Source organism: Lithobates pipiens, unplaced genomic scaffold (assembly GCF_037356315.1).
Source record: "Lithobates pipiens isolate NorthernLeopardFrog02 unplaced genomic scaffold, aLitPip1_a1.2 Scaffold_10, whole genome shotgun sequence".
Lineage (NCBI taxonomy): Eukaryota > Metazoa > Chordata > Amphibia > Anura > Ranidae > Lithobates > Lithobates pipiens.
Genome location: NW_027507686.1, coordinates 61,340,674 through 61,590,574, shown reverse-complemented (window position 1 = coordinate 61,590,574; position 249,901 = coordinate 61,340,674). Strand labels below are relative to the sequence as shown.

Below are 249,901 nucleotides of genomic sequence, written 5' to 3'. Positions count from 1 at the left end.
GGTAAAAAAACACCAATAAGCGTATCTTGATTTGTTTGCGCAAAAGTTATAGCATCTACAAACTATGGAATATATTTATGGAATTTTTATTTATTTTTTTCACTTTTACTTGTGATGGCAGTGAACAGCGACTTATAGCAGGACTGCGATATTGCGGCGGACAAAATGGACACCTGACACTTTTTTGGGAACCAGTGACACCAATGCAGTGATCAGTGCTAAAAATATGCAGTCACTGTACTAAGGACACTGGCAGGGAAGGGGTTAACATCTAGGGTGATCAAGGGGGTTAAGTGTGTGGTCATCATGTGTTACTGAGTGTACTGTTTTTACTAAGAAATGTGCTGTTTTTTTTACTTGCTTTGCAGACAGAAACAAAACAGCACATTGCTGCTGTCAGAAGAGAGCCCTGTGTTTGTTCACCTACACAGGTCTCTCTTTGGTAATGTCCGGAGCCAATCGTTGGGTACTGGCGACCAATCAGCCGCTGATTGGTTGGTGCTATAGCCAATCGTAGCACAGCTTGGGTGGCGGGGGCACACTCTCTACCTCGGCACGTAGATCATGTACTAGCTATGCAATCCGGCACAAAGCGACCACCCAGCTGCAGTATATCTATGGTGGGCGGTCCGCAAGCTGTTAATGGAGCATCCACCCGCAGCTAATTACCACAAACCCTTTTTGGGTCACCTGCATATAATCGCTAATGGCCCCCTTTGCAAATGCGAATGGGACCCAAAAACATCTGAAAGGATATAGACACAGCAGCTTTTCTCATTAGAACATTGAACTTTAACCAACTGGTTATTATCAACCAGACCTCCCTATTCAGAATCAGTATGCAAAGAACATGGTGAAACAACAGCTATTTCTTCGAGCAACAAAACCCAGAGGAATTGTTTTTTCACAACAAAAAGTAGAATTATTCTCACGCTTTTGTTTCCTTTTCTACTAAGAAAACATATACCATCAAACAGTATATTAATTGTAATTCTAAATCGTGGTTTATGTAATTCAATGTAGTGCCTGCAACCTGCAATATGTTGGGTGTGCTATACGCCTGTGGATAGAATCTCAGAACATGTGAATGACACTACAAATGCTAATGCTAAAAATATTTCAAATGTGTCACAACATTTCCGAGAAGTACACCATGGCAATCTTGATACCTTTTCTTTTTTTGCGCTAGACAGGTTAAAAAACTCACAAGAAGAGGTGACACGATGAGTGCAGGAGGAGGAGGTGACACGATGAGTTAAGCAGTAGTGATGGACGAACTTCCGACGGGACGTTTCGCGAACGCGAAACGCGAACGGACACAAACGTTCGCGAAAACGACCGTTCGCCGCGGGCTCCATTGACTTCAATGGGAGGCGAATTTCGCAAACCTTTAGGTCGAATTTGCGGCCACGGGGTAATTATTAGGGGGTAGCACGTAGTCCCACCACCTGGACAATAGCATAATACATGTATGAGGTGAATTTGGGATCGATAACTACAAGCATTTTTTTTTTATTTGGGAAATTGTTCTGACAATTCAGGACTATGGAGCTAATGAAGGCAATGGAGGAGAGGGAAGGTCAGGGACCAGGGTAGGCAAACAAGAGGGTGCAGGAGATACAGAGCACTGACAGCAGCACCGTAATACAGAGCACTGACATCAGCACCGTGACATACAGCGCTGACAGCAGCTCCGTGACATACAGCGCTGACAGCAGCTCCGTGACATACAGCGCTGACAGCAGCTCCGTGACATACAGCGCTGACAGCAGCTCCGTGACATACAGCGCTGACAGCAGCTCCGTGACATACAGCGCTGACAGCAGCACCGTGACATACAGCGCTGACAGCAGCTCCGTGACATACAGCGCTGACAGCAGCTCCGTGACATACAGCGCTGACAGCAGCTCCGTGACATACAGCACTGACAGCAGCTCCGTGACATACAGCGCTGACAGCAGCTCCGTGACATACAGCGCTGACAGCAGCACCGTGACATACAGCGCTGACAGCAGCTCCGTGACATACAGCGCTGACAGCAGCTCCGTGACATACAGCGCTGACAGCAGCTCCGTGACATACAGCGCTGACAGCAGCTCCGTGACATACAGCGCTGACAGCAGCTCCGTGACATACAGCGCTGACAGCAGCTCCGTGACATACAGCGCTGACAGCAGCTCCGTGACATACAGCGCTGACAGCAGCTCCGTGACATACAGCGCTGACAGCAGCTCCGTGACATACAGCGCTGACAGCAGCACCGTAAGCAGCCCCAGGAGGAAGTCAGCACAGCACAGGGATGGTGTGATCCCCTCATAATAAGAACCCCCAGGAGGAAGTCAGCACAGCACAGGGATGGTGGGAGCCCCTCATAATAAGAACACCCAGGAGGAAGTCAGCACAGCACAGGGATGGTGGGAACCCCTCATAATAAGCAGCCCCAGTAGAAATATGACACCGCTCAACCTCTTCAAAGAGGAGGGTAGGGGCATATAGTACGGTGTGCTTTTTTGGGTCAGGGAAGTGAGCCAAATGAATTAAGAAGGTCTGTGTGCTTGATTCCAAAAATTGTTTATAGACATATACATGGTCTACTGATCACATGTGTTGAATTCCTCCGAGATCCATGCCTCATTCATTTTTAGAAATGTGAGGTAGTTAACACTGTGGTGAGCTAGGCGAGTACGCTTATCGGTCACAATCCCCCCTGCTGCGCTGAACGTCCTTTCGGACAGGACACTGGATGAGGGGCAAGCCAACAGTTCGATTGCAAATTGGGCAAGCTCTGGCCAGAGGTCAAGCCTGCCCACCCAGTAGTCTAGGGGTTCATCACTCCTCAGAGCGTCCACATCGGCCGTTAACCCAATGTAGTCGGACACCTGACGGTCTAGGCGTTCCCTGATGCTGGATCCGGATGACACCTGTCGATGGGTCGGCTGAAAGAATGACCTCATATCCGAAGTCACCAACACATCTTCAAACCGGCCTCTTCTTGCAGGCGCTGTTGGATTGGTACCCGCAAATCCTTCTCTGGGAGTGGGAATTGCTCCTCTGCCAGCGCACGCAAAAGCAGAATGCAGCATTTCTCGAAGCAAGGCCTGGAAGTGCTGCATTCTGACAGCCCTCTGCGACGGCGGTAACATTTCCGCCATTTTGTGTTTGTACCGGGGGTCTAAGTACGTTGCCACCCAGTACTGGTCCTTGACCCTCATGCTTTTTATACGGGGGTCCCTATTAAAACACTGGAGCATGAAGGCCCCCATTTGCACTAAAGTGGAAGCGGTGTGGTGGCCTGGCTCCTGCTCATCATCCAGGATAATGTCGTCCTCTTCATTCTCCTCTCCCCATCCTCGCACAACAGGGATCCCAGAAAGGTTTAAAGCATGCTCTTCTTGCTCCTGCTCATCCGCCCCGGCACCATCCTCCTCTGACTCCTCATCAGACTCCTGTTGTTGACTTGTCTCAGATAGAGTAGCCCCCCCTGGGAATTCATCCAGCATTGCGACTTCCTCATCTTCCCGCTCCTGCTCCTCCACAGCCTGATCAATGACACGACGCAATGCACGCTCCAGAAAGAAGGCATAAGGTACCATGTCACTGATGGCGCCATGGCTGCGACTGACCAGTTTGGTGATCTCCTCAAATGGCCGCAGAAGTCTGCATGTGTCGCGCATGAGCAGCCACTGGCGCGGTGAAAAAAAACCCAGCTCCCCAGAACCGTTTCTTTCGCAGAGTTCATACAGGTAGACGTTAACTGCACGTTTCTGCTGGAGCAGCCTATCAAGCATATAGAAGGTTGAGTTCCATCGCGTCGGGCAATCGCAAATAAGACGTCTGACCGGCAGATGGTGTCGCCGCTGAATGTCAGCAAGGCGAGCCATGGCCGTGTAAGATCTTCTGAAATGGGCCGAGATTTTCCTTGCCTGCCGCAAGATGTCCTGGACCCCAGGGTATTTGACAAGGAATCGCTGCACGACCAAGTTTAAGACGTGTGCCATGCACGGCACGTGCGTGATTTTGCCCTGTTTCAATGCGCTAAGCAGATTGGCACCGTTGTCACACACCACTTTACCAACTGTCAAATTGAGCGGTGTTAGCCACTCATCTGCCTGTGAACGCAAAGCTGAAAGGAGTGCCGGGCCAGTGTGGCTCTTTGCTTCCAGGCACAACAGACGCAGCACGGCATGGCAACGTCTCACCTGGCATGTGGAATAGGTTCTGGGGAGCTTGGGCGGTGCAGTGGAAGAGACGCTAGCAGCGGAAAAGGAGGAGGCAGCTGAGGAGGAGAGGGAGGAGGATGGAGTAGGAGGAGGAGAAGAAGAGTCAGGCCTGCATGCAATCCGTGGCGGTAAAACCAAATCTACACGGGTGCCACGGGTTACATGCTTGACGGCCGTCAGAAGGTTCACCCAGTGGGCAGTAAAACTGATATACCTTCCCTGCCCGTGTTTGCTAGACCACGTGTCTGTGGTCAGATGTATCTTGGCACCGACACTGTGTGCCAGAGATACATTCACTTGCCGCTGAACATGGCCATATAGCTCTGGGATGCCCTTCTCTGAGAAATACTTCCTTCCTGGGACCTTCCATTGTGGTGTTCCAATGGCCACAAATTTGCGAAAGGCCTCCGAGTCCACCAGTTTATATGGCAGTAGTTGGCGGGCTATGAGTTCTGACAAGCCAGCCGCCAACCGTTGGGCAAGAGGGTTATCCGGCGTCATCATTTTTTTACGCTCAAACATTAGGCCCACGGAAGCCTGCCTTTTTGCAGAAAAATGTGAGCTTGGCGTGATGGAAGGTGGAGTGGAGGACAATTGTGAGGAGAGAGGAGAAGGAGAAGTAGAAGACGAGGCTGGACGGTGAGAGCCTGCAGTGTGGCTTTGTGTGTTCCGTTGCTCCCACTGGGCTCGGTGATGGCTGCTCATGTGCCTTCTTAAGGCGGTCGTCCCTAGGTGAGTATTGGGCTTACCGCGACTAACGCGTTGACTGCAAAGATTGCAGATGGCAACGCTATTGTCAGCAGCGGACACGTTAAAAAAAGCCCACACTGCGGAGCCATGTGCCGGTGTCCTGGGAGCGCCAGATGTGACCGTACATGGTCGATGACTCGCTCCTGATACATTTGCAGTCTGCTTTGTCCCTGCTGTGCAATGTAAGTCATTGCTGCTTCTCCTCCCTATCTGCTGGTCCATATCTCCCTCTGAACTCCCCTCCTCTTCCTCTCTTGTGGGCACCCACGTGACATCACTAGACACGTCATCATCAACGTCACCTTCCCCACCGCTATAAGTAGAGTAGGCAGCAACACCGGGGACCAACCTCCTCCTTGGGCTGATCTGGGTACTGGCGTCAGACTGCTGAGTAGCGCTTGTTGCTACCTCCTCTTCCTGATCCAATACCAAGAGTGGCTGCGCATCAGAAATGTCCTCTTGATATGGATCGGAAAATAATTCCAGTGACTCAAGCGGAAGGTATGTGGTGGTGGTGGTGGTGGTCGTGTTGTTGGTGGTAGTGTCTTTGGGGGTGCACATAGCAGAGAGTGAAGAAGAGGGTGCAGATCGAGAGGATGAGGAGGGTGCAGAAGAGTAAGGCTGAGCGAGCCACTCAACCAAGTCTGGTGCATCCTTTAAAGTAATTGAACGCACCTTCTGCAACTTCCCACTTTGGCTCAAGCCTGTTGCTCCTGCCCTACCCCTACCACCCCTGCGGAAGGGCCTGCCTCTTCCTCTGCATGTCATTTTTTAAATGACCCTGTGACAAAACTCTTAGTCCCTATACCGCTGAAGGACTGCTGCAGTATAGGTGAGCGGTCAGCAGTGGTGCACGTCAACCCTATCTATTGTGGACCTATAGCGGTCCTTACAGAACAGCAGACTGTACCGCACTCAAGCCTATGTACCGTAGCACCCTATACCAAGTTACCAGTCCTTATAAGAACTTTTGTGGACCAAGCAGGTTGTGTATTAGTGTTTAGCAGACTGTACGTCAGTCCCTATACCGCTGAAGGACTGCTGCAGTATAGGGCAGCGGTCAGCAGTGGTGCACGTCAACCCTATCTATTGTGGACCGATAGCGGTCCTTACAGAACAGCAGACTGTACCGCACTCAAGCCTATGTACCGTAGCACCCTATACCAAGTTACCAGTCCTTATAAGAACTTTTGTGGACCAAGCAGGTTGTGTGTTAGTGTTTAGCAGACTGTGCGTCAGTCCCTATACCGCTGAAGGACTGCTGCAGTATAGGGCAGCGGTCAGCAGTAGTGCACGGCAACCCTATGTATTGTGGACCGATAGCGGTCCTTACAGAACAGCAGACTGTAACGCACTCAGGCCTATGTACCGTAGCACCCTATACCAAGTTACCAGTCCTTATAAGAACTTTTGTGGACCAAGCAGGTTGTGTGTTAGTGATTAGCAGACTGTACGTCAGTCCCTATACCAATGAAGGACTGCTGCAGTATAGGGCAGCGGTCAGCAGTAGTGCACGGCAACCCTATGTATTGTGGACCGATAGCGGTCCTTACAGAACAGCAGACTGTAACGCACTCAGGCCTATGTACCGTAGCACCCTATACCAAGTTACCAGTCCTTATAAAAACTTTTGTGGACCAAGCAGGTTGTGTGTTAGTGTTTAGCAGACTGTGCGTCAGTCCCTATACCGCTGAAGGACTGCTGCAGTATAGGGCAGCGGTCAGCAGTGGTGCACGTCAACCCTATCTATTGTGGACCGATAGCGGTCCTTACAGAACAGCAGACTGTACCGCACTCAAGCCTATGTACCGTAGCACCCTATACCAAGTTACCAGTCCTTATAAGAACTTTTGTGGAACAAGCAGGTTGTGTGTTAGTGATTAGCAGACTGTACGTCAGTCCCTATACCAATGAAGGACTGCTGCAGTATAGGGCAGCGGTCAGCAGTAGTGCACGGCAACCCTATGTATTGTGGACCGATAGCGGTCCTTACAGAACAGCAGACTGTACTGCACTCAGGCCTATGTACCGTAGCACCCTATACCAAGTTACCAGTCCTTATAAAAACTTTTGTGGACCAAGCAGGTTGTGTGTTAGTGTTTAGCAGACTGTGCGTCAGTCCCTATACCGCTGAAGGACTGCTGCAGTATAGGGCAGCGGTCAGCAGTAGTGCACGGCAACCCTATGTATTGTGGACCGATAGCGGTCCTTACAGAACAGCAGACTGTAACGCACTCAGGCCTATGTACCGTAGCACCCTATACCAAGTTACCAGTCCTTATAAGAACTTTTGTGGACCAAGCAGGTTGTGTGTTAGTGATTAGCAGACTGTACGTCAGTCCCTATACCAATGAAGGACTGCTGCAGTATAGGGCAGCGGTCAGCAGTAGTGCACGGCAACCCTATGTATTGTGGACCGATAGCGGTCCTTACAGAACAGCAGACTGTAACGCACTCAGGCCTATGTACCGTAGCACCCTATACCAAGTTACCAGTCCTTATAAAAACTTTTGTGGACCAAGCAGGTTGTGTGTTAGTGTTTAGCAGACTGTGCGTCAGTCCCTATACCGCTGAAGGACTGCTGCAGTATAGGGCAGCGGTCAGCAGTAGTGCACGGCAACCCTATGTATTGTGGACCGATAGCGGTCCTTACAGAACAGCAGACTGTAACGCACTCAGGCCTATGTACCGTAGCACCCTATACCAAGTTACCAGTCCTTATAAGAACTTTTGTGGACCAAGCAGGTTGTGTGTTAGTGATTAGCAGACTGTACGTCAGTCCCTATACCAATGAAGGACTGCTGCAGTATAGGGCAGCGGTCAGCAGTAGTGCACGGCAACCCTATGTATTGTGGACCGATAGCGGTCCTTACAGAACAGCAGACTGTAACGCACTCAGGCCTATGTACCGTAGCACCCTATACCAAGTTACCAGTCCTTATAAGAACTTTTGTGGAACAAGCAGGTTGTGTGTTAGTGATTAGCAGACTGTACGTCAGTCCCTATACCAATGAAGGACTGCTGCAGTATAGGGCAGCGGTCAGCAGTAGTGCACGGCAACCCTATGTATTGTGGACCGATAGCGGTCCTTACAGAACAGCAGACTGTAACGCACTCAGGCCTATGTACCGTAGCACCCTATACCAAGTTACCAGTCCTTATAAGAACTTTTGTGGACCAAGCAGGTTGTGTGTTAGTGATTAGCAGACTGTACGTCAGTCCCTATACCAATGAAGGACTGCTGCAGTATAGGGCAGCGGTCAGCAGTAGTGCACGGCAACCCTATGTATTGTGGACCGATAGCGGTCCTTACAGAACAGCAGACTGTACTGCACTCAGGCCTATGTACCGTAGCACCCTATACCAAGTTACCAGTCCTTATAAAAACTTTTGTGGACCAAGCAGGTTGTGTGTTAGTGTTTAGCAGACTGTGCGTCAGTCCCTATACCGCTGAAGGACTGCTGCAGTATAGGGCAGCGGTCAGCAGTAGTGCACGGCAACCCTATGTATTGTGGACCGATAGCGGTCCTTACAGAACAGCAGACTGTAACGCACTCAGGCCTATGTACCGTAGCACCCTATACCAAGTTACCAGTCCTTATAAGAACTTTTGTGGACCAAGCAGGTTGTGTGTTAGTGATTAGCAGACTGTACGTCAGTCCCTATACCAATGAAGGACTGCTGCAGTATAGGGCAGCGGTCAGCAGTAGTGCACGGCAACCCTATGTATTGTGGACCGATAGCGGTCCTTACAGAACAGCAGACTGTACCGCACCCAAGCCTATGTACCGTAGCACCCTAGACAGACCAAGTTACCAGTCCTGATAAAGAGCTTTGTGGAACAAGTGAGTTGTGAATGATTAGCAGACTGCAGCAGAAGGGCAGCAGTCAAGTATAATATTCTTTCTATATTTGGAAGAAAGAATATTATACGTGTACAAGCCTATTACCGTACCACTGATACCAGTCCTGAAAAGAACCTTTGTGGAACTAATAGTAACAGCAAGTCTTTAAAATTATCCTCACTGCCTGACACACTGCTTCCTGCCTGTCCCTATACAAATTGGCAAAAAAGAGTAGGCTGGAACGATTAGCTGGAACAGCTCTTTTGTGGACCTGATAGTAACAGCTAATGATGATGATGATGATGATGATGAAGAAAGACTAATCTGGCTGAGCTGTCCCTAAAATAGCAGCATACAGCGCTCTGTCCCTTTATCTAAACTGACAAAAGAAACTCAGGCTGCTGACCTAACACCTATACCAGTCCTGAAAAGAACTTTTGTGTACCAAATAGCTAGCGTTTTCTCTGTCCCTACTCCACACAGGATCCTTTCCCTACAGTGACAGAAGAAAGAATGTAAAATGGCCACCGGATCGGGTGTATTTATAGGTTAGGGGGAATGTCCAAGTGTCCATGAGCTGTCATGTCTCAATTGGTTGTCCTGTAACACATGATAAACGTGTCACGAAAGGTTAAAGTTCTTGTATACATTAAACACGTAAGTCCGCCGGGGCGAACGACGGAAAAAGGCGTTCGAACCCGCGGACGGCGAAAGTCGGAAATTCGCCGCGAAACGACCGCCGGGCGAACCGTTCGGCCATCACTATTAAGCAGTATTCTGCTTAAACGTGAAGTGTGGTGGATCCATACCCTCAATACTAAAAAAACATATGGCTCGAATGATAGGATGGGCATAAATCTTTTCTTAACATAACTACATTGTTTTGATATATTCATTGGAACACTGGCAGAACATGTTTTATTTGTTCATGATATGTCCTCCATATGCCTGCTGTGTCTCTTTCTTTTTTCTCCATGTGTTTTTAATTGATTTGATTGTTTCTGATCAGGATGCACCCGCCTCATTTGGAGGGCTTACTTTGTTATAAATATCAGTTTTTATATCAAACATGTATGCTTTGGTGAAGGCTTCTTAGCCAAAATGCGTCAGCATATAGCCTGTACCCGTGTACCCATGTAACTAATAAAGTACTTTTATTCAAGAGCATCCAAGTTGCCAGCCTTCCTTATTTAAGAAGGGTGCTGACGGGGCCCCCACAGCCCGAATTTCAGGTGATTAAGTAAGAATCGTAAACTCCCACCTGGGCTCAACTTCTTCTGCATCTGCACGCTACAGTTTTCATCTATTTCAATGCAGAAGCTGTTCATCACTGGGATGAATAGTGGACGTCTTTCCATAGAAATAAAGGGGGATTTTGGCACAGATTCATAAAAGAATGGCCCAACTGGGAAATTGAAGAAGCAATGACTGCTAATATCTGGGAGGAACAATGAAATTCGAGTATTAGCCCTTGTACACACGGTCAGACATTTCGACAACAAAATCATTTTGTCCAAAACTTGTGTTGCATACACACGGTCGGACAAAGTTGTCGGAAAATCTGATCGTATGTAATGTGATGACGTTATTTCGTCACGACGGGACTACGTTCAGGCTAGTAGCCAATAGCTTTGCTCTAGGAATTTGATCTGAGCATGTGTGACACTTTTTCCGATCGGAATTCTCTACACACAATCGGACAAAGTCCGATCGGATCATGTTGTCGGAAAGTTTTATAGCCCAGCTCTAAAACTTTGTCCGTCGGATATTGCGATGGAAACAGTCCGATTTAGCCCACATACAGTCGGATTATCCAACAACACGGTCCTATCGGACATTTTCCATCGGAATGTCCGACTGTGTGTACAAGGGCTAAGACTTGGGTTGTGCTGGTACTGGGCAAGAGAAGCTTATACAGCAGACATATTCTTATTGAGTACGGGGGTTCCTCACAGATAACAAGAATGATAACCAGCCAGTAACTGATATGTTTGGCTCTACTGTGACCAGGGCAGGTCTGACTACACATAGATATGAGATAATCACGGCCTGACCTGGCAGATGATTGGTCAGGAAATGGTAGTATGTCTGTGGAAAATTTGCCCTCTGCACTTGGTCAGGGAGGGAGGAGGATCTTTTAGGTTCAAGAGAAGGTTTCTCTTGAACATAACTTTGTTCCGTTCAAGAGAAAACTTCCATTGCCATTCTTCTGAACTGTACGCCTGCAGGAGTGCCAATCTTCTGTATCCTGTGCTATGCCCTAAGATTCCTCCAGCTGATCCCCCACATCACTACAAGAGAGAATTGTCACATGGAGGTTGGGGGGAACCCCTAAAGGGAGAGGTAAGTATTCATACACTTCTGAAAGCACTAAATGCAGTATAAGAAAAAGTAAAAAACAAAACAAAAACTAAAGATCACAAATTATTGCCTGAATGCCTGGAATCAACTGCGTTTCAGCTGTTAACTAGAAATAAGATTATTATTTTGGGATGTTTTACAACCCTTGAAAGCTGTAAGTGAAAAATAACAAAAAAGTAAACAATTGCAGAAAATAGTTGGTCCACCTGAGATCAAAAGTGGAGAGCAGGACCTGGCAGTGAAAGGGTAAAGGGATATCTGTATCAAACGTACAGTTAAACGTTAGGAGCCCATGGGAAGATAAAAGGGTGTAAAACATAATATATTGTATTATGCCTTTAGATGAGTACCCAAGTCATTTTAAATGCAACATGTCTGTGTTTGGTATGATTGTATGTGTTGTTAGATTGAATGGACTGGCTCCCGTAGTCAGAACTAATTCATCCAGTCCAGTTTACATGCAAAACACCAGACAATGCATTTGAAAAAGATTTCTCTTTCTTTAGCACCTAAGGAGTTATTCTACGTCTTCTCATCTGCATTTCCCCTGCCGTTGCACCATTATGTTATTTCCTTTGGGAAATATATTTTTCTTGTATTAATTCACTTTTTAATTAGCGTTTTGCTTATTTAAAAATAAAATAGAAAGTTGTACTGGAATAATAATCACACTGATTACCATGTTTAATGCAGTTACATTTGTACTGGCCTTGGTATAATAAAACTTTGACCAAATTAACCCAACTTCCCATCACTTAAAATGAACCTGTCACCTGACCTTATACTCTATTGTAGCAATTCATGCTTCAAAGAAAAGTGAACTTAAAACGGAGTTCCGCACAAAATTATATATATATATTTTTTTAATTGATCCTAGCATTATTAATAATTATATAAAAAAACAAGTATACACGCTTCATTTTGGATGTTGCAAAAATAAAAATGTCATACTCACTATTTTCTCCCTCCTGTTGTGGCCATTGCCGTCATGATTGTGGGCATGTGAAGCACAATCGATACCTCTTTCTAGAAAAGCTTTGGAGAAGGGCATGCTGGGTAACCAGCATGCAAATCTTGATCTCACGCATGCGCGAGCCGTGAGATCAAGCCGGCGGCTGTAGCGCGAATTGTTTTTAAAGTTGCCATAACAACGGGTGGGGATGGAGGAAGGTACCGCCCTGTTGTTAAGGCTAAGCGACTCTCTCCCAGAAGGGCGCGCTGGGCTCTTTTCTTGTCGAGCTTTAATTACATTGTCTCATTCTTACCCGGTACTAAGAATGTAAGGGCTGATGCCTTGTCACGACAATTTTCCTCCACTTCCAAGTCAGAGTCAGTTCTGGTTCCTATGATTCCTCCTGATCACCCTATTCAGGTTGAGAACCATGGGAGTATGAGGTACAATCCATTGTTGACTCCTGTAGGTTCCGTGGGCGCATACAGTACCCGGTGCATTGGAAGGGGTACGGTCCGGAGGAACGCTCCTGAGTTTCATCCTCTGACGTACATGCACCTGTCCTCCTCCGCGGGTTTCATAGACGGTTTCCCCTCAAGCCCGGTGGCCCTCCGAGGGAGAGGGGTCATTGAGGAGGGGGTACTGTTAGGGCTGGCTTAGCCCTTCCTTCTCTGGGCTGGCCGCTCAGCTGTTGGCTAATTGCCAGCTCTCTTCTCTCTCTACAGTTACCAGCTGTTCCTGATGATGCTTGTCTGACCTGCCTACTTAAAGCCTTCCAGCTCACTTCACCTCTGCCTTCGCCTTGGTCACATCACTGAAACCATCTCCTGCGGTTTGTTTAAAGACTGGCTTGCTGACATCCCTTCTGGCTCCTTATCCTGCTTGCTGTGCTCTACTTGGATCCCTGACTTCTGGCCTGGCTGACTACCCGGTCTGGTTACTGGACTTTGGCTATGCTTGACTACGCTTTTTCTATTTACCTTTTTATTTTTATTAATAAACAAGTGTGATTTAATTGTACTTCTGTCTCAGCGTGATTCATGGTTTCTGACAAATCCCAATCATTCTGTTGCTGATACTATTTACCCAATAGGGAAGAGGTGATCAACTTCTATAAAACCAGCCTGCTTATACATGGATTGAAATTTGGCCAGTCCCTGCTGCACCGGCCAAATTTCAAACCATGTATGGTTGGCTTTAAAGAGTAACCACTTTTGTTGAGAAAAAAAAAACATTCCCCTCTGGGTGATTTGTGTACATTAGATTTTAACAAACTTTGTTGCAGTTTCCTACCTTTTGTTATTCTGAAGAAATAGCTGTTTGTCTGTGTCCAATAGCTGTTTGTCTGTGTTTCTGTATGTGTGTGATGATATGCCAACTGCCATTGTTGAGGTTATGTTCTGGCACCTTACCCCCAGAGAGCTTGGTGCATCTAAGCAGTGGTGGCTAGTGCTCAATATTTTGGGAGACGGACAGCAGCGATCAGTGGCCTTACCTTAGGAGGCCGATGCTGCTCTTTTCTCCAGGGAAGAGCCAGGGCTGTTGCTTCTCCTCCTGGTTAAATAGGAAGTTGGTCCTCCTGAGACCCGATTGTTCTAAGACTCCTCCCTGATTGGCCGGGGAGGAGAATCAGGAAGACAATAGCGCATATTAATTCACTATTATAACACAACTGGGTGGGTTTAGGGCTCAGTGCTCTGCATCCAGAGCCCACCCCTTTTTTAAGCCAATCAAGCCTCTGGTTCAAAAAAAATAAAAAATCCCCCCATTGAAATCCATGCATCTCACTCCCTGCATGTACATTAGGAGTCGGGCGCATGGATTAGGGGGGCGGCGCTCCTAATGGACTGCCTGCCACTGCCCCTAAGTATCAGGCACTGGCACTTTGGCAAGGGTAACCTTTTTCTTTAAAGCATTCCTCTCTGGGTGATCTATGTACATTGCAAGAATGATAACAAACTGTTGCAGATTTCTACCTTTTGTTATTCTGAAGAAATCCATGTGTGTTTGCCTGTGCCTCTGTTCTGAGTCGGGCTAATGGGAGTGTTTTCATAATTATCTTGCAGGTGTGGAGCTGAGGGGCACTAATGAGGAAAGCTGCTGGGCCTGCATCCCTTTAGACGTGTTCCTATTGAAAGTATCCCTCAAAAAATGAAATTTTTGTTGAAAGGGATGCCTGAAATCTGAATTGTATTTTAGGCAGACTTCTGGGAAAATCAGTGAGCCAATTACACAAGCAGGAAATTATGTTTCTGGGAGTGGTCAGTAAACATTCTGTGTACAGAAAATTCCAGCTAGCCATATTGCAATGTATTCTCATAAAATTACATTGGCTGCAGATTGAAAAGGAAAGGTAATTTTTAATAACATTCAATTACAATATGATTAGTGTCGCAATTATATGCGCTTAATCAACCCTCAAAAATTCCACTCACCTGCTCGTTGCATTGGGGACACAGGCTGCATTGGTGATGCAGGCTGCACTGGCGAGCGCAGGTTGCATTGGTGACGCAGGCTGCACTGGCAGGCACAGGTTGCATTGGCGGGCGCAGGCTGCATTGGTGGACACTGGCAGGCTGCATTGTTGGGCATGGATAAAGTTATTGTTACTTTTTGTTTTTATAATTTAATTCTGCATTAAACATTTAAGTGTAATTTCATGAGATAATTTATGAGGGCATGGTTAGGGGTGGAATTAGGGGTGGGCAGGGTAGGGCAGGGCAACTGGTGGCGAGTAACCCCTGAGGCCTGGCTAGTAGCTCAGGACTTGAAATTTTGAGCCCTGTGCTATATTATATTTTCTTTATTTGCTATTTTTTTTCACCCACGAAAGTGGAGTTACCCTTTAAGGAAACCCCCTAACAGTTTTCACCCAATACTGAGCAACATGCAGGCTGGTATCAACATTGCTAGGGGGTATGCCTGGTGTGCGGGACTGGTTATTTCTGAAAAGGGGTGGATGAGCTTTTTCTATAATTTCAGCACTATGGTGATTTCAGGCAGGCAAATAAATCTGCTGGGTTAAAAGCTGTTTTTACAGCTTGTTATAAAAGTGACATTTCTCTTGCGGCTGTCATACTCCTCTGGTGCGCATTCACAGTAATAAATATAATGAATGTGGGCCAGGTAAACACAGACAAATTGCAAAGTAAGGTAATGTTTTTTAAATTAAAGGCTTATACCTTTTTTCCAATGTACTCATATTCCAGGCTTTGCAAAATGGAATATTTTACTATAAGCCCCAGTTATTTCTCATCCTCTAAAAGTATGCAATATACATATGGAACAACTTATGGAATAACTAATTACAAATTGGGATACATATGCCCTGTATTTAAAAAAAATTTAAATACATATTTACTTCTTTCCGGCCCATAGAAATCCTAAATTTGCAGAACAGAAAGAAGCAGATTATATCTAGTTTGTGTCAATGCTTTGCTTACCAGTCATGTTAGAGGTTTTACCTATTTTACCTATACCATCCCATCGCCTGAAAAAAAACGTATTCCCTTATGACTTGCTATGTTCTCTTTTTGCCAACAGACTGGTTAATAATATAAATAACTGGCATGGCTTGAAAAAAAGGGCTCATTTACACTTGCGTTCGTCTCTGAAAAGCAATCCACTGCTGATCGATTTTCAGAGAGTGGTTAAGAAGCTGCTGTCAGGCATTCCAAAGGCAATTCTGTCCTCCTGGATTCCTGTTTTTTGTAATAAGAAATATACGTCAAAATTTGAATGGGAATACAATGCCGCAACTTTGAGGCAAGTGTTTGGCTAACTGTTATGGTGCATTCCTATTAACTTGAATGGGTCACATTGAGTGGCAATACTGTTCACTGAACATGAGGGGGATGAACCTTGGGGTATAAACTCTGTGACTGCAGCAGTGAGCCGGTAAAATTGCCTATATAAACTTATGCTGGCCATAGATGCATCGAAATTCAGCAGGAACTGTGGAATTTCGATCCATCTGAGGCTTCTCCCATTAGAGAAAAGTTGATCTAACGATATTGACGGGAATGTTGGAGATTTGTCATTCAATAATGCCGCATACACATGGTCGGAATTTCCGATGGACCAGTCCAATGGGAGCTTTTCATCGGATTTTCCAACCATTGTATGCCCATCCGTCTTTTTCTGTCAGCATTTCCAACGGTCTTTGGATTGAGAGCCTGTTCTTAATTTTTCCGACAGAAAACCTTTCTATCGGATTTTTCGATCGTGTGTATGCAATTCCGACACGCAAAATTCCGACACATGCTCGGAAGCATTAAACTTCCCTTTAAGGCTGCTTTCACACTGGGGCGGTATTCAGGCGTTACAGCGCAAAAAATAGCGCCTGTGTAGCGCCTGAAAAAAACCGGCCCCTTTCACTCCAGTGTGAAAGCCGGAGGGCTTTCACACTGGAGCGGTGCGCTGGCAGGACAGTGAAAAAAGTCCTGCTAGCCGCATCTTTGGAGCGGTGAAGGAGCGGTGTATTCACCGCTCCTACCCATTGAAATCAATGGGACAGCGCGGCAATACGGGCGGTTTTAACCCTTTTTCGGCCGCTAGCGGGGGTTAAAACCACCCCGCTAGCGCCCGCAGACCGCCGCTAAAACGACGGTAAAGCGTCGCTAAAAATAGTGGCGCTTTACCGCCGACGCCCGCACAGCCCCAGTGTGAAAGCAGCCTTATAGTGCCGTTGAAAGTGTTGTATGTCGAGGTGTTATTGACCGTCGGAATTTGGTGTGACCGTGTGTAGGCAAGACAGTTTGAGCAAAATTCCGTCGGAATTCCGACGGGAAAACCATCAGAGCTTTTTCCGACAAGAATTCCGATTGTGTGTACGTGGCATTAGAAATGGCAGTGCTGATCAGTGTATTGTGACAGAAGAGGAGTCCCCATTGTCACAATACCATAGCACAGCGGGGACGATTCCTTCCTCCACCTCGAATGTGTGGATTGGGGAATTAGTCTATCCATGTATGGCTTTTAGCTTTAGTCCTAATGTCAAAGCAGCCAACTAGGTTGGGTAACTCATCTCCAACATGATAATAATACACAGAATGACCATTTGACATCTTAATGCCAAATCGCTCAGTTCCTGTTGAAGAAAATCACTCCATTAGGATCTTATCCCTGGTAATAAACAAGATTTACACATCTGTGCATAGATTTGTATTATTATAAGTTAGAGCAAAATCAGCAACCTTAACAACATGTTACATGAAAAACAAGGCAGTATGTAAGGCCCCTTTCACATAGTGTGGAATCGGATTAGCTCAGCAGAGGATCTGTCCACCGAACAGTGCAGGCAGATGACAGGTTCGTGCTGTTTAGGAAGAGCAGATATGGACAAAGCTTGTTGTGCTTTATGGGCGGCTGAGTGTAAATGGATGAGCTGTCTGTTTACCCTGACTGCCCTCTGATCCGATTCCCCTAGACCAGTGGCTCTAAACCGAGGGTCGAGTGACATTTTGTCAGGGGTCACCAAATCCTGGGCTGTTCCTGAAGCCCGCAGCGCTCTCCCAGCCTTTTTGCGGCAGCCCAGCAAGGCTGTCCCTGGAGCCTGTGGCCACCCAGCAGGACTGTCTCTGGAGCCTGTCACCACCCAGCAGGGCTGTCTCTGGAGCCTGTGGCCACCCAGCAGAGCTGTCTCTGGAGCCTGTGGCCCACTTGGCCTCTTTGCAGCCACCCATTCAGTTCATGGCATGGCTGGGGGGCAGAGACTAGAGGTAAGCTGACTGTTGAGGAATGTTAAGTGGGAGGGGCTGGAGGAAACCCTATCTCCTGATTTCAGCATAGGTGTCACTGCTACGAAACACCACAAAATTGGAGACACAGTGACTCCGGAGACACAATGAGTAACAATACCTGTGATTATAGTTGCCATTAAAAGTTCCCACTAGAGTTCTCAGATCAGCAGATGACCTTGATCAAAGTCGAAGTTGGCTGATCAGAACTCCCCCCCAGCACTGCCACTGATCCCACCCCCCACCAGCACTGCCAGTCATTCCATTCCCCCCACCAAGGAGTAAGAGAAGGAATAAAAATAGAGAATACATGGAAAGGAGAGGAAAAGAGGGAGAGGATCAAAGAAAAAAGGGAGAGAAAGAATAATGTCCTGTACAAACGGTCGGACATTCCGACCACAATATCCGTCAGATTTTTTCAGACGGATTTTGGCTGAAACTTGTGTTGCATACACACGGTCGGACAAAGTTGTCGGAAAATCCGATCGCTCTGAACGCGGTGACATTTGTTGTGTACGACGGGACTATGTAGAGGCCAATAGCCAATACCTGTCTTCTCGTAATTTATTCTGAGCATACATGGCACTTTGTCCATCGGAATTCTCTACAAACGATCGGAAAAAGTCCGATCGGATTTTGTTGTTGGAAAACTTTAGATCCAGCTCTCAAACTTTTTCCGTCTGAATTTCTGATGGAAAACGTCTGATAGAGCCCACACACGATCAAATTTTCCGACAACATAATCCCATCGGACCGTTTACATCAGAATTTCCAACAGTGTGTACAGGGCATTAGAGAAAGAACAAGAAAGAAGGCTAGAGAGAGGGATAGGGGAAAAAAACAAGAAATTAGAATAGAGAGAGATAAAAGGGAAAGAAAGAAGAACAAAGAGAAAGAGCGGTACATCCTAAAATGTACCATAATGGGTTTTAATACTGTACGAGTGGAAGGGACTAAATGTCCGTGGGTTAATGGCACAAATTATTCGTCTTGCCTTGGGTGCTGAGAACCCACGCTACAAAACGCTTTTTACTGTTAGGGGTCCCCACAACTTGGGAAATTTTATCAAGGGGTCACGGCACTAGAAAGTTGAGAACCACTGCCCTAGGTGAAAGGGGACAGATCCCCTTCCTTTTTTTTTGTGGAACGGATTGGAGGAAGGTGGGTGTAAATGGATCCAAATCCATTTACATCAACCAGTCCATAGGGATACCTCAGAGAAAAGGGGCAGTAGAGTTTACTCCATCGATGGACACGGAAGAACTCGCTTCAGGTCTTTACTAGAAAACTAGAAGGAAATTTAAAGAAGCCATTTACCACTGCTAGGACTTCCATATACCACTGCTATGAGTTCCATATTGGTTGGGTACTTCTATCTAGACACTAGAACTGCTAGGACCTGTAGTTTTTTCCCTGCTGTGTAATTCCGCATACACACGATTGGACATTCCGACAACAAAATCCATGGGATTTTTTCTGACAGATGTTGGCTCAAACTTATCTTGCATACACACGGTCACACAATGTTGTCGGAAATTCTGAACGTCAAGAACACGGTGACATACGACGAGCTGAGAAAATTGAAGTTCAATAGCCAGTGCTCTTCTGCTTGATTCTGAGTATGCATAGAACTTTGTGCGTCAGAATTGTGTACACACGATCGGAATTTCCGACAAAGGATTTTGTTGTGGGAAAATTTGAGATCCAGATCTCAAATGTTGGGTGTTGGAAATTCCGATGGAAAATGTCTTATGGAGCCTACACACGGTCAGAATTTCTGATAAAAAGCTCCCATCGGGAAATCCGACCGCGTGTAAGCGGCATAGTTCCGAAAACAGTTGAGACTTGTAGTTCATCCATTGCCAGTATTGCTAAGAACTGTGGGAACTCATAATCCTATTTGTGTGTTACTACAGAACTGACTGGTCTCTGGCTGGGATTCCTAGCTCACCTGGTGCCAGACTACTGTAAAATGCCCCCCAATAACCCCATTGTGAATTACTGGAATTGTGACCATTACCCATTTTTTCAGACTCCCCTAATCAAGTTGTTCTCTCGCCCATTAGTTTCTGTGTGCTTTGTCTCTGTGTGCTCTTGCTCTGCATTCCTAATTCACTACATCGCCCTCTTAACAAAAGCTTGTGTCCCATTATTAGTCCCATTATTAGTGCCATTTTCTTGTACTATTGATTGCAGGTAATGCCTTTTTTCTATTGTAAAACTTGGAAATCGAATACAGTTTTTGTACAACAAAAGCTTGAGGGCACAAAATAATTTGAAGCTGGTCTTGCAAATACAACATTCGCTTAAACACTACTACACCAGTGGCATATATTAACTGTTCTTTCACCCTGGTCAGCTTTCAAGAGTGATGGAAATAAACATTACCTCTTTCTTTTATATAACGGAGCTTGGTGTTTGGTGATGGCCCAGTGCTGACACATGAAGCCTGTGTAAGTGTGATTAGAGATACGACTAGAGCTTACACAGGGCTCAATTTTCTTGTTCTAGTTGGCAAAATGGAGCAGCAGGCAGCCAAGGAAAGGATAGGATGCCGGGGAGGAGGCTTTAAAACAAAGCTGTTCATTTGCCTACATGGACATACCTGTGTTTAACTAAATAGCCAACCACTCAAGACTGATATTTAAAGGATAACTATACCCATGAACAATATATGATACACTGCAGGTACTCCTTGGGTGAGGTGACTGCATTAATTTTCATGTTCAAGCTAAGAACATTTTCAGCAAGTACAGAAATCGCCTGTTCATCTTGGCAGAAATGTACAGTAGCATCCTTGTATATAAAAGCAGAAATAATGTTATCTTTCTTCTATAAACTTCTAATTTCTCCATCTGCCATGTAATGGCAATGAACAAGGGCAGACAGGGTTAGATACATTTTAACATATTGGGAAATGTTAAAAAGGTACCTTTCCCCCCCAACCTTAAAGTGACACTAAAAGTTTTTTTTAAAGTAACAAACATATACTTACCGCCACTGTGCAGCTCATTTTGCACAGTGGTCCTGAACCTGCTCTTCTGGGGTCCCTCACGGCTCCTCCCCACATCAGATAATCCCCTGGGAGAAACGCTCTCCCAGGGGTTACCTTGCGGGCGCGCTCCCGGGTCCAGCATTCGGCATCCATAGATGCTGAATGCAAGACTCTGCGACCGCCCCCGCATCACTGGATTTAATTGACAGCAGCGTTAGCCAAAGGCTGCGCTGCTATCAATGTATCCAAACAAGAGCCAAGAACCCTGGGCAGAGAGATAGCGCATCCCCGTGGGACAAGTTCGAAGATTCAAGTAAGGAAAAAGGGGGGCGGGTCACTGACAGGTGTTTTTTCCACTTAATGTATAGGATGCATTAAGGTGAAAACACACAAACCTTTACAACCCCTTTAACAAAATGCCAATGCTATTTAGGAAAACTATAAAATGTACAAATGGGAACATACTTCTTTCTTTATTGGATTGTCCCGTTTACAGGTCTTTCATGGCTAGGCTCCGAATCCCACGCATGCACCATACAAGATCTGGCGCAGCTTTACTAACAGGCTGTCCCCTATCTAGTATGACACACAAGCAAGAGCTAGCCAGAGTTCTTGCAAGCCAGGGTTACATCACCGTTGGCTAAAGGGAAACCAGAAACTAGGACAATAAAAAGCTTATCATAAGCTTTTGATTCTCAAAATTACTTGTATTATGTTTATGAATGGGCTTGTAGTGTGTTTTATGTTTGGTCTGCTTTACCCACTTGACTCTCTCGCTGGCTCCATGTACCTTTAGAAGACTTCCACGGTAGAGCTGGCCATACAATGTATGCATATTGCTTAGTGGATGGACCTGCCAGCCCCCTCCCTCCTTTGATCAAAATTGTTGGCTGAGCAGGCAGGGCCAGCTGTCAAAAAACAATAGCCACATGTTGTTACTGGGCAATGAACTCTGCATTCTGGTGTAGAAGCTCCGACCTGCCATGTCATCAATAAATGTAGTGATTCATTTTGCTTCTAGTAAACAAAAACTCCATCATCTGAATCAGTAATATTTATTCAACCATCTGGTCATATCAAACTCTAGATCGTTCTACATAAGAATGGATGTTGGATAAATACAGACAGAGGTTTGTAATTTGGAGAACCAGTCATCACTGCACACTTTGCTGATGGCCTTAACCCTTCCACAGCCAAAGCTGCATGTACCTCAGTACAGATGGGTTAATGGGACAATAACCTGGAACACCACACAACATTTCTATACAATATCTGAGAGCATTTCTGGATTGTATATGTGCTCTCTAAATCCAATCCATAACAACAGGAACATCTCTCTTATATCTCAGATCTTGTAGAGTTCACGTTCTACTTCTCATCCCGACATCAGATATGGTTTTACCATTATCAGATCAACAGTAGAAAAGGTTTGGCTCCACTCTACATTTTGAACCGATGAGAACCAACTGTTGCTTATGCCCAACGTAATGTAAAAAAAAAAAAAGTTCAATAGCACCAATTTCAAGATGTTTTCATTTGCCCTGACAAGTGTGTGAAAACACAGAGTACATGTAAAGTTATCACCTTGTTATGACATTTTAATGAGTTCTAAATGACTTCCAGAAAATGTCTGGGAAATGGTGGCTGGCTGGACATGCTGGGACTTGAAGTTGTTCAACAGCTGGAAAGCTTCAGTGAGCTTAATGGTACACTGCAGGCTGAAATGTGTTTTCTGATGTGCCATTCCATGTCTATTTTTCTGTTTTAGATGTCCAATAATTTAAATTAAATTCCACTATTATAAGGACATTAGCTACAAACTAATGGGGGGGGGGGATGTGGGGGGGTTGAACTGCAAGTCCAGATTAGGTTAAAATGCATCTCAAGCCAAGCTTTTTTTCTTCTTTAAAGTAGAAAAGTTAATACCTTTCTTTATCGGGCATGTAATGATGTACAAGACATCACCAAAACAAGTGAAGAAAGTATCCAACAGGGACACGTACCTTTCACTAATGTAGGGAAAGGCAAGAACCCCCATTAACTTTTAAAGGAGAAGTATAGCCTAAGCTAGTTTGTTCTGCACTCCTGTGACCAGTCACTCAGCTGGTCCAGGCTCAGGAAAGATTCCGGCAGCTGGCTCGGCCTCTCGGCATGTCACTGAGAGCCTGAGCCAGCCCCTCTCGCCTCCACCGCAGCCCGGCTCTCAAGTGAGTGCTGGAGGGGCAGAGCAGGGGGCAATAAATGACAGTCACTGCTCTCTGCTCAGAGCAGAGGCGGATGACTGAGCGATCAGCAGTGTTTGATTGTTCAGTTCTCTGGGTGGAGCCAGCAGGGGGACCGATGCAGTTGGGAGTATGTTCTCAGTGCTGATTTTCCCTTACATATTGTCTGATGATAACATTGCCACATAAAAAGAAGGTAGGGTTGATCTCCCCAAGGAGACCTCAAGCCAGCCATACATTAGCAACACAGATGCTAAACCTAGCCATACATGACTAGATTTTGACTCAAATGTTCATAGAATAATTGTTCTACAGAACATTCTTGATTGCCATCACTGAGTCAATTAATTAATTTGAAAGGCTCTAAAATGTCAACCTGCTATTTGAATGCAATTCTAAGCTGGCCATACATGTTTTTATTTTTTTTTCAACCCTCTGGTTGACTGAAAAAACCGACTCAATTCCCTCATCCGTCCATCCAACATTCAAGGTGTATGGGGGAATCCTCCCCACAGTGTCACCGCCATCAGAATGCAATGATCAGTGCTGCACTCTATTGCCTGCAAACCTGATTGAGCGAGAGTAAACTGACAGGGAAGCTGAACAGAGGTCAATCACTAAACTGAATTCTGTTTAACCACAGTGTCTACACATTGATCGAAATTCAGACAGTCCCTGCTGAACTCTCTGAATTTTGATCCATGTACGGCCAGCTTAAAACAGGTTTCATTACAATAAGCATGATTTTTTTCAACGAAAACCACATTTTCATTGAGAAATTTGTTTACATTTTTTTAAAATCCTTGTCCTACAAAAAAGAATGAAATTCTACTGTTGTATGCCCAGCTTTACCCTTCCCCACTCTATCCAAAGGTGAAAAAAAGTTTTTTTGTTTGAGGTGCACTTTAAAGATAGCTATGGTGACCAACAGGATATTTTTAGGAAACGTAACTGGAAATGCATCCCTATGTACACTAGCCCTGTTGTGCCCAAAGCACACCACTTTGTATTGAACTCATTTGCTGGTAGCCACTTGTAAACAGCACAAACCTTCTGGCAGATCGATAGTTAAATACAATAATATGCTTCCTCCAATTTACAAAAACTGGAGAAAAGGAAAGTGTATAGGTCGTCTCTCTATTGTTATCAGTTGCATTTCTAGTGCAGGTTAGAGCTATTGTGATGCTTTACAAGAATACAGACAAACCATTATTATTGCCACCAAGACACATTTACAAGGTCTTCTATGGAGCATTGGCGATGTACTTCCTCCATTGTGTCCACAGTCTTCTTTATATGTGCCAGCACCAATTAGGAGTTCCCAGAGCAATCCGTATGAAAAGGGCATCAGTTTGATGTGGTCTTATTAAATGAGCAACAGTTCTACTATGAGATACTCCTGGATCATTGAATGTCTCACCTTATTCATTCCTTTCACTTGGTGCGCTCGTCACTTTGCTCCTTTGGTCACTGACCACAGCAATGGATAAGACAGGTGAGGATAACGGATGGAACGTTGCTCTGATTTTCTTCTAAGCAACACAGACACTTCCTTTCTGGTTTTCCAATGTGCCCTAATGAACAAGTTATCATTGAAAACATAATCTGCTTCCAAACCATAGGACGTAATTGTTCTCTACTACTCTGATAAATTTCCGAGTACAATAATGACATGAACAGAGATGAGGTCATATTTGTTGGAAGATTATGTCCAAACTCCAAGACAGAAAAAAAAAAAAAACATGTGCAGTCATTACTTCCAATGAGATTCATTAATGCCACAACAGTATATCCTATTGTGACAATATTTTCTTTACCTTATTTTTCTCACATAAAACATAGCCCTACAAATAGAAAATCTATGTCATTCATCAAAATACACTGAATTCTCCCAAATCTGAACACAAAAATTACATCCTAAGAGATTCAATGTTACCGCTGACCCAATGGTTCAGGCTTCACTGAAAAACTGAATAATGATTGGTTCCTAAAAATGGATTAAGGCATAGTGTCAGGCCCAGGGATGTATGGGTAATCTGCAATGTGGCTGCCTGTGTAATCTCCAAGTACAACCTCAGTGTCACACTGAACAGCAGTGCAAGACAGGCTGGTAATAAGAAGACAATGGGAGTTGAGGAGAGGCACTTCTGTCTCTTAGTGTCACCGTCTCTGGTTACTTTGGTGTGTGTAGATTTTGAGCTATGAAGGCTTTATTAAGGTTGTGCACACTTTACTTGGACATGCACCACCTTCATGCTTCTGTAAAAATACAGATTCAATTATGTCTTCTTCTGGATTAAAAGACCTGGCACTCTCAATCAGAAATATATACATAGCAATGACTGAGAAAGTCCGGGTTGGGAGCTACAAGGTCTTATTATTAGACTTTCTATTGTGTAAAGGCCATAGTATAAGGCTATATAAAAAGCAGTCTGTGTAGACCCAGCATGCAGTATGGCTAGAAGCATTCCATAACATTAGCTATAATTACCATTGCAATATCCTTACTCTGGCTTAAATTCTGAAATTTGTTGGGCCAGATGGTACTGACAGGGCTACCCATGGCTTGAATTCTGTCAGATTCAGCAGGAATTGTCCGTACTTCGAGCCATGGGTGGCACCTGGCTCAGCAAACTTCAGTCTGGTATTCGTTCGGGTATACTACCCTGGGAGCAGTGTTTGGCAGAATACAACAGCCAGCTGGGAAGATTCACCTTTCCAAACTTTTTATTGTGGATCCATTGATTACTTAATGTGTATGGCTAGCCTTACTGGGTAATACTCCAGGCACAGACCAGAAGTGGCAATTGTGTCAGGGTCTGCTAACATAGGGCAGATAAAGTGGAACTGGTAAATGTGCTGCCCTTAACATCCAATCAGAAGCATGCTTACTTTTTTAAAAGATGTTATACAATACAGCTGTTCACAAGTTTTCATGGACAACAGGCTCTTCCTTGACTTGTTAACATTGGGTTTCTCTGTGAACAAGGTATAGTAGGGCACAAAACTACACAGAAAACGTATTTGTGCCCAAGTAGCCACCAAAACTACACACAGCTCCAAATATCTTAAATTTATATTGTCTTATGGTATGCCAAGATGTTGGTTTATGCATTGTAGAGTATTGCATCATCCTGTTTTAGTGTTCTAAGTGATGTGTTACACAGGCACCCAGAGCAATGACAGATTTTCAGTGGATTAACCTCTGTGGTATTGCAGCTTAAAACATAATTATTAAAATGCATTGTCAAAAAAAGTTCATACATGACAACCTGGGGACATGGAATGAACATGTAATCCCAAATTATTTACAAATGTAGCTAAGAGCTAATTGTTGTCTGACATTCCTCTGTTTTGTGAAATGTAGAGTGTAGTAGATAGAGTGTAGTTTGAGGGTAAAGAGTCACTGTTCATTACATTTATTTTTCATGAAGTAGAATTATAGTTCAATAAAGTTTCTAAGGAGAAGTCAAAGCTCAATGAGCAATTAGGACCTCTTGTCTTCTCTTGGTGTCAAACCTGATGTTTGTCTCTTGATAATGAATTCAGCTGGCCTTTCAGACGGCGACCAACTGACCAAGCACCATTCTGAACTGCTGGGTGCTATTACTGAGATCATTGACTCGTTCCACCATATCCTTGGCTGCCGATGGGGATGGGTACTGAAGTGCTGCTGTTTTGGTGGTCAGAACTATCTCTTTGAGCTTGTCACACATGAGGTTGCTGTAGTGGGTAACCTTGTTTCGGATGTCCTGAGCTTTGGCTTGGCGTGACAAAGTGTCCCCTATAAAGACCAACTTGTGGGCACTGAGGATGACAAACTTGCTGTGAGCCACAAAAATCTTGGGAGGCTGGTTAGTACTGATGGAGCTGTAAAAGGCATCAATGGCGTTGGTAAGGGTGGTGACATTGGCCTCGCATTGCTCTTGATAGAAGAGAAGAAGCTGCCGGTCAGAGTTGCAGAGGGTGCCGCGGACTTGGCTGTAGTGTTGAGGGGGTGTCCAGTTTGACAGGTCATTTTCAATAGGCCGGGCAACCTCCTCTTCCAGACGTTCAAACTGTTTTAGCTGAAAAGAGACATCAACATATTTTGTGAATTTGACTTGGTAAAACTGTTCTGTATCCAGTTAAAACATTGAGCTCTACATTGAGTTCGCAAGATTTAAGTTTAATTACTGTCAGTGCTGGATAGCTCCTCAGTTTTTCCCTTAAATTTTCTACATAATCTTATGTAGCTGCTGGGGAAAGAGCAAAGGAGCATACTATAGAGCAGTGATGCCAACCTTGGCACTCCAGATGTTTCGGAACTACATTTCCCTTGATAATCAACTACACTGCAGAGAGCAGGAGCATCATGGGAAATGTAGTTCCAAAACATCTGGGGTGCCAAGGTTCACCATCACTACTATAGAGTGACAGCTCTGAGTCTTCTGTGGCTATTGATATCACATGTGTGATGGTGATGCCCAGCAGCAATCTTCTGAAGGTCTACACAAGAAGGCTTTTATAGGTAAATATTATATAATGCCGTACAATGAAATATTTTAGTTTAAACGAATGGTGTGGTGACATGGCCTCTATGAGGTGTTAGGGTGGTCATAGGCAGGCTCATGGTGAATATTTGTTTTAATATAAACTCTGCCAATTATATATTGACAGAGTGTCACCTTGCTCATGCAGGGGAAAGTTATGGAGTCTCTAAAAATGTCACCCTCCTACTCCCCTATTCTTACTTTACCTGTGCTTCCTTGCTCCTCCTCAGTCATCAAGATTACCTGCCATTCGGGTATGGGGGAGCATGACCTGCTCCTGTGACATTGCCTCCACTTCCATGGGTTGCTGACAGCCTTTTGAGGTTGGGGGGTTCCCTTTCCAGATACACCATCACTTTGCCCTGCATGGGCAAGGTGACAGTGTCTCTTTAAGAATAAGCATTTAAGAAGAATACAACTTTTCTGAATAAGCCTACTTGTCTTTAAACTACAGCTTATTAGCCATTATTTAACACTATTTAAACTCACTGTAGATTAAATGAAAGCACAACTCCAGCCCCACATTGTTTAAAGCTTTGAATACGGGGTGGGAAATCCACCATGGACCATAGATTGCTCAAACTTCGGACAATTACTGCTGAATTGCTCGAAATTCGACAGCCCTCTCAGCACTAAAAATTATTGGCTGAACAGTGACTTAATCCTATCAGATGCAATCACTGATTGGGTATTCAGACAGGCAGAACAAATGCATAGACACTGTGGGAGCAAGGAGGTCAGCACAAAACACGTTGACTGTGTTTCCATGCTTCCACGGAGTCTACTGTTGCTGCATATAGCGTTTTAAAGATTATTACTAAAGTAGGTGCAGTTTTCAAGTGTGCAGCCCTTTGGCTCCTATTGCATTTGTTCCACATTGCTGGATGACTGATGCTTGCACCTGAATACACTGGAGGTGAAAGGGACTGTGTGGGGGACCCACCTGGATCAGCACCATACAATGGGTATTCAGACAGCCGTGGGTGCTGTGGTTGCCTGAATGCAATAGCCGGCAGTGGAGATTCCCCCATTCATGCTAAACAGATCAACTGATTTTTAACTACTTGCCTACTGGGCACTTTTACCCCCTTCCTGTCCAGGACAATTTTCACTTTTACCCCCTTCCTGTCCAGGACAATTTTCAGCTTTCAGCGGTGTCACACTTTGAATGACAACTGTGCGGGCATCCAACAGAAACAAAAACTGTATCATGTTTTTGAGACAGATAGAGCGTTTTTTTTTATTTTTATTTTTTATTGTTTTTGAAAAAAAACTAACATTTTGAAAAAAAAAGTTTTTCTTAGTTTCTGTTATAAAATTTTATAATATATAATTTTTCTCCTTCACTGATGTGCGCTGATGAGGCTGCACTGATGGGCACTTATAGACTGCACTGATGAGACGACACAGGAGGGCACTGATGAGGTGGCACTGATGAGAAGGCACTAACATGCAGCACTGATAGATGGTACTGATAGGTGGCACTGATTGGCGGAACTGATGGGTGGCACTGAAAGGCAGCACTAACTGGCATCACTAATGGGCACTGATTGGCATCACTGACTGGGATCAATGATGGGCACTGTTGAGGCTGCACTGATTATGAGTGCCCTGATTATCTCTGAAGATCCTCCCTGTGAGGAAATGCCACTGATTGGCTCTCTCCACGCGGTCAGTGTGAGGACAGGAATGCTGATAACCGTCATTTCCTTGTTTACATGTGATCAGCTATGATTGGATCTTGTCATCGGCTCTATACCGAGATCAGTGATGTGCCGTGTCCCAGGGAGTCGTCCCAGAACAATAGAGCATTTAGGCATATAAACCATTTGTGGAGATTTCCATCAATTCCTGCATCTGTGATGCATGTGCAATAATGGGGGTGCAGGAGTCACTGGGACAGAGACCCTAACCCTTATATGTCATGGGAGACATAGAGAGGCTACAAATGCTAATCTTTCCTTCTGGGGAAGCTAGTTGCTTAACCACTTCAATACTGGGCACTTATACACCTTCCTGCCCAGACCAATTTTCAGCTTTCGCACTTGACAATTGCGTGGTCATTCTACACTGTACCCAAATGAAATTTTTATCATTTTGTTCCCACAAATAGAGCTTTCTTTTGGTGGGATTTTTATTTTTTGCTAAACAAATAAAAAAAAAGACTGAAAATTTTGGAAAAAAATTTTTTTTTTTGTTTCTGTTTCTCCTTCACTGATGGGGCTGCACTGACGGGCACTGATAAGGCAGCACTGATGGGCACAGATGAGGTGGCACTGATGGTGGGCACTAATATGCGGCACTGATATTCAGCACTGATGGGTACACATAAGTGGCACTGATGGGTACTGAAAAGTGGCACTGATGGGAAGTGAAAGGCGGCACTGATGGGCATTGAAAGGCGGCACAGATGGGCACTGATAGAAAGCACGAATGGGCACTGATAGGCGGCACAGATGGGCACTGATGTAGACCAATGGGTGGTACTGATGGGCATAACTAATTGGCAGGTATTATTGTTTGGCACTGATTGGCATCCATTGCGGGCACTGATTGGCATCCCTGCTGGCTATGGGTGGCATACCTGGTGGTGACTAGTGGTGGGCATCCCTGGAGGCATCCCTGGTTGTTCAGTTTGGGGGGGGGGGGGCTGTGCTGATAATCAATCAGCACAGACCCCCCTGTCAGAGGAGCAGCCAATCGGCTCTCCTTTACTTGTGTCTGACAGATCCGAGTGAGGAAAAGCCGATCAACAGCTCTTCCTGTTTACAATGTGATCAGCTGTGATTGGACCTGGCTGATCAGGTGGTAAAGAGTCTCCATCAGAGACTCTTTACCTAGATTGGAGTTGCAGTGTGTCAGACTGACACCCTAGGGACTTGTTATCCTGAAAGACGTCATATGATGTCCGGTCAGGATAACACAACCACATTGCCGATGCCATTTTGCTATATGGAGGGTGGCAAGTGGTTAAACATCATGCTATTTTGCTCACATACTTTAATTGATATTTCTGACTCTGGACCTGCATATATGATTTACTAAAACTGGTGAGTGCAAAATCGGGTGCAGATGTGCATGGTGGCCAATCAGCTTCTAGCTTCACCTTGTTTCTATGGAAGCTGATTGGTTTCTATGCAGAGCTGCACCAGATTTTGCACCCTCCAGTTTTAGTAAATCAATCTCATAGTCTGGGGGTCTGTGAGAAAGTATCAGCACTAACAAAGTACAATCACTAGCATTTTTAGAAGGACTTCAACAATGGTAACCTCCATATAAGAACAACTCCTGATAGGAGAGAGAGATGGAGACGTGTTACCATTACCTGATGCTGTTCTAGGTGACTTTTCCCCTGTCGGATAATGTTTCCTTTCTCCAGCAGTTCCTTCTGTGTTTTCTCAAACTCTTCCTTACCCTGCAGAAAACGACATTATCATTTACTCTCTATGAAAATATCAGATCAACTCATAATGAACAAACCACTTTCATTAATATTTTATAAAAGCTATTTTTTTTTTCTTGTGCCATAAAGTGTATTGCTTTTTCATCTCTCTCTTTCAGCTCCAGGCAAGAGAAAAGATTCAGTCATAAATATGCAATATGTATACCTAGTTACCTGGGTCTGTTCTTATAGAAAATATCATGTTCTGTACACTATTGGGGCTGCAGCAGTCAATGAGGCCTCTCTCAGGCAGCCTATTCCTTGTTTAGGAGGAAAGAACTAATAACAGTTCAATTATATGCAACTGTCAGCATCACTAATTATAAATTTGGACTGGCCATACATTATACAATTTTCTTGTGCAAGTTTCCTTTAGATTTATTAAAACCATGTAATAAGAGGTCAAACCTAACCACTTTCAATTTGTGTGCAATCAGGCCGGCACTTGCACCACATAGTTGACGGTAAATCTAAAGAAAATTTAAAAAAACATTGTAAAATGTATGGCCCTTTGTTGTAGACAGCAAATTTTTAATGGCGTCTTATATGTAGAGGTAATGCTGCAGCTTACAGAGAAGGGGCAAGTCTTTAAATGACATGCATACTCACTGGTTGTGAATTCTGGCAGATCCACACTGTGTGGTTATTAAGAACAAATGAAAGGTCTGTCGTCAGCATATCTTTAACTTCTGCAAAAGGAATCACCTTTATTGATGTTCACCCAGCATGCTATACAAAAAAAGTCCAATGGACCAAAAGTACCAGGAGTCCCTTTATCGAGCAATCATTTAAAGGAGAGGTCTCCAAACTTTCTAAAAAAAAAAAAAAAAAAAAAGGGCCAGTTTACTGTCCTTCAGACTTTAGGGGGGCCAGACTAGGACTAGTGAGAGTAGAAAATGTCCTGGCATCCAGCGGGAGCAAACAATGCCCCATCTTTGGTATCAATGGAAGGAATAGTGCCCCATTGTTGGTATCAATGGAAGAAATAGTGCCCTTTTGTTGGTGTCAGTGGAAGGAATAGTGCCCCATCGTTGGTATCAATGGAAGGAATAGTGCCCCATCATTGGTATCAATGGAAGGAATAGTGCCCATCGTTGGTATCAATAGAAGGAGTAGTGCCCCATCATTGGTACCAATGGAAGAAACAGTGCCCCATTGTTGGTGTCAAGGGAAGAAATAGTGCTCCATCATTGGTATCAATGGAAGGGATAGTGCCTCATCATTGGTATCAATGGAAGGAATAGTGCCCATTGTTGGTATCAATGGAAGGAATAGTGCCCATCGTTGGTATCAATAGAAGGAGTAGTGCCCTATCATTGGTATCAATGGAAGAAACAGTGCCCCATTGTTGGTATCAATGAAATAAATAGTGCCCCATCGTTGGTGTCAATGGAAGAAATAGTGCCCCATCTTTGGTGTCAATGGAAGAAATAGTGCCCCATCGTTGGTGTCAATGGAAGAAATAGTGCCCCATCGTTGGTGTCAATGGAAGGAATAGCGCCCCATCATTGGTATCAATGGAAGAAATGGTGCCCCATCATTGGTGTCAATGGAAGAAATAGTGTCTCATTGTTGGTATCAATGGAAGAAATGGTGCCCCATTGGTGTCAATGGAAGAAATAATGCCCTATTGATAGTTATCAATGAAAGAAATAGTGCCCCATCGATGGTTATCAATGGAAGGAATAGTGCCCCAATGTTGGTATCAATGGAAGAAATGGTGCCCCATCATCTGTGTGAATGGAAGAAATAGTGCCCCATCGTTGATGTCAGTGGGAGAAATAGTGCCCCACTGTTGGTACCAGTGACAGGAATTATGCCTCATTGTTGGCATCAGTGCCCCAAGAGCCAGATAAAAGGCAAGCTAAGGGCCACATACGGCCCCAGGGTCAAAGTTTGGAGACCACTGATTTAAAGGATAGCTGTATGAACTCGTATATACAGTTATATTACATTATGTCTTGGACAGCTTTCTGCTGAACATAATTGAATGTCACGTGTTCCATTTGAACTTAATGTGTAGCATGTAACATGTTCCAGCTCCTGCCGCCTCTCCCTCCCCTCACTGCGATAGCGGAGGGGGTTTTCTTTTCAGAAGCACCCGCTGTCACAATTCAAAAACAGCAGGGCTGTGTGGGGCTCTGCCTACATGGCCGCGTTATTCATTTAGAGTTTTATGTGAACAAATGAACTACGAGTACCATCAGTCACTGCAGCCGATGGCTTGTAGTTCTGAACATGTTGGAAAATTGGGTCGGATGGAGATTCGGACAGAATCAGTCCGATGCATACCACACACAGTCGGATTATCTGACGACACGGTCCGATAAGACTCATTCCGACAGATTCTCTGACCGTGTGTACAAGGGCTTATAGTTTATTTACAAGCCACAGGTGGGCCACAGATTGAGCACCTCTCAGCTAGTAGTATTAATAGAATTAATTAAGCAGTACTCTGGAAAATGTAAACCCCTGCTTCTACCAAGATGGCCACCCCCACACAGAGACCATGGGGAAAGAGCAGCTGCAGGGAGACCGCAGGGAATACTGGTGACCGGTCCTTTGCCCTCTGCATATACAGCTTCCAGAGTTCAGTTCCTCTTTAACCCTTTAAAGTCCACATTTTTCAATGAGTTAGCGTGACTCAAAATGTGCGCTACCAAACGGCGGAGCAGAACGTTAAGGGGTTAAATAACACATAGTGGCTTTTTCCTAACACAGTCATGTGCGGTAAACATTATACGTTATATTCTTCTGGTCATATAGAGCAGCATAATCTGTTTTCCATTTAAAATAAATTGGTATTGAAAATGTATTATTGAATTAAAAGAAAACATGTTTCCTTCTTCTTCATATTTCAATACAAATTATTAAGTGAAATAAATTAAATTTGCAGTTTAATATAAATCCACTTATGAAACCTAGTGTTATCTAATTAATTATACATCTGTTATGCAAGTTATTTTTTTTCTGCTGCTTTAATTGCAATGTGCAATGCTTGCTGTTTACTATATCAGCACTAGGTGGTGCTAGCGGCTTTTAACATAGAAGCCTGCATGAACAATGTTAGATTTTTTTCACATCAAAATGATAGCCTACATATCAAAACAGCCTACTGCTTCCAGGATTCTACAAAATATACATTTCACAGACTCACATACTTTTTTTTTTTTTTTCAGTGTATTTAAAGTGGAAAGTGACACCAGTTGTGGGAAACAGGAGTCAGAAGGTTTCCAGTGACAAAATGAGGCCTTTGGTGTAATGAGGGACATATGGGAACTCTACATTGGCTGGAGGACATATGGCCTATGTGGCTAAAATAAAGACATAAAAGCGAGCAGGTGACCAATGTACAGGTAACTTTATACCGGTGAGAAGATGAATGGGGCATTTTCAAAGAAATCATCAATATTACATGCATGGAGAAGAATCACGTTTACAGTGATGTACATGTTCCAGCAGGATCATTTAGATTAGAATGTGTCTTGTCAGAGGTCCCAACCAGTTACATAGTTAGTAAGGTTGAATAAAGACACCAGTCCAACCTGAGTGAGTGTCTACAATTGTCCCTATCCCTGAACATTGCACACTCACATTGTTCCCTACCCTCAAGGAGCCCACAATCCAAGGTCCCCATTCATATGCCAAGGCCAATTTTGGACAGAAGCCAATTAACCTACCTGCATGTCTTTGGAGTGTGGGAGGAAACCGGAGTACCTGGAGGAAACCCACGCAGGCACAGGGAGAACATGCACCAGGCAGGTAGTGCCGTGATTGGGATTTGAACCAGCAACCCTTCTTACTGCTAGGTGAGAGTACTAACCGCTACACCACTGTGCCACCCAGTTGAAAACTTTCACTTCTAGTCTAACTGAAATGTAGTGTTAAACACACTAAAGATAACCTATCATCAGTTAAAGCAGAACTTCAATGGAATGGTTTTCGAAAAACAGTTACGTTCCCGGATTTGCTTGTGCTTTCAACCAAACCATCAAATATCTAGTGTCATAACTAATCCCATGTGAAAAACTATGTACACTGTAAATAAAGTGTATTTACTGCTTGAATGTTGTCTGATTCCAGCTGAGTTGGCCAAGTTTCAAGCCATAGGTGGCACTGCTGGCACCACCAAGTTTGATAAACTTTGATCTTAAAGTTGATGGAGCTGGGCAGAAAATGTAACCTTTTGTTAAAAGAGAGAGCAAGATTGGGACTTTAAATGAAGCACACATCAGTAAAAAAGTAGGTCAAGTGACTATAATATTTATTATATAAAGTCCATGATATGTTATACAAACATTTCGGGTATCAACCTCAAAAATGCCAAGGGCATACAGCCTCCACACGATAACTCATGGACTGGTATTACACAATAATTTACAATCGAATACAAATTCATATAAAACATAAAAAGCAATACATACATGTATAAACATATCCTACTGTAGTTGAACCCAAAATGGTCAAGATAACCATGGTAAGTGAATAATAGATTAAAAAAAAAAAGTTTTTTGAATAACCATGCCTAAGTAATGAATTATAAGACGGAGAAGATCAAATAAGTCTTGATATTCCATGGTTGAGACAAATGATAATGGCCAACGGCTCTACGCGTTTCGCGGTATTCCAACCGCTCATCAGGAGCATACAACATGGAATAATTCTGAAAATTATATATAAAATAAAATGAAAATTTGGATTAATTGATAAAAAATTAGCGGAGTAATTTAATTATTATAATTAATTTCAAGGCTGGGCGTCAAACTCACATCTGCATCAGCGGGCCAATAAAACAGCATCTGGGTCCGCAAAAAGAATCGCAGTGCATAGCCACCAGGCACCGAGGCAGCCCGCGGGAAAGGTAACCACCAATGCAGACACTTCCAGGGTGGGAGGATGCAATACCTTCCGCAATCACACTGGGGAGATGGATTGGCGCTAATCGCCTGACGGCTGAGCCGCCCAGGTGAAGGCAGTCCTACTCTCCGGTAGTGTGTTCGCCAGCATGGCGCCGGTGTTTGGGATCAGGATGGTTCTCCAATGTGGGCGCTTCACAGGTTGGGCTACATACATTCATCTCTCTTTTCCTTCCTGAACTTTCACTTATTCTCACGATACTTAGCTCACTTATCTAATCATCTTAGTCTGGTATTTTCTTGCTCACACTTTTTATCTTCATGTTTTGGTGCCCCCCCTTTTTTCTTGCTCCCTCATTCTTCACCCTAGTTTCTTATACAAATATATTTTCACAGAAAGACAGATCCTTATCTGGTCTGTCACACATAGATTTTTCAGATAGATATTTGCATTCACTTCACAGGTATTGCATCCTCCCACCCTGGAAGTGTCTGCATTGGTGGTTACCTTTCCCGCGGGCTGCCTCGGTGCCTGGTGGCTATGCACTGCGATTCTTTTTGCGGACCCAGATGCTTTTTTACTGGCCCGCTGATGCAGATGTGAGTTTGACGCCCAGCCTTGAAATTAATTATAATAATTAAATTACTCCGCTAATTTTTTATCAATTAATCCAAATTTTCATTTTATTTTATATATAATTTTCAGAATTATTCCATGTTGTATGCTCCTGATGAGCGGTTGGAATACCGCGAAACACGTAGAGCCGTTGGCCATTATCCTTTGTCTCAACCATGGAATATCAAGACTTATTTGATCTTCTCCGTCTTATAATTCATTACTTAGGCATGGTTATTCAAAAAACTTTTTTTTTTTTAATCTATTATTCACTTACCATGGTTATCTTGACCATTTTGGGTTCAACTACAGTAGGATATGTTTATACATGTATGTATTGCTTTTTATGTTTTATATGAATTTGTATTCGATTGTAAATTATTGTGTAATACCAGTCCATGAGTTATCGTGTGGAGGCTGTATGCCCTTGGCATTTTTGAGGTTGATACCCGAAATGATTGTATAACATATCATGGACTTTATATAATAAATATTATAGTCACTTGACCTACTTTTTTACTGATGTGTGCTTCATTTAAAGTCCCAATCTTGCTCTCTCTTTTAATATATTTTTGATAGGGATGGAGACAGGCATTCCTTTAGTGCCAGCCTCATTTAAAGTCCCAAAAACTTTTTCCCTTTTTTAGTAACCTTTTGTTGTGTACAGTCCATAGTATAATACTAGGGATGCACCGATACCAGTTACAACTTCCAATACTTTTTTTCTCAAGAACTCGCCAATACCAATTACCGATACCTATTTTTTGTGTAATTTGAGTGAGTTTTTTTGAAGCAAAAAGGAAGTTCTGGACAGCCACACTCCGGAACATAGCCTCTATTGTAAAAAAATCCAACAGATACAAGCCACAGCAAAAAATGCGAAAAATTAATTGACGTGTTTCACACTTAACAGTGCTTAGTCAGCGCTATGATTAAGCACTGTTAAGTGTGAAACGCGTCAGTTTGTTTGTCCCATTTTTTGCTGCGGCTTGTATTTGTTGGATTTTTTACAATAAAGGCTATATTCCCGAAGTGCGGTTGTCCGGAACTTCCTTATTTCTTTCTTTTTGCCATTGCTTAGCCTGCACCTGGTGCTCCCAATTATGAGGAAAGTCTTGAATCCACATATCCACCTGGAGCAGTGATCTCCTTCCCCTCCCCTTTTTTTTGGAAAAAGAAAAATTATGACAAAAGGAGCAGAACGGTAATATTGTCCCAATATAGTGCAACATCCAGTATTAGAAGCAGAAAAGAAAATATCGCCTATGGTGGACTTTAAAGGCACATATGAGTATAGTTGAAACAGTATACAGAGTATTTTTAGTACAAAATTTTTTTTATTAGTGATTAAACATAATAGCTAAAATTATACATATGAAAATATGAAAAGATTGCAGGTCTAGACAGTTCATGATGTTGTCACCATGTTGTAAGAAAGAAAATATATATGAAGTCCTCTTGCAGCTAACGCGTTTCGGAGTACAATCTTTCTCCTTCTTCAGGGTCGTATGAAGAGGAAAATATCTGTCTGGTAATAGTAGAACAGACGAATGTATGGAGAATTTAACTCATACACTTACATTACTTACAGTTTATGGTGGCAAGAAGAATTTCAACATTCCATCACATTTTTTTTTTATATATTACCAGACATTGATTGTTCCTGAACTATATTATAGATATATTTTCCTCTTCACACATCCCTGAAGAAGGAGAAAAATTGTACTCCGAAACGTGTTGGGTGCAAGAGGACTTCATATATATTTTATTTCTACCAACATCGTGACAACATCATGAACTGCCTAGACATTCCATCTTTTCATATGTATAATTTTAGCTATTATGTTTAATCAACAATAAATAATTTTTTGTACTAAAAATACTCTGTATACTCTTTCAACTATACTCATATGTGCCTTCAAAGTCCAACATAGGAGATATTTTCTTTTCTGCTAATGAAAAATTATTACCATTTCTTTATAATTATGAAAAACTGTAAGCCGTTGTACACACGGTCGGACATTCCGATGGAAAATGTCCGATCGGACCGTGTTGTCAGATAATCCGACCTTGTATGGGCTCCATCGGACTGTTTCTGTCGGAATATCCGAACGACAAAGCTTTAGAGCTGGGCTGTAAAATTTTCTGACAACATGATCCGATCGGACTTTGTCTGATCGTTTGTAGAGAATTCTGATCGGACAAAGTGCCACGCATGCTCAGATCAAATTCCTAGACTAAAGCTATTGGCTACTAGCCTGAACGTAGTCCCGTCATAACTAAATAACGTCATCACGTTACGAACGATCGGATTTTCCGACAACTTTGTCCGTGTGTATGCAACACTAGTTTCGAACAAAATCCGTCGGACAAAATCCGATGGATTTTGTTGTCGGAATGTCCGACCGTGTGTACAAGGGCTAAGGGTTCACATATGTGTGGGCTGGTTTGCAGTGTGATTTCAAAGCCCCGTCCGGTCCGATTTCGTTCAGCAGTTCAGGTGCAATTCCAATGCGAATTGTAGTGTATGAGATTAGAAATTGCACCTGAACCAGACTGAAATCACACAGGACTTTTTTTCAAATCGCACTGCGGCCGGCTCGCACATATGGGAACAGACTCCGGTGAAAAATCTTTTGGTTTAGCTGTCCCTGCCAGGAGAAGACATTGATTAACGATAAACGCAAGAGAATCCGGCAGGCTGGTTGTACCCAAGTTGATCGATCAATCATTTTGGTACATTCAGCCTGACCATTAACGGTTCGAATCTCAGCCGGTTCAGCAGGAACCAGCCAAGATTTGAACCGTGTATGCTCGGCCTTAGACAACTGTATTTTCCAACCTATGGCAACAGTTCATGGAAGGCATTTTTTCTGTTCCAGCAGGACTGCTTCTCTGTGCACAAAGACAGCCCCATAAAGACATAGTTTTATGAGGAGGAACTCGAGTGGCCTGCACAGAACGATGACCTCAACCCTACCGAATACCTTTGGGATGAACTGATTAGGTGCAAGGTCTTTTTGTCCAACATAAGCACCAAAGTTCAGAAATGCTCTTTTGGCTTATTTGACACACATTTCCACGGCAAGCTCGAAAATGTTTCGGAAATTCCCCTCTGGATAAGATCCGCCTGTCTGTTTTTTAGGTGGATTCAATTGGACCTTCCAGTTATCTCTATGGAGCAGCGGATGTAAATGGACTTGGGTCCGTTTACACCCGCCCACCTCCAATCGGATCCGATAAACAAAAAACAAAAGGGGATCTGTTCCTCTCCATCCTGGTGGATCAGATCAGAGGGCAGCCTATAGAACAGAACGGGCTGTATCGGTATCTGCTCTGCATAAGCGGAACGGACACAGGTCTGTCACCTACCTTCTCTCTTCAGCGGAAGATCAGCGTACAGTGATCAGTGCACAGTTCCCCTGCTCAGCAAAGCAGATCCACCCCGTGTGAACGGGACCTAAATGTGCATTGTCTCTCTTAGATTAAATGTACTGAGAGCGGGAGTTGTAAGGAATTAGGACAATGGCAATTGATGTGTTATTTTAAACCAAACCAAATAAAAAGTACTAATGTAAAATCGGGAATAAGGTTGGAATTTATCCATAGTACCAACAATGATAAAAAGTGGTGTTTAGTAAAATAAGCTGTCATGAATCAGCTTATAATAACAGGCTGCGATTTTCCCACCCATTAAATTCCCCCGCAGACTGGGACTTTGTATATCGGCTCATGTGATGGGATTATATCCCCTTCTACCTCGGATGTCATTCACTTTACACCATAGAAGCTTGCTGAAGCCTATCAAATATCAAAGGCCTTGGGGCCAGCACAGACAAAATCACTGTGACTAAGTCCATTGAAAGATACAGTTGTTCTCCAAAGCAGCAGTTTGGTTCAGGGCAGCCCTACAATAACTCTAAGATGTGATGTTAAGATGTCAAGGAATGAAAGGAAAATGGACAGCAAATGCTTTGTCCTGGTCGTGAGAGACCTGCTTGGTCTAATCTACAGAAAGCTTCATTACATGTACGTAGGATGGTTTCCTTCCACACTCCAAAATCATGCTGATAGGTTACTTATCCCGTGCATATGAGATAGGGACCTTAGATTATAAGCTCCTTAAGAATGTAAAGCACTGCCTTAATTGTCAGCTCTATAAAAATAACTATAATAATAAACATTTCCATGCGGCTTAGCTGATATTTAACTCCTTACCGCCGGGTCTTACCAACCTTTTAAGTGGTTGTACATGCCGGAGGCCAGTAGTTGGCTCTGGAATATGCGGTTATTGTGATTGGCAGTCATGTGGTCAAGCTCCCATCCTACATGCTCTTGATCATAAACTGTGAATAGGAGCTGTTGGCGAAAGCTGGTCACACTGCTAGAGGTGCCAAGTGAACGCACTCCCAGCATAGAACAGTCCACCACTGTGATGCCACATACTGTATATGGGCAAGAGGAACTGGTGAAATTGACTTTTGTCAAGCTGGTTGGTGCTGACAGGGGCCACTCAAGGCTTGAATTGCAATTTGAGACATGCCGGTTCAGCAGGGACTGGCTGAATTTTGATCCATGTTTGGGAAGAGTGATTATACCAAAGTCAAACCATCAATTGACTTGAGTAGACCCAGCCTGACGGATTTTTCTACATGCAATTACTGCGAGGGGATACAGATTCTAGCGGTAATCATTGTATTTTCGCCAGTCGGAAAGGTTCCCCGTGCCCCCGTCTGAGGATACAATAGCACCGTGGGAGGGATTTCCCCATCAACACTGACACTGGACTGACAAACCCATAGTACAAGGAAAGAAAATCGATTCATCTATGGCTTGCCTTATTCATGGGGCCCATGGTGGCTATTTATAATACTGAGAGTCCCCTCTCTGTAGGATATATCCATGTTTACTTTACATTGCACCTTTATTTTACACGTCATTCATAGAGCCAGTGGCGCCCAACCACTGTGTTCTCTGCTTAAAGCTACATAGAAGCTCTGTGATAGGACAAGAGCTCAGTCACATGCCTTTGACAGGTCATATAATCAAGCTCTCCTCCCACCACTTTTTCCTTATTCATTAAAATGAACAGGGCTTTGCCGAACCTGAAAGCAAGCAGAGAATATTATGCGCATTTATAAAACACACAGCTATGCTTTAGCCACATTCACTCTTGACATTTCCGGAATGCACAACAAAGCACACAGAAAATGCACATTTTGCTGCGCATTTCAGAAATGCACTGCAAACATGTATCACATTTGCAGTGCCATTGTTAATGGCAGTCCAAGTGTGGCTAGCAGACATGCATTTTTCTGCGCACCAAAAATACACCACGCTCCATCTGCCTGAAAACGTTCTGGAGCTTCTTTGATGCATTTTCCTTCCATAGGACAACTCATCCAACTGGATGGGCTGTCCTATGCAGGACACGCAAAAAACGCACAGACGACCTGCAACCGGGAATGCACATTCCCACTATGCAAAGTGTAAATGGGACCTTTGAAATGATCCTGGGTAGCTTTTTACGTAAAGCACTAGCATGGCCACAATAGGGCCATACCACTGCTTCATAAATGGCCACCTAAGCATGTTTTTTTTGCACCAAAAGGTAGATCATTTAAAATTTACAGATTCGTTTAACCATATTGTACAAAGGGTAATTAAATTAAGTAAAGGAAGGCAACCAAAATGAGATCTTTGAGCCCAATTCAGGCCTCTGAAAACCTGTTTCTGAAAGGCTGCTTTGAGTTACCAAACACCATTACCATTTCTACTGTGTTATTAAAGAACCCCAATAATCTGTTTAATGTCATTTCCATGTACTGCTCTAATGGGGTATTCAGGAATATCTTGTAACAGTAAGCTAAATCATGTTTCCCTGGATTTCTGCTCATCGGTAACATTTGGAGTGACTTATTTTAACAAGCATAAATAATGGGATGTCAGCACTTTGAAATATCCGTGGATAGCACATCATCATAAGATATTACAGGTTCTGCTTTAGTAATTTTCAGATGCTGCCATCAAAAACAGAATCTATCCCGATGTACATGCAGAAAGTAAGCAGTTTTTGACTGCATGTGAAGAAATCCGGAGCACAGCATCTCTCCATCCCTCTCTGTAGGGAAATGCTCATTATAAGGTGAAACAAGAGTCAGGCTGCTGATTCAGCAGATTTGCAGCGAGGTGCTCGATCAGTCTCCTTTAAGCCATGTATCAGAACAGCTGTACACACCTTTCCCAATCTGGAGGCATTATTTAGTGTGCTACAGCAACAGACCTTTAACGGCAAAATGTAAATATCATTAAATAAACAGCCTGCCTGCCAACTATACAGGATACTCTGATTTTAGCAGACGCAGCATTTTGACAGCGCGTCTGCAGTTGTCGCCAGATGGCACGAAAGCCCCGGCTCCTCTTTTGATGTGCATGAGTTTGCAAAATGATTGAAATAATTAAAGTCAGGATTAATTAAACGTTCTCCGCCTGGAATGAGGGAAAGGCGTATACCAGTTAAAGTGGCAGTGTCTTCCATCATCTCACCTTCTCTTGACCGTGCAAAGTTTCAGCAAAGTTGCCGATTACATAGACAGAAGAGTCGCGACTTGCAAGGATGCTAACAAGAGATTTGCCTTCTGACTTCTCATTATTGGGAATATTTTTAGGTCAGCCGACTTGCCAGACAGGTGGTGTCTTCACAGATCACATATGAGTGCACACAGACATGCGATCATATCCCAATTGAAGAAAAACTGGTTTATCCCTCGTTTGAGCACAGCTTTGAAATACTGCAAATTCTGAACTCACGATTTCAAAGCCACAATTCAGACCGACTTTAGGGGCAACTTAAAAGACATCTGTGTGGGTTCATGCACAGATGTCTATTGAAATCGCCCCAAAGTCATCAAAAGGAGTGCAGGAACTACTTTTGGAAATTAGTGCAGCGCTGCAAAGTCGGTGGCGCACCGATTGGGACGCTCTTATTTCTGGCAATAGGCTCCGATGTAAACAGGGGCTTAAAGTGGTTCTAAAGCCTTAAGGATTTTGCCCTTAATGCATTTTCTTCAATAAGGTAAAATAAAAACTTGTGTATCCAGGATCCCCTCCACCCCCCCCCCCCCCCACCTTATACTTACCTAAGTCTGTTCTCAATCCAGCGCTGTGCACGAGAGTCTCTCCACTCTTTCCCACCTCACCGCAGTGGGGGCCATTGGCTTCTGTTCCTGTCAATCAAATCCTATGACAGGGGAGAGGGGGGCAGGTCAAAGCCCTGCTGTGTATGTCTATTGACTCAGGAAGCGGTGCTTGGGACAGGTGAAGAAAAGAAGTGGAAGGCACGTGATCTGACGCTTTGATCAAATTGATACGGTTTATTCATATGCAGAAGCGATAAATGCATATAAAAAGTATCTACGTATTCATATAAACAGGATTCCAAAATATACACATTAAAATTTTAGAAATTAGACATGCCCATACAAGAGCAAGTGCTCAAAGGTGGGCTGACGCGTTTTGAGGGGTTCCCTCTTCATCGGAACCTTGAAGAACAACAAGTGTCTGTACTATATGGTAGACCAACATGAAAAAGAGTGGCTAGTGTGGAGATGTATCATATGGTAAGTGATGGATTATCATTAGCTTTAGAGCTGTCCACATCCCAGTGCTATATAACGTAGAGAAATGTGGTTCATATGTTGTCTCACACAGATGGAGACAGCTACAATCCTTTTGACAGCACAATGCAACTCTCTGATAAGAGGTATATAGAACCCACACTGAAGTAACTGTCTCCTGTTCTTGAATTGATGCATGCAGGCTGCAACATCTTTACACACTCGGATGCAGACACAACTGACAGACATATATGGAATCCCTCTAGTCTAGATATATATAGATCTATATATATATATATATATCTATATATCTATATATATAGATATCTATCTATCTATCTATATATATATATATATATATATATATATATATATATATATATATATATATATATATATATAAAACATACGAACCAAATTTCTCTATGTTATATAGAGCGCTGGGATGTGGACAGCTCTAAAGCTAAGGAGAATCCATCACTTACCATGTGATACATCTCCCAACTAACCACTCTCTTTTATGTTGGTCTACCATATTGTACAGACTTCTCTTGTTGTTCTTCAAGGCTCTGATGAAGAGGGAACCCCTTGAAACATGTCAGCCCACCTTTGAGCACTTGCCCTTGTATGGGCATGTCTAATTTCTAAAATTTTAATTTATTTTGTAACCCTGTGTTTATGAATACGTAGATACTTTTTATAAGCATTTATCATTTCTGTATATGAATAAACCATATCAATTTGATCAAATCGTTAGATCACGCGCCTTACACCTCTTTCCTTCACCTGGCTCTCTTTGGACCACCCCTGGTCAGTTTAGGCAGTGGGACATGCACGATCATCTTTTAATTCCCTTCCTTTGAAAGTACTACCATTCTATACAGTACTACCATTCTATATATCTCTCTTTGTTTATATTTTTATTAGCAAACAGATTGCTGGTGGGGTACTCAAAAAGGGGAGGACCCCAAAGGAGGAGGATCAGGGCTGAAAGATTTAGAATCACTTTAAATGACAACCATCTCGGTATGACCATGGGCACCAAAACAACACTACCTATATGAAGGAAGCCTCTGACTGATTTGATTGACTTCTACTCTACCACTCAGTAAAATGCAATCCAAAGAAGGAGCACAAACAACTTCCTTGAGAAAAAGAGATTGAAGTAACTTGGTGACATGGAATCAGCAATATGGACAATATGATTTCAATGTGGAGACAGGCAAATTAGAGGCCAGGCAGCCAATACACACAAGACCCAGTACTCACCAGCCTCCCATACCAGATTAAGTCATAGACTCTGTAAAGTTGTCTTTTTATGTTGTACTTTAGGTTACTAGCCTCTTCTTTATACATTTACATGTATGATACTAATGTGAAATAATGAACTATACTCAATACACTTTTTTACATTGTAATCTTAAAACAGGCTTCAAATCCCTAGAAAGCAAACAATGATCAACTAGTGTATTTATGTAAGAGCTATCTGAGCTAGTTATGTAACACTCTCTAGGTCTATGAACCGTAAGGATCTTACATTAGGTTGCCTTTTGATCTGGAATAGACCTGGGGCACAGTTAAATATTACTCATATTGTAGCTCTCAGTACTAGACAAAGCATCACACTTCATGTTCTGCTGCCCCTTAGGATATGTAACCTACCTCTGGCTCTCAAATGTGTTTGAAGTAGACACATCGCAGGGTGAAGTTGGCAGTCTACTGTGACACAAGTTGACCTCTACACAATAAATTAGTAATTAATTGTAAAGAAATGTACATCTTGAGTCACCATAGGTAACCTAATTCTAGACCAACCTGAGCATTTCTTGTGAAGATGTATGGCTTTAATGTAATGTTGAAAGCACTAAAGAACACGTCCAGCTAAATGTGATTACTACCAGGTATGGAATTACTTGGATAACCTTCACAAACATTGCACATAGACCATTGTTCTACTCGTAAAATAATTTCTAGACGTAAGCACTGTGTTTGGCTGAGATGGTAAAAAATAAAAGTAGTGAATCTTATTTATTATACGAAGAAGGGTATATATTAGTATGTACACTGACCTGTAAATGGACATAATCATAATCTTCCATCCAGCCACTCTCGTTGTTTTCATACTGCCCGTCCGGAGATTCTTCTGCTATAAACTTAGGTGGAGATGGCAAAGGCCTTGACTGTATACTTGCCTTTTCCGTGTGTCCCGTTTGACCAACAGACAAATTATTATTGTTATTAGGCAAATGATTGCTATTGTCCTGCCCAGATTGGGACTCTCCTAACGAAAGTTGCTGCTTGGTCCTTTTAAAGAGCAAAGAAGCATTTCCATGTAGAAAAGAAGCCAACTGTTTGGTGTCATCTGGTATCCCTCTGGAATACATGACGAAGCGATCAAGGTCATCTGTAGCGCCCGTCTTGCTGGCTACCAAAACATTTAAGGCCCAGTTACAGCTATCCAATGCCTGGCTGTGCTTAAGCAGTTGTTGGTAAATATCTTCCATCTTCTGTAGTTGCTTGCTAAGCTTTACATGCAGAGTCCGATCAGATGCTTGAGTTGAGTTTACAACTGCTCCTCTGGCAAATTCCAGCAAATCTTTAACTGTGGCTTTAACCCCTTCCACTGCAGCCTGGATGCTTTGTGTATTGGCTTCCATCTGCTCCGGACTTCTCCAAGTACTGCTGATGAAGGACATTAAATAGGAGATGGAACTATTAACACCATGCTGTAACTTTACCAACATTTCCATGGCAGCTTCTAAATCAAGATTCAGCTCCTTCCCTGCAGTCTTTGGTTGAACAGAAGATTCTTTCACTGGAATTGTATCAAGGGAAGATGTTGAAATATTGCTTCTGGTGCTACCTGTGCTGGAGGCAGATAGCCTTTTAAAGCTTCCAGCCAGTTCATCAACAGCTTTGACCTCCCTATCTACTTGGGGAGGAACATCATATATATAATCCGACTCAGTCTCCAGTGAGGCTTTTCCTCCATGGAATTCTCTCGGAACATCATAAACATCATGGAAATTTTGTTGTCCAACAGGTTTCCTTAAGCTAGGGGGGACATCATATATCTCCTGGGAAAATGACAAGTCATTACCCTTAACAGCAGCAGGAGGAATATCATAGATATCTTCAGGGATGTATGGCTCAGGATCATGAATGTGACTGGGAGCCTGGGGTGGCATTTGCATTTTCTGATTGGAGAAAGCAGGTGGGAAATCATAGGTTTCTTCTCTTTGAGGGCCATCTGGAACATCTTTACTCACCGAGGGTGGAATATCATAAATCTGCAGGAATAAAGGGGTAATGTTATGATGTTACTGATGCTTCACAACTAGTTGACAATGACTTCACACTACACTACAATGAGTTACTAAATACTAATATTATAGAAAAAATTCACAAATCTGGTGATGAAATTCTTTAAAAGAAGCCAATCAGATAAATGATTTCATTAGCATGTAACCTGCTAATAATAATCCAGTTCTACGTGATTACCACAATTCCTCTTTTAGAATTCTTTGCTACACACATGTAAAGGTTACTACTTGCCTGATTCCTGATTCTTAGAGTAAGAAAACATGGTTCAAGGCCAAAACTAAAATTCCCCCCTACAAGTTTCCCATAACTGACCCATAAAACTACTTTCAGGTACCCCCTGCTCCCTCTGTGCGGGGCACTGCGTGCCCTGTGATGGCATGTGCCTTTTCTGGGCCTTACCAGGCCCAACACCCTATGACCTGTCTGATGAGAAACACACCCTAATTTCTATTTTTTTGTGGTACGGGGGAGAAATTTGGACGTTGCTGTCCCATTTCTATACTCTTATAACTTTTGGTACCCTTAATAGTTTACTGATGCAATATCTGACATGCTCCCCGTGTTGCAAATTTTGTATGCACCAATATGCCTTGTGATCCATCATATCTTTTTATACTTTGTACATTGTACAACCATTTTGTATGTTAAAAAACTTCAACAAATATCATTGAAACAGAAACCTACTTTCAGGCACTCATGTATGTACCACCTTTTCTATCACAACAGTCAATCAACATACCCAGCTAAGGCTCTTCTGTGACAATCCAGGGTCAATTTTAAAGAAAGCGGAACCTTAAGTAGAAGTAATGTAACTAAATAGCACAGAATTTATGAATATGCAGTATCCACAATGGTTTTTCCTAGTGATCACCAAACAAACTGTTGGAAGGGATAGCTAAAACAGGAAGACGCTACATTTAATGTCTCGAATGCATGTGAAGCCTCTTCCTATACAAATATAGATAGTGGCTGGGGGAAGGCTGATTATAGGGGATAATGTAGTCAAACCAAGATATAAACCCAGCGTGGGGCAATGAAATGAGTTCCCAAAAATGAAAGGCTTCTGTATTTGGTTATAAACTAAGCAAGGATGAGAAGAACCTATTCTGAGTGGCCTGAAATGCAGCTTAGGGGCTCCTGGTCAGGCATCCAAAGTCCAGTGAGGTAGAAGCCACTAGATGGGTGTAGACTGGAAGTGAGACCATCTAGACCAGCCATTCTCAACCAGGGTTCCATGGAACCCTGGGGTTCCTCCAGAGGTGGCTAGGGGTTCCCTGAGCTGTGGCTGATTTACCTCCTGTTTGATGGTGCCTACATACTTCTGATTCAATACCACTTGGAGGCCCCAAGACCTGAAAATTATTTTAAGGGTTCCCCTGGGGTAAAAAGGTTGGGAAAGGCTGATCTAGACTATGGGTGCTCAACCTGTGGCCCTCCAGCTGGAATTACAAGTCCCATCATGCCTCAGCCTTTAGGAGTCATGTTTGTAATGGTCAGCCTAGCACTGCCTCATGGGACTTGTAGTTCTGCAACAGCTGGAAGGCCACAGGTTGAGCACCCATGGTCTAGACCAGTATTTCTCAACTCCAGTCCTCAAGGCACACCAACAGGTCATGTTTTCAGGATTTCCCTCAGATGAAATGGCTGTTGAAATTACTAAGGCAGTGAAACTGATCAAATCACCTGTGCAAAGTAATGGAAATCCTGAAAACATGACCTGTTGGGGCGCCTTGAGGCCTGCAGTTGAGAAACACTGGTCTAGACTCAGGATACACTATGATGATAGAAGGTTATTCCCACAGCCCACACCTATCCTGCCATTGCATTATGAAGTAAAAGCAACCAAAGCTCACTCCATCAGAAGCCATGCCCCCAATATGTTTCACCCCACCCACAGGGCTTAATCATGGATTGAGCCCCGGGAGGAGACAAAACGCATTGAAGCGTGGCTTCACATAGAGCAGCTGAGGCTGCTTTTACTTCATAATTACATGGCTGGATAGGTGTGTAGCTGTAGGAATACCCCTCTATCTTCATAGTATAACCTATTTTGACTAATTTTATTTGAAAAATTATTACTCACTTTTCCTTTTTATGTATGCACCACCACCTTTTTATGTATCCACCACCTTCCAAGCCCACAAAGAAACCAAAATAGTACAGTTCCCGGGGGCCAACATCCTGGATGCCCTAATCTACTGCTGACCCTGGGAAGAAATATACGTTGAATAAAAATGATTACTGCTTTAAAGAGCTCTGTGGTCAGATACCATATTCCTGATTCATAACCATGTAGTGACTCACCAACTGTAGGAGGAAAGCAAATAACTGAGTCTAATTCTTGGTTTTAATGAATACTGATTCCATGCTTCATGTTAAGTATTAATGTCAGATGATGACAGATCACATCACCAAACCTACATTTTAGAAATATAATTTTTGTGTTGCAAAAGTACATGTGGCCTTTCAGTTAATAGAAAACTTGAGGCACAATTAAGTAAAGCACACAGAATCCGTTACAGATGTGATCTGTTGGGTCAACAAAAAAGAACATTCATTTGACTCCACTAACAATTAGAAAATCAAACGCTTTTAAAACAAAAAAAAAATCTAATGAAATTCTAATCATTTATAGTCAGCTTATTCCACTTTTGTAGGCATTGTCAATTCAGCCATTATTTATTATATTTGCTATATGGCATGGATTGAGCAAATTGGCATATTCCAGTGGCATTAGGCACAATTCTGCTCAAGTTGCCCATCAATTCAGTGTCCAATTGTGCTCATTGGCTAATCTCTAAATCACACTAGATTTAAAGAGGAAGTAAACCCTGATGGGTTTACTTCCTCTTTTTTTCCCTGCAAAGGTAAAGCATAATGGACTACTATGCATCGCATAGTAGCTCATTATGTGTCACTTACCTGACACAGGAGCCAGCGAAGTCGCCGCTGTCACCTGTAGTCCGCCGCATCCATCTTGGTTGTGGCGTCTCTCGCAGCTCCGACGAATGACAGCGGAGAAGCCGCGATGACGTCACTCCCGCGCATGCGCACGGGAGTCGCGTCTCGGAGCTCCGACGCTGCCATTCGCCGGAGCCGCGATGACGTCACTCCCGCGCATGCGCACGGGAGTAGACAAATTTGGCAAATCCATTCTTGGACTTGCCGCATTTAGTGCGCCTGCGCGCCGCTGTCTACGGCGCATGCGCCGTAGACAGCGGTGCCCATTTTCGGGCAAATATCTCCTAAACCATATAGGTTTAGGAGATATTACTTGGACCTACAGGTAAGCCTTAATCTAGGCTTACCTGTAGGTCAAAGTTGTTTGGAAGGGTTTACTTCCATTTTAAGCTAGCCATAGATGGATCAAATCATTGCCAGTTCAGCAGAGACCAGCCGAGATTCGATCCATCTATGGGCAGGATGGTTGTGCAACCAGCCTGTCAGATTTTTTTACATGCAATTACTGCTGGTGGCTATAGCCACTATCAGTAATCATTGTGTTCTGTCAGCTGGGAAGGCTCCCTGCCAACAGACCACAATAATAGCGTTGTGAGAGGGATTCCCCCATCAATATATTTGAGAGATTTTCTTTACTTCCACCTGTGGGGGTGGCAGGAAAGAAAATCAAATCATTTATGACTTGCCTTAAAGTGGAGTTTTGCCCCCTCCAGCAAAAGACACATACTTTAGCTGCTGACCTTTAATATTAGGACACTTACCTGTCCTGGATCCCAGCAATGTCGTCACCCCAGCCAATGTTTCCATCGGCTCTCGGGTGCTGCCGCCGCCATTATCTGTAAGGGAGATAGGCAGATTCACAGCCAATTCCCTACTGCGCATGCGTGAAGCACGCTGCGCTTTCTGAATGGCACGGCAGTGGGGAAAGGAGAGCCAAACTTTCAAGTGATCGAAGTGTGGACAGGTACCTATTAAAACAGGTAAAGCCCCCCACCCCCGGGAACGGAGGGGGCAGAAGTCAGATAAGCAGAGCTTTCACTTTTGGGTGGAACTCCACTTTAAGCTGGCCATAGATGATTCAACTTTCTTTCCTGCAACCGTGGGATGTAGGAAAGAAAACCGCTTTTACACAGTTAGCCATTGTGTTCTCTCAGTGCGGGGGGGGGGGGGGGGGGTGGAACGTCCGGGGGAGAACACACAGTTGCCGCTTGCAAAAATCACATGTAAAATCCGACAGGCTGATTGTATCTAAGTAGTTTGATCGATCAACCTGGGTGCAACCAGCCTACCTATCCATGGTTTGAATCTCAGCCGGTCCTTGCTGAATGACGAGATTTGGACAGTCTATGACCAGCCTTATAAAAAAACATCTAAATTTAATTAAGATAACAAAAGTTGGAAGGAGAAGTGTTTTCTCATATACACTAATGGAAATTGTAATCCGAATAACTGTTATGCCCTGTACACACCATAAGATTTTCCGACAACAAATGTTCGATGGGAGCTTGTTGTCGGAAATTCCGACCGTGTGTAGGCTTCATCGGACATTTTCCGTCTGAATTTCCAACAAACAAAATTTGAGATCTGGACCTCAAATTTTCCGATAACAAAATCCGTTGTCGGAAATTCCGATCGCGTGTACACAATTCTGACGCAAAAAATTCTACGCATGCTCGCAATTAAGCAGAAGAGCTGCACTGGCTATTGAACTTTATTTTTCTCGGCTCGTCTTATGTGTTGTACGTCATCGCGTTCTTGACGTTTGGAATTTCCGACAAGATTTTTGTGACCGTGTGTATGCAAGACAAGTTTGAACCCGCATCCATAGGAAAAAAAACATGGATTTTGTTGTCGGAAAATCCTATCGTGTGTACAGGGCATAAGAGGCAAGAGGCAGCGTTTTGTTTTGTCCATCAGGCTTTCCACCCGCTATCCCCCGAGTGAACAGGGCTCTGTTCTGCCTATGCATACAATCTGAAGATTAAACACAGCAGACAATAAGTCTGGAAAGGTCCAGAGTGCAGCAGCAATGAATAATTGCAGTACATTTACTTAATGAAATCAGTAAGCAAATGATTCCTCTTGAGGACTGGTGCACCAAAATGATTAATCTATTCTGTAACATCCCATGAATATAAATACATTACCTGTTAGAAGTATACATCTTTTGAAGTTGTTTACCTGGAAACCAAACCATAGGCTCATTCATTTGTTTTACTTCTTTTATAACCACCTCTGTGATTTATAGGACTACGCAGAGCCGGGTAACATAGTATTACGTAGCAAATCAGTCCTATGTGTCTCTAGGAAAGTCAGATACTTCACAAGGTATAGATGCTTGACAGTTAAAGTGGAACTTTACTCATAACAATATGATAAAAAATAATGTTCTTTAGTAAGGAACATACATTCCAAATTAATAATTCTGCTAGCACAATTAGTGTGTGCTGTAAATTGCCTCCAGCATTGCTCCTGATTCTTCTTGCTGGAGGCTGCCATTTTGCTGAAGCCCAGAGCCCCTGAACAGCAGTAAATCATAGAGCGTAAATAAACCCTTCGATTTTAAATAATGGTTACATTCCTGAAATGCCTGGATTGCTAACTGTCATATTTGCTTGTGTCCTCAATCAACCTGTCAAACCATCAAATGGTTGGTATCATAGCTGATCACATGTGCAGCACTACTGCAGTTGCATGTCAAACAGAAGCAGCTTCCTTGGCTGTAAAAGATAGGAGGGTTTAATTCCGCATTAAAGAAGAACTCTGTGAAATAAGTTTATTCTCCCGTGCAATGGGGCTGTGTTTGCACTGCATGGGTAAAAGTGGTTGTAAACCCTTACAGACTTACCTGTAGATGCTTGAAATATCTCCTAAACCTACACGGTTTGTCTTGGAACAATGCCGTTTTCTGCACATGTGCCAATGTATTCGGCGCTTGCGCACTCTTGAAAGGGCACGCTGTGCCGTTTCAAGCTGGGGTCATGTTGTGACAGGCACTCCCACGCACATGCATGGGAGTGACGTAACGCAACTCCGGCCAGTCACAGAGCCCCGGAAGGAAGAGGGGTGAAGAATGGATGCTTCCTGCCAGTGAGGAAATCTGGGACATCGCAGGCTTTGGTTTCAGATGCATAGTAGCCCATTTTGCTTTACCTTTGTAGGGAAACAAAGAGGAAGTAAAACCCATCAAGGTTTACTTCCTCTTTAACTGCTTGCTTTGTCTAGGGGAGCCAGGAAAAGCTATACTTACCCGATCCTTCGATCCTCTGGAAAACCACGCTCCCCTGTGTCCAGCGGTGGACTGTTCCTGCCATCCTCATGTCCAGAGGTGGTCTATTGGTGTGATGATGTCAGGAACAGTCCATTCACAAGATCACTAGCATGCGGGGGGCAGGAGCAGCAGGCACCAGTCTCTGTTTTGCAATCCCCTAGACACAGCCTCATTGCATCGGAATTTTTTTTTCAGGGAGTTCTTCTTTAACCGCTTCCCGACCAACTGTCACAGTTATATGCCCTGTATACACGGTCAGACATTCCGACCACAAAATCCGTCTAATTTTTTCCAACGGGTTTTGGCCAAAACTTGTGTTGCATACACACGGTCAGACAAAGTTGTTGGAAAATCCGATTGTTCGGAACGAGGTGACGTTCGTTGCGTACAACGGGACTACATAGAGGCTAGAAGCCAATAGCTTTGGTCTCGTAATTTAATCTGAGCATGTGTGGCACTTTGTCCGTCGGAATTCACTACAAACGATCGGAAAAAGTCAGATCTGATTTTGTTTAGATCCAGCTCTCAAATTTTTTCCGTCTGAATTTCCGACGGAAAAAGTCCGATAGAGCCCACACACGATCAGATTTAATGACAACATAATCCAATCGGACCCTTTCCGTCTGAATTTCCGACCGTGTGTACAGGGCATTACACTTTAAGGCTGTCAGCAGATTGGCCTCTACTAATTTGCTAGTGACTAAAAATAGAGAGCAACTGAGCATGTGCAGAGCAGGGTGAGACAGAGTGTATTACTGCATTTAAACAGTATAGGCACTTATTTTTAATGTTTTACATAACTATGCCTGCCAAAGGGGCCATCCTGAAGTGATCTATCAGCACTGATCTATCAGGACTTAATTTTCTGACTAAAGTTCCACATTTAGCCCTTGTACACACGGTCGGACATTCCGATGGACAATGTCCGATAGGACTGTGTTGTCGGATAATCCGACAGTGTGTGGGCTCCATCGGACTGTTTCCGTCGGAGTATCCGACGGACCAAGTTTTCCAGCTGGGCTATAACATTTTCCGACAACATGATCCGATCGGACTTTGTCCGATCATGTGTAAAAAGTTCCGATCGGACAAAGTGCCACGCATGCTCAGATCAAATTCCTAGACCAAAGCTATTGGCTACTAGCCTGAACGTAGTCCCGTCCTAACGAAATAACGTCATCACGTTAAGTACGATCGGATTTTCTGACAACTTTGTCCGACTGTGTGTATGCAACAGTTTCGGACAAAATCCGTCGACGGATTTGGTTGTCGGAATGTCCGACCATGTGTACAAGGGCTAAGAGTCTATTTATAAAACATTAGTTGGATGAATACCAGAAGCATTCGTGAACGCTGAATAAAATGTCCACATATTTTTCCTATTAAGTCATTTCCTGTATTGTCAGTTCAATCCATTGGCCCAAATGCAGTACAGTTTTCTGAAATACCTCATTGAGAAAATATACTGATCCAGGAATTAATCTATTAGAAAAAATACAGGGAAATTTTGTTCAGCTTGCACGGACAGCTTTTGATGTTCGTCCAACAAAAGTGTTATAAATTAATATTTGAAAAGTTCAGAATAAAGGTTGAACAGTAATATTACAAAAAAGGGCCTGTTGTATGACTATTATTAGTGGTGATGAGCTAAGATTTGGGCTGTACCCAGTTGAGCCCAAACCCGCCCATCGAGCTACGGCTGGGGAATTCCCTGCCCCACAGTCATGAGTAACAAAGGATTTGGGGATACTGGAGACATCATTGACCTATTATGGTCATATTTGGATGTTGTCATTGACCAAATCCGGGCATGTGGCCCCACTACCCCTGCCCCATTGTTGCGTGCAACTGCAGGACGGGGAATTCGCTGTCTGCGGCAGATTGGGCCGGCGGCCTGCTATCATGCCACAGCTTCCCATGGGTTCAGGACAAACCTTAGCTCATCACTAGTTATTAGTAACAATTGAAGGTAATTACCCACAGCCACCGGTCGGAGACAAATTTGCAGGGATGATTTGACTCTGACTGATGACTAATGGAAAATAGCTCCAGTTTTTAACATAAAAATGTCAATACATCATCCGTAAGAAGTTTGTTATAAGCTTAATGGGGGGACAGGGAAATTTTATAAATCTATAGAAATGTACATAACATAACAGCATCAATTCACAAAGCCGTATGAGTTATGTTCATTATTATCTCATAGATCCTGCATCAAAAATTCAGTTCACACAAGTAGATAGATACTGCATTCATTTCAATGTATTCACTTTCCACATGAAATGAACATGCAATCTCTATTTCTCATGAATCAATAATTTATAGATTGTTCTTTTTATCCCCCTCTTAGCACAGTAATGACAATTCTGCATGTATAAGGCTTTGGTAAATTGACACAAAATGTATTTTTCTGCTGGTACTCAAACATTTATTTTATAGACGACTTCCACAAAACGTTAATTTTTATAGGGTATGACATTTATTTCATTATAGCTTTGCCTTTAACCAAAAGACCTGTTTATCCAAAAAGACAGCAGTGGTTTATTTTGTAGTTGGTGTAGAATTGCTGTCTTAGCCCTTGTACACACGGTCGGACATTCCGACAACAAAATCCGTCGGATTTTGTCCGAAACTGGTGTTGCATACACGCGGTCAGACAAAGTTGTCGGAAAATGTGATCGTTCGTAACGTGATGACGTTATTTCGTTACGACGGGACTACGTTCAGGCTAGTAGCCAATAGCTTTGGTCTAGGAATTTGATCTGAGCATGCGTGGCACTTTGTCCGATCGGAATTCCCTACAAACGATCGGACAAAGTCCGATCGGATCATGTTGTCGGAAAATTTTATAGCCCAGCTCTAAAACTTTGTCGGTCGGATATTCAGACGGAAACAGTCCGATGGAGTCCACACACGGTCGGATTATCCGACAACACGGTCCGAAGGGCTTATAGAACTAATGAGGTTTGTCCTGAGGATTGAACCTCTAAAGCCCCATACACAAGGTACGATTGTTGGCCAACCGAGCGTCTGATTTTTGTCAAAAAGGGCATGTGCCAGGATCTTGTCGTGCCACAAACACGAACGTAGTGACGTACTACCAGGAATTTCAGCTCTTGAGCGCCACCCTTTGGGCCCCTTCTGCTAATTTTGTGTTTGGTGAGCATTGAGTTATGCGTGTTTGTACTTTTGTGTGCTGACCATATGAAAATCTGACATCAAACCGCTGACCGACGAAAATTTACTAGCCTGTCATCCAACATTTTATGCGGAAAACTGGACAATTGTCAAAAGCATCATGCTAAGGGTCAGATTTTAGGACAACAGTCTGTCAACAGAATCCCCTTCCAACAATCAAACCGTGTGTACGAGGGTCAATGCCCTGTACACACGGTCGGACTTTCCGACGGAAAACGCGCAATCGGATTGTGTTGTTGGAAAATCCGATCATGTGTGGGCTCCAACAGACTTTTTCCGTCTGAATTTCCGACACACAAAGTTTGATAGCAGGATCTAAAATTTTCCGACAACAAAATCCGATCGTTTAAATTCCAATCGTGTGTAGACAATTCCGATGAACAAAGTGCCACCCATGCTTAGAAAAAATTACAAGATGAAAGCTATTGGCTACTGGCCTCTTTATAGTCCCGTCGTATGTGTTCTACGTCACCTCGTTCTGAACGATCGGATTTTCCAACAACTTTGTGCGACCGTGTGTATGCAAGACAAGTTTGAGCCAAAATCCGTCAAAAAAAATCAGATGGATTTTGTTGTCAGAATGTCCGACCGTGTGTATAGGGCATAAGGCTGGGTTCACACTATTGTGAATTAGACGTGGGTTTCCCCGCATCCAGTTCGCATTAGAGCTGCACGATTCTGGCTAAAATTAGAATCACGATTTTTTTTCTTAGATTAAAGCTCACGATTCTCGTGGTGTAACATCTTTCCCATTATACAAAAAAATTGGGCTAAATTTATTTTTTTATTTATTAAAGTGTATTTTTTTAAAATTGTGTTTGAAAGAATGCTGCGCAAATACGGTGTGACATAAAATATTGCAACAACCACCATTTTATTCTATAGGGTCTCTGCTAAAAAATATATATATCATGTTTGGGAGTTCCAAGTAATTTTCTAGCAGAAAATAATGATTTTTACTTGTAATCAACAAATGTCAGAAAAGGTTTGGTCTTTAAATGGTAAAACTTCCTTCATTTACACACTGCAGTTGTTTCTACTTATTTGTGTGTTGTGATTACACTTGGCACGCTGCCCGATTTTTAAATTTTTTTCCCTCAGCTGTGAGAACTCTCTGCACTTGTTAGATAGAATGGTGACATGTTGTTTTGAAGATCGGGAAGAGAAAAAGATCGCGATTTTGATTCTTAACGATTAATCGTGCATCTCTAATTCGCACAGCAGGAGATTGTGATCGGCTCTCTATAGAGCTGGTTCACACATCTCCGGAGCGGCTCCGGTGTGATCTGCACAGGAGCCCTGTGTGTGTTTGGGTCCGTTTCAGGTCTGAATTTGACCAAAAAATCCGGGCTGAAATTGGAACCTGAATTGGTGAATGGAGACGCACCAGACCTCCATCTGTGAGCTACGTCGTGCTCTAGGTAGAACAAAGTCTAAAATTCAGTCCAGGGCTGGCCAAACATATGACCAGTGGGGTTAATGAAAAAAAAGAAATAATCTGATTCCCCCATCCACACATTTCAGGCGGATGAGTGATTATTTCCTGGTGTAGAATTGGAGTCTTAAATTCTGATGGTAGGGAGCCTTCCCCGTTGTCAAACTACAATGGTCAGTGTTGCTGGCTATAGCCGGTGGGACTGATCATTGTGGAAAAAAAACAACAGGCTGGTTGTACACAAGTCAACTGATAGACTAACTCGTGTACAACCAGCTAGCCCATATACGAATCAAAATTTGGCTGGGCCCTGCTGAACAGTCCAAATTTCAACCCATTTACAGTAAGGTAGGCTTTAGTCTTGGTCACCTCTCTTGCTATAGAGGGCCTTAAATCCAGCCACTGACATCACCACAGAGCTACACATAATATTTACTAAGGTAAAAAGAAAATAGTGGCGCTAGCAGGGTCTTAAACTGGCAGCCCACTAGCTGTTGCAAAAATACAAGTCCCATGAGGCTTTTGTCCTCCAGATGAAGCCACGAGGATGGTGGCGTAACTCGTAGAGGTAGAGCCTTGGCGGTGATTTACGTGAGATTTGTTGGATTTATATGCTGTTTTTATAAATGTGTGTGTGATTTATGAAGCTGGGGTAGTGAGGTTTGTTTCCACTTAACATCTGCTACTGTACTATTGGAAGTACTTTTTATTTTCATGTCGGTTTGGAGTTGCTGGTGAACTTCATGGAGGCATTTTTAAAGAAGCATACGGAGTGCAGAGTGGGTTTAACATCTGTAGGGTCTTTATGAGAGCCATTGGAAATCAATGTGAAGCCATCTGCTGATGTGAATCATTTGGGCTACAAGCGTGTTTGACCCTTTAAGGGTCTATTAAGGAGGTGAGCGTCCATTACACCTGGTGAGGGGTGCACTCATCACGGATTGTCATTTGGTTTATGAAGCACATTTCTACACAGTGAAGCTTTTATTGTACTTTATTTTTTCATAAGAAGACTTTATTTTATTTTATTTTTTTATTATTTTTTATATGCATTTATGTTTCATCACAACTTTATTGTTTTTGGAATTTCGTTATATGTAATTAGCACTCTATCAACATTTTGACACTGTTTTTATTACATAAATTTTAGGAGCGCTATCACACTTCATACATCATATTCATGAGGCATTGCAAGGCTGACAGTTATGCCGCGTACACACGGCTGGTTTTTCTATCAGAATAAACACTGATGGGTTTTACGACGGAGTTCCGATGGGGTTCCGCTGAAACTGACTCGCCTACACACGATCACACCAAAGTCCGATAGTTTAGAACGTAGTGACATACAACACGTACGACGGCACTAGATAAAGGACGTTAAATAGCCAATAGCTGCCCTTGAGTCGTTTTTGGTCCGTCGGAACAGCATACAGACGAACGGTTTTCCCGATAGGAATTGATTCCGTCGGAAAGATTTAAAACATGTTCTATTTCTAGGTACGTCAGAATAAAAAAAAAAAAAAGTCTGCTGAAGCCCACACACGATCGGAATATCCAATGAAATGATTCCGTCTGACTTTTTCTGCCGGAAAGTCCGACTGTGTGTACACAGCATTACAAGCATGACTCAGGCAAAGGTATGATGGGAATTGTAGTTTCCCAACAGCTGGAGGGCCGCCAGTTTGAGACCCCTGCACTAGAGGGATGGGACGTAATCGAATCATACAATAATAATCACAAAAAAGTATAAAACTAAGAGTCCATAGTTCATAAGTCCATGTTGTGAATTGGCTGTAGTCAACACCAGCACACTTACAGTGGATATAAAAAGTCTACGTGAAAAAATTAGACAAAGATAAATCATTTCAGAACTTTCTCCACCTTTAAAGTGACATATAAACCGTACAACTCAATTGAAAAACAAACTGAAATCTTTTATGGGGGGTGTAAAACTAAAAAAACTAAAATAATGTGGTTGCATAAGTGTGCACACCCTCTTATAACTGGGGATGCAGTTGTGTTCAGAATTAAGCAATCACATTCAAACTCATGTTAAATAGGAGTCAGTACACACCTGCCATAATTTAACGTGCCTCTGATTAACCTCTAATAAAGTTCAGCTGTTCTAGTAGGTCTTTCCTGACATTTTCTCAGTCGCATCCTACAGCAAAAGCCATGGCCTGCTGAGAGCTTCCAAAGCATCAGAGGGATCTCATTGTTAAAAGGTATCAGTCAGGAGAAGGGTACAAAAGAATTTCCAAGGCATTAGATATACTATTGAACACAGTGAAGACAGTGATCATCAAGTGGAGAAAATATGGCACAACAGTGACATTACTAAGAACTGGACGTCCCTCCAAAATGTATGAAAAGACGAAAAGAAAACTGGTCAGGAAGGCTACCAAGAGGACTACAGCATTATTAAAGGAGCTGCAGGAATATCTGGCAAGTACTGGCTGTGTGGTACATGTGACAACAATCTCCCGTACTCTTTATATGTCTGGGCTATGGGGTAGAAGGGCAAGATGGAAGCATTTTCTTAAGAAGAAAAACATCCAAGCCCGGCTAAATTTTACAAACGCACAACTGATATCTCCCTAAAGCATATGGGAAAATGTGTTATGGTCTAATGAAACCAAGGTTGAACATTTTTGCTATAAGATATGTTTGGCACTGCACATCACCAAAAGAACACCATACCCACAGTGAAGCATGGTGGTGGCAGCATCATGCTTTGGGGCTGTTTTCCTTCAGCTGGAACAGGAGCCTTATGCCGCATACACACAATCTGAATTATGGTCGGAAAAGGGTCTAATGGTTTTCCCAACGGAATTTCGCTCAAGCCGTCTTGCCTACTACACGGTCACACCAAATTCCGTCTGTCAAGAACGCAGTGACGTAAAACACATACGACGGGACTAGAAAAAGGAAGTTCAATAGCCAGTAGCCAATAGCTTCTGTCTGGTAGTTGAATCTGAGCATGTGTGAATTTTTGCGCGTCGGAATTGCATACACAAAATCGGAATTTCCGACAGAAGGTTTTTCCGTCGGGAAAAAAAAAAAACATGTTCTTACATTTTTGCTGGCGGGAATTCGGTCAGTCAATATTGGCACAAAACCTTCAGGTTTCTGCTAGAAAGTTGAACATGAAGAGGAACTTCATCTTTCAGCATGGCAACGACCCAAAGCATACATCCAAATCAACAAAGGAATGGCTTCACCACAAGAAGATTACATTTTTGGAATGGTGCAAGACACAAGTATACGAAATCAGGTTGTAATAAAAGTGTCTTCCCACCTTAATAACCTCACTCTACATTTAAGCTCTGGATGGAGTGAAATGCGTCAGTCGGCAGAGCAGCAGGTGGAAAAGCTTTGTACTGAAAAAAAATAATATTATTTCATAGGAGGCTTTTATGATAGAGAGAGATTCCTTTTTGTGTTGAAATGCTATGATTGTGGAGCAGATACCGGACTGCTTGAAGCAACTGCCAATGGAGTGGGAGCTAAAGGCCGTAGTTTGTTAGAGATCACTTTCCAGTACAACCCCTTTACAAATCAATGTTTCCAAATTTGTGTTACTACAGCTCCCTTAAAATGTATCTGTACCACCTTTGATATTTTTCTCAGCAAGATCCAATATAAAAGAAAAAAAAATACATATATACACACATATATATATATATATATATATATATATATATATATATATATATATATATATATAAAAGGAATGGACAGCATAGGAATAAATAACCGTTTAAATACCGTAAGATGTTCTAAATAACATTTTCCTTCACTGTCTTGAGTAAGCACCTAGGTAGGAAACACACAGTCTACCATCTGCAGGGGCCCAAAGGGCCACACAAGTGCCAAGGGGCTGCTGGTTGGGCACCAGGACTCAAAGATATCATCTTGCTTCTACTTACCATTAAGTGAGACTGTAACTGCTCCTGCATGTTTTTTTCCACGCTGGGAGGGATGTCATATATCTCTTGGGTTTGTTCTCGGCTGACAGGGCCTTTTACTGCCATTGGTGGAATGTCATAAACCTGAGAAAACCCAGAAAGCAGTTAGATTCATCACAATAACAAGACTTCCTAAATGTAAAATTCCATAAAATGTTATTGCAATGTCCCTCTGAGGACAAGATCTATGATCTTTAACAATCCAAGAGTGGACAGGTTGTCATTGTCTATAACACTGGATTATCTTCAGTACAATTATTGTTAGTAAACTATTGGGATATTTTCATAGCCCTGTGCAGTAATGTGAGTGTTGTTGCCACTGTAATGCCCCATACACACCGTCGGACATTCCAACCACAAAATACATCGGATTTTTTCTGACGGATTTTGCCCAAAACTTGTCTTGCATACACACTGTCGCACAAAGTTGTCGGAAAATCCGATCGTTCGGTACGAGGTGACGTACAAAATGTACGACAGGACTACGTAGAGGCCAGTAGCCAATAGCTTTCATCTCCAATTTTTTTCTGAGCACGTGTGGCACTTTGTGCATCGGAATTCTCTACACACCATCGGAAAAGTCCGATCGGATTTTGTTGCCGGAAAATTTTAAATCCAGCTCTCAAACCTTTTCAGTCGGAAATTCCGACAGAAAAAGTCCGATAGAGCCCACACACGATCGGATTTTCCGACAACATAATCCGATCGGACTTTTTCCATCTAAATTTCCGACCCTGTGTATGGGGCATAGCCCTTCCTTCTATGTTATCTATATTAAAGTGGTATTGAAATGATATCTTCTGCCATAAATGCCGGGCAGTGGTAATGCAAGCTGAGCTGCATGTGTAGCTCAGACCACATTTATGGCACCCCTCTGTGCCGTGGTGATGTGACTCCTGTGTGCATGCATGGGAGTGATGTCATCGCCGCCCAGCCATTTAGGCAGCTGAAGAGGTGAAATCCGGAAGTAAATATGGTGAAGATGAAATTGTCAGGACCGTTGCTAAAGGGCTCTGACAGGTAAGTCTGTCATAATGTGTATGCAGTGCATAGTAGCATATCATGACCATAGTTGTGAACACAGAGTGTGCCAGACACACCCTAATTTGGGGTCGGCAGCCCATTGATTATGATCCACCTGTTGATTGCGGGAAAGTGTCGGGTAGACTGCTATCCTTCCTGCCGTGCCTCAGTACCAATCGATCACTGTGTCCATTCACAATTGAATATTAGTAAACTGTGTTTACTATGCTTCAAATTGTGAATGAACAGGAAGCTGTTCAGCACAGAGCACTTCCCATTCATTCACCAGTGCAGCTGAGGCTGCAGAGAAAGGGACTGGGGAATCTCTGTCCTCAGTCCCTTTCTCTGTGTAAAAAATGAGACATCTGATTAGACCCATGACATTTCACCAATAAGCCCCAGAGGGACTAGTAAAAACAAAACTGATAAAATACTGTGAACAATAATGGTAAAAATTATATTAAAAAAAACAAAAAAAAACTATTGACACCATCCACTGCTCTACTGACACCAATCTCTGTCCTACTGACTGACACCATGCACTGTCCTACTGTCACGCCCACTGCTCTACTGACACTGTCCATATTTTAATACTTTGTAAAGAGATTTTCTATATATTTTTTAAAGAGTGTGTGATTAAATAAATATACTATATATTAAGTATCTCACAAAAGTGAGTACACCCCTCACATTTTTGTGAATATTTTATTCTATCTTTTCATGTGACAACACTGAAGAAATGACACTTTGCTACAATGTAAAGTAGTGTGTGTACAGCTTGTATAACAGTGTAAATTTGCTGTCCCCTCCTAATAACTCAACACATGGCCATTAAAGCGAAGTGCCACCCAAAAATGGAACTTACGCTTTAAGTGTTGGTGATCCCCTGAAATGCAACATTTGGCATGTAATTTTTTTTTGGGGGGGGGGGGGGGGGAGCGGGTAGCCTGTTTTTAGAGGCACCCAGCTCCCACTTCCTTCCCTGGTGCCTTGGAACTGGAAGGAAGATTATCTTTCCCCCCTCCCTCCTTGCAATCTTCTGCATCTCAGGTCCCAGAAGATTGCCTGGCCATTCACAGCTCGCAGAACGGCTTGCGCATTCGCAGTACGCCCACAGTTAGAGGAGGGGGGGGAGAAGCGGGGCTTCGTGTGTCCGCATCGCTGGACCATGGGACATGTGAGTGTCTGATTATTAAAAGTCAGCAGCTACAATTTTTGTAGCTGCTGACTTTAAAATGGGTGAAACTCTGATCTAATGTCTAAACCACTGGCAACAAACGTAAGTACACCCCAAGTGAAAATGTCCAAATTGGGCTAAATTAGCCATTTTCTCTCCCCGGTGTCATGTGACTCGTTAGTGTTACAAGGTCGCAGGTGTGAATGGGGAGCAGGTGTGTTAAATTTGGTGTTATCGTTCTCACTCTCTCCTACTGGTCACTGGAAGTTCAACATGGCACCTCATGGCAAAGAACTCTCTGAGTATCTGAACAAGAAGATTGCCAAGACCCTGATACTGAGCTGCAGCATGGTGGCCAAGATCATACAGCGGTTTAACAGGACAGGTTCCACTCAGAACAGGCCTCGCCATGGTTGACCAAAGAAGTTAAGTGAACGTGCTCAGCATCATATCCAGAGGTTGTCTTTGGGAAATAGACATATGAGTGCTGCCAGCATTGCTGCAGAGGTTGAAGGGGAGGAGGATCAGCCGGTCAGTGCTCAGACCATACGCCGCACACTGCATCAAATTGGTATGCATGGCTGTCATCCCAGAAGGAAGCCGCTTCTAAAGATGATGCACAAGAAAGCTCACAAACAGCTTACTGAAGACAAGCAGACTAAGGCCGCGTACACACGGGCGGACTGTTCGCCCAACTTAGTTCGTCAGACAATCCGACAAACAGTCCGCTCAAAATTTGCATGAACGGACTTGACCACACACGATGAGCAGACAGTCCGCTGAAAGCGTGCGCGATGACGTGAACGGCACGTATGACGGGACGAGAAATTCGACGTCCAATACACTGCAATGCAACCTTCGCCGTGTAAATACTTTCTGAGCATGCGCAAAACTTACTTTGTCGAACAAGCCTACACACGAGCGGACTGTCCACTGAAACCAAGTTTGGGCGGACAGTCTTACGGAAATTCCGAAAAACTTTGTTCGTCAGACTGTCCGCTGAAACAGTCCGCTGAAGCCCACACACGAGCGGACTGTCCGCTGAAACACTGTTCAGCGGACAAAGTTGGGCGAACAGTCCGCCCGTGTGTACGCGGCCTTAGGACATGGATTACTGGAACCATGTCCTGTGGTTTGATGAGACCAAGATAAACTTATTTGGTTCAGATAGTGTAAAGTGTGTGTGTCATCAACCAGGTGAGGAGTACAAAGACAAGTGTGTCTTGCCTACAGTCAAGCATGGTGGTGGGAGTGTCATGGTCTGGGGCTGCATGAGTGCTGCCATCACTGGGGAGCTACAGTTCATTGAGGGAACCATGAATGCCAACAAGTACGTTGACATACTGAAGCAGAGCATGATTCCCTCCCTTCGGAGACTGGGCCACAGGGCAGTATTCCAACATGATAACTACCCCAAACACACCTCCAAGACAACCACTGCCTTGCTAAAGAAGCTGAGGGTAAAGGTGATGGACTGGCCAAGCATGTCTCCAGACCTAAACCCTATTGAGCATCTGTGGGGCATCCTCAGATGGAAGGTGGAGGAGCGCAAGGTCTCTAACATCCACAAGCTCTGTGATGTCATCATGGAGGTGTGGAAGAGGACTCCAGTGGAAACCTGTGAAGCTCTGCCCAATAATGGTGGCCACACAAAATATTGACACTTTGGGCCCAATTTGGACATTTTCACTTAGGGGTGTACTCACTTTTGTTGCCAGTGGTTTGGACATTAATGGCTGTGTGTTGAGTTATTTTGAGGGGACAGAAAATGTACACTGTTATACAAGCTGTACACTCACTACTTTACATTGTAGCAAAGTGTAATTTCTTTAGGGTCCTTTCACACGGGGCGGATCAGTTCTGATCCGCCCCGTGGATGTCCGTTTGCTCAGCGGGGATCACTCCGCCGATCCCCGCTGAGCAGGGAGATGACAGGTCTGTCTCCGCACACTGTGCAGGGACGGACCTGTCACAGCGCCGCTCTCCCCTATGGGAGATCGGATGACGACGGACCGCAGTGCCCGTCGTCATCCGATCCGATCCGCAGACGGATGGAAAAATAGCTTTTTCCTCCGTCACACTTTTTCGGATCGGAGCGGGTCGGATGTCAGCGGACATGTCACCGCTGACATCCGACGCTCCATAGAGCTCTATGGAGCACCCGTTCAGGTCCGCCTGAAAAACTGACAGGCGGGCCTGAACGGGACGTTAGTGTGAAAGGGGCCTTAGTGTTGTCACATGAAAAGATAGAATAAAATATTTACAAAAATGTGAGGGATGTACTCACTTTTGTGAGATACGGTATATATAGATATCTTTAATATCACTTTAAGCAGCTATCATCTATATATCACTATTTAGGTATGTTAGAAGTTTAGTTACTTGTACATTGCTTATAAAAATCTGTTTGGGCAGGACTTTCCCAGCATGCATCACAGACTGCTTATCTGCTCTAAATGGCATGTGCAGTCTAATTGGCTCTTTAGCAGGGCATTTGACACACTAGATAGACTCAACATAGTGTTACAGTAATTATACAGTGCACTATAGCTTCCACTTTGAAGTTTATTTATTAAAGCTTAACGCAAGGCAAACATATTTAAGTAGATCTGTGTAGAAGTATCTCCAACGTACCAGAACTGGAAATTCCTAGCGAAGAAAATCTTGCAAGTAATCAGAAAAGACTTTCCAAACCGATGCTCAAAACCTCTACAAAGATGGAGCTTCCTGTAATGGAGACTGGTCACCCCAGCACGCTGTCTTCATCCTGGGTGACAGATCAACTGACCACCCATGTGTTTTTCTCTGCAGGTTGTGCTGACGTCACATTGTTGTTGTGTGGTGTGCTGGTGAGTGCGGCTGGTCTTTTTGCCATTCTCACCACACTCTCCTTTACCCTGCCGTGGCCTGGCTGATGACCGGTATACTCCTATCATACTCCCACCCTCAAGATTTACTACACATAATGCATGTATCCAGGGGGCTCTTGGGAATTCTAGATCTGCACCAAAGTGTGTGTGTAGAGACGTTGAGTACATTCAGAGGCACATCAAATGATGTCACATCAATAAATGACAGGTAATTACAGCGCTTGCAATGAGAATAACCAAATAACCAAACCAATAACCTTGCCCCACTTGAAGTCCTTTGGGACGAAACACGTTGGGCTTGGCTCTCTGCTCCCCACATTGTTTTTTTATTCTGTGATCACCATTTTTATCTTATTGACGTATGCTGGATTTAGAAATAAAAAAACTTACTCTTTTTGACCTACACCATATGGAGGCATTTTTTATTTCTATAAACCTTTTTGACAATAGTTCCTTTGCGGTCCAGTCTGGTCCTCCACACCTGGATTACAGCCCTGGTGTTCCCCACATCTGAGGTCTGGTTGGGTGGTCATCTGCATACCCCTTGTAGTCGTGTTTGGAGGTCCCGGGTCCGTTGGAGTCTTGCCAATTATGGCATCCTTGCCTAAATGACTGGTTGTCGCTGACATTCACGTCCACCTGTGTCTGTAGTAGATATACTTCCCTTTTTCAGTTGAAGATGTACCATCTCTGATGCTCTCTATGCTGGACCGTGCCAGTGTACTTCATCCCTAATTAGCCACTAATTGGTGGTGGACTCACACGGGTCCTTTTTTAGGACCTTTATACCCATTTGGACTTTGTCACATTTCATTTTCCTTTCATTTGTATATGATTTATTCATTACTTTTTAGCGCTACATTATTTATCGTTCATTATCCAATATATTCGTCACATGTTCATGTAACAGCTTTTCACCATTTATTTGAGTTAGAGCAGTATTATTTCCCATTTACAATGAGAATAACTAATTTTATGTCAGAAGGCTTGAAGAAACATGGAGAGGGATGAAAAAATATAATTGCCTGGAGCTAAGCTTTAGGCCAGGATCACACTGCAATGTGGTGTAGGAAACCCGCGATCCATGCACATTTCCACACCGCATTTTGCTGCCCCGGATCGCATAGAACAAAACGACTATGCGATCTGGTTGCAATCAGGTTCCAAAATTGGCGCATGCATAACTTTGATGTGATTTGTGCCCATTCAAAATGAATGGGTTCAAATCGCACCGCACTGAATCGCTTGTGAATTAAACAGGAATGTGGTGCAGTTCATGTGCGATTTATAGTGTAAAAAGAGGCTTAATGAGAACCATACATTGTCAATGTTACAGAAGTTTACCATGGTAGTACCAACCTCTGGGCTGTAGTTGTTCACTAAACACCTGGTGGGGACATCATAGATCTCCTGGGGTCCAGCTGGGACCAGATGCCTCGGAATATCATATTCGTCTTGCTGCTCTGTCTTGGGTGAATCGTACACATAGACTTGGCCTTTCCGAGTAGGAAGGACCACCTAGGAAAAAAAGACAAAAGGATTGTAATATTCTGTGCCACACATCGAACAATTTTACAATGATACAAAACTTGAAGTGACCCTGCAGGAATTGAAATGTGGGCGTTTCCACTGCTGATTTCCTTGTAAAGGTAGCGGTTTCAAGGGCTGTCATCCTCACTTGTTTTTGTAGATCCTGCACTTCTCTTTTAAAGCAAATAAATTTTTGTTTCTGAAAAAACCTGTGCTGAAATTCCAACAGCCACCAATAGATGGAGACACAATCTAAGCAGGTGAATATATAGAATAAAACCTATACATGAAACTATATCCTATATCTCTTTATAGTGCGATGACAAGTATATTTTATCAGGTTTTAGGCTGATCGGTAATGGCCATAACCTTTGTGACTCTGGGTGGTTCTGAACTAAGCACACGGAAAGTAAATATCAATGTATTCCAATCTAGGATCTTTGTTCTGATTGCCTATTTTTACAATGCGTGATCTCTGAATAGGAAAACTGGGTGGAGAAATATATAATGCATACAATGTTACTAATTTACCTTGGCGATCAATTGTATTGGGACAGTATAAAGATATCAGATATCTGTTCATTCAGATACAGTAAGGCCTCATGCACACGGGTATGGGAATTTCTGCTTAAAATATGTTGGATTTTTTTCTTCCAGAACTTGGCAGCAAAAATGGCTCTAATGTTGTGTGCGCAAGTATGTGCATATGGTGATGAGCATAAATGCATTCTACTGGCTAAAATATTAATTTGTACTGGGCACTGGAATACATTTACATGCATACGTGTATGTCTATGCATGTAAATTATGCTCAAAAGCTCCTCCCTGAACGTACCTTTGGTGTGCTTTTTTTCTGCCTGAAAACGCCTATGTGTGTATGGCCTCATAGGCTAACATAGAGATGCATTTACAGGCGTGAAAAAAATATCTCAAAGCGCCTATGTGTGTATGGCCTCATAGGCTAACATAGAGATGCATTTACAAGCGTAAAAAAAAAACCTCTGAGCACCTGTATAAGCAGCATACTTTAACCACTTGCCAACCGCAATATGTATATTTGCGTTGTGGTTTGCAAGTGCTTTACTGGGATTATGGCTGAAGCTATCAGCCATAACCTCGGTACCGTTTTTTTTACAGCCGGCGGCTGGCTTTTACATTCATAAGCCGCCTCGAGCTTCGCCCAAAGGAACGGTCTGACAGTGACCTCCAGCTGATCACACAGGAGATCAAAGAGTACACCCTCTTTGATCACCTCTATGGCCTTGGAGGACTGGAGCGACGTCATGATGTCACTTCTGGTCTGGGCTGGAAGTAAACAATTTTTTTTTAAAGCATAGGATCATTTTTTTTTTTTAATCTTTTGCTTTTAAAGAAGAGATTTGGGGTCTTTTTGACCCCAGATCTCTCAATAAAAAGGACCTGTCATCCTTATTTCTATTGAAAGGGATGTTTACATTCCTTGTAATAGCAACAAAAGAGAAAATAATAATAATAATAATAATAATAATAATAAAAAATATTAATAATAATAAAAAATATATATTAATAATAATAAAAAAATAATTTAAAAAATGAAAGGGACAGTGTAAGATTAAAAAATAAAAAGTCAAATAAATACGATTTTTAAAAAAAAATTAAAGCGCCCCCCCCCCATTCCTCACGTGCAGAAGCGAATGCATGTGTAAGTCATGCATGCATATGTAAATGGTATTTGTTACACACGTCAGGTATCGCACGGGAGCCGCCGGTAGTGGCGCAGTCTAACTGAAGCAACGGCACGTACTTGCTGTTGCTTCAGTACGCATTGGCGGATGACGACGGCACGTGCAAATACTGGTATATCTCCTAAACCGTGTACTAAAAATTGGTTGTAAGTGGTTTACAACCACTTTAACATCATTAAAAAAAAAATGGGGTAAATATTGTGTTTTTTTTTTTATTCATTAAACTGTATTTTTTGCAAAAGAACTTTGTTTGCAAAACGCAGCACAAATACCATGTGAATTGCAACAATCGCCATTTTATTCCCTAGGGTCTCTGGTAAAAAAAAAAATATTAAAGTAAAGTTGTAAACAAAAATGCCAGAAAAAACCTGGTCTTTAAGGGAAAAGCCCTAAAAAGGTTGCCACAGAGGCTTTAAAGACAGATGGCTCATTGAGAACAAAGGTAATGAGGTGTACAGAATGCATGTCTTCGGACCACTGGGTGTTACCTTACAAATTGTCTGTCATGTAGCAATGCACATCAAGTTAACACCTTCCTTACATGTTCTTCTGAAAAAATCTGCATGCCCAGATATTAATATTACCACTTCACTGGACTGCCAAAGTGATCGCCTTTCATACCTATGTCCCCCGCCATGCACTGTTGTTATATCCTATGGCCCCTGCATCACTACTGTGTCCTATAATGATGCACAGAGGACGGAGCTGCAGCACACAGTGGGGAACACAGGCATCCGACACTCCTGGAACTGTCAAATGCCAAAGATACTTACAGAGGTTGCAGTATTGGAACACAGGGAAGGAAGGAGACTTGGGCTGCAGGAAAGGTGAGAAGAACTGTTTTTCTATTGTGGAGAAATTCAGTTAGAGATTATTGAGCCATTGGCTCTCGCTGCTGTCACTCACAGCCAAGTAAGCCAATGAGGAGAGAGCGGGTGCTGGGCCGAGTCATGCTCCATGTCTGAATGGACACACAGAGCAGTGGCTCAGGAGCGAGTCTGCTTAGGTGCCCCCATAGCAAACTGCTTGCTATGGGGGCACTCGGCAGGAGGGAGGGGGACCGAAAAGGGGAGGATCGATGATCGGGGCTGCTCTGTCCAAAACCATTACACAGCGCAGGTAAGTATAACACAGGGGCGTAACTATAGGGTGTGCAGCAGTTGCGACCGCAACCGGGCCCTGTGATGCAGGGGGCCCATGCAGCCCCCTCTACATATGGCAGCAGCATAGGCAGCTAGGGGTACCAGTGCACCATGCACACGGGTGGCTGGAGGTGGAGGGTGACTAGCAGAGCTCTATGCTCGATTATCGCACTGGCTGCTCTTTAGTTGTGCATTCCCCGCATGACCTGTGTCCTCGGCTGGCTCCTCAGAGTACCCCTCTCCTGCTCCATGCATTGCCACTCAGTCCGATGTCTGTTCTCCCCAGCCAGAGTCCCGCCCCCCCCCCCCCGAGTCCGGCCCACACTGCACTGCATACTCCCGGGTAAACAAACTTTAAGCACACAGATGCAGTGCAGCCCTATGAGAGCTTCCCGGAGGACACTGCAGGCTTGTCTGCTAACCCCCCTTCCTCCCCCGTCATACACAGATGATGAAAGGTCTTTCTGGGAGATATGCTGATCGCCCATCCAGCACACTGGATGGAGCCCATGTCAACATGGATGAGTGCGTGGCCTACAGCTTGGTCATGGTGAGTGAGAGGACCTCATCCCCCACACACCATTACATACCCCCTCCATCTCCCCCTGGGGACAGGGACCCTTCTCACGTAGGGACAGGGACCCCCCTCCTCCCCTGGGGACAGGGACCCCTTCTCACCTAGGGGCAGTAACTTCATCTGCCCTGGAGAAAAGGACCTCATCTCTTCTGGGGACAGGGACCCCATCCTGCCTAGGGACAGTCCCCCAATGGGGCACCTAAAAAAAAAAAATCTACTGATACCAGTGGTGGAACTACAGGGCTTGCAAAGGTCATACCTGTGACCACACCCTGGAGTTCCACTGCCGGACTCGGAGGGAAGGGCCCTGGCTGGGGTTCAGGGGGGCCCTTCATGGTTTCTTGCATCGGGGCCCTGAAGGTTCTAGTTACGCCACTGGTATAACATGTTTGTTATTTCAAAGAAAAAACAAAACCTTTAATATTACTTTAAGACTGATATCTTCACATACTAGAGAATGATGACTGGGGGCAGCTTGATGGTTTGTAAATCAGCCTTTCTCACCATTCATACATAGGTCCACATTGGTGACGGTCTTTCTCCACTCCCTGCTAATCCCAGAGGCCATCGATCATAGTGCGGGACAGCGAATGATACAGCCCATCAATAATTAAAAAGGATTAGCTCAACGGGCAAAGACATTGACATGACATACAGAAGGTTCAAGTGTCATTTTCTTCTCCTGAAGGCATTATACATGTGATTGGATTGGATTATAACATCTCAGATTAAATCTGGTAGCAATGTCCTACTTTCCAAAATCTTTATGTGCAGTCAAATCTAAAATGACATTTACTCCATTTGTCTCCAAAAATTGAGCAGTGACACTGTTCTTTATGGGGGGGGGTGGGGGGGAGGGGGTCATTCATGAAATGAAACAGGACTCCTTAAGGATGCATTTGCAGCCTTATATATAAGGAGTTGTTTGCCCTGTTCCGCGTTATAGAGGAATGGTAGGTCTGCTTGAAGAATTTCTATAGGATTGGTAGGTCTACATAACCCAACATATTGTGTTTTTATATTTTGGTTTGTTAACCACTTCCAGACCGGACCATTTTGCTGGTTTAAGACCGGACCACTTTTTGCGATTCGGCACTGCATCGCTTTAACTGACAATTGCGCAGTCGTGCGACGTAGCTCCCAAACAAAATTACGTACTTTTTTTCCCACAAATAGAGCTTTCTTTTGGTGGCATTTGATCACCCCTGCGGTTTTTATTTTTTGCGCTATAAACAAAAATAGAGCGACAATTTTGAAAAGAAAACCACATTATTTTTTACCTTTTGTTATAATAAATATCCCCCAAAAATATATAAAAAAACATTTTTTTCCCTCAATTTAGGCCAATACGTATTCTTCTACATATTTTTGGTAAAAAAATCGCAATAAGTGATTATTGATTGGTTTGCGGAAAAGTTATAGCTTTTACAAAATAGAGGATCATTTTATGCCATTTTTATTAATATATATTTTTTTACTAGTAATGGCGGCGATCAGCGATTTTTATTGTGACTGCGACATTATGGCGGACACGTCGGCCATTTTTGGGACCATTGTCATTTATACAGCAATCACTGCTATATAAATGCACTGATTCCTGTGTAAATGACACTGGCAGTGAAGGGGTTAACCAGTGGGTGGCAGTGTAGGGGTTAAGTGTTCCTAGGGGTGTGTTACTAACTGTGGGGGGCTGGGCTTTGTTTTAGTGAACACTGATCTCTGCTCCAATCACATGGAGATCAGCGTCACTTGTTGCTAGGCAGAATGGGGAGATGCTGTTTACAACGGCATCTTCTCGTTCAGCCGTCCCGTGAGGCGATCGAGTCCACGGGACCCGCGACCGGACTCACGGGGGTCCCGGCCGGCTGCCGGAGGTGCGCTCACGATGGCAGGGAGGCATTTAAAACTGGACGTACCTGTACGCCAGTATGCCTGCCCGTGCCATTCTGCCGACGTACATCGGCGTGCGCTGGTCGGGAAGTGGTTAAGGAAAAAAAAACATACCGTATTTGTCGGCGTATAACACGATCCCCTCTAATTTTCCAGTTTTTGCCTATATTCACCATATAAGACGACCCCCCTTCCGAGGCTTCATATTTCCTTCTTCTTGCTGGAGCCATACCGCGCTGAGCCAATCATAGCAAGCAATGTATTCTATTAATAAATACAAAGCCTGCTCAGATTGCCACAGGCCGTAACATCATCAGCCCGCACCTCTCTGACGCTCAAAGCCAATCCGAGCAGGTTACTGTATGTTGTCTGCTCGGATTGGCAGAGGTTGTTACTCCAACCCAAGCAGGCTCTGTATTCATTAACCACTTTCAGACCGGACCATTTTGCTGGTAAATGACCAGAGGTCTTTTTACACTTTGGCACTGCGCTGCTTTAACTGGTAATTGCGCGGTCATGCAATGTTGTACCCAAACAAAATTTGCGTCCTTTTCTTCCCACAAATAGAGCTTTCTTTTGATGGTATTTGATTGCCTCTGCGATTTTTATTTTTTGCGATATAAACGTAAAAAGACCGCAAATTTTGAAAAAAAATGATATTTTCTACTTTTTGTTATTAGAAAAATCCAATAAACTCAATTTTAGTCATACATTTAGGCCAAAATGTATTCAGCCACATGTCTTTGGTAAAAAAAAAGTCAATAATTGTATATTTATTGGTTTGCGCAAAAGTTGTCACATCTACAAACTAAGGTACGTTTTCTGGAATTTACGCAGCTTTTAGTTTACGACTGCCTATCTCATTTCTTGAGGTGCTAAAATGGCAGGGCAGTACAAAACCCCCCCAAATGACCCCATTTTGGAAAGTAGACCCCCTAAGGAAATTGATAAGAGGCATGTTGAGCCCATTGAATATTTTATTTTTTTGCCTCAAGCGATTGAATAATGACAAAAAAAAATTTTTTTTTTTTTTTTTACACAAAGTTGTCACTAAATGATATATTGCTCACACATGCTATGGGCGTATGTGAAATGACACCCCAAAATAAATTCTGCTGCTTCTCCTGAGTACGGGGATACCACATATGTGGGACTTTTTGGGAGCCTAGCCGCGTACGGGGCCCCGAAAACCAAGCACCGCCTTCAGGCTTTCTAAGGGCGTAAATTTTTGAGTTCACTTCTCACTACCTATTACAGTTTTGAAGGCCATAAAATGCCAAGATGGCACAAAACCCCCACAAATGACCCCATTTTAGAAAGTAGACACCCCAAGCTATTTGCTGAGAGGCATGTTGAGTTAATGGAATATTTTATATTTTGCCACAAGTTGCGGGAAAATTACAAACTTTTTTTTTTTTTTTTTTTTTTTCACAAAGTTGTCACTAAATGATATATTGCTCACACATGCCATGGGCATATGTGAAATGACACCCCAAAATAAATTCTGCTGCTTCTCCTGAGTACGGGGATACCACATATGTGGGACTTTTTGGGAGCCTAGCCGCGTACGGGGCCCCGAAAACCAAGCACCGCCTTCAGGCTTTCTAAGGGCGTAAATATTTGACTTCACTCCTCACTACCTATTACAGTTTTGAAGGCCATAAAATGCCAAGATGGCACAAAACCCCCACAAATGACCCCATTTTAGAAAGTAGACACCCCAAGCTATTTGCTGAGAGGCATGTTGAGTCCATGGAATATTTTATATTTTGCCACAAGTTGCGGGAAAATTACAAACTTTTTTTTTTTTTTTTTTTTTTTCACAAAGTTGTCACTAAATGATATATTGCTCACACATGCCATGGGCATATGTGAAATGACACCCCAAAATAAATTCTGCTGCTTCTCCTGAGTACGGGGATACCACATATGTGGGACTTTTTGGGAGCCTAGCCGCGTACGGGGCCCCGAAAACCAAGCACCGCCTTCAGGCTTTCTAAGGGCGTAAATATTTGACTTCACTCCTCACTACCTATTACAGTTTTGAAGGCCATAAAATGCCAAGATGGCACAAAACCCCCACAAATGACCCCATTTTAGAAAGTAGACACCCCAAGCTATTTGCTGAGAGGCATGTTGAGTCCATGGAATATTTTATATTTTGCCACAAGTTGCGGGAAAATTACAAACTTTTTTTTTTTTTTTTTTTTTTCACAAAGTTGTCACTAAATGATATATTGCTCACGCATGCCATGGGCATATGTGAAATGACACCCCAAAATAAATTCTGCTGCTTCTCCTGAGTACGGGGATACCACATATGTGGGACTTTTTGGGAGCCTAGCCGCGTACGGGGCCCCGAAAACCAAGCACCGCCTTCAGGCTTTCTAAGGGCGTTACAGTTTTGAAGGCCATAAAATGCCAAGATGGCACAAACCCCCCCCAAATGACCCCATTTTGGAAAGTAGACACCCCTAAATTTAGGGGTACACTAGTGAGACTAGGTAATAAATGGCGGGTGCCCTGAAACTATAAAAAAATAACTAACCAACCAGCGTCACCTGTAACAGTTATATGGTGATCACTGGTGAAAGGGTTAACTAGGGGGCAATCAGGGGGCTTTATGCGGTAGTATATGGGGGTCCCTGGCGCTATAAAAAGCTGCGGCGAACCTAAATACCTACCTGCCTAACTAGCGTCACCTGTGACACTAATACAGCGATCAGAAAAACGATCGCTTATTAGGCTGGGTTCACACTGGAGCGATGCGGGAACGCCACAAATGCGCGGCGGGTTCCCGCATCGCATGCCTCCCGGCGGCAGTTCACACTGCCCTATGCGAACTGCTGGGAGTGTCAGTGAAATGTTACTGACACCCCCAGATCAGTTCGCATATCGCAGTGCGATCTGCAAACTCGGATCGCATGGTGTGAACACCCATGCGATCCGATTCTGCTGCGGGCCAAAAAAAGGGTCCCGTGCGAATTTGCGGCGGGTGCGGCGGGTGTGGCGGGTGCGGCGAATGGCTGAACTCGAATCGCACAGAGATCGGATGTGATTTCCACTGCAGTGCGGTGCGAATCACATCCGTTCTCAAACCGCTGCAATCTGAACCCAGCCTTAGTGACACTGGCGACGGGGGGTGATCACGGGGTTAAACCTTTATTGGGGGGGTTAGGGGGGTACCTTAGAACTAAAGGGGGCTAACCCTAACTGCCCTAACAGTTATTAGTCACAAATGACACCCGCCGGGTGATCAGGGGGTTAAACCTTTATTAGGTAATAAATGGCGGGTGCCCTGAAACTATAAAAAAATAACTAACCAACCAGCGTCACCTGTAACAGTTATATGGTGATCACTGGTGAAAGGGTTAACTAGGGGGCAATCAGGGGGCTTTATGCGGTAGTATATGGGGGTCCCTGGCGCTATAAAAAGCTGCGGCGAACCTAAATACCTACCTGCCTAACTAGCGTCACCTGTGACACTAATACGGCGATCAGAAAAATGATCGCTTATTAGGCTGGGTTCACACTGGAGCGATGCGGAAACGCCGCGAATCCGCGGCGGGTTCCCGCATCGCATGCCTCCCGGCGGCAGTTCACACTGCCCTATGCGAACTGCTGGGAGTGTCAGTGAAATGTTACTGACACCCCCAGATCAGTTCGCATATCGCAGTGCGATCTGCAAACTCGGATCGCATGGTGTGAACACCCATGCGATCCGATTCTGCTGCGGGCCAAAAAAAGGGTCCCGTGCGAATTTGCGGCGGGTGCGGCGGGTGTGGCGGGTGCGGCGGGTGCGGCGAATGGCTGAACTCGAATCGCACAGAGATCGGATGTGATTTGCACTGCAGTGCGGTGCGAATCACATTCGTTCTCATAAACCGCTGCAATGTGAACCCAGCCTTAGTGACACTGGCGACGGGGGGTGATCACGGGGTTAAACCTTTATTGGGGGGGTTAGGGGGGTACATTAGAACTAAAGGGGGCTAACTCTAACTGCCCTAACAGTTATTACAGTCACAAATGACACCAATGCAAAAAAAAAAAAAAAAAAAAAAAAAATGACATTGGTGTCACTGTGACTGGGGGGCAGGGGTAATTGGGGGGGTGATCGGGGGGTAAAGGGGGGGTGTGAGTGTATCTGGCATGTTCTACTGTGTGTGTAGAGTGTTGGTGCAACTCACCGATCCGCTCTCCTCCGTGTCGGAACGGAAAATACCGACACGGAGGAGAGAATACATCACTTCCTCTCCTGTGTTTACATTACAGGAGAGGAAGTGATGTCACCGGGGATTTCCATTCGTCGAGAGCGATCGCGAGGGGGTGGCCATGAATGAATGGCCGCCCCCTCATCCCGGATCGCTCTTGAAGAAATGCCGACCGCCGCAGGCACCGGGGGGGGGCCCTATCGGGCCCCCCACCCGCGGGCAGGCAGGGACTTATATATACGCCCATATGCCTGCCCGTGCCATTCTGCCGACGTATATCGTCGTGCGGCGGTCGGCAAGTGGTTAACCACTTTCAGACCGGACCATTTTGCTGGTAAATGACCAGAGGTCTTTTTACACTTTGGCACTGCGCTGCTTTAACTGGTAATTGCACGGTAATGCAATGTTGTACCCAAACGAAATTTGCGTCCTTTTCTTCCCACAAATAGAGCTTTCTTTTAAAGGTATTTGACTGACTCTGCGATTTTTATTTTTTGCGATATAAACGTAAAAAGACCGCAAATTTTGAAAAAAAAATGATATTTTCTACTTTTTGTTATTAGAAAAATCCAATAAACTCAATTTTAGTCATACATTTAGGCCAAAATGTATTCAGCCACATGTCTTTGGTAAAAAAAAAGTCAATAACTGTATATTTATTGGTTTGCGCAAAAGTTGTCACATCTACAAACTAAGGTACGTTTTCTGGAATTTACGCAGCTTTTAGTTTACGACTGCCTATCTCATTTCTTGAGGTGCTAAAATGGCAGGGCAGTACAAAACCCCCCCAAATGACCCCATTTTGGAAAGTAGACCCCCTAAGGAAATTGATAAGTGGCATGTTGAGCCCATTGAATATTTTATTTTTTTGCCTCAAGCGATTGAATAATGACAAAAAAATATATTTTTTTTTTTTTTTACACAAAGTTGCCACTAAATGATATATTGCTCACACATGCTATGGGCATATGTGAAATGACACCCCAAAATAAATTCTGCTACTTCTCCTGAGTACGGGGATACCACATATGTGGGACTTTTTGGGAGCCTAGCCGCGTACGGGGCCCCGAAAACCAAGCACCGCCTTCAGGCTTTCTAAGGGCGTAAATTTTTGATTTCACTTCTCACTACCTATTACAGTTTTGAAGGCCATAAAATGCCAAGATGGCACAAAACCCCCACAAATGACCCCATTTTAGAAAGTAGACACCCCAAGCTATTTGCTGAGAGGCATGTTGAGTCCATGGAATATTTTATATTTTGCCACAAGTTGCGAGAAAATTACAAACTTTAATTTTTTTTTATTTTTTTTTCACAAAGTTGTCACTAAATGATATATTGCTCACGCATGCCATGGGCATATGTGAAATGACACCCCAAAATAAATTCTGCTGCTTCTCCTGAGTACGGGGATACCACATGTGTGGGATTTTTTGGGAGCCTAGCCACGTACGGGGCCCCGAAAGCCAAGAACCGCCTTCAGGTTTTCTAAGGGCGTAAATATTTGACTTCACTCCTCACTACCTATTACAGTTTTGAAGGCCATAAAATGCCAAGATGGCACAAAACCCCCACAAATGACCCCATTTTAGAAAGTAGACACCCCAAGCTATTTGCTGAGAGGCATGTTGAGTCCATGGAATATTTTATATTTTGCCACAAGTTGCGGGAAAATTACAAACTTTTTTTTTTTTTTTCACAAAGTTGTCACTAAATGATATATTGCTCAAGCATGCCATGGGCATATGTGAAATGACACCCCAAAATAAATTCTGCTGCTTCTCCTGAGTACGGGGATACCACATATGTGGGACTTTTTGGGAGCCTAGCCGCGTACGGGGCCCCGAAAACCAAGCACCGCCTTCAGGCTTTCTAAGGGCGTTACAGTTTTGAAGGCCATAAAATGCCAAGATGGCACAAACCCCCCCCAAATGACCCCATTTTGGAAAGTAGACACCCCTAAATTTAGGGGTACACTAGTGAGACTAGGTAATAAATGGCGGGTGCCCTGAAACTATAAAAAAATAACTAACCAACCAGCGTCACCTGTAACAGTTATATGGTGATCACTGGTGAAAGGGTTAACTAGGGGGTAATCAGGGGGCTTTATGCGGTAGTATATGGGGGTCCCTGGCGCTATAAAAAGCTGCGGCGAACCTAAATACCTACCTGCCTAACTAGCGTCACCTGTGACACTAAAACAGCGATCAGAAAAACGATTGCTTATTAGGCTGGGTTCACACTGGAGCGATGCGGGAACGCCACGAATCCGCGGCGGGTTCCCGCATCGCATGCCTCACGGCGGCAGTTCACACTGCCCTATGCGAACTGCTGGGAGTGTCAGTGAAATGTTAATGACACCCCCAGATCAGTTCGCATATCGCAGTGCGATCTGCAAACTCAGGTCGCATGGTGTGAACACCCATGCGATCCGATTCTGCTGCGGACCAAAAAAAGGGTCCCGTGCGAGTTTGCGGCGGGTGCGGCGAATGGCTGAACTCGAGAGATCGGATGTGATTTGCACTGCAGTGCGGTGCGAATCACATCCGTTCTCATAAACCGCTGCAATGTGAACCCAGCCTTAGTGACACTGGCGACGGGGGGTGATCACGGGGTTAAACCTTTATTGGGGGGGTTAGGGGGGTACATTAGAACTAAAGGGGGGCTAACCCTAACTGCCCTAACAGTTATTACAGTCACAAATGACATCAATGCAAAAAAAAAAAAATGCATTGGTGTCACTGTGACTGGGGGGGCAGGGGTAATTGGGGGGGTGATCGGGGGGTGAGTGTGCCTGGCATGTTCTACTGTGAAGTGTCGTGTTGGTGCAACTCACCGATCCTCTCTCCTCGGTGTCGGAACGAAAAATACCGACACGGAGGAGAGATTACATCACTTCCTCTCCTGTGTTTACATTACAGGAGAGGAAGTGATGTCACGAAGGATTTCCATTCGTCGGGAGCGATCGCGAGGGGGTGGCCATGAATGAATGGCCGCCCCCTAATCCCGGATCGCTCCCGAACGAATACCGACCGCCGCAGGCACCGTGGGGGGGGCCCGATTGGGCCCCCCACCCGCGGGAAGGCAGGGACGTACAGGTACGCCCATATGCCTGCCAGTGCCATTCTGTCGACGTACATCGTCGTGCGGCGGTCGGCAAGTGGTTAATAGAATACATCGCTCACTGGAATTGGCTCAGCAGTGTATACCTCGCTTTGACAGGCGATCCGAGCAGAAGTTCTCCTTCCCTCCCCGCAGTGTTCTGGGACACATCACAGGACTATTCACAAAGCACAGCACAACTCACACATACATAGTTGCATAGTAGGTGAGGTTGAAAAAAGACACAAGTCCATCAAGTCCAACCCATGTGTGTGATTCTATGTCAGTATTACATTGTATATCCCTGTATGTTGTGGTTGTTCAGGTGCTTATCTAATAGTTTCTTGAAACTACTGTCGCCCCCCCGCTGAGACCACCGCCTGTGGAAGGGAATTCCACATCCTTGCCGCTCTTACAGTAAAGAACCCTCTATGTCATTGGTCATCAACTCTGTCCTCAGGGCCCACTAACAGGCCAGGTTTTATGTATTACCTTGGAGAGATGCAGACTAGAATACTGCAATCACTGAGCAGCAAATGATATCACCTGTGATGTTTTTCAGTTATCTTGCAAACCTGGCCTGTTAGTGAGCCCTGAGGACAGGGTTGATGACCACTGCTCTATGTAGTTTAAGGGTAAACCTCTTTTCTTCTAATTTTAATGAGTGGCCACGAGTCTTGTTAAACTCCCTTCTGCACAGCCGGTGTTTCGTCACATATGGCAACCCATCACATTTGGCTACCCGCTGGACTGCGCAACGCCACCGTATGCGTTCCACTCATGAGTCCAGGTTCAAGCCCCATCATCTAAGTGAACACAGAGTGGGATTATATTTATGCAGAGCGAAGCGAGGCGAGTGCAGGGGACCTGTGTTGGAGTGCATATGGCGGCGTTGCGCATGCTCACTCCAGCAGGTAGCAAAATGTTATGTGACGTGACACCGGCGCTAAAGCCAAAAGTCACACCTGGCTGCCCACAGTTAGTATTCCGGCACCAGGAACCCGGTGGCTAGTGAAGAACTACCCTGGGTGAGGATGGCGTTGGATCACTGGATGGGTAAGTGTCCATTTATTAAAAGTCAGCAACTACAGAATTTGCAACTGCCAACTTTCAATTTTTTTTTTTTACAGGCTACGAGGGGTAAGTGTCCATTTATTAAAAGTCAGCAACTACAGGATTTGCAACTGCCGACTTTCAATTTTTTTTTAACAGACTACGAGGGGTAAGTGTCCATTTATTAAAAGTCAGCAACTACAGGATTTGCAACTGCCGACTTTCAATTTTTAAAAAATTTTTTTTACAGACTGCTGCTTTAATATCGTTTTAATTATTCCAAATATAAGTGTATCTTATAGACTCGCGAATGTTCATTAATGTCAGTGTTACATTCCCAACAATGTACTATCATTGCTATAGAGAGTGGAATGCTCTTTAATTCACCCATGATTTTATACGAGATTACAAACGACCTTAATATGGCAACTTGCTTTCTAGCGATTCGAAACAAATCTCTTCTATACAGTTATTTGAAAGGCATCATAAAATATTTATAGCAAGAGCGTAAAAAGGGGTCGAAGTGTGTAATACAAATCAACTGTGCGTTTACAAAGAAAAAAAGACGCATTCTAGAAATGCCTTGTCGCTCTGTTCTCTTTTCCAATCACGGGTGGAATTCTGCGAATAGCTGTGTCAGGTGGACACTTCTATTCTACAACTTTTATTAGGTTAGCAGAACAAAGCGAAGTGCAATGCTAAATGGCTCGAGATTCCCACCAGCCACCATGAGGTTACCATAGCAAACACGTCTAATTACCCTGAAAGCCATAGGCTCAGCTCCGCATTATACATTCATCCACTCCAGAGGTCACACATGCCAAATCATACGAAAACACAAGAGGACCACTCAGGGGTGTACATACAGCCATATGTGATGAAAAAAAACAGCACTTTCCGGGGGCAAATGTCACTGATTAATAGAAATTTCCCCATTAAAAAAAATATTTCAGAATGGAGGTATTCCTCTAGGGAAAGGGAAAAGATCTTATTTTTTCAGCAATTTCTATTGTATTATTGTGATATTTTTTTTTATGCTTTTTATGATATATTGTTATAACCAGATGTATGGGGTATGCCTGTTGAGACTGCAGTTTTCCCATGCAATCATTCTTGCTGAACGAACGACTGCTGGATTGGCTGTTCAGAGGGACACAATGGATTAGATTACTGAAGGAGTCATTTTCACTTGGTTTTTGGAATTTGGTGGAAATTTCACTTTAAAAAGAATACCCAATCAACTGCAAGAAAAATGGAAACAGGATTTCTGCTTGCACGTGATTGGATGATTAACCGCTTCAGCCCTGGAAGGATTTACCCCCTTCCTGACCAGAGCACTTTTTGCAATTCGGCACTGCGTCGCTTTAAATGACAATTGCGCAGTCGGGTGACGTTGTACCCAAACAAAATTGACGTCTTTTTTTTCACAGAAATAGAGCTTTCTTTTGGTGGTATTTGATCACCTTTGCAGTTTTTATTTTTTGTGCCATAAACAAAAAAAAGAGCGACAATTTTGAAACAAAACGCATTCTTTTTTTACTTTTTGCTCTAATTAAAATCCCCCAAAAATATATACATTTTTTTTCCCCAGTTTAGGCTGATACGTATTCTTCTACATATTTTTTGTAAAATAAATCGCAATAAGCGTATATTGATTGGTTTGCGCAAAAGTTATAGCATCTACAGAATAGGTGATAGTTTTATGGCATTTTTTTAATTTAATTTTTTTATTAGTAATGGCGGCGATCTGTGATTTTTATCGGGACTGCAACATAATGACGGACACATTGGACACTTTTGACTCTATTTTGGGACCATTGTCATTTATACAGCAATCAGTGCTATAAAAATGCACTGATTACTGTGTAAATGACACTGGCAGGGAAGGGGTTATCCACTAGGGGCGATGAAGGGGTTAAGTGTGTCCTAGGGAGTGATTCTAACTGTGGGAGGATAGGCTTCAAGTCACATGACAGCGATCACCACTCCCGATGACAGGGAGCGGTGATCTCTGTCATGACACAAGCCAGAACGGAGAAATGCCTTGTTTACATAGGTACTTCCCCGTTCCGAGGCTCCATGACAAGATCGCCGGGAGACCGGCAGACTTCGAGTCCACCAGTCCTGCGGGCACAGTCACACTGTACGCGGAGGCGCGCGCCTGCTATCCCCGGCTCTTAAAGGGGACGTACAGGTATGCCCATTTGCCCACCTGTGCCATTGTGCCGATGTATATCGGCGTGCAGGGGGTCGGCATGTAAATGAATGCTTAAGTGTTACTAAACTCAAAACAGTAAAATCATTCTGTATATGCAGTAAAGCATGCTTGTAAAAAGGATTGAGTAAAAAGGGTGTATGATCCTGTCTCTTCTGATCCTCTTCTTCTTGCATTGTCCCCAAAACATGTCCGGATAAGACAGAGTTAGTGGAATCAGGCTGCACATGCTCAGTTTGGTGTGTATTGCTAGAGTTTTTTTTTTTCTTGGGAGAGTGCATATGATCAGCACAGGGCCAATCAGCACTGTCCAGCACCGCAGCCAGGGGCAGGGGTTAAAGAATATGTACCATGTACTTGTATGAAAACAAATTATATTTTCTTTGTATTGCTTCCTTTGTGTGAAATACCTGGTGATCCTGCCAGTCCCTCTGCTTTCCTAATAAAAACTGACCACATTAGGCATGAGAGAATAGCATGGCCATGACTTGTGCTGACACCCCTCCCCACATTTACTGGTGAAGACCAGTGTGCTGCTGTTTTTCCTCCCCCAGCTCTTTGAGCTCCTTATATAGCTGAGAACAGAGGTTATGTGATCACGTATAAAAAAGAGGAACATAAGATAATTATAATGTTTTTATATGTATGCACATATGTTTTGCCTTATTTCTACTTTAAACTGAACAGTTGTTTGTTTACAAAGTGAAAATTGCGCAGTTTTCTGCAAGCACAGAGCTAAGAACTGTCAGTTTTCGGCTCTCTGCTCCGACCCATATGGTTGGGATCTTTTTAGATCCTGGACCGGCTCTGTGACGTCTGCACACCTATGACCCATAGGATACGTATAACCAAAATAGCTTTGGTTTTACTTCTCCATTAAGGACTAGATGGAGCTGGGAATCATCCCTTTTTCCTATGATATTCAGCTTCATCTAGTGGCCATAATGTAGTATTTACCTGAACCAGTCTATTTTTTTTACGAATGAATAACATTTGACCTGTAGAGGAAACAGAGTACATTCAATTTTGCCCTATTTACACAGAGCCAGCAGGCTGGTCACAACAAGCTGGCAAAAAATGGGCACCTTGGTACTGAAGAGTTTAACTCATGTATACAATGCATATTATTAGTGTGCAGGTAATTCACAGTCATTAACAGATCAGGCTACCGATATTAAAGCAAGTATGGTATGATTGTGAAGGGAAGGAAGCTGACAAGTTGAAGCTGGAGATGACAGTAACAACACAGGAAACTACGCTGATTTGAGACTTTAATAAAATGCCACTGTGGCTCTCGGCTCGGAGACATTGGTATAATGTGATTGTGCTTCCGAACAACAAAGACTTGCTGATATGTTACAGCTCCATAATTTGATCTTCGGTTGAGAGGTTATGTACACATTGCTGTGTTATACAGCAGCATCCTGTCTGTCCTCCGGTAATCCCATATCACAGATACCAATAGTACAGGAAACCTTGGGTCCTGCCATTCATGTGGATGTTACTTGACAAGTACCACCTACCTAAACATGGATGCTGACCCAGTATATGCCATCATGGAGATGATATTCCCTGGTGGCAGTGGCCTTTTTCAGCAGGATAATCAGCACTGCAAAAATAGTTTAACCTCCTGGCATCTGCGCTATGGCCGAATGACGGCCACAGCGCGGATGTGACTTTCCGGGAGGCCGTCATATGTGTGCCCTAAAAGGGCCCCCATGGAGCACGATGTGATCACCGAGTCACTGAGACTCGGGTGATCACCGAGCCGAGTAAGGGGCTGGTCCCGGCCCCTTACCATGTGATCAGCTGTCATCCAATGACAGCTGATCACATGATGTATACGAAAGCTCGGTGATCGTTTTTTTCTCCTCGCGCTGACAGCAGAGGAGAAAAAAAAGCCGATCACCGGCTTATCTTAAAGGGACATCGGTCCTGAAAAGGAAGAGGCAATTATGCCTCATTTATAGAGTAATTATGCCCACAAGTGCCACCTATCAATGCCCACCAGTGCCACCTATCAATGCCCACTAGTGGTACCAATCAGTGCCACCTAGAAGTGCTGCCTCTCAGTGTAACCGATCAGTGCCCATCACTGTCACCCATCAGTGCCCATCACTGCCACCTATCGGTTTCCCATCAGTGCCGCCTCATCTGCGTACATCAATGACGTACAAAAACTACCTGTTATAAAATTTTAAAACATTTTTATTTATTTTTTAAATTAGGTCTTTTTACATAAAAAAAAAATAAACAAATAAAAATTGTACAGGTAATCAAATACTACCAAAAGAAAACTCTATTTGGGGGGAAAAAAAATTATAAAAATATAATTTGGGTACAGTGCTGTATGACCGCGCAATTGTCATTCAAAGTGCGACAGCGCTGAAAGCTGAAAATTGGTCTGGATAGGAGGGGGGTTTAAGTGCCCAGTAAGCAAGTGGTTAAGGGCTCATGCACACCGCAGCTCAAAAAAAAACAAAAAACTGCTTTTACGGGTATTTGAGCTTTTATTTCTGCTTGAAGAAATTTGTACTTTTTTGTGCTCTTCGGCACGTTTTTATTGAGCTCCTTCGAGCCTCTTTGAGCTTTTTTTGAGCATAAGCATTTTTTTCACAAACGCTCCCCCCCCCCCTCCCCTTTTTTTAATTTTCAAGCTTCTTTGTGCATTTTCACATTTTCATACACTTTCTGCTTGAAAGCTCCTCTCAAAAACGTGAGTTTGGTGAGGGTTTTTTTCTGCCTGTAGGCGCATATGCCTGAAGAGACCTGAAAAAGTCCCAGTGTGCATGGACACATTGGCTAACATGGAGGGTGTCAAGGCTTGGCTCAGCCCTTCCTTCTCAGAGCTGGCCATTCACCTGTCAGCTAATTGCCAGCTCCTATCTCTCCACAGATACTCAGCTGCTGATGATATCCTGCTCATCAGTCCTGCCTACTTAAGACAGCTTTCACACTGAGCCACCTTGGGCGTCGGCGGTAAATCGGCGCTATTTTTAGGCACCGCTTTACCGCCTTACCATTTTAACCCCCAGTGGAACTCCGCTTTATTATGGTGGGTGGTCATAAAGTTCTTGTTGATCGGTGTATGTGGGCACAGGTGCACTTTAAGTAAGGTGTTGGTATCTATAAAAGATTCTATCCTTACAAACAATCTTTGCTGATCAGGAGCAAAGGTGTTTTTTTTTTGTTTTTTGTTTTTTGCATATATATTGTCAGCTGAAGCCCTGATCTGCCATAGGAAGAACAGGGAGTAGCACACAGGAAACCCTTAAAACAGGACTTCCTGTCTGCCAGTTCCATGGCGGTGTGGAAGAATACTGGAGGGAGTTGCAGAAATATGACTATACAAGTATAGGCAGATGAACATATATTTATATTTTAAATATAAACAACTTGATGACCAACAAAAGACAAACATAAGAAAAAATCGCAGCCACTTAGCGATGTATGCAACTACTAAAGGGAGAATAAAAATACCAATGCGGCCTCATAATCCTGATATCTGAACATAGTGACTGCTTGGAATTTTTTTCTGGCAAATTTTAATCCTCATAAATGTTACCAAATCTCACAATACAATTAATTATTCTTACAAGTAAAGAGTGTTTATCCAAATGTTAAGCAAGTGCCGATCTTTGGGACAGGTACTTGCTCCAACTTCCACAATCCTCGCCTAGATGAGGGTGACGAGGGACACATCACAGCAGAGGCGCCACTGGCTCCCGCTGCTGTCAATCAAAGGCAGTGAGCCAATGAGGAGAGCAAGGGGAGCAGGGCTGAACCGCAGCTCCGTGCCTGAATGGACACACATAGCTGCGCCTCGGGTGTCCCCATAGCAAGCTGCTCGCTGTGGGGGCACTCAACAGGAGGGAGGGGCCAGGAGCAAGGACCCGAGCAGGATCAGGGCTGCTCTGTGCAATACCACTGCACAGAGCAGGTAAGTATAACATGTTTGTTATTTTTAAAGAAAAAAAAAAAGAGACTTTAGTATCACTTTAATGCATTTCTTGCATTAGGATAATAAATGTTTAGGCACCATTTTTGGCCCCTCACTCCCCCTTTTACTTACCTGAGCCTCTTCTCTGCTTTCACTTCCGGGTCTCACTGGCTTTGCTAGGACACCAGAAGCCATTGGTTCCCACTGCTGTCAATCAAGCCAGTGACGAGGGGGCGGGGGATGTCCTGAGTCCCGCTGCCTGTGTCAATGGACTCAGCAACGGGGCTCAGGAGCGAGCAAACACAACTGCCCCAATGGAAAGCAGCTTCCCATGAGGGCTTTGAACAGAGAGGAGAGTTCAGGAGCGTTCAGGGTACGTATACAGATGTTTATTTTATTTAGTAAAACTGGAGAGTGCAAAATCTGGTGCAGCGCTGCATAGAAACCAATCAGCTTCCATTTTATTTGTCAAAACTTAATTGAACAAGCTGAAGTCAGAAGCTCATTGGCTACCATTCACAGCTGCACCATACTTTGAACTTTCCAGTTAAGTAAATCAACCTCAGAGTGTTTCAGATGAGCAGAGGCTCACCAATCTGTGAAAAGCTGCTTCTAAAAATTGTCGAACAATTTCAGAACAATGTTCTTCAATGTAAAATTGCAAAGATTTTAAATATATCATCATTCACGGTACATAATTTCAAACGATTCTGAGAATCTGGAGAAATCTCTGTGTGCAAGGGACAAGGCCAAAACACAATATTGGATGCTAGTGATCTTCTGCCCTCAGATGGCACTGCTTTAAAAAACAGTCTTGATTCAGTGGTGGACATCATTGCAAGGGCTCAGGGATACTTCCAAAAATCACTGTCTGACCACAGTTTGCTGTGCTATCCCAAAACGGAAGGTAAAGCTTTATCATACAAAGAAGCCATATTTGAACATGACCCAGAAACATCGCTGTCTTCTCTGGGCCAAAGCTCATTTGAAATGGTCTGTTGCAAAGTGGAAAACTGTTCTGTGGTCAGATAAATCAACATTTTTCTTTTTTGGCAACCATGAGCCCCACATCTTATGGACTAAAGAGGAGAGGCACCTTCTACCTTGTTATAAATGCTCTGTTCAAAGCTTCCAATGGTATGGGGATGCATTAGTGCATATGGAATGGACAGTTAGCACATCTGGAAAGGCACCATCAATGCTGAAAGATATATCCAGGTTTTAGAGCAGCATATGTTTCCATCCAGATGATGTCTTTTTCAAGGAATGTCTTGCATAGCTCAGCAGGACAGTGCTAAACCATATACTGTACCTATTGCAACAGCATGGCTTCATAGTAGAAGAGTCCGGGTGCTTAACTGGCCTGCTTGCAGTCCAGACAGGGTGCAAATATTTGGAGCATTAAAAAACGTGACAAAGAAGATCCAGGACTGTAGAGCAGTTAGAACCCTATCTCAGGCATGACTGGAATGACATTCCTCTCCCAAATCTCTAGCAACTGGTCTCCTCAGTTCCCAGATGTGGAGACTACACCGTGGTAAACATGGCTTTGTCTTAACTTTTATGAGACGTGCTGCTGCAGTCAATTTCAAAATAATATTTTTTTCCCCATTTTCTTAGTTTAAACATTTGATATGTTTTCTATTGTGAAAAAAAATTAGTTTACGAGTTTTGCAAATTATTTTGATTCTGTTTTTATGTAGATTTTAGATTTAACACAGTGTTTAACTACAAAGCCCAAAAAAAAAAAAACAGAAATAAGAAAAGTTTTGGTTTTTGGATATACTTTAGGGGAAAGAGGCTGTGTCTGTATACGGCATCTGCAATCTCAAGAAATCATCAAGCTTGACTTGTAACTTATTGTCTGTCTGTGTAAAGTAAACTGGGATTTTGCACTGTGCTATACAGAAGGTGCTCTTCTTCTGCAGATATATCACTCACCTGCCAGACTTTCCTGATTAACATAGCTGAATATGAATCAGAATCCTGCAGACTTCTCCGAAAACCTGACCTCTTTGCTGCCCCTTACTGGGGGGAGGCCTGCCCTGTCTTTAGCATTTCCACATGTCAATTTAACCTTTTCGCAAAAGGGCACACCATCAACACATTGCCCAAGAAGCGTGAAAAGAGGCAGAGCTGTGGGAATGGCTCTTGGTTTGAGATCTGCCTTGCAAAGCCTGAGGCCTTGACGTTTAATGCTGCGCTGGCAACTGACGTTCCAAAAATACAGTCTAAGGGCAAAGACCCAGCGTACCTCCGGAGAGAAGCTGCCTGGAAAATTCCTGACGCAAGATCCTGTGTCGGAGAGTCCCAAGTGCTGGCTGGCTCTGGCTCAGCTGGTCAGATTAGGTTTCTTCAGCATTCAAGCTGCTCATTTTTGGTGTACGATGTGCTATTCCAGGAGCTCGAACTCAGCTGCACAGAGAGAAGTACCATCCAGCGCAGTGCAACAATTGGGCAGGGTTCATCGACCGAGGTCGACCGATATATCGGCCGATATTTGCAATTTGTTAATTAATCGGCATCGGCCGATTGTGCTGATAAAAAGGCCAATTAGAACTACAGCGCGACTTGCAAATTACTTCTGTAATAGAAGTCAATACAAGCTGCCTGATGCCGCATACACACAATCGGAATTCTCGTCGGAAAAAGCTCTGATGGTTTTCCCGACAGAATTCCGACTGTCTTGCCTACACACGGTCACATCAAATTCCGATCGTTTATAACGCGGTGACGTACAACACGTACAACGGGACTAGAAAAAAGAAGTTCAATAGCCAGTAGCTAATAGCTTCTGTCTCGTAGTTGAATCTGAGCATGCTTGATTTTTGGCATGTCGCAATTGCATACACACGATCGGAATTACCGATAGGAAGTTTTTCCGTCGGGAAAATTGAGAACATGCTATCAATTTTTGGCTGGCAGAAATTCAGACAGCTAAATTCCGATGGAGCATACACACAGTCGCATTTTACGATGAAAAGCTCTCATCGGTCTTTTTCTGGCTGGAATTCCGATCACGTGTACGTGGCATGAGTCTTCAGAGAAGCGACTTGTTCCCTCCCTGGGCAGTCTGCCAAGAAAAGAGTAAGGAGATACAATGTTTACACTTATGACTGAACTCAACTCAGTGTGCAAAGTTCTCAGTTTAACCATTTAGACCCCTTTCACACCACACCGCCCATTGCGGTGGCGGTAAAACGTCGCTATTTTTAGCGGCGTTTTACAGCTGGATTTGCGGCGCATTTTGCACACTAGCGGGGCGCTTTTACCCCCCGCTAGCGGCAGAGAAATGGTTAGCCGGCGATATTACAGCGCTGCCCCATTGATTTCAATGGGGAGCAGCGGTGGAGGAGCGGTAGACACACAGCTCCAAAGAAGCTGCTGGCAGGACTTTTCCCTGACGTCCTGCCAGCGCACCGCTGTAGTGTGAAAGCCCTCGGGGCTTTCACACTACACACAATGGTGCAGCTTCTTTAGGGCGGATTGCAGGCGCTATTTCTAACGCTATAGCGCCTGCAAAACGCCCTGGTGTGAAAGGGGTCTTAAAGACTAAATCTTTTCTGACACTTGTTGCTTACAAGTAGAAATCCAGAAAAAAATTCTGCCAGAAAATCACTTAGAACCCCCAAAATTATATATTTTATTTTAGCAGAGATCCTAGGGAATAAAATAGCTGTTGTTGCAATATTTTATGTCACACGGCATTTGCGCAGAGGTCTTTCAAACGCAATTTTTTGGAAAAATATACACTAATGATTTAAAAAACAAAAACAGTAAAGTTAGCCTTTTTTTTTTGTCCAAAAGTTTTGACTACCTGTTTTTATTTAACCTCCCTGGCGGTACGATTATTTCGGATTCTAGGTGCTAAAAGCGGTACCATTATTTTGCATGAAAATTTGGCGTTTTATATTGTAGTCCTGCAATTCTTAGGAATAACTCTCTTAAATCTGTCCAAACCAGAGTCTAGCAGACATCCCGGGTATGATAAAGTTTGAAAAATTAAATCATAAATTATAATATAATAAATAATTATAAATAATTGTACCAAATAATAATATAACAATAATAAAAATTATTCAATAATGTAATCAAATCAAAAACACTGAAATTTGCTCAGTTGCAGAATTGTCACTGTCATTACTTTTCAGTATTTGATGACGGATCTCCCCACAAATCGCTATCGCTCAATTCTGCGAGTGATTCTAATTTATTATCGCTGTTTTCTAGCTGCTCTAAAATCATTTTTGATGTACAGTGACAGTTTTGGTTGCTATGGGCAATCTCCAGTTTCCAGGCATAAAGAACAGTTTTTATTACGGTATATAAAACTGCATGCAGGACACTGGGCAGACCACTAGGGACAACGGGGATGTGAAATATTTACATACAGCAATGTAATCTGTAAGATTACATTATACTGTATGTATACTGTTTGTTTCACTTTTTGAATTTGGCGCCGATCTCCGTGCCCGTGCGTCGCAACGCTCGCAGGGCACGGAGATCGGCGGTGTGATGCATCGAGCGAGACACGGCTCGCTCGTACAGCGGGGAGACAACGCTGGATCCGAAGGAGAAGGTAAGTAAACCTCCTCCTGGATCCAGCGATGCAGTCCCGAGTCTGACTCGGGGATACCGCTTTTGGTATGAAAAATCCACCCCGAGTCAGACTCGGGAAGACCGTCAGGGGGGTTAATATTTAATATAGTTTTTTTTTTTTATCTAAATTATACATACAAGTAAACTGATTGGAAGTTTGTTTAAATATAAGAAATTTTTTGTATCACTTATTAAGGCTGCTTTCACACTGGAGCGGGCAGGCGTTGATAGTAAAACGCTGCTAGTTTTAGCGGCGCTTTACCGGCATTTTAGAGGTGCTATTCGGCTGCTAGTGGGGTGCATATAACCCAGCTAGTGGCCGAGGAAGAGGTTAAATGTGCCGTGAAGCGCCGCTGCCAAATCGCATTGCATGCGCTTCGCCAGTGGTGCCCATTCATATCAATGGGCAGCAGTGGTGGAGGAGCGGTGTACACCACTCCAAAGGTGCTGCTTGCAGGACTTTTTTTAACATCCTGCCAGCGCATCACCTCAGTGTGAAAGCACTCGGGCTTTCACACAGACTGCAGGGGAGCCATTTTGCAGGCACTTTACAGGCGCTATTTTTAGCCCAAAAGCGCCAAAAAAATTGGCATCATATATCGGCTGCCATTATTTCTACATATTGGCATCGGCATCGGCCAGAGAAAAAAACCATATCGGCCGACCTCTAATCCCAAAGTTATTAAAGTGACAATAACGTTTTTTTCTACCCTAAATAATAAAGACTTGCCTTTCGCAATGCCTCTTGGTGCATACATCTTCCTCCTTCCACCAGATTAAGGTCCTCTCACCGCTAGCGCCGCTATACGCTCTTTTGGTTTCTCCTTCTTGTACAGCAGGCAGACTGTGGTATGGTCCAAGTGAAGATTCTATCAGGACCGCCAGCCAGCGCCCAATGCAGGCTCCCCCTCTCCTCCACAGTGATTGGTTGTTAGGACCACTGACATTTCAAAAACCAATGATGTCACGTGTGCCAAGACCTGCCCCCTATGGAACTTCCTTATGCCAAACCTGCAGCCTGCTTCAGCTCCCATCCTCTGCCTGCTTGGCTCTAAAGAGTATGGGGGCACTCTGATGGAATACTCAATTTAAAGGGCCACATTGAAAATTGACAATAAATATTATTGAAATACTATGGAAATTGTACATACGGTAGATAATTTTTTTGATGGAGAAAAAATTACTGCATTATACTAGCACTGCACAAATATGAGATTTGGACCCCTGCTGGAAGAAAATGTTTCTGGCCGGACCTCCTTGAATTTTAATTGATAGTGGCACCGCTGTGTCGCCGGTGTGGTTAATTCCTTGACATTGCTCATAGAGAAAAGCTCCTCCTACCCCCCCCCCCCCATCATCCTCCATTGTGCATGCTCCTCCTATCCTCATTGTGTACTCCGCATGTGCCCTCCTTTACCTTGAATTTGGGGTAACCAGCACTCTGTGGTGAGCGGCATACACAGGGGGGTTAAGTGTTTGACAACACGGGGCATTTACACACATTTGGGGCATATTACACTACTTGCAAGCTGTAAAATACCAGTGAAAAAAAAAAAAAGATGAGTGTTTAGCATCAAATTCATGATTTATCATTGGACCGTAACACTGCTGATGGGAAAATAGTCTCATTTGTTACTGTTAATTTGTTAAAATGCGTGTCACCAGAAAAAGCTACATCGCTATATTGTTTAATGCCTTAAGGCTGGGTTCACACTGCTGCGGCTAGGAGAACCGGATGTGATTCGCACCGCACTGCAGTGAAAATCACATCCGATCTCTGTGCAATGCGAGTTCAGCCATACAGATAGTATGGCTGAATTCGCATCGCACCCGCCACAAACTCGCACAGGACCCTTTTTTTGGTCCGCAGCAGAATCGGATCGCATGGGTGTTCACACCATGCGATCCGATTCCTGTCCTAGTTTGCAGATTGCACTGCGATATGCGAACTGATCTGGGGGTGTCATTAAGGTTTCACTGACACTCCCAGCAGTTCGCATAGGGCAGTGTGAACTGCCGGCTGGAGGCATGCGATGCGGGAACCCGCCGCGGATTTGCGGCGTTCCCGCAACGCTTCAGTGTGAACCCAGCCTAAAGCCCAGATGAAGCCTTTGTATTTATTACTGTAAGGCAGTAACACAACACAATTATTTGCTTTAGATAGTCAGTCAGTTAGGGCTTGTTCACACGGACAGCCAGAGGGTGGTCAATGGGATAGACTTGTGGTCGGAAGAAAGATTGCTCCATACACTGGTGGCCAGTGGGAAGATTGCTCCATACATTGATGGTCAGTGGGAAGATTGCTCCATACATTGGTAGTCAATAGGAAAGATGGTTCTCCTTACATTGGTGGTCAGTGGGAAGATTGTTTCTTACATTGGTGGTCCATGGGATAGACTGTTCCTTAGATTTGTGGTTGGAAGAAAGAATGTTCCTTACACTGGTGGTCAGTGGGAAGATGGCTCCATACATTGGTAGTCAATAGGAAAGACAGTTCCTTACATTAGTGGTCAGTGGGAAGATTGTTTCTTACATTGGTGGTCAATGGGATAGACTGTTCCTTAGATTTATGGTCAGTGGGAAGATTGCGCCTTACATTGATGGTCAGTGAGAAGATTGCTCCATACATTTGTAGTCAATAGGAAAGACGGTTCCTTATATTGGTGGTCAGCGGGAAGATTGCTCCATACATTGGTAGTCAGCGGGAAGATTGCTCCATACATTCGTAGTCAGTGGGAAGATTGCTCCCTACATTGATGGTCAGTGAGAAGATTGCTCCATACATTGGTAGTCAATAGGAAAGACAGTTCCTTACTTTAGTGGTCAGCGGGAAGATTGTTTCTTACATTGGTGGTCGGTGGGAAGATTGCTCTTTACATTGGTGGTCATCGGGAAAGTTGTTTCTTACATTGGTGGTCGGTGGAAAGATTTCTCCTTACATTGGTGGTTAATGGGAAAGGCTGTTCCTTGCATTGGTGGTTGGTTGGAAGACTATTCCTTACAATAGTATAAGGTGGAAAGAATGCCCCCCCATACAGATAGCTAAAAAAGATGATTGGTGTCAGTGGTTACTCATCCAAGAGGTAGATATAGCTCATTGCTCTGGGAACCCCAAGCAACCTCTGGAGGACCCCTAGAATTCCACAGACCCAAGCAGGGAAAAGTCATTTTACAGTGACAGAGAATACTCTCAGCCTCTCCAAACCTGGAAAAGTCTACACTCAGCATTTTATAAATTGCCCGGAGCTGGCATACGATTCCACACTGACATCAGTGCCAGGGTTAAAATAACACATAAACCGCTATGAATAAATATGACTACAGACACATGGAGACTTCAGCGTCGTTTTATTAAATGTATTTGTATGCAGAGTTCACATGTTCCACTCTTGGAAGTAAAGTACAAATAACGATAGGCCTCCATGTACAGCGTGCCAGGGCTAAAAAAAAAAAATATGTGTTGTCCTAGATATGAACCATCTTCTCCCTTTCATTTTGGAATTTGCCCTAGAAACAAAGGGAGAGACTGACTGGTGTTTACAGGCAATTTTCCCGCGTCAACCCTGAGATTCGATACGAGCGGCGTGTCACGGTCTGACATGCTATTACTAACTTTATAATGAAAAATGCACATTTCTAAAGTTATATAGCCTGCAGAGTAGAAGCATTCCACAGCTTTTATGGCAACATATCGTCAGCAATCACATAAATTCAGTGCCACAAAAGCGACACTTTAAAGTGGACCTTTTCAGCCTTGCCTGTACATCCATAAACATACCAGTTCATTGGTACAATCAAAGATTTTTGTCACAATACAGTGAAAACCTAGGCCTTCTTCCACGATCTCGGCGCGATGGAAATATTAGATCTTATAAAATATAGACCATTCAATAATCAGTGATTCCATCTTTCACAGCGATTCATAGTGTCAGCTGCCGCTTAACCGCTTCAGCCCCAGAAGATTTTACCCCGTTCCTGACCAGAGCACTTTTTGCGATTCGGCACTGCGTCACTTTAACTGACAATTGCGCGGTCGTGCGACGTTGCACACAAACAAAATTGACATCCTTTTTTCCCCACAAATAGAGCTTTCTTTTGGTGGTATTTGATCACCTCTGCGTTTTTTGTTTTTTTTTGCAACATAAACAAAAAAAGTGACAATTGTGAACAAATGCAATATTTTTTACTTTTTGCTATAATAAATATCCCTAAAAATATATAAAAAAAAAATGTTTTCCTCACTTTAGGCTGATATGTATTCTTCTACATATTTTTGGTAAAAAAAAAAATCGCAATAAGCGTATATTGATTGGTTTTCTCAAAAGTTATAGCGTCTACAAAATAGGGGACAGTTTTATGGTATTTTTATTATCTTTTATTTTTGTATTAGCAATGGCGACGATCTGCGATTGTTATCGGGACTGCGACATTATGGCGGACACAGCAGACACTTTTGACACTAGCGTCTACAAAATAGGGGACAGTTTTATGGTGTTTTTATTATAATTTTTTTTTATTAGTAATGGCGGCGATCTGCAATTTTTTATCGGGACTGCGACATTATGGCGGACACATCGGACAAAAAAATACCATAAAACTGTCCCCTATTTTGTAGACCCTATAACTTTTGAGAAAACCAATCAATATACACTTATTGTAATTTTAACGGGACTGCGACATTATGGCAGACACATCGGACACTTTTGACACTATTTTGGGACCATTGTCATTTATACATTGATCAGTGCTATAAAAATGTACTGATTACTGTGTAAATGACACTGTCAGGGAAGAGGTTAACCACTAGGGGGTGATGAAGGAATTAAGTGTGTCCTAGGGAGTAATTCTAACTGTGGGGGGATGGGCTTCAACTGACATGACAGGGATCACTGCTCCCGATGACAGGAAGCATTGATCTTTGTCATGTCACAAGGCAGAACGGGGAAATGCCATGTTTACATAGACAATTCCCTGTTCTGCTGCTCCTTGACATGATCACCGGGAGACCGGCGGACATCGAGTCCGCAGGTCCCACGGGCACGGTCACACTGTATGTGCGCTCCCGCTAGTCCCACCATTTAAAGGGGACATACAGGTATGCCCATTTTCCCATCGTTGCCATTGTGCCGACATATATGGGCGTGCAGCGGTCGGCAACTAGTTATAGTGCAAAATGCAGAATAATAATCCATACAATATAGTAAAATGTCCACAGGTACTCCAAAGGTACCTCTGCTTACTAAAGCAGCACTACTGTCATTGCTTATTATGACCAGCATTCATATGGTAATGGAACATGAGAAAATTGAAGAATGACAGACCTTACGGCGACCGGAAGTGACGTTTGCGTTCCACGGCCAGGAAGAGACAACCGGAAGTAAGCGGTGGACACTGTCTTCATTAGTTTTGTGTGTCTCATGGTTCCCTGCGCTGTGTAGAACGCTTTTTTAATGCTGATAAGTATTCATTGACTGACGGATTTTTATGGAACATGTTATTTTGAGTTTTAATAAACGATAGAGAAAAACGTAATTACGCTATTTGAGCCCCTTTTTCTGCCCGAGAACATGTGGGAGATCCAGTACAAGATCTGACACCCTCCATGAAGTTGATGACAGCAGTGGTTAACATATCTAAGCTTGATGTGTTCCGCTTTCTGGTGAGTGAGAACCCCTAAGGGGAGTGTGATGCACGGCTTGCGGATTCTGGTGTGAATTGCACATCTTTAATACCACATTAGGACCACCATCCGTGTCTTCTTGGACTTTTAACACCAGGTCATTCTTCAATTTGTTCATATTCTATTACCATATGAAAGCTGGTCATAATAAGCAATGACAGTAGCGCCACTTTGGAGTACCCGTGGACACATTTTTACAATAGGTACCGGTGATATGACCTGAGCCCCCCAACTGTACCCTGGGAAGGCAACCTCACCAGTTCTTTCAAGGGAGATTTTGCCTGATCTGCTCCATATGGCAAGCAGAGCCAGATCTTGAACATAACCCTTGGCTGGATGATCTGGTGCATGCACCATGCGAGATCTGGCGTGGCTTGTTATCAAACAATAAAAACTGGTGTCAGATCTCATACAATGCATGCGCAAGCTCAGACGCAGACATCACTGTACTGGCTAAGTGGAATAAAAAAGAAGCTGGCCACCAGTGATTTTTTTTATAAAATGGTGGCTCAGAATGCAGAGCCCAGGTGAGAAGGACCACTGGAAAAGGGGCAATCTAAGGCCTTATTCACACAGGCGCTGAGGACCACACACTTGAATTAGCTGGTTGTTTATTTGGCTGGATTCACAGGTTGACCATGCAAAACGTAGGGTGTTGCTCTAGACATACATCCAGAAGTCAAGTGACTCCTACTGTGTGGGGGCAGGTGGAAAAGAGGGAGCTCGCCCTGGCTCTATGCAGCTCAGAGTGAAAAAATAGCTGACTGTCCTACACTAGATAAGCCTGTATTTATAAATGGCTTCAGCCTGGCTCCATCCAGGCCTTGCCATCAACACGTTTCACCCCAACCACAGGGCTTAGTCAGTGGGGCTATGGATTTATGGAGTCATGGATTCACAATGGTGCTGCATACAGGCATCCCATATATGTTTTTGGGGAGTAGGGGCTCACCCGCTGTAAAACTTGGAGGAGCGGTTGTGTCTGAACAGCTGCTGCATCTGCATCGAATTAAGCAAGCCATACATTCTACAAATTTCTTTCCTTCAACCACGATTTGAAGGAAAGAAAATTTCTTGATTCCCCCATTAACACAGTCAGCTTTATTCCCCGGTCATCAGAGGTCCCCGGAGGTTCCCCGGCCATCGGAATGCAATGATCACTGCCAGCAACTATAGCCACCGACATTGATCGCACACAAAAAAACCTGACAGGCTGGTTGTATAGACGTTGATCGATGGACCGACTTCAGTACAGCCAGCCAGCCCATAGATGGATGGAAATTCCTGCTGAACCAGCCGAACTTCGATCCATCTATGCCCAGCCTGCAAGCACCACCTGGCACCCCAACTGCATAAACGAATGGCTAATTTACATTGTATGGACTTCAGTGCTTGTGCAAACAAGGCCTAATAAAAAAAGAAACATGTTCCTAAGGGTTTCCCTAAATACATTTATTTAAAGTGGACAGTTTGGTAAAGGACAGGGAAGTAAGACGTGTCCCCCACACATCCTGGGGCAAATGTGGAGATCTGAGTGGAAATTCCAAAATAAAAAACCACATAGCGCCAACATTTAACTGCTTCCAAAGAAAACTTCGATGCTGAGCTGTGTAATTAGGTACATTATGCAGAATATAGTACTGCAGGGCCAATGGGGAATACATAGCCAGTTATGATATGCTTGCAAAGCTGCAGTAAAAATAATTAACAATATTTATTGCTACTTAACAAATATTAACTTAAAAACCAAGAACAGCTTTAACAGATTATTAAAAAATGAATTTAACATACAGAAAAAGAGGGATTTAGTCAGGCATTTAGTAATTACCGAAAACCACAGACCTTGTAGGACAAAATATCCAGGGAAGAATGATCGATCGTCTGGTGAAATCAATAACTTATATACAGATGATAGCACTGGCATGAACAAACTACTGTGGTTAAGTGTATTGATTACATTGGGTAAACATTCAAACTAACAAATTAGAAATTGGGATAAACATGCTCATTAATTCTCAGATATAAAGTGTAACTAAAAGAAAAAAACAGCTAAATATACAGTTGTTTATGCTCTTACATACATCTGCCACACTGCACAGCCAGGTAGGTCACTCTGCCACTTCCTGGTTCAGGTTTACAACTTTCTGAATCACCCCTTACCAATTAGATAGGTAATGATATCAAATAATATCAAATAATTACCCCAAAAGCAATTTGGGGCAGAGGTGGCACAGGAAGCTGTATAACCCAATCAGGAAATAAGTGAGTCACTTTTCAACTTTCAAGTGGTGGTAGGCGTGGGTACCTGTGAAAACTAGGTACCCGCTCGCACTCCTCACCAAATACACATTGCAAATATGGCAGAGGAAGAAGAGAAAAAGTGGAAAAGAAGCAAAACCTACCAAAAAAAGCAACAAAGATAAAAGGGCACTACTTTCAGAGAAGTCACTTCTCCGATTCCATCCACTGAAAATAACAGCACTACTAAAATGTTAGTTTGAAAAGCTTATAAAAGAGCAAAATTAATTAATTTTCCAATTATAATGCGGTAATGATATTGAAAACATTTTCCTTTTTTTCTAATTAAGAGAAAAAGGTGAAACCTAAAGTGGTTGTAAAGGCTCAACTTTTTTTATCTTTATACATTCTATGCATGAAAGTAAAAACCCTTCTGTGTGCAGCGCCCACCCCCTCCCCTGAGCTCCCTCTCGATCCAGCGAATTGTACGAGAGCTGAGGTTGTACCGGTTTCTCATTCCTCATTGGCTGAGACAACAGCGGGAGTCATTGGCTCCTGTTACTGTCATTTACAGCCAGTGAACCAATGAGGAGATGGGGGGGGGGGGAGCTGTGGCTCTGTGTGTCCTATAGTCGCATAGAGTGGGGCTCTGGAGTGAAAATGCACCAGTGACCCCAAAGCAAGCAGATTGCTATTGGGGCACTGGCTGAAGAGGAGGAGCCAAGGGCACAGGCAGGGGACCTTAAAAAAGAAGGATTGGGGCTGCACTTTGCAGAACCATTACACAAAGCAGGTAAGTATTGTGACGGATCCAATCCCCGTCTATTGCTAATATGGAAAATACCTATCCAGAGTCTGTGTGTCTGGGGGGGACATGGATCTGAATCCAAGTAACACCACCTCAGGGGTCCCCAGGCATACAGCTCACAAAGAGCACCGTTCCCCCACATGCCAGGGTCCATAATCGCAAGGCAAGAGGCTCGCATTCTGTCCCCTCCAACAGCCTCTGTCCCGGCTAGGTTGGTCACAAGTATAACATCTTTCTTGTTGTTTATTTAATTAACCTTTAATGTCACTTTAAAGTGATTGTAAAGTCATTTTTTTTCCCTTAAAATAATAAACATGTTCTACTTACCTGCTCTGAGCAATTGTATTGCACAGAGCGCCCCAGAACCATCCACTTACGGGATCCACTGCCTGCACACGTGGGCTTGATCCCAAGGCAGGCTTCTTCTATGTGAGAGCGGAGAGAGGAGAGAACCCCGGCAGACAAGCACAAAGCTCAGGTAAGTATTTATTTATGGAAGGGGAAAAAAATATATATATATATTTTTTTTATTATTCTCTTAATCAATAGAATGTATAATGGTAAGAAACCTTATGACTTTAGAACCACTTTAACAAAAAGAAAAACATGAAACATCAGCATTTCACCCCTGCACTAGGTCACTAGGTCCCAGTGACTGCCAGGGCCATAAGTTCACATCCTGACTGGAATGATTCTTGTCCTCAGAGCTAGTATGCTGAATGAAAAGTACAGAGATCAGAGGAACATTGTGGGTGAAACCACATAGAAAATGCCATAAAGTCAGAGCAAATGAAGGGTTGCTATACAGTTAAAAGTGTTTTATACGTTTATATTTTCACAGGAAGAGCTTGAATGTCACCCAACAAGCCCACCTCTGACTTCTCCAATTCATGTCTATGTACATTGGATCAAAGTGAAGCGGCACAATCCCTGGCACTGTTATCAAGAGTAACCTGAGGGAACAGAAACTCTTTTTTTATCAAATTTTTAATGGGTACTACCTTAGATAAGATTCTCTTCTTCCTTCATTACAGAAAGGATCAGATAAGTATAAAGTGAGGTGATGTAAACCTGGACTCGACTTACTAAAGTGTAAGGTGAGATGAAGCGATAAAGGACCTGTTTTATGAAGGCCAGTCATACACGGTTCGAATCCGGCCCGAGATTTGAACCGTTAATGCTCAGGCTAAATGTACTAAGTTGATCGATCAATAAACTTGGGTACAACCAATCTGCACAATTCTCTTGCGGTTATCGCTATAGCCACTAACGATAATCACTGTCTTCTTCCATTACGGCTTCCCCTGCCCACCCCCACCGGAAGAAAACAATGGCCAGGCAGGAGGAATTCCTGCATCAACACTATCTGCGATGATGGGGGTATTGAACTAAAGTGTAACATGAGGTGACGACATCCTGGACCTGACTTGCTAAAGGAAAAAGTGAAGTGAAGTCATTTTCGGTTTTCATTTACTAAAGTGGAATATGAGGTGACATGAAGGCATCCTACATTTGACTTACTGAAGTCAAGTAATCCCAGTTTTAATTTACTTAAGTGGAACATGAAGTGAAGTGATCCTGGACCTGTTTTACTAAAATGTAACATAAGGTGACATGAAGGGCTACTGACTTACTGAAGTGAAGTAATCCCTGTCTGACACCTCACATGAGGTGAAGAGATCCTGGTACAAACACTCTTGTCAACACTACAAAAGGAAAAGTCCCTCAAGACTACAGATCCATGTGAGGGCTCAGAGTAGACCTCCTCTTCAATCTTGTCTATATGAGTAGGCTATCCATCACTGGAAAACTCCACACAGCACACTGTAAGGGCCTTTATGCCCGCTTCAGTTGGAGGAAACCAGTATAGGAATAGAAAAAAAAGAAATAAGGCGCACCGGCCTAGTTCCTAGTTCTTTTTGCTCTGAGGAAGAGAGCTTTGACCTTGAAACACGCAAGCTGTGCCCCCTTGGATCTATACATTTTCTGGAACTGGACCTGCTACATGATTGATTGAGCACTGTTGCAAGTACATTGGAATTTGGGTTTTATTTACTTAACGAATCACTACATTATTGCACTAGGCTGGAGCACCTTCTACCTTTGTTTTCTATTGAAGGTATCTTCGATCTGACTAACTGAAGTGACGTAATCTCAGATTCGATTTGCTAAAGCTGAATATCACATGATCAGACACTTAAAATGAAAACAGGTTCACATCACCTTGCCTCAAACTTTAGTAAATCAGGTCCTAAGAGCTCCATTTATAAAGCATGACCTTACCTCTACCATAGCGCTTCTTTGGAAAGCAAATAACATGAAACATTTATAATGCACAGAGGTACATCCAGGAGCGGAACTTGGTCTCGTCTCGTGACCTGCAAAGTCATGCGACTAGCCTCTTCTGCAATCACAGAGTTATCCTTAACATACCGAAGACTCGACACTATGGCCTGTGTGAATGGACCATAAAAAGCAGGCCGAAGTGTGGAGTAAATTTGCATGTATAGTGGAGATAGCAGCATCTGCTCTGTTATAAACAGGCCATTTAGTGTTGCAGACTCCCCTGCATCACATCCCACTACTGCTAAAGGGGTCAGTTTTTGTGGGACTTTTACCAAACTGGAAGATTTCCGTAAATGACGTTAAAAATTGCTTTCTAGCCACTTTTTTTTATTGTGTGTGATTCTCACAGCGCGGCTTACCAGCTCAGAACTTGCCAAAACATTTGGAAACGTGGCATGTTATAAATGTTATAAATGTATTTTTAGCCTTTTCTGTATATTTTTTCCACACAGCATATGTATTTAATCCAAAGTGCATATTATTTATTATTAACTATTGTTAACTAATGTTTTGTTTGTGTGCTATTTATTAAAGGGCAGACAGTGCCAGTTTTATTGTCTGTGTGTCTTTTATAAATGCCCCCATGGGTATATCCCAGCATTGATACTACATTTCATTGCCAATTCGAACTGTTTACTTTGTGCTGGAGACCAGAGCTAGGCAAACAATGAAGGGGGAACTGAAGGCTAAAGCAAGCATTGAATTGTCCCTGACAAAGGAGAGGGGTTCACACAAAGGGCTAGGAAATGGCTGTGACACTCACATCTGTGACTGGGACTCAGCATCTGTCCATACAATGGTCACACAGACATGGGGCACCCCCACTGCCTATTAACACTTTATTTTCTGCAAAAATATCTCGATTTATGCAAACACAAAGCAACAGCTAAGTACACAAAGGAAAGTACTAAACGGAAGAGTGTTGCCAGTGGGAAGCTTACAATCTGATGAAATACCATATTTATTGGCGAGTAACACGCACAGGTGTATAACACGCACCTTCATTTTAAGAGGAAAGTTTCAAGAAAAATGTTTTAATTTGAAATAAGGAACTTTGAAGCAAAATAAGGGTCAGTGCCCATCAATGCAGCCTTAGTAGTGCCCATATGCAGCCTCACCAGTGCCCATATGCAGCCTCACTAGTGCCTATTAATGCAGCCTGATCAATGTCAATGCCCACCTGCAGCCTCACAATTGCCCATCAATGCAGCCTGATCAATGTCAATGCCCATCTGCAGCCTCAGAATTGCCCATCAATGCAGCCTGATCAATGCCCATCTGCAGCCTCACCATTGCCATCCATGCAGCCTGATCAATCCCCATCTGCAGCCTTACAGGTGCCATTAATGGAGCTTAATCAATGCCCATCTTCAGCCTCGCAGGTGCCATCAATGCAGCTTGATCAATGCCCATCTGTAGCCTCACAGGTGCCATCAATGCAGCCTGATCAGTGCCCATCTGCAGCCTTATCTCAGAGTACTGCTGCCTGGGGGGTGGGTTGGCGGGACAAGCACCATACATACAGTGAGAATCTGGAGTGCATTACGCTCAGAATGCACTGTGCAACAAAAAAAAAATGAAAAGGGCTAATTTTAGTTTTTTTAACCCCATTATGTTACTAAACGCCTTAGACCTATATTTACCACTGCATAGAGATATTTAAGAATAAACTGCCTTTTTATTAAATTTTACATATTAATTAAATTATACACCACACTTTTTTTAAGGTTATTAAGCGGTTAATCAAAACAATAATCTAAATAAAAACAAATTGGTTATGTAAATAATCGTTAGTTGCAGCCCTAGTGTGAAAATCCACGCAATCCGATTCTAGTGCTCAGAAGAAAAAAAAAAAGTGCATGCACCTTTTTCACGCAGGTCTGGTGCGATTTGAGTCATACAAAATGAATGAGTTAAAATCACACTGCAAAGAATCGCATGTGATGTGAACAGAAATGTGGTGCGACTCCTGTCTGAATCACATTCCCCGCACCGCACCAGTGTGAACCCAGGCTCAATGTTCTTTTCTCCCCCAAAAGCAATTGGTTGATTCGTGGAGCAACTACTACTGCAATACAGAGAAGAAGGGGGGGGGGCACACAATGTGAATGATGTATATTAAAAGGAAGAGAGGAAATTATTTGGGACTTTAAATGAGGTAATAGGGGCCGTTCACATCCCCTCCTCCATCCCGATTTAATAATTATAACTGTGCAATAACATGTAAATATATGATCACTTGTATTTATTAAAAACTTGCTTTTTACCAAATTTTATGCTTCTGCTCCCGTGTGCCTCATACAAAGTCCCGCCTGCTGCTTTCGTCTTGAATGATGTATAGTTGTCTAGTACACACAAATTTAGTATCTGAACTATGAACAGAATCTACATACAGCATATCATATCAATTGATTAGGACCTAATGATATTACAAAGATACAAGGAGCACAATGCCTCGTGCCTCAGCGCTATCCCGAGCCTCCAATTTATAAGCTGTATACTCGTCCTTCAGGATTCTTCTTCTTCATCTATAGATACAAATTCTATGTTCATCAGCATAGTGCATGACAATTATATATATATATATATACACACACATACACACACATACACACACAGATATATATATTGGGGAGATTGGTCTCCATTAAAATTTTAAAAGGACTACAATTTATATGAAACCATTTAAATATGTACAAAAACTAGATATAAGTGATATGCGTTTATTCCAGAATGCCGTTTAGTTGTCATGTACCGTCAGCCTCCATTAAAATCCGCACAGCGCCTTTCATTGACGGATCTTGTCTCCTGGGTATAAAAAGCATTACATCATCTTCTATTTATATCACCAATCCCATTCACCGGGGTAAACAAGATGAGCGTGTGTGTATGTGTATGTGTGTATGTGTGTGTGTGTGCGGAGGGGGAGGTGGGACAGGGACACTGGGGATTGATAAGCAGGGAGTGAGATGACAAGATGTAGAGATGTGTGTGTCTCCTCTTCAGAGCGCACCGGCTGCCTAATTAGTACGAGCCAGATGTGAGATGGAACGCTTCCCTATGCTAGCACATTATGCTGCAGTGGAGGCTGGAGAAGAGGATTGTCTAAACAATACTGAACCCACCAAGATGAAGAATGAGGACTCCAGGCACATAGAAATTGGTCATAATATTATATCTATACATAATATATCTATCTATATATATCTATATCTATATATCTATATATATATATATATATATATATATGTATATATATAGATATATATACCGTGTGTGTGTATATATATATATATATATATATATATATATATATATATACACACATATATATATATACACACATATATACACACATAGATATATACTGTGTGTGTGTATATATATATATATATATATATATATATATACAGTATATATCTTTTTTTTTATGTCAAATGGTAGGGTTGCACCAATACGTTCAGGCTCGGTTCTTTGAGCTGTCAGTGGGTCTCCACTGTTGACAGCTGAAGTGTTAAAGAAGTCCGGTAATTGGAGCTGTGAAAAAAAAGCGGCACTTTACCATCGTTTTAGCAGCGGTATTCGGCCGCTAGCAGGGCTGTTTTACCCCCCCCATAGCAGCTGAAAAAGGGTTAAAACCGCTCGCAAAGCGCTGCTGCAGGTGGTATAGTCGCGCTGCCCCACTGATTTCAATGGGTAGGAGCGGTTTAGGAGCGGTGAATACACCACTCTTTCACCGCTCCAAAGATGCAGCTAGCAGGACTTTTTTTTACTGTCCTGCCAGCGCACCGTTCCAGCACACTGGAGTGAAAGGAGCCGCTTTTTTCAGGTGCTATACAGGCGCTATGTTTAGCTCTACAGCGCCTGAAAAAGGCCTCAGTGTGAAAGGGGCCTAAAATAAAAATAAACATTGTTTCTTTTTGAATCTTTCTGTTTCTTCATCTGCAGATCAAAGGGATGAACAAATGCTCCTCTGTTTAATCCCTTATAAACCCTTAATTTACTCTAATCAGCCTTAATTAACTCCTTATTCTCTTCCATTTAATTATTTTCCTTCTTTTTTTTTTTTTTTCACGTCTATTTTATAAATGATAAACAATTAAAACTTTTTTGTTTGATATATATATATATATATGGTATATATATGATATATATATATATATGATATATATATATATATATATATATATATATATATATATACACGGTATATATATATATATATATATATATATATATATATATATATATATATATATATATATATATATATTAACATATATTTACGCATTTCACATTCGGCGAGTACTAAAACAAAAACCCATACTTGTCCCCGTCCCCACCGTTTCTTTCCCCTGATTGGCTAGCTGACTTTGATTGACAGCAGCGGAAGCCAATGGCGCACCTGCTGTGTCTAAGCCAATCAGGAAGAAGAATCTCGGATGGCTAAGACATTCATTGACATTGCTGGAACTAGATGAACCTCAGGTAAGTGTTAGGGGCCTGAGGGGGGCTGCTGCGCACACAAGGCTTTTAATCTTAATGCATAGAATGCATTAAGATAGAAAACCTATGGCCTTTACAACCCTTTTAACCACTTACAGACCGGAAGATTTTCCCCCTTAATGACAAGGTATTTTTTTGCAATACGGCACTGTGTCGCTTAACCACTTCAGCCCCGGAGGATTTTACCCCCTTCCTTACCAGAGAACTTTTTGTGATTCGGCACTGCGTCGCTTTAACTGACAATTGCGCGGACGTGCAACGTTGCACCCAAACAAAATTGACGTCCTTTTTTTCCCCACAAATAGAGCTTTAGTTTGGTGGTATTTTATCACCTCTGCGGTTTTTATTTTTTGCACTATAAACAAAAGAAGACCGACAATTTTGAAAAAAACACAATATTTTTTACTTTTTGCTATAATAAATATCCAATTTTTAAAAAACAAAAACAAATTTTTTCCTCAGTTTAGGCCGATACGTATTCTTCTACATATTCTTGGTGCAAAAGTTATAGCATCTACAAAATAGGGGATAGATTTATGACTTTTTTTTTTTTTTTTACTAATAATGGCGGCGATCTGCGATTTTTTTCGTGACTGCGACATTATGGCGGACACTTTTGACACATTTTTGGAACCATTCACATTTACACAGCGAGTGGTGCTATAAAATTGCACTGATCACTGTGTAAATGTGACTGGCAGGGAAGGGGTTAACACTAGGGGGTGCTGCAGGGGTTAATTATGTTCCCTGGGAGTGATTCTAACTGTGGGGGAGGGGACTCACAAGGGGAGGAGACCGATCGGTGTTTCTCTGTACTGAGAACACACCATCGGTCTCCTCTCTTCTGACAGCACATGGATCTGTGTGTTTACATACACAGATCCACAGTCCTGCTGTGTTCCTGGGCAATCGCGGGTGCCCGGTGTTCTGGCAGATAGTGTCCTGCCATCATATAGTGTGCACATGAGCAGTACGGGGCAGAAGAAGCTTCGGAAAATCTCCGAAGATGAACGGTGCCTGCGCCATAAGTGGGGGTGGTAGCCCCACCATCCAAGCGGACATAGGGTTGTTAAAATTAGAGGGCCCCTCGCGGGTGAGCTTCGCTCGCCACGCTTCGGGCTCGGCTTCGCTGCGCTCGGCTCTTTTATATTCTAACTCTATGTCCACTTGGATGGTGGGGATAGAACCTGGACTCACGGCACAGGCGCCGTTCATCCTCAGCTGTTTTCGGAATCTGTGTACTGCACATGCGCAGTACACAGCGGACACTATCCGATGGGGGACCATATATGATAGGATACCGGCGGACACATGCACCGGGTCCCGAGCGTTGCCGCCGGAGGCGCGCGCGCACCCCCTAGACGGCCGGGAATGAGAGGACGTCATGCGTAGCTCAGTATACAATCTCAGCATCTGCCAGGTTCTGTGAGCATGATGGCCAAAGATCGAAAGCCCACAAAAAGACCAGGTGAAGATGTCAGCACCTGCAAGGGAGCTCAGGGACATCACATCACTGGAGGGGAGGTAAGTATTCACAGACTTGTAATCTGTTTTAAAGCAGAATTAAACTTTAAAATTAAAAAACGGTTATCTGGCTCTCCCTACCTATCAGTGATTGTACATTTAAAACATGGATTTGTGTTGAGACAATGTGACTCTTGTGTGCACGCGTGCGAGCAATGCCATCCTGGCTTGGTCAATTGAGGAGTCCAAACCTTGGTAGACCAAAAGAAGATGGAGGCTCTCCTGACTGCTGGAAACGCTGACGCAACAGTGCTGGTGGGGATCCCTTCCAAGGTAAGTCTGCCATAATGTGCAATTATCCTGTGCATGCCAGCATATTATGGCTAAAGGCTCCTGGGGACCATTTTTTACAATTTTTGTTGAGGTTTATTTCCACTTTAAAGTCAATCAGGCCCACTGATCTGATCAAATGGGCTGGTTACTTCTTCCCTGTTGAAGTTTTATAACCAAAGAGTCAGCATATGACTTCCACGAAACTAGCATTTACAAAAGAAGGTCAGCAATGGCAGCTTACATATTTCTCTCATAAAAGGTTTCCTTCAAACTAGGCCAAGTTCACAATTCACCTTTATTGCTCAACGGTTTATTACCCTATGTTCCTGGCAGCAGAGACAGGACCAACACTGACCCAACTTTAACTTATCTCATGCAACAAAATGTTCTAAAGTAAAATACCCTGTAAATTTACAGAGACATCATTTCAGAAAAATTACTCGTTAAATTTCATCTTTCACTCCTCTCAGTGACCGTTAAATAAAAATGAATTCTAACATTACATTTCGTACATTTATACAGAAAATATTCCGGAATTTGGGCTTGCTCAGTCAAGATTTTAATTCCTGGGTTGTGTCCTTAAAGAGGCAAAGCATACAGGATGCTGGCATGCCAATAAAGGAGTAGGGCCAAAGCTCTTTTGGCCCTACTTCTCCTGTGGCTTACAGGAGTGCACTTACTTCTGCACCCCTGTGTCTCGTATTCGGTCTACAGTGGGCTAAAGTCTGCTGTCGGCTGACATCACTCAGCTGGTCCAGGCTCTGGAGAAATCCAGACTTTAATGTCGAGATCTGCCCAGATTCCTGGTCAGCCGCTGGCCCAGCCTCTCAGCACGCCGCTAACGACCTGCGCCAGCCACTCCTGCTCCTTCTGCAGCTCAGGACTCCAGTGATCACTAAAGGGGTAGACCAGAGAGCCGGTGACTGATAGTTACCACTCTCCGCTCACTGAAGACAAAGAACCCTTTGGTGACCATTACATGTCTTAATGTCTACCTGGTTCTTGGATAAGAGGCTTGTTGGAGCGTGTGATAGGATGTAGTGTGTCTAAGCCCTTGTACACACGGTCGGACATTCCGATGGAAAATGTCCGATCGGACCGTGTTGTCGGATAATCCGACCATGTGTGGGCTCCATCGGACTGTTTACGTCGGAATATCCTACCGACAAAGTTTTAGAGCTGGGCTATAAAATTTTCCGACAACATGATCCGATCGGACTTTATCCAATCGTTTGTACAGAATTCCGACCGGACAAAGTGCCACGCATGCTCAGATCAAATTCCTAGACCAAAGCTATAGGCTACTAGCCTGAACGTAGTCCCGTAATAACGAAATAACGTCATCACATTCCGAACGATCAGATTTTCCGACAACTTTGTCTGATCATGTGTATGCAACATCGGTTTCGGACAAAATCCGACGGATTTGGTTGTCGGAATGTCCGACCGTGTGTACAAGGGCTAAGTATAGACCAGAGTAGTACTGTGCGATAAATGACAAAGACACGTTTCATGTCTCACATTTGCCACTTCCTCAGTTTAGGGCGATGCACAAAAGTTTCTTGCTTCCTGGATTTGGATTTCCCTAGAGTGCCCACACCACCTGCAATCATGGAGGGCCATGTGCCTTACCCCACCAGATAGATGTCAGTTATTCTGGTTTTCTAATAAATACTCAAATTACTTTTTCTGAAATAAAGGCTCTGCTTTTATTTTTCCAGTGGGCACACAGAACCATACAATGGGTCATCATTCTGCCTCTTCAGCTTGACCTTATGGAACACCAAGGGACCACCACCTCTCATATCATATGTCTACCTGATGCTCTTCTGACTGTGATAGTATGCCCAAAGTGGTGGCCATATTTTGAATAATGTTTTTCTATGGTCATTGTGCATCCATTGCTTATCCTTCATGTTATTCATAGTGCAAACTAAATACATGTAGCTATTTTAAAAAAATAGGGCAAAGAACAAGTCAGCTGCTCTCACTACAATCAAGTCAAGTCACCCCTAAAATGTGTTGGCTATATCTGACATTTCTATTCAATAAACAGTTTAAACAAACCTCAAAGTGAGACGACTGTTTCCCACTAGGCGATCCTAACCACATATCCATGAGTGATCTTATCACCACCAAAAAAGTCAGCAGCTGAGGACTCCACTTACACCACTTCTATCACGGGCTTGCCTTCTCCAATGAACACACTTCTCCACTTCTTTTCGGATTTACCGTTTCTCTTCTATACCGGTCCGATGATACTGCTTATGTAACTTAAATATTAATCATGTGACTAGAAAACACTAGAAAAGCAATTTCTTTAGAGTTGAACTCCAGCCTGGTGACTGGTGTCTTCTTGTGGAAAGGGTTTACTCTGCTATATCCGAAAGTTACAAAATAGTTTTGACTGGAGCTCCACATTAGGACTCATTCGCGTGAGAACAGAGGGCAATGCACCAACAGAATTCAGTGCATTTCTGTGCCCAGGAGTCACAGGCGCTTTGCATATACGTCCACTGCTAGCAGCCTGTACAAATCAATGAAAGCTGACAGATGTCATGGCTGTATGCACATCGGAACCATTACATGTGTACAAGGACAGATGAACAACTCTGGACACAAACAGTATTCATCCAGGGCTGCTCATCCATCGGTGTGTGGACTCATGTGAACGAGTCCTTCATGCGACCTTGGAGCAGTTGACAGTCTGACTAGTCTTTGGACAAATTTGGTGTCTACAGAAAGCTGCTGATGGACTATCGAATATTAGCTCTAATATTACCTACCACAATATAACTTCACAGTTTAGGACCAAAATCATCTTAACAATTTTCAATAATATTTTAATTTTTATTTTTATTTTCAACTTGCCCATTCACTTAACACTGTTCACCCCACTGTTTTGATCCAACTTAACTCTCACAGTCACATCCCTTGACTTGTAGACCCTTATCTCACTTCATCACCTTACTCACAATTTTCCATTTCATGGTTTTTCAAAGTACACAGTGTACCCATTACATTTGCTCTATTCTATCTATTCAGACCCCAGTTCATTGCTCTATTAGTCCCTCCTGGTTGCCAAGGGGGACCCCCCTTATTGGTAACACCTTGTACCCCGTGCCTGCCGGGATGTGGGTAAGCAGCCTCACTCCTCCCCTCTCTACATACAATATTTCGTCTAATTGACATGTTGCATTCAATTTTGCTACTTTTTATGTTTTTGGTAGAATTATACTGTCCTTGATCATCTATTAATCAAATTACGGATACCCTCCTGATGAAGCGTCAATAGTCCGCAAAACTAGTTGAGATGTTATCCATCTGCGATCAAGTATCCCATTGTGATCTCCTCTGTCTGGGGATCATTGCCTTGGTCATATACATGGATTGTTACCACCATGCTTTTAACCTGTAACTGATTATTACTTTTGTATTAATAAACGTCTGTAGTACTTTTATATATCTGCCTACACATTTGAATTTATATGCCTCACTGTACCGAGATAGTCCATTCACCCTATTCCTCTTGGGAAGCCTGGTTGGGGACCAAGCTCCCGATTCTTTTATTTCACAGTTTTAGAGGTATGTTGCTTTGATTCGGGAAGCCGCTGTCCAACCTAAGCTGGAAAAAAACGAACAAGTTTTTCAACAAGTCCGTTTGACAGAAGTTAATGTAATGATCAAATTCTGTTGAATGGGCATAGCCACCCATGGGTTGGAATTCGGCAAGTCCCTGAAGAATCACCCAAAATTTCAATCCATCTATGGCTAGCTTTAGGCCTACAAAGCTAACACATAAAATAAGCATATTTAGATAAAAACAGTGAAAGTCTAATGAAATAAGAATAAAAATAAAGATACTTGTCCTTCTATCGTAGTATTGCAAATTAAACCTATTGGCTGGCTAGTTTTGAACTTGTGCAAACTTATTTAAATAATGCCACCCTGGTCAATTGCAATACTGTGCTCCTTTGTTATCATTTCATGTCGCCAGCATGGATTACCACTAAAACACGATGACTGTATCACAATTCTGTAATACCACAACAAATCGGAAAAGAGGACACCACCAGTAAAAGGCAGAGCTCAGCTGCTACAGTTGTCTCCATGAAATAAAACCCACAATGACAAAAAAGAATTTTTGTCATTCAGGCATGATGTTTGCCACATACCGCAAATAAACCTCACGCACACCCCAAAGCACATGGGCAGAGAAATATGAAGGCTGTCTAATGCCGCACATGATTTATCTTTGTGTTAGATGTCATTTTATATACATGGTAGCCCTTTGAAGCTACAAATGAGTGTGCTGAGGCTTCTATGTATCGGAATCTCATTGAATATTCAGAATGTATTTCTCCATATTCTTTTCACATAATACTCATTTCCTCAACAATCACTTATCCTAACTGGCCAGCACAAACTCTTGTTTGCCTGCTCATGCATTAGAAGTAAACCTATTCCATGGGCAACTGAAACGGAGAATAAGATGAAAAAATACAAATGCAAAAATAATCGTGGAATAAAGTTGTTTAAAAAAAATTCTGACATTTCCTGTTGAAGATGTGGAGGTCCTTCCCTCCCAAACACCAGTCCTTATAGGAAGGAAGGAAGGTGTGTGACAAGCTAGACTTTTCCTGCTTTTTGTTCCCAATTTTTTCCGTCAAACACTCCATATGAATTTCCCAGTTTGTGACAGGTTCACTTTAAAAAGTGCAAAGTAGCACATCTCCGATGTGTTGTCTAAGGCCTCTTGCACACGATATTCCTGTTTGAGCATCTACTTATTCAGATGGGTTTTTTTGCAATGTATTTTCATGCATTTTCGTGTATATGTATGCACACAAATTTGCGCACATTTCACCTATTGAGCATGTCAATGGGCAAATCTGTGTGAATTTGCATGCAAACGTGTGCGAATGCATGCTTTTGCACGCAAGAGGCGTAAATTACTGACCAAAAATGCAGATTTTTCTATTTATTTATTTTTTTACTGAAGAATACACGGTGCTTGTTTGCGCGCCTGTAGGCATAGGCATTACAATTAAGAGTCTGTATTTTAGCTCAGTAAAAAAATAAGCTGCACTGAGCTTTGTCAAGCTGCAGTGTGCAAGAGGCCTAAGTCATATCTGCTTTATTATCACAGCTATGCTATGAAGAAGTGGTTAAAACTGTACTCCGGGAAATCTAAATGCCCTTGCTTGCAGTGGGGATGCAAATGAAATGGCAGGATTAGCTGCTTGTTCTTTTCTGGGGGAAGAGCAGGAGAGTTTTGCCTATCTGACCCTCCGCACTGCTAGACCAATCCCTGCAGCCTCCTCTTCTCTGCGCTCCTGCTGTCTAAGGTCCTCTGACCTCATCAAGACCGAATCAGGGCCGATAGCCTTTCACTGGAAATGAGGACGTCAAGGGACAGGCCACCACTGGAGCACTAAAGGAGCTTTGTGAACTTCATGAAGAAGATTGCTATCAGCCAGGCAAGATTCCTTTATTGTAGAAGAAAAAACATAGCATGTCTCTTCTGCAATAAAAGCCAAGTACGGTAAATAAAATATAAATGTGCATAAAGCTTTACTTTAAACTCCGTCTGGCAAATAAGTTCTTCCAACGTATCATTCGTCTACCATAGCGGTCTCCTCCCAGGTAGACATGACTGTCGAAAGCTGCTGATGGAACCTCCTATAGACATTCTTGTAAGGCAATTGTGAACCGTCAAACCTCAACAAAGGCAAAGTTGTTATTTTTGCAATCCTAATTCAAAGCTGATGACTAGTGAACCATTGCACAAATCCAATTACTCAAAACACCGCCATCGTCGGTGTAAACTGTCAAACTTTGTTTGCAAGAACTGGATCATTTCCTGAGAAATAGTAGCTTTCTAAAATTACAAAACAGTTTTGTTCTGTCAAAAGCAGAGCCAATACAGGCAAATGTAATGGTGGAGCTCACACACAAACATGTATGCCTGGTAAAACAAGCTCAAGTGGCAAATGTTCGAGGTTATATTTACCAAAGTACGCCATGTTATAATGGTGCAGCACATATCCTTATTACAGGAAGGGAAGCTGTTGCTAAAGCCATTTGGCTCAAGAAGAGCCTATTGTTTAAAGAGAACTGTGTCAATGTTTATGGAAATAGAAGTGAAATACTGATTAATACTAACAAAAATGTGGTTTCACGCTACTCTCGCTTTCTCACGGGTGAGTCACGAAGAGAGTGCGAGTCTCGACTGTCACCTGTTTTCATTTGTACTTGTCAAACATCCATCAAACTTGAGTTTTATGAGAGAAAATAGCGAATACTGAGCTAGTCTTCGACTTCCAACAGGAAGGCCATTAAGAGCCACAGGTTCCTTTTTTTTTAGGCGTTTTATAATCATGATAGTGATCATAATGAACACAATCATACACGTATACAACTGGTCATACAAATATGGGCAGTAATATCTGTGTAAGCTCTTGAGTCTACAGCCAGCTATAGACAGGCAATATTCGGCACATCTTAGTAGATCCCTCTATTATGGCCTACAATGCAGTAAGTTGTCATTGGTGTGTTGCTTCACTAGACAACCTGTATACAAAAACAATTTCCAATTTTTTTGCAACACACGTGGCAATTTCTTAAAGAGGAAATCCAGCCAAATGTAGTTGTTGGATAGAGCAGGGTATGGCTGGAAATTCTGTTATATATAATTAGTACAATTACTATTTTTCCTTTGAAAAAAATAATGCTTCTAACATAAAACTGGGGGGTGCATAAAGCCAAAGGTTCCTTAAAGCCCAACTCTGATCAAAATAGAAATGATCCCAGTTGTGGTGCTGTGCCTGAGCTTCAAGGGTTAATTTCTTGTTTTTTCTACGGGAGAAGAGATATTGTTTTACTTATATTATCTTCCACACCCCCCGACAGGCGGCACTCCCCCACAATCTAGTTACAGACTGTCAATTGGTGTTCTGATGTCCAGAGCAGGGCTATGGACCTTGCCCTGATCTTGGTGACATCAGGACCCTAGCATGGTGGAGAGTGGGAGTGCAGATGCTGCTGGGACAGGTCTAGCTATGGAGATGACTAGAGGATTGGGTAAGTAAATGTTCTTTTTTTTCCCCAATATGATTAGTCTTTCCACCAATCATGCCATTGTCTGCGTGGGAGAGGAACTTACAATAAAGGTATTCCCCCCCCCCTTTATACATGGGGAACCTTGGTTGGTGTAATATTGTATTAGAGAGAAAATGAAAACACATGTATATTCTTTTATTCTTTGTTTCTTATATTCATTATTATGTTATCTTCAGTGTTTTTTTTTTCTTGTACAATCCCATTTTGTGTCATTGAATGCCATGGATCCCGAGGAAGTATAATCTTGGCGAAACGTGTTGATCCATGATGCCAGCTTAAAATCATGAGATCTGTCCTACTGTATTTATTTATGACTTCATGGTATGCTTTATCGCATCTATAAAGGAAATGGCATTTATGTACCTTTAAATTGTGTTAAAATTATTTTAAAATGTGTAAAAAAGTACTTGGTGATGTTATAAGATGGTGTTGTTATATCCCTATAGAATCACATTTAATATAGCTTTATTGTAAGATTTTTCCCACCTGGGGGATTGGTGGAAAGACTATTCATATTGAATTGAGGATTAGGGATGATGCCAAATGAGGGATATTTTGATCATATTGGCGGATTTAATGACAGTTAGATGGAAATGGAATGCCTTAGATACCCCCATAGAAAACAGTGGGCTGTGTCATCTGTCTGCGCAGGGGGGATCAGTGGAGAGATCCCCCACTGAGCAGGCAGATTCGCTTAACGGATTTTGCGCCGTCTGAAATGTCCCTAAATGATGTGTTAATGAATACACCACTGCCATCATTTTTGTCATTTATATCTGCCTGGAGTTCGGCTTTAAAACAAACTAGTATGAGTTATTCAGCAAAATACTTTGTTAGTTAAATTTTTAACGTGATTTTTAAAAATACAGTTGAATTATTTTAACGTTTTATTGGGAAATCAATAGTTTGAATTTTCTACTTTCTTATAGAATTTGTATGATATTGGCTTCTCATGCTGGTAGGCAATGGCCCTCATTTTCACAAACCTCAAACATATCATTAAATCTCATGGGAAAAAGATTAATCTCTGTTAAATCCCGTTGGCAAATCTCTTTCTGTTGAATGGTTTAGTATACTTCCTTTAGGCAGAAAAAAAAAGATCTTGCATAACTAGACTCATTTAATGCTCGAGATAAATGCAATTAAATTTGCCGGTCCCTTCGAGGACTACTCTGTTCTAATTTCACTTTTAAACCATTACACACCCAAAAGTCATCCCTCTGCAAACATAATTACAAAAACACCCATCTTGCAACTGGTTTAAAATTTTCAAAGCAGTTGTGGTGAATTTCCATACTAAGGTTTGGCCTAACTATGCTAGTAACAATGGTACCTGAACAAATATTCTACAATTCTGCTTCATCTGAACTGTAGATGTAGATAGTAGGGATGGGCCAAACGGACTCCTGTTCAGTTCGCACCAGAACTTCCAAACACCGCAAAAGTTTGGACCCGAATAACGAGCCCCATTAAAATTAATGGGGCCGAATGTCAAAAATCAAAACTGGCCATTTTGAAGGCTTATATGCAAGTAATTGGGCATACAATGGTTATAGGGGTTCGGGTCCTGCCCTGGGGGTTCGCACCAGAACTTTCAAACAGTGCAAAAGTTCGGACCCGAATAACGAAGCCCATTAAAATCAATGGGACCCGAATGTCAAAAATCAAAAGTGCCCATTTTGAAGGCTTATATGCAAGTAATTGGGCATACAATGGTTATAGGGGTACAGTCCTGCCCTGGGGTTCGCACCATAACTTCCAAACAGCGCAAAAGTTCGGACCCGAATAATGAAGCCCATTAAAATTAATGGGGCCGAACGTCAAAAATCAAAAGTGCCCATTTTGAAGGCTTATATGCAAGTAATTGGGCATACAGTGGTTATAGGGGTACAGTCCTGCCCTGGGGGTTCGCACCAGAACTTCCAAACAGCGCAAAAGTTCAGACCCGAATAATAAAGCCGATTAAAATCAATGGGACCCGAATGTCAAAAATCATAAGTGCCCATTTTGAAGGCTTATATGCAGGTAATTGGGCATACAATGGTTATAGGGTACGATCCTGCCCTGGGGGTTCGAACCAGAACATCCGAACAGCGCAAAAGTTCGGACCCGAATAAAGAAGCCCATTAAAATCAATGGGACCCGAATGTCAAAAATCAAAAGTGCCCATTTTGAAGGCTTATATGCAAGTATTTGGGCATACAATGGCTATAGGGGTGGTCCAGGTCCTGGGGGAAATGTATCAATAAAAAAAAAAGTTTGTGAAAAACGTTATTTTTAAATGAGCAGTGATTTTTTGATTTTTAAAGTGTAAGCCTAAAAATGAAAAATTCCTTCCAATATAGTGCCTGGGGGGTCCCCTTAGTCTACTTGTAAAGTGGCAGATCTGTACCGTGTCTAGAATATGCTGCAGCAATAATTGCATTTATAAAGCCAAAAAAAAAGACATTTTCCCTGCAAGTTGCCTTTATTTTGTTCAGCAACAGCTGGGGAGCCAATGTGTATGATGAAGCCACAATGTAATGCACTGGGAACAAGATTAGATATTTTTTGGACATATTCTGGTGTCACTTTGACTTTGGATAGTAGTAACGGGTGCGTAAAAATTGGTCTTTGGGTGTCGTGGCGCCTTCCCACCGTAAACCCTATAGAGGTAATCTTGATGAAATTGGCCTTGCTGTAAAAAATTGTAATTGTAAAAAAAAGTAAGCTTGTAAGACCATTGCGCAAATACTGTGTGCCAGAAAGTATTGTAACAACCGCCATTTTATTCTCTAGGGTGTTAGGAAAAAAAATGTATAATGTTTGGGGGTTCTAAGTAATTTTCTAGCAAAAAAAAACGTTTTTAACTTGTAAACAACACATCTCAAAAAGAGACTCGGTCCTTAAAGTGGATGTAAACCCAATCTCATCCTTTCTAAACTACTGCAATATTGGTTATCTAGAAGGATATGCATGCCTCCTGCATGTATACTTATCTGTCAAATGTCTCCCCTCTGTCTGCTATGAGACCCGAAAAACTGCAGATTTTGTGGGTGGGTCTGTTTTCCAGGGCTCAGTGGGTGGAGTCGTGATCTCAGTAGACTCCCCGCCCACCTCTACACTCCCCTTGTCAACATGCATTTTCTCCTGTGTATTTCTCACACTGAACTTCTGCTATGATCACTAACATCCAGTCAAAACCCAGAAAAGTCCCCATATGACTTCAGCATGCCAAATCATGCTGAGGCATGGAACAGCCAATTCTTGCAGAGCAGCAGAAGAAAGGAGTGGGAGGGAATTCAAAAATAATGCAAGTCTTAGGCTAGTGCACGAGATATGTAAATCACCTGTCACTCACAGCAAGGGGGAGGATTTGACAAAGTTTTTCTCTGTTTGCCAAGATTTATCTCACTGAACAATAAAAGAGGATTGCTCAGAGCTGGATTAACTCTTTGTGGCAAGACTGGGCTCAAATGATAGGAAATCTTATACTTTACAGTTTTGGGGATAAACATGCATGATGGAATGGAGCAGGAAGAGAAAATGCAAGCAACCACCTTTTGGCATCGGTTGACCTTATGAGAAAGAGAAATAGCAATTTATCAGAGGTGCTGTTTCAATACCCACCTTTCAGACAATATAATATTGTATGAATGGTGGACACCACATTCTCATCAGATGCCTGGGGTTGCAGCAATAGGAATACTATCAGCTCACCACAATTTGGGAAAAGGTTAATAGCAGAGAAATTGGTGGATAAGAATACATTATTCCCCTGTATATAAGTAGAATTTTTCCAACAGTTGGATTGCTTCCTGACCACATGTAAAATCCATACCCAGGCTTAACGTATCTAGTAAGCTTCTAACGCAAGCTAGACATAGACATTGCACTGAGTTTAGTAGATGTTTATCCCCATGTGAAATCACAGGTGTAATTTATACCAGCTGCTATAGTGATGGTATGTGACACCTTATCAAAGTTGGGGCAAGCTCAGTGTGAAATGGGATCTAAATGGATTTCATGGACATAAATTGACCTTAGGTCATACAATCAGCTCCTCAACCCGTCTCTGTAGAATGAATCTCTTGTCTGGTATTACATACACAATCACTAATCATCCATGCAGCAAATCTACGTCTGTGAAATGAGATTTCCGGGATCACGGAAAGTCAATGCATGTTTTTAAAGATATCCGTGTATCGTATATAGAGGTGTGTGAGTTACAGATAATGCTTACAACCCAAATACTTATTTATACATTTTGTTTAAGCCCTTGTACACACGGTTGGACTTTCCGACAACAAAATCCGTCGGATTTTGTCCGAAACTTGTGTTGCATACACACGGTCGGACAAAGTTGTCAGAAAATCCGATCGTACGTAACGTGATGACGTTATTTTGTTACGATGGGACTACGTTCAGGCTAGTAGCCAATAGCTTTGGTCTAGGAATTTGATCTGAGCATGTGTGGCACTTTGTCTGATCGGAATTCTCTACACACAATCGGACAAAGTCTGATCGGATCATGTTGTCGGAAAGTTTTATAGCCCAGCTCCAAAACTTTGTCCGTCGGATATTCCAACGGAAACAGTCTGATGGAGCCCACACACAGTCGGATTATCCGACAACACGGTCCGATCTGACATTTTACGTCGGAATGTCTGACCGTGTGTACAAGGGCTAAAAGTATAATAACTATGGAAATGATAAGTTTCCTACGTTTTCAAAAACCATGGACAACACGCAAAAGAACGGCAAAGTTAAATTCACTATACAGTATATTATAACATACAGTATAAATTGATCAATCTTAGGCTGGGTTCACACTGGAGGGGTCCGGTGCGTCTCCATTCACTGTTTGAGTTCCAATTTCATCCCGAATTTTGAGCTGGATTCAGACCTGAAACCGACCAAAAGATGCAAAGCACTCCCATGCAATTTGCACTGGAACCGCTATGGAGAACCGCTACGGTCTCAATCTCCTGCTATGTGGATTGAATGCAGGGAAACCCGCATCCAATTTGCATAGGTGTGAACGCAGCCTTATATAGACCCTCTCCAGCCAAAATCGTTTTTGTTTTGGATACAATGGAGAAGGCCTAATTCCTCTGTAAAGCTTTGAATTCTGCATGCTTGAGGAATTATCCACTAACTTCCTGTTGTATACAACATCCATAGCTGCACAGGAAGGGAGGCAAACCTAAATGAGACAATCATTTTTTGTTGAAGTTGACTTTAAATCTAAATGGCTTTGTTCCCTAATAATAGACGTTAAATCTAAATGGCTTTGTTTCCTAATTATAGACTGTAACCAAGAGGCCATAAGATAATGTTGATTAGTGCAGAAAGTGTTCTAAATAACCAGTTCAAGTGTTGATTATTAAGGAGAGGCTAACAGATTGGTTGGGACAATTTCTACTTGCAAAAGGTCAATTTAAATTGCCCCAACCAACCTACTATGCCACTAATAAACACGTACTTGTCCAAGGATGCAGCACCACCCTCACCTGGACCGGTTTTTCACAGGTCTTAGGCTGGATTCACACCTATGCATTTTTATTGCTTTTTGCATTTTGCAGATTTGGACTACAGTCCATTTAACACGGTTTCCTATGGAACACGTTCTGTTGTGCAAATCTGCAAAATGCAAAAAGCACTAAAAATGCATAGGTGTGAATCCAGCCTAAGCGCTAGTTCATACCAGATGCAGTTCTGCTCCGAAAACTGACTGCATGGTGTGAACTAGAGCCATTGGAATACATGGAAAACACTGTGCATGTATCTTTAGTGCAGAAAAAAAGCACATGGAACTGAACGGAACTGCGTCTGGTGTGAACTAGCACTTAGAGTCCCTGGCACTGGCATGTTAACTGTGGGCAGCCAGCTGTGGAGCCTTGAAGCTTCACAGCTGGCTGCCCAGTGTGCATGTGTGAACCATGCTGCACTTTGTGACTGGTCCCACAGCCTTCTGGGACCTGTGACATGTCCCAAAAGGTTGCGGGTGGGGGGCAGAGGAGAACTTTTGCTTAAATCCCCTAGGCAAAGATTAGAAAAATTCACTCATGTTTCTGTAAGGGATTGCAACATCCTGTTCTGCATCTGAGTCTGAAGGCCCATTCACACCACATGATTTGGGTTACACTAGGTAGCCTTGCTCAAAGCAAACCCAATGCATAGAAAAGGCAATGTGTTTTATGTACTATTAGTACAGTTCACACCACTGTACTGCGGTGCTAATGCCATCTCTCACCATACTTTCAAAATACTTTCACACCAAAGCACGCTTCTGAGAGCCAGCAGGCAAGGAGTATTAGAGAGAACCAAGACGTATCCTCCCTGCTCATTCAGTCTTAGCAAATAGTTGTTTCAGGAAAAAAAAAAAAACTGTTTACTGTTAGCATGGTAAGTAGGGGAGGCTTGGTACTAGGGTTGCACCGATACCACTTTTTTAAGACCGAGAACAAGTACTGATCCTATTTTTTAAGTACTCGCTGGCACAATTACCGATACTTTTTTGTCATGTGACCGTGGACTGTGAGTGTTTTATTTATTTTTTACAAATTTATTGTATACAATTTTTCTTTTTATTATTATTATTTTTTTACAATTTTTTGGGGGGGGGGGTGGGGGGGGGTGTCAATGTTTTTTTATGTTATTTTTTTATCTTTTTTACAATTTTACCTTTTAAATATTTTTTGTATTATTATTATTTATTTTTTATCAGCCTAAATAGACTAAAGACTAAATGGTGAGATCTAAACAGACCCCTGACATCTCCCCTTTGAGACAGGGGAAAGGGACTGAGGACATAGATTCCCCAGTCCCTTTCTCCGCAGCCTCAGCTGCACTGAAAATAAATGGACAGGAGACACTGGCTGCTCGTTTACTCTGCTCAGTTATGAATGGACAGAGTCAGTGATCACTGACACTGTCCATTCAGAAAAGGAAGGAGTCGGTAAAGTACATATTTACCGGCTCCTTCCTCTGCTCTCTATCCTGACAGATCCAGGACAGTGGGAGAATGGAGGAGGACAGGGGGGGACCAGAGGAGCATGGAGGACACGGAGGAGCATGGAGGACACAGAGGGAGAGTGGAGGAGCATGGATGACATGGAGGGGGACTGCAGGAGCACAGAGGACATGGAGACCGGAGGACACAGAGGGGGACTGGAGGAGGACCAGAAGAGCACAGAGAGGGGGACCAGGAGGAGCTCACACAAAGGAGGACACAGGGAAGGACACAGGGGACAGTCAGGGTGATCGGTGCGGCGGTGGAGGGAGTTACAAGCACCGATCTCACTGTATAGATTTTAATAAAGCAGCTGAAAGCTATGGGGGGGGGGGGCGCATGTCAGATGCTTTAATTAAATGTATACAAGGAGATCAGTGCTTGTAACTCCCCCCACTGCCACGCCGCTGACTGCCCAGGTATCGGGTCAAGTATTAAAGCATTGCAAATGCTCAGTATCAGCACCGATACTAGTAAGAAGGATTTAGGATGGGGGAGATTGGAAGGAGCAAATAGTAAGGTATTTTGAAAAAAAGTCTTAACTTTAGAACCACTTTAATTTGCAGCTATGAAGTTACATACAGTAAGCAAAAAGTCAACCTAACCTTTCCATGTTGGCATCATTCCTCATTTGACATGGTTTGTGAGTCACAAAGGAATACTTTTTCACCCCCTCCACACATAAAAGCAAGTCAGACAGGGAGCGGGTGCACAACTCCTGCCAGTCCCGCAGTGGCCCATCTGCATGGGTTGCATGTTAAATGAGCCATAATTAGAGTTAATTTCTAATTAGTAGCCTGCCAGCTGCATGCTGTCTCCTAAACTCGGAAAACACACTTGTCTTATGTCTCTTTAGAGTTCCCTGTTTAAACGCCCCCCCCCCCCCCCCACATTATTACCAATTATGTATCTGTTTATAATAAACATTCTTAAAGAGGAACTCCGCTAAGTGATGTCTGCATTTAAGCTGAACACATAACATAACCCAGTTACCAAAGCAACAGTCCTGATATGTTTGCAGGATAATTCCTATAATGGAAGGGGCAGACAGAGCATGGCTTCGTTAACTGCCAATGATCTAATAGGAGGGAGGGCAACAGACATCAAATTATAGCCCGTGTCTGATTCAAAGTACATCATCAGCAGCCCCCCAGCTTCAGAAACCAGAACAATTGTTTAGAGATTTAATGAGCTCTGCCAAAAGAAACGACATACATATTTTGTGTATATTCTTAGTTCTTCTTATGTGCTTATAACATTATGCATAGCGAACTGAACAAAATCAATCAGTGCTTCATTATAAACAATGAGCCCTGGTCCACACCTGAAGAAGGGCTTCAACGCTTGACATGTATGTGGATTCCCATTGTGTCCTATGGTGTCCGTTCAAACCTGAGCATTTGTTGCTCGAAGCTCAAAAAAGTACCTGAGCTTCTTTGAGGCAGTCGTCTGTTTTTGGTCCCTGTAGACTTTAACAGGAAAGCCTGAAAACATCTGGATTTCACCTTTTTGTTGAAATTATTTGCCTCTACTTCACCTAGCTTTCAATTGGCTATAACAAAAACACTCAAGCCCATAAAGGCCTGAGAATTGTGTGTACAAACACAAATTCATAATAATAAAAATGCTTAAAGAAGCTCAAGCTTGAAGCTAGCCACCATGAGACACCTACTTTAGCACCATTAGAGGTGGAGCCCTCTAATGTGGCCCGTGACCTCAAACCAGGGAAAGGCATGTCCATGCTCTGGGATGGTGGGTTGGCAAGCCCAGATCACGATCAATGGGTCGCAGGCCTGCCATCCCAGAGCACATCAGAGTGCATGGAGCCGGCTCCGGCAGTGGAGGCAGCAGGCGCCCATGGAAGAGTCTGTGTTCTGTCAAAATAGCCAATTCATCAAGATCTCCAATTACGTCACTGTAAACCATCAGTAATTGGAGATAAAGCATCATCTGTTTTGACACAACACCAGCAACCGTATATAAAATGTTACATGGTATTATCAGCGGACTTGGTTAGTCTGCTCAGATACTAACCAAGAAAATGGCCGACTCCAAGGTGGCGACAACTTTTTCCTCTTTACCTGCTGTTGTGTCAAGTACCAGAGTGTATATGGTTGCAGATGTTGTGTTGAAACAGCAAGTCTTTGAAATCTCCAATTATTGATGGTTTATAGTAACAGGAAGTGATGTATTTGGAGATCTTGCTGAATTGTCAGAACACCGGGGCTACAGGGGAAGCATTGGCTTATGCCGCTTGCTGCTCCCAGCACTGACTCCAGGCAGAGTGATGCCAAGTGCACTTCACCTGGGACCTTTATAGCAGCATGCAAAGCGTACCCAGCAGAGGCTGGAAGAGGAAAAGGTCCATGTATTAAACATCACATACACTGCACTTTTGCAATGGGCATATTAACAGTTATAAAAAAAAGTTATTAGGCTGGTTTTACATTGCGGGTAAACTGCAACAGATTAGTGTGATAGCAGCCTTATATGGGGCTCGGGACAGGATGAGCTTACATTTTTGGTTGGGGGGGGCAGTAAAACCCCTTAGTTCAATCGGTAACCAAATCACCAAAGTGGTCTTTGCTCTTCAAAAAGGTGCCCTACATCCATATCATAAACAATTAAGCTAGCAACTGAAATGAACTACTGACAGGGAATTATTCTTTGAGTTTACAAGGATGATGGGTGCTCTTCTGCATTATCGACTCTTGTATCATAATATTTCCCTTGCTGCAGGTTTAGGAGCTTATTTTTCATTGGTCGGCTGAAAGTTAAATGACGAATCCGCAACCTGCACAAACATGGACTGTCAGTAAAGTCCCAGGAGGTAAGGGGAGAACAAGCTAAAAGGGTCTACTACCAAGAGGATCAGTGTTTCTGGGAGTTTTGTGCTTCAATCTTCACACACTTCTTATGCCCCGTACACACAATCAGATTTTCAGCCAACAAATGTTGGATGTGAGCTTGTTGGCTGAAAGTCCGACCATTTGTATGCTCCATCGAACTTTTTGCTGTCAGACTTACCACCAACAAATATTTGAGAGCAGGTTCTCAAATTTTCCACCAACAAAAAACTTTGTTGCCGGAATTTCCGATCGTGTGTACACAAGTCCGACGCACAAAAGTTCACGCATGCTCGGAATCAAGCAGAAGGAGCCGCACTGGCTATTGAACTTCCTCTTTCTCGGGTCGTCGTACGTGTCCTACGTCTTGTACGTCACCGCGTTCCCACGTTCGTAATTGTTGGCCAACATTTGTGTGACCGTGTGTATGCAAGACAAGTTGGAGCCAACAACCTTCAAACAAAATTCCGCGGTTTTGTTGTCGCAAAGTCCGATTGTGTGTACGGGGCATAAGAGTTATGCTGGCCATACATGTGTCAAATTCCGAGCGATTTTTCAGTTGATTTAAATTTTCTAGTATTAGTGGGGCCTCAGCAACGACCCATTTTTGTGCAGCCATCGAATTTGAATGAACGGACGTGTTGTACATTTTTGGAAAAACAAATGGATTTCTAAACAATGGTGGGAGAATCTTGCGAGAAATTTAATTGAAAAAGAAATGCGCATGAGCTGGGACCTGGAAAGAAAAGAAGATTCCCAGCCACAATTTTTTTTCTCCCGTAGCAACATGAGGTGAAACTGAAGGCTTGGTTGGTAGAATTTTGAAATCAATGGTGGCACCATTGGATTACAAAACGCACACATTTTCGATTGACAAATAGTTCGGAAAAACCTATGTATGCATTAGTGTTGTCTATGAGGGGAACTGCTACACTCTACAGAAGCTCTATGATGTGTACTGTAACCAAAGCTTGCATAGTCGTCATGTAGCCTTCCTTATCCCAATTACCTGCATCTCCCTATTGGTCAGTGAGGCCACCCATCACATTTACTAGCCAATATGGAGGCAGGAATGGCTCCCAATGGAATCGGCTCACAATGGAGCCGATTCACACAGGTCTAGGGCGGCCGTAGTCCACATCCCAAAAAGGGTCCTTAGTTTCTTTGGGTCCAGTTCAGGTGTGAATTCAGGCAAAAATTTTGACATGATTTGCCCTGAACCGGTGAACAGGGATGCACCGGACCCCATGCTGGGAACCGCGGCCGCACATATGTCAACCTAGACTTAATCACTGAAGAACCCAGGATTTCAGGCTCTTGCAGTGATCTACAAAGATCCCAAATATTCATGTAGGCAGCAAGGATAGGTGCTAGCTGCTGCAGAGATTGACAAAGTGATGCCAAATTCAGGAACCAGTCAGGCCAGTCTAGGACGGACCTAAGTAGTCAAAGTCATATAATACCATTGATAATAGAAAAGGCTCAAAAAGGTGCCAGCTTTTATTTTTAGGCTACCTAGCTCCTGGGCATTGACATGAATCAAACCGGCCCTTATATGTCTGAGGAACTGATCATAGGAACATACAAAGACATGCATGGACACATATGCTTGTACATACAGGAACAGACATTCCCCCGGGCCTCAGCTTTTTGCCTTGGTTGGCTTCAGCGATTCCAAGAAAATTTTATGGGCTTAACATTAAAGCCAAAAAAGAGAAACTAAAAACGCATCCAAAACCAGTTTCCATGAAAACTTTGTGAAAACAAGTCATTTGCGTGTGTGCTCCTCCCACGGCCCTATGTAATTATACAGCAAATTATTACCTTGCAGGCTTGACCAGCTGCTTTTAGTTAGGTCTTGTTTTTCATTATCAGAATATTTATAGTATATGTTATGTACAATAGACATTGTTCCTTTTAAAAAATACCAAAATAATGACAAATCATTTACTGCAAATAGCACAGTTTAGCAGAATTTTTCACAGTAAGAAAAAATCAGTACAATCCATATAGGACAGCTGTAATGTCAAGCCTGTGTGATATAGGAACATGAGGGGGTCTATAAGGTCCTATAATATATGGAACATATGATACTTCATTCATTAAATGGCAGACATGGCACCTTACACTGATGTAAACACATACTTGGCTAAATAATAGTAATTTGTGGCCTATGGGCAGTCATAAGGAGGGACTAATGTGAAACAAAAATGAAAAATGCATTTATTGTAAAATATATACTGCTTACTATATTATTTTTTATTTGGCCTTTGTTCTCTCTTGTATCCCATGCATTGTGTCACTTAAAGTGTTATTAAACCCTCAGTATTTTTTTGAATTAAAATACCAAACATGTCTATACTTACCTGCTCTGTGTAATGGTTTTGCATTATACTTCTTCTGGGGTCCCCCTCGCCAGCGCTCCAGGTCCCTCCTCTTCATCAGGTACCCCCATGGAAAGCCGCTTTCCTTGGGGGCACCTGTGGGTGCTCGCTCCCGAGTCCACTTTCTGCATCCATTGACACAGACAGCTCCCATGTAACAGCTTTTGATTGACAGCAGCAGGAGCCAATGGTTCCTTCTGCTATCAATCTGTCCAATGAGGAGGGAGACAGTGGCAGGAGCCACTGCTATCTTACATGTTGCTGGATCAGATCAGGCTCAAGTAAGAAAAAGGGGGGTCTGGGGGGAGACCTGCAGCACAAAAGGCTTTTTACCTTAAGGTAAAAAAACTTAAAGTGATTGTAAAGGTAATTTTTTTAAATTGTGTCTATACTTACAGAGCAGCTACAAACCTCCTCTTTTCAGGTCCCCCGCTGGCGCTTCTGGCCACTCCCCTCTGTCCAGTGCTCCCATAGGAAGCCATTTCCCCATGGGAGAACTCGTGCGTGCTCACACCCGAACCCCACTGCTGTGTCCATTGACACAGACAGTGGGACTCGGCCCTGCCCCCTGCTCCCTCATCACTGGCTTTGATTGACAGCACTGGGAGCCAATGGCCCCCGGTGCCCCAGCAAAGCCAGTGAGTGAGGGGAGAGAAGAGGCACAGACGTGCACGGCGCTGGATCTAATGAGTGCTCAGGTAAGGAATTGGAGTGAGATTTTAACATGTCACTACTGTCCTGCTTAGGTTATTTTTATACTGGGGTGGTGCCAGCGTTAGCGGTAAAGCGCTGCTTTGCCGATGTTATAGCAGCGCTTTTCGACCGATAGCAAGGCACTTTTAACCCCCGCTAGCGGCAGAAGAAAGGGTTAAAATTGCCCGTGTTGTGGCACTTCGGCAACGATGCCCATTCATTTCAATGGGCAGGGTGTTTTGGGAGCGATGTATATACCGCTCCCGCACTACACCAAAGATGCTGCTTGTAGGACTTTTTTTTCCCATTCTGCAAGCGCACCACCCCAGTGTGAAAGGGGTCTTAATGTTCATGCTGGAGAGGAGGCTGTACCTGAGGAACTGCAGTGCAAGATTCTCCCTGCTTCTGCTTCATTCATTCATTCTGTGGATCTCTACTTCTCCACCTCTCCTGATGTTGGTTCAATATCTCATCAGTAATCTGGTAGGAGGGAGCAGACAAAAAAGGAAGCAAATTCCTGCCTCTACCAAGACAGTCATCTCCACACATAGACACAGAACAAGGCATGGTAAGTCAGCAATGAGGAAAAGATGAGATGAACAGCAGCTGACAGGCAATAGTGCTGGTTAGTACTTTGCTCTCTGCTTGTGGTTGTTTCAGCAAGGACAGGCCCTCAATAAAGTAGAACTGACCTCCAATTAAAAAATATGTGCTGCAGCACTTCATTGTAAATGCATCTGTACTTACAGTTTTCAATTAGTTTGCCTGCAAAGTCCCACAAATACTTGCTGATCCTGCCAGTGATGCTGAGCTTTGGATGTGCTATATATTTATTAACAATTGATAATTGAATTACAAAAGCTATGTGCATAATAATAAAACAGTCATGCTGAGAAGACAACCTTAGCAGTGCTGATGTCTATGTCTATTGTGCGGTGACATTATTGATATGCTGCAAGTTCAGCAGACACCTCTTCCAGCTCCCAGTTATGCTTAATTTCACCATAATGGCCGTCAGTACAAAGTCAGTGGGGGGAGGGGCTGGGTCATGGCACACACAAAGGGAGCCGAGATGAAAGCAATGCAACAAAAGACAAAACGTGCTTTTAAAATATGACTGCAGATGAATGGGCGCTTTAATTATGTTCATTTAACGTGGCAAAAATGATACGCAGTGCATAACGCTATTTGTAGCTCAAGGTTAATTAGAAAATTCCAACCATGAATTTAAATTGGGCCCAAAATCACAGCGACTTTTTAAAAAGTGTTAACAGTCCTTTTAAAGAGACATCCAGCAAAACGTCCCTTCCACTGTCACTATCCGCTCCATTCTATGATCTGGGCACCACACTATACAGGAAAGAAGCCCCCCAAAACTCAGTTTCACAAGCAGTAGCCAGGAAGGAGGCCTTAAAACGGAAGTTCCTTTTTTGGGTGGAACTCCCCTTTAAATTTAATTGAAATGACATTTTGTCTTCCACACTGCTGTATGGAATGCTATCATTGCTTATGCTACCAAAATTAGTGTGTGTTGTAAATTGCCTCGGGCATTGCTCCAGTCTCTTCTTGCCGGAGGCTGCCATTTTGCTGAAGCCCAGAGCACTTGAGCAGTTAAAAATAAAGGGTATACAACTGCTTTAACCACTTGCTTACTGGCCACTTAAACCCCCCTCCTGCCCAGACCAATTTTCAGCTTTCAGCACTGACGCACTTTGAATGACAATTGCGCGGTCATGCAACACTGTACCCAAATGAAAGTTTTATCATTTTTTTCTCACAAATAGAGCTTTCTTTTGGTGGTATTTAATTACAGCTGGGAGTTTTATTTTTTGCTAAACAAACAAAAAAAGATGCAAAAAAAAAATCATGTTTAATAGTTTGTTATAAAATTTAGCAAACAGGTAATTTTTCTCCTTCATTGATATGCGCTGATGAGGCTGCACTGGTGGGCACTGACAGGCTGCATTGATGGGCACTGATAGGCACAGTTAAGGGGGCACTGAAAGGCACAGATAAGGTGGCACTTATGGGGACAGATAAGGCAGTACTGATGGGCACAGATAAGATGGCAGTGATGGGTGGCACAGATGGGTAGCACTGATGGGTGGCACTGATAGGTACCACTGATAGATGGGATTGATAGGCACTGATAGGTGGCACTGATGGGCGGCACCAATGGGCACTGGTAGTTGACACTGATGGGCACTGATATGTGGCACTGAGGTGCAGCACTGTTGTTGAGGCAGATTGTGGGCAATGATAGGTGGCACTGTGGGCACTGATGGGTGGCACTGTGGTCACTGATGGATAGTACTGTGGGCACCGATAGGCGGCACTGTTGCCTATTCTTAGGTGGCACTGGCAGGGGGCACAGGTGGGCATTGATGAGCTGGCGCCAGCTCGCCATGATCTGATGTCCCTCTCACGGCTGCCGGTGATTGGCTTTTTTTTTTTCTCCATTTTTTTTTTTCATTGGCTGACAGCTGATCACGTGGTAAGGGGTCGGGATCAACCCCTTACTCCGATCTGTGATCCAGCGAGTCTCAGAGACTCACTGATCACAGAGCGCGCTGCGTGGACCCTTCAGGAGGTCCGCAGACTGCTCGTACACGGGACTACCTCAATAGACGTAGTCCCGGCAAAGCAGGTTTGCGCTGTACCCGTCATTCGGCTATATCGCGGATCTCTACTGGTTAAAGTGTTACTGAACCCAGGGCCCTGCATTCACTATAACTGGTCTCCCACAGTACACAGAAAATGGAAATGCAATTATTTTAGTAAATATCAACTGGTAAATAAAAAAATTTCGGTCAGAAAAAGTTCCGTTCGGAAATCCGATCGTCTGCAGCACTTCCGACATGCAAAATTCCTACGCATGCTTAGAAACAATTTGACACATGCTCAGAAGTATTGAACTTAATTTTCTCAGCTCGTTGTAGTGTTGTACGTCACCGCGGTCTTGACGGTCGAAAGTTCAGCAAACTTTTGTATGACCGTGTGTATACAAGCTAAGCTTGAGCAGAATTCCGTCAGAAAAACCATCCAAGATTTTTCTGATGGAAAATCCGCTCGTGTGTACGCGGCATATCAATGTCTGGTTAAAGCTTGTAGAAGGAGTTTTCATACTGCACTGGCTGTCCTATCAGGCTGCAGGACCCCTGACCCTCTGTCTGGACAGTGCTGATTGACCCTGTGCTGATCACATGCACCCTCCCAAGAAAAGAAAAAAAACACTCTCTGGCAATACACACCAAACTGAGCATGTGCAGCCTGACTCCACTAACTCTGTCTTATACAGATATGTTTTGGGGGTAATGCAAGAAGGGGAGGATCAGAGAAGACAGGATCAAACAGCCTTTTTACACAATGCAGAGGATTAACCCCTTAGGTTCCACAGTGAGTATAACAAGCATGCTTTACTGCATATACCAGCTGATTTTACTGTTGTAAACGTTTTCATTTTCTGACTAAAGTTCCACTTTAAATAAGAACATAGCTCAGATGCAATCAACTATATAGATAGAGCTCCTCTTAGCACTAAATACACACAAATACTAGCTACCGGCTGATTTACCACAATTATATTTTTAGCAAACATGCATACCTCCCCTCTGGCAGCAGATTATCAGAGTGCAGCTCAATCAAAGCTCATTTCTAGCAGATCAATAACTAACGGATATCACTCAGTCGCACCATGTACGATTGCTTGATCTTTACTGCTCATTAGTCCAACAAAACATTTAGGGGGGAAATTGATCTTAAAGGCCCACAAATTCTCTGCAGTGAGTTAATCTGCACATCAACCTTTTATATACATCTGACTGCTTTATGTCTAAAGCAAAGCCTGAAAGTAAAGCCGCAACGCAAGGTTTGTGGTGTCGACATTAATGTTCCCGTGCAGACCTAGTATCTACATCAAACAATACATGGAACTTGTGTTTGAAGAGACAGATCGCACAAACTATACACTATAAACCTGCTATGACTTATTCTGTATTATCAATCTATTAATCGTGATATTGCTGTTTTTTGTTATTTTTTTGCATCATAGATTGTAGGGTTTTTTTTTTGTTTTTTTGTTTTTTACATATATGCTGTATGAGTTAATTACATATACAGAATATACAGATTGTGCTCACTAAATCTGCACAACCATTGTATTCATTGCTTCTGCTGTACTGTGCCAGTTTTTACCTAAATAGGTAATTTCACCATCTTTTTGCACTGCACTTTAAAACCACTTCCCACCCAGGCCAATTCTGACATTTCTCCCCTACATGTAAAATTCATAATTTTTTTGCTAGAAAATTACATAGAACCCCCAAACATTATAGATGTTTTTTTTTAGCAAAGACCCTAGAGCAGCCATTCTCAACCAGGGTTCCTCCAGAGATGGCTAGGGGTTTCTTGAGCTGTGGCTGATTTACCTCCTGTTTGATGGTGCCTACATACTTCTGAGCCAATGCCACTTGGAGGAGCCAGTGGTATGACACCTATGATCTTTATAGCTCTCTGTAAGAGGGCCATTCTTACCACCACTGTAAAAAAGGGCATTCTTCTCACTGGCCACCAAAGTAAGGGGCATTGTTCTCAATGACCCCCAATGAATGGGTTTTATCAGGGGTTCCCCAACACCTGAAAATTATTTTAAGGGTTCCCCTGGGGTAAAAAGTTTGAGAAGGGCTGCCCTAGAGAATAAAATGGCGGTCGTTGCAACTTTTTACCTCACACGGTATTTGCGCAGCAATTTTTCAATGTTTCATGCTTTAAAAACAAAACATTAACGTTAGCCCAATTTTTTTGCATAAGGTGAAAGATGAAGTTACGCAGAGTAAATAAATACCTAACATATCATGCTTCCAAATTGCACACACTCATGGAATGGCCCCAAACTTTGGTACTTAAAAATCCCCATAGGTGACAATAGGCACATTTTTTACTGGTTACATGTTTTGAGTTACAGAGAAGGTCTATAGCTAGAAGTATTGCTCTCGCTCTAATGTTCACAGCGATACCTCACATGTGTGGTTGGAACACCGTTTTTATGTAAACAGGACTTACGTATGCGTTCGCTTCTGCGTGCGAGCACAAGGGGACAGGGGCGCTTTACATTTTTTTTGTTAATTTTACTTTTCTTTTTTTAGTTTGACACTTTTAAAAATATATATATAATTTTGATTACATCTATTCCTATTACAAGGAATGTAAATGTAATAAGAATGTGGCACGATCGGTCCTCTTTACAGTGAGATATGGGGTCAATAAGTTCCCGCATCTCACCTCTAGGCCGGGAAGCCTGAAATGAAAAAAAAATAAACGATCTCGGCTTCCCAGCCGAGGTGGCGCCATTCGTTTGAATGCAGAGGCCGGGTGTGATGTCATAACATCACGCCCAGCCTCTGAACGATCATCGAGACTGCAGGGACCATCTGGTCCAACGGAAATCTCTATGATCACCATCTGGGGCCAGCGGATCCTGTCTCCGACTCACCAATGGAAGTGGTAAGTCGGTAGAAGAACCAGAGGGGGGCGGGGGGGTGCTATAACTGCTCTTATGGTGTAGGGAATCGCCGGCTGAAAAGGCCGATATCTGAATGATGCCTGCAAAGTCCATGACGTCATATGACGTACCTTGGGCGGGGAGTAGTTAAAATCATAGTTTTCTAAATTTTGGTCTGAATGGAGAGAAATAAAAATCATATATTATGGTAGTCTTCGTAAATTGGCCCCATTAAAATTATTACCTACTACCGTATACAGTTTCATTCTAAGTAATAAGTTAAAGTGGGTAAAACTAAACCTTTAGCCCCCGTTCAAACCGGTGCGACTTGATGTGATTTAAAAGGTCCAAATCGCACCCTAGGTACATAGACATCTGTGCACGAATTTGCATTGATGTCAGCCAAGTCGCACCGAAGTCAGTGACCTGCACAATTTCAGGGCGACCTGGGGCTTTGAACCGTGCAATTTCAAGTGAAGTTGCACAGTTTCAAAGTCAGATTCGGTGTGAACAGGGACTATTATTTTATTCATATAGAATGAAATTAGTAATAATTTAAAGTCTAAGTCCAATCAAATTTGAAAACTTACCGACAAGGTAAATTGTTTACCAATGTTACAAATCTCTCATTTAGCCCTGGTTCACATTGATGCAATTTCGGATGCATTCCAGAACTAACATATTGGAACTGCATCAACTCGCACTGGATGTGCTCCTTGAAGATCGCACTATAAAACATATTTAAGTCACACCGCATCAGTGTGAACCAACCTTACTGATATTTTTGGCAGAAGCATCTCACCACTCAAGTCTCAGTGAACGATATTTCAGGCTTACTCTAGTATAATCAGCCAATTTCATGTATAAGTCAGTAGCTTGGTACTTTACCTTTCCAGGTGCTTTCCTGGGATCCCCCCCTCGCATATCCATAGATGGTGGCACTTGATAAATGTCTTGTGACTGGTTCATTGATGGTGGCACCTGGTAGATTTCTTGTCCTGCTCTAACCGATGGTGGGACTTGATAAACATCCTGAGACTGAGGGGGGCTGGTGGATCCCACTGGGACTTGGTATAGTTCCTGTGGTTGATTCATGGAAGGTGGAACCTGATAAATGTCTTGAACTTGACTAGAGAACTGGTGTTGAGATAGCTGGCTCTGATACAAGGTAGATTGCTTGGAAGGGGTTGTTTGACCTGGGTGCTGTGGCCCCTGAGGGCTCTGATAAAGTGTCTGTTGCCCTTTAGGTGGTGCTGGAACCAAGTAAACATTGTCTGCACTCGGGCTCTGGTAAGGATGCATAGGTGCATACTGGTTTGAGGAGACGACATTATAGACACCTTGGTTGTTATAAGGCAATGGAGTCTGGGGTGGCTGCAGCTGGGATTGTTGCTGAGGCTTCTGTTGACCTTGATCACCAGCAGCACCTTGTTTCTTGTCATACATACCCACTAGAATCTTAAGCCGATTTCCAGGAACAATGCCCTGTCGTCCATGTAGAGAACACAACCACCATCCATCTAGACCTTGAGTGTTACGCTCCAGCACTGTCATGATATCCCCTTTTCGGAAGGATAGCTCGTCGGGGGACTCTGCCACATTGTCGTATAGAGCTTTGGCCAGTACATTCTGCAAAAAAACAGATACAAAAATGTTACTCATTAAAATACTTATGTTAAGTTAAATCAGAACTTCTAATTCACATTTTAATGAGTCAACAGGGGACATGTCAGATGTACCAAACAACACTATTATCTACAATAAAATAGTACCTAATGCTTGTACACAAAAGAAGATTATTTTCATTAGGACAAGCTTTCTCATTTATATATCTAAAATATATTAAAAGACTATAGCATTCATTGAAGTTGATGCTGCACCAGTCAATTGATACAACTATTCAGCCTGACCAGTATTTTCTCCCAAGTCAAGCTGCTGAATGGTTCACGTGACTATAGAAATGGTGATGACAGCCTATATGTATCAACGGTCTTCTTGCAAATGGAGTTTTCCATTATGAACATTTACTATCTGCAGATGCAAGAGGCACTGATAGCCAACAAGAGTATAATTGAAAGATCAAGTCTAAAATATCCAAATGTGTCATAATTACATCTTTCATGTAGAGGTATCTGAACACAAGACAGTGACGCAAATGGCAGTTTTTACATATACAGTACAACAGAATCCAATCAAATTAAAGTGGAGCTTTACTAAGGTCACTCAGGTCACGGCCCAGCCAAAAAAACGGTGTCACGTACAACAACAACCCCCCGGTTTCCGGCCTTGGACTTCAGGCTGAAGCCCCTGGTCCTTTTGCCACCTAGCAACGCCCCTGACTGTCACCAGTCAGTGTCCCTGATTACCGCCACACCAGTCGTATGTATTAGTGACAGTATGTAAAACATTTTGAAAATGTTTTTTCATTTCTTAATTTTTCCAAAAATTGTGAAAGCAATTACAACTTCAAAAAACTCGCCATGCCACTTACTAAATACCTTGGACTGTCTACTTTCAAAAAATAGGTCATGTGGGGGATATTTGTAATGTTCTGGCATTTTCAAGCCTCGCGAAATGAGACCGCCAGTACATTAGGATTGATCAATTTTCATATATATATATACCTGTTTGTGGACTGCATAACTTTCCTACAGACTAAATAACTAAATAATATATACTGATTTGGGTTATTTTCACCAAAGAAATGTAGCAGGACACATTTTGGCCTAAATTTATGAAGGATTATTTATTTGCAAAATATTATAACAGAAACAAAGAAAAACACATTTTTGTCAACATTTTTAGTCTTTTTTTGTTTATTTTGCAAAACAAAGCTATATTTATGTGAAAAAAATTATAAAATAATTTCGGTACAGTGTTGCATGTCGCATTGTCATTTAAAGTGTGACAGCAATGAACGCTGAAAATTGGCCCGGGCAAGAAGGGGTTAAAAGTGTCTGGTATTGAAATGGTTAATAGCCAAAAACCTCTGTGCCACACTCCATGGCTTCCTTTCTCAAACCAGATTACAGGGTACCGGAGGTTGCTAGGGGTTCCTTGACATCTGAACATCCATCAACATAAGGGGCAAGGTCTTTCTACAACTTGCTGATCACATTATTATACCATGAGCTTGAGGTTGAGAAAGGGCGTTCTAGGTGAAACAAAGGCAAAAATATCTTAACCTCACCAACAGTTTTTTTTCTTTGTAGAGAGGTGCTAAAGGCATTTCCATCAGGAACCCCATTAATAGTCTACTTTGATCATAACACTGATATATTGAATATAAATTTGCAGGAACATGGGATCTCTGAAAAAGTAGTGTAGTGTTGTGAAATATTATCTTGGCAGAGACTCGTGGTGGAATGCAAAGTATCCAGCAGCAGAGATTTAGAGGTCAGGGATCTCAAGTTCAAAGCCAACGCTGCTTAAGCTCTGTGTTTCTGAGGGCGAAGTGGAAATAGTCTCCCCAACCATAAGAGGCACCAGCAAACAAACCACTACATTCCAGCCAACAATCAAAGGTCTATATGTGCACGATTCTCCCATGGAAAGAAGGCAACATGGACAACAAACACAAGGCAGATAGTTCTTATAATGACTGTTTGACATGTTGGTGTCAAGACCAGCTGTCAACGTCTGTCTTCTACTTCATATAGAATTAACAAATGCATTTTGTTTTAGACTATCTCTAACTAAATACCCATGCATTGCTTTCAAGTGGAACTACTTCAAAGATCCCTATGTTGTTCCTTACCAAGCAGTATCCGCTTCTAATTAAAGCACATTTTCTTGTCATTTGTCACCTTTTGCATGCTTTTTGTTCCATATTTTTATCTGCTCTATGAAATATATACTCTTCCTCTAGTAACTACCAAAATTATTGCTAAATACCAACTGGTTACTGGAAAGTTGGTTACTGGACAAGTCTCCTAGAAAATATATTGACTTTAGTAAAGTCTGTTGCTATGAGGAGGGTAACTGTACTATCTGCTCTCATGTTGTAAATGCTGCACAAACTGTTGGTGCTATATAAGTCCTGTATAATAATAATAATTATTATTATTATTCAAGATTTATATAGCTCCAACAGTTTTCGCAGCGCTTTACAACATGAGGGCAGACAGTACACTTACAATACAAATCAATACAGGAGGGATCAGAGGGCCCTGCTCATAAGAGCTTGCAATCTAGAAGGAAACAAGTGGAAACAAAAAGGTAATAACTGTGGGGGGGTGAGCTGATGGAGAAATTGAAAAAACAGTTGTTAGGTGTGGGTAGGGTAGGCTTCTCTGAAGAGAAGGGTTTTCAGGGATCATCTAAAAGCTAATAGAGTAGGAGATAATCGGACAGATTGGGGTAAGGCATTCCATAGGATTGGAGAGACTTTGGAAAAGTCCTGGAGGCGAGCATGGAAGGAGATGACGAGGGAGCAAGAGAGTAGGAGGTCTTGAGAGGAATGAAGAGAACGAGTAGGTTGGTATTCAGAGACTAGGCCAGTGATGGCGAACCTTGGCACCCCAGATGTTTTGGAACTACATTTCCCATGATGTTCCACTACACTGCAGAGTGCCAGAGCATCATGGGAAATGTAGTTCCAAAACATCTGGGGTGCCAAGGTTCGCCATCACTGGACTAGGCTAGTGATGTAGTTGGGGGCTAAATTGTGGATGGTTTTGTAATGTGTTGAATTAAGAGATTTGTTGTGTCGTTGGTTAGAAAGGGGCGTATTTTGGAGATGTTGCGGAGGTTTAGGTGGCAAGATTTGGACACTGATTGGACGTGGTGCTTAAAGGAGAGTTCAGAGTCCAGGACTACACCTAGAACCTTGGCATGTGGGGATGGGCTTATAGTTGTCATCGATTTTGACAGAGAGATCAGGGGAAGGGGAAAGAGCACATGGGGGACGAAAATGTATAAGTTCGGTTTTGCATAGATTGAGTTTAGGAAGTGGTGTGACATCCAGACTGATATATCTGATAGTAAATTAGTGATAAGTGAGGAGACATAATAATGTTTTGTCCATAGACAACAGATAAGAGGAGCAATTCAGTGCAATCATTATGCTCGTTATGCTACACCAGCTAGCGGAAGCACAGCACGAAGAAAGATTGCACCACCACCGCCACTAAAAAATGTAAAATAAAACATGTGTTGCAATCCTTGATCAAAGTCTTAAAAGCGGACTGCGCTCCTTCAAACATTGCTTTTCCTTATCTCTGCTGCAAGACCCATGAGTATCTCTATACCTTTGTTTTAATTAGACAGAACTACGAACCCTTTAAATGGATGAAGTCCCATTCATTCATCCATCCACTTGCCATTCTATTAAAGTGAAACAGCTAAATACAGGGAAACCGTTTAATACACACTTAAATACATATGTCTACTGTTTTACCCGCCAAAGCATTAGTAATTCTCTGCAGCTAGTCTTGTGATTTGCATACATTTTTAACATTGCACAGCCACACAGGTAATACACATAGTTCCTGATTGGGCAATTTGTCTTTTTAATGCAGCAATTCAACTAGAACCATATGCAAAAGTTTTTTATTTTTTCATTTTGGACAGAGCAAGGGAGTACTATAACCCCTGTCAGTTTATTTTTTTCCACTGTTTGTGTCTCATCGCCGAGATTTCCCTTCACTTCCTGTCCCATAGCCAAACAGGAAGTGAGAGGAAATCCCTAAAAATTAAGGGAATTTCCTGGGGACTCCTAGGTCACCAGAACTAGTGACCCCATTGGAAAATGTCCCCTCTATTACGTTTCTTGGGTCAACCCAACATTTTTACTTTCAATGATAATGGTAAACAGGACAAATGGAGAGGCTGAATCTCCTTAACAGGGGCACAGACAGCAATAAAGACGGACAGGCATTCAAATGCCTCTCCACTCTCCACCTGTCTTTAATTATAGTTTCAGCTTCCTATATCACCTTTCTGCCTCCTTATTGGACAGTGTTCAAGCATCAACAATGTTGTCCAGTTGGCAGAAAGCTGGCCCACGTGCACTATTTTTTGTCAGTGCATGGCACTGTAAAGCACACAGTCCCATCGCTCTGCAATACGCATCCAACGAAAGGTGCATAGGAGTGCCTTTTAGAATGAATGGCATCACACTGTCACCAGCGCACTTGATGTGTGTTACATTAATGTGCACTTTACTGCAAAAACATGGTGTGAATAGGCCCTAAGAGCACCTAGAAATCAGAAATAAGAATATATTAACCATTTAATGTCCCTAGTCTGGGCAAAGGTGCACTTTAAGGGAACAACCATATCTTACACCATGGCCATTTCTCACTCCTAATTGGCCAGTGAGGCCACCCACTAGAGGTGCCTGCATTATTATTTTAATGATGGTTTCTGATGTTTATAAAGCCCACAGGTAACAAACTTTAAGGTATACCTGTACATAAAAACTATATTCAGAGCTACTAAAAATGTATGTACGTGCATTAAAATGTATATATCAGCGACGTATCTATAGTGTTGAATAGATGTGCATAGAGCAAAACCCTTTTTATTTGGCTGTTTACAAGGCCACAAAGAATTCATGTCCGATCACTTACGTAAGTTCAATATGCGTGTTATCATTGCCGTAAACACAGCTGTCAGCTGACACACCTGTGGACAGATCTGTCAAACATTAACGTGTCTGCTCACTGCTGAGTTTCTGGAACTATCTTACCATCTCTATATAATCTATATTCAAGGCTAATGCATTATTATACTGTAGCAGGTTGTTACAATCCTGTGCTGTCTTCTCAAATTAAAGGACAAGCCCACACAAAACTATCTTTATTGGTTTTAAGTGGAAGCCAGGAGGCTGAATAAAGCACATGCTTGCTTAACTACTCAAGTACCAGCCTGTAAATCCTCTTTATTACCAGCCCATTTTTTCATAAATGTTCGAAGCTGTGATATTGTGACTGTGAATTACTAGATCACGTATTACTTTACCCAAATCAAGTCTATATCATTTTTGAGACAGTTAGAGCTTTCTTTTAGTATTATTTAATAACCACCAGTCGTTTTTTTATTTATTTGTTGCTATATAAGGTATATAATATATATGTATGTATGTATATATATATATATATATATATATATATATATATATACACACACACACACACATTCAGCTTCGAGATTGCAGGAAAACAGCAGTCAGCCAAGCCAGGTAGATAATTTAGCTGACCACTATTGTTCTCTCCAGTAAAAAGGCCAAAGTTGAATGGGCTTTCCTTGCCTTCCTTAACATTCTTCCTCTGCATTAAGCAAATTATGAACATAAAGGTGACAAGGCTAGATGTCTATACCTGACCATTCACGTTAGACATTCTGGTTGAGGAGTTTACCCAACCATGTCCTTTGGAAAGGCAACTCATGATGATTTGCTTTGTTTAAGTCACATTGGTGCTCAACCTGTGGCCCTCCAGCTATTGTGAAACTACAAGTCCCATGAGGCATTGCAAGGCTGACAGTTACAAGCATGACTCCCAAAGGCAGAGGCATGTTGGGACGTGTAGTTCCGCAACAGCTGGAGGGCCACAGGTTGAACACCCATGGTTTAGGAGTTCTTTGTTGGGTGAAAGAAATCAAGAAAGAACCCAACAGCGAGAGTGCAACACATTTGAAATGGCCTCCTCAGCAGAATGGAGATGGGAATTATAGCTCAACTGGAATCCTCACTACTTTTCATCTCTTTATAGTCCAATACACCCATAGGTTATGATCTCTTACTGTTTGCATTGGGTTTAAAGAAGAAAAATGGCAGAGATACTCACCATGCCAACAGTCTCTCCAGTGCCACCATCTTCTCCTGTGTTCCAGTTTTCACAACTCTTCATTGGTCTCCACTGGATGAAGTCACTCCTGCACATGCAGTGTGGCCTGAATGGAGTCTAGGTTTATTTCCACTCTTTACGTGATGGGTTTGTGTGATGTGAGGCTCCTAGGCAGGTAGGTGTAGTTTACTGCACAAGAGACAATGCATGTCTTTCCTGCAATAAAAAGCCTGCCTGCTCCTAGTGACTTTAGTTCCGCTGTAAGCTGACCACACATGGAGAGAATTTTGGCTAGTTCATCAGAACTGAACTATATTCGTTCTATGGGTGGCCCTGTCCACACCCTACTGTCTGAAATCCTTTGACTAAAAAATCTAAGTAGCCATGTGGAAAATTGTTAACCGAACAGCACCAGCAACCAATCAGATGCAGCCCCTGTTGAGATATGAGACAGCTGGTAAAGGGAGATTTGTCCATCTGTTGCAGCTCTTTGCATGGATGGCTGAATTGATTCGATTTTTTTCATTCAGTCTCTGGGCTGAATGGAAAAAACATTTATTTCTATATGACTAGCTTTGCCCTGGTGTTTGGTTGATACCCTACAACTGTTCTTTAATCAAGAGTGAAGCAAAGACTATGAAAGCAAGATGGTTAGTACAAAAATATATCTCTCTTCATATCTTTATGTGACTACAGTTGGGCTTTAAATTCTCCGTAATCCATGCAAAACTAAATTATACAATTTGTGTTTTAAATGTCTAGAAGTATATATTTGATCATCAAGAGCATACATCTGAAAACAAGGGTCAGAGGGCAAAAAGATGTTTCTATTAGAACATAACACTGAAGAGGAACCCTCTGAGTGATTAATAGTAAAATGGGAATTGCAGAAAACCATGGAATAAAGCTGTAACCTAAGCTTCTTAGTCCCTTGGGGTCTTCTGGTCACCCTTGCAACTGTTGCTATATAACTGCCATCTTGTGGAACATATGGAACACCATCTTCTAAAGAACCAAAGTAAAGATAGAAGAGATAGGGCTCCCAACCCCATGCCCTGCATGACCTTTTCCTCTTTTACCAATCCCACTACCACTTATGTCATCTTTATAGTAGGGATTGCAGGAAAAAGGCTAATTGTATTTCTTACTTCAATCCCTAATCAAGGGAAGACTGTAGAGGCTGTGCAAGACTGAAGAGAACTGAGTTTTGAACTTTGATTGCATTGCGATTTATTTGTATACCGCCATTGCTTTTTTTTTTTTCATATTAGTTGCTTAGCGAGATGAACTAGTAAACCTTTTTTCTGCCAGCAACACCATTTTCTGTTCTTTTATATTCTTGTAAAGTTTTTTTATGGGTTGGCTGCCACAAGTAACACATTATACTTGCTGTTATGTTCTATAGAAGCTCATATTTAAAAATTAGCCATGCCAAACAAGATTACATTATGGAGCAAGTGGGAGATTGTCCAAAAGCCACTTAAATCAGTCACTATACTCATCCTCAAGCTCCAACAATCATCAAGTCTGATGATTATAAAATGATTTGTTAATTACTTTATCTCCAACACATGTTGTTTGATGATTTAGGGATTACGCGTTAATTACCTTATCTTATTTCTTACTCCCAAGACATCTCATTTAAATATTTTTGTCCTACACACAGATAATGAAAGAGTCTTCAGACTATTTTGGAATTAGTTTAAGACCATAATTTGCACGTTATTATGTTTTTCTTATCTTCCATTAATTGAAATGACACAGTATTCTGTTTATTCCCCTTGTTAACATGACTATTTAGTGCTGCACTGCTCTAGTGGTCCTATCAATCCCTAGTTAAACTACAACTGGGGCCCATGTATCCTCCCCGCTTGACCTGTAATTGTCAAGTGATTGGTGTGGTGAAAGGTGTCCCGTCATTCTTGCTGCGGTGTGAACAGCCCCACTGCCAACCATTGGCAGCAGTGTGTTTCCCTTGGCATGAACAGCCACTGTAAAGTATATGGGTTAAGACCAATTTACAACGTCAGCAAAGCGGTGTTCATTTTTATCTAGTAAAAATTAGTGGGTTGAGATTTTTGGCATTGGAACTTCGACACTAGAAATTTTGGCATCTTAACATTCAGCACTAAAAGATTTTACCCCAAGTGTTAAACAACCATAGTATACATTACTAAAGACACCAACGTTGAATTCAGATTTGTGATGTTAAGAAGCGTTATGTCCTTTGTTGCAGTAAAGCTGGGCATACACAAAGATTTTTTTCTGTTCAGCCGCCAGATTTCTCCATCCGCTCTGCATAGTGTGTATGGATGAAACTCCTATTGTATTTTGACAGCCGGCATCGCCAGCCGGCATCGCCAACTTTCAAAATACCCAAACAGTGCCTGCATCTGATTAGATGCAGGCGATATTCGGCCAACAATTTTCTACTGGGCTCCTTCAACATTTCAATCGAGTGATATCAGGCGAGAGGTGGTCTACAGGGCCACCCACCAAGCTAAAATCGGTATGCGTATGTCCAATTTAAGGCAGCCTGTGCATTCTGACCTATTAACAGATCTGAATTTTTTTCCAGTTCATTAAAATACACAGATGGGTCATAATGATATGTTAGTGTGCACTAAAATGCAGGTCTGTTGAGGTGCATCAGGGATATGTATTGGGGTACCATGAAAAATGAATGGCACTGCAACAAACCTCATTTCGCAGTTACCATGCATTTTGCCAACTGCCAAACTTACACATATGTGAAATTGGTCCTACTGAACCAAAATGTGACCCCTAAGCCTAACCCAAATGTGAAACCTCTGGCAAGTTTTTATTGCTGTCTGTGACTCCATCTAGGAGATTTCTGCTGCCTTAAAGTATAAGGCCTGGTTCACACCTATGCAGGTTGCAATTTGCACATTCCGGGTGCATTTCACATTTTTCAATAAACCAGACAAAGTCCCTGGCCCTTTCCATAAAATGCACAGATGTGAACTTGACCCATAGGACTGTAGTGTGTTTTTGCTAAAGTGATCAGTGTAGCTGTCCCCTGTGTGGATTTCCTAGTGAAGAGAGGGCTGTAGATAACCAGCAAATCCTGTTTACACCGTGATCAGCTGTGACTAGGCACAGCCGGTCAAATGGTAAAGAGCCGTGTTATTGTTTCTTTACCCCGATCTGTGATCAACTGACGCTGATCACAGACCTGTGCCAATGCGCACAGCAGGGGTTGCTAGAAGCGAGATCACAGGAAGACGCCCATAGTTGCCCTCCCGGCAATGTGAGCCTGCGCTCTAGCCATCAGCTATAGCATGGGCGGGAAGTGGTTAAAAGATTTTCACTTTACTGTTGTCTCATTGTATTAAAAAAAATCCTACAAACAACCCCTTCCCTATTTTCATTTCTTCTCTCTCCTTTCCAATTCCCAGACTCTCTCTTGCTTGTTCCCGAGATGGATTGTGGTCTATGGGATTTGTAGTGTGCATAAAGTAGTGCACATGACTGCAACTAGCGTGCACAGGGGGCGATTTACTAAAGGCAAATAGACTGTACTTTGTAAGTGCAGTTGCACTCATTTTCCCCAGAGCTTTGTAAATGTGGTAAAGCTCTGCTGATTTCCATTATCCAATCAAGTGCAAGCAAAAATGCTGTTTTTTATTTTTGTTATACTTGAATGGGTATTCTTTACAAAGTGAAGCTTTACCACATTTACTAAGATCTGGGGAAAATGAGTGCAACTGCACTCGCAAAGTGCACAGTATATTTGTATTTAGTAAAATAAACCCCACTGTTTGTTTCGAACAAACTGAAGCAAGGTTGGGAAAAGGAGAGGTTCAGGAGCTCACAGAGAATGTTACAAAGATACAGAAAAACACAGTAAGAAAAGAGGTGCAGCGATATAAAATAGATTACAGTGCCATTAAGTAATGGATATTAATGGTGTATTTTTTATAAGAGAACTAATCATCACGGGTTAACCAGAGGATGTGAACCAATGAAAACCCCCTGCATTATTCCTGCAGGAACTTCCTGTGTATGTTTTGTGGGATGTGAAGGAGGCTCACAGCTGGACCTCAGCAACACTCCATTCCATGAATAGCTCCCACTTCTGTACATATGGACTCGGCTGCAAGCCTGTGAATGTGTGTTGAAACAAAGACAATGGGTGTCTGCGTACGCCTGCTTCCTTGAAGGGCCGGAACTAAAAAGCATGAATGGCCCATATGAAAATGACAGCGCGGCTTGTGTTTAGGAAGCAAGCAAAGAATTGTATGCAGTGTAAACCTGAACCACAGCCAAGAAGGAAATATTAATAAAAGCTATGACGATCGACAACGCACAGACAGCAGTCAGGAATCAGACAACTAAAAGAGACAGCAATGGATCAGTCATCGCTACCTTCTGATTGGGTGCTATTGGTAATTTTGCTTGCTTATAGAAGATCTTCACCTAGAGAGAAAAAATTAAAAGTCAGCAGCTACAAATACTGTAGCTGCTGACTTTTAACAAAAAGGACACTTACCTGTCCAGGGATCCAACTCTGTCCTCACCTAGGCCGGTTCTCCACTAGTCTTCGGCGCTGGCATGTTTACTGTGGGAAGCTGGTTGTGACTCTGTGCGGCTTCCCACTGCGCATCCTATGACGTATTCCAGAAGGATGCGGGCAAAGAAAGGGGGCTGAACTTCCGTTTTGATCACCTAGGTCATCCTAGTGGAAGTGGGAGTAGGTACCTATCAAAACTAGGTTCCCGCTCTCCAAAAAAATTTGAATGTGCCAAATGTAGTAGAGGAGAAGGGTGAGGAGGACATAGAGCAGAACTGTCCCTTTATGGTAAAATTCCACTTTAAGCTGGCCATACACTAGTAAAATTTAATTATTCCTTTTTTATTTTTAAAACATTCAATATTCAAATTTTTTGTGGGTTCAAATGAATGCTTGTTTTTGACTGTAGTGATGCAGAAATACAAAGGAGTACAGTTAAACCTTGGATTGCGAGCATAATTCGTTACAGAAACATGCTTGTAATCCAAAGCACTTGTATATCAAAGCAAATTTCCCCATAAGAAATAATGGAAACTCATATGATTCATTCCACAACTATTTATTCATAGGTCCTTTAGTTTATAGTCCATATAAAAAGATTATAGCAATGTGATAGGTAGTGTAACCATAAAATGTCCATCCACAAATGGAAGCCTCCACAAGGGGATAAGAAGTAAAATCCAGCAGGAGCTACAGAATATAAAAGGGAAGAGAGGCGCCTCTAATGCCCCGTACACACAATCGGACTTTCCGCCAACAAAACTGTGGAATTTTGTTCGAAGGATGTTGTCCTGCATACACGCGGTCACACAAATGTTGGCCAACAATTACGAGCGTGGGAACATGGTGACGTAAAACGAGACAAGAAAAAGGAAGTTCAATAGCCATTGCGGCTCCTTCTGCTTGATTCCAAGCATTCATGAACTTTTGTGCAACAGACTTGTGTACACACGATCGTAAATTCCGACAACAAAGTTTTGTTGGTGGAAAATTTGAGAACCTGCTCTCAAATATTTGTTGGTGGTAAGTCTGACAGCAAAAAGTTCGATGGAGCATACAAATGGTTGGACTTTCAGCCAACAAGCTCACATCCAACATTTGTTGTTGGAAAATCTGATCATGTGTATGGGGCATAAGTGTAGCAATATGCTGCTAAATGTTGTACCTTCATTAAATGTAACCATATTGCTACACTTAGAGGCGCTTCATACTGTTGTGACATGACGCTACTTGTATATCAAGACATTGCTTGTATATCAAGTCAAAATGTATTAAAAAATGTTGCTTGTCTTGCAAAACACTCTCAAGCTAAGTTACTCTCAAATCAAGGTTTTACTGTATTATGACAATGTTTTACTCAAATGAACAAATTTCTAACAATGAACGTGGTTCTCGTTCAGAAAAATCCATTAATTTTGATCGCTGAAAAGAAATTAAGTTTAGAAGTACCTTTGAAAGTAATTTGTAAAAGCGTGGAATGTCCTGAGAAATTTTGTAATAACGTTTCTTCGGAAATCTACTATTGCATGACCAGCTTTACAAATACACCTGTTTTAGCCCTTGTACACACAGTCGGACATTCCGACAGAAAATGTCCGATCAGACCGTGTTGTCGGATCATCCGACCGTGTGTGGGCTCCATTGGACTGTTTCCGTCGGAATAGCTGACCGACGAAGTTTTAGAGCTGGGCTGTAAAATTTCCCGACAACATGATCCGATCGTTTGTAGAGAACTCTGATCAGACAAAGTGCCACGCATGCTCAGATCAAATTCCTAGACCAAAGCTATTGGCTACTAGCCTGAACGTAGTCCCATCGTAACGAAATAACGTCATCACGTTCTGAACAATCGGATTTCCCAACAACTTTGTCCGACCGTGTGTATGCAACACCAGTTTCGGACAAAATCCGATGGATTTGGTTGTCGGAATGTCCGACCGTGTGTACAAGGGCTTAGAGGCACAACTGTGGACCATTTTGATATTGTTACGATGAAAACCAACATTATAATTACAAAAAGATCCGATGGCCTGAAAATTTTCATCATTCCCCAGAAATACAGAAATAAGCAGCCAATGTGACCTACAGAATATGGAGAGCACATTATATTTGCAGGGTATAATAAGGTTCTTCTGACAAAATTATCTGATTCTCCTATGCACGTTAACAATAGTTTAATATTATTGTGAGCTACCTGATTAAGGACCTCCTGGTCCCTTTAGCAGGCACTTCCAGGTGCTACAAGTGACCACAACTTATGTAGCTATGCTCTGACCCTACCTCCTCCTCTGCAGAATGTCAGAGGAATGAGAGTGCAAAAAAAGTGTGGATAAGGCCCATAGGAATTTTATTTTTTTAAGGCGTGTAAAACAGTAAACCATCAGAAGCTCAAGAGTCACCCTTCACCAGTGCTTGTATGCCGGTAGTTTGAATTAGAACTGGACAACTGTTGAAGATTAAAGCGAATAGCACCAGAATTCAAGCTACCAAACTGGCAGCGATGTCAGAACAATGTAACGTGTTTTGATGCATTGTAAAAAAAGGTGCAGTTGTGAACTGTAAAATAAGCTTTATGCAGAAAGGACTTTATGGAGTCCACACCGCACTCTTTATGAATGAGCCATAAAATGCAGAGCACAGTAAAAATTGAGATGTCTTTCAGTGAGCAGATAGTTATATCCACTCTTTTTCATAAAATGGTGCCTTAAGCTGGCCATAGACTGATCAAAATTCAGTCAGTGGGTGGCCCTTGCCACTTAGCCCAACAAAGGTCGAATTTTCAATCAAGTTTTGTTAAAGAAGCCAGGCAAAAAATTGTTGGCTGGACAGTGCCAACAGACTTCATGGATGAGCTCCTAGTCTGAACCCACCTGAGCTATCTTTCCAGAATGCTGTCACTGCACACCACCAACCATAGATAGCAGAGGCAATCCCTGCTCCGAAGCTGCATGTATACTCGCCCCTTGTATATGTGCAGCTGTGGGGCATGCCTTAGTCGTTTCCGATTGGCAGTGTGCTGTGACAGCTTCCTGGCAGGACAGCTCAGCTGGCTTTAGACTATGATCTGAACACAATTGAGCTCATCCCTAGCAGGCACTGTTTGGGTATTCTGACAGTCGCAGGTGCTGGTTGTTAACATACAATAGCCGGCACTGCAGATTCCTCCATCCATGCACTTTAGCATGCTTTGGAGAATCGAGTGACTTCTCTGGTTCAGACCATGAACTAGGGAATGGAACAGTGTGAATAGACCATGGGTTGCAGGACAAAAAATTGCATTATTCCCCCGTCAACACAGATATGCTGACAGGGGAGTCCCTCCTGCTGAGAAATTGTCTGCTCCCGGGGGGAAGCCTTCAACGGCAGGAGAAGACAGTGATTATTGCTAGCGACTATAGCAGCTGCTTGCGATAATCACAAGCAAATCCAGAAGGCTGGTTGTACCCAAGCTGATCGATCGATCAACTTAGTCCATTCAGTCTGCCTACACATGGCTCAAATCTCAGCTGAACCGGCTGAGATTCAAACCGTCTATGGCCGGCCTTAATGTGCATGGCTAGCTTTATACACATGCATAAACACCATGCTATCAAATCGCCATTGCTGAAAAACATTCACACGTGTTTATCTATGTAATCAGTCTGTCCACGTAGGGATATATACTTAAACTCACACCCCATATGATATCTATTCAGACGAAACGCGCTGGATTGAGTGCTGCCATCACTACTGCGCCATCTTATGTTCGTCAAGCCTTTGATTGATTCAAAAAATGTGAGTGTCCAATTTTATCCTTTTTTTTTAAAATAAATATTCCCTAAACAATATCACACTATGTGGAACTTTGTTTCATTTCTTGGTTTCAACGTGTGGGTATGTGAAACTTCTCTGGTCATTCCTCTCTTCATCTGAACCTACTTTCCTGTTTATGAGAATAACTAGCTGACCAGTGCCGTTCATAGTCCCTAATTTTATCGTGGTTATCTGGATCGTTGATGGTTCCATATCGTACATAATGTTTCTCACTACAAGCCTGGTTGACTTAAGTGGTATATGCCCCTTTAACTCCACTATCTCCGGTAAGCCTTCATGCAATTGGTGGCAGTTTCCTCACAAGATTCTCCTTCATTCCTTCTCAACATGTCTATCTTGAAGGCTTTTTTTTAGAAGTTTTTTGAAATTTTATAAATGTTGTTTTTGATGCCAATCAACATTCACGTGGTGGACTTTATATATATATATATATATATATATTTCAATTTTTCCAGTATTTTTGTCAGTCTATTGATGCTTATTATTCACGTGGTGGACTTTATATCACTATTTGTTAGTACTGTTGATATATAATATCACTTTTCATACAAAATTATTTTAAGCGTTGCATTTTTTCTATTTAGGGATATATACTTAAACAATGTGCATAGAGACAGATAATTTAGATTTCTAGAGTTTTTTAGAGTGCTCAGGTCTAAGCTAGAATCAGACATCAGCAGGAGCCCTAAGCCCTTGTACACAGGGTCGGACATTCCGACAACCAAATCCGTCGGATTTTGTCAGACGGAATTTGTCCGAAACTGGTGTTGCATACACATGGTCGGACAAAGTTTTCGGAAAATCCAATCGCTCAGAACGTGATGACGTTATTTTGTTAAGACGGGACTACATTCAGGCTAGTAGCCAATAGCTTTGGTCTAGGAATTTGATCTGAGCATGCGTGGCACTTTATCCAATCGGAGTTCTCTACAAACGATCAGATCATGTTGTCGGAAAATTTTATAGCCCAGCTCTAAAACGTTGACGGTCAGATATTCTGATGGAAACAATTCGATGGAGCCCATACACGGTCGGATTATCCGACAACACGATCCGATCGGACATTTTCCGTCGGAATATCCGACCGTCTGTACAAGGGCTAAGAGGCCAATCTCCACAAGAGGAAATTGGTGATTTTAGACTTTTAAAAGGAAGCCTATAAGGGCACTATAGGATATATTGGGCTATAACAATGTTAGCAATGTTTCTGAAGACTGGATAAGGTGACATTCAGTTTTTTTTATCAATTTTGAGAGATGAGCCCACCCTTGCTGAGATCCATGCACACCCAATCCCACTAGAACTTTTGCACCTGACTCATACAGCTTTCTTATATGGTGTAAAGTGTAAATATTTCAAAGGAGGAAAAAAAAAGCTAATTATCCTTAATTAGTAACAGAGATTCTCTAACAGGGTGGGAAACCTCTGCAACAGATGTATGAGGCTTCTGACAGCAGCAAACACTCACTGACACTGAATAATTAACCTGAACGTTTGCCATTATCACGAGCAGTGCTTGGCTTAGGCACATCACTAGGAAAAGCTAGCCTGTGTGTGGCATTGGCTTCTTTACATGGAAATATATTCTATATCCATATGTTGTTCTTACAGCTGAACACCACCCAAGAAGCTAAATACATGGCTGAAATACTTATATGTGAACGGCTTTACTTTCTAAATGGCATGAAGTTCTGTTCAGCCACTTGGTGGTTGGCGACCTTACTCTACTAGGGATATAGTTTGGTCAGCTTGCCGACTGGACAATGAAGAGGCTTCAACATGTCACTCCTACACCCCTTTCTACAAGCAGCTCCCAGTACTCTGGTTGGCACTTGGCAGGAAAACAGATTTAAATTACTGAATATTACCAGAAAAATAATATATACAGTGCCTTGAAAAAGTATTTATACCCCTTGAAATTTTCCACATTTTTTTGTTACAACCAAAAACGTAAATGTATTTTCTTGGAATGTTATGTGATAGACCAACACAAAGTGGCACATAATTGTGAAGTGGAAGGAAAATGATAAAAGGTTTTCCAAATTTTTAACAAATAAATATGTGAAAAGCGTGGCGTGCATTTGTGTTCAGCCCTCTTTACTCTGACACTTCTAACTAAAATCTGGTGGAGCCAATTGCCATTAGAAGTCACCTAATTAGTAATTACCTACCTGTGTGTAATTTAAAGCGGGATTCCACCCTAAAGTGGAACCTCCGCTGATCGGATCCCTCCCCCCCTCCGGTGTCACAATTGACACCTTTCAGGGGGGAGGGGGGTGGAGATACCTGTCAAAGACAGGTATTTTCACCCACTTCCAGGCATAGACTCCCGTGTGAGTCTACGCCATTTCCTGCCCTGCCGCGCTGTCTGCTGGGACACACACGGGTCCCAGTGACAGCGCGGAGATTTCCTATTGCGCGGCGCGACTCGCGCATGCGCAGTAGGGAACCGGGAAGAGAGCCGAGCGATCGATCGGCCTCGGCTGCCGGCATCGCTGGAACCCGGGACAGGTGAGTGTCCATTTATTAAAAGTCAGCAGCTGTAGTATTTATAGCTGCTGGCTTTTAATATATTTTTTTTGGTGGAATCCCTCTTTAATCTCAGTATAAATACAGCTGTTCTATGAAGACCTCAGAGGTTTATTACAGAACCTTAGAGCCGGTTCACACAGGGGCGACACGACTTGCAGCGCGACTCACAGACGCGACCTGCACACGACTTCAGCAGCGACTTGCAAAACGACTTCTGTATAGAAGTCAATGCAAGTCACCTGAAGTCGCCCCAAAAATAGAACAGGAACCTTTTTCTTGAGTCGCTCCTATTAGAACAGTTCCATTGTACAGAACGGAGCACGACTTGTCAGGCGGCTAAGTCGCCTGACAAGTCGCTCCTGTGTGAACCAGAACTTAGTGAACAAACAGCACCATGAAGGCCAAGGAACACACCAGACAGGTCAGGGATAAAGTTGTGGAGAAGTTTAAAGCAGGGTTAGGTTTCAAAGAAAATATCCCAAGCTTTGAACATCTCACGGAGCACTGTTCATCATCAACAAATACTACAGAAGCCACCATGCCAACAAAGACATAGTTTATCATTGTCACGCTCAGTAAATCAATCAAGAGTGGGCATTGGAGCGAGTAGCACCAAGTGCCCAAAAAAAAACAAAAAACACTGAAAGCAGTATTTTATGGGAAAAATAACTCATGGAAACTGTTTGTGATACACAAAGCCATAGCAAACCAAATGCTGTCTAAGGTATAGAGCTACTTTTAATGGTTTCTAAGTTCATCTATATAAAGGGAAAAGAAAGATGAACGTCTTGGCTTTTTATGTCTTGAATTCAACTTGAGGACTAAAATACATAAATTAGAAAAATTCTCAAAAAACAACTTAATTTAGAAAAATTTGTATAGTTTATGGATGTAATACAGATGATTTAGATTAAATACAAAATAGTGCTGACACATAGTTGAATTCTTTCCCAGCGATCATGCAAGTCTAAATCAAGCAGCTGTCACCTCCAGCCCCATTTTGCTTAACATGGCAGCTAACATAGATCAACAGGCTACAGAATAAAAACGTGATCAAGGTATCAATGCCATTTTCTGTACAGCTGTGAGAACTTTAAATACATGGCTGGGAATGGGGAAAGTAGCTCATATTTTTTTTTTATGATTAATTTAATGTTAAGTTTTTCTTTCTGTAAAAAAAAATAAAAAATAATATATATTTTTTTTAATCTTAATTTTATTGGAAGATTATTATACAAATAGACACATATGCATACATTAATGGCATAGTCATGCCATCAATTTTTTTTTAACCAAAATCAAAACAGTTCGATATTATTCAGTATATGCAGTGTTTCAAAGCACACAATCCCCATAAGCCACTAACCTTCAGTGATGTCACAACATTAAAACAGAATGACAGGTTCATTTGTGTGGGCTGCAGCAGGGACAACTGACGCGTAATTGCTCTGAGAATATTACTCCTTTTTGCTGCAGGCATTCTATTGCTCTATATTAACACTGCACAAACAAGAGATCTGATTTTATCAACTTCACATGCATACTAAATTCTTTCTTCTGGTGAATGCTCTAGGGAAAGCTGCCATTTTATAATGTTACACATCGTATTTCAACTGCTCTGTATAAAAGCATCTTTACAAATAAAGGATAATTTCCTTTCTCATTTGCTACCAAGATTCTGAGTAGAGACAATAGTATTCATTGTACAGGACAAGGCCATGCAATGTCATATCTCGATGTGTACCAGTACTACTATAAAAGTTTAAGGCACACAGGGCCGCTGCTACCACTAGGCAAACTAGGCAGCCACCTAGGGCCCCTGGCCACTGGTTTTCCTACTCTCTTCTCTCTGCAGCAAGCAACTAAGTATCAGCATCAGCAGGCAGTCGCCACTCCATTCACACATATGCCAGTGGTATAACTGTGGGCAGCACAATGGTGTAGGGGTTAGCACTCTCACCTAGCAGTAAAAAGGGTCGCTGGTTTGAATCCCAACCACGGCACTACCTGCCTGGAGTTTGCATGTTCTCCCTATGCCTGCGTGGGCTTCCTCCCACACCCCAAAGACATGCTGGTAGGTTAATTGGCTTCTGTCCAAAATTGGCCCTAGTATATGAATGGGGACCTTGGATTGTGGGCTCCTTGAGGGTAGGGACCGATGGGAGTGTGCAATGTACAGGGATAGAGACAATTGTAGACACTCACTCAGGTTGAACTGGATGGACTGGTGTCTTTATTCAACCGTACTAACTATGTAACAGTGTCAGAGGAGCAGCAGTGGCGGAGGACTATGTCTGTGTCCCAACTCTCAAATGAATGGAAGCAAGCAAACATTCATTGATGGGTGCTGGTGAGGCTGCATGCGTTTGATGGGTGCTGGTGAGGCTGCGTTTGATGGGTGCTGTTGAGGCTGCATTTGATGGGCGCTTCATTAAAATGGTAGGCTTTACATGGGCAGGGAAAAGGGGGTGGAGCCAAGGGGGCCAAAAATCCTTGCACCAGCCCTGAAGGCATATGTAATTGCAGATACCCAAAGTCTCAGTGGTCCTCAAAAATCTTGTCCCCCAGAAGTACCTAAAGCCTAGGGAGCTCTAGTAAGTCAACACCTGCCCTGCCAACTTCACTAACAACGTTGAACTGTAATTTCAGAGGAGCCTGGGTTTAAAGGATGCCATTGGCACCTTAGAGGACAGATGGAATGGCATGCATGAACCTTTGGGTGCTTGCTATTGACCCTGTCCAGATTTATATTCTTATATTCCAGAGCCTTTGACAAATATCTTGTGTTGCTTCCATTCTAGCCCAGTCTACCTAAGCCTTTACGCCAAATGTCTTGTGTTGCACCCATCCTACTGGAGTCTTTTTAGTCAAATATCTTGTGTTGACCCGTCTACCTTTGCCTTTAAGTCAAATGTATTGTGTTTCCCCAATTCTACCTGAGCCTTTAAGCCAAATGTATTGTGCTCCCTATCCTACCCCAGTCTAGTCAAGCCTTTAAAGGGGCGCTCCACCAAAAAAGGGGAAGCTCCACTTGTCTGTCTCCTTCCTCCTCCCCTCCGCTGCCACATTTGGCACCTTTTTGTGGGAGGGGGTACCTAGTTTTGACAGGTACCCCCTCCCAATTTTGACTCAGTTCGCCCCCCTCCTTCCCCCACAGCCTTCTGGGACACTTCACAGGTCCCAGAGGACTGCGGCCCATTCACAAAGCGCAGTGCACTTCACGCTTGAGCAGTAGGACACAAGGCTTCGCTGACGGTTTCCCTAAGTCAAGATGGCATCGCCAGCAATCGATAGCCAACCGAAGAATCGGCTCGGGTGAGGACACTGCTGGATGCCTGGACAGGTAAGTGCTCTAATATTAAAATTCAGCAGCTACAGTATTTGTAGCTGCTGACTTTTTTTTTTTGGGGGGGGGGGGGAGCCTTTAAGTCAAGTGTCTTGTGCTGCCCCATTATACCCCATTCTTACCAAGCCTTTAAGTATATTTTGTTGCACCATCCATCTCCAGTCTACCTTAGACTTTACATCAAATGTATTGTGTTTTCCCCATTCTACTCAGTCCTACCTGAGCTTTTAAGCCAAAATGTATTGTGTTTCCCCTATCCTACCCCAGTCTACCTGAACCATATAGTCAAATGTCTTGTGCTTCTCCATCATACCCCAGTCTTCCCGAGCCTTTAAGTGAAATATCATTTGCTGGCCCCATCTCACCCTCATCGACTAGCTAACCGCAGTATTTCACTAGCAATATCAAATATTGTTAAATAAAGTTTCCCACTTCGCAGCAGCACACCTAGGACAAAGAACTAGAAGTTTAGACAAACTGCCTTACCCAGCAAGTATTTAGGTTCTAGTATTATGGACCCAGATTGGGTGAACCTAATTAAATAGTACAATATTTACAGGCAAAAATGTGCTATTGACAGTAAATAACATAATGAGTAGGTTGCCCTGTGCCGCCCCTGAAGGCAATTGCTGCCCTAGGCAATGACCCATAAAATCCATGTAAACAATTACCTAGAAGTGTATGCTAAATGTTGGTCAACCACTGATCAAACTATAATGCTGCGTACACAGTACGCCGGACAATTCGATCGTGTCTGGGCTCCAGCAGACTTTTTCATCGTAAAAGTCCAGCGGACTTAGAAAGTAGTTTTGACTCAAAATTTGTCCACCGGACTTGGCTTTCAGCGGACGAGAAGGAAACTATTGGCTACTGGCTAATGAACTTCCTTTTTCTAGTCCCGTTGTACGTGCTGTACTTCATCATGTTAGAACATCGCCGGACTTATAGAATGTCCGTGTGTGGCCAAGTCCGTTCGTTATAAAGTCCAGCGGATTGTTTGCCGGACCAAGTCCGCCGGACAATTCGATCATGTGTACGCGGCATTAGAATTAGCAGAACTCTAGAATTTGCATCATGTAGCGTGAGAGTAACATCATACTCCAAATGCAGGAAACCAGAGTGCAATGAGCAGATATGCTCTTCTCAAAAATTCCCAGATACACGCTGTATATCAAAAATATGTAAACTCCGACAATCAACTTCTTTTACTTGCTCACTTTTGGTCTATTAAATAAACCATTAAAAGTGTTTTACTATATTTGTTTGATAAGTGCAAGAATATACCTGTTCATCAAGCCAGAAATCCAGAGCTGTGTCCAGTGCCCACTTACTGTGTTATCTAAAGGAGTCTAATTAACCCTCCTAGTTGTTATCTTGGGACAACAGAATAATTAGACTGGCCATAAATGGATCAAAAATTGGCCAGTTCAGCAGGGACCATCTGATTTTCAATCCATGTGTGGCCTTTCATGCACAAGAGAAGTCGTAGAGTCGCGTTCTGTCCAACAGGAGTGTTGGAAAACTTTTCTCGATCAGCCAGATGCAGCCAATCGTCTGCAGCCACTGATCAGTGTATTCTGACAGCAGAGGAGTCAATGGGAGGATTTCTGCCCTGAAAGAGAACAATCTTACTGAACATTCGTCTATGGCCAACCTTATTCTCTGTGTTGTGGAGAATAGAAAAGGTAGACGATTTTCTTAGTATAGCAAAAGAAACCTGCACAGGGCTGACACCACTCAGGTTCCAAAAATGCATTGTGTTTCAGTCCACAAAAGGACTGATTTGCTGAGTGCATTTCTGCGATACCAATAGGTATTTTTCTGAACTTGCTGTCTTTAAATGGAAAAAACGTGGGAAATATTTACATATTGCACAGATATTTAATATTTACTTGTCCCACTATCCATGCCACCAATCTTAAGTGTCTTAGAGAGCAAGGTTAGCTGAAAAACTTCTGCATCCAACACTTTCGGGAGTTTCAAATGCTTGGACCCGTCAGTGCTCTGATTTCAACCACCTGACCCTACGTAATCACAGGTTAGCAGTAGGGACCAGGCATCCAGCTGAAGTGTCAGATGCTGAAATTTCCTTAGAAAGTTGATCTTACCCAATCTACAGAAGATTCAAAGATCAGGTGGCAGGACAGATTAGTAAATCTTTACTTTGCAGGGTGGCATTTTTTCTGTTTTCTTTTTTTTTTCTTTGCAAAATTTGCAAAATTCCAAATTCAAAGTCGTTTTGAAGGCAGATGGTTCAATTAATCAATTCAGTCAATCAAAAGCCAGTGATGCGGGATCGGAGGGGTGAGTCTGAGTCCTGCTGTCTGTGTCAATAGACACAGACAGCGAGGCTATGGCGGGAGCCCACATGAGTGCCCCCACAGTAAACAGATTGCTATGGGGATGCTCGTGAGGGGGGAGGAGCCAGGAGCGCTGGTGAGGGACCCAAGAAGAGGAGGATCAGGGCTGCTCTGTGCAAAACTATTGCACAGAGCAGGTAAGTATGACATGTTCCTTATTTTAAAGAAAAAAATTACATTTAGAATCACTTGAACAACCATTCTCTAGAATAATAGTTTATTGGTTTACATATTAAATGCAGCAATCAAAACCAAAGTAGAAATGTGAAAGTGTAATCAAAAATGACTTTCATGTAATTGTTAAAACAACTGAAAATTAGTATTCACTAAGCATGCATCATGGCTTTCTATTTACAAAATGCCACATTTGCCCTTGATCTCTAGCAAGTAATATTGCCTTGATCTCCAGGACGTTAAGGATTAAGTATTAATGTTATAAGAAATGCTATGCTGGAGTAGCACTGAATCATTCACTAATGAGCAATGGTCCTAGAATCTGTCCATTGTTCAGGCTTAGATGAATCACTTATGAAGAATGTTTGTAGACGGAGGACGCAGCAAGTCTTACACAGGAAGTACTATTTGCTCTACTTTAGGCTGCTTTTACGTCACTCCACTTTATGCTTTATGAAAAAAAATCAAATGGACGAGGTTTTCTAGTTTGTTGTTCAGGAAGGTCATAACTGATCTTCTAAGAACTGCCCCTATGTGGAGGAGGCAGGCCTGATGACCCCCAATTCTTTTGCTGCTCTCTCAGGCTACCAATTACACTACATCATGGCAATAGTTAGTGTAGGTTGGCAAAAGAGCTGCACGATTAATCGTCAAAAAATTGCGCAATCCTTATCCGGCATTTCCACAATTCTATGTAACAAGTGCAGAGCCATTCTCTGCTCAGAGCTGTCAAAAAAAACTGGCAAAGCTGAGATAAAAAGAAACAACGTATCATTTGGCGCCTTTAGATCAAAGGGATGAACTTTGGTCTGTAAATGAGGTCAGTTTAACCACTTAAAGACTAAGCCTTTTTTCTGGCACAAGTTAAAATCAGTATTTTTTTGCTAGAAAATTACTAGGAAACGCCAAACATTATATATTTTTTAGCAGAGACCCTAGAGAAGAAATTGGCAGTTGTTGCAATATTTTATGTCACACTGTATTTGCTCATTATTTTGGGAAAAAATACACTTCAATGAGTTACAACAAAAACTAAACAGTAAAGTTAGCCCTTTTTTTGTGTTTAATGTGAAAGATGATGTTACGCCGCAGGCATCGTGATCTTTATTCTAAGCAAAAAAAATTCAAATTTTATACAGAATCGTTCAGCTCTAGTTGGCATCAATCCTTAAAACACTGGAGGATCCATGTTAGGACTATAGTGTATTAGGGGATTCCTGTGTGCCGGTTCACACTTATGCAACAATCGCTCTGACTTTGGAGTACTTATCGCATCAGAAGTTGGACCCCATTCTGTGCAATGAAACCGTTCTAATCGGTGCAACTTGACTTAGAAAAAAGGTTCCTGCACTACATTTGGTCTGACTTTGGTAAGATTTGCATTGACTTTTGCTAAAGAAGTCGCATGCAAATCGTGCTAAAATCGCGCTGGGGTCCCACTTCGAAATCACACGGGCTAGGGAATATAAAATAGAGGGGCTCAGTTCAGTGCCATGTGCCTTGAATCTAACTAGTTTTACTAGTCAGTGATGGCTTCTTCAAAGGGGGATATATAAGGGCCCTTTCACATGGGCAGATTAATTGAGTCCCCCTTTCAGGAAGACTCGATCTCACCCTCCACTTCCCTCTATGGAGCAGCGGGTGTCATCAGACATGTGTCCATTGATACCCAAAGACATACGATCCAACCCTGACTGCTAAAAACAGACAGATGGACATCCGTTTCCCATCCATCTAGTGGATCAGAAAGCAATCGGTGTAACTGGACAAGTGATTTACATCCGACCGCCCATAGAGCAGAGTGGGCAGTGTCTGTGTCTGCTTTGCATAAGTGGAGCAGACACGGACCAGCCATTCGCCTGCTCAGCGGTATCAGCAGACAGGTTCCCCTCCTGAGCACCAATGGAGTAAGGGGCCTAAGGCAGCAATGTATATTTATGTAGATTATGGGAATATGAGCTTTCACTCCCTCTCGCAGCTCTGCTGACCGCAGCAGTATTCAGGGAAGTGTGTCGGCCTACTGGAGAGTCGGGCCACTGCTCTATGTGAGATAGACTGTCCTATGCGCTGGCAGCACTGATTCTTTTAATCCTTACTGCAGCACTTAACAGTGTAAAAAAAAAGTCAAAGAGCCGCATTATTACTGTATATGCAGCCAGCCTGCAGTACAGTAATTAATAATAAGGGTTCAATTGGGTTTAAACATTCCTGAGAACTCATTATCTGCTATCTGCATGCAAAATCTGTAACTGTGACGGATACATATAACCTCATGTAAAAAAAAAAACAGAGCTTCAAGCTACTCATTTTGGCAGGCCTGTTTATTTGTGGTCAGTGGCGGCCTAGGGCATCACACATCTAGATCTCATTAACACTGCTTGGGAATATAGGTCTCCTTGAAGGACTCTGTTCCATTGTTGTTAAATGTAGGAATCCTTTTAAAGTGTGATGATGATCAGCTCAGGAATGTGCTAAGAGATCAGGACTGATCTTGCTTCGTCTCCATCTGGCCCTGAGTCAGTGGCATTGTGAGTCACCATGGATGGGGTCCTCTGTATCATGCATGGCAGAATAACCCCTTCTCTGCCAGAGGGGGTATCAAAGTGCTTATTGTTGCTCCAGGAAGAAGTGCTCCCTACAGATTATGTCTGAGCCTGCAGGGATGGGTGAGATGCTGGCTGACATCCCAGACACAGCATCTTCTGACCCAGGGCAAGTTAATTCATCCATAAAATCCGATTTTATACTGTTCTGGGAAAGACATGTAATCTCATCTATTTCTGTGCCTAAAACCTCAACATGCAGATACACAGGAGTATGTATCAGAAATACATTGTCATTTGTCTTCAAAACTGGACTCCAGGAAGATATAGATATAAAAGCAACAGAATGTGAAATTGTGTATGAAAAAAAAAAAAAAACTGTAAATGCAGCTAGTTTCGTTACATCAACGTAACTCGGTATCGGTCTCTTTTAGACCCCTTTCACACTGGAGGTGTTTTTCTGGCGCTTTAGTGCTAAAAGCAGCGCCTGTAAGGCCCCTTTCACACTGGGGCGGTGCAGCTGTCGGCGGTAAAGCGCCACTAAAAAGACCGTCATTTTAGTGGCGGTCTGCGGGTGATAGCGGGGTGGTTTTAACCCCCACTAGCGGCCCAAAAAGGGTTAAAACCGCCCGCAAAGCGCCGCTGCAGTGGCACTTTGCCGGCGGTATTGCCGCACTGTCCCATTGATTTCAATGGGTAGGAGCGGTTTAGGAGCGGTGAATACACCGCTCCTTCACCGCTCCAAAGATGCGCCCTCTGGCTTTCACACTGGAGTGAAAGGGTCCGGTTTTTTCAGGCGCTGCACAGGCGCTATTTTTAGCGTTGTAGCGCCTGAAGACCGCCTCAGTGTGAAAGGGGCCTAAAGCTCCTGAAAAATGCCTCATCTGCAGTCCCAGTGTGAAAGCCGAGTGCTTTCACACTGGGGCGCTGAGCTGGCAGGACATTAAGGCTACTTTCAGACTGGGGCATGCGTCGGCAGTAAAGCGGCGCTATTTTTATTGCCGCTTTACCGTCGTTTTAGCAGCGGTGTATACACCGCTCCTAACGTGTCCCTGCCCATTGAAAACAATGCAGCGGCGCTTTGCAGGCACTTTTAAACCTTGTTAAAACCTCCCCGCTAGTGACTGAAAAAGGGTTAAAACCACCCGCAAATCGCCGCTGCATTGTTTTGAGTGGGCAGGGACGCTTTAGGAGCGGTGTATACACCGTCCCTAAAACGACGGTAAAGTGCCAATAAAAAAAGCGCCGCTTTACTGCCGATGCCTGCCCCAGTGTGAAAGTAGCCTTAATGTCCTGCCAGCGGGACTGCAGATGAGGCATTTTTCAGGAGCTTTACAGGCGCTACTTTTAGCGCTAAAGCGCTTGAAAAACACCTCCAGTGTGTTTGCATTAAGTTATAAACATTCCATTGTCAGCCCCCCAAATACTTACCTGAGCCTAATCTTGATTCACCACTGCGCCCACCTGCAGTGGCACTTTCCTCTCTCTTTTCTCAATTGACATGGCGGCATCAGTAGAAGCCATTGGCTCCTGCTGCTGTCAATCAAATCCAGTGAGGAGAGAGCAGGGGCGGGAAAAAAAACATGCTATGTGTGAGTCAATAGGCGCATGCGGCCCAGCTTGGAATCAAGCCCCCATAGCAGGAAGTCGGAAGGGAGGAGGAGCCCGGAGCACCAGCGGGAACCCCCGGAAGGGGAGGCTCTGTGCAAAACTGTTTCACAGAGCAGGTAAATAAAACATTTCCATTTCCATTACCCTGTGTGCTCCTTCTTAAAGAAAAAAGAAAAGCTTAGAATATATATATGTGAAACATATACCTTTTTACATTGCCATTTCTTTTATTCACAGAGACCTGACAGTACAGGCCAGGTGTATCGACTTTAAGGAAAAAAAAAGGCTTCTAAAAAAGGTATGTTTTAGTAGTCTCCTCTTCTCTTCTTTCCCAGCCTAAGATTAGATAAGGAGCAGCAGCCCACTGATGAGGTCATCACTCTACTCTCTGAAATGCGCCTGTCTATGGCCACCATTACCCTTAGCTTCGTACTGCTCCCTTTCCTACTCATTTCAAATCTTGGAAGCCTGAAAACATAAAGAGGCCACAGATAACCGCAATCCCTCTTGTTGCCACACAATATTGGAATGTTCTGCCTATCAACACAAATCACATGCCTACGCTTGCCATCTTCAGGCCTCACCTCAGAGTTCATCTTGTGGAGAGGCATTTTTGTAATTCCATTGTCAGTAGTACAGAAGATCACAATCAACCACAATACATCATCATTCAATCGTTGTCTGGAGTCTCTCATAGTGTTTTCATCACTACTTATATATCCCATTGTAAAGCTCTAGGACCAATATTACAATATCCTCTTACACACTTAATGCATTCATGTCAATAAACAGCCTCCATTGTGGATTCCGACCATGTAGCAAGGCGCATTTGTAATTCTTTACCTTCCGACTGGATCATGGCCATAATCATACAGTGCAGTGTATGCCTACTGCCAAGAGAAGATTAGAAACAATAAGAAAGCATTTAAACATCAAGCATATTGTAGCTGGTAAACGAAATCTCCATTACTGGAACAAGCATAGGGAAGATGCTGAACGCAAAAGGCTTAAAGAGAACCTGTCAGTCATTTTAAATTGTTAAAGTCTAATGTACTCAGAAAACACTTTCTGAATGATCACTTCACCAAATGATCGCTCTTATTAACCAATGCAGCACCAGAAGATTGGGGGTATGGGGGGCAGAGGACTTCAGATTTCAACTGTAAGCGCCAGTCCCCTTGTGCTGATACTTTTTTACCAAAACTTAAGCCTAGTACACACTATTAGCTTTTTTGTTAAAAAAAAAAAACGGACAGCTCAGGTCGCAGCCACTGTACTAACAATCCGATGTTAGTACATAGATCTCTGTGTTCTAACAGGGGGATGCTGGGGGACACTGGCTGAGAACGGCAGACTTTTTTGGCCATGCCCCTTCGACAAAAGCCAGCAAACTTCTGTCAGACCGGCTGCAGTACACACCGGCTGAATATCGGCTGGTTTCTTTTGAACTAGCCGATGCCAATCAACATTCAGCCTGTGTTTGGGGCTTTAAAGTGGTTGTATACCCCCAATGTGGAAGTTGTACCTATAGGTAAGTCTATAATAAAGCTTACCTATAGGTACTGTAAAAATCTCCTAAACGTGCGCAGTTTAGGAGATATTTACCTTGTAGTGCGCAGATGATGTCATCGGCGCATGCGCTGTGAAGAAACGACCCTCCGTGCTGTTTCTTCACTAGCAAGTGCCGTGACTGACGGCTCCCACGTGATTCCGGACAGTCACAGAGCCGGAGTCCGCAACTCCAGAAGGAAGAGGGGTGAAGATAGATGCCGCCACCAGCGGGCACAGTGCAGGCTTCAATTGCAGGTAAGTGGCATATAATGGGCTAATATGCAATGCATACTAGCCCATTATGCTTTTACTGTGCAGGGGAAAAAAGAGCTTTAAGCTAGCTATATGTAAAACCCTATACCAATAGGTAGGTGCTAGTATAGGATTTTTACTAGTTACTATTTTTACTAGTTACTAGTCTGTTAGCACAGGTACATTTAGGCAGGCCTATGCTTTGAGCTAGGCCTGTCTGTTTTGATCTGGGGGCTGGGAGTGGTTACTGAAGCAGTGGGTGTGACCACCTGTGCTCTAGTTCTGAGGCGCATCCCCTGTTTCCAGGGAGAATGTTCTGGAAGAGGGGCAGGACCTGGAACTGGAGTGGCAGGCAGCTTATGTGGGAGCCCTGACCAATCCCCAACTGGTACTGGCATGTGGCGGGCCTCCTATATCAGCTGAAGTAACATTCCACTGGAGGGAGTCGTCGGCTGGGTGAAGTGGAGAATGGAATACTAGACAGCAGCAGGAGGGCATCCCCATCTGGGGGGGGGGGGGGGGTGCACCAATCCCAGGAGGAGGCCCGGGGAGAACTGTGAAGGAACTTTGCCTTTACGCGGTCATTGGCGATGTCCTCATCATTACACGGTCATTGATGAGGAACTCCTGGTCCGGTTAAGTTCTCCATCAAGGACTCAGGACAGAGAAAGGTCAGTGAGTGTACCACAGTGGAGGGCTGGATATGCCAGGAAGTCTGTGAGGGAACTTCACTTCTACACGGCCATTAGTGAAGTCCTCATCATTAAACGGTCAATGATGAGGAGTCCTGGATCAGAGGAGAGACTGTGGGGAGTTATGTCAAATCCATGTGTCTTAAGGGCACAGGATTTGCAAGCAGGGCTAGCTGGGAACAGTAGTCCACCGTTCAGCATGTGCTTTTCAACTACTAGGTCTCTGGGGAGGGGTACTGCAGGCCTCTGGCCTAGTAGCAGCGAGCAACCAGAGTCTGCAAGAGGAACTATTCAGCGGGTCCTTTTTGCTTAAAGAAGAAGACATGACACTACACTAATAACTACAGTATAAGTTTGTGCAGGAGAGGATTTCTGGAACATCACCCTTACAAGAGTGATGTCCTCATCCTTACACGGTCATGGGTGAGGAAGTCCTGGAAGCAATAGTCTGCATGAAGTAGTAGCACTAGCATGGTGATACAGGGAAAAGACTGCAGTTAAAACATCTACATAATTTCTTCAGACTTAAACTATGTGCTAATCTGTAAAATATCTCTAAATATATTGGCAAAGTGAACTATTCTATGGGCATCCTGTATACCCCTTTCCCCAACCAAGTTGTACCCCACAATAAACAAAAACAAAACCAGCAAAGGAATGCTCATTGTCTCTGCTAGTGATATATGGTAGTCTGGCAGCGGGGTGATATGGTGGATGTTTGTTGGCAACTACACCGCTACATATACACCCTATAGATTCCTCCTCGTGTTTATAGTTGATGAAGGACTCCCTCCTGTCTGTGATTTTATTTAGCAGCCAGTGAAACCCACGGCTGTCTGAATGCCCAAACCTCGACTGTTCAGCTGACCATTTTTTACCCAGCTCCTTCTACAAAAGTTAATTTAAACAAATCGATTCTTGTCCAGCCAGGTGGTGCCGACAGAACCACCCACTGCTTGAACTTTGACCGATTCAGGTTGATCAGACAAAACTTGAGCTGTGTTTATCTGGCCTAAGGCCCCTTTCACACGGGACGGATCCGTAATGATTCGCCCCGTGATGATCTACTTGCTCAGCGGGGATCGCTCCGTTTATCCCCGCTGAGCCTGCGGATGACAGGGCGGTCCCGGCACACTGTGCGGGGACCGCCCTGTCAGCTCTCCGCTCTCCTCTATGGGGGATCGGATTAACACGGACCGTCTGTCCATGTTCATCCGATCCGCTCTGCAGACAGATAGAAAAATAGGATTTTCCTCCGTCTGCAGAATCGGACCATAGAGGAGACGGACAATATCGGGTGTCTGCGGCTGTTCATCCGAAGACACCCGCTATCCCATAGGAATGTCCATATTTCATCCACAAATGGATGGATGAAATACGGACATACAGTCAGCATGTGTGAAAGGGGCCTAACTCTAGACAGAATTCACCTATTCCTGATGAGACAACAGTTACCTGAAATCTGATTGGTCACCAGTGCGCTCTACATATTTCACATCATTATTTTTTTGCATTGCCTTGTTATACAATCTTTTGTTGCTTTTTGACACATAACATGGCAGACACAATGACATCTTTTTACACGGATCAGTTATACAAAGGCCTGTGTGTTGTCTCTTAACTGAACAGACAGTTCTATTGGTCATAAGTACACAAGGCATTTTCCAAAGTAGCTCTATGGTTTAGTTTTTTTCAAATCTCACATTAAATAAACAGCATCTAGTAAGGACGGACCAGTAGCTGAGCAGGTACTTATTTAAACTGGGAGCATCTTATGAAGATAGGCCAATGTTATGGCCTCATCTGTCTCCTTCCTCCCGTCTCACCCCCCTACCCCACTTTGTGAATACATTCACACAGCAGCAGCCGGCCTTGGCATTTCAAGCCAGAATCATCCCAAATAAGGTTGTTATGTCTACGCTTCCTCAGCTTAAAAAAAAAAAAAAATTCACACTGCGACCAAAGTCAGCCCCGCTGTGGGAGAAGGAGGATCTGGCTTACTTTGAAAATACTGGCCAGGAGGACATTACAATCTGTACACACCAATGAACCGAGACATGAATGGAAATAACACAGCCTCATTCTCTTAGGATGATTTCATCACTAGTTAAACATTATCCATCTACAGAAACTACAACGCAATGGATCAGGCGGAAACGACATATTACATTGTCCACAACCTCAAACCTGTCTGGTTCTTGCCGGCTGTTACTCTACAGACCACAAGATCCGATTTGCACTACTACTACACCTAGAGACACCAGCTATTTCTTCATACAGATAGTATTGAGGTATATTTCCTCCCCTTTCATAGTTTAAAATAATGAGAATAGTACCATAAAATGTCCCTCCAAACCTGTGTTAGTCGGATCAGCTTGTGAAAATACTGGTAAGCCCCCCGAAAAGGGTAAAACACGTCTGAGGAGTTCTCTAAAAAGGTATAGAACAGGAGCTGAAGCCATATTTTACCCATCTCATTACATTTAAGCAACAGGGAGTCGGTGTCTGTGTGCTGAGAGCCACCATTTTGTTGAAGTCCTTGTATATTTTGTTAAAAAAGTGATTTGTGAACCAAGGGCCCTTTCACGCGTGCCATCGGACTGTCCCATAGGGGTGAATGGAGCTTCCGATCAGGTCGTTTTTTCAGGTGGACCTGATCGGACGCTCCATTCACCCCTATGGGACAGTCCGATGGAGCAAACACACAATCCCATTTTCCGACCAAAAGCTCTCATATGTCTTTTTCTGGCCGATTTTCCGATCGCGTGCACAGGGTTTTAGCGAATTGATCCCAATGTGTGCTACCTATCCCCTAATATTTATTTTATTTATAAAAGCAGGTTGTTATAACCATCACCATGACTGGTCTTCAGCCAGTAGTCAGCAGGTTTACATGTCATTTCAGGTTGTAAGGAGCTTGAGCAGGTCTGAACAGTTCTAACCTTTAAATCTTTTTACAGGTGTGCCTTTTCACATGATGCAACCAAACCTGAAGGCATTTGAAACTGACAAATGTAGACAAACATATAAAAGATCAACAGACAAATTCTTCGATAAGTGTCTCCAAACTCTAGGCTTAAACGTGAGTACTGAGTACGACATTGACAAATCCATAAAGCTGACAATAGATGGATTGAAATTACAGCAGGGCCCGTCTAGGAAAATTTTCGCTTGATCAGTGCTGTTTGCTATAGCCGGCAGAGGTGATGATTGTATTCTGACTGTGGGGAAGTCTCCCCACTGTCAGTATACAGTACCTTCAATGTGTGGATGGGGGAATTGATTCATAATCATATTAGGGGTCTCCAAACTGTGCCCTGGGGCCAGATGTGGCTTTTATCTGCCCCTTGAGGCATTATTCCTGCCACTGACACCAACAATGGGGCATAATTCCTGACACCAACAATGGGGCATAATTCCTTACACTGACAGCAACAATGGGGCACTATTCCTTCCACTGACACCAACCATGGGGCATAATTCCACTAGCAACAAAAATGGGGCACTATTCCTTCCACTGTCACTATTTCTCCCCCTAATACCAAAGATTTGGCATTGTTTACTTCCACTGGGCACTATCCCTAAGGTCTGATGGACAGTAAACTGGCCCTTTCTTAAGAAAGTTTGGAGATCCCTGATCTCTATCATACGAATGTTTTGGTTTCCAATAAAGATAAAACCAAAGTGAGTGACATTTCCTCATGTTTTGTGGATTACATAAGTGAATAATCAGAGTCAGTGAATGGTCTACCTCTGTACTGTAATTTTGCCCTATTATGCATTGTACGGTAGCTCCCCTAAAGGAGGGTAAAGTCCTCTGTTTCTAGCTTATTGCATTGTGCAGAATAAAAAAAGGCTCATATTGTAAATGTACATGGGGGGGCACAGGTTGGGCCATGTCAATTTCTTCAATGGGAAATACTGCTTGATTATGCAAGAGTTGGGTTTTACAAAGATTTTTTTATTTTGTGCAGCTTTATCACTAGTCACGGTGACACCATTCTTTTTATTCTAAACAATAACTGTCATTGGCCTTGGAATGAAGGCTAACCCTGAAACGCCCTACACCTTTACAGAAAAAAAAGATGTATACTAGAAATCAGTATATTGTGAAGGGCAGTCAAACCGGGACCAATGCATGACCACCAACTGTTCCTCATTCAGAGGGACAGCCTTTCTTTTGGAAACCAAATCTCCTTGTACCTTTCTTTTTTCGGTCTGATAGATGGATCTCAATTTTAAAAAAAAGTACTATTTAACTACCAAAGTGTAATTCTACACTAATCCTTTCATTCAACCTCTAAATTATTGCATTTGTTATTTTGAAAAGCCAGCAAAAAGGAAAAGCAGTAGTGGGGTTTAATCCATTTTTTTTTTTGCACGTTCAGTAAATTCTTCATGGTCTGCGTAACTGGGAGTGCCAAGAGGTTTCTTATCTCAGAGAGCTCAGAGGTATGCCAATGGCAGAGGATCTTCACTCCATCTGAGCACCACAAACCAAAAACACTATTTAATTAATTATTAATATTGAAAGCAAACTCTCCCATCCATTCATGTGTACCATGCTTTATTTTGTTAAGAAATTGCTTTGAAAAACACCCCCATTTCTGCCCATGGTCATCTTGAGTAAGGGCAAACGATTCATGTAGCATTTACTTCCTGGAATCTATCTGCCCCTACTTCAAGCATGCATGCAGGAGAGAGGCTTATGCCGCGTACACACGATCGGAATTCTCGTCGGAAAAAGCTCTGATGGTTTTCCCGACGGAATTCCGACGGAATTCGGCTCAAGCTGTCTTGCCTACACACGGTCACATCAAATTCCGATCGTTTATAGCGGTGACGTACAACACGTACGACGTGACTAAAAAAAGGAAGTTCAATACCCAGTAGCCAATAGCTTCTGTCTCGTAGTTGAATCTGAGCATGCGTGATTTTTGGCGTGTCGGAATTGCATACACACGATCGGAATTACCGATAGAACGTTTTTCCGTCTGCAAAATTAAGAACATGCTATCAATTTTTGGCTGGCGGAAATTCGGACAGCTAAATTCCGATGGAGCATATACACGGTCGCATTTTCCGATGAAAAGCTCTCATCTGTCTTTTTCTGTCCGGAATTCCGATCGTGTGTACGTGGCATTAGCTGAGCAAATCCTTCCCCTCCTGAAGACTCCTGGGATGTATGACATAATTTGCCTAGGCAAGAAACCATAAAGTAACTGAAATGCAAAAAAAAAAAAAAAAAGTTTGGAGACCATTGTTCTTTAAAATAAGTAAATACGATATACTTTCCTATCTTTTTACTAATGTTAGCAACGAGGTTTAAAAATAATCAATGTTGATTGGGAAAGTGAAGTTCCACTTAGCCACACAGTGGACACTACTGCAACATTATGGCATATATGATCTACTGCCAATCCAAACTTGTGGCAGACCTTCTAGGGCAGGGGTTGGCAACCTAGGCCCTCCAGCTGTTGCAGAACTACAAGTCCCATCATGTCTCTGGGAGTAATTGTAACTGCCAGCCTTGCAATGCCTCATGGGAAATGTAGTTCCACAACAGCTGGAGGGCCCCAGGTTGCCTACCCCTGTTCTAGGGTATCTCTGTTGGAAAGGGCATTTATTGAAGATGGAAAATGTAGGTAAACGGCCAATTAATTTCCTCGGTAACCTGCACAGTTGGTGTCTCCGTAGTGCACACACATGCCCGTAGCATACAAACATGTATGTACATATGCTTGATGCCTGATAACAATTAGTAGGTAGGTTGTTTACCAATGTCTGGTCACCATCTTCTGTTTATAGTAGGTTTTCACAGACTAGATCAGTGATGGCGAACCTTGGCACCCCAGATGTTTTGGAACTACATTTCCCATGATGAGAGCATCGTGGGAAATGTAGTTCCAGAACATCTGGGGTGCCAAGGTTCGCCATCACTGGACTAGAATGTAAGCTCCGCTGAGAGAAATCTCTCAGCACACATCAATAACCCGAGCATGTCCAGCAGTCTGCCTTTATGCTTTATGCAGCATTTAACCTTACTGTGCAAAACCACTGACATTTTCCTCCATTATTCAGAAGCATTAGAGACAATAAAGATGATCTGCTGAAAATGATCTGTCATGAAGAGGTCTCATTCCAAATAAAATGCAGAATGCCTCATTATATCCTCCAGACTGACTCAGTGTCAGCAGTTAACATATTCGATCTCCAGCTGATTGTTCAGTCCTCTCATCTAGCAGGCACCATCCATGCTGTGATGGCTCAGAGCAGAGCTGTGACTTCGTCTTTCCACAACAGGATCCTCTTCCTGTCTATTTTCCTCCTGCACAGACACTAGACCTGTATACCGTGATCTGCATGTTAACCGATTCCGGAGTTTGTCCTGAGAAATCCACATGAAAATGCCTAATAACATCTTAAAGGAGCAAACTAGATAAATATCCATGTTTGGCATTTAAACCTACTCAGGGGATGTTGCCTAAATACAGAGAAGGTTTTATTCTTATTCTGACATTCATGTTGAGTAGTTGACTGCACTGCTAGGTAAATCTCCATGGGTACTGGGGTCCCTTATTCAGCCTACAGTCAACTCACCCTAAAATTATGGAATCGCTGGGTAGTTGTCTGATCTCATCTGGTCTCCCTACATGATACAGATCTCCCATAAAGCAGACTTGACAGAGGTCTCCAAACTTTCTAAACAAAGGGCCAGTTTACTGTCCTTCAGACTTTAGGAAGGCCAGAGGGAGACTGTAGGCCAGTAGGAGTAGAAACTGTCTTGGTGTCAGTGGGAGGAATAGTGCCCAATCTCTGATATTAGTGGGAGGAATAGGGCCCCATTGTTGGTCTCATTTCAATGGGAGAATAGTGCCCCAAGGGCCGCATAAAGGCAAGCAGAGGGCCACATCCAGCCACAGGGCCAAAGTTTGGAGACCACTGTTTTATAAAAAAAAAGAAAGGTCTGTTCTAAGCCCGTGTACACGCGGTCAGACATTCCGACAACAAAATCCATCGGATTTTGTCTGACGGATTTTGTCCGAAACTGGTGTTGCATACACACAGTCGGGCAAAGTTGTCAGAAAATCCAATCGTTCGTAACGCGATGACGTTAATTCGTTACGATGGGACTACGTTCAGGCTAGTAGCCAATAGCTTTGGTCTAGGAGATTTGATCTGAGCATGCGTGGCACTTGTCCGATCGGAAAAAGTCAGATCGGATCACGTTGTCGGAAAATTTTATATCCAGCTCTAAAACTTTGTCGGTCGGATATTCCGACAGAAACAGTCCGATGGAGCCCACACACGGTAAGATTATCCGACAACACGATCCGATCGGACATTTTCCGTCGGAATGTCCGACCATGTGTACAAGGGCTAAGAAAGCCATCTACGCCTCAAAACCAAATTGCTGAATGTGTCCCTACAATGGATTGGTGTAAATTCTCATAGGATTTCTTGCCCCCAATTATCCCAGAAAGCACTGATCGACCGCAATCACTTTGACTGACTTTTTTCCCCTCAGCTTCTTCAATTTTTCCCTCAATGTTTGTTTAGCCAGGAGTAGTTGGTAGGGCCAAATTTAGTTTGAATCACAGGAATCGAACAAAAACAAAATAATTTTCTTTTGAATTTTGCACCGTTAGTGGGCTGCAGCAACAGGCAATTTTGGTGCGGCCATAGAATTTGAGTGATCGGGCATGTTTGAAATTTTTGGAGAAACAAACTTCTAATCAATGATGGGAGAATCGTGTGATAAATATAATGGAAAAATAAATGTGCATGAGCTATGTAACCTGGAAAGAAAAGAAGATTCCTGGCAACGAAAATTATTTTTTCGGTGAAACTGAAGGCTTTATTTGGTCAAATTTCGAAATCAATGGTTGGTATCATCGAATCACAAAACTTATAAAATTTCTGATTCTCGAAAGAAAATTTTTTGGAATTTGACCCATGTATGGAGCTTTTTTGCAGCTGCTTCTCTCCTGCCATGAGAACATCGTTTAGAAGAGCCCCAGTGTGCATGAAGCCTTTGTGCAATATACAGCTTCCTATGTCTGCTCAGTGTCTAATTCTGCCTTTCTCAGGCCGCGTACACACGGGCGGACTGTTCGCCCAACCTTGTCCGCTGAACAGTGTTTGGGCGGACAGTCCGCTCGTGTGTGGGCTTTCAGCGGACAGTTTCAGCGGACAGTTGGACGGACAAAGTCTTTCGGAAATTCCGAAAAACTGTCCGCTGAAACTGTGTTTGAGCGAACAGTCCGCCCGTGTGTAGGCTACTTTCGAAATGAGCAAACTGTTCCCGCCCAGAGGAAAGTCTGCTCATTTCGAGCGCGTGTGAAGGTAGGCGGGGCCCGCGACGGAGACGTCGCGGGCTCCGCCGCCTGGAATGGGCTTAAAGGGGAACCCCAACGCCGAAAAAATCGGCGTGGGGGTTCCCCCAAAGTCCACAACAGACCCTTGTCCGAGCACGCTACCCGGCCGGCCAGGAAAGGGGGGCGAGCGAGCGCGCCCCCCCTCCTGAGCCGTACCAGGCCGCGTGCCCTCAACATGGGGGGTGCCTTGGGGAAGGGGGGGCCGCGCGGCCCCCCCACCCCAAAGCACCCAAAGCGGCCCCCCCTTCCCCAAGGCACCCCCCATGTTGAGGGCACGCGGCCTGGTACGGCTCAGGAGGGGGGGCGCGCTCGCTCGCCCCCCTTTCCTGGCCGGCCGGGTAGCGTGCTCGGACAAGGGTCTGTTGTGGACTTTGGGGGAACCCCCACGCCGATTTTTTTCGGCGTTGGGGTTCCCCTTTAAGCCCATTCCAGGCGGCGGAGCCCGCGACGTCTCCGTCGCGGGCCCCGCCTACCTGTACACGCGCTCGAAATGGGCGGATTTGCCTCCGCCTTACGTGGGCGAGTCCGTTCATTTCAAAAGTTGAGCGAACTGTTTGGCAAACAGTTCGCTGAAACAGTCCGCTCGTGTGTGGGCAAGTCCGCTCATGCAAATTTTGAGCGGACTGTTTGCCGAAACTGTTTGACGAACAAGGTTGGGCGAACAGTCCACGCGTGTGTACGCGGCCTCAACCTTTTCAACACAGAGGAACCCATTAAATAGTTCTCTGGTCTCTGGGAACCCCTGCTAAAAATTAGAAATCTACAACTCATGATATAATAGTGTAATGGTCAGTGGGAAGAATGGTCCTTACACTTGTGGTCATCGGGAAGAATTACCCCTTACAGAGAGCTAAAAAGATCAACGGTGTCAGTGGGAACTTATCTGAGAGGCATAAATTGCCCAATGCTGAAGGAAACCCTAGCAACCTTTGGAGGAACCCTAGGGTTTTCACTATGTACTCTGTAAGCCCTTGTAAACACGGTCGGAGATTTCCGACGGAATGTGTCCTATCGGACTGTTTTGTCCGATATTCCGACTGTGTGTGGTATCCATCGGAACTGTTTCCGTCTGAATATCCGACGGACCAACTTTTCCAACTTGCCGGTAAAATCTTCTGACAAAATGCTCCAATCGGACATACTCCGATCATGTGTAGCCTACTCTGACAGACAAAGTGGCACGCATGCTCAGATCAAATTCCTAGACCAAAGCTATTGGCTACTAGCCTGAACGTAGTCCCGTCGTAACAAAATAACGTCATCACGTTATGTACAATCGGATTTTCCGACAACTTTGTCCAACCGTGTGTATGCAACAGTTTCGGACAAAATCCGTCGGACAAAATCCAACGAATTTGGTTGTCAGAGTGTCCGACCGCGTGTACAAGGGCTAAGTCTACTTTTTTTTTTCTTCCAGTTATAAGCCAAACTACTAAGAGCGCTTGTGCATCAATGCACTGCTGTAATGTGCGTGTTTACCACGGGTTACTGCAATACATGCTTGAACTCAGTGCATTGATCTGAAAATTGGCTAAGTCATGTAAAATTCAAAAAGTGAGGCCCACAACTGTAAAAGGGTTAAAGACATATGACACCGACTTTCATAATTCAAAGGCTCACCCAAAACCAAGTTGTATTCATGATTGGCTAAATAACCGACCTGGATAATTATTACCTCCAGATTGTTGTTCTCTTAATTTACTGCTCTAAAAACCCACAATGCTTTGCAGCAAGGTTCTGACACATGAAGATACAGAAGAATTTCCAGTTGACTTCAGTAGATAATTGATGTGACTATTGTAGAGCAGAAAGTGAACAGAAAGGAAATGGAAATGAATGTCGTACAGGTTGATATGTTGTGTATAAATGAATTAACATGCCGGAAAAATAATGGTATTTAAAGCCTCACCGGTTCCGACAACAAGCCTCACAAATAACCTCTACTCCGGGAAAGATTTCCAATGACAATATTTATTTAGTACCATCAATGGAGATTAAATCACAAAGTTGTTCTAGGTAATGGGTTGGCGATTAGCATCGAGGTCTTTTCATTACATGTCAGTGGACAGACAGAGCTTAGAGGTAACACTACCTTCATCCACCCTGGTGTTAAACTAACACACGCACCACCCTTCCAGCTCTCATGACGTTATTATTGTGTTAAAGTTATCACGTAAGCGCTGACATTGCTTCATGGGGGTTAAAGCTGAGGAACACCTGGGAGGTCCCAAAGATAATCTGTAAGGATTTGTGTTCCCATATGTAAAATGCAGGCATTCTGAGGTCAGAACTATTACTTCAGGATACGACTATGAATCCCCAATTTACTAGGAATAATTGAGTATATTCCTCATTCACAGTGATGTCACTAAAGTTGGATAAACACTTATGCCCCGCACACACGATCAGACATTGATCGGACATTCCGACAACAAAATCCATGGATTTTTCCCCATGGATGTTGGCTCAAACTTGTCTTGCATACACACAGTCACACAAAGTTGGTCGGAAATTCCGAACGTCAAGAATGCGGTGACGTACAACGCGTACGACGAGCCGAGAAAAATGAAGTTCAATAGCCAGTGAGGTTCTTCTGCTTGATTCCAAGCATGCGTGGAACTTTGTGCGTCGGAACTGTGTACACACGATTGGAATTTCCGACAACGGATTTTGCTGTCAGAAAATTTCAGAACCAGATCTCAAATTTTGTGCGACGGAAATTCCGATGGAAAATGTCCTAAACACGATCGGAATTTCTGACAAAAGGCTCCCATCGAACATTTTCCATCTGAGAATCTGACTGTATGTAAGGGGCATAAAGGTTTACTCATGCTGGTGGTTTTAACCGTACCAGGGCATACTTCACCACCCTGGTCTGGTTCATTTGTGTAATCAGAGTCCTCTAATCAATGATAGGGAATGGTTAAGCGTACCATGCCTGGTAGACTTGGGTAGAAAAGGTTCAATTGAGGTGATCTAAAGTTTGCTTAAAGTGAACTGTACATCAACACTCACTTTAAAACACTGTGAGTTTCAACATTAAAGTTACATTTCACCCTCCACCCCTATAATTCTTTTTTGCTCCCCCGCTTATCCAATGCTGAGTTAGGCTGACCATACACGATTCTATTCTCGGCTAGTTTAGCAGGAACCGTGGAAGATTTGAAGAGTTAGGGCAGGCTGAATGTACCAAGTTACCAAGTTGATTAAATCGATCAACTTGGGTACAACCAGGCTGGTTTATCACTAGTGGTAACGACTTCTTCCGGGAGCAGACAACTGCCCGGCAGGAGGGATTCTCCTGTCAGCACTGTCTGTATTGATGGGGGGAATCATGCAAATTTATTCCCTGCAAACCGTGGTTGCAGGAAAGAAATTCGCACCGTGTATGGCCAGCCTTAGCCACAGTTCACCCACACAGAAGATCCAGCATTGTCCTGCTGAGATCCTCTTCTCTGCAGCCACTGCCAGATTCCGCACCTACATGTTTATATGTGATGTCATTGGGAGGCTGCTCTTCTGGGTTCTGGCACAGACTACTGATGATGCGTGGCTAGGCCTGCCCCCTCCTCTGTTGGTGAATGGGGTGATATGCAGGGCTTCCTGTGCCTCCTGGGATTCCACCGACGCCGCCCCTCACCCCAGGTCAGCAAAGGAAGCCTCCCCCCAATCGACAGTCTCTTTCCTCTTCCTCATGGCGGTCAATCCGATCGCCTGTCCTTTCAGCCAATTGGGTAATGGGTCTCAGGACCTGCTTCCTGATTGGCCGGGAGGAGGATCAGTGTGACAATAGTGAATATTCCTTTGCTAGTATCACACAACTGGGTGGGTTCGGAACGCAGTGCTCTGCGCCCCGAGCCCACCCTTTTTAAAAGCCTATTAGAGCCTCTGGCTCTAATCACATGCTTCCAAAAAAAACACCCCCCCTCACTGGAATCCATGTGTCCGGCCTGTGTGCCCCTAATGGATGGGCCGCCACTGCTCCCAGTGCAGACAGTGTGTGTTTGTAGAATACGACATTGCGCATGTGGGTGCTTTACACAACCCCCAGCACATAACCGCATATAGCAGCATCTTCTACTTCTCCTCAATGGACAGCTGTATGAGGTGGTAGCAGGTCTTGCGAGAGACAATACACAAGCTCTACCCCTTGTACAGCCCCTGTACGGCTGTGTGCGTGAAGTCTAAGGGCCCTTTCACATAGGCAGACTGATTGGGACAACCTGTCAGTTTTTTTAGGTGGACCCGATTGAACCACTCATTGCCCTCTATGGAGCGGCAGATGTCAGCAGACATTTGTCTGTTGACACCCATCGACATCCAATCCGATCTGCCAAAAACAGATGGATGGGTGATTCATTACCCATCCGTCTGGCGGAACGGATTGGATAACACCCATAGAGGAAAGCAGGCTGTGTCCATGTCCACTCTGCATCAGCAGGGCGGACACAGACCTGTCATCCACCTGCTCAGGGGGCATCAGGGGCCTTAAAGAGGAACTGCAGTCTGCTCATATAATTTGTAATAAAAACATCTTTGCCATTCTGAAGCTTCCCTCCAATCACTTTGCATATTATTTTATATATACTGTGATTCTGTACTTGCCAAATATGCTGCAGAAACCTCCCTCCACTGAGTTTGGCTGCATCCATTTTAACTGTAGGCAGCTGAAGCTGCTGCCTGTTCACTTCCTGGATTTACACAGACACACAGAGGCACACCTCCAGCTCTGCAGCTCTCATTGGCCCTCTTATGACTCCTCCCTTCCAGGCAAACTCTCACTAAAGTGAGAGAGAGAACTGTGCATGATGTCATAAGCCTAGGCTTTTTTCCAGACAAGAAACAGGAAGTGGGCTGTATAAGGTATTTACTGGCAGAAAAAAAATCTTTTACTATCGAAAGTTAAAACAACAAGTGGAGAAGATTTAATAGATGGAAAGACGAAAAATGACTGAAGGTCGGCTTTAAGGAGAAGCCATGCACTAGTGTGATCATTCAACTACTCTAACCTTCTGTAAGCAAGTGAGGTCACCTACAAGATCTGCTGACTGTTTTTACTTTGACATCAAGTTTTGACAGAAGGTAGCCACTGATAATACATTTTTTCAACATACTCACAGTTTAGTTTGCCCACGTTTGTGCCTGCTTTAACTTACAGGCCACCATTACATGATGATTTGCTCTATCTCTCAGGAACTCAGATGGTGAGATTTACTGCTGGCTCTGTCTCCCTAACGTGCTCATTACCGGGCCAAGTGATGATGATGTCACGTCTCTAATACTGGTTGTAAAAGAAAGTGAAGAACGTAGCAGTGAGCGTGTGACGCCCTAGTTATGGCCTTAGCAGAAGGGTGGAGACAGAATCTGCTAAAGAGAAATCTTTTAGTGTGAATACTCTAACATTATAGCTATAGCTATAGGTGATTTAACCACTTGCTGAACACTCACACCTAACTAAGGCTGGCCATACATGATCGAATTTCAAAAGAATTTTCTATTGGAAAACAGAAAATGTGTGCGTTTTGTGATCTGATGATGCCACCATTGATTTCAAAATTCGGCCAACCAATCCTTCAATTTCACCTCATGTTGCCACAAAAGAATTTGTGGCTGGGAATCTTCTTTTCTTTCAGGGAATTTTCTTTTTCTTGCACATGCGCATTTCTTTTTCGATTACATTTCTTGCATGATTCTCCCATCATTGATTATAAAATAGTTAATTTTTCAAAAAATTTCCAACATGTCTGATTACTCAAATTTGATTGTCGCAGAAAATCGGCCGTTGCTGCAGCCCACTAATGGTGCGAAATACGAACAAAAATTCTTAGATAAGATAGTCCAAAGAAAATTCTTTCAAAATTCGACCCATGTGTGGCCTAAGTGTCTGTTGACTGTGCTTCCAAATATAAATACTGAACTGTATAACTTGACTCACGACCCAGTCCAAATCTGGCCATACGTGGATCAAAATTCAGCCGGTTCTACAGGGACCAGTCGAATTGTGATCCATGTACGGCCAGGGTGGTTGTACAGAAGTCTATCTTCTAAACGACTTCTGTACAACTGCCGTGATGAATCTTTGTTGAACGAAAAAAAAATTAATCATCTATGGGCTGCTTAATATCTACACCCCTAACCAGCTATGGCCAGAAATGACCAGTTCCGAAAAAACTTGAATCAAAACCGTTACGTTTTAAATAAAGCAGGGAAGAGTTCAACCATCTATCTATTCTTGATGCTTGTGTCCAATTGTAGAGATTTTCTTTTTACTTCCTACAAGAAGTGAGACTGACCGATCTAGGTAAAATGAGGTACCGTGTTTAGGTTGCTTAGAGTGCAGTCTGATTCTGCATGCATGTCTATCCATCCTCAAATGTCTACTGACTAGGGATGAGGTGTGAGTTTGCTTCTACAATGGGTTCATGGTGAATCCTGCGGGTTGGAAACTTGCAGTCCACAAATTATAGCTCTGGTAAATTTTTTTCAATCATAATCCATTGCATGGCCTTTGAACTATGGCCAGTTGTGTTTAAAGTGGTTGTAAACCCTCCCCCACAACTTTGTCCCATGTAAATCAGCATTAAAAACCCGAATGAGCACTGCTTGTAGATCTCTCCTTACTTTCTTAGTATTGTTGTAATCCTTTTTGTTCTTTAGAATGAAGTCACTGAGCATGCCCAGATCTCCCCTGATTTACAGCACACTCTCTATATCTTATCTATCTGTTATCAGGACTTCCTACGCACAGCACTGAACTCCCAGTAGACTTCAGAATCATTCAGAGCTTCCTCCTACACACCATGTGACCATGTGACATGACATGCAGTGTAAACTTGGCCATTACTGCAGTCTTATCAGCTGAAGCTGATAAGACTGACAAAGGGAAACATTAGACATCGGCACAAGTAAATACTATGAAATACTATGAAATAAAACAAGTCAGCTATGAACAGGGAAGTAGGGTTGCCATAGAAACGTTGGATTGAGAAGGAGGCTTGGTTAACAGTACAGGAAGTGCTGTAACGGTGGAAATACACTCCACTGTGGACTCAGAAAACAATACTTAAGATGGCGCTGCCTAACCCCTGGAAACAAGTTTTTAAAAGTTTCTTTAAACAGTAAGTAATATGCAATTTGGGCTGGATTACAGTGGCTATAGTCTGATAATAACTTATTATAATGGACTAAATGAAGAGAAGCATCAGAGTGGGAGAGTTTACTTCTTCTTTAAAAGGAGCAATATGGGGATATTTGATAATCCACATCCTTCGTTATAAAAGTGTGGACACAGACTAACCAGAGTATTGGTAGCTGTTGTAGGGAGAGGATAGGGGGGTATGGCAAACTGTATAGGGAAAGATTAGAGCTGGGGTTAGGAAACAGTTTTACTTTGGACTGCTAGCTTGTTGGTTTTTATGTTTGTGGTAGGGCCTTTTTAAGTCTGAGGTGCCCAATATGCATCTGTCACTTGTTGGCATTAGTTTGCAGCACACGGCTGCACTTCTGTGCTGTAACTACTGTGCACTAAATCACCAAACATTCACCCCGCTATTGCCATGCTGTAAACAAGAGCTAGGCATACCATTACATTAAGAGGATGATGCAGTGCTGCGATAATAAGAAGCTCACAAAAATACATATTAAACTGTTGTGCCACTGGTCATTTTTTTAGAACACTATATCTGTTACAGCTGTATTTTTTTAAAGATATATTTCTATGGCAGGGCCCAGGTTTCCATGCCTTTTATTGAAGAACTTGTTTATTTGCCCTACAAGTTCCCAGAATGGATAAACTCCAATGGTGTTTATAACATTCATATAACAGTATGCAAACCGAACCTGGGCAGATTTGCTTATCCCTACATTTCTATCCATTAGACTGAGACTTTATGAATGATCCCTAGAGGACTAAAGCTGGCCATACATGCATCAAATCAGCCAATTCATGCTGCATTGGCCGGTATTAACTGTTGGTGGTGTTGGTGGTAACAACATGATTTTTCAATGTTTCTAATGAACAGTGCCTGCTTCCAATCAGATGCCGACACTATTCAGGTATTCTAACAGCTCAGTGGGAGAAGTCGTCCATCAGTCTTATGCGCATGGCTAGAGGAATACGTTCAATTTCTTTTGTTCATCCTGCAGGCTGAACAAAAGAACTCTATATATGTATGATCACTCAGCTTAAAAAATGGCATTCGATTGGAAAACCATTGTTTATTCATAGTGGATATGGCTGTCCAGACTATATGTGCAGCACATCCACTACAGATCTAAGACCACTGAGCTGCCCTGGTGACTGCGATGCAGATGGCAGATTCTGATATTTATGATGGTGGAATACATGTACTCTCATTTTGTGCTATCTCAATACATTAATGCAAATTATGGTCAATGGAGCAATTAGCGCTCACTGGGAGGAGGTGTGAAAACATATTAAGATATTTATTTTGAGTAGACCCCAGAAGCCTATTTATACAAGCCAGGGGCAATAGCCATTTTTAGGATGCACCAAATAGAGTCACGAATCTCTGCGCAGCGAGCTCCTGAATCCCTCCACTGGGATTAATTTATACAACATTCAGAGGCAATGTGTCTGTGTGCATTACTCTCAGTTATAGAAAACATCCACCTAGTTATGTATTGTGTTTGCACAGCAAGGCAGGACAATCTGACATGTAAAACTGCACATATTCACCATAAAAGATTTACCGGAATCAATGCTGCACGTGCCAACAAGATAAGAAGTAAAGTTTGCTTTTTGTTTATTTTTATTTTTTTATTACATTTTATTGAAGCACTAACAGAATTTTAGTATGAATAATGAATATATTTACTCAAATTCTAAAAAAAAAAAAAATGCAATATACTGCTTTGTGTATACTTTTTTTCTATCTATGGTGGATGCATTTTAGTTAAAATGCAGCAAAAAATACTTTACAGTCATCACATATTTTACAGTTTCCATCATTACACCCCTTTTCCCAAAATGTATAGCATGCAAATTATATATATTATTACTATTATATTATTGTGCATTGTATTAGGTTTATTAACATAGGCTAATAATTAATAAAACATTTAAAACAAATGGATTCCACTATGCTCACAAGAGATTTGGATTGAGGAATCCTCCCCACTGTGTCCTTATATTCTGAGAGTGGGAACTCTTCATTGTCAGAATACACTGATCAGCGACTGCAGCCACTGATCGACGTCAAATGGGGGGGGGGGGGGTGTCACACACAGATCGAAATTCAGCAAGGTCCTGGTGAACCAGACGAATTTCGATCTACTATCTAAACCCACCTTAAAGTGGTTGCAAAGCCTTAAGGTTTTTCACCTTAATGCATTCTATGCATTAAAGCGGAGTTCCATCCAAAAGTGGAACTTCCGTTCATTTGTCTCCTCTCCCCCTCCGGTGCCACAATTGCCACCTTTTGGGGGGGGCGACAGGATACCTGTCTTTGGCAGGTATCCTGCTTCTACTTCCGGGAGTCCAGGCATCCCCTCGGCCCGTGACATCACCGCGGGCCTCCCTTCTCCTCTCCCTGTCCCTGGGCCAGTAGGAGAGAGGAGTGGGGCCTCCCGAATGCGCAGTAGCGTTCCCAGTGTGAAGCCATAAGACTACACTGCCGGGTACCCTTACCCGCAATGGCGGCTGCAGCACCTGACAGCTGATGGAAACATCAGCTGTGGTGCCGACATCACTGGACTCCAGGACAGTTTAAGTGTCTTATTGTTAAAAGCCAACAGCTGCAGTATGTATAGCTGCTGGCTTTTCTTCTTTTTTTTGGGGGGGGGGGGGGGGCGGAACACCGCTTTAAGGCAAAACAACTTCTGCGCTGCAGCTCCCCCCCCCCCCCAGAACCCCCCTTTTTCATACCTGAGTCCGATCCAGTGATGTGCATGAGCGCAGAGGCTCCAGTCACTGTCGCACTCCTCTTTGGACAGATTGATAGCAGCAGGAGCGATTGACTTCCACTGCTGTCAAACAAGAGCTATGACACCGGAGCGGAGGGCAGGGTCGAGTCCCGCTGTCTGTGTCAATGGACGCATCAGAGGGACTTGGGAGCCAGCCTGCATGGCTGTCCCCAGGGAAATCGGCTTTCCATGGGGGCACCCGATGAAGAGGAGGGGCCTGGAGACCCAGCAGGAGGACCACAAAATAGTAGGATTGGGGCTGCTCTGTGCAAAACCATTGCACAGAGCAGGTAAGTATAGGCATATTTGTTATTTTTATAATAAATAAATCAAAGGTTAAGTATTACTTTAACCACTTGCCGACCGCCGCACAACGATATACGTCGGCAGAATGGCACGGGCAGGCATATGGGCGTATATATAAGTCCCTGCCTGCCCGCGGGTGGGGGGCCCGATCGGGCCCCCCCCCCCCGGTGCCTGCGGCGGTCGGCATTCCTTCGAGAGCGATCCGGGATGAGGGGGCGGCCATTCATTCATGGCCACCCCCTCGCGATCGCTCTCGACGAATGGAAATCCTCCGTGACATCACTTCCTCTCCTGTAATGTAAACACAGGAGAGGAAGTGATGTATTCTCTCCTCCGTGTCGGTATTTTTCGTTCCGGCACCGAGGAGAGAGGTTCGGTGAGTTGCACCAACACACCACACATACAGTAGAACATGCCAGGCACACTCACACCCCCCCTTTACCCCCCGATCACCCCCCCAATTACCCCTGCCCCCCCAGTCACAGTGACACCAATTGCTTTTTTTTTTTTTTTTTTTTTTTTTTTGCATTGGTGTCATTTGTGACTGTAATAACTGTTAGGGCAGTTAGGGTTAGCCCCCTTTAGTTCTAATGTACCCCCCTAACCCCCCCAATAAAGGTTTAACCCCGTGATCACCCCCCGTCGCCAGTGTCACTAAGGCTGGGTTCACATTGCAGCGGTTTGAGAACGGATGTGATTCGCACCGCACTGCAGTGCAAATCACATCCGATCTCTGTGCGATTCGAGTTCAGCCATACAGATAGTATGGCTGAATTCGTGTCGCACCCGCCGCACCCGCCGCAAACTCGCACGGGACCCTTTTTTTGGTCCGCAGCAGAATCGGATCGCATGGGTGTTCACACCATGCGATCCGAGTTTGCAGATCGCACTGCGATATGCGAACTGATCTGGGGGTGTCATTATTTCACTGACACTCCCAGCAGTTCGCATAGGGCAGTGTGAACTGCCGCTGGGAGGCATGCGATGCGGGAACCCGCCGCGGATTCGTGGCGTTCCCGCATCGCTCCAGTGTGAACCCAGCCTAATAAGCGATAATTTTTCTGATCGCTGTATTAGTGTCACAGGTGACGCTAGTTAGGCAGGTAGGTATTTAGGTTCGCCGCAACTTTTTATAGCGCCAGGGACCCCCATATACTACCGCATAAAGCCCCCTGATTGCCCCCTAGTTAACCCTTTCACCAGTGATCACCATATAACTGTTACAGGTGACGCTGGTTGGTTAGTTATTTTTTTATAGTTTCAGGGCACCCGCCATTTATTACCTAATAAAGGTTTAACCCCCTGATCACCCGGCGGGTGTCATTTGTGACTGTAATAACTGTTAGGGCAGTTAGGGTTAGCCTCCTTTAGTTCTAAGGTACCCCTCTAAACCCCCCAATAAAGGTTTAACCCCGTGATCACCCCCCGTCGCCAGTGTCACTAAGGCTGGGTTCACATTGCAGCGGTTTATGAGAACGGATGTGATTCGCACCGCACTGCAGTGCAAATCACATCTGATCTCTGTGCGATTCGAGTTCAGCCATACAGATAGTATGGCTGAATTCGTGTCGCACCCGCCGCAAATTCGCACGGGACCCTTTTTTTGGTCCGCAGCAGAATCGGATCGCATGGGTGTTCACACCATGCGATCCGAGTTTGCAGATCGCACTGCGATATGCGAACTGATCTGGGGGTGTCATTAACATTTCACTGACACTCCCAGCAGTTCGCATAGGGCAGTGTGAACTGCCGCCGGGAGGCATGTGATGCGGGAACCCGCCGCGGATTCGTGGCGTTCCCACATCGCTCCAGTGTGAACCCAGCCTAATAAGCGATCGTTTTTCTGATCACTGTATTAGTGTCACAGGTGACGCTAGTTAGGCAGGTAGGTATTTAGGTTCGCCGCAGCTTTTTATAGCGCCAGGGACCCCCATATACTACCGCATAAAGCCCCGATTGCCCCCTAGTTAACCCTTTCACCAGTGATCACCATATAACTGTTACAGGTGACGCTGGTTGGTTAGTTATTTTTTTTATAGTTTCAGGGCACCCGCCATTTATTACCTAGTCTCACTAGTGTACCCCTAAATTTAGGGGTGTCTACTTTCCAAAATGGGGTCATTTGGGGGGGGTTTGTGCCATCTTGGCATTTTATGGCCTTCAAAACTGTAACGCCCTTAGAAAGCCTGAAGGCGGTGCTTGGTTTTCGGGGCCCCATACGCGGCTAGGCTCCCAAAAAGTCCCACATATGTGGTATCCCCGTACTCAGGAGAAGCAGCAGAATTTATTTTGGGGTGTCATTTCACATATGCCCATGGCATGCGTGAGCAATATATCATTTAGTGACAACTTTGTGAAAAAAAAATAAAAAAAAATTTAAGTTTGTAATTTTCCCACAATTTGTGGCAAAATATAAAATATTCCATGGACTCAAAATGCCTCTCAGCAAATAGCTTGGGGTGTCTACTTTCTAAAATGGGGTCATTTGTGGGGGTTTTGTGCCATCTTGGCATTTTATGGCCTTCAAAACTGTAATAGGTAGTGAGGAGTGAAGTCAAATATTTACGCCCTTAGAAAACCTGAAGGCGGTTCTTGGTTTTCGGGGCCCCGTACGTGGCTAGGCTCCCAAAAAGTCCCACATATGTGGTATCCCCGTACTCAGGAGAAGCAGCAGAATTTATTTTGGGGTGTCATTTCACATATGCCCATAGCATGTGTGAGCAATATATCATTTAGTGACAACTTTGTGAAAAAAAAATAAAAAAAAATTTAAGTTTGTAATTTTCCCGCAACTTGTGGCAAAATATAAAATATTCCATGGACTCAAAATGCCTCTCAGCAAATAGCTTGGGGTGTCTACTTTCTAAAATGGGGTCATTTGTGGGGGTTTTGTGCCATCTTGGCATTTTATGGCCTTCAAAACTGTAATAGGTAGTGAGGAGTGAAGTCAAATATTTACGCCCTTAGAAAACCTGAAGGCGGTTCTTGGCTTTCGGGGCCCCGTACGCGGCTAGGCTCCCAAAAAATCCCACACGTGTGGTATCCCCGTACTCAGGAGAAGCAGCAGAATTTATTTTGGGGTGTCATTTCACATATGCCCATAGCATGTGTGAGCAATATATCATTTAGTGACAACTTTGTGTAAAAAAAAAAAAAAAATTATTTTTTTGTCATTATTCAATCGCTTGAGGCAAAAAAATAAAATATTCGATGGGCTCAACATGCCACTTATCAATTTCCTTAGGGGGTCTACTTTCCAAAATGGGGTCATTTGGGGGGGTTTTGTACTGCCCTGCCATTTTAGCACCTCAAGAACTGAGATAGGCAGTCGTAAACTAAAAGCTGCGTAAATTCCAGAAAACGTACCTTAGTTTGTAGATGTGACAACTTTTGCGCAAACCAATAAATATACAGTTATTGACTTTTTTTTTACCAAAGACATGTGGCTGAATACATTTTGGCCTAAATGTATGACTAAAATTGAATTTATTGGATTTTTCTAATAACAAAAAGTAGAAAATATCATTTTTTTTCAAAATTTGCGGTCTTTTTCCATTTATATCGCAAAAAATAAAAATCGCAGAGGCAATCAAATACCATCAAAAGAAAGCTCTATTTGTGGGAAGAAAAGGACGCAAATTTTGTTTGGGTACAACATTGCATGACCGCGCAATTACCAGTTAAAGCAGCGCAGTGCCAAATTGTAAAAAGACCTCTGGTCATTTACCAGCAAAATGGTCCGGTCTGAAAGTGGTTAAGAATCAGGAAGTGAAGGGCCACACACACACAAAAAAATATTTATTATTGTGTAAAAGGTGGTGGAGAGGGGGTGCAAATAAGACGGGGTTCACATAATATAGGTTAAGATTTGTTTTCCAAGAGCAGGTGTTTATGTGATTAGTGCTATCCATTTCCTTGTTCCCACCACTGTGAGAACCAGCTGTGTGATGACGTTGAGCCCAGGGGAATGCATCATTGACAACCAGGACTCACAGTAAGGTCGGCCTTATGGACCATTTTTTCTTTTGATTAGCCACATGGCTGATCAGAAAACTGAACAAATTCCTCCAGCCACACAAATGAGGTGGATGGAGGAATACAGGCAGTGATGGAAGAAATATTTTCCAGCAAGCCAGTTTGAGAGAAGTCAATCATTAGATGGACTTCTCTGGAACTGGAGTATTCATGCATGGATGAAAATTTGGCTTGTTCCTTCTGAACCGGTCGAATTTTGATCCATCTATGGCCTGCTTAAGGGTTGACTGATGAAAGTAAGCAGTACATAATTATATCATTTTTTTTTTTAACACAGAAATACAAAAATTGAGTTAAAGAAAAAAAAAAACTAGAGGCTTAAAAAACAAAACAAAAAAAAAACAGACATGCTGGATGGATGAAAATGTTGAGATGGGAAGAATGCCATTAACCATAATGCCGCAGATCTCATCTTAGATATTGTGTGCTGTTTCAGATATACAAATGGATACAAGCTGTCAGCACTCAAGTGTTGAAAGGATGCAGTCTTCCTAACAGATTACTCTCATCCAAAATTCATTTGAATGTTTCCATAAGAATTCAGAATAAAAGAGCAAATGCACGGGCTTGCAGCTCGCTCCAGACTGGGAAATCCTTCCACGACTCTACAGAACAGACATAAGGTGCACTGGCACAGATACTGGAGACCTTTCTAGCTGCTTCACATATATTGAACTGTATCAAAATTTACAAGTACAGCGGGCTCAGTGGTTTGCACTCCTGCCTTGAATCATGATTAGAACACTACCTGCCTGGAGCTGGCATGTTCTCCCTGTGATTGCATAGATAAACATACTCCAACATCATGTTGGTAAAGTAAATTGCTCCTGTGTAAAATGGCACTAGTATGTTAGATGGGGACCTTAGATTTTGGGCAGGGACTAATGTGACTTTACAATATGCGAGTTTTTACTGTCCCCAATCGTACCACCCCCTTAGGCCGCAAGAGCAGTGGCCAGGGGTGTACACATGCTGAGGACGCAATGCTTTGCTCTTGACCGCAGCTGGAATTATATCCTCTGTTGCGTTCTACCATCCACCAAACACGACCCATTCAGTTGACTAAGGCCATGCTGCAATTGTCGCCACAATAGCGTGCCATGCAAGCAAATACAGCACGGTAGTGCCGAAATTTAGAGGGTTAAAATAGGTGATGACCAGACGACAAAGCGGCAGTCCTTGCCACAAGTGTAAACGAGCCTTTACAGCAGGGGTCTCCAAACTTCCAAAACAAAGGGCCAGTTTACTGCCCTTCAAACTATATGGGGGCTGGATTGTGGTCAATGGAAGAAGAAAATGCCTTGGCATCAGGGGGCAGTAAAAATGCTACAGGCTTGGTGGTCATTGAGAGTAAAAAATTACATAATTGGTGTCAGTGGGAGGAACAGTGCCCCATCATTGGTATCAGTGGGAGAGCTAATTCCCTATCTCTGGTATCAGTGGGAGAGCTAATGCTCTATCTCTGTTATCAGTGGGAGAGCTAATTCCCTATCTCTGGTGTTAGTGGGAGAAATAATACCCCCATCTTTTGTATCAGTGGAAGGAATAGTGCCTTGAATAGTGCCCCAAGGGCCGGATAAAGGCAAGCAAAGGGCCACATCCAGGGACTCCTGATTTAGAGCGAAGCTGGGTTCACACTATTGTGGATTGGATGCGGGCAAGCTAAGATCCACATTCGGGGACCCCTGATTTAAAGTAAAAGATTCAATTTGGCCCCATTGTTGGTGTCAGTGGGGGGAATCGTACCCCATCTTTTGTATCAGGGGAAGGAATATAGTGCCTTGTATCAGCGGAAGGAAAAGTGCCCCAAGGGCCAGATAAAGGCCAGCAAAGGGTCATATCCGGGGACCCCTGATTTAGAGTAAAGGATTCAATTTGGTTTAAAGCCAAGTTTGACATGATAATGTTTCACATTCAACAGCATTTCATCAACAGTTGCTATATTAGCATACAGACAGCAACGATCAAATGCAGTCAATACTTACCACACACGGTCCAAGTTTGTCAATGATTGAAGTAGAAATTTTCGACCTCCTCGCTCAAACAATCAAAATCACTAATATCATATGAAAATGTATATTGATTTACTTTACGCTTGACAGATGAACGAACCTGACACCAATGAACCATGCACCAAGGTCAGCAACAAGTTCTATTTTCTGTTCTTCCCCACCTAACCCATTGTAGAAAATGAAGCGTCACAGGACAGGCAAACCCTAGGAGGTTCATCTAATCTCACATGCATTACAAAAGGTTGCAGGAAACTCTGACTGTAGAAGTCTGAGGACTATATGAAGAACAAAAAAGACATAGACTCAAAACAATAGCTGGCTACAAAAGTTACTGCAGAGAAACTAGTTAGGTCTCCTATCTGTTAGCGCAAGTTCTGGAACAATTGGGCATTGTGTAAAGCAGAGGAGTCTGGATTAGACTGCAGCTAAGACACAAGAAGCCCTGTGTGCCTCATCTCTACAAATGCTTCACATATAATATATACTGTAGGAACAATGTCAGGACTCCTGAACACTGCCCTACGTCACCTCACAACTCACGCTTCACACCAAGCCTCCACACAGCTAGCGATACTGGAAAAGTATTCTTTGCCCAGGCAGGACAAAGCAACAGGTCCATTTGAAGTGGCTCTGGCATCAAATCGCCATGCTGGTCCGTTTTTTTGTGCCATACTATTCAAATTTATAGTCTGTCTGTAAAACAGATTGGGCCTCGGGGACATTGAAATCTTTGATACTAAAACTGGCAGTTGTCTACATATTCTCTGGCAGTGGCTGCATGGCATTTCTCAGGGCAGAACTTCTAAAGGTGGTACTGAACAACAACTGTAATGCAGCCTTTCTCAACTCATTTACCTCAGAAGAACCTCTAAAACTATTTTCAGGCCTTTGCAAACCCTTACTAAAACAAAGTCATAGGGTGTCAGTGGGGAAAATACCCCTTACATTGGTGGTAAATAGCAAAAACTCTGCAGTTACAGTCATGGGTGGAAGGCCTCTTTCACACGGGGCGGATCAGTAATGATCCGCCCCGTGAAGGTCCGCTCGCTCAGCAGGGATCGCTCCGTTGTCCCCGCTGAGCTGGCTGCGGACAGGGCGGTCTCCGCACACTGTGCGGGGACCGCCCTGTCAGCTCTCCGCTCTCTTCTATGGGGATCGGATGAGCACGGACCGTCTGTCCGTGTTCGTCCGATCCGCTCTGCAGACGGATAGAAAAATAGGATTTTCCTCCGTCTGCAGAATCGGACAGTTGCGGAGGCGGATGAAATCGGGTGTCTGCGGATGCTCATCCGCAGACACCCGCTATCCCATAGGGATGAATGTATGTCCGTATTTCATCCGCAAACGGATGGATGAAATACGGACATATCGTCCGCATGTGTGAAAGGGGCCGAAGGCCTTTGGCTCAGTTTCAGGGCCAAATAGATTTCAAGGCATAGATTCGGCCCTGATTCAGCCCTGAAACGGGGGAGGGGGAGGGGCAGCACACAACTGAACCCCCCGCCGCAGCAACTCAAAGCCCCCCCCCACCCGCTGTCTTCCAGTCAGTCCATTGGCACTTATCCCATCTAGGCAGCGGGTATCCAAGGAGCGGCGGCGGAGATCCGGCATCCGAGGAGCGGCGGCAGGACATTCAGGCATCGACCAGCGTCTCTTCTCCTTGCTTAAACTGTATGTCTCCTCCCCTCCTCCTAGGCATCCAATAGGATCGCCTTTCCTTTCAGCCAATCGAGTGATGGTATCAGACTCATTTCCCAATTGCCCAGGAGGAGGATCAGTGTTGTAACAGCGGATATTCCTGGGTGGGCTTGTTGCACTCTCTGCGACCCAAGCCTACCCTATTTTGAAGCCTATTAGAGCAGTGGTCATCAACCCTGTCCTCAAAGCCCACTAATAGGCCAGGTTTTAGGTATTAAACCTGGCCTGTTAGTGGGCCTTGAGGACAGAGTTAGAGAGAGATGCAGACTAGAATACTGTAATCACTGAACAGCAAATGATATCACCTGTGATGTATTTCAGTTATCTTGCAAACCTGGCCTGTTAGTGGACCCTGAGGACAAGGTTGATGACCACTGTATTAGAGCCTCTGGCTCCAAGCAGGTGCTTCAAAAAAAACCTGGCCGCTATAATTCATGCACCCGGTGCCTTAAAAGGGGCCGGACGCATGAATAGGGGGTGGCCGCGGCAGCCATGGATAAATTCATGCTATACATAAATCTATTCATTGCATATAGGGGGTGGCCTGGAAAGAGAAGGTGGCGCCTGGGCCCCTAATGGACGGGTCGCCCCTGCGAATCACACCGTGAAAGGGCAGGCTGACAATTGTGCGGTCGTGCGATGTTGCGTCCAAACAAATTCAACTTGGGTACAACCAGCCTGCTGGCTTCTTTTATGATTATCGCTAGCGGCTGCTATAGCCGCTGACAATAATTGTATGTAAAAATTAGACATCTTGGTTGTACCCAAGTTGGATCGACTTGGGTACAATCAGCCTGCACATAGATGGTTTGAATCTTGGCTGCTCCCTGCTGAAGCAGCCGAGATTCGAACCATCTATGGCCAGCTTAACTGAGTGTGATCAGATGCAGTGCCATTGTATTCAGGCAATTGTGGGTGCTGCGGGTGCTGAATACAATAGTCAGCAATAGAGATTCCTCCATTTGCTCCATTTAGCTAGAAAGGGGAATCAATTGATTTTCTCTCATTTAGCAGTATGTATGGCTAGCTTAAAAAGTTAAAATCCAGTGCTATTGAGTAGCTGTGCCGTGCGAGTGCTGCAAGCTCATGCTGCTGCAGGGTCCATAGAGCTGATCTGGTTTGTGGCAGGGAAATTAGCATGAAGCAGCAGGAGACCTTTCAAATAACCAGCTGACTGTGGGCTGTGAAAGCGAGGGGAAAAGAGACCACCTGCTGACCAGAGCCATTACAGGAGCCTGTCATGTTCTCTGTGCTGCTACTGTAGCAGCTGATTCTCTATGGGGACAGTACAAACAGTTAACACTCTCTATCCCAAACACACAACCCGATTTACACGCCCGGGTGAATCTGGGGCCCGCAGTGTTATAGATAGCAGTGACTGTGCCACACTTCAAAGCCGTTTTACCCCTTTATGGTTGACATACAATTGTATCAGACATGACAATTATCACCAGTGTACATTTATGATACATTAGGGGGTGGATTTACTAAAACTGGAGAGTGCAAAATCTGGTGCAGCTCTGCATGGAAACCAATCAGCTTCTGTTTTTTTTTTTTTTTGCCAAAGCTTAACCACTTCAGCCCCGGAAGGATTTACCCCCTTCCTGACCAGAGCACTTTTTGCGATTTGGCACTGCGTCGCTTTAACTGACAATTGCGCGGTCGTGCAATGTTGCAGCCAAACAAAATTGACGTCCTTTTTTTCCCACAAATAGAGCTTTCTTTTGGTGTCATTTGATCACCTCTGCGGATTAAATTTTTTGTGCTATGAACAAAAAAAGTGACAATTTTGAAAAAAAAGAAGCAATATTTTTTACTTTCTGCTATAATAAATATCCCCCAAAAATATATAAAAAAACCACATTTCTTTCTCAGTTTAGACCGATACGTATTCTTCTACATATTTTTGGTAAACAAAAATCGCAATAAGCGTATATTGATTGGTTTGCGCAAAAGTTATACCGTCTACAAAATAGGGGATAGATATATGCCATTTTGATTATTCATTATTTTTTTTTTGTTTTTATTAGCAATGGCAGCTATCTGCGATTTTTATCATGACTGCGACATTATGGCGGACACATCGGACACTTTTGACACCATTTTGGGACCATTGCCATTTATATAGCGATTAGTGCTATAAAAATGCACTGATTACTGTGTAAATGACACTGGCAGGGGAGGGGTTAAACACTTGGGGGCAATCAAGGGGTTAAGTGTAACTAAGGGGGAGATAGGCTACCACTGAAATGACAGCAATCAGTGCTCCAGATCACAGTAGACCCCTGTCATGTCACTAGGCAGAGCGAGGAAATGCCTTGTTTACAAAGGCATCTCCTTGTTCTTCCACTCCGTGGCACAATCGCGGGCCCCCTGGGGACATTGAGTCCACGGGACCCGAGGACACGGTCACGGCCCACAATGCCACGATTTAAAGGGGGTGTACCTGTACACTCATTTGCCCAGCCGTGCCATTGTGCCGACGTACATCGTCGTGCGCTGGTCGGCTAGTGGTTAAAGGGTAACTCCACTTTCATAGGAGAAAAATAGCAAATAATGACAAAATAATATAGCCTGTACAATTGTGATACAAGTCATATTGTAATTGAATGTTATTAAAAATTACCTTTCCTTTTCAATCTGCAGCCGCTGTAATTTTCTATAAAGGCAAGCTCACGGCTGACGCCCTTTGTACAAAAATCCACGGGAAAGTTTGTACAAAGTCTGATCGTGTTTATGAGGCTTTAGAACACTGAAGAACCACCAGCAAAGCTTCATCTCCACCTAAACAATACGGTGTAAAGCAGGGGTGCCCAACCTTTTAAAGAGCGAGGGCCACTTAAGCGACTCGGTAACCAGTCGCGGGCCACAATGAACAGATAACAATTCTGCGTCCACTCTGCGTATGCAAAGCGCACACAGACACAGCCCACTCTACTCTATAGGCCTTCTCATCTGATCAAATGGAAGGGGACGGATCCACTTTCTGTTATTTTAGCAGATAGGATTGGAAGGAGGCAGGTGTAAATGGACACAAGTCTGTTTACATCTGCCGCTCCATAGAGGTGAATGGAGGGTCCGATTGGGTCAGACAGATCATGTAAAAAGTGGCCTAAGGCTACTTTTACACTGATGGTCTGCGGTCTACCCGCCCCTGTGGCTTTCCTGCAGGTTAGCTGTACTTTGCCATAGAATTCCATCATCCTGCAGGTGTGGTGCACTAAACCCACAGGTAAAACCAGAAGTCTATGGCTCAATGCAGGTAAACCGCAGGTACACTGCGCTACACCTGCGGATCAGTTTAAAAGCAGCCCAGTAACCACTGCAGAACAGATATGTCCATATATATACACCGTGATTTTAGTAATAAACTGTCCCAGGCAGAGTGCATTTGGTATCACTCCACCTATGACAGGAGCCGGTGCTATACAGTAAGCATTGGCTTATGCGGCTCTGCTCCGCAGCTGTTTGCTTCCTCTACCGCTGGCTTCATTCACAACACTGATACTCTGGCATGGTGGATAGACAACCTACAATCTGGGCTTGCCAACCCGCCATCCCAGAGCAGGAGGTCGCGGGCCACATCAAAGGGCTCCAGCACCCGGGGGCCACTGGTTGGGCACCCCTGGTGTAAAGCCTCAAACACATGATCGGACTTTGTACAAACTTTCCCGTGGATTTTTGTACAAAGGGTGTCGGCCGTGAAATTGTATTGCATACACACGATCTGACTTTTTCTTCCAACTTTCACCAAATCTCGTGGTTTTTCTGCTCTTTACCGCCACCTTTGGTCAACTTCTGTATTGTCGTCTGATCTTTTGCATTGGTTCTGAGCATGCTTGTTTGTACTTTGTACAAAAGTCCTATGGTTTTCTGTAAACACAATCCGACTTGGCTCCATCTGACTTTTGTTGCCGGAAAGTTTGTCCGTTCGCACAGCCAACAAAAGTCGAAAACCGAAAAAGTTTTTCCGATGGAGCGTACACACGGTCGGATGTTGCCTTAGGCTGGATTCACACCTATGCATTTTTAGTGCTTTTTGCATTTTGCAGATTTGCACTACAGAACGTGTTCCATAGGAAACCATGTTAAATGGACTGTAGTACAAATCTGCAAAATGCAAAAAGCACTAGAAATGCATAGATGTGACTCCAGCCTTAAAACAGCTCATTTGCATGTTTGTTGTCAAAAAGTCCGATCGTGTGTATGGGCCTTAATGCTTTACCCTAATAAATGATAGAAAATCAAAACAATATTTTGTTGATATAAAAAAAAAAAAAAAATTACGATCTGGATAGTGAAACACCAATGGCAAATTTCTATATATAGAAAGACGGATAGGTATACCTGAAGTTTAATAGACTAGGGGAAACATCTAATACTAGACATGAATAACTTTTTCCTTTACAGATTTTCCAAGCCGATGAGTGTGTTCCCGTTAGTTTCCATCCAGTACAGGCCTGTAAAACGTGCATCAGATATAAACACATTGCTTTTTCTGGGCCAGCATGACCCTTTGCTCTCTTGACGCCATGCCTGTGGCTTAGGCAATAGACTTTGTATTAAAATGTGTAGAACTACATGTCCTAGGAGGCACATTTGTAAAGAAAACCAGATGCAGCATACAGGATTTTTGGTGTGCTTTTAGAAAACGCACCAAAAATGCCAGATCTGATAGAACTCTATATACTCCGATCGATCAATCAACTTGGGTACAACCAGCATGCTGGATTTTACCTGTGATTATTGCTAGTGCCTGCTATAGCTGCTAGCAATAATCACTGTCTTCCCCCAATGGGGACGGCTTCCCGTGCCGAGAGAAGACAATTGGCCCAGCAGAAGCGATTCCCCCATCAACACATTTTTTTTCCTATAACTCGTGGTTGCAGAAAAGAAATTCGCTCCATGCATTAGAAGTCCCAGTTACCACTGGCTTCTTTTATCTTTTTTCCCAAAAAATTGCATTTTACAAACTGCTGTGCAAATATCTTGTGACATAAAAATATGTAACACTCACCATTTATTCTCTGCTTAAAGCGGGAGTCCACCGGGACTCCGCGTTTTTTTTTTTTTTTTTTAAAAGCCAGCAGCTACAAATACTGCAGCTGCTGACTTTTAAATAGTGACACTTACCTGTCCAGCGCGCCCGCGATGTCGGCACCCGAAGCCGATCGCTCGCTCGGCTGCCGGGTCCCGCCGCCATCTTGGGTATGGGAATCAGGAAATGGAGCCTTTCGGCTTCATTTCCCGGTTCCCTACTGCGCATGCGCGAGCCGCGCGGCGCAATCCGGACGGTCCCCGCTGCCTCTGGGAGCTGTGTGTTTCCCAGCAGGCAGCGGGGCACTTGCTGAAGGGGGCGGGGCATTGCGGAACGGGGGCGTAACCTACGCTCGTTCCGCAGACAGCTAGCCCGGAAGTGGGTGCAGTTACCTGGATTATCCAGGTAACTGCACCCCCCTCCCCCCTGAAAGGTGCCGATTGTGGCGCCGGAGGGGGGGAGGGATCAGATGAGCGGAGGTCCATTTTAGGGTGGACCTCCGCTTTAAAAGATATATAATGTTTGGGGGTTCTAAATTGTTTTGTTTAGCAAAAAAAAAAAAAGAGATCCGACTGTTTAGACCAGGATCTAAAAAGAGATCCGACTGTTTAGACCAAGATCTAAGATGCTTAATTACACATAGGAGAGGAATGCCAGAATTGGTCCAGACTGGAACTAGTTAAAAAATCCTTTGAAGACAACTGCACAAAAAAAAAAAAAAAACCCCGCCTGTCCCCAAAATACAGCCTATGTATTTCATCAATATCCTACGTAATGGTAATTTTCTTGTGGAATCATTAGGTCCACAGCAGAAGAGAAAATAAGTTCTGGTAGGTATGGGGTGAAAAAAAATAATATTGCATTGATTACTGTAAAAATGTTACTGGCAGTATAGGGGTTAACCACTAGGTGGCGCTGTAGGGGTTAAGTGTGTCCTAGGGAGTGATTCTAACTGTGGGGTGGAGTGGCTGTGTGTGACACGTCACTGATCACAGCTCCCGATTACTAGGCAGAACGGGGAGACGCTTGTTTACATTAGCACCTCCCCGTTCTTCCTCTCCATGAGACGATTGCGGGTATTCCTGCGGACATCGAGTCCGCGGGACCCGCGTTCGTGGTCACTGAACTCCCGCCTTTTAAAGGGCAACGTACAGGTAAGTTAATCTGCCTGTACGTGCTCCCTTCTACCGATGTATATCGGCGTCAGGCGGTCGGGAAGTGGTTAGGCTAGCCATACATGGTTGATTTTCGAAAGAATTTTCTTTTGAAAATCAGAAAATTCGTGCATTTTGTGATCTGATGGTGCCACCATTGATTTCGAAATTCGGCCAACGAAAGCCTTCAATTTCACCTAATGCTGCTACAGAAAAGAATGTTTGTGGCTGGGAATCTTCTTTTCTTTACGGGAATTTTCTTTTCTTGCACATGCGCATTTCTTTTTTGATTACATTTCTCGCACGATTCTCCCATCAATGATTTAGAAAATCGTTTGTTTTCCAAAAAATTTCCAACATGTCCGATTAGTCAAATTTGATTGCCGCACGGAAATCGTCTGTTGCTACCGCCCACTAATGGTGCGAAATACGAACGAAAATTCTTAGATAAGATTTTCGAAAGAAAATTCTTTCGAAATTCGACCCATGCCTGCCCTAGGCTCCATGCACACTGAAGCTCATAAACGGCCATTGGGATTTTGGGGCGTTTTTTTTAACAGCCCATAAACTCTCCTCTATGTCATCCTATGTGTGCATGCGCGCATGGACGTTTTTGGATGTTTATCAGCAGTGGAGTTTATGGGCTGTTTTCTGAACGCCATAAAATCGCGTTCAGGAGTCGTTTTTCTGACCAAACGCTCATAAACGCTGATAAACGTTGATAAACACTCACAAAGGTGGCACACTAGTGTTTTTAATGTTTTTGATCCATTGAAAAAAATAATAAATTAAAAATGCTAAAAACCACTAACGCAAAAAAATGCTAATACGTTAAAAAACGTTGAAAGACTCACCGCAAAGCTACCGGCGTTTCTATAATGTTATTTTAGCGTCCGGTGTGCATGGAGCCTTATAAGGTTTTTATTGGAAGCCCAGTTCACAATGCGAAAGGTACAACGCTAAACAGACAGAACCCCTATAACAGGAAGTGCCTGAACAAAGACCTTAGTGGCAGGATCTCCAGGTATTATTTTAATGGGAGATGCATATTTTCAAATGCTGAAACGTACTTTTGAAATGAATGTGTTACATGAGCTTTAGTGAGGATAGCACTCTCACCTAGCAGTAAGAAGGGTCGCTGGTTCGAATCCCAACCACGACACTACCTGCCTGGAGTTTGCATGTTCTCCCTGTGCCTGGGTGGGTTTCCTCCGGGTACTCCGGTTTCCTCCCACACTCCAATGACATGCTGGTAGGTTAATTGGCTTCTGTATAAATTGGTTCTAGTATATGAATGTGAGTTAGGGACCTTTTGTAGGCTACTTGAGGATAGGAACCAATGTGAATGTACAATGTATATGTAAAGTGCTGCGTAAATTGATGGCGCTATATAAGTACCTTAATAATAATAATATTAATAGTGATGTGTTTACATATAATTAAAAAAAAGGGGGGGTATGACTTCCACCCCCAAAAAAACACATATCCCTGAAATGAAAGCAGAGCAGGCCAAAAAAAAAAAAAAGATTTATGCCATTTCCTCCAAAAAAATAGAACTTAACACATGCAGCGCTCGGTAAACAAAGGATAACGAGAACAATGTCCTCCTGGCCCTCCGAATATTTGTATCTGGTATCCAGGATTCTGGCTGGCAGCAGGCAGGATAGCAGCTGGAAACGGATTGGGGGAGGGGAATTCATGTAGAATGTTGAAATCTGGGAGAGACTTCAATCAGGAAAAGGAAACAGCTTCTACAAAGGTCACCTTAGATAAACCACCTTAAAAACCCTTTCCCTGCCAACATGTAGAACGTCCACATTTGGAATATTATCCAGAGCTACACATTTCGGAAATCCTAACAGCACTTGTAAAATCTGACATTTAATAATGTCATTTTGTACAATTTTGTCACCTAGAAAATTATTCTAACAGCAACACGAATGGTGAAAACATCACCCTTTTTTTTTTTTTTTTTTTTACATTATTAGAAAAAAAAATTAAAGGAAAATTCCACCCTCTTCAAAAAATGCAAAATATTGCAAAAAGCAAAAATGCCCATTTATTATATTTTTTCTTCGGAGCCTGCAAACATTGCAACCACGATCAGTGGATCACAGGGGCGCTGCTCTGGCTCCTACAGACTATTCCTCCAGCTTGGGTACACATTGTCAGTTGCAGAGCTGGAGGAAATATCAATGGACTACAAGTAAGATGACATCATCAAATTTGGGTTTTGAGAACTATGGGTCTCTCTGCTGCGTTGGCAGATGGGACTTGTAGTTTTTTCATTCACAGGTTCCTATGAGCGAATGAGGCGGCTATGCGCACACAGCGAAAATATGATGGGGGCCTGCGGAGAGAAGAACCCCCAGATTCTCTAAGTGTGGGGAAGTTTGGAGGTGGGGGGCTGTGGACTCTAATCATGTTTTGTATTATCCCCCTAAATATGGATATAACATGGCCACAAAGATGGTCTTGGTTTTTGATTTTCGGAATAAGGAATACAATTTTTCAACTGAAAAAGGACAGACACACCCCATCTTAAATCACTTTCATTTCACCTTAAGAGCCGGTTCACACAGGGGCGACCTGTCAGGTGACTTAGCCGCCTGACAAGTGGCGTCCCGCTCTGTGCAATGGAACCGTTCTAATCTGAGCCACTCAAGTCGCTCCAACTTAGAAAAAGGTTCCTGTACGACTTTTGGGGCGACTTGAGGCGACTTGCATTGACTTCTATACAGAAGTCGTTTTGCAAGTCGCCGCAGTGGTCGCGTCCAGGTTGCCTGAGGCAGTCGCGCTGTAAGTCGTGCTGCCTCAGTGTGAACCGGACCTAAAGATACCCTGTGTTTAAGTACAAGGTTTGCTTAAATCATGGGTGATCAACCTGTGCCCCCCCCCAGCTGTTGCAAAACTACAAGTCCCATCATGCCTCTGCCTTCGGGAGTCATGCTGGTACCTCGCAGCCTTGCAATGCCTCATGGGACATGTAATTCCACAACAGCTGGAGGGCCGCAGGTTGAGCACCCATGGCTTAAATACTCCACTCCTTCTCAGCATATACCCATCTTTCCTTTGCAACCCCACCCGTAATCAGCATCAAGACCCAAAGGAATACCAGGTCCTTCAAGGTGGATCCATGGTCTCATAAGATCACACGCCTTAATTAGTGTACATTCATCAATTTGCCAGATGAAGGAACCCCTTAATGCTGCACTTTGTTTTTGACATACATGATGAACAGACGTTAGTAAGGGGCGTTTTGACTGCATGAACATTGAGATGTGCAGTCGATATATTTTCTTCTGCTTGCTGTGGCACCTTCCACCAGTTCCTCCAGCACCCCACATTTGAACAGATTCCAAGCCAACACGAAGAGCTTTAATTAAATGAACCTGTTTGCCTTGCGTGAGCATTGGACCGATTTACTTCAAATATGAATTTAGCTAAGCACCATGTGAATGTAACACGGGTTCTGGTAATATAATCTCATTATAATCATGGTAAGCTTGTAGCAACGCTCAAAGCCGAAGGAAGGAAAATTTCCCCGCCCATATTCAGAGTGTGGGAGCTGGCGTGCACTAATTCAGAAGTGTAGATATGCCAGGAGGAAATTAGGCCTGATTAGGCCAACCTACCTCAACGTGTTTCGCCCCGCCCACTAATTCAGAAGTGTAGATATGCCAGGAGGAAATTCGGCCCGATTAGGCCAACCCACCCCAATGTGTTTCGCCCCTCCCACCGGCGCTTGGTCACTGAGGCCTGAGCGGCGTCTTCCTCTCGACATAATCTCATTATAGTTATAGACAGCAATTTTTTTGTAAAAAATACATACAAGTCCCTTTAATGGAACTTAACATGAAAGAACGTTGGATACTGCCACTGCTGAAAAGGCAAGCTCTAGGAATGATATCCTTATCATTGCTTCGCTACCTTACAAGATACTGTTGTAACTAGTATGCAGGTTTGATGTTCTGATTTCTTTGGCTGTATGTTTTTTCTCAGCCAGAGATTCCCAGTGGCACAATGATGAGGGTTTCATCCCTGAAGCTTGCACCTAGAAAAGAAGTAAGCAGTGGCTGCTCCCATATTACTAACCTGGACTCTTTCGCTTGGTTTTGGTCTGGTGCTACTTTCTGTATTTCTATGGTTTAACCCATATTACTAACTTGACAGGGTCCCTTTAATGTTGTCCAAAACAGAACATACACTACAGTGTTTGCAAACAATGTTTCCAGAGTAAGGGAATTCTTCACCCTGCTTTGCCCCATCTTCTCAACAAACATTCCTCTAAGTAAGCAGACACCACTGAGCTATAAGCTTGCTAGTAGAAGCTATCAGGAGATCTCTGCAATGCAGGTATGTTCAAATGTTTATGGTGGCCCAACTGACATATCTATTGATCAACCAGCCTGTTGGGGTTTTTTTTTATGCGATTACTGCCGCTATAGCTGTTAGATCTTATACATATGGTTGAAGAAAGAAAAGAAAATTGAAAGAAAATTGTTTAATGTATGGACAGCCCAAAATAGACAGTGCATGCGCCCATCTATCCGTGTGTTACCTGACCATACACTAGCAGAATTTAATTAGAAAATGTTCATTTTCAGAATGTTGATTTGATTTCATAAGGGTTAGTGGGGTAAATCGAAGTTTGTTTTTGAAAAGAAAATTTGAGGGAGCAGGATGGAAAATTTTCCTTGAACTGAATCTCATGTACACATGATCAGACTTTCCAACAACAAAACAATGTAATTGTGTTTAGAAGGTTGTTGGCTCCAACTTGTCTTGCATACACACGGTCACACAAATGTTGGCCAACAATTATGAATGTAGTGACGTACAAGACAAACGTGTTATCTCCATTACGAACGCGAGTTTTACAAGGCTGACCGCTTCTGGCTCGTACTTGATTCCGAGCATGAGTGGACTTTTGTACGACGGACTTGTGTACACATGATTGGAAAGTCTGACAACAAAAATTTGTTGGCGGAAAATTTGAGAACCTGCTAGCCAACATTTGTTGGTGGAAGGTACGACAACAAATGTTCGATGGAGTATACACACAGTGGGACTTTCCGTCAACAAGCTCACATCCAACATTTGTTGTCAGAAAATTTGATTGTGTATACAATAGGCTATCCCCTCTTCAGTCTATCATGCTGCCAGACTTATGCACCTTACCAACCACTTGCTCAGTGTCTGCCAACCCTCTCCTCCAATCCCTACACCGGCTCCCAATTACCCAGCAAATTAAATTCAAAATACTAACCACAACATACAAAGTCATTCACAACTCTGCCCCGAGCTACATCACCAATCTTGTCTCCAAATAGCACCCAAATCGTCCTCACCACTCTTCTCAAGACCTCCTGCTCTAAAGCTCTCTCGTCTCCTCCTCCCAAGCTCGTCTCCAGGATTTTTCCAGAGCCTCTCCCATCCTCTGGAACTCACTACCTCCATCTGTCCGGCTATCCCCTACTCTTACTACCTTCAGGCGATCCCTGAAAACTCATCTCTTCAGGAAAGCCGATCACGTCTCCAACTAATCTCCTACCACTTCCATCAGCTCATTCCCCACAGTTACAAACTTTAGTACCACCTGCCCCACCCTATTAGATTGTAAGCTCTTCTGAGCACGGCCCTCTTAATCCTCTTATATTTTAATTTATTATAACTGTATTGTCTCTCTTTTATATTGTAAAGCGCTGTGTAAACTGTTGGCGCTATATAAATCCTGTATAATAATAATAATAATAATATGCAGCATAACAGTTCGGCCCTTTTCACACCAGCAGGCTGATTTCGGGCGGACCTTATCAGACCACCCATTCTTCTCTATGGAGCAGCAGATGTCAGCGGACATCTGTCCACTGACACCCGCCAGCACCCGATCCGGTCTGGTAAAAACAGACGGATGGACAGACGTTCCGGAGAATCAGATCAAATGACAGTCAGGTGGATATGGACAAGCAGTCCTTTTCCATCTGACCTCCCCATAGAGGAGAGCAGTGCTGTGCCCGTGTCCCCTCTGCATTGCTGAGCAGACACAGACCTTTCACCTACCTGCTCAGCTGGGATAGGCGGAGAGATTCCCCACTGGATGGATTCCTCTCCACTCCACCAAAAATCAAAAGTTAAAACCAAACAAAATTTAAAAGTACTTTCAAAAAACAATTGTCTCTAATGGCATTATCGAATGTCCTGCAGATATTTTTCATACAATCTGTTCAAAAATCTACCAGTATATGGCCAGTTTAACGATAATCAATGGCAGAGAATAGAACAAAACTGCTTCTGAAACTGACAGAATTTGAGAAACGTCTTTGCAAATGACCCTGGAATAGAAATGTTTTAAGCCTCCGAGTTAACAGTCCATTGTTGAAGGAGAGCCATTGTGAAGAATCTGCTAATGACTAAGCTGAACGCACAGAAAATGCATTGTGGCTGAGGGCTCAGACATTACAGGACCACGAGAAAGTGATCCCAGCAAGTAAGGCCTTCTGCTTGTGTGATCCTGTCTATTATACAAGCGGCAAATTCCACAAAGACAGAGGAATGAAATGCTGGATATTTTCAAGCTCAGCCAAATTATTTATAATTACTCAGACTGGAAGAAGCAGTACGCCGCGCCGTATTTTCCCCATCAGGACAGAAATTCTAGGATTACTTGTGATTACGTGTCTCTCATATCCTGGATTCCCGATCTGCAGCTCGGGAGCCTCTGGCTCTTTACAGTTGTCGAGGTCCCGGCAAACAGAAGTCTACAGAAGTCTACAGCCACGGCCAAAAGTTTGGGAATGACACAAATATTCATTTTCTGAAAATCTGCTGCCTCCGTTTTTATGATGGCTATTTGCACATACTCCAATTTTCTCATATCCTCCAGAGCAGCCTTTCCCAACCTAGACATCGGTGCCCATTTTTTGGAAAATATCTCCTTAACCGTGTAGGAGACCTTAATCTAGGCTTACCTGTAGGTTAACCGCTTAAGGACCGCCTCCTGCACATTTACGCCGGCAGATTGGCACGGCTGGGCACAATCACGTACCTGTACGTGGCTCTTTAAGTGCCCAGCCGTGGGTCGCGAGTGCGCCGGTCCTGAGCTCCGTGACTGTGGCCCCCGCGGACCCCATCGCCGCTGGTGTCCCACAATCGGGTCACAGAGCTGAAGAACGAGGAGAGGTCTGTGTAAACAAACCTCTCCTTATGCTTCCTACTGTGGCTGTCACCGATCGTCTGTTCCCTGTTATAGGGAAAGACGATCAGTGACGTCACATGCCAAGCCACGCCACCCAACAGTAAAAAAATACATACAAGTCACACTTAACCCCTCCCTGCCCCCTAGAGGTTAACATATTCACTGCCAGTATCATTTACACAGGAATCAGTGCATTTAAATAGCACTGATTGCTGTATAAATGACAACGGTCCCAAAAATGTGTCAAAAATGTCCGATGTGTCCGCCATAATGTCGCAGTCACAATAAAAATTGCTGATCGCCGCCATTACTAGTAAAAAAAAAATATATTAATAAAAATGCTATAAAACTATCCCCTATTTTGTAAACGCTATAACTTTTGCGCAAACCAATTAATAATCACTAATTGCAATTTTTTTTACCAAAAATATGTATAAGAATACGTATCGGCCTAAACTGAGGAAAAAAATCGTGTTTTTATATATTTTTGGGGGATATTTATTATAGCAAAAAGTAAAAAATATTGTTTTTTTCTTCAAAATTGTCACTCTATTTTTGTTTATAGCGCAAAAAATAAAAACCGCAGAGGTGATCAAATACCACCAAAAAAAACTCTATTTGTGGGAAAAAAGGACGCCAATTTTGTTTGGGAGCCACGTCGCGCGACCGCGCAATTGTCAGTTAAAGCGTCGCAAAAAGGGGCCTGGTCCTTTGGCTGCAAATTGGTCCGGGGCTTAAGTGGTTAAAGTGGTCTGTAAGGGTTTACAACCACTTCAAGACAAAAAATGTCCCAGTAGTTGTATTGCCCCCTCACCCCCCTGTATACATACCTGAGTCCGATCTTGACCCAGCACTGTGCCTGTCTGCATCGACTCCAGGGCTGCCAACCACCAGTAAATTTACTGACAGTTTGTAAAAATCTGTGATTTTTTTACAACTGCCAGTAAATATCAGGAGCTGATAATTTCATGCTGTGTTGACTTTTTAAGTGTAAATCAAGCAAATGACTTTGTCATCGGTATTGTCAGTGTTTCCATTTCATGTTTATACTGTTTAAATATTCACTGTGTTCGTTTTCAACAGGAGTTTTGTAATTTCTCAGGTTGCCAGTAAAAAATGTGCTCCGCCAGTAAATTTTCCATGTTTTGTCAGTAAAAAATGTTGCGGGAGGTTGGAAACCCTGATCGACTCTCTCCTCCCCTCTCCTCTCTGACTGCTCACAGAGGCAGCAGTGGGAGCCATTGGCTTGTGGTGCTGTCAATCAACCCCTGTGAGCTGAGAGCAGGGAGCAGGGCTGAGCCGCGCTGTGTGTGTCAATAGACACACACAGCTCAGCTGCTTCCTATGGGGGGCGTAACTGAGAGGAGGAGGAGCTCAGAGCACCGTAAAAGGAGGATCGGGGCCCCTCTGGGCAATCACGTTGCACAGAGCAGGTACGTCTAACATGTTTATTATTTGAATTACAAAAAATAAAGCTTTCCAATCACTTTAAGTCGTCCTTCTTCTAATAATGTGTAACACAGATGGTATTGTAGCTGCTTTGACATTCTGCTTCATGCCTTGTCTATGTGCCCAGATGTATAGTGAACAAGGAGATTCAAAGGAATATTGTTGAAAACATTTATTTATGCCACAAACCCAACCATCTATGTGAATATAGTGATCGGTGTTGGACGCGTTTTGGCTCTACGCTGGGTAGAACAAGCTCCTAGTAACTCTTGGAATGCCAGTCGCACTGTATTTCCCAACATTCATTTGTCTTACTCCAGGAAAGGAGAGAAAAAGCATGGGAAGGTCAAACTGCCATTACCCACAATCCATCTGCTATTCCCGAATGTCAGGAATTACAATTTATGAGGCAACCTTTTAACATTGGCTGTCTCTGTACTACAATGTGAAATACAACCTACTTATACAAATGGCATGCTGCAGATAAGGGGACTGCTAGCGGTTTAGGAGATTGGTTTGCATTTTCTGAATTATGTCTTTATCCCTGTAGCTGGAATTAGTAAGGGTTCCATTTCCACCAGCAGCTGTGCGTTATAATGCATGGCCGCTGGAGTGCACTATGAAGCGGTGGTTCAATGCGTTGCTAAAACACATTGTGCTGTTTACTTTTTGTTTTTTAAATGTACAGTAAAACCTTGGATTGCAAGTATAATTCGTTCCAGAAACATGCTTGTAATCCAAAATCACTTGTATATCAAAGCGAATTTTCCCATAAGAAATAATGGAAACTCAAATGATTCGTCCCACAACCATTTATTCATAGGTCCTTTCGTTTATAGTCCATATAAAAAGATTATAGCAATGTGATAGGTTGTGTAACCATAAAATGTCCATCCACAAATGGAAGCCTCCACAAGCGGATTAGAAGCAAAATCCATCAGGAAATACAGAGTATAAAAAAGAAGAGAGGCGCCTCTAAGAGCCCTTTCACACTGTGCCACCTAGGGCATCAGCGGTAAAGCGGCACTATTTTTAGTGCCGCTATACCGTAGTATTAGCGGTGCAATTTCAAAACCGCCCGCTAGCGGCAGAAAAGGGGTTAAATCCGGACGCAAAATGCTGCCACATCGTTCTGCCAGCGGTATAGCAGCGCTGCCCTACTGATTTCAATGGGGAGGAGCGGTGGAGGAGTGGGGAGTTCCCCGCTCCTTCACCACTCCAAAGAAGCTGCTGGCAGGACTTTTTCTGACTCCCTGCCAGCGCAGCTCCAGTGTGAAAGCCCTTGGGCTTTCCACTGGAGTGCATAGAACAGCTGTTTTAGGGCAGTTTGCAGGTGCTATTTTTAACGCTATAGCGCCTGCAAAATGCCCCCAGTGTGAAAGGGGTCTTAGTGTAGCAATATGGTTACATTTAATGAAGGTACAACATTTAGCAACTCACATGATAGTGATTAAAAGAGGCGCATCTAAGTATGCCAGCATCTGGGGTAAAGCTGTCCACATAGACCATCCCCCGCACCTCCAGCTCTTTCCGCTGTCAGTCTGCAATTGTGACCAGAAAGACTACCCTGCAGTGCAACGATCTGAAAGCAAGGCGCTCGTGGAGCGCAGAGTGGAAGTGATGGCGTTGATGGTGGTGTGGAGGACGGTCTATGTGGACGGCTTTACCCCGGATGCCTGCATACTTAGAGGTGCCTCTTTTAATCATCAACCATGTGAATTGCTAAATGTTGTACCTTCATTAAATGTAACCATATTGCTACACTTAGAGGCGCCTCTCTTCTCTTTTATACTCAATTTGTGACATGACGCTACTTAACATTGCTTGTATATCAAGTCAAAATCTATTTAAAAAATGTTGCTTGTCTTGCAAAACGCTCTCAAACCAAGGTTTTACTGTATTGAACTGTCACAAAATTATTCATCTCTACTTTTTTTTATTTTTATTTTTTTAAACTTTATTGAACTATCACAAAATGATTCTTCTCTACTTTTTTTTTTTTTACTTTATCAAACTGTCACAAAATGATTAATCTCTACTTTTTTTTTTTTTATCTTAATTGAACTGTCACAAATGACATTGCTTCTCTATGCAGAGCATCGTGCTGTGGTGCGAAGACATGTTGTGAGGTGCACTGCGCAAAAATGTAGTCATGCTGTATTTTTATGCAGCACACCATGACACACACATATCTGTACGGTGCAAACGGGGCATATAGAAAACAATTTTGCTCTTGCATTGATCAACAATGGTCATTGAAGCTCAATGCGCCTGGTGTGAAGGAGCCCTAAAATAAAGGGCGTTTTGCAGGCGCTATAGCGTTAAAAATAGCGCCTGCAATCCACCCTCAAACAGCTGCTCCACTGTCTCCAGTGTGAAAGCCCCAAGGGCTTTCACACTGGAGTGTTGTGCTGGCAGGACGTCAGGAAAAGTCCTGCCAGCAGCTTCTTTGGAGCAGTGAAAGAGCAATGTGTTTACCGCTCCTCCACCGCTCCTGCCCATTGAAATCAATGGGGCAGTGCGGCCATGCCGGCGGCAAAACGCCGCTATTGTGGCGCATTGCGGGCGGTTTTAACCTTTTCTCAGCCGCTAGCAGGGGTTAAAAGCACCCCACTAGTGGCCGAAATGTGCCGCAAATCCGAGGGTAAAACGACACTAAAAATTATCAGCGTTTTACCGCCAATGCTATGGGCAGCACAGTGCGAAAGGGGTCTTAGGGTGTAGAAATGTCATCAGCACACCAAGGATTCTTCAAAAGGGTCCAAAGCTGTATTCACATCGGCATACGGTACACTTACGTTTCGAAGGCCATACAGAATGAATGGACTCCAATCGCACAGCAAAGAATGACATGTGATTTGAACAGGAATGCGGTGCGATTCTTGTCTGAATCACATGTAGTTTTCCCTACCGCTCCAGTGTGAACCCAAGCTTGTCAGTGACTTCAGCCTGGAGCGGTGCGGCAGACCACATGCAATTCGGACAGAAATCGCACCGCATTCATATTCAATTGGAGTGCAATTGGAGACGATTCATTTTGGTTGGGCTCAAATCAAAGGTATTGGTAATCGTTATCGGCAACTACTTGAGCACAAATATTGGCACTCGTACTCGTCGATAAAGAAAACGGTATCGGTGCTACCTTACTAAAATTAAAAAAATAGCAAGACGGGCTGTCCTACAAAGCCTCCCTATGGTTAGCAGGCTCATCCATCACATCTGTTGGTCCTTGGCATAGAGGAAGGGAACTACCCAGTCCTGTTTCCAGTAAGGCTTCCAGCTGGATGGCCTACAGCCATTTCCTTGGGTCACCCAGCTCCTGTTGCATTTTCCTTCCTAAGCTGTACTTTAGAACTGTACTGTACAAGCATGAAACACTCCTCCGATAACAAAACAGCGCTTTGCCAAGAAGGAATGTGTAAACAGGTCTCCGCATAGTAACTTGGTTGGGACTTGTTAGCAAGCCGACACCTGCATGTTCATGCCTTCAAAGTACCCTGAGGACACAAAAAACAAACAACACTGTGTTTGCAGCATACATATTAACCACTTTCAGACCGGACCATTTTGCTGGTAAATGACCAGAGGTCTTTTTACACTTTGGCACTGCGCTGCTTTAACTGGTAATTGCGCGGTCATGCAATGTTGTACCCAAACAAAATTTGCGTCCTTTTCTTCCCACAAATAGAGCTTTCTTTTGATGGTATTTGATTGCCTCTGCGATTTTTATTTTTTGCGATATAAACGTAAAAAGACCGCAAATTTTGAAAAAAAATGATATTTTCTACTTTTTGTTATTAGAAAAATCCAATAAACTCAATTTTAGTCATACATTTAGGCCAAAATGTATTCAGCCACATGTCTTTGGTAAAAAAAAAGTCAATAATTGTATATTTATTGGTTTGCGCAAAAGTTGTCACATCTACAAACTAAGGTACGTTTTCTGGAATTTACGCAGCTTTTAGTTTACGACTGCCTATCTCATTTCTTGAGGTGTTAAAATGACAGGGCAGTACAAAACCCCCCCAAATGACCCCATTTTGGAAAGTAGACCCCCTAAGGAAATTGATAAGAGGCATGTTGAGCCCATTGAATATTTTATTTTTTTGCCTCAAGCGATTGAATAATGACAAAAAAAAATTTTTTTTTTTTTTTTACACAAAGTTGTCACTAAATGATATATTGCTCACACATGCTATGGGCGTATGTGAAATGACACCCCAAAATAAATTCTGCTGCTTCTCCTGAGTACGGGGATACCACATATGTGGGACTTTTTGGGAGCCTAGCCGCGTACAGGGCCCCGAAAACCAAGCACCGCCTTCAGGCTTTCTAAGGGCGTAAATTTTTGATTTCACGCCTCACTACCTATTACAGTTTTGAAGGCCATAAAATGCCAAGATGGCACAAAACCCCCACAAATGACCCCATTTTAGAAAGTAGACACCCCAAGCTATTTGCTGAGAGGCATGTTGAGTCCATGGAATATTTTATATTTTGCCACAAGTTGCGGGAAAATTACAAACTTTTTTTTTTTTTTTTTTTTTTTCACAAAGTTGTCACTAAATGATATATTGCTCATGCATGCCATGGGCATATGTGAAATGACACCCCAAAATAAATTCTGCTGCTTCTCCTGAGTACGGGGATACCACATATGTGGGACTTTTTGGGAGCCTAGCCGCGTACGGGGCCCCGAAAACCAAGCACCGCCTTCAGGCTTTCTAAGGGCGTAATTTTTTGAGTTCACTTCTCACTACCTATTACAGTTTTGAAGGCCATAAAATGCCAAGATGGCACAAAACCCCCACAAATTACCCCATTTTAGAAAGTAGACACCCCAAGCTATTTGCTGAGAGGCATGTTGAGTCCATGGAATATTTTATATTTTGCCACAAGTTGCGGGAAAATTACAAACTTTTTTTTTTTTTCACAAAGTTGTCACTAAATGATATATTGCTCACGCATGCCATGGGCATATGTGAAATGACACCCCAAAATAAATTCTGCTGCTTCTCCTGAGTACGGGGATACCACATATGTGGGACTTTTTGGGAGCCTAGCCGCGTACGGGGCCCCAAAAACCAAGCACCGCCTTCAGGCTTTCTAAGGGCGTTACAGTTTTGAAGGCCATAAAATGCCAAGATGGCACAAACCCCCCCCCCCCAAATGACCCCATTTTAGAAAGTAGACACCCCTAAATTTAGGGGTACACTAGTGAGACTAGGTAATAAATGGCGGGTGCCCTGAAACTATAAAAAAATAACTAACCAACCAGCGTCACCTGTAACAGTTATATGGTGATCACTGGTGAAAGGGTTAACTAGGGGGCAATCAGGGGGCTTTATGCGGTAGTATATGGGGGTCCCTGGCGCTATAAAAAGCTGCGGCGAACCTAAATACCTACCTGCCTAACTAGCGTCACCTGTGACACTAATACAGCGATCAGAAAAACGATCGCTTATTAGGCTGGGTTCACACTGGAGCGATGCGGGAACGCCACGAATGCGCGGCGGGTTCCCGCATCGCATGCCTCCCGGCGGCAGTTCACACTGCCCTATGCGAACTGCTGGGAGTGTCAGTGAAATGTTAATGACACCCCCAGATCAGTTCGCATATCGCAGTGCGATCTGCAAACTTGGATCGCATGGTGTGAACACCCATGCGATCCGATTCTGCTGCGGACCAAAAAAAGGGTCCCGTGCGAGTTTGCGGCGGGTGCGGCGGGTGCGACACGAATTCAGCCATACTATCTGTATAGCTGAACTCGAATCGCACAGAGATCGGATGTGATTTGCACTGCAGTGCGGTGCGAATCACATCCGTTCTCATAAACCGCTGCAATGTGAACCCAGCCTTAGTGACACTGGCGACGGGGGGTGATCACGGGGTTAAACCTTTATTGGGGGGGTTAGGGGGGTACCTTAGAACTAAAGGGGGCTAACCCTAACTGCCCTAACAGTTATTAGTCACAAATGACACCTGCCGGGTGATCAGGGGGTTAAACCTTTATTAGGTAATAAATGGCGGGTGCCCTGAAACTATAAAAAAATAACTAACCAACCAGCGTCACCTGTAACAGTTATATGGTGATCACTGGTGAAAGGGTTAACTAGGGGGCAATCAGGGGGCTTTATGCGGTAGTATATGGGGGTCCCTAGCGCTATAAAAAGCTGCGGCAAACCTAAATACCTACCTGCCTAACTAGCGTCACCTGTGACACTAATACGGCGATCAGAAAAATGATCGCTTATTAGGCTGGGTTCACACTGGAGCGATGCGGAAACGCCGCGAATCCGCGGCGGGTTCCCGCATCGCATGCCTCCCGGCGGCAGTTCACACTGCCCTATGCGAACTGCTGGGAGTGTCAGTGAAATGTTACTGACACCCCCAGATCAGTTCGCATATCGCAGTGCGATCTGCAAACTCGGATCGCATGGTGTGAACACCCATGCGATCCGATTCTGCTGCGGGCCAAAAAAAGGGTCCCGTGCGAATTTGCGGCGGGTGCGGCGGGTGTGGCGGGTGCGGCGAATGGCTGAACTCGAATCGCACAGAGATCGGATGTGATTTGCACTGCAGTGCGGTGCGAATCACATTCGTTCTCATAAACCGCTGCAATGTGAACCCAGCCTTAGTGACACTGGCGACGGGGGGTGATCACGGGGTTAAACCTTTATTGGGGGGGTTAGGGGGGTACATTAGAACTAAAGGGGGCTAACCCTAACTGCCCTAACAGTTATTACAGTCACAAATGACACCAATGCAAAAAAAAAAAAAAAAAAAAAAAAAATGACATTGGTGTCACTGTGACTGGGGGGGCAGGGGTAATTGGGGGGGTGATCGGGGGGTAAAGGGGGGGTGTGAGTGTGCCTGGCATGTTCTACTGTGTGTGGGATGTGTTGGTGCAACTCACTGATCCGCTCTCCTCCGTGTCGGAACGAAAAATACCGACACGGAGGAGAGAATACATCACTTCCTCTCCTGTGTTTACATTACAGGAGAGGAAGTGATGTCACCGGGGATTTCCATTCGTCGGGAGCGATCGCGAGGGGGTGGCCATGAATGAATGGCCGTCCCCTCGTCCGGGATCGCTCCCGAACGAAAACCGACCGCCGCAGGCACCGGGCGGGGGCCCGATCGGGCCCCCGACCCGCGGGAGGCAAATCACGTACATGTACGTGCTTATGCCTGCCCGTGCCATTCTGCCGACGTACATCGGCGTGAGGCGGTCGGCAAGTGGTTAAACATACTGACATGCACCAAGCTGACTCTTTATGCTTGCCCGTTGCTGATCTGCCAATGTGTGCACAGCATATAAAATATTAAATATACATGGCAGGGGATCCAGTTGGGTGCTTGCATCATGGGATGCATGAATGGACAGCTGTACGTTTCTTTTTCCCTTCACTTCATCATGCTAAAATCACAGCTCATGCAGGATCGGAGCTGGAAAATTCTTCACTCCATTATGGAAGCAGACACTACTTTTATGGATTCACACTTGCTCAGTTATGCAATACTCAAAAGCAGTGGCGTCGCTGGGGGGTGGCTTTTGGGGCTATAGCCCAGAATCTAGGGCCCATAGCCCAGAGTCTCTGCAGGGGTCCCCAAGGGGAGGGGAGGCTCTCTGGGGACCCTGATGCAAGGGGGAGGCTCTCTGGGGACTCTGATATAAGGAGGAGGCTCTCTGGGGACCCTGATGTAAGATGGAGGCTCTCTGGGGACCCTAATGTAAGGAGGAGGGTCTCTGAGGACCCTAATGTAAGGGGGGGCTCTTTGGGGATCCTGATGCAAGTGAGGAGGCTCTCTGGGGACTCTGATATAAGGAGGAGGCTCTCTGAGGACCCTGATGTAAGGGGGAGGCTCTCTGGGGACTCTAATGTAAGGGGGGGCTCTTTGGGGACCCTGATGCAAGGGGGAACTCTCTGGGGATCCCAATGTAAGGGGGGGCTCTTTGGGGACCCTGATGTAAGTGGGGGGGGCTATCTTAGGACCCTGATGCAAGGGGGAGGCTCTCTGGGGACTCTGATGTAAGGGGGGGCTCTCTGGGGACCCTGATGTAAGGGTGGGGCTCTCTGGGGACCCTAATGTAAGGGGGGCTATTTGGGGACTCTGATGCAAGGGGTAGGCTCTCTGGGAACCCTGATGCATGGGGGAGGCTCTCTGGGGACTCTGATGTAAGGAGGAGGCTCTCTGGGGACCCTGATGCAAGGGGGAGGCTCTCTGGGGACCCTGATGCAAGGGGGAGGCTCTCTGGGGACTCTGATGTAAGGAGGAGGCTCTCTGGGGACCCTGATGCAAGGGGGAGGCTCTCTGGGGACCCTGATGCAAGGGGGAGGCTCTCTGGGGACTCTGATGTAAGGAGGAGGCTCTCTGGGGACCCTGATGTAAAGGGGGGGGGGCTCTCTGGGGATATATACACACACACACACACACACGTATATTACTGTATAAACATGTGTATGCCCGCCCAAGTGTATGACTTTCTTTACTACACTGCTATGGGCTCTAGCCCCAGATCTTTTGTAGACCCAGCAACATCCAAGCTCAAATGAAAGTTGTTAGCACTTCCCCCTAGCAGCACTATGGTCGGCAGTTCAAACTCCAACCATGGCACTACCTGCATTGAGTTTGCTTGTTCTCCCGATGCCTGCATGGGTTTCCTCCAGGTACTCTTGTTTTCCTTCCACAAAAGAATGCAGCATGCCTGCATTTTTATCGTGGCAAGCTGCAATGCAGGCATAGTCTGTGTTGCAATGTGAATGGAACCAGGGAAACAATTGTTTCTTGTGTGTCCTTGCAGTGACAGATGTTTTACAATGAAGCAATGATGTGTGAATTAGCCCCCACCATGGAAGAAGGTGATGAAGGAGCTGGGCCAGCACAGAGAGTAATTAGACACCTCCAGAAGATGCTAGGGCTATAATATGCAAGAAGGGATGGGGCTGAGCTAGGGAACTGACTCTGTTGGAGTAGTGATATTTTCTAAAAAATACAAAGGTACATTGTAAGTGAATAAAAAATAACTTGTGGAACTGGAAATTAATATTTCAAAAATACAAAAAGAAAGCATTTAACCTACTGGATATTTGCATTTTTTTTTAAGCTAGGGTCCTTTAACCCTCTAAGGCTTCATGTACACGGGACGTTTCTCAACCTCTCGTGAATGCTGGAACATCACAGCTAGTAATCCATGTTTAAAAAACGTGTATTTAGCAGCGTTTACAAGCCACGTTTGCATTCAGAAGCGTTTACTAACGATAACCTCAGGAGACCCTCCCAAATGATTAGAAAGCACTAAAGTATTTTTTAACAATTTCAGCCATTCTGTGAGAGAACAGTGTGAGTATCAGCTGAGAAAGCAGTGTGCTTGTAGCTAGCTGTTATTTTTTGGTTGGTTTGTTAATATGGATCCCATGATGAGCGTGTGTGGGGAAACGCTCCTGATGTTGCTTTTGCCTCCAAAAATGTAGAAAATTGCGTGAGAGGACCAGAGTTTGTCACTACTGGACACATCCATTGATGGCTCAACACATTTCCACAGGACACTTTCTAATATCCATGTTCAGCTGCGTAATTACCCAGAGAATTTTTTTCAATTTTACATGCGTTTCAATTGCCACCTTTGACGTTCTCATGGAAAAGATTAGACCCCAATTAGTTTGCATGGACACCAACATGAGGAAAAGGGTGCCACCAGAGGAACGTCTGTTGGTGACTCTCAGGTATGTGTATATATTTATCAATCTCTCTCCATATATTTCTCTCTCTATAATCCTTTTCTCTCTCTCTCATATATATATATATATATATCCATCTCTCTCTCTCTCTTACATATATATATATATATATATATATATATCCATATCTCTCTCGCTCCCTCTCATATATGTATGTATATATATATATATATATATATATATATATATATATATAGATATAGATATATATATATATATATATATATATATATATATATAGATATATATATAGATATATATATATATATATATATATGAGCAAGAGAGAGAGAGAGATGGATATATATATATACATATACATATATCCATCAAGTAATGCAAGTTATGTATTGTACAGCATAATTGGCTGATGAGGGGAATATCACATGGTATATCAAGCAGTGATAATTGAGTTTTTGCCGTATTTTTAGCATTTTCCAGGCTCAAAAGTAATAAATAAAATGTTTTTCTTTAAAATAACTACTAGATGAAAATGCACCTAAAATGTGGGTAGCCAGTTGCTCCAGAGCTTAGTAAATGAGCAGAAGCTCTGCTGACTTCCATCATCCAATCATCCAAAAATTCTGTTTTTTTTTTTCTTTTTTTTGTTTTTTTTTCTTGCATGTGATTGGGCTATTTTTTGCAAAGTGAAGCTTCACCTTATTTACTAAGCTCTGGAGCAATTGCACTTTGCACAGCCTATTTGCCTTTAGTAAATTATCCTTTACTGTGCATGCATGCGGATATAATGCAGAAAAACACACTATTCTGTCAGGCAGACTGCTGATAGTCACCCAACACTGCTGCAACACGGATTGTTTGCTGCAACGTTCATTTTCCTTACTAAACAGAATTCCTGCACCCACAATGAACAATGGCGCTGGGGATCATGGGAGGTTTGGTAGAGCGGACCCAGAGCGGTTGCCATTGTGCAGACAGTTACTTGTGTTCTGAGAAATAATGAATTATAATGAATGCATGTGACAGTACCATTCTGGGAATTTGACCAAATTCAATATTGATATATTTGTATCACATTATTTTTACACGATGCTGCGCAAAATGCCACACAGAGGAACCCTGCTCTGACAAATGTGTCTCCAACAAAAACAGTTCGCCTGCGTGCGTTCTAAAATGACAAAAATAGTCTTCTAAAAAAAAAAAAAAAGACGGGTTATAAAATATTGCATACAGATGTTTCTAATATTCCACGTGGATCTGTGCCAAGAACAGAATTCCCTAATTGTTCCTCAAATAAGAAATTGTTCCACACAAATTAGCCTCATTGTTCAAATCAGCAAGGATTAGAACATTACTGATGCAGCATTAGAGGGAATATCCCTTCCATAGCCAATTAAGAAAGCCAATTTGGGGTTGGGCCTACAAGAAGAGATTTCATCTACTCAGTTCACAAAGAAACGCAATTGTATTATTTCTTACAGAAAAATTCCAGGCATCAGCATATTATACAAAGTTACAATGGTCCAGCTTAGACTATTGTAAATATATAAATGACATTCCTGGCTAATGCTCCTGGAAGCTGGAAATCACCAAAGTAGACCAAAGTAGACACCACTACTCCAGCGATCGCCTCTTGCTTCCAGGTCCTGTGACCAGTGACCAACCGGATTGTCAATACCGGAGGATGTCTGTGCATTTTCTGAATGAATGGAAAGTTCTGTGATTGGACAACGTGTAGAGTGAGAACTTTACATTGGTCCAGCTTGGACCTACTTAACACCATTTAGAGAAGGCTTTGGAAGGTGGATAGGCTTTGAGAGGTGGAGTGAGCCTTCTCTAAATGGTGTTAAGTGGACCAAGTAGGTCCAAGCTGGACCAATGTAAACTACGAGGGATCTTCAAAAAGTTTCTGCACTTTTATATATATATCGGTATACAGTAAAACCTTGGATTGTGAGCATAATTAGTTCCAGAAACATGCTTGTAATCCAAACCACTTGTATATCAAAGCAAATTTTCCCATAAGAAATAATGGAAACTCAACTGATTCGTTCCACAACCTTTTATTGATAAGTCCTTTCCGTTTATAGTCCATATAAAAAGATTATAGCAATGTGAAGCCTCCACAAGAGGATTAGAAGCAAAATCCAGCAGGCGCTAGAGAGTATAAAAGAGCAGAGAGGCGCCTCCAAGTGTAGCAATATGGTTACATTTAATGAAGGTACAACATTTAGCAACTCACATGGTTGATGCTGTCCATCCCCCGCACGGCAGGCTCTCACCGCTGTCAGTCTGCAATCATGACCAGGAAGACTACCCTGCGGTAGAGCGATTTGAAAGCAAGGCCTGAATCGCTCGTTGAGCGTGGCGAGAAAGGGACGACACCAATGGTGGTGAGGAGGATCATCTATGTGGACAGTTTTACCCTGGATGCCTGCATATTTGGATGTGCCTGATTTAATCATCAACCATGTGATGTCTAAATGTTGTACGTTTAATAAATGTAACCAGATTGCTACACTTAGAGGCACCTCTCTTCTGTTTTTTACTCAGTTCTGATGTGACGCTACTTGTATATCGAGACATCGCTTGTATATCATGTCAAAATGTATTAAAAAATGCAGCTTGTCTTGCAAAACACTCTTAAAGCGGGGGTTCCACCCTAAAGTGGAATTTCTAAGACAGGTATTTGCACCCACTTCTGAGCATAGACTCCCACGGGAGTCTATGCTGTTTCCTGTCTGCTGGGACACACACGGATCCCAGAGACAGTGCGGACCATTCCCATTGCGCTGCGCGACTCGCGCATGTGCAGTAGAGAACCAGGAAGTGAAGCCGCAACGCTTCACTTCCTGATTCCCTCACTGAGAATGGCGGCAGCAGCAGCTGAGAGCCGAGCAATCAATCGGCCTCGGCTGCCGACATCGCTGGATCCTGGAACAGGTGAATGTCCATGTATTAAGTCAGCAGCTGTAGTATTTATAGCTGCTGGCTTTTAATATATTTTTTCCAGTGGAATCACTTTTAAACCAAGGTTTTACTGTATAATTAAAAAAAAATAACTTTTTTGCAGAACCCTTATATGTATCACATGCTGATGCCTAGAATTATTCTTTAAAGTGGTTCTAAAGCCAAGACATTTTTTCAACTTAATGCATTCCCTGCATTAAGTTAAAAAATGTCACAGTGAGCGTATTGCCCCCTTGCCCCCTTAAACATTTACCCAAGTCCTTACTCAATCAGCCTTGTCTATAGTGGCTCTCTCCTCTCTTCCTGCATTCACGGGTTAGAGTGGTAGCAGCAGGAGCCATTGCTGTCAATCTAATACTGTGGGCAGGAAGCATAGGGGTGGGGTCGAGCTGCAGAGTGTGTGTCTATGGACGCACATAGCCTGGCTCAGAAGCAAGCTCACACGTCTACCCCCATAGTAAGCAGATTGCTCTGGTGGCAGACACTGAAGTGAAAGAGCCAAAAGCTCCAGCAGGGGACCCCAGAAAAGGAGGTTTGGGGCCACTCTGTGCAATAGGAAGTATAACATGTTTGTTATTTTTAGACATAAAAAGGGCCTTTATAACGGCTTTAAGTAGTTTCTGATGAACTATTGGAAAATGAAGTCATGGGTGGCCTTGCCGGAACCCTCCTACCCCATCCTTCCATCTGAAAATAAAGTAGACACTTGGAAAACGGTTGGCCAAAACACAGGCTGAATCCATTCAACTGTGGGTGCCAGCTATCAAAATACAATATCCAACAGTCGAAATTCCTCCATCCAAGCTCTTCACTGTGGATGGGGGAACGGATAGATTTGTCTCATTCAGTGCTGACCACTTAACCGTGTATCTTTACCGCGTAGCTTTACCGTGTAGCTTTAGTCCATGAGGCCAATTTACTAAAAGAGCAGAGAATCCACTTTGTTAAAGTTTACTTAGTGAAAAGGGACCTTGATCTTTATTTTTAACATTCTGTAATCTTAATTGTTGCCCCTCCTTTAACATAATTAGATATTACTTTTTTTTACTTGGTAGAAAATACTTTTACCTTTTATTTTCCTCTTATTTTCTCACCACTTCTGTCTTTTTCTTCTAGGTGAGAATAACCGAGCATGTACAGTCAGCAGACCTTTGGGATATCAATTAAATATATCCTTATGCCGCGTACACACAATCAGAATTTCGGCCATAAAAAGACCGATGAGAGCTTTTCAGCGGAAAATGCAACCGTGTGTATGCTCAATTTTTCAGACGGAAAAACTTTCTATCGGAAATCCCGATTGGGTGTATGCAATTCCGACACGCAAAGCTCAGATTCAACTACAAGATGGAAGCTATTGGCTACCGGCTGTTGAACTTCCTTTTTCTAGTCCTGTCATACGTGTTGTACATCACCGTGTTCTTGACGGTCGGAATTTGATGTGACCGTGTGTATGCAAGACAGCTTCAGCGAAATCCCGTCGGAATTCCGTCTGGAAAACCATCAGAGCTTTTTCTGACCAAAATTCCAATCGTGTGTATGCGACATAAGAGTGCTCCGGGTGCCATATTGAATATACAGGCACTGGATCTAACTGCACGTCATGGGTAGGGGTCCTCAAAGAGTTCCAGGAAGTAAAGGAGATGAGATCACCTGCCCTTACTACAAATGGCTACCAGAAGTGTGGTGAGTAAAAAGACATTAAGAATTGCAAAAAAACAAAACAAAAGTCTGCATTAAACAACATCTGAAAGGGTGCCTTTATTAGAATTTTGTATGTTCAGGTGAAGTTCCTCTTCAAAACCTTTGCCAATTTTTTGAGGCTTTTTGATGCCTTTATCTAACTGGGGAGATTTCCTTGACTTTTTGTCTGGCGACAGAATAGAAAGTGATAGGAACTCTCCTTAAAGTAAAGGAAATCTCCCCTTATGCCGCGTACACACAATCGGATTTTCCAAAAGAAATGTTGGATGTGAGCTAGTTGGCTGAAAGCCCAAGCGTCTGTATGCTCCATCGAACATTTATTGTCGGACTTTCCGCCAACAAATGTTGTCTAGCAGGTTCTCAAATTTTCCGCCAATAAAACGTTGTTGTCGGACTTTCCGATCGTGTGTACAGAAATTCCGCCACACAAAAGTTCACGCATGCTCGGAATCAAGTACAAGCCGGAAGCGATCGGTCTTGTAAAACTAGCGTTTGTAATGGAGATATCACATGACTATTGAACTTCCTTTTTCTCGTCTCGCCATACGTCTTGTATGTCACTACATTTGTAATTGTTGGTCAACATTTGTGTGACCGTGTGTATGCAAGACAAGTTGGCGCCAACGACCTTCGAACAAAAGTCCACGGTTTTGTTGTCGGAAAGCCTGATCATGTGTACAAGGCATTAGACTACTGTCACCAGAACAGCTGCCACCATTGGAAGACCATAACCTCCTGTTATGGTGACAACTGCAAAATTTCAATTTCCCATCACTCTTGGTCTCAGTGATAACTGTAAGCCCTTGTACACACGGTCGGAGATTCCGACAACCAAATCCGTCGGAGTAATTCCAACGGATTAATTCCGGAAGAGGTCCGGAAGTGATGTTGCATACACACGGTCGGACTAAGTTGTGGGAAAATCCGATTGTACATAACGTGATGACGTTATTTCGTTATAACTGGACTACGTTCAGGCTAGTAGCCAATAGCTTTGGTCTAGGAATTTGTTCTGAGCATGCGTGGCATTTGTCCATCGGAGTAGGCTACACATGATTGGAGTATGTCCGATCGGAGCATTTTATCGGTAAATTTTACCGGCAAGTTGGAAAAGTTGGTCCGTCGGATATTCCGACGGAAACAGTCCGATGGAGACCACACACAGTCGGAATATCCGACAAAACGGTCCAATAGGACACATTCCGTCGGAATCGCCGACCGTGTGTACAAGGGCTAAGGCCTCTTTCACACAGACTTTCCGTTCAGGTCCGCCTGTCGGTTTTTTAGGTGGACCTGAACGGACGCTCCATAGACCTCTATGGAGCGTCGGATGTCAGCGGTGACATGTCTGCTGACATCCGACCCGCTCCGATCCGAAAAAGTGTGATGGAGGAAAAACCTACTTTTTCATCGGTCTGCGGATCGGACTCTACGGTCCGTCCTTCGCCCATCCCCCATAGAGGAGAGTGGCGCTCTGACAGGTCCCTCCCTGTACAGTGTGCAGAGACCGACTGGTCATCTTCCTGCTCAGCGGGGATCGACGGAGTGATCCCCCACTGAGAAGAGCAGGCTCCATACACGGACACTTCTGCGTGAAGGAGCCCTTAGAGGAAAGTAAATTCTGAAATAGTTACTGATTTTTTTTCCAGTATGCTGAGAATATTTTGCAGGCAACAAAGGTCAGTTCCTGTGCTCCCATGTGTTGGCTATCTCTTGCAAATTACCCTTGTGATGCCAAATGTACCAGGCAACACTTTAAGCATTTATAAAGTCAATTTTTTTTAACTAAATAATAAACATGTTATACTTACCTGCATTGTGCAATGGTATTATAAAGCAGCCCTGAGCCTCCTCTTCTGGGGTCCACCACCGGTGCTCTCAACTCCTCCTCTTCTGTATCTGCCCCCATCATACTCTCAACTCCTCCTCTTCTGTATCTGCCCCCACCATACTCTCAACTCCTCCTCTTCTGTATCTGCCCCCATCATAGCAAACTGCTTGCTATAGGAGCAGATGTGCAAACTTGATCCCGAGCCAGGCTGTGTGCGTTGATAGACACACACACCACGTCTCTTGGTCCCACCCCCCTCCTCACAAGATTTGATTGACAGCAACAGGAGCCAATGGCTCCCACTGCTGCCTTAGCCCCTGTCAGTAGAGGTAGAGGGAAGAAAAGAGATGCAATCGGACACAGCGTACCGCGTTCATCAGAATGACCCAATAAGGATAAACGCTTTAAGTGGCTGCAGTGATTTACAGAATTTTAAAATTCCAACTAAAATGACTGAGGAGGGGGAATTTTGGTGACAAACATTTCCATTTGGAAAGGAAATTCCAGGCTTTCATTATTTTCTACACACTACCAATAAACAGCCTATGACTTCAGCCTATAAATGTGCATACTATGTGAGTAATTGCCCACCAATATAATCTGTTGGCTATATAAATGTTGTGAAACGTTTCATATGTCTGTCTATAACTATATTCCTTCCACCCACCCTGGATCCTGTTTGCTGTACAGCTCGTTATCTGCTGGTAAATGATTAATGCTCTCCTTCTTCTATACAGTAATCAGCAGAGGGGCCCTCTCACTGCAAGAGGTTAAGCTATGCCGGCTATTTTATAATATCATGATCTGAGCCAATTATTTACAGAGATTTGAGCTGGTGCCAAAAGGAAATTGACTCATTTTTAGTTTCAATCCGGCTCTGAAATGCAGATTTGGAATATCGAGAGAACAGTGCAGGAGACTATTTTAGTCCTATAACGAGCACATGCCATTTCACCCTTCTGCGACTTGGAGGGACTTATGAAAACAGGAGCAGAGAAAAGTGGAGATGGTGACCATAATGACCATTAACCACTTCACCGCCGGAAGAATTTACCCCCTTCCTGACCATTTTTTGCGATACGGCACTGCGTAGTATTAACCGACAATTGCGTGGTCGTGCGACGATGTACCCAAACAAAATTGATGCTGTTTTTTTTCACATAAATAGAGATTTCTTTTGGTGGTATTTGATTACCTCTGCGATTTTTATTTTCCCCCTCCACCCCCCCCACTTACAGTCCCACTTCTGGTCAGATCGCCACGGTGGATTTACCGGAAGTTCTCCTCTTCTCCTTTCTGCCAGCAACCTTCGGTCACAGGTCCCAGAAGGCTGTGGGTCCATTCACCCACAAAGCAATGGGATGCCAGCTGTGAAGCCATAAGGAGTCATAGCCGACTACCTATAGTTACAGTTTGTGTCGAGGCATCGAGGCCACTCATGGCTTGAATTTCGTCCAGTTTACAGGATTCAGCCAAAGTTCAAGCTATGTATGGCCAGCCTAAGGCCGCGTACACACGGGCGGATTGTCTGCCCAACTAAGTTCGGCAGACAATCCGACAGACAGTCCGTTCAAAATTAGCATGAATGGACTTGACCACACACGATGAGCAGACAGTCCGCTGAAAGCGTGCGTGATGACGTGTACAGCACGTACGACGGGACTAGAAAAACGACGTCCTATACACTGCAATGCAACCTTCGGCCGTGTAAACCCTTTCTGAGCATGCGCCATACTTAGTCCGTCCAACTTGCCTACACACGAGCGGACTGTCCGCTGAAACCAAGTTTGGACGGACAAAACCAAGTTTGAACGGACTGTCTTACGGAAATTCCGTAAGACTTTGTTCGTCAGATTGTCCGCTGAAAAAGTCCGCTGAAGCCCACACACGAGCGGACTGTCCGCTGAAACACTGTTCAGCGGACTAAGTTGGACAGACAATCCTCCCGTGTGTACGCGGCCTAAGAGTATCAGTAGTTCCATAGATGTCATCAAATAAAGGATATATATATGTAATGTGCGCCATGGCAATCAGGCTGTATATATGCAACACATGTAAACATAAATGATATCTTCGGTGAATCAATCTGTGAAGCCTCCTCTTGCATAAGTTGACAATACATCTAATGGAGATATAATATCCATTCTAAGCGTATAAGTAAAATAAAGGTAAGACGCCAATGTGGAAAGGCTCACCTGGAATAGTTGCTGGGTTTGTGAATTCAGGGCAATAGTGCTTTGTGGGAAGAATGTTTGTTCTGAAACGCATCGAGTCTAATTGAACATTTTTTATTTGATTTTGGCGCTCCCAGCTGGTCTCATTATGGATTCAAGATTTTGAACTGTCTAGCCCTATGGATATGTATTATACAAAGCACTATTGCTGTGGCTTCACAAACCCGCCAATCATTCCAGGTGAGCCTCTCCAAGTTGGCATCTCATCTGTATTTTACTAATGCGAATGAAAAGATATTGTTTTCTCCATTAGATACTTTTATAAATGTATGCAAAAGAAGAAAGAAAGAAATTCCTTTATATCAGAGGCGCTGAATATATTCAGGCTTACTACCCAATACATGTGATCCAGGCCATATAACAAGGTTAGAAGTATACATTTCATTGGAACACATCTGTGGAACTACTGGTACTCTTAAGCCTAGTACACACGGGCCAGATTTCGGGCGTCATCGGCCGCTTCAATAAAAAAAAAGTTGACCAACTCCCAATCAGCACTCTCAGCCAATGGCAGAGAACACTGACCAAAGAGTCCCCCAATCTGAACACAATAACTCAGCAGAGGAGATCGCTGTACTAATGTAGGAACGTTAGTACAGTGGCTCTCAGTTTTTTTTCATTCAACCCAGACCTTATAATGTGTACCAGGCTTTAGAGGTGCCCTTGTTACATGTATCTTTTCAGCCTTGCTTGTCTCGTCCGTAGGGATTCAGAAAGAGACAGAACTGGAGAACGGTTTTGGAGGGTGCCTACCCTACTAAGTTGTTCCCCCTGTAAAACAGGGTTTTCTTCTGCTAAGGACTAATATTGCATGGCATAGTGAAGACCTTTGCCAGTTTCAGGGAGATTTCACTTCACTTCCTGTCCCATAGACACCAATTCATAAAAGATAATCTCTCACTAAAGTGATGGGGAAATGCTCTCTTAAGCCGGCCATGGATAGTTCAAATCTTTTCCGGTTCAGCAGGGATCGGCTGAAATTTGAACCATCTATGGGTAGGCCGATTGCATCAACTTGGGTACAACCAGCCTGTTGGATTTCTACATGCGATTACTTCCAACGGCCACAGCTACTACCAATAATCCCTGTGTTCTCCCAGCAGGGACCTGCAATCGAAAGAAAATCATTTCATCCATGGCCTGCCATAAGATAATAGGCACTGCAAAAAATGTCCCCGTCCCCATTAGTAGACTTCTATTCCTGTTCCAGTTACAGCTCAAAATGTAGGGTTCTCCGGGCTCTCAGTTTTGATGACAATGGTCACCAGGATAAACAGAGAAAGTAACCTCTCCAACCAGAAACATCCAGCAATGAAAAGTTGACAGGGTTGCTAACCCTTCCTCACTCTATCCACAACAAGCTAGCATAAACAGTATACAAAGTCATAAAACTATTTTTGTGTAAGGTGGGAGGCCATTAAAATATGGGTACATTTTATTTTTTACATTGAATGCTATTGGGTCCACCTAGATCAGAGGCCTCCAAAAATGCCAGTCTACTGTCCTTCAGACTTTGAGAGGGCCGGACTCTAGCCAATGCAAGTAGAAAATGCCCCGGTGTCAATAAGCGCAAACAATGACCCAACATTGGCATTAGTGGAAGATTAGTGCCCAGTCATTGATGTTAATGGTATGGAATAGTACCTCTTCATTGGTGTCATTGGAAGGAACAGTACCCCATCATTGGTGTCAGTGTGGGGAATAGTGCCCCATCATTGGTGTCATTTGGAGGAACAGTGCCCCATCATTGGCGTGAGTGGGAGACATAGGGGGTTATTTATGAAAGGCAAATCCACTCTGAAAGTGCACTTGAAAGTGCAGTCGCTGTAGATCCGAGGGGGGCATGCAAGGAAAATAAAAAACAGCATTTTATCTTGCACATGATTGGATGATAAAATCAGCAGAGCTTCCCCTCATTTTAGATCTACCCCTCTGATTTACAGTGACTGCACTTCCAAGTGCACTTGTAGTGCAAAGTGGATTTGCCTTTTGTAAATAACCCCCCTAGTGTGACATCATTGTTGTCCGTGGGAGGAATAGTACCCCATGATTGGTGTCAGTGGGAGGTATAGTCCCCCATGACTGGCGTCAGAGGAAGGAATAGTACCCCATCATTGGTATCAATGAAAGGAATAGTGCCCGATTATTGGTGCCAGTGGGACGAATAGTGCCCGACTATTGGTGCCAGTGGGATGAATAGTGCCCCATCATTTGTGTCAATGAAAGGAACAGAGCCCGATTATTGTTGCCAGTGGGACGAATAGTGCCCGATTATTGGTGCCAGTGGGATGAATAGTGCTCCATCATTGGTGTCAGTGGGAGGAACAGTGCCCCATTGTTGGTATCATTGGCAGGAATTATGCCCCATCATTGGTGTCAGTGAAAGGAATAGTGCCCCAAGGGCCAGATAAAGGCAAATAAAGGACCATATTTGGTTTCTGGGCCACAATTTGGAGACCCCTGACCTAGACTGAAGCCCAGCAGGCTAAGTGCCAACGTGAACTGATAATTGGATGAAAGTAGAGAAGCAAGTCAAGACTACTTTTCCAAGAGATCCAGATTTATAATTTAACCACACGCTTCATGTTCTGTACCCCAACTTTCTTTTTAGAAGTGACAGTGCTGACGACAACCACAGTTACGTAGGCGAAGATTCAACTGGGCAGACAGAAACCTACACCTACTACTCAGTATGCTAAAAGTAGACAATTCAAACTGTCCTGCTAACTGCTCGGAAAATGGAAATGCACAGAACATTCTGTTACTGGAAGGGAATACAGAGGAACACCAAGTATCAATGAACAGCATGTCGGGGAGATGTTTTATTGCATAAAAAAGCATGTCTGTAGAATCACAACTACGCAGCTCAAGTTGGTCCTCGTACTTTCCTGAGCACCTCTACTTCAGGCCAGTCCAAGTCACCTCTGAGGACCAACATCAGTGGGCCATCTCCTTACATCAGTAAATGTGTGTCTCCGTTGTCTTTAGGTGCATCAATTACATGGACAAATAAACCGCCTTCCACAATATTTTGGGCCTGAATCAGTAAATAAAACCCTTCTCAGACAATATTTCACATCTGGTGGTTTCCCACAACTAGTGAGTGAATGTACGGCATGGTAACACTAACTGAGCACAGTTTTAGCTGGACAGTGTCATTCCTGTGGCTTTTTCATTTGCTAAATCTAATACAAATAGAACATGAGCAATCTTCTTTCTCGTAGTTGTGTGTGTGCTGCTATTCACTTGTGTTCTCTCCCTGTCACGGTAGACATATTAATTAGCTCGGTGTCATGCTGTACGGCATCAATGGAGGCTGACCTGACTGCTTCCTCAGCTCAGGCCTGATGAAGAAAGGTCAGGGGTCTGCTGGAAGAGGGAAACGCTGCCAATTAATTCAATTTCTTTCTTGTAACCCTGACAGTCCCTTCATTATATAGTAATTGTGTGCTTCTTATCAGCACTGAGCTTAGGAATGAAAAATTAGAAGTCAGCAGCTACTGTAGCTGCAGACTTTTAAATCAGGTGCCTGGAGTCCAGCACTGTCTTCCTACAGCCAGTTCATCTTACCACTGCAGGTCCCTAGCGCTGGGAGCCATCTGTGACTTCCTCAGGAGGTGCTGTGGGACCGGTCCTGCAGACTCCTGGGATGTGTGATGTCTCCCAGGAAGCTTCAGCCAGGAGGTGTACAGAAGCACGTGTCATTCACGCCTAGGCGAGACATGAGGAAGTAGAAGTAGGTGTCTGTTTAAAAGGTACCTACTCCCCATAAAAAAGGGAGAAGGAATAGCGGTACTTTGGTGTGAAGGTTTAAAGAGGAACATTTCTTTACTACACAAGGGCACATACAGGACTCATTTTGCTACAAATTACTTTTACACTAGACCAGTGATCTCCAAATTGTGGTCCTTTGCTTGTCTTTATCCAGCCCTAGAGAACCTATCCCTGCCACTGATACGAGGCACTATTCCCAGCACTGACACCAATCATGGGACACGATTCCTCCCACTGACACCAATGATAGGGCACTATTCCCAGCACTGACATCAATGATAGAGTATTATTTCTCCTACTGACACCAATGATAGGGCGCTAGTCTATGGGGCACTATTCCTTCCCACAGATACTAATGATGGGGCACTATTCCTCCCACTGACACCGATGATAGGGCACTAGTCTATGGGGCACTAATCCTTCCCAGAGATACTAACGATGGGGCACTATTCCTCCCACTGACACCAATGATAGAGCATTATTCCTCCCACTGACACCAATGATGGGGCACTATTCCTCCCACTGACACCAATAATAGGGCACTAGTCTAGGCACTATTCCCTCCCAGAGATACTAATGATGGGGCACTATTCCTCCCACTGACACCAATGATGGAGCACTATTCTATCCATTAACACCAATGATGGGGCACTAGTCTATCAATCAACACCAATAATGGGGCAGTTCCTTCCCAGAGATACTAATGATTGGGCACTATTCCTCCCACTGACAACAATGATAGAGCATTATTCCTCCCACTGATACCAATGATGGGGCACTATTCTATCCATTGACACCAATGATGGGGTACTAGTCTATCAATCAACACCAAAAATGGGGCACTGTTTCCTTCCTAGAGATACTAAGGACTGGGAACTATTCCTCACACTGACACCAATGATGGGGTGCTATTCTTCCCATTGACACCAAAGAAGAGGGACTATTCCTCCCACTGACACCAAAGATGAGGACTTTTCTCCAACTGACACCAATGATGGGGCACCATTCTTCCCATTGACACCAATGATGGGGCACTATTCTTCCCATTGACACCAAAGATGGGCACTATTCCTCCCACTGACACCAATGATGGGGCACTATTCTTCCCATTGACACCAAAGATGGGCACTATTCCTCCCACTGACACCAATGATGGGGCACCGTTCTTCCCATTGACACCAAAGATGGGCACTATTCCTCCCACTGACACCAATGATGGGGCACTATTCTTCCCACTGACACCAATGATGGGGCACTATTCTTCCCACTGACACCAATGATGGGGCACTATTCTTCCCACTGACACCAATGATGGGGCACTATTCTTCCCACTGACAGCAATGATGGGGTGCTACTCTTCCCACTGACACCGATGATAGGGCACTATTCCTCCTCCCACTGACCACAGGTGTCAAGTAATAATTTTTACTCCCACCAACCACCAAGCCTATGGCATTGTTTACTCTCACAGCCCCCCCCCCCCCCCACCCCATGTCTGAGAGATAGTAAATGGGTCCTTTGCTTGGAAAGTCAGGGGTCCCCTGTATTAGAGCTATAAATTAAAAGTGTGATCATTTTTTTCCTAAAGACACATACAGCGAGAGATTTACTAAAGCTGGTGCACAAAGAGTCTGGTGCACATAGTGACCAATCAGCTTCTAACTTCAGCTTGTTCAATTAAGCCTTGACAATAAAACCTGGAAGCTGATTGGCTACTATGCACCAGGTTTAGTAAATTTCCCCCACAAGGAGGACCTGAGTTTCTATGAATCTAATAATATGCCAATCACACACAAGAAGTACTCATTCCAAAAAAAAAAGTGTTTCTTTTGTGACCATATCACAATATATGTATAATAAATAATTTTGGAATCTTTCAAGTTGTAGGAGAGAATTTGAGCCTGTGTGTGGCCGACTACAATCATTTTTTTTTTCTTTTTTTAACCCTGGAAGGTCTGTGTGGAAGCAGCTGATCAGTGACCCCCCATGAGGATCGCCCTTCTCCTACAAAGCCAACATTCCTGACATTCCTTCTATTCTACAAATAAGTCATCCCACCATTCCAAGGTGAAGTCCTCATGTTTGGACCCTCACGAGGTAACGGCTCTCAGGAATGCCACCTATAGTAAGCTCACCCGGATCCGGGAAAGTTCTGCAGCTCTCAGTACGATAAATCAGAAGGTCCAAAAAGGGACCCGGAGACAGAATACATTCCCAGCTGTGCTCTGCAGGAAGAGCGAGGAGCTGAGGAGTAAGAAATGTCTCCTTCCTCTACCACACTGCTCCAATACTTCACATTACAGTCCTACAACATACATACTGATAATAACACACAGCAGTAACCCATAGCAACCCCACATGTCCATTCCCTGATCAATCAATTCATTCTGATTGGAATTACTGGATTTTATTATATTCCTTACAGAAGGAGATCAGAAGACTTGATGGATACAGATAGGATAAATCCAGAGATCCAACCCATACACAGAGCTTGTAGAGGATTTACTAAGACTACGCTCCTATCCCCTCCACACATTGCTGCCTCTGACTTCCTTCCTGTGTCTGGATTAGTCACCACCGTCCAACTATTTCTTGGCCGGCTCTGCCGTATGGTCGCCTGGCAATCTCCGTCTCCCAAATTCCTTCCTCACACTCACTTTTCTTTTATTACAGATTCCTCTCCGTCATTGTAGTCTAAGCTTCACAGTCTGCACCTCTTCCCACCAGATCTACTCGTTATATACTAAGGACTGTCCCTTCTACAGATCTACTATGTATGTACTAAGGACTGTCCCTTCTACAGATCTACTATGTATGTACTAAAGACTGTCCCTACTACAGATCTACTATGTATGTACTAAGGTCTGTCCCTTCTGCATCCCTACTATGTATGTACTAAGGACTGTCTCTTCTACAGAGCTACTATTTTTGTACTAAAGACTGTCCCTTCTACAAACCTACTAAGGACTCTCTATTCTACAGTTCTGCTCTGTATTAAGGCTGGTTACTTCTACAACCCTACTATATATGTACTAAGGACTGTCCCTTCTACAGATCTACTATGTACTAAGGACTGTCTCCTGTACAGCTCTACTATATATATATATATATATATACTAAGGACTGCCTCTTCTACAGATCTACTATGTATGTACTAAGGACTGTCCATTGTACAGATCTACTATGTATGTACTAAGGACTGTCTATTCTACAGCTCTGCTATGTATTAAGGCCTATTTTTTCTACAGCCCTACTATATATGTACTAAGGACTGTCCATTCTACAGATCTACTATGTATGTACTAAGGACTGTCCCTTCTACAGATCTACTGTATATGTACTATGGACTTTCCTTTCTACAGAGCTACTATTTTTGTACTAAAGACTGTCCCTTCTACAAACTTACTAAGGACTGTCTATTCTACAGCTCTGCTATGTATTAAGGTCTCTTTCTACTACAACCCTACTATATATGTACAAAGGACAGTCCCTTCTACAGATCTACTATGTACTAAAGACTGACCCTTCGACAACCCTACTATGTATGTACTAAAGACTGTCCCTTCTACAAACCTAATAAGGACTGTCTATTCTACAGCACTACTATGTATTAAGGCCTGTTTCTTCTACACCCCTACTATGTATGTACTAAGGACTGTCTCTTCTATAGGTCCACTATGTATGTACTAAGGATTGTCTTCTCTTCAGCTCTACTATGTATTTACTAAGGACTGTCCCTTCTACATCTCTACTATGTATGTAGTAAGGACTGTCCCTTCTACTATGTATGTACTAAGGACTGTCACCTCTGTGATATAGGACTGTCTCTATGATGTATGTGTTCTCTGACAGCTCTGATTGGTCCCCTCTCTCTCTCTCTCTCTCTCTCTCTCTCTCTCTCACACACACAGACTGACCAGGTAGTTCATGGTGTCGGTGGTGTCTCCGGTGAGTGTCGGTAATCCTCCCGGTAATCACATGTCCCGCACTCCGGAGCGGCTCTGTGTCTTTGTCTCCCCGCCGATCACACACCGCCCGGGGTCATCTCCCCAGGCAGGACTGCGCTGTGTGCCCGCCGCACTCTGTCCAGGACCGGGCACACTCCCCGCACAGCGCCCCCTGTGCTCCCGGTCTGTAGCCGGCTGTGTGCTCCGCTCCCCGGCGCTCTCTCCGCTCTCCCGGTATTCCCGGCTGTCTCGTTGGCAGCCCGACTCCCTGAGCCAGTGAGGAGAGAGGGGGAGGAGAGACGAGACAGAGGGAGGAGTCTCCGGGAGAGAGCTAACACTATCCCATCAATGCCTCTGTCCAGACCCTCTCCCCTCCGGCCCTTCCATTGGCTGAGCCCGGCTTCGTATGTAAATGAGTTCAGAGGGCGGGGTGAAGAGCTTTTCCCATCAGAAGGAGGTGTTAGAGTGCCCCGGTCTGGAGCGGAGAGGGATGGGAGATGGGAGAGCAGAGCCAGGGATGGAGGGATGGAAGGATGGAAGGACAGAGCAATGGATAGGAGGGTGGAAGTATGAATAGGAGGGTACAAGATTGCAGGCAAGAAAGGATGGAAGGAAGGGTGGATGGATCGACGAGGGTGGGTGGATGAATGGAATGAAGGATAGATGGATGTATCGAATGAAGGATAGATGGGTAGATGGAAGGATGGATTGATGGAAGGAAGGATAGATGGGTGTATGGAAGGAAGGATGGAAGGAAGGATAGATGGGTGTATGGAAGGAAGGATAGATGGGTGTATGGAAGGAAGGATGGAAGGAAGGATAGATGGGTGTATGGAAGGAAGGATAGATGGGTGTATGGAAGGAAGGATAGATGGGTGTATGGAAGGAAGGATAGATGGGTGTATGGAAGGAAGGATAGATGGGTGTATGGAAGGAAGGATAGATGTATGTATGGAAGGAAGGATAGATGGGTGTATGGAAGGAAGGATAGATGGGTGTATGGAAGGAAGGATAGATGGGTGTATGGAAGGAAGGATGAATGGAAGGAAGGATGTATGGATGTATGGAAGGAAGGATAGATGGGTGTATGGAAGGAAGGATAGATGGGTGTATGGAAGGAAGGATAGATGGGTGTATGGAAGGAAGGATAGATGGGTGTATGGAAGGAAGGATAGATGGATGTATGGAAGGAAGGATAGATGTATGTATGGAAGGAAGGATAGATGGGTGTATGGAAGGGAGGATGAATGGAAGGAAGGATGGATGGATGGATGGAAGGAAGGATAGATGGGTGTATGGAAGGAAGGATAGATGGGTGTATGGAAGGAAGGATGAATGGAAGGAAGGATGTATGGATGTATGGAAGGAAGGATAGATGGGTGTATGGAAGGAAGGATAGATGGGTGTATGGAAGGAAGGATGAATGGAAGGAAGGATGGATGGATGTATGGAAGGAAGGATAGATGGGTGTATGGAAGGAAGGATAGATGGGTGTATGGAAGGAAGGATGAATGGAAGGAAGGATGTATGGATGTATGGAAGGAGGGATAGATGGGTGTATCTAAGGACGGATGAATGGAAGGAAGGATGGATGGGTGTATGGAAGGAAGGATATATGGGTGTATGGAAGGAAGGATAGATGGGTATATGGAAGGAGGGATAGATGGGTGTATGGAAGGAAGGATGAATGGAAGGAAGGATGGATGGATGTATGGAAGGGAGGAGAGATGGGTGTATGTATGGAAGGAAGGATAGATGGGTGTATGGAAGGAAGGATAGATGGGTGTATGGAAGGAAGGATAGATGGGTGTATGGAAGGAAGGATGAATGGATGGAGGAATGGATGTATGGAAGGAAGGATAGATGGGTGTATGGAAGGATGGATGTATGGAAGGAAGGATAGATGGATGGAAGGAAGGAAATATGAATGGCTGGAAGAACAGATGGATGGGTGAATGGAATGAAGGATGGATATATGGAAGGAAGAATAAATGGATGGAAGGGAGGATAGATGGATGGCTGTAAGGATGGACAAATGGATGTTTGGAAGGAACAATGGATAAATGGAAGGAAGGAAGAATGGATGTATGGAAGGAAGTATAGATGAGTGGCTGAAAGAATGAATGAATGGAAGAACGGATGGATTGGTGAATGGATTGAAGGATGGATGTATGGAAGAAAGAATAGATGGATGGATAAATGGAAGGGAGGAAGGATAGATGGATGGAAGGAAATCTGCATGGATGGCTAGAAGGAAAGATGATAGAGGGAAGAATGGATGGAAGAAAGGAAGGATGAGATCTTTCTGCCTTCCAGCTACAAATACATGGCACAGCCATCCCTGATCTGAGGAGATGAATGCACCGGTGTCAGGGACATTGGGTTATAAGAGGGTGATAGGACAGTATACTCTTATATGCAGTCTATGTACAATGTCCATCTATAGAGCTGAGGTGGAGATGGGAAGATGCGATCTGTATTTATTATTATTATCTGTATAATGAGGTGATGATGGATTAGGACCCATTCACATCTCATAGCAGTCTATTGATTTCAATGTAGCACACCAGACGAAAGATAATGAATGTGGCATTTCCAGCTCCGCAGCACCAGTCAGTGCACCGCCATCCTCTGCTCTGCAATGTCCATCCATCCGGAAGGTGGGTTGGGTTGTCATTCACAATAGATGAGTGTTGTCACACACATGGCAATGCACATGTTACCACAACACAACAGTGTGATCCTGCCCTGGATGTGCCCTGATCAGGTTCTCCAGCACCAGCTGTATCTTGAGGGACAATAGTGATTGCCCAGGAAAGTCCTCACTCTTTGGCCGTGCTCACAGGTTTTCAGTACATTACTTCACTCATTGATGTGCACTGTATTAGGGCCGTCCATTCATTTGGATGAGCTCTCCAGTGCACTACAACACACCCTAAAAGCAGGGGCGGACTGACAACTCATGGGGCCCCCGGGCAATAGGAGACTATGGGGCCCCCAGGCAATCAGAGATTATGGGGCCACACAGTAGACACAAACACACACACACACAGTATACAATCACACAGTATACACAGACATGTTTCTATTGGCTGAGAAGGTACTGGAGAGGTGGGGCAGCTATAATCTCAGGATTTTTAGACCAAATGGATGTCGGTAAGGGACATTTCAGAGACAGATGTAAAAAAAATAAACACAATTTTTTCATACTGTCCCTGGTTTTACTGAGTCTGGCAACCCTGATGGGGCCCCCTAGTGGCTTGGGGCCGTCAGGCAATGCCCGAGTGGCCCAATGGTCAGTTCACCCCTGCCTAAAAGGTGCCTATACATCTTTTTAAAAGACAGCACATGACAATGTCCTGTAGTGTTACCATGCGCTGTGATACACTAAAACGTGTGCGTTGGGGTGCCATTGGGAATGAATAGCACAGCAGCACTAGAAATATCCAGCCGCAACCTTTAGCAAAGGTGACCAGATTTTTAAAACGAAATCCGGGGATTTTTTTTTTTTTTATTGGCAAATGGTAAACTATTTTATACGCATATTTTCCTCAAATTATATATGCAGTCAGAAGTGTAGCGTGGGTTGTCAGCGCCCGGGACAAGGCAAGAAATGTGCACCCCCGCCAGACTTTAGGCACTCCCTAAGTTCCTTCCACTAGTACAGTAGTACTGACCAACTTGATTCCTACACTGACCTACCTGCCCACTGAACTAACCTACCTGGTATCCTACCCTGACCACTACACTGACCTACCTTATGCCTACACTGACCTACTTTATCCCTACATTGACCTACCTGATTCCTACACTGACCACTACACTAACCTATACTGAGCACTACACTGACCTACCTGATTCCGGCACTACTCACCCCCCCCCCCCTAAATGAACAGCATAGATTGGTTTATTTTGCTCACCTCTCCATGGCCTCCATGATAATCTATCAGAGCAGGGCTCTCCCTAGCACCAGGTTTCACCCAGGGCGAGAGTAACAGATGCCCCCCCTCCATACTACTGCAATCCAGGGACAAATCCAGGGACAGACTGGCTCCGGGGACAGTGTCCTCAATCCGGGGACTGTCCCCAGAAACTGGGGATGTCTGGTCACTCTACCTTTAGCTCATACCAGGTGTCTTTATATCTCACAGGGATGAGACCTCACACCCAGGAAGACACTTTGATGTTCCGCAGGATAATACTTTGAATGGCAGTATGTAGGCCAGCAAATCAGCAGAACCTCCTCTTTGCTAAAGAGGGATCTCGCCATGTCCAACTGGATGGAGTTGTTAGGGGTGTACTCACTTTTGTGAGATACTGTGTATATATATATATACACACACATACATACATATACACACCGTATATCCAAGCAGATGTGGTGAACAGCACAATGGATTAAAGTAAAGTGCAAAGCAATCAGACCATCCCACCAGTCATATTTACAGAAATTCCAAACTGGAATTGTTGCACTTAAAATCTATTTTAATTTTAAGTGCAGCAATCCCTGTTTGGAGTACAATGTGCTTGTAATCCAAAGCACTCGTATATATCAAAGCGAATTTCCCCATAAGAAATAATGGAAACTCTGATGATTCATTCCACAACCATTTATTCATTCAAGTCCTTCAGTTTTATAGTCCATATACAAAGATTATAGCAATGTTGTGTAACCATAAAATGTCCATCCACAAATGGAAGCCTTAACAAGGGGCTTTGAAGAAAAATCCAGCAGGAGCTAAAGAGTAGAAAAGAGAAGAAAGGCGCCTCTAAGTGTAGCAATATGGTTATATTTAATGAAGGTACAACATTTAGCAACTCACATGGTTGATGATTAAAACGGGCACCTCTATGTATGCAGGCATCCCGGGTAAAGCTGTCCACATAGACCATCCTCCGCACTGCCATCCCTCACCGCTGTCAGTCTGCAATCACGATGGACGACTACCCTGCAGTAGAGCGATCTGAAAGCGAGGCTGGAAGCGCTTGTGGAGCGCAGTGTGGAAGGGATGATGTTGATGGCGGTGCGGAGGACGGTCGTCTATGTGGACAGCTTTACCCTGGATGCCTACATACTTAGATGTGTCTGTTTTATTCATCAACCATGTGAGTTGCTAAATGTTGTACCTTCATTGAATGTAACCGTATTGCTACACTTAGAGGGGCCTCTCTTCTCTTTTATACTCAGTTGTGACATGACGCTACTTGTATATTGTCTTGCAAAACACTTACAAACCAAGAGACTCTCAATCTAAGGGTTTGCTGTATATATAGATATTGTGGCAGATTAGCTCAAGGGGATCATCTTTTCTGGAAATTAAGGTCAGCATGCAGACAGTTTTTTTTAAATCTGGCGGGTTGCCAGCTTTATTTAGAAGAGGTTTGCAAAGTTATGAAAACAAGCAAAAACAGTAAAGTAAATTCTTGCCATCCACTGCTAAACTAAACAGTAAACTCCTCTCTATACACTGTGGGGCTGGTCCCCGTCACCCACAAAACATGAGGTAAAGAAAACCTTCTTTTTAAATCCAAACATAACTCCTCTCTCTCAGATTCCCTTCTGAGTCTCAGACCAGAGCTATCCTGTGATCTCTTCCTGGTCATTTAAAGTCCACCTGAGCGTGGACTCAAGTGGACCACAATATCCAGGCCGGAACCAAGCCTGCCACAGAGGCTGGAACAACCTGGGCCGGATTCCCGTTCAGTGTCTTACAATAGAACGCATGAAATATACAGATTATCCATTACCTCACCTCACATACCATCACAACATATATACAGTGTATATATAAAATGTTATCACTGTTATTTGGTCTTGGTGGTTTAACCACTTTGCGCCGGGAGGACATCCAGGGACGGCCTCGACTTTCCGTGGGTTATATCTGAAAGATGCCTGAGGTTACAGACATCATTCAGATATCAGCATTTTCAGCCTGCGATTCCATGCACCATAAGAACAATCATAGCGGCTGTTGATCGTTCTTACGGGGGGGCGGGAGAGGACTCCCCCCCTGCCGGCCTCCGGTGCTTCTACCGACTCACTGCTTCCATCGGTGAGTCAGACACAGGATCCGCCGGCCCCCGGATAATGATCATAGAGATTTCCGGCGGACCAGATGGTCGCCGAAGTCTCTATGATCGTTCGGAGGCCGGGCTCAATGTTATGATGTCACGCCCGGCCTCTGCATTCAAATAAAGGCGCCGCCTTGGCTGGGAAGCCGGGATCTTTTTTTTATTTTAGGCTTCCCAGCCTAGCGGTGAGATATGGGGTCTTATTGACCTCATATCTCACTGTAAATATGTCCGATCATGCCATATTCCTATTACAAGGGATGTTTACAATCCTTGTAATAGGAATAAAAGTAATCCATTTTTTTTTTTTTTTTTTTAAGTGTCAAACTAAAAAAAAAAGTTAAATTAACAATAATAAAAAAAAAAATTCAAGCACCCCTGTCCCCGTGAGCTCGTACGCAGAAGCAAACACTTACGTAAGTCCCGCCCACCTCCTCTGTAACGCAAAACATGTAACCAGTAAACATTTTTAAAGCGTCGCCTATGGGGATTTTTAAATACCAAAGTTTGGCGCTATTCCACGAGTGCGTGCAATTTTGAAGCGTGACATGTTGGGTATCTATTTACTTGACGTATCTTCATCTTTCACATTATGCAAAAAAAATTGGGCTACCTTTAATGTTTGTTTTTTTTTTTAAACATGAAACTTTTTTTTTTCGGAAAAAAACGTGTTCGAAAAATTGCTGCGCAAATACCGTGCTAGATAAAAAGTTGCAACAACCGCCATTGTATTCTCTAGGGTCTTTGCTAAAATAAACATATATAATGTTTGGGGATTCTATGTAATTTTCTAGCAAAAAAAAAGAATTTTACATGTAGGAGAGAAATGTCATAATTGGCCTGGATGCGAAGTGGTTAAATTAAATACAGCGAAAGGTGTTAGAAAGTAAAGTGTTGTTGATTCACTATCCATTTAACTGCGAAGTATGATATTTTCTTTGTGTAAGATGTATGGGAGCTGTCTGTCAGTCAGTGGTCAGGGTCTGGTGGATGTATTTCACCAAGGTCCATATCTCACCTTATCTTTCACTGCACCTCTGATGGTCAGTCTCTTTGGGGCCGAGTTGTATTAACCATCTGCACCCTTTTCTGAAGTCAATTAGAGCCTCTGGCTCTAATCACGTGCTTCAAAAAAAAACACGCCCGCCATTGGAATCCATACGCCGACACCTTGCATGTAGATTAAAGAGGGATTTTACTGTGAAAAAAAATATTAAAAGCCAGCAGCTTCAAATACTGCAGCTGCTCTGACTTTTAATAAATGGACACTCACCTGTCCCAGGATCCAGCGATGTCGGCAGCCGAGGCCAATCGATCGCTCGGCTCTCGGCTGCTGCCGCCGCCGTTCTAGGTGAGGGAATCAGGTATTGAAGCGTTGCGGCTTCACTTCCCGGTTCTCTACTGTGCATGCGCGAGGAATTGTCCGCGCTGAGAAAGGCTGAGATCAAAAAATAAAATAAACTCTCTCGGCCTGGATGTGACATCATAACGTCTTACCCGGGCCTCCGAGGGTCATACAGATGACTGGGGACCATCTGGTCGCCAGAAGGTCCCATGGTAAATTTCCGACAGCGACCAATTTGTTCTCCGGCTCTCCGATCACAGGGGCGAGCCTGGAGAAGCACCGGAGGGCGGCGGGAGGGGGGGGCTGACGTCCCCTTCCACTGCCTATAAGAAAGATCAAGCGGCTGAACTGCCACTATGATTGTTCTTACGGTTCATAGAGTCACCGGCTGAAAAAGATGATACCTGGGTGATGCCGGTAGCTGCAGGCTTCATTCAGATATCTCCACTCAAAGTCCATGATGTCATATGACGTACCTTGGGCGGGAAGTGGTCAATCTTTTCTCCATTATTGAGTGCTGCTGGAGAGAACATTCTCTGTGTTTATCTTTGGCCAGCTTTTACATTTGAGCTTGTTAGCCCTCCAAGCACGGAGACACTTATAATCTTCTGGTCATGACTTCAATTTGGCTACACAATGCAAGACTTTCTGCGGAGTGAAGAAAAGCTGTGGGAGACCAACATTACCATGCAGCTTTAAGTATCCAGAACTTGTTCCAAAGCTGGAGACAGTCTCCTGGCTTCCATCCCACTGGCTCATAGAAGATTGTTGTGGTGTTTGCTGGTAAAAGATGACTCATTGGCAAAATATCGATGTGCCATCTGGAGAAATCTTTATGGAAATTCCAGCCACAGGCCATTTCTCTATGTCTGCCTTCTCATGCCAGTTTTAGACTGTGCAACCACAGTGGGCTCATGGGCATCTGCTCATCATGGTAAAAACACAGGATTAGCATTGATCGGGGTGCAGAACAGATGTTTGGAGTAGTTACAAGAGAAATATCATGTAAAAATAATATTTGATAAGGTGAAACAGGTTGAGAAATCAGTGTACGTTACCATGTCACAAAGTATCAAGGCAAATTCCAAATGCGATGAAACATTCCTAATAAAACCACCGGGACTAGAATAACATCGTACTAAAGACAACAGCACATTAATGTTCATTCAAAATATAGATTTTATTTCCAACAAACATAGATATAAAAAGATCCAGTCTAATTGACCATAGATGTTTCCACAATGTAAACAATACACCATTAAAAACAGAAGGGTTCTGCAATAGTATAACAATGGATGCTTGTGTATTCCTGTTGATGTTGTCCAACATGTTTTTGCAGTGGAAAAACTGCTTCCTCAGGAATCTCACAGGAGCATCTACAATATAAAAAAAAAAAAAAAAAATTACTAAAGGTACCCAAATATATAAAATGAATTTAGTTTGGCCCAGACTGATCTTCTGTTTATGCACTTTCAGAATGCAGAAGACAACCACAATTGATTGGTTGATTTTGGATAGTAAAGTCTATTCATTTACATTTACTTGACCAAGTTCCTTCCCAAGGTAATGCTATCCTTTGGGGTATCTGCTTAGTAAACATGCTCACTTCTGAATGCACTAGTCTATAACCTGTTAATGTCGGCCTCACAAATATATGTAGTGCCATTATTTGAATTGTATGCATTTATTGATCTCTGCTGGTAGTGAATCCAGTGACCAAGCTGTTGTGAATTGGATACAGGCACCTGGTCATTTGATAGCCATTGCCAATAACATCAATTGGGAAGGCCACCCCAGGCTTCAGCATTATGTACCAATTGAAGCGTTGACAGCATGTGGTTAAAGAAAGTAAATACTGCTTGATAGTAAGATCATGAAGGTTTGTCTAACCATGATCTCACGGTCAAATTAATGCAAACCATACACAGATAAATCTTATAGGCGATTACATAATTTATTGGTCCTTAAAATGATTGGCAAGTGCCACCCCTGACTATGCTTTTAGAGGGTGCAAAGCTAAAATGCATGTAAAGGCAAAACTGTTCTTTTTGTATTTGTAGTTTGGATTGCATGCAGAAGGGTTATAGCCTTTTTTGTCTTTGAGACACAAAGTAAGGATAAATCCTTAAATTTTAAAGAGAGCGAGGACGAGGAGGGAAAATCTTCCAATAGGGACAAATATTATGATGACAAGGTGTCTTAGGGGGATCTCCCCTCATTGTGATGAGATTTTGTTTAAGGACAATAATAAAATCCTTGTCAAAATATATTTTCCCGTGTACTGATACATTTATTTATCAGATCTCATGCTTGTGGTCAAGCCCTGTACATCATCAGGGGTGTCAAACTCAATTTCATTGCGGGTTGCATCAGCAGTATGGTTGCCCTCAAAGGGCCCGTTATATTTGAGGTGCACTCCATACAGAGTACAGAGTTCAGGATTATGCTACGCACAGTGTGCAGTGTTCAGGAGTGCGTTACATACAAAGTGCGGAGTTCGGGGTTGCTCCCCCCACACACACACCTGGCCAAGCTCTAGTAACACCCTATGTTGGTGGCTCTAGTTTTGCCCTATGTAGATGTCTCTCTCTACTACCCCTGCAGCCATCAGGAGTGTGCAACACCAACCCCCCACACATACAAACATACACGCCTGGCCCGGCTCTAGTAACTCCCTATTTCGGTGGCTCTAGCTCCGCCCTGTGTAGGTGGCTCTCTCTAATACCCGTGTATTTGGCTCTGTTTTACCTCTTGTGTAAGTAACACTGCCTTGAAAACACAGAAGGCTTCTGTGTTTACAATTGACCACAGGGAGTGGGAGCGGAGGTGGCGAAATTCGTGTTCTGTAACATTCTGGCTGCAAAACTGGGTGGGAGGGCCACATGACAAGGCCTAGCAGACCGGATTCGGTCCTCCAGCCTTGTATTTGACATATGTGCTGTACGAATACTAAATAGCAAAGGAGGTGCATAATTCATTACTGTGCCTCTAATTATTAAAAAATGCAATTTACACATTTTATAAAGATTTGTTTCATGAGTTAAGGTATTTAAGCATTTTTTTTACCATTTATGAGAGAGTATGGAAGGGTTAGAACTTCTATCAGATGTTATTCTTGTCAATATCTTTGTTGGAGACATCCATCCTTACTGATTGTCTTGTGACCATTATCACATGTGAGATTATATCCAGAATTTACTTTGTCACCACACAGATGAAAAAAGGTGAATTACAGACAAATGAGTAGATCATGGACATCTGCTCCCATCAGGGCAAAACACAGGATTAGCATTGATCAAGGTGCAGAACAGATGTTGCGAGTAGGTCCAAGAGCAATCACTTCTGCTTCTGAGCAGATACCCCCAAGACTAGTATCACCTCGGGGAAGGGGAAATCTTTCATCTGATGACAAAAGTAGGATTACCCTTGGGAAGTCTTCTCGTTTCCTATTGTGAATCTGGAATAAGAGGTGAACTGAAATCTCGGTGATGGGAGCACAGACAGCAATGATCTGACAATAAAAACCTAATTCTTTCCAGGACAAAAAAAGGTTTGTCTGAAATACTACTTTAAATCTTCAGTTTAGGCAGTAAGTCAAAAACATTATCCATCAGCTTAAAAACAAAAACAACACTTTACTCAATTGATCTCCAGCATTGTCCCTTGCAAACTCACCAAAGATGCAGCACCCTGGACTAAAAAGACAATGCTGCAGAAAGTGGTGCCACAGCATTATGAAGGGTCATTTTCTGCAGTATTTAGTAGACTTGTGCACAACGGAAAATTTCGTTTAGTTTCGGTTCGTTGTCATTCGTAAAATACATCATTTCCTTCTGTTATATTCGTTATGTTACGTTAATACGTTTTCGGATAATTCCTTATTATTCTTAGAGTGTCGAATTCATTCGATCGTATTCGTTGAAATTCGCTATTTATGTATGTATAAACATTCGTGATAATGATTCGTAGTTTGGAAAGTCGTTGGAAAGTCGAAAGTTGTTTATTGAATCTTTTAACACAAACAATGACAACGTCTCTTCTCCTCGGTTCAAATATAATACAACACCCTTCTAACTCAGTTCTCAGCAATGCACTTTGCCAGTAATCCAACCTCCGGCACAAAATTAATTAGCTGATTGGACTATAAGATTTACTTTGAGCTGACCTTTTGTTTCATTAGATCTTTAAAGAATTACCAAATTCATTCGAATTCATTCGAAATTCATTCATTATATTTCTTTCGTATTCGTTGTTATTCGTTATTTTTTTATTCGGACATTCGGATGCATCCGAATGTCCAAAAGATGCAAAATTCGGCCGAATTTCGATTCGTTACGAAATTAATTGCACAAGCCTAGTATTTAGGATTATCACATTACTGGATAAACTAGAGGGTGAGGAGGACATGTGACATCATGGGACCTAACTAAAGAAACCTGGAAAAAGAGGTATGTAAAGGTTTTATATTTAAAGGTCTTCTCCAAGAAGGGTGGGGGCCAACCCTGGAGTTGGGCTTTAAAGTGTATTTAAACCCCAATAATGAACTTCTGTTATTAGTGGGTAAAGGGGACCCATGATGTCACAGGACCCAACCCAAGACATGTTTAAAAAATGTGTTTTTTTTTAAAGGGTTCTCTGATGAGGCTGGTGGGCCAAGTCTGGAGTTGAGCTTTAAAGTGTATTTAAACCCTAATAATTAACTTTTGTTATTAGAGAGTGAAGGGGACCTATGATGTCATGGAACCCGACCAAAGACAACTGGAAAAAAATATGTATAGAATTTTTAAAAAAAGATTTATCCAAGAAGAGTTGTGCGGCCAAGCCTGGAATTGGGCTTTAAAGTGCATTTCTATCTCCCCCCCCCCATGTATTTCTTTGAACTGACTTTTATACTTTTATTACCATATCACATGGTGTATCTCTCCCACTTTCCCTCCTCTTGTTGCATACCCCTTGGGGTAACACCCTCCTTTATCTGAAACTAAGTACTGCTTGGACCTTGAAGAAGGGGACATACCCCGAAAGCTTGTCCTGAAAAATTGTATGTTAGTGCAAATAAAAAAAGTGCTAAATTTTCTCTGTCACAATTGCACTAATACGGCTACAATCACATTAAGTAGGAAGTTTATAAGGAAAAGGAAGAAAGGGGTTAATCCATGGAGCTGTAATTAATGTTATGTGTTGATTTATCCCTGCCCTCAATGCCTGCTCTAATGGGTTACCACTTCTATAACATTCAAGGCTTTACCTTGTTTCTTTCAATTTATGATTTACCAAAGTTTTGTTTTTTTATACCACATTTGTGATTTATACCCTTTTTTGTTAGTTTTACCTACAGGTAAGCCTATAATAAGGTTTACCTGTAGGTAAAAATGATATCTCCTATTAATATTCACTTTGCATGCAGCCACTGACATCAGCGGCGCAGTCGCTGGGAAGGCCCGGCTGAAGGTCCAGCAGATGCTGCCAGACCTTGCCGGGAAGAAGACTCCTGCGCAGGAGTGATGTAATTGCGTCTCCGGCCACTCACAGCGTCGGAGCTGCGAACCCTGAAAAAAAGGGCAAGAGAATATATCAGCTCTTTCAGCATGGACCAGGATCAGATGCCGAGGCCTCAGTCTAAGATGAGTATTTCATAATGAGCTTTTTTTTTCAGTGCAGGTATACAATCGCTTTAATTACACTGTCATGTTTTTCAATGACTCTTCTTCTATATATGTTCTGTTATATATCTATACTTTAGAAAATTTCAATAAATATACAATTAAAAAAAATAACGCATTTATTTCCCAAAAATGAACTTCTTTTATTAGACTGAAGACGACCTATGACATCATGAGACCCGACCAAAGATACTTCTAAAAAAAGGTTGTAAATATTTTTTTCTTAAGCTTTCTCCAATGTGGATAAAAGGACAAGCCTCACTTGGCCTTGTATGTGTCAATATGTCATATTGAAAGCCTAACAATAAACTTCTGGTCTGTAAGGGCACTTTGCCTGTCTCTGTACATCAATTTAGAGTTGGTTTTCATTACTTCCGCTTTCATTATCTACAAAATGGAGGATATTATTTTTGAATTTGGTGCAGCCACAGCACCAGTTTGTAAAATTGGTGCTATTAAGAACTACTTGAGCCTGTCCCACGTTTCAGTAAAGCTACTGAATCAGGGGCAAGACTTTTTAAAGGACCATACTGCCCAAAAAGTGGCACAAATGCTTTATTGAATTCCTCCCAATGTCAACCAGTTGGATTGTGCATGCATACCCAGTCATTCTTTGATACCTATGGGCAGACTAATGAATGCTATATAAGGATTTCACTAAAGCTGACTATACAAGGCTCAGACTTTTTTGTTAGCCAGCGGGTTTAAGGAAAAACAAATTAATCAATTCCCCCATCCACACATCCGAGGTGGATGGGGGAATCCTCCCCACTGTGCTATTGTACAGTATTCTGACAGAGGGGGAACTCCTCTGCAGTCAGAATACACAGATCAGCACTACAGCCATTGGTTGTAGTTGCTCATCGAGAGTTTTTTTTCAAACAGGTCCATTCAACAGAAGTCGATCAATGGAGTGACAGTAGCCACACGTGGATCCATCTATGGCCATCTTAAGTCTAATCGTTTGCTGAAGTCCTTAGGGTGTAATTTTGGAGGTGTGATATACAAAGTTTAATTGTAAGGCCTGCCATGCACATTTCAAATCTTGGCCGGTTGAGCAAGAACCGTTTCAGATTCAAACCATTAATGGGCAGGCTGAATGTACCAAGTTGATTGGTTGATCAGCTTGGGTACAACCAGACTGCTGGATTGTGATTATCACAAGAGGCTGCTATATCCGCTAGTGATAATCACGGCCTTCTCCTGGCGGGGCGGCTTCCCCCACCCTCCCCAGCTGGGAGAAGACAATAGCCCCGCAAGAGGGATTCACATGTTAACGCTGTCTGTATTGATGGGGGAATCTAGCAAATTTCTTTCCTGCCACTACGGAAAGAAATTCGCTCCGTGTATGGCCAGCCTTAGGGACCAACACCCTATCTGCACTGTTTTTCTTTATAAGCCATCTTGAAATAATAGTCATAAACATGAATGACAAGAGTGCCCATACCTATAATCCTCCCGAGGATGTGACTGTATTAGTCTGTCAATAAACGGTGATCTGCACAGTTACTATATTATTTGTTTATGTGAAATTCATTTGTGCTGTATGATTACTTGTAAACCAGTGATTTGCAAAACCATTCTGATTTATCTACAGCAGAAGGCTCCCATGACTTAAATGACCTTCACAAGCATTTTGTTTTAATTACTAGCAGCTTGGCTCCAGCTCAGTGACTATGACCTGAGATACAGGCTACGTCTCTCTACTTTTCACTGCGTGTCAGACTGCTTTCTGCAGAATTTCAATGCAGCTATTCGAGGAATGTGCTACAGTTTCATATACCCTCAGGTCATGTATTTCTCTGCTTCCAAACTACATTTCCTCTTGGTAAATATAGGCCTCTGGTAATTAATACTTGTAAACAACCCTTTTATTGCCCAAAAGTAAATATGCAGGGAAGTTCACTGGACTATGTAAAAACCATCCTGGAACTTCATCTACAGCTTTGAATTTTGAATGTGTACCTCAACTAGGTTCTATTCGTGTGAAGATTGACA

At 43.4% G+C, this 249,901-nt stretch overlaps 1 protein-coding gene across 2 annotated transcripts; it reads right to left on the bottom strand.

The window, feature by feature from the left end:
• Positions 1 to 21,900: 21,900 nt before the first annotated feature.
• On the bottom strand, positions 21,901 to 235,118 carry BCAR1 (BCAR1 scaffold protein, Cas family member). Of its 2 annotated transcripts, XM_077455736.1 has the most exons (7): positions 234,794 to 235,117; positions 137,158 to 137,898; positions 68,732 to 68,890; positions 62,264 to 62,386; positions 46,215 to 47,435; positions 30,941 to 31,030; positions 21,901 to 27,150 (listed from the first exon to the last, which is right to left on the bottom strand). In XM_077455736.1, the coding sequence occupies exons 1-7, from the start codon at positions 234,803 to 234,805 to the stop codon at positions 26,641 to 26,643; spliced, it is 2,856 nt and encodes a 951-aa protein (XP_077311862.1). In that variant the 5' UTR covers positions 234,806 to 235,117; the 3' UTR covers positions 21,901 to 26,640. The 2 variants fall into 2 exon arrangements, with proteins under 2 accessions (XP_077311862.1, XP_077311863.1); XM_077455737.1 differs by lacking the exon at positions 30,941 to 31,030 and having other exon boundaries at positions 234,794 to 235,118.
• Positions 235,119 to 249,901: the final 14,783 nt, after the last annotated feature.

Coding starts and splice junctions, on each gene's coding strand:
- BCAR1 (XM_077455736.1), bottom strand. Junction 47,436..62,263: donor AGTTACAGTCTCACTTAATG/GTAAGTAGAAGC, acceptor TTATTCCTGCAG/ATTTATGATATTCCACCCTC. Junction 27,151..30,940: donor GTCACCTAGAACAGCATCAG/GTAATGGTAACA, acceptor GTCTCTTTTCAG/CTAAAACAGTTTGAACGTCT.